Genomic DNA, 213,008 nt, shown 5'->3' with positions numbered 1-213,008 from the left:
TTTGTGTACATAATATTATTTCCCTTGATCCTATTTTGTCTGCTCAGTACTCTCCAGGGTTCTAGTCAAGATTCTCCTCTCTCCTTATTTTATAATCCTCTTTGTAAAAAAAAAATTTTATTGTAGTATAGTTGATTTATTCTTGTGTTAGTTTCAAGTGTACAGCAAATTGTATAATCCTCTTCTTATACAATCTCACATATGGCCATGGTCTGTATGCCAGTGACCCCTAAAACTCCACCACCAGGCTCCAAACTCTTTCCTACATTCTTGACATTTCATTTCCATCCACTTCCTGGATATAACATCCAGGTATTTCAAGTACCAGATGACCCAAATAAATGTGTTACATTTCCACACAGGCACACTCTTTCTACTCCTGAATAATCTGTGTCTCTTTAATGGCATTACCATCCATCCGCGTCTTCAAGAATACCCATTATGTTCTTTCAGACTCCTCCTCCCTACCACCACATTAGATTTGTCATCAATTCCAGTTTATTCTTACTCCAAAATATCTCAGGGTATAAAGTCGGCTAAGAGTCGGGATAAAATAAAAGTCAGTGAGCATTTGCAGTAGTGGTGGAAAAGGAAAAGGAGGGGACAGATTAGACACAATTCTCTTCCTATCCCACCATCACCCCCTTGATTAAAATTCAAGTATGTCTCCATATTTCTTACTGGATAATATTCAAAACTGCTAACAAGGCATGATGATATCCAATTCTTTTCCTAAATGCCCTACATTTTTTCCCCTGTTGAATGACCTTTTATCCATGAGTATATCTTTCACTTCCATACTGCTGTGCCTTTATTCATTCCATTTTCTTCTCCTGCAATGTCTTTCTCTTTTATTTTCTTCTGGAAACTCCTTCATGTCTCCACCAATTCTTTCCCTGGAGCCTCCTGTGACAGCCCACAGTACCATTCCCTCCTCTGTGCTTCCAGGACTTTTGTATGTCTCCTGTGGCCCCTTCTTCACTAGACAAAGCTTACTTCCCCATATGTCTGTCTGCAAGTTTTGACCTCTTCAAGGATGGAGACTGTTAGACACTTAGCACATATTCACCCAGAAAACAGACACTGAAATGATAAGTAAGTGAATGATTTCTTTAAAGAATATTCACATTAGGTAACTGTAGGGGAAGTTAATTGATTCTTCAAATTCTTTTTATATCAATAATGGCCAAACCAAATTTTCTCATGTTTAGTCACAGTTACCTATTTTTCCTACTTCTTGTAGCATAACCTGAGTATAGCATTTGGTGTTCCCTTAGTCACATAGATCATAACAAATGGTAAAGGCTCAATAAAGAAAACTTCACTGGGAATCTGGTTGTTGTCATAAGGGGGACTACATGCTCCTATTCAGTGCAGGCTATTAGCTCTGTAATGCTAACAGTGTAAAAGCATTTGCTCGTTCAGTCAACACATGTTTACTGAAAACCTGAAACAGCTACAATATGCACAATATAAATTAAAGAAGGATGATTTATCTTGTAAAAGATTATTCCTAGTTTTTAGTCATTAAGTTCTATACAGGGAGCAATCTTCTATTGCTAACACAGTAACTGAATGAGTAAAGAGCAAGACTTCATAGTTACTGTCTCCTGGAGCACTTTACAGGACTCTGTGGGCAATTCTCTTCTCCTTTGGTCTTTTGAAGATCCTCTCTGTGAATCCAGTCATTTAAATCCAACTCTATAACACTCCTGGGAAGGGAGGGCAAATAGGAGAGAAATGCCCTTCAAACAGAAGCTCACACACTCTGGAGATACCTGAGAAAGAAAAGAAAGGAGATAAATGCCTACTTCTCTGCTCTACCTAAGCCCATTTAAAGGAAATGGGAAGAGAGCATCATTATTACTTGACATTCTACAAGGATGAATCGTTTCCCACTTTCCTTTGTAAATGTGATGGAAGCAGCAAGGGGCTGATTGTGATGAGAAAGATGGATGGTCAACAACCCAGAGGATTTCAGTTCCAGAATCTCAGCAAGCCCAGGCCCAGCTTGCTGTGACCTTAGGCAAGTCAATTCTCTTCTCTAGGATCTGAAGGTTCTCACAGTCTCTTTGCATAATGACGCAATGCATATGGTGTCCCAGAAAACACATCCTTACTCTTGTGAATTCCATTTGCCAGCTAATTCCAAGAAAGATTAGCAGGTGTACCATGAAACATCAGGGGACAATTTCTACACTGATGCAAAGAAGTGGTAGTTTAAAGAGGCCATTTCATTTGTAGACAAAGAGAAGATAAAAGCTTTTTACTCAAAAGTACTGTTACTAACTGTTGTTCTTTAGATAAAGGATTTGCTGTGTCACCAGGCACAATGGGCAATTTCTTTGGATGCAAACTAGGATTTTTAAATGTACAAATTTTATAATATATGTAAATTTAAAGCACTTCTAAGCAACTATCGTATAAATGATTTTTGAGTGTAAGGTATAGATAGGGCCATACTATTTAAGTGCTTGATTTAGTTAAGCTAGAAAGTAAACATAGAAAGATTAAATGAGCTTCACAGTGAACAACAGTTTACAAATCTTATTTCAGAAATTCATATGCAAAATCTAATATCTTATAACTTGTATATTTTTTCCACAGTAATATGTTTGCATTTCTCTCTCTTTCCATATTATTGAGCACTTACTATGTTCAGGTCCGGTGTTAAGTACTTTACGTGCATTGTGCATTATCTCCTTTAATTATAACATAAACCAATTGAGTAGGTACAATTTTTGTGAAAACACTTTGTAGATGAGAAAAGTGATGATACAAAAGATGAAGTCCCTTGTTATAAATACTCGTGAAGGTACTGGAATCCACAACTATTTCCCTCCAAGTGCCATGTTCTTAACGTTGTATTGACCCTGCCCTTCATGGACCTGAAAGCCCTTGTGTGATATCCAGGGAGCCAAATCAACTACAGCCTTCTCATCTCACGTTGGAGGATATCTTCAAGCTAGCTCTGTGAACAATAAACAATTGGCTGTGAAAAAAGGAAAGTGAGCCAAATGTGTTGGGGACAATATAGTCATAAAAAATGTAGAGGGGAATGAGGCCAACAACTGTTAAAAAATCAACTGATCACACTGCTTTCTACATCAGCACAGCTGGAGTCCCTGCTGAGGTAGAAGTCAACTCAGTTCTTAAATGTGAATTCGGTCGAATTCTGAAGGAGCCTTCAGTAGTGATTTGAGGCATAGTTATTACACAATGTCACCAATTACAATTGTTTTCACACTGCTATCCTGTACTTTTTCCACAATCCTTACCAATTTTCAGAGGCCAGGGTTGGAGTAAGCAGATGTCCCACCAGATGCATTTCAATTTCACTTGCAGAGTAACAGCTAACTGTTTCTTATCTGGGAAAGTTCTTCTAGACTATAAAAGCACAGAAAGGGTATATATAATTTGTTCTCAGGTTCCTTAACTTCTTTAGGATGCAGCGATGTAGCAGAGTTCTCCAAAGGAGAAACAGCCATGGTTGAATATGGGAATAAGTCACTGCAGAACAAGCCCAGACATTTGATTTTAAAAAGCCCATAATACCTTTAGTTGTTTTGCTGGACATCGTGCAGATATTTTGGAAGAGTACGCTTCACTTTGCCAGGTTGAAAATGCTCAGTGGCATAATTTGTGATCTGGAACTTGCTGAGATGCATGTTAGAGCTGAGATGAATTGGCAGAGAGAAGATACTGGCAACACTTTTAGATGCAATTCCTAGAAACTAAAGAGCTATGTGACCAGTATACAGAATGACTTTAGATCATAGTGTTTTAGTACCAGACTGAGTCATTTAGCATCAACTCCCTCAATTTATCAGTGAAGAAACTAAGGCTCAAAGAAGTGACTTGCCTGAAGTCAAATGAGTGTCAGGATCAGAATGGAATCTAAATTTTCAGATTCAAAGCCAGGTACTATATTGAGCTTCTTGTCTCATGCTGTCTCATATTAATCTACCTCTGTCTCACAAATTTAATGCAATTATTCAGCTTATAAATAGTGTTCTGTTTTCATAGCCAGGATATAAACCATGTGGATGAAAACCCATTCATTAATGGTGCCAATTCAATTATATCAATTATGTTTAAACATGTGGTAGAGTCCACTCTGACTACCCTGTGAATACTAGTCTCAGAAGGAACAATTTTGTGTGGCCATTCTGAAAACGGAGTTTCATGCATAAATTTGTGTGTTCAGTTTATCAAATAACTAACAAGATGAGAGGGATTTTGCAACATCACGTGAAAATCAAATTCTGAATAATTTTTTAAAAAGGACATTAAAACAATTCAAAATGTGTTTTCCTGGTAGGCAAGGATTGGTAGATTTGGCATTGGTAATATCTGTTTAGAGATTTTTAAGTGTATCAGGGAAAGCAAATCAATGAAAATTAAGTGATCTATAAATAACACTTAACTGTCATTAATTGAAACAGTTGATATAAAACCAACCTATTTAGGAAAGGGTGATTTTTTTTGTTTGTTTCTCTTATGAATTTCATTATATATTTTCAGAAGAATACTTTTTAAACTTTGAGCTCCCATGAATAATTTAGTCATTTTAATATGAAGTGTGATCATAAAATTAAGGAAATGCATATAGAACAGTTGAATTACACAAGGAATGCAAGTTGATATTATGAAGCTGTGGACCTTATTGATTTAAATAGTTTCTGGGTTTTTTTTGTATTGTTGTTGCAAGATTATTTTGTATTATGTTAGGCTATAATTGTGTTATTCATAGGAATGAATTGTATAATCATAGTGCAGTGATGACATTCAGGTAACCATGACTACTACTATTGTTCCATCAATTTTTGCTTTATGCAGCAGTGAATATTTTTAGTTGTTCTATTATTTGCTCTTGTAAAATTTGGAACCTAAATTATAAGTCACTTCTATTTTTTAAAAATCTTGCATAATTTTATATAGTGTTTCCTCCTTTTAGATACTTAGGTATGGAATACCAAAAAGGAAGCTTGGGCAAGAGTCTTCTAATTTAAACAATAAATGTCTGTCAGGGAGGCCACTGTCTTCCTCATTTCCCAGGGTATAATATTTACATTTCTTAAAATTTCTTTCTAGCCTTTCTCTTGCTATAATCATTAGTTTCCTGCTATTCTTTATTATGAGAGTTCTAAAAACCTTCCCTTACAGCCCATTCACAAACACCAGGCCTTCACCACTCATACCTGGGTTTTGAAATACCCTTCTGACTGGGCTTCACACCATTCTCAACATTATTTGTGACTTCATGTCTTCCCACTAACCCCTTCTGCCTGATTGCATTCCTCCTGATTCCATTCCAAAGCAGCATCTTTTCTATTACAAAAAGTTTTCCAAAACTGGGCATTTCTCCTAACGTCAGAGATTGTGGAGCTTGATGTGAATATAAAATGAATTATTCTTTAAGTAGGGAGCATTATTGGTTTTATGGGGTCTCCCACTGGCTGGGTACAAAGCTCTGAGTGGCAGGGTACTTGGAGGCTTTGTAGTGTACATCACAGATTTTTTTGTTGTCTTTCTTTTGATAGTTATGAATTTGTTGTAAGCAAAATTACAAGGTCAAGGGTGATCATACAGTTGAAATACTTCTGAGTGTGTAGACTGAAGTGCAAATAAACTATTGCTGTTAATTTAGATGAGCCAATTTATTTTTCTCAGTTAACAACAAAATACTCAAGAAGATAAATAAAACCCTTTATTAGTGAGATTTTCTACTGAGGAAAACTTAGTTATTGCAGATGTAAAATACTCTATGCCTGATATGAAAACTCCTCATAAATTCTAGAGCCACTAGTGCAATCTGAAAGCAGTGTTATCATCAAAGGAATAGAGTCCAATAATCAAAAGTTATATCAAATAGTTCAAAGTCTTGCAGGTCTTAAAAAGTATGAAGTGTTTCAAAACATAACACTAATAAAATTCTCCTTTTTCCCCACAATCTCTTCCGTTGCAGACCTGCAACACTCCTCAGAAACCCACCCCTCCAACCAGCTTTGAGTCTTATTTTTTTTTCGTTTTCTGCCCCAGATTTTTTAATATGTAAATACACCTGACAGTTCTCCACAAGGCAGAATTCTTCTTCTTTAATTTAGGGAACAAAGAGAAAACTGGACTAGATATTCTCTTTGGCAGGATGAAGGCAGACAATTCTGAGCAATTTCGAGTTGATTGTTTTCAGTCACGAAAGTAAATGTTTTTGTAACTAGATTTTTGAAAGACAATTTTATAAGAACATATACATGATGGTATAGTGGAACAGACTGTGCTGGAATTTGGCAACAAATCCTTTGGATTTCAAGGGGGTTCAAGGCAAGAGAACTTAGTGCTACATAAAATAATGATTTTTTTTTTATCACTACACAGTCTTTTCCTCATCTCCCAGATTACAACCCAGAGAGGTTTCGTTGTTGTTTTTTTTCTTTTTTCCTTTATTCATCATTAGACCAATATTTCTTCTCTGCTTAATTCCCTGTATCTGAGATGCCTTTTCTCATGGATAGGAGTCTCATACAATTCATTCTTAAGACACTTTATATTTTATCTGGTCACACATATAAACGTATCCAGCAGAATGTACAAAAATTTTATATAAATCAAGTTTGAAACCTATTCATTTTGGTCATTGTGAAGGACCAATATTTTGCTTATCTGATTTTCACTCTTATATGGAATAATACTTGGGAAAATACAACAAAACTTTATTAAAATAATTAGTAATTCTTTTATTTATAATAATAATATAACAAAAATTACATGTGGTTGGGTGCCATGGCCATATCAAAATTTTCTGTTACATTCAATGTCTGTACTTATCTCACGTAAGATAAGAGATAAGAGGGAACAAAAAGTTCTAAAAACACTTCTCTGACCCGCAAGCTCCACAAGGGGGCGCCTTTGTCAGGAGGGGCTTCTCAGCTTTTTGACTCACCTGAGCTCCTCTGTAAATGTAGATCTTCGGACTTTTTTTTTTTTTTTTTGATTGACCACATATATTATTTCTTATGCACTAACAGTGTCACCACAGGCTATTAAACACTTTTTTGCAACTGATAGAATGTGCCCTTCTTAATAACCGGGGCAGCCCTCCCCAGGGCCGGTGGCTTGGCCGGCAGCGTAAGCAGGTGTCTACCTCCACTGCCTTCTGGCTGAGGGCCTCTGTGCCAAACGCGATTTTCACCATTAGATGCAACAGCTCTCATCTGGTTGCTCCTTTTGATTTCATTCCAAGTCCCTTTAATTCCTTCTCAGTCTTCGCAAAAGGGAGCGGGGAGCTTGGCAGTCTTCCGAGGATGAAGTGGCTCATAGTGGATGGAGCATGATTTTTTTAAAGTAGGATTTTATACCAGATCTGGAAGAGGCATCCCATAATCTACTATCTATGCTAAGTGAGCCTCCATCTCTTAATTACACTTCACAAAATGTAAAAGGCATTTTACAAAATATCTCTTGCTGTTAACCTAATTTATGTTTATATTTAGTCAAGTTCACAAGATTGGGGTGGGTATTGGGTTAGGTTTACCAGGTTCAGGAAATTCTTAAGAGGAAGTCAGTCTTTGAATGTGTTATATAAAGCTATCCATGATACAATTTAAAAAATATATGTATGTATATATATATGTTTTTTTTAAATAAAAATATTGTAATACTTTTAAAAATTTCAGGGACATATGAATATTTAAAAGCTTTAAAATATTTAGAAAGAGCAGTTGTATAGAAGCAAATAAATTAAAAAGAGACTCAGATATTACGACCTGCTAAAAAGAGAAATTTAAAGAATGTAGGCAGTCAGGGATGTTGAAATAAGTTTGCTAATACATGTAAAACTAGTTAATTACCTGCAGAGCAATAAAATGTCATGTTTTCTAGAGAAGGGAAATCAATTGTATCTTAAATGAAATTCATTTGCATTACTATCGACAGTAATCTTTGCGTGACAATCAGTTCCATACAGATTAACTTCAACTTCTACTAGTCTAGTTAATAGAAAATTAATTAAATGTACCTATCCCTATTGAATAAGAATTTCTCATTAGTTTCCCATCTCTCCTGCTCTCCACATTCTCACCTGTACCACATGACCTTACCCTCTACTTAAGAAGAAATATTGAGACCACCTGGCATACTTTCCCTCCTGTATTTCTACCTCCTACTTACAACGGGCCTCACAGAATTCCACTCAGCCTAAGAGGAAAAGTTTGTCTCCCTGTTTCAAGGAAATCCTTCTACTCTTTTCATTTCCATCTCTTTGAGTCTATCCCAGGTTTAGCCTCTCATTTATAAGTATTTTCAACTTTCCTCTTCCAATGACTCTTTCCTTTTTACCTATGTTGAGGTTTCTCTCACATTACACATTTTTACCGAGCTCAGCTACCTTTCTTACTGTGAAGACTTTCATATCCCTGAAGAACTCCTGGTGATGAGTCCCCATCATCTCTGCTTCCACAAGGTAATCGTTTATTTCATTATTAAACTTTGGGAGTTTGCGGTTCGCCTTTGCTTGCCATGTTACCAAAAAATCCTTTCTCAAACCTTATCTTCTAGTGTTGGCATTCTTTCACAATCCTGTAGTATCGGCATCTTGATTTTCAGCTTTCTTTCTTACACCTGCGATTCATCATTCTCCTGAACCTCTGCCTTTTCCTTGCCACTCTCTTTGCCTGGCTATTACAGCATTTATTGTAGACTCTACCCTTGATTCTTGATCCCTCTCTAAACATGAGCCACACTCGTAATTTCATTGTTTTAACTCTTGAGCCAAAAATATAACTCCAGGTTGAATCTCTCAAATTCCAGTCACATAATTCCAATTGCTTACAAAAGATAAATATTTCTCATGAAAGCTTAATATATCTGAAACTGAAAACACTTTCTCTCTTCACAAATGGAGTTCCTTTTGGACTAAACTAGTTTCAAAGAGTATTAACACATTTTTCCAAATCTCATGGGAAGACTTTCATTTAATTCCGTATACACAATGTTACTGAATCTTATCAGTGTTCTTGAATGTTATTTCCCAAATTTGTCCTCAGCTTCAAATCCATCACCAAATCCTTATATTAGTATTATATTTATTGTTTTTGTGTATACACTTATTTTACTTCCCTACTAGATTATAAGCCACCTAAACAAAAGGATTGTATCTCTTTTTCTTGAACAGGTCAAGTAATTAATTAATAATTTAAAATATTAATACATTGCATAACTTTATAATTTGCAAAACACATTATTTATTTTCTAATGTACTCTAATGGCTGAAGCTCAGAGAGGTCAAGGGGTATTGCTCAAAGTTTCAAAGCCTGTAAGACAGAGAACAGGAAATTGTGTTGCTGAATTTGCATTCAGTGCTTCTTCATAACAATATTCATCAACTCCTTAGTCATCTAGAATGACATAACTTAGAAAAAAATTAAACCCATATTTAACTGTTAATCTAAAGCTGTCGTTACTAATTCTTTCTTAGTGTAGAAATTCTCTCTTTCTCTTTTTCTCTCAGCATTTAGGTATCATGAGAATTCCTGGGGTGGCACGGAGGGTTCTTGGAGTAGAAAAAGATTTGGAAAATTGAGAAGCTTCTCTACTAAATGGGCAACATTTGCTTACTGAAAATAGTCTCCACAGAAGCATTTAATAGGATCTTTTCACTCCACTCTGGAAAAGCAAAGTTTCGTGAAGTGTTATTTGCTTCGTTTTCCCACCCAGAACAGTGATATCCTTGCTGTAAAGAATTATTTTTACATCTTATAAAACTCTCTCATTTAAGGGCTGCAATTCTCATCCACCATTAGGGAACTAAAGTTATTGTGCGTTTCAAACGAGAGTCTACAGCTGTTGAAAGGTCATGTAAAATTTACAGCTTTTTAAATCCCACTTTGGAACATGTTTCTTCTATAAAATTTTAGATTTTGATTGCTAAGCTTCTTCACAGGATAAGTCCAGGATGTTCTGTTGTACGGAGATAATTTATTATTGGGCAAAAGGTTTTGATAGAGCAAAAATGTAGTTACCTCAGTATTGTGTCCTGATAGTAATAAGATTTTATCAGAGAAAGGTGATTTTAAATTAGTCATGCTCCTGAGAGCAATTAAGAGAGAAGAAACAGGTGGGAATTAGAAAGCTCGTACTCACTATTAAAAAAGCTCTAGCTGGTGAATTGTTTACTTAAAAATGAAGCATTGAATCTACCAACATGATCTCTCATTTTCTCATGATGGTGGACAGCTGTCATCTGTGCCCTGCGAGGGCTGTATTTATGTGGAACATACCTTCCTTTCTGCACTTAAATCTGAGAGTCTTAATTGTCAGGCTGTATCTTAGGTTTTTGTTGTTGTTTTGTTTTTAATTTATTTTTTCTTAAAATTCCAAGTTTTTGATGAAACTCTAATTTAAATATCTTTGCTTGTCTGTGCTGTCAGTGATTACTGAAGGGCCTATAGGCACGTGGGACAGTGTTTTCTATAACTTCCTAAAGGGAAGATTTCTTGATCAGGAGTGCCTCCTTTGGAAAGAAGCTTGAGGGTTGCTTCCCTAATTCTTAGATAAGGGCACGATATCACAGAAATACTCAACTATTCTTAACATCCACTTTTTGCTCATCAGTGAAAGAGAACATGGGATACCACATGTGAGTAAAGCAAGGCAAAATTAAATAGAAGAAAACAGAGGCTAGATGGAGAAAGAAACTAGAAGGGGAATCTAGTGTTTTAAATAAAAATAACCCACTTTCATCCACATTAATCCATGAAACAGATCTCACATACTCTAAGAAAAAAATTGAACTGGATGGATAAATAAACATAGCAAAAGAACTGACTTCCACAAATTTTTGTCATCAAGGCCAATGAGAGAAGTTAGCCATATCCACACATCAGACTTCCAAATCCGTAAATATCAAATGTCTATCACAAAAAGAATCATACAAGAATTTGATAAGAACATTTGCTCCTTCATTTACTGGTGTTCCTTTGCCAGTTCTACCACTTTCTTTAATAGTTGAATAGGTGGGTGGTAGCTACCTTAGGTGTTTTTTTAAATGCAATTTCCAACAGTGAACAGCATAGTATGAACTTCCCCTGTGATTCTGTCTTTCTCACTAGTGAACTTGATTGGCTCAGTTTGTTCAAACACCCAACTGAGGAAACTAAAGCCCTGTGTTCATAAGTCCCTAGTGGGAAAATGTGTTGGGATGATAGACATCTTTCCTCACTGAACGTAGTGGTCAGTATGTCTTGACACAAACAGATTATCATTCCTCTGCTTCAAGGAAAATACCTCAAGAATTCTGCTTTGTTGATGATGCAGAAATGAAATAAGATCATACATGAAGTTCAGTTAAACTAATACTTAAGAAGGTGATATTGATTAATTGATTTACAATGATTAATTGATATACATTGATTAATTCATCTCTACTAACCATTTCAAGGGACTTGGACATTTCACCAAATTGAGTAATTTCCCATTTGGCATGCAGTTTTGTGCAAGTCTCAATGTCTTCTCAAAGTAGTAGGTAAAGAAAAATCCGTTTGTTCACACCAACAGCATTCAAGATTAACATAGATTTGCATGAAAATGCCTGGAAAATCAGTCCATGGAGAAGTAGCGTCCTGTACAGTGCTTTTTCATTAATTCTCTTGTCTGACCATTCTTGACTCCCACTTTAGCTGCTCCTTCCTTTTAGGCCTCAGCTCATGTACCTAGAATTTTCTTGACTATAGCACAGCATCACTCTTGCCTCATTGTTCATCTCACTTTTTCCCATGGAATAGGAAGTTCTAAATGGAGAATGAAGTATAATGAAACTAAGCTGATGCAGGATTCTTAACTTTGCCAAATTGTAGGCAAGACTCTGACAAGTGGAAGGTGTCTGGGGCTGCACTTTGACCCTCACTATATGTCTTCTTTCACCCCATGACATGTCTTTAGATGCTTCATATTTTACATTAAAATAAGGAAGACTTCTTTGCCAAGCAGGTGTGATTTTGCAGAGTTCTTGAGTCTAATAATATCCCATTGAGTAGATGAGATGTAACTTAGCCCTCATGAAACTAGACTCTGAATAACCATTCATTTGTAGTTGAGAGAAAGCAGGCATAATTTCTTCTTCTGATAGAGCCTATCCCATACTTTCCTATGCAATATTAGACAGTCGTTTATTTTGGGTGACAATATGTAGGGTGGGGAGGTATATTTCATTGCTTAACTCTTGCTCATTGATTATTATGGCATCTTAGCCTCTCCCTCCTGAATAAACAATTTAGCCCACTAACTTATGGTTACCCTTCCTTTTACATATCGTAACACCTGCAGATGATAATATTTGTTTTACACATTGGGGTAAAAATGTGACTGTCCCTAGGGCTCTGTCCACTCCAAAGTCTGGACAATCACTACCTTCACACATGCTTAGCTGTTCGTTTATAACCAGTGGCATAGTTATTAGGTGGTTCTGTAACTATCTCTGTTCTGGGACTTGCTGAGAAAGCTATTACTTTCTTTATAAACAGTTTCCAGGATCCTCTCAGAGAAGGGTCTCACTCTTTTTTCTGATGAGTAACTAGGACAGTGTTCATTCCTTTGGGTGGTCCTGATTAGTATCACTTCCTGTGTGCCTGCATGATCTACACAGCCATCAGCCCTCATTCTTCCAGTCAGATATCCTGGTATTAAAGATTCTCGCATGTTAATACTAATGGAGAATCATCCTGGGGCTAGTCTTCTGCCTCAATTATAATTACCTCAGAATAGAAGAAATAAAACAAATGAAAAACAAACAAACAAAATACCCAAACAGCAGGTAGAATAGGAAAAGGCTCACCCCATTCTGCAACTCTTCTTCTTTTCCTTTTAAACCCAATCTTCCTATCAAGTTCATAGCAGGAGTTCAGAGATAGTTTTGAGGTTGTAAGAGCACGTGTAAGGAGCACAGTACAGTCTCTTTGACAGTAGTATAGAGGATGACAACATAGCTGGAATTGGGTAAACTACACAACATTTATTCCCAGAAACCTTGACTTGTGCTGCCTCAAGTTTCTCCCCAGTTTGTTTCAAAATACATGCAATGTTGGTACCTTCCCAAGTCGGTTGTTGCATAGCCTTTTATGCATTCCAGCTCTTATCAACCCTGGGCTCAGAGACAGACATACTGAGTTATACCTGAAGTTGTTACTATTTCCTGCAATGTAAATAAAAAACAATCACAAAGAAATGTCTGAGAGAACTGGGATTTCCTTGAAAGCACTAATAACCAGAAGCATTGCCTTAGCCAGGATTTGAAAAAAAAACTACATTTGCTTTAGCTTGAATCTCAAAATATCCACTAATCGCAGGTTTCTTTGGCCTCTGCATTGCAGGATCCATTTACAGTTGTCTTTCTTTTTTTTCTTGTCTGCTTACGTTCTTTTTATGAATGTATGTATGTATGTATGGCTGTGTTGGGTCTTCGTTTCGTGCGAGGCCTTTCTCTAGTTGCGGCAAGCGGGGGCCACTCTTCATCGCGGTGCGCGGGCCTCTCACTATCGCGGCCTCTCTTGTTGCGGAGCACAGGCTCCAGATGCCCAGGCTCAGTAGTTGTGGCTCACGGGCCCAGTTGCTCCGCGGCATGTGGGATCTTCCCAGACCAGGGCTCGAACCCGTGTCCCCTGCACTGGCAGGTGGATTCTTAACCACTGCGCCACCAGGGAAGCCCTACAGTTGTCTTTCAAAGGAACCCCTAAAGGCTTGATGGCAGGAGAAGTTAGGATATAATCTGAGCTTTGGGGTTTTTTCTTGGGAAAAAATTTTTTTTTCTCTCAGGTCTTTGCACCATGCCCAGGAATGGCTATCCAGCACCAAAATGCATTGGTGGTTAATGCTAACAGGCCTTAAGGTATATACCTGTATTAACCCTACCAATTAAGAAGGATATCTTAACAGAAACATATGGTGCCCATTTCAGGCCTGTAGGGAATGGGAAGGGATGAAATCTTTCAAGTAGCTGGTTATGCCTGTTCCTATAGGGATAGTCACACAACCCACTATAATGATATATGATTTGCCCACTTTTACTACTTCTCAAGTCTTCTTTACTTTCCTTCTCAGTGCTTACTATACAATTTAAAGTAGTGATCTAACGATTAGCCTTAAACATTTTCTTGATTTTCAAGTACTCATAAACTGAGTTTGAACTAATAGAACTCAGAGATGTTTTAAACCTGCAGAGTCAACTCAGTCATGGCAATAGAGATAGACTTTTTGCTTTTAAATGAAATTTAAGTGGGTGGATGTTGTGCTTGGTGAGTGATATAGGTCTTGTTATTTGTAATTAGTTAAAATCTAAATATAAAATTAATCGTTACAGTTTCAGTCCTTGGCTTGTCATTTGTCATGAAACCAACGGGCTACAAAGTAATTCAGGCAACCTCTCTACTAATTAAAGTATGTACTAAAAGTGCATGTGATATTATTTGCATATTCAAGATGCCATGTCTGGAGACCATTCCAGAATTAAATATAATTTTATTTAATGCATTATATAGAATATCAACCTGCTTTGAGATTATTCACATGTTTAATAAGACAAATTGTACTCTTTCTTGGGGCAGTTTCAAACTACTGCTATAAGGTGGGAATCATATTCATTGCTCTGTTTCCTCATAGTTTGTTAAAATGAAATTTCCTTATTTTTTACCTTTCAAAAGCAATTATACATATATACATATACATATATATGTACCACATTTTCTTTACCCATTCATTTGTTGATGGACATATAGGTCGTTTCCATATCTTGGCTATTGTGAATAATGCTGCAATGAACGTGGGTGTGCAGCTGTCTCTTTAAGGTCCTGATTTCAACTCTTTTTGGATATATATCTAGAAGTGGGATTACTTGATCATATGGTAGTTCTATTTTTAATTTTTTGAGGATCCTTCACACTGTTTTCCATAGAGGCTGCACCATTTAGTAATCCCACCAACGGTGCATGAAAGTTCCAGTCTCTCCATATCCTGGCTGACACTTGTTATTTTCTGGGTTTTTTGCTTTTGAATAATGGCCATCCTAACGTATAAAATGATGTCTCATTGTGGTTTTGATTTGCATTTCCCAGATGATTAGTGATGTTGAGCATCTTTTCATGTACCTGTTGTTCATTTGTATATCTTCTGAGTCCTTCTTCCATTTATAAATCAGGTTATTTGTTTGTTTATTGTTTTGCTATTGAGCTGTAGGAGTTCCTTGATATTGATACATGGTTTACAAATATTCCTCCCATTCTTTAGTTTGCCTTTTCACTCTGTTGATTGAGCTTTTTGGTTTGATGTATTCCCACTTGTCTAATTTTGCTTTTGTAGATTGTGCTTTTGGTGTTATATCCAAGAAATCGTTGCCAAGCCCAATGTTACAAAAATTTTCACATATATTTTCTTCTAGGAGTTTTATAATTCCAGGTCTTACATTTAAATCTTTAGTACACTTTGAGTTTATTTTTGTGCATAGTTTAAGATAAGGGTCAGTTTCATTCTTTTGCCTGTGGGTGTCTAGTTTTCCCAACCCTACTTCTTGAAGAAACTGCCCTTTCCCCATTGTGTACTCTTGGTACCCTTCTGTTCCATTCATCTATATGTCTGGTTTTATGCCAATACTGTACTATTTTAATTACTATAACTTTGTAATATCTTTCAAAATCAGGGAGCATGATGCCTCCAGCTTTGTTCTTCCTTCTTTAAGGTTGCTTTGGCTATTCAGGGTCTTTTGTGGTTCCATATGACTTTTACAATTGTTTTTTCTATTTTTGTAAAAATGCCATTGGTCTTTTTATAAGGATTGCACTGAGCCTGTAGATCACTTCCGGTAGTGTAGTCATCTTAACAATATTAAGTATTCCAATCCGTGAACATGAAATGTCTTCCCATTTGTTTGTGACTTCTCTAATTTCTTTCATCAATAATTTGTAATTTTCACCTCCTTGATTAAGTTTATTCCTAAGTATTTTAATATTTTAAATGGGTTTGTGTTCTTAATTTCCTTTTCAGGTAGTTCATCATTAGTATATAGAAATGCAACTGATTTTTGTATGTTAATTTTATATCTTGCAACTTTACTATATTCATGTATTCTAATAGTTGTGTGTGTGTGTGTGTGTGTGTGTGTGTGTAGTCTGTAGGGTTTTCCACCTCTAAGATCATGTCATCTGAAATATCAATATTTGAAGTATCAATAAGGAAGAAAGAGTTCACAAGTGAAATAAAGAAAAGATGACTAGAAAGGCAGGAAGAAAATAATGATAAATTAAGAGAATTCATGGGATACAAAGTTTCAAAGAGTGGATAGATCAAATAACATAAAGTGTTGACTGAGAAGTGTCCACTGGTTTGTGTAAAAAGCAAATTGCTGTTGGCTTATATGTTAGTGATAGATATTAACATGTTTAAATGCCAGAGGAAAGGGGCCAGAAAGAGAAATATTTGAAGATACAGAGAATAGAAAGAAGAATCTTTAGAGCTAGCTCTCCGAGGATATTGGATGGGATAACATTCTGCACAAAGGTGGATGGATTGACCTTAACATAGGAGAGGGATTTCTTCTGTTGCAATAAAGTAAAATATAAGCAAAAATGTAGTTAGGGTTGTAAGTTTAGAGCCTATAAATGAAAAAAGGAACCAACCTTAGATTTCTCAGTACTTCTTCCTGCCTTGCAGCAGGCTAAGTAAAATTTTGTAATTTTGACTTTCAGTCGCTAAAACTACAAATTCATTTATGAGGGTACAGTAGCCAAAGTAAGGAGTATTAAGCCTATTGCTCTCTTTTTTCCATTTCTTTTTTTCTTTTTGGTTAGATATAGGAAGAGAGGACCTCTTCTAGATGATTCTGCATTGGTGTGTGTAAAACTTAAATGCAGAAACAGAGACTGTTGTGGAAGAAGCTGTTCTTAGAACATGTCACTTTTTTGCATGGCAAAATCATTTCCCTAGGGATTGGTTTATGGCAGATGCAAATGTTAATCTCATCTCTGAGAGAGTCAGATGACTCTCTAGCCTAATGGCCCTACCTGTCTCACTTGACACCCTCAGTGTTCTGCTTCTTGTTATAGGAAAGATTCAGCAGTTAGTCAGCTCCTTATTTGGCCTGTCTGAAAATATGGAAGGCTTATCAGACTGGTCAGTTGGTTAATCCTTAGAGTTTTTACCTCTGGAATTTGTTTATTCTTATTTGTCTAACAGAGATCTTTCTTTACATATTTACTGAACTCATGATTCCTAGGCTCATCGTGTTTATCCAGCGTGGGACCTTTGGCATATTTAGTTTAACACATGATTATATAATGGTTTGTTATGTGCTACTTTAAAAAATACCAATATATAACATAAATCACACAGAGGGGGTGAGTATTTTCTTTTTTTTTTTTTTTTATATTAATAGCTACTCTATTTATTTATTTATTAATTTTAGCTGTGTTGGGTCTTCGTTTCGTGCGAGGGCTTTCTCTAGCTGCGGCAAGCGGGGGCCACTCTTCATCGCGGTGCGCGGGCCTCTCACTAACACGGCCCCTCCCATTGCGGAGCACAGGCTCCAGACGCGCAGGCTCAGTAGTTGTGGCTCACGGGCCCAGTTGCTCCGCGGCATGTGGGATCTTCCCAGACCAGGGCTCGAACCCGTGTCCCCTGCATTAGCAGGCAGATTCTCAACCACTGCGCCACCAGGGAAGCCCGAGTATTTTCTACAGTAATCTTAACCCAAACATTTTCAGGAATTTGAGGTGATTACAAACAGTAACTTGATTAACTCTCATGAAATAGAAAGCAGAGCCATGTACTAGGAGTGAGCAGGAAGTAGGGTATTTGTTGGTTTCAGTATGATGGGAAAGCATGAAATGACATTGGAGAGAACACTCTAGCAAGAAAAATAGGATTGCTGGAAAACTTCAGAAGCCATTTGAGGTTGGAAACCATGGAGATATAGTGACCTGATTGACTGCATGCAGTTGTCAAATGTGCAGTGTTGTTGGTGCATTTATGGTGCTATCTCTGTGGCTTTGAATGCCCTTGCTACTATTGATTTATTAAGAGAAACCTGATCCTTTAAGAATCAACTCATATGCTTCATTCTCTGTGAGGCCTTTCCTAATTTTCAAGCAAGAAATGCCACACAATAAGCATTTCATAAATCTTTGTTAGAAAGATTAAAATTATGCTTCCTTTGTGCTTACTCTTCTATGGTGATTTTCTTAAGTTCTTTGTGCTTCAGTTTCTCTACCCGTCAAACATGGATAATAACAATGCCTATTTCTTAGGGCTGTTTTCTGGGTTAAATGAGTTCACACATATGAAGAACCTGAAGCAGTGCCTGGCACAGTTTAACTGCTCAATTGAAATTACTCATATATATTACTATTTATCAATGCTATTGTTATTAGTATACTTAATTGTATTTCCATCATTTATGTACATGAATTGATCTTATATTGGACTGTATATCACCCATCAAAGTTGTCTTTATGTTTTCAAGAGCTAAGTATGGACTTAACAAGTGTAACAGCTCTATGTCAAGTGCTTGTTGAACAAATGAATGACAGTGGATGAGATAATAAATACATTTTTTGGAAAAGCTGATATTAACAGAGGAAGGATATCCTGAGATGAAATATGCAGTACAAGGAAAGAAATATACAGGCTTTGGAATCATACTGAGTTTCTAGCTGGCTGATCTTGAGCAGGTTGCTGAATTTCCCTGAGCTTCCAGTTGTTCATTTGCAAATGAATATAATGGTACTCAACTTGTGGAGTTGTGGTGATGATTATACATACTTTCACTAAAGACGTAAATGTTTGGTTATTACTCTTATCACTACCACAGGTTTCATCACTGAGGTCACTGTTTTCATCCTCATGTCCCTTTTAACTTTCAATTGTTAGACTTAAAATATTATGACAAAACACCTAAGTAATAGTAATTTTTCAACTTCCTAAAATGTAACTTTCATTTTCATTAGCTTCTCCAACCAGTAACATAAATATCTTGAGTGGTGAAAGTTGGAGTGATGGGTGCTGCCTAAAAATTTCAGGTGGTATGACGTTAGTAATATTCTGATGTTTGCCTAAATAACAGGAGCAACAATTCTGTACAAAAAGACAAGGCTCAATTTTGACACAAAATCTGATATACGAAGAGACTTATTTTGGGAACAAAACAACTAAAAACACCAGGGTTGTGCTTAAGTTACCAGCTGCAGGCATTAGTCATGACTGAGTTACAAAAGAGTTAATTAAGTTCTTTGGATGAAGGAGGTGCAGGAGGAAGTCAAACACAGTTTTCTGATGAGATGAGTCACTGTGATCATATCAGGAAATAGCACAGGGGTTGAAAAAAGCTCTGACTCCTAGTTGGATGCTATATTGCAAGATCAGCCTCTCTAAAAAGCCACAGACCAATAGGAAGCTCAGAGAAAAATAGTTTAGTACTGTGTAAAACCTCATTAATACATAAGCAGTTTGAATTTTCCGATTACATTTTTAAATTGTATTTTCAAGGGCCAGAGGAAAGTGAACCAGTTCTTAGATTCTTAACATTGGTGGAAGTGAGTGAGGGTTGGGTATCGGGAGTCGTGTTCCCCATCTTGAATCAAGGTGTTAGAGAGTATATTTATTTATTAATTAACATGTATGTCTGTTTATGACAAAACAAGCTTAAAAATAAGTAAAACCATTAATACTTCTTTCAGCCTCATGGTTTACTACCTTGTTCTTATTTTTCTCCTTCTCCCTCACTCACTGGTCTTATGTTCTATGATTCTAACCTTAAATATCCACCCCTTTTGGTCCAGCTTCATTTCTCAATTAAATTTTTTAAAAAGTGGTTTCCATTTCCCTGTGTTTGTCCTGAATTATTTTCCACAATATATGAAAAATATCATTCTCAAACCCAAATCAGTCACATCACTTCTATTCAGTTTCTCCCCTGGGTTCCCACATTCACTTAACATTAATGGCCTTAATAAGGAGATGTAACCTTGACCGCCACTACAGTCTTACTGACTTGTGGTTTCTTCCTCTGACATTATGCTTCATTTACTGTTGTCGCTGTTTAATGTATGTACCTTTTGTATATATTCTTGCTGATGTTCCTTTGTATATACTGTGAGCGTTTCCTGGAATGTCCTTCCTTTGGCCTTTATCACTTGTCAAATGCTGGTTCTTCCTTCAAAACCCTGCTGAATTATTTCTTCCACTGTTAAACTCTCCCTGACTGTGTCTCACATAGGCTGGGATACTCACTCTTGCCCCTGTGCCACCATGCACAAAGTTCTCCTATGGTTGTTTCACTGTCTCTTCCCATCATAGGTTTATATATCTACCTTCACCACTGGACACTGACTACTTAAGAGCACAGCACATTCAAATTCTTCTCTTTAATTTTTAAAAGGCTTGACACAAGGTAGAAGATAAACAAAATTTTGTTGAACTTAATTCACAAATTATATAATCTAGATAATGAAAAACTTCATCAACAACATAGTATAAATGGGAGCATAAACAGTGCATCCAATTTTGCCCTGGAGTCCTAATGTTTTCACAGCTTTCGTGAAGGGACAGTATCCTTCGAAGATATTAGTAGCATTGTTTTTTAAACTGGAAGAAAGTCAAGGAGAGGTAGGAGATAAATGCAGTAATCCTGCATACTGATATGCTGATACTCTTAATGGAACTGAAGTCTAACAAGGAAGGGAATAAAAAAGAAAGTCATTTTAGGACAAGGCAGTTGAAACACCTACTGAATGCTGGCAGAAGACCTCAGACTTCCCAAAAGATGCCTGAGGGTGACCAACATGCAGAGGTGGGGCCAAAACCAAAGCTGAACCACAGGAGCTGTGCAAACAAAGAAGAGAAAGGGAAATCTCTCTCAGCAGCCTCAGGAGCAGAGGATTAAATCCCCAAAATCAACTAGATGTACCCTGCGTCTGAGGAATACCTGAATAGACAACGAATCATCCCAAAATAGAGGCAGTGGAATTTGGGAGCAACTGTAGACTTGGGGTTTGCTGTCTCAGACTGATTTGTTTCTGATTTTTATGTTTATCTTAGTATAGTTTATAGCACTTGTTATCATTCGGGGATTTGATTATTGGTTTGGTTGCTCTCTTATTATTTTTATTTTTATTTTCATCATTTTTTAAAATTTTATTTTAATAATTTTTTAAATTTTTTAAAATTTATTTATTTTTTTTAATTTTTCCTTCTTTTTTTCTCCCCTTTCTTCTCAGCCATGTGGCTGACAGAATCCTAGTGCTCTGGCCTGGTGTCAGGCCTGAGCCTCTGAGGTGGGAGAGCCAAGTTCAGGACATGGGACCTCCAGAGACCTCCCAGCCCCATGTAATATCAATCAGTGAAAACTCTCCCAGAGATCTGTATCTCAACACTAAGACCCAGCTCCACCCAATGCCCAGCAAGCTCCAGTGCTGGACACCCTATGCCAAACAACTAGCAAGACAGGAACACATCCCACCCATTAGCAGAGAAGCAGCCTAAAATCATACTAAGTTCACAGACACCCCAAAACACACCACCAGATGCAGTCCTGCCAACCAGAAAGACAAGATGCATGCCTACCCACCAGAACAGAGGCACCAGTGCCCTCCACTGGGAAGCCTACACAAGCCACTGACCTGACCTTACCACTGGGGGCAGACACCAAAAAAAGGGAACTATGAACCTGCAGCCTGTGAAAAGGAGACCCCCAAAACAGTAAGTTAAACAAAATGAGAAGACAGAGAAATATGCAGCAGATGAAGGAGCAAGGCAAAAAGCCACCAAACCAAACAAATGAAGAGGAAATGGGCAGTCTACCTGAAAAAGAATTCAGAGTAATTATAGTAAAGCTGATCCAAAATCTTGAAAATAGAATGAAGAAAATACAAGAAAAGATTAACAAGGACCTAGAAGAACTAAAGAGCAAACAAACAAAGATGAGCAACACAATAAATGAAATTAAAAATTATCTAGAAGGCATCAATACCAGAAAAACTGAGGCAGAAGAACAGATAAGTGAGCTGGAAGATAAAATAGTGGAAATAACTACCACAGAGCAGAATAAAGAAAAAAGAATGAAAGGAATTGAGAACAGTCTCAGAGACCTCTAGGACAACATTAAATGCAACAACATTCGAATTATAGGGGCCCAAGAAGAAGAAGAGAAAAAGAAAGGGACTGAGAAAATACTGGAAGAGATTTTAGATGAAAACTTCCCTAACATGGGAAAGGAAATAGTACAACATATTAAAATATGTTGTAATAAATAAATTTTGAAGTATAATCTCTTCCTACATATTCAGATTTATGGTATTATTTGGCATTGAATAGCAGCTAAATAAGTTCAAAATCATTTTATGTCTAATCCACTCAGAAAATATCTATGGAGTACTGCATGTATTAGTTCTTGTGGAGGTTGGAGATAATAGATTAATAAAATGCAGTCTCTGCCCTATAATCAAATAGAAAAGGTTTTAAGAAAACTATTGTTAATTATATCAAATCACATCCACTAAGCCCAATGTAGTATGCTTGAATATGATTTTTCCTCTCTGTTCAATATAATTTATTATAAAAATGAAATTTAAATGTTCCTGCATAATTTATGCATTATTTGCTGTTCTCATTCTATAAGAAATTCTGAGCTGATAGTTTATCACTCTCTAACTTTTCTATTGAGGAAATGGTAGAGACTGAATTTCTACAGTTGTACATTGTGCATTCACATATCACCATAAACAGTTACATTTGGAGATGAGATTTTATGTGCATAAACATTTTGGACAAATACAATGGTGAAAGCAGTATTTCAAAAGACAGGATTTTTTTAAAATGCTTTAAACCAGATATCACTTTTTTGTTACACAGTCTATTTGGAAAAGACCCACCTGCTCAAAAAGAAAGAGCAAACATGATTACTCTTGTAATTATTCAGAGGGGATGCTATGTGAGCAGGAATATCACAGGCAATTCAATAAAAAAAAACAAGTCTTGGTGGTTTCTATCACTAGCAATGAATAGGGTTTAATTTCATTTCATTATAGTTCAAAAGCCTCCCGAGGGTGTAATTCTGACTTCTTGCCATGGGAGCCAGTTGTGTTATTAGAATAACAAGATGGTGTGCTTTTTTTTTTTTTTTATAAATTTATTTATTTTATTTATTTATTTTTGGCTGTGTTGGGTCTTCGTTGCCGCGCGGGCTTTCTCTAGCTGCGGCAAGTGGGGGCCACTCCTCATTGCGGTGCGTGGGCTTCTCATTGCGGTGGCCTCTCCCGCTGCGGAGCACCGGCTCCAGGAACGTGGGCTTCAGTAGTTGTGGCACGTGGGCTCAGCAGTTGTGCCACACGGGCTTAGTTGCTCCGTGGCATGTGGGATCTTCCCAGACCAGGGCTCGAACCCATGTTCCCTGCATTGGAGGCGGATTCTTAACCACTGCACCACCAGGGAAGCCCGATGGTGTGCTTTTTAATCACCTACGTTGGCTTTTTATTTTGAAGATAGTGGAGCATTTGTGTGCGTATGTTTCACACTTGATGGAAGAGATGAGTTGAGTGAGACATAAATGTTTAGAATTAAAGCCTGGGAGCAAAGTATGCGTTCTGGGCAAAGCTCTAAGTGACAAGCTTTTTTTAATTTTTTATTTATTTATTTATTTATTTATGGTTGTGTTGGGTCTTCGTTTCTGTGCGAGGGCTTTCTCTAGTTGTGGCAAGCGGGGGCCACTCTTCATCGCGGTGCGCGGGCCTCTCACTATCGCGGCCTCTCCTGTTGCGGAGCACAGGCTCCAGATGCGCAGGCTCAGTAGTTGTGGCTCACGGGCCTAGTTGCTCCGTAGCATGTGGGATCTTCCCAGACCAGGGCTCGAACCCGTGTCCCCCGCATCAGCAGGCAGACTCTCAACCACTGCGCCACCAGGGAAGCCCAAAGTGGCAGGCTTTTGATGAATGTTTCTTATCCTCAGGCAATTTCTTGATCAATTAACAATAAATTAGGCTTCCAGACATTACTTAGCTGGCATGGTCCTATTTCAAAAATGTAATGAACAAAAGAAAAGGTTTAGCAGATGCTAAAATCTATGAAGACACTGATTCAAGCATAATGGACACATTCAACTGTGGTATTTGTGTTAGTACATTGGACCTACAACATATGGGAAAAACAACACACTGGGAAATTTGCAGTCATTCAAATATATATGATTTACTTGTTATTTATGGTTTGCAACTCTTTTCCTCTCTACATTTGTTTGATGTGGATTATAAAAGTAAACACAGGATTCTAGTTAAAAGGAACAGAACAAAACACAGTATGAGGCACCTACAATGCTCACAGCAGTTAAGCACTCAGTGTTAACTCTGAATTTCCTGGAAACCAAAGCAGAAAGTGACCTATATTGGGATATATAGTTCTTAGATTTCCTGGGTTGATATTTTGACTCATCCACTTAATAGCTATAAGTAAACTATTTACTTTCTCTCTCCGTCTCTAATCCTCAAGTATAAGAGGGGATAATAATAGTACCTACATCATGGGGCTTTTGTGAGAATTGCAGCTATTGTTACATGTCAGACACTTAAAAGAGTGCTGTGTACATACCAAATGCTCAGTATAGTTCAATAAATATTAGCAATGAATATTAATAGTGTTAGTATTATCTGATAAATGAGAGGATGTTCATTTATATAGGGAGTTTCTTCCTCCTTTTCCCTCCCCCAATAATTACATTCAAAAAAGCACACAGGGCCAGGATAAACTAAGAGGAAATTGGTTAATATAATACACTCCTTATTTAAGTGTGACATTCAAAAAGACACATGAATATATTCTACAAAAGTACATTTCTTTTATCAACTCTCCCCAGAAACCGAGACTTTAACATTAATGCATAATGCAGAAAAAGCTTTGTTATGGCAAAGTGCCGAAACAGTATGGTGTGGACACCTGATTTCCTGGTAATCTACTACAGGAGTAAAGCTTTGAGAACTTGGGGTGCTGAACACATGATGCCGCCCCTTCCAATCACTACGAGTCTGAAGTAGCCTATGCTTGGCTGGAGTCACTTCCAAGCTGAATTCTGTTAAGTGAAGAGGCACTATTCTGTCTAATGACTAATGTGAGGTCTACATGCTTAAGTTATCAGACATTGAAGAGCCAGACTTGGCATGCTGCTGTGAAGATGTGGAAACCAAAATTGTTTTCTTGCTACAAGGTTTATCTACTTTCTCACATCAGTGAGTCTTTGGAATGCCTGTAGGTATAACTGATATTTTCCTGCAAAATGAGCTTTAAATCTCTTTAATTACTTGCCACATTACATGGATGAGAAAATTTTAACCTAAAGAAAATTTAAGGACAGATGTTATCAATAAATCACCCTAACCCCCTCCCAAAAACAGAAAAAAAGAAATTTGCATGAGTCCTATGAACAAAGTCCATATTACAGTAGAACTATTTTCAAATTGGCCTGCCAGAATGAATTGGCTCTTAAAAACACCAGGAGGAAGTCAAACTGACCAGTTAAGATTACTAGTACAGGCCACCTAAAAGGTTGAGAAAGTTCTCTGAATAGTATAATTTTAGTGTTGACATTGTTCTGTGATGCCAGATTGTTGATTTGAGTTGTATTTTACCGCATATAATAAATGCCATCATACTAGAAAAAGCTGTTGATTGTGTGCTGTTTTTGGTAACTGAACTGAATCAATTTAACACATGTATCAAAATATAAATTTAGGGGCTTCCCTGGTGGCGCAGTGGTTGAGAATCTGCCTGCCAATGCAGGGGACATGGGTTCGAGCCCTGGTCTGGGAAGATCCCACATGCCGCGGAGCAACTGGGCCCGTGAGCCACGACTACTGAGCCTGCGTGTCTGGAGCCTGTGCTCCGCAACAAGAGAGGCCGCGATAGTGAGAGGCCTGCGCACTGCGATGAAGAGTGGCCCCCGCTTGCCGCAACTAGAGAAAACCCTTGCACAGAAACGAAGACCCAACACAGAAATGAAAATCCAACACAGCCAAAAATAATTAATTAATTAATTAATTTAAAATATATATATATAAATTTAAATATAAATTTAACGTTAAATTTAAATATAAATTTAACGTTAAATTTAAATTTAAATTTAACGTTAAATTTATATTTAAATTTAAAGTTATGGTGTGTGCATCTCGAACATAGAAGTGATATTAAGTTTTAAAGTTAAGATTCAGAGTTATTTTTTAAGTTAACTATTCCTGCCAGTGGAGTCAAAGCATGATAAAAGATCAAAGAAGGCTGAGAAATGAGTTACACTTTTTCTAGTTCAGCTCAACTATAGACAGTAGCAAGTACTGGTAAAGAACACACATTCTGGCTATGGATTCAGAGAAGGAGTTGGACTTTAGTCTCAGTTTTAATATTTGCTTGCCATGTACTTGCTGTATATAGAAATGAGAATATTTCTGAAAGTTCTGCTTGAAGGTCTTTAACTTTGGAAGATGAAAAAAGCCTGTTTGAGGAGTTTCATGAGGATTTTTCTAGAGAGTATTGTTAAAGTTGTCTCACTTTGGGTAAGATGTAGGACATGCCTACTTGGTATTGATTGAGATAGTGAGAATGATTTGCCTTAAAATGTTTACAAAATGAGATTTTTCACTACTGACACTGAGCCATATTAAAGGATTTGGATTCCCAATGATTTCTAAACTTTGTTTTCTTATATAATTAGGTTACAATCTCTCTAAGTCTTAGGGAAAAAAGTTCCAATGTGAAATGAGCTCTAATTTCAGCTATAATAATTGACACCAGTGTAGAGCTGGTCCCACTCAGAAGGATAGGATAGAAATGTGTTCTACTTATCAAGTACTCCATCCCCTCTAAGATAATCAAGGGAATCACTGATGACATTGAAATCTAGAGGAGTTTGTGAATGAGTTTTATCCTCTTCTGCTTCTTAGGCAAAATTAGCTCAAAACACTTTTTTTTTTCATAGACCAGAATATATGATATTTGTATTGTGGAGATATGAGGTGGAAGCAGATTTTTGAAATCTGGATGAGAGGTAACAAAATACTGTATATAATATGTACACAATACAATTTTAATTAGCAATTCAATCTTTGCTAATAAAATATGAGAGTATATTCATTTCTGTGCTTCATTACATAAAATATGCCTGTTTTACTGACTTCTTGCGCAGGAATTGTATGTGTAAAACTAATATGAAAATCAAGGATAGCTGTGAAGTAAATCAAAGTCAAAATGCTGAAAGAAGAAACTTGAGATGCTCCTTTAAAAAACATAAAATGATTTCTAAATCAACTCATGGTTGTCTGACATTCCTCCTGATTAATGCCAGGGTGCTCTGAGGCATGCTAATAGGATAAACAAGGAAACATTTAATTTCTTGACATAAAATGAGGGTCATTTTAAAGATATGCATGCCCCACGGTACTTCCCTGGTGGTTCAGTGGTTAAGACTTCACCTTCCAATGCAGGCAGTGCCAATTTGATCCCTGGTCGGGGAGCTAAGATCCCACATGCCTTGCAGCCAAAAAACCAAAACTTAACAACAGAAGCAGTATTGTAACCAATTCAATAAAGACTTTAAAAATGGTCCACATCAAAAAACTCTTTAAAAAATAAAAAATAAAGATATGCATGCCCCAGACTTATCTTTTAATTACAAATATTTGCAGCCTAAGGCAGAAATTGCTTCCATGTGAATATTATAGAGTTAAACACAATAGTGTTAATATCATTTTACATCATCAACCTTCATTGTTTCAAATATGGCAAAATAAAACTAACTCCTACTTTTAATTGCAAACATCTAAATGAAATGTTGAATTAAATGAAATATTTTCTGAATGGGTTATAGCATACATTTAGTTATGGAAGTGCCTGAAACGATGTCATTGAGAAACATAATATAGTATCAGCCATAAAATGTCATGGTTGATGAGAAACTCACTGAAAGCCATTCAAAGGGTTTCTCTGTTAACTTTTGCAAATGCAGGCTTTGAATCTATAATTCTTTATGGGAAAACATTTTAACAAATGTACTGTGGTTTACATTTAAAAGCACTATTTTGTTTATAGTTAAAAGCAATTATGATTCACTCTGCTGATCTAGCTAAGGGCAAGGTGCTCACAGAACACAAAAACTACAGCATTCAAGAACAGTAAGGATTGTTGTTTAAATTCAGAGCATCAGACACCCTCCCAAAGGGGTCAGCAATATCCTTGTAATAAGACCAGCTTCACTGAATACATATTAAGGGATATTAGGAGCTAAAATAAGTTAATAGAAAAGGAAACATGAAAAGATGGTGGTAGAACTGCCTGTTGCCTGTATCTACCAGTGTATTCCCAGATGCCCTCAGACTTAGGAAAAACTCATGACCTCATCCTCTCCCCACTCCTTGGCAGGTTATTTCTTCTTTTCCTTATGCTTTTTTAGTTGGTGGTGTCATCTTGTATCCAATTGTTCAGTTAGAAACCTCAGAGTCATCCTGAAGTCCTTTCTCTTCTAGCTTCTCCCATATCCACACAAATCCAGATCTTAAATTTCTCTTTTTATTTATTGTCATAATCTCTTCTCTTGTGGTTTTCTTGCCTCCATCTCTGTGACTCTCTTCAGTCCATCCTCCACTCTGTGGCCAGAGAGAACTTTAGAACCGCAGCCTCAGATATGTGTCCTTGAACATTTGACTGTTTTCCCCTTTCACAGAATTAAGTCCAAGTTTTCTAGCATGGTGCTTAAGGGTCTTGAAAAGCATTCTCTATGTTCTAGCCCTGTTTCCTGTCTCATTCAGCCCTTTCTGACCTTCTTGTTATATTTCAGTTACTTGTTGCTTTTCTTGCTTCCAGATCTTGGGTTACTCCTGAATACCTCCCTCTTTTGCTGTGTGGTAATACATCCGCTATTTAAATTACTTCAAATTATACTTCTTATCTATAGCTCTTTAAAAAACTCACTTGATCTCTTCCTTGTGTATTTTGTGACTCCCTTTTCACAAGAGTTTTGTACTAATTGCCCCTCTGTATTATGACATTGATTTGCCTTTCTGACTCTCCTGTACTCAAAAAAAGTATCTTATTCAACTTTGTATTTCATAGACTAACTTAGATTTTGCCCTGTTTATTACTTATTTATTGATTGAGAAACTAACTGACAATTAGAAGGCCTAGCCTGTAATTCTGACTTTATGCTAATTTACTACCAGGATCTTAACAGGGCACTAAATTTTGCTAAGTATCTGTGGAATGAATGGTGGGACAAGACAAGTGGTTCTCAAACTTTACTAGTTCTTTAATACATTGTAAAACCAGTGCACATAGAGAACAGAACCTGTATTGTGTTGGCTCACATTGCGGGAAGTGGCAAACAATTTTTCTGCAAAGTTTACATGTCTAATTGTTTTTTGTTACACTTTATTTTATTTTTTATTTTTTTTCAAGATTTAAAAAATATATATATATTTAACATCTTTATTGGAATATAATTGCTTTACAATGGTGTGTTAGTTTCTGCTTTATAACAAAGTGAATCAGCTATGTGTATACATATATCCCATATCTCCTCCCTCTTGCGTCTCCCTCCCACCCTCCCTATCCCACCCCTCTAGGTGGGCACAAAGCACGGAGCTGATCTCCCTGTGCTATGCGGCTGCTTCCTACTAGCTATCTATTTTACGTTTGGTAGTGTATATATGTCACCGCCACTCTCTCACTTTGTCCCAGCTTACCCTTCCCCCTCCCCGTGTTCTCAAGTCCATTCTCTACCTTTGCGTCTTTATTCCTGTCCTGCCCCTAGCTTCTTCAGAACCTTTTTTTTTTTAGATTTCATATATATGTGTTGGCATATGGTAGTTGTTTTTCTCTTTCTGAATTACTTCACTCTGTATGACAGACTCTCCCATTTCATTGCAAGGGACTGAGCATGATTAAGATCAAGTCTGACTGGGATGCCAACATAGAGCCCACAGCTAACATCATAGTAAATGGTGAAAGTAGAGCGACAGGGTTCTGATGGGCTGAATAAAGGCTTCTCTCCTATGATTGTTTGAAAAAATGTCTAGATAGGTGGATAGTTTGGTTAGTAGCTAGTTCAATGAATCCCCCTAAAGCATTCAGGCTTGTTAGAATCATAAAGTTTTTGCTGTTGCAAATGATCTGGAAGGTATGTTTCCGATCTTGGAAATTTCAGTTTCGATTTTCTATTTTGACCAATTTTGAAAAAAGAAACTGGGAAGTTTGAGTTAGTTTGAGCTACTTGCTGTTTTACAGCCTCCAGAGAGAGTGATTCTAATGCAAATATATCCACAAGATAGAATATAATTCAATAGATCACTGATCTAGTATGGTTATTATAGCCAGCTGAAATTTATTTCTTACAACCATTATTCCTCCTCATTTGCTTTAATAGCGTCATATATTTGGACATAGTCATATATTCTTGAGACTATACCCTGAATAACTTAATGAACTTACATTTTTTCATATGCCTGAAGTTATCTGTTTTCTGACTATTCCTTAGGGCAGGTAATTTTTAAAGATGGTTGAACTTATCCTTTATTTCTGAGTTTAAAATTACGTTAAATTCCTGTGGTTAACTTCAAGTTTTGGATTGTACCTCACATTACTCTCCTCACTTCTTTGTGCAGACAAGCATCAGCAGACACAGATAATTCCTTAACACCAGTACCATCATTGCTGTAGGATTTCATGTCTTGGAGTTTATGGTGTATTGGAAGTGATGTTGACTATTGGGAGATTTAGACGATCAAATACCATTAAACAAAGGCAAATCTCAGAAATGCAGAAAACAAGAGTTCTCTTATTTAAAAAATATGGAAAATATAGTGTAGACTATCAAAATAGACAGACCTGAATTCAGATCCTGGCAGTGATATATTTACTGGTTGTGTGATTTTAAATGTTAGTTAATTTCTCCAAACTCAGATTTCCTCCACTTACTCATAGGGAAAAATAACAGTTTTCTGGCATTTTTACCAAAAATATTAGAGATAATGTATATTAAAAGATCAAGAATAGTGATTGGCACTTTTTACATATTACTATGATAAGTATTTTAATAAGTGATAATACATTGCAATTAAAAATAAGTCCTTAATTCAATTGTGTTAAGAAGGTAACTTAATTAGAATATAAGCCTGCTACTAGATTGAAAGATGGTCTTGAAATAAGAGAAGAAATTTTGTAATGCAAAGGTGATAGAGATAGAAAATTCTGTTTTTCTTACAAAAGTTTCCTTTGCTTAACTGGTTATAGTACCTGTCTCACCATTCCCTAAGTACTGCTCTTAATTGTTTCCTTTCTTTGGATTAGTTAATGGTTTTGCTTGACCTCTTCTTGTAGATTTTATGAGATAAATCAAAGCCAAGTTCAAGGTAGAATAAGGATTGCTTTTAGGTAAAGCAAAGTAGGATCTTAAATATGGAATCTGTATGACAAATTGTCTTGCCCTTGGCTTCAGTTTCAGGGTTATGCTTTTGTATAAAACACTTGCTGACAAAGTAAAAACATATTTTTAGTTTCTCAGTAAATAGCAAACATATTTGTAGTCACATTTCCCAAGTGCTTTCTCTTTGGATTGTGAAAACTAGCTATTGCCATCATTATTATATCATTAATAATCATGTCTTGTGAGCATTTAATAATTATCTGTGTTCTGGGACTCCTTGAGGTACCATATATACAATAAGAATGGGAAATCACCTTGGTTAGTACAGGGTCATTGAGCAGGCTATGTGGGAGATGATAGGAAGAATCACATTTTCTCACCAAGCCAAATGCTCCACCAGATGGAGGCTGCCATTTGCTTCTTATCAGCATGATCATCTCTGTTGGACAGTTGGGATGACCTTATAGTACACTTGGATGATGTGTTGGAGCTGGCTTGTATTGGTTTGCAAGAGCTGACTATTAAAATTTTAGGAAATTTGCCACCTGGTTTTAAAATATTTGGTAGCTTGAATTTGGCCATAGTGTAAGTATTTATACCACATACATTGAAAAATGCTTCTGCCCTTCTATCCCTCAAAGATCTTATTGTTCAACATTCATTAGCATATCTGGTTCATTTCCACAGCTTCAGCACTCAGTCAAAGTGAATGTCACATAACCATAAATTTAAGCACTATGAGGTGGAGATGCAGATATCAAGAATTGATTGAGAAAATCTGACTTCTGTTTAATTTAGCTATTACCAAAAGCAACAGGATCCTGATGGATATATTTATTCTTTATTATCAAGTTTCAAGTGAAAAAGTTTTTAAAATATATGACAGAATCTATACTGCTCTGGATATAACTCCTTTGAGCAGTTGAAAATTTCCCTCTAAATCCAGAAATAAATATATGGAGAAATAAATATCATTTTCCATTAATGAACAGGGTACCACAACTTGGTTGTTCTAGGTTCAAAGTGCTGATGCTTTCAATTTAAATGCATATTTTAGAACATAGATTAAAATTTTAGAACATTTTTAGAACATTTTTAATGGAGATGACAAAAAAAGGATTATTACCAAGTGACTTACATATGGCATTTTTTCCATCAGTGCAGCATCATGAACTTTCTGTAAGACTTCCTTTCCAGTCCCAGGTGAAATGGGATTATAGTTTATTGCCACAGAATCAGAATCTTAAAATAAATCAATATTCAAGTGGTCTACAATAATTGCTCCTGTAAAACAAAGTCACACCATTTTCAATCTATAATATAATTTAAATGGAAAATTGGCAAAATTCCAATGCTTGCTCTATGGTTATGGTTTTACAACTCATTCCTTATAAGTGCATGAGCCTTGGAGTCATGTCCTGGATGATCAGAGAGTCACTTTATTAATTCATGTGTCCATCAGGACTCACTTATGGTACTCTTTTCTTCTCAGAGACCGTTTAAAGTTTAATAGAGAATACAACACTGATGTTTTAAAGGTACATTAAATATCTTATTAAAAGACCTTTCAATAAAATATCTAGGAAATTTTCTTCCTTTTTCAAAACAGGGTTCATTATTCATTTAACAAAACTTGCTTTTTAAACAGTAGAGAAAAAGTTAATCACTACAGTTCCTCTTAATTCTTACCTTCCTGTGCTAACAATTTTTGACAATGTGTATGTCATTTCACATCATTCTCAAAATATATACAAATACATACACAAATTCATATATTCATTATTATTTTGTTTGAGATTTTATTAAGATGAAAGAACAGCATAAACTTTGTCCTCCAACTTTAGATTTTTAGTTAAAAGTATATTATACGTATCACTTTTGGTCAATAGGTACAGATTATACTCACTCTTTTTACTAGCTACATAATGTTCCTTGACATAGATATGTCAGTTTTTTCAACCATTCACCTACTCACAGACCTGTGTGTGCATGGGTGTGTGTGCTTTTACTGCAGTAAAAAAAAAATCTCAGGAGAGTTATTGCTATCTGAATTTTAATTTTAATAGATATTGCCAGGTTTCTCTTCAATTATATTGTTTAGTTAAAGTCAACTGGGCTTAAAATCATTCATTTCTTCCATAGCATTAAAACATTTTAAACATTATCAAAATTTCTGTTGATACAAATCAACAGAATACAAATTTAGATATAAATATAAGAGCTTCATAATATATTATTTTACAAAATTGAATAGAATCTGTTTCTTGTGGGAGAATTTTGTAAAAGACATTTTGGTTGCGACTTCTATAATACTAGCTGTCAGAAGGATATTCTGTCAAATGAATGAATAAGTGACATTACTTTAGTCAAAACCATGCCCTTATTGCATTTACCTTCTCATTGTCTTTATAGCAGAAAGTCATAAATTCTATCGTACAGACACCTGGAATCTTGTTGCTGAACTCAGCCATGTTTCTTGTCACTTTTCCTTTACCTCAGGTGCTCTCATTTCTGTGTTAACTCCAGCATCTAGAAAACTATATATATATATTGCAACTTAAGCTGAATAGTAAAGTTGATTTGGGTGAATTCTCTCTTCAGCTAATTTTGAACATCTACTGAAGTAATATTAAGAATAATATTAATATTAAAAGTAAAGTAATTTGTATTTGAACTTTCCAATGGGATAAAAGAAGAGTATGGTATATATGTTATTATTTTTGACAGAGGCTTACACCTTGATTTTTTTGGTTTTTTGTTTTTTGCTATAGTCATTGTTTTTTCAGTTCTAACAATCATTGTAATTTCCTTCTTCCCTTCCTCACATTGTTTTCTTCTCTCTCTCGCTCTCTCTCTTTTTCTTTCTGTCTTTTGTGGAATAAAACAGATTGGATGTCTCTTATTGATTCTGAAAAAAATCCCAAGACCTGTAAAGGGACCCTCTTGTATTGACAGTAATAAATGAGAGTAATACGAGAATTGAAGGTAGAAACTGAAGTTCTAGCATAATGCTGATTACTGGTCTTCTCTTGATAACACTGTTATAGACGGGAGAACATAGGGAATAGGTTCTATGTTGAAGTGTTATTGCCACTTACTGTCCAATTTCAGCACTCACATGTGACTTTAATCTCTTCTTACCCTGTACAGTTACATTTTCACAATTGTAGCCATGCTGCTACTTAATATATAGTGTTTATCCTTAAAACTCTTCTTTTTTTGTATATAACAGTGTGTATATGTTAATCCCAATATCCCAAGTTATCCCTCCCCCTTCTTGCCCCCTGATAACCATAAGTTTGTTTTCTACATCTGTAACTCTATTTCTGTTTTGTAGATAAGTTCATTTGTACCCCCCATTTTTTAGATTCCACATATAAGCAATATCATTCGATATTTGTCCTTCTCTGTCTAACTTAGTTCACTCAGTATGACATATATACACTACTATATATAAAATAGATAACTAATAAGGACCTACTGAATAGCACAGGGAACTCTACTCAATACTCTGTGATGGCCTATATGGGAAAAGAATCTAAAAAGGGGTGGATATATGTATAGGTATAACTGAATCACTTTGCTGTACACCTGAAACTAACACAACATTGTAAATCAACTCTACTCCAATAAAAATTAAAAACAACAACAACAACAAAACTCTTCTTTACCCACCAAGTTTCATGCAGAGTTCAGAACCCTATCTCTGTCTCCTAGAGTATGTGACTTACCTGGCAGGCAGAGGCTTTCATTGGAGTAAGTGTCCTTATTAGCCTGGTCCTCTTCCTCAGTGTCCTTCTTCCTGGCATTCACGCTGTCTTTCAGAAAACTAATTCCTACCTTGTGTATGTTCACTATGTAGTAATAAAACCATGCAGACCGTCAGGGGTGGAAAAACATCGCACACCAATACAGTGCCTAGCACATAGTACAAGTTTGATAAATATTTGATGAATTGGTTGTGAATATATGAATCACAGCAGAATAGATTTTCTTCTAAAGACTAGTTTTTTGGAGAAATTCCTGAAGCATACCACCGATTAGGAAAGGGTTGTGGCATAGAAATGAAGGAAACCAAGAAATGAGAACCAAGAAGGGACAACCAGGCACTGAGTAAATCTGTTTTCATTTTTGTTATTTCTCAGCTGACACAGGGCACTAGGGATGTCTGTCTATTTTATGTCTCCATCTTCCAATAGACAAATGCCCTGCCTATTTTAAGAGACACGTCTGAATCGTTCATTTATTCATTCATTCATTTTTACAGTGTGGAATGAGGAGGCATCAGATATTTTCTGGGAGGCTGATCTCTGCTTCTGTCTGATCCTAGACCCTCCCTACTGGCATCTGTCTTTTTCCTCTCCCTACCTTTTATCTTTTCTTTCTTCCTTGTCTCCCTCCTTCCTTCAACAAGTGTTTATTGAATGTCTACCATGCTTTAGGCTCTGTTCATGGCAATGAGATAGATCCATAAACACAATGGGCAAGACTCTTGTTACTGTGCAGCCTTACATTTTACAGCTGGGAGACAAATAATGAAAACAAATTCTTAAATGCAAAATTTTAAGATCATTATTGTTGCTATAAAAATTAGTGTGATGAGTTATAGAACAACGGGGATATTGTTGAGTATTGTTAGATTGGGTGGCCATGGAAGACCTACCTGAGAAGGTGTATTCTGGGACAGAGCTTGAACAAGAGAGAAGGGCCATTTTTGTGAAGATCTGGGACAGAGGGAGGAACACATTCTGAGGAAGGACTGAGCTGGTAGAGGATGTCCTTGTGGATGGAACATGGGGAGTAAAGGACAGATGGTGGAAGATGAGATCTTGGAGGCCACTGTAAGTTCAAGGGAAGGCAAATGGATTGTTATAAGTAGGAAAATGCTAAGATCTCATTTGCAGTTGGCTGCTGTGTTGAGAAAGCATTGTTGCAGAGCAGCTGGGAGATAATTTGGGGCGGGGGGAGGATAAATGAATGAGCATCATACTTAGGCTGATCAGGTCCACCTCTAAGATTTGTGGTCCTCGGGCAAGAGGGCAAATCAAATGGAGGATCCTGGCTGAACAACCTCCTTCCCCTCCTGTTGGGACCCTCTTTCCCTCTGTGCATAGCCTCACACATACAAGTGAATACTCCAGCCACTTGGGCAGGAAATTCCATGTCCCCTTGTATTTGGAAATAGATATAGAAATGGGATTGTGGAGTGTTGAGAGGTATGAATGCTTGGCCCCAATGATTCCTTGCCCTGCAGGGAAGGGTGAAGCTGGAGGTGGGCAAGAGTGGGCCTAGTAAAGCTGGGAGCCCAGGGACAGGCACCCTGGTTGCTTGGCTATAAGGGAAGTGCTGATGCCAACTTAAATAAGGAGAGAAGTAGAGATGCCATGCATGATTGGAAGTTAAGTCACAAGAGTGGTCAAGGGGGGTGTTGAGGAAAATAGACAGCATGTGTCTTCTTTGTTGCAGGGAAAGTAGGCGTAAGGTCAGGGAAGACTACTATGATAAAAACTAGTAGTCCAAAAAAAAAAAAAAAAAAAAAAAAAAAAAACTAGTAGCCCACTAATATGACAAAGAAAACCCCTCCCACTTGCAAACCCATGTGTCTTTTGTGTGGAACATCTTTGTGGTCATAACACTCAAATAGACAGGACTGAACCAATGCAGGAAAACATAACACCATTCAAATTTTAGAGAAGCAATCAATGAAATACTTTTCTTTAAATGGGATGAGATGGAAGGTTAATTATCTGTCAAAATGAGTTTGGATCTGACCAGATAGGCCTAATTTCCTGAAGCCAGCTACACCTCTAAGCAGAGGGCAAGAGGGGGAAGATTCAAGAGAAAGGGAAACCCAGAAGCAGGTTGTACAGTCCTAGCCAATGACAGGGGTTCAGAGTGAGGACCACAGCTCCTTCAAGGACAGCAGAAACAAGACAGAACCCTCTTCATTTAATTTTTTTAAATGGTTAATTAATAAAAAATATTTACTTCTGGGCACGGAGAAGTGTAAATAGAATTACGCCTGCCTTCATGAATGTCGAGGTATTGAGGGCATTGAGACAGGTGTGGGGAATGGAGAGAGATGGGCCTGGTCAGAGCAGGGAGAAGTCAGATGATAAACGGCCACTGAGAGAAGCAGTGGGAGTGCGTCTGTGCAGTGGACTTGGGATGGGGTCAAGTGGGGATTTTTTGTTTCAAATGAATGAAAGAAATACTGATTCTGTAGTTTGATCCTGTGCTATTAAATTATCAGTCTAAAGCTTCTTGATTCCCTCCCCAGATTGAGGAGTTTAGTGCCTGATCTGAGAGGAAACGCTACTTGGATGATTAGGCTAAGGCATCCTCACGTCCAACATAAAGAAATGCAGGGGTGGGTAGTAAAGTACATCATTACAAAACCTAATGTCGATGATGACCTAACCTAAGTGTGGAATTGAAGGGGGAAACTGAGGCCTTTATCAGTACTCTGTCCCAGGAAAGGAGAGAAGTGTTGCAGAGTTTCTGGAGGGAGGTCAATTTTCAGGCTTAATAACATCAAAACAACATTAATGTAGCATCCCGTATCACTGAATTGATTACGTTTTTCAGGATGCTTACTTGCCCTTATAACTGGTAGTAAGGTGGTTTCCTTATATGTATTAGAAAAGCAACCTTTATATTAAAGATCTGCAAACAAAATGTGTTGAAATATGGGGACATTTTGAAACTGCTTAGGTATGGTAGAGGTTAATGATTTCAGTTATATCTTAATAATTACTGTCACTGTGTTTTTTACCCTTATAGCCTTTTAATTGTTTAAAAATTATAAACCAGAAAATTTAACACAAGCTTGAGAAAGATCCTTTACGGTATAACATAATTTTATATTTGATATTATCACTATAAAATGATTCACCAAAAAAGTATCTTAACGGACTTTACTTTCCTCACTTCTGATTAGTATTTTTACTACAATATACTGTGCACTCTGTAGCATGCTACAACATTCCTGCTAAACAAACATTATGCTTTTATTTAAAGCAAGCATTTTAAAGTTTTACCTTTTACCAGGCTTACCATGAGGTTGCAAAATGAGGAACAGGGAGGTCTGACAAGATCAAAGGACAAAGGAAGGTTGTACTATACCGGGAGATGTCAAATGTATCCCTCAAAACTCTCACAGAGAATGGTTGTTTTCAGGCCAAGTAATCCTCTTTTGGCCAAATTCATTTGCCTCATTCAAATATGTTGAGACTACTCATGAACCTCCGTGTGTGTGTGTGTGTGTGTGTGTGTGTTAGTATCGGGGGAAAGAATACATCAGAGAGTGTGAATTTCATCTATGTTCAAAGATTTAACTGCCACCTGTGTATTTGATAATTCTGAAATGTACATATCCAAAACTGTTCATCCTCTCTCCAGAGACCCACACTTATTTCTGAGAGGCAGTGCTATATTGTGAATGATGCAGGGACTTTATCATTTTTTTTATTAAGACGAGAAATGAAGGAAAATAGAAATGAGTGGGGAGAGACTAAGATGTATTATATGTAGACTTTGTGCCAGGGTCTGTGTTTGGCTCCATCTCAAATTCTTCTTGCCCTGTTGTAACAAATGGTACAACACCCATCACAAACAAGCCCTGCCAGTTTGCAATTGTGTTAACCTTTTGGATGAAGGAACTCATCTCCTCTTTCCAGTATTGCCCAAGTAGCCATTTTTTTCACACAGCGGACAGAATAGTCTTCCTTAAAAGAAATCTGAATATAACACCTCCTACACAAAAAAGTTCAATAATCTCCAAAAGTCCTTGATAAAATGTAAGCTTTGGAACAAGATGGCTTTAGTCAAGCCTTGTACCAGCTGTGCGAGCACGTAAGTTACTTACCTCTTTGCGATTTAGTTCCTTCTCATTAGGTTGCCTAATGATTGGAAGGGTTAATATATATGAAATGCTGAGAATAGTGCCACATAAATGATTATATTTATCATTAATATCATTTCTTCTGCCTCTTGTACATCTCTCTGGGGATGTCTCCCAAACACCTAAGCTCAGTATGCATCATTATCTCTCTCCCCTCCGCTCAATCCCCTCCTCCTGTCTTATAACAAATGTTGGCTATTACCCAAGTCAGGAACCTTGGTTTTCTCCAGTCATCCATCTCATCTAGTTAGTTCCACAATCCAGTAGTTATGCCTCCTATACTTATCAAAAATGCCATCCTCTTCATCCCAGCTGCCAATGCCTGGCTGGACTTACACCATGTCCAGGTTGGACCCCCATAATAACCTCCTGATGAACTCTGCTTCCAACCTGAGGGCCCTTCGAGTCCATCCTTAACACTGTTGCCAGAGGGATCTTTCTGAAATACTGATCAGAAAACACAGTCCTATCAATCACTTGCTTGGCAATCCTTCCATAGGTCTTTATTCTTCATAGAAGAGCATCTGAACTTCTTGACAAGAAGTGCTCGGCACTCATGGTTACTTTCCCAGCAGCCTCTTGCCTTTTGGCCCCCACCTCCTGCTGGACCCTGTCATCTCCCCATTTTTATCCCTCCCAAACACTTGCTTTAAGCAATATTGAAATGTATACTCATATTATTAAATATACTGTTAGATCAGGCTTCTATGCCTTTGTCTGTGTTGACCCCCTGCCTGAATGTACTTTCTAGGTACTCCCTCACCCACCTATTTCCTATTTATCCCTCAGACAGTTAAAGGGGAACCTTATTTGTGAAGGATTCCTTGTTTCAACCCACCTTGCACCCCCCAAAAGTTAGTCGTTCCTCTCTGTGCTTCAATCAGAGAGGAATAATCAGTCCCTCAAATCTGGCATTTGTCATATTATCTTAGGACTTCTTGTTTATGTGTTGATTTTTGTCTTAACATGACAATAAACTCCTTGAGGGCAAGGTTATACCTTATGATTTTTGTTTCCTGGTACCTAGAGTAGAGCCCAGAACACATTAGACATTCAAATAATATCTGTTGAATTAGTGAATAAAATAGTCTAAGTCAGAGAAAATGATAAGATAATTACGATGGTGGAAAAATATTTTCACCTATTATTTCCCATAGAGTGGACATAATCAAACCAACTCTTAATTTCATAGATTAACTAAGGTGAGTAGAATTAATAATAATTCAAATATATATGTATACTTTATATATATTCAAAATTTTATGGTCTTTTTCTACTTTCTGATATTCTAAGGGTTCACTTACGAAACAGTACATTTACATCATCTGAAGAAGCTTGTTATATTAGAAGTTAAGAATGGACTAATGATAGACTTGTTTTGAATCTTTACTTTGCTCTTACTAGTTATTTGATCTTAGGTTATATACTTTAACTTCCTCAGATACATTCTCACATTTAATATAATAATAAAACTTTATTTCACATGGTTTTTGTGAGAAAATAATCCAGTTACAGTATTTGGTACAGTGTTGGACATTCAAGTAAGTGCTTTGTAACTACTAGCAATGAATATTATTTAACCACAGCGGTCATGCTCCTCCCCACTGGAAAGAAGTGCTAGTCAAACTAAGCAACTTTCTCCACTCTTTACCATCATAAGAGGGGTTAAATTTGGGACATCTGGGGGACCTTCTCTGTATCAGATGCTGTGCTAGACTCTGAGAGTATAAAGCTATGTAAGACTGAATCCTCAATCCAGGATCTCATCGTCTGTGTGTCATCCTCTTCAAAATGTTCATCCTGGAATGTGGGATGAAAGCAAAAGAAGAGTAGAGACCTATCTTAAATGTAAATTGAACTGGAATGTCAGCAGAAGAAATGATCAGTCAACACGTACCTGTTAGGTTTCATGCCATGTGGGACTCACAGGAGGAAGTTTAACACTATTCAGATAATTATTATGGAGGAAGATTGGTAGTGAATAAGGTGGGCAATCAGGGAAGTATATGCAGACTACCCTATACACCCTGATTTATAGAAAGTGAAAAGAATGGAGAATAGCTTCATGTGGAGAAAGAAGAGGACCGTGAAAAAGTTTAAAATACTGCCCTTGCTTTCAAATGATTTAACTAAAGTTGTTTGCATCTGTGGAGGAAGAGCTTAATATTTCACTCAATCATCCATTTCTTTGTTTATTCACTAACTGTGTTCTAAATATCAAGGCATATAGAAGACAGTGAATCGCAATTTGTTGGATAAATGCGTGAGTAGCTAGGCACTGTTCTTGGTGCTGATTATAGCTAATCAATAAAAAAATCTCTGCCCTCAGCAAGATTCTGTTTTAGGACTACTAACATTGTGTATTACTCTTAATAAACTGTCCGCTAATGTTTATTGGACAGTTGAGTGTTGGTGGTTTATCAGCGATACAGTTTATGTCCTTCGGGAAGCAGACTCTGAGAGAGAGTTTAGTGTTCAGGATGTTTATTAGGGAAGGAGGTGAAACAGGATTTGGAAGGAGGAGAGGTACAGCTGCACTGCAGGCCTGAACAACAGCCATTGCTGACCCCACAGGGAGCTCTGGACCTTAAATGACCACTCAGAGTTGTCCAGAGTTAGGTCCAAATGGCTGCACCTCAGCAAGTCACCAGATATTGCCTGCTCCAGAAGAGCTTGACTTTGGGTGAGGCAGTTCTCTACTTTGGAAACAATCCTTGAAGGGCTGACAGCTGACTCTTCACCAACAACACTCCCTGCATCGGGGGCAACAAGTCCTTCCTTGAAGGGGAAGTAGCCCAGTCCAACTCTATGTCTACCATGATTGGTTAGGGAGCTTTCAGTTGTAATAACTTGAAAACAATCAAACTGGCTTAAATAATATTGGCTCACCTAACTGAACACTTAAGAGCTGGGTAAACTGTAAATGTGGCTTGGATTAGAGCTCACATCTAGCTGTTTGTTTATTATTTGTTTAGAGAAGTCTCTTCATAAAACTATGGAACAAAAGTCCTGAACTTTGCTCGATTATAAGGAACAGTGGGGTTCCTTTCTGGTGGGGTACACTGTAGGTTGTTTGGCAGTCAGCCCGTCCTCTAGCCTCTAGGTGCCTATAGCAAACTAGAGATGTCCTTGTGATTAATTCTAATCCTCATTACATGTTGGTGGTAAATATTATTAGTCTCAGTTGAAGGTGGTTCTGCTGAGGCTCAGGGTAGTTAAGCAGACACACTGTAAGTGGCGGAAGCAGATTTGGACTCTCTGGTTTACTCCCAAGATATTGCTCTCTTCTCTAAACCACACTCATTTCTCCTAAGAGTCATCCAAAATGGCAAGAATTGAGGTGGGCACGGGCTTCTATGATGGCCTCCATAACAGAGTTAAGTAGACGGCCAGCAGGGCAACTGCTTGGGAAGTCAGACCACAAAAGCCACTAAAATATAACTGGAAACATAATGAGTTTGGGGAAAGAAATCACCATCATTTCTCCCAGGGAAATGTATTTGGTTAAAAGAAATACTTCAGTGAGCCACCTGACAAGGGGAAGAATCCTCTGAGGGGAACTTGCTGGAGCAGCTGCCTTCTAAGGCATGCCAGTAAATTAACTGCAGAGCATGTGTTTAGAGGAATGAGGCAGGCACACTGAATTAGAACTAAATTGTTCAGAGTAGTATTGCCCCTGGCTGCCTTTCTTCTCAGCCTTAAAGCCAGCCTGCTGGGACCAGCACTGAGTTTTGTTCTTATATCTATACCAAACAAAATGTATTGCTTGAAGGGGCACCATGTTACTAGCTGGCACAGGGCACTTCTCCACCGTGACTATCTCCCAGGGCTTAGGGCTTCTTCATGGAAGCATCTACTTTTTTTTTTTTTTTTTTTTTTTTGGTGTATGGGTGCTGCAATGAAGCTTATGCTTCAGAACCCCTCACCAGCCTGGGCTTCCTTTAAAGCCCTGGAAGGGACCCAGCAAGGCATACACATGTGTATTAGTTTCTTATTGCTGCTATAACAAATGACCGTATAATGGGTTAGAACACACATTTATTCTCTTACAATTCTAGAGGTCAGAAGTCTAAAACCAAAGGGTTGGCAGAGCTGTGTTCCTTCTAGAGGCTTCTTGGTTGGAAATCTGTTTCTTTGCTTTTTCTAACTTCTGGAGGCTGCCTTTGTTCCTTGGTTCTTGGCCCCTTCCTCTCATCGTTCTAATCTTCAGCTTTCATCCTTATGTTGCATTCTGTTTTTCTGATTTTCTGCCTCCCTTTTATGAGAACACTTAGGACTCATTGTGCCCACTTCCTGATAATCCAAGATAATCTCCCCATCTCAAAATGCTTAATTGAATCACATAGGCAAAGTCTCCTTTTCCATAAAGTTGGATTTGCACAGGCCTGGGGATTAGGCTATAGCCATGCTGGGCAGCTGTTATTCAGCTTACCACAATATGATCATATGTTTGTACGCAGTTTGTACAAGTAATATATTTCATGCACTATCAGTTAAGATGGCCATCTCTTTTAACTTCTTTTAATTCAAGTCTGGTAGTGTTGGAGTACTTGCCAGCATTTGGGGTTCTAATGGGAATTTGGGTTGAGAATACACTTAGTTTGGCTTCAATAGGATGTCTTTATAAGGTGTAGCTGGCTGTCAGGTGTGGGAGTGGCTTCCAGGAGTCCTACTGCCTGTTGTGCCAACTCACTAAACATTGTGCCTTGAAGGTTCTGTGCCAAAGGTCCTATTGCAATACGAATACATCCTAGAGTACCCCAGCCTCTGGGTATATAGGTAGTGAGGGAGAATAGAGCTCAAAATACATGGAGCCTGGAGCCAGTCTGTGGAAAAGGATTGCAACCATCAAACGTGTTACAATTATAAGTGAAGAACTGGTTTTTCATCTGACATCTGGTCAAAATTATTATTAATAAAAAACAAGTTTCAGTCAACTGTGCTGCAGAACAGACTGTATTTTTTAATTCTCTTTATAGAAAATGGTACTACCAAATTTTCATTAAATGGAGAGACAATCAAGTAGTAAAATGTTAAAAATTTTAGAGAAAAAAGTATTTTAAAGCTGTGCCAGAGAGTTCACGATAAAAATATTAGACCATTTTTCTGGGTTATGTGATCTTGTGATATTTGTCAGATGTTAAAAATTTATTTCTTGTGAGTCATTTATCAACCTAAATACTTATTTTGATACCAAAATATCCATATACACTCCAAATTGTGTAAGCTTCAGGCCCCACAGAATCAGAATCTGTCACTGATAGTGCTTGTATCAGTCATGGTTTAATCAGAAAAGCAGATTATCTATCTATCTATCTATCTATCTATCTATCTATCTATCTATCTATCTATCTATTTTCCATCTATCTACCTGTCTACCTACTTACCCACATACCTATCTATAGGAAGATGTGTAGTACAAGAAACTAGTTTATGTGATTATGTGTGAGGGCTGGTTAAGCAAGTCCGAAATCTATAGGTCAGGTAGTGAGAAAGGGAAAAATCTAGGGAAGGGGCAGCAACTGTAGTCTAAACTGCTGTTAGGGGTCTCTTTCACCAGGAAGAGTTTAGTTCCTTTTAAGGGCTCACCTGGTTAGGTCAGGCCCATCCAAGATAATCTCTTCTCTTTACAATCAGCTACTCAGGGCTTTAATTGTACATTTGACCCTTGAACAACATGGTTTGAAGTGTGTGGGTCCACTTACACGTGGATTTTTTTTCACTATGTACTATAGTACTACACAATCCACCGTTGGCTGAATCCATGGATTTGAAACTGTGACTATGGAGGAACCATGGATACTGAGGGCCTATTACAAGTTATGCATGGATTTTCAACTTTGTGGAGGGTCGGTGCCCCTAACACCTGCGTTGTTCAAGGGTCAACTGTATTTGCAGAAATCCCTTCACAGCAGCACTGAGATTAGTGTTTGTTTGAATAACTGGGAAAAGGTGTGTGTCTGGTACAAAATGACTGCTACCCTCCCCTCCTTTCCCATAGCTAAGTCTAGTCAAGTTGACACATCAAAACTCCATGACAACACTCTTAGTGTTATTGGGTAAAATAACAGTGAGCATTGGAAGACTGTCATCCTCTTAAAATTCTCTTAGTGCCTTATTAGCTTCACATGTATTCCAGGCAGTAAATTCTTAGGAATTGAAGCAGGTTAATATCAGTAACTAACCATAGGCGCTCTGAAGTCACATGATCTAGGTTTAAGTGCAGTCTTCATTATATTCCATCTGTGTGACTTTAAGTAACTTACTGAACCATGATAACTTCTTAGAGAGCTAATGTTTACAAATTTAAAAAGCTTTAATGAGATAATACATGCAAAATGCTGAACACAGTGAGGATAACACAGTACTTAAAATATTGGTAATTAAGAGCATTTTAAATATCCCTTCTTTTCTACCATATAACATACTTAATTATTTTATTTACACCTTTTCATTTAATCTTTGTAATTATTGTTGGAAAGTTATAAAGACAGGGTTGGGTGATTGGGAAAATACTGTGAGCTCTGTCTTTTTAGAGTTGTGTCAACATGCCCTATTTTGTGACTTTTTATATATTACATAAGTATGACATTTAGAATGGTATTGTATATATTACCTCAGCCTGATACTATTTTTATTATATTCTACCTAATTAAGTACCCTGTTGTGTTATATGAATATTTTACGAAGTTGAAACAATGTTCCTAAAACCCAAGTGTTTGCCTGCGGTCATTACCAATTTATAAATAACTTCTATTCACTGATCTCTCTCCATGGGGAGTGAATGTGATCAGAAGTGTGAGTACATTACTAAAAAGAAACACTTGATTAAAAATAAAGTTATCCTTACATTTTTCTAAATGCCGTCTTATGCCAGGTTTAGTTGCCCTGAATTGGGAATAGAGGGCAAAGTATTAGAAAGAGAAGTAAAGCTACAGACTAGATATGTTATAGTCATAGAGTATAAGAGGTCTATCTGGGATCTTTTAAAATTTGTGATTTGCCATTTAAAAATCTGCATTGTGACTGAGAAGCTCACCATTAACCTCTATGTGAACAGACTAATTCCAAAGTCATCCAAGAATGTGTAATTGAGAAAAGAGCCAATATTGTGCCCAACTAGTCTAGAGAATTTTCCACTGTGAAGAACAAGACACTTAGAGACACTTAGAAGACTGCAGACAGTTGTGGAAGCTGAGCTGAGTTTGTGCCCAGGAGAAAAGGCCTCTGAAATAACTAACTAAAGTCCAGTGCTCAAGGCTGGTAACGGGGATTCACTGAGCGTGACTTCTGATTGGACAACAGAGAGGATGGGCAGGCACTTTCCTACATCAACAAAACCAGCAGAGACTTACCAATAACCAGTAGGCAGAGGACAAGAGAGGGAGAATTTCCAGGGTTGGCCTGTTTATTTACCATGTGGCTGCATTTATGAAAGAAGGAAACATATATGTGCAAGGCCTGTTTGCCATAATGACCTTGGGCAAGGTAGCAAGAGAAATTCTTTAAACCTCTTTATCCAGAATGATTCAGTTAAATAGCGTTGAAGGGGTACAAAAGGCTTGAAGGGCAAGGCCTTCCCCCCAGGAGGACTCGTGTCATTAGAGTCTAAATGTCTCCGATGAGACTATGTATATGAAATTAAAAGTCCACGCCATTACAGAAGTTTATTACAAGCTCATTAAGGATAAGTAGGATATTTTTTAAAGTTAAGAATGTTTGTATAGAGTGATTTCATGGGATGAAGGGGTCAGGGGACTCAGACAAAGGCATGATTATCCAAGAAATATATAAATGAAACTGTGGTATCAGAAAGGAGTACTTCCCATAGAACATTACTCACAGCAATAATCAGTAAATGGCCAATTCAGGCACTAGCTTGTAGCCTGTTCTTCTGTCTCATTAGAGCACAATTTTCTTATTCTCAAATTCAGGTCCATTTTGCTATATTTCCAATTTAAAATGTATGACAGGACCACATTTTAACAACGGAAATATGCTTCTCTGTGAGTATAAATATTTGCAAGTATTTCTTTAAATAAAAATTTTCAAGTATGCAGAAGAGCTTTGTGTGTATGTACACACACACACACAACACACACACATAAACATTTACCTTCCAAGAACATCCTTCTGAGAAATGCTTCTTTCTCCCTCCCTAATCATGAAGTCCTTCTTGTTATTCATGTAATTTTCTTACAAACTCTATTTGCTCTCTAATTTGTCAGAGTTGGGACTTGTCCCAACCTGGGTCTAGCAAACACCAATATGCCCTGGTGGCAGGTGATTAGAATGGGGAAGAGAGGTTGACCTAAGCTAGGCATGTCAGAGACCTTTCTCCAGAGTTTCAAACTTGGAAAGAGAAGGGTTAAGTTTTAGCTCCTCTGCAGGTGGAAATATGAGGCTTTATTTAGAGGAGTGCTTTCCATGACCCAGCGCTTAAAATGATTTAGTCTGAAATAGGAAGAAATAAGGTCACTCAGCAAAGGAGAGAAACCTGCATAAATGTTAGAAGGATAACACTCTTGTTTTCCATGTTCTTGAGTCCAGTTTTCTCTGAGGCCCTAGTAACATTTCCTTTCCACAGTTAGAATGACTTGGGCAGGCCCCTCTGGAAACTTTAGGAGTCCAAGCTTGTAGAAAGTCCTTCTTTTCCTTTTTTAGTTCCTACTGCCCAGCAGATTGTATAACTACACAACCAATGCTTTTCAATAAAAGACTGAGCACTAGACTATACTTGAAATATTCTTTCAACAATTCTTAAACATGTGGGTATCTGATAGAGTACGAACTTCCTTTAATTCACCCAAACTGACCTTCTCTTCGAAACTATTACCTGAAATCTGGGGCACTGCAGAAGAGGGGGCTAAATCATCTACTCTCCCTTCAGGTATCTGGGTAAGTGACTTAATATATCAGTGTGAATAAAAACTCTACACAAACTGAATAAGGAACTCCCAATAAAGATGAATTCAGTAGAGTGGCATGAGGATATATAAATATAATCAGAAAGGCAACACAGAATAACCTATTGTTTAAGAAGAACTCTAAGGATTCTTTTTGTTATATTTTTTCTTGTTTCAACTATATTCAGAAAATGAAAATACACAAAGAGGGAATAAGGCTCTTGCTTGGGAATCACAGGTGTGAGCTTTTTAATTTTTACCTTCTCCTACTATATATCATAAAGAGGAAACTCGAGCCTCAGAAATGCACTTGGGTAATAAACCATTAGATTTTTGAAATGCATTCAGGTCAGGGTATTCTAAGAGCTTGTTCAAGAAATTAGGAAGCAGTTAAAAGTCTTCAATCAAAGATTATGGAGAACCAAAGTCTGAAATGATGACCCATTATAAAAAATTGATAAAATAATAAATTCCAGAAACTTTTATAATAATTTCTGTCAAAACATGTTAAGTGAATTTTTAAAAGATTAGTTGTTATTGACTAAAATAAGATAGTGGCCACTGGAAAAGAGCAAGAAAACAAGTAACCCAGGGACACTTTTGATTCAGTCCCTTATAGCTTTGTAGAAATTATGTATATACTTTGCAAAATAGCCCTTTGTAAGTACAGCTTGGAAAGTATTTAGCTTGTACCTTGAGGAGGTATGAACTCATAAGATGAGGCATTCCCTACGTAGGGGAAGGGCGTTCAAATGTGCTGAGTGAACAAAACGATGCCCACTAAAATAGATTTTTAGTAGAAAAAACAATTCTTCTATTGCTATTCTACTTAAAGTTTTTATTATAAAAGGCTACTTATTTTTACTAAATGGGTTTTCTGAGTATACTGACACATGATGTGATCATTCCCTTAATTTTGATAGATTTCCTACATCAGACCATTCTTGCATTTCTGCATTTGAAATGCTGCTAGATTCTTAATGTTTTCTGGAAGTTTTTCTATATTCATAAATGAAATTCGTCTATTTTGTTTTTACCCCATCTTCTTCAGTTTTGCTGTATTGGTTTTGTTGGATTCATGATAAAATTTGGTATTTAAATAATATCAGAATGACTTCTTTTTTAGAAGTTACATAAAAGTCAGCTGTAAAATAACTGTTGCCTGTAGATCTTTAAATACTTTTAATCTATCGACTATGTTTAACAACTGGTCCCTGAATTATTATTATAAAATTATCCTTTGCTTCTAAATTTTAACTTTGTTGTCAGAGTTTCACATAATATTCAAGATGGTGCAAATCTTAAATTCCCTCTGTCAGGTTACGGAGATTGATTCTGAGATGATCACATAATCCCAGTCAGGAACTTAGCATCTGCCCAGGTCTTTTGCTGCTATTAATAGGATTATTCACCTGTGGTGCCAGGGGACACCACAAGGAAAATATCAGTCTGTAGGAAACAACACAACACAACACAAAACAAAACACCAGGGAAAGTAAAGATGAGAAACAGACACAGGTAGAGTACTGATGATATTATTTAAGTATCTGGATACAGCCATGTCTGAAACAAAAACTATCTCCTAGAGTGTTCATTTATGTGAGCCAATAAATTCCAATTATGTTATGCCAGTTAGAGTTGGGTATCTTGTATAGTCAAAAGAGTTTGATTAAAATAATCTGTACTCCCTTTTCAGGAGAAAAAAAAAATACAGACATACATATTCAGGTAAAGGAAAAAATCAGTTATAAAGAACCTCCTTATACACATAAGAAGAACATTGGTGAGCAGTGCAACTACTTATGTACAAATAATTTTTGATAATATGGTTGTGATATTTAATGTAATTGTTACTGAAAGATTCTTAGAAGAAATTTTTGTATAAAATGAAATGTAGTAGCTAAGCAGCGTGATGTGAATGAGAATCTTTAAAAATGCTAGAGGCTTAAGCATGATTGCAAACTGACAGGAAGGATAGAATTGTGAGTGGGTGAATGTATGAGAAGGAGAGGTGATGCTAGGATGTTTTTCTGAGAACAGGAGGGGTTGGGAATGTCCACTAAAAAATATACACAACCTAAAAGTTGAGAGTTATGTTTTATTCCGTGGGAATTTTTAGGACTTCAAGCCCATGAGGTAGCCTCTCAAGTGACCCTGAGAGAACTGCTCCGAGGAGGTGAGGGAGGACCCAATATATACAGGAGTTTTGCAACAAAGGGCAGTAGTAGGAACAAAAGATTACCATTAATTAAAGAGAACTAGAAGTCTCAAGTTAAGGAATTGAGTGCTTTTCTCTGTATGGGAACATGCTAGAGTCTGGGCTCACTGAAATCATTCCTTTGATATGCACCTCAGCTATCGGGGCCAGCATCCTGTGTTTTCAAATCCTGAGTTTCCACAGGGTTTTCACATCCTGCGTTTCCTCAGGGCTCAGCTTCAGGAGTGGCTGCAGTCTGATGGCTGCTAGATGGCAGGTATTCTTTTCCTTCCTGAGTTTCCCCAGGGCTCACCAGCTTACCGTTGGCTGTGGCTGCAGTCGCTGATGACTGTGACATCCTTTGTTTACTGATATGGCAGGCAATATTCCATTTATCAGGAATTAAAGCACTGCTGGAAGAATGAGGTGAAGGCAATGGGAAGAAGAGCCTAGGGGTGGCCCACAAGGGGCCGTGTGGAGTGTATTAGGTCAGTGAGAATGGTCCTGTCTAATGACTTCAATTTCCTACAGAATATTAGGTGAGATAATCTAGCGTCAGAGGATATGTGCGTGTGGGGACTGTAGTTAGGAGGACAGTGAGGATATTTGATATTAGTGACAGTGAAGAGCTATCTACACAGTGTAGAATGCTCCTTTGATGTTTCTTTCTCTGTAAATTCAGACTCAGTAATCAGCTCTGTTGTGTCACTTTCTTCAAAAGGCTTGGCTGCTCCAGGGAAGTTACAGGGAAGCAGTTTCATGGGATCCTTAAGAGCCGCATAAGAGTTTAGATGGGGAGGGAGGATGGGAGTAAAGGCGGAGAGGTAGGAAGTTGTAGAATTTTGGCAGGAAGGTTATTGATCGAAATAATGGACCACAGAATCGTAGTAAATCAGTGAAGAAAGAAGTTTGACCATGTTTTTTCAGTTTTATTGATGTATAATTGACAAATAAAATTGGAATATGTTTAAAGTATACAGTGTGTGATTTGATACACATATACACAGTTAAAGGATACCCAAATCGAATTAACACAGCCATCACCTACATATTTACCTTTTAAAAATTGTGAATGCTTAAGATCTTAGCAAATTTCAATGATGCAGTACAGTACTGTCAAACTATAGTCACCACATTATACATTAAATCCTCAGAATTTATTCGTCTTATAACTGAAAGTTTGTACTCTTTATCCAACCTCTCATCATTTCTCCTACCCCCAAGCCATTCTACCCTCTGTTTCTATGAGTTTGATTTTCTTTTCTTTTTTGTGGGGGGGGGGGGGAGGAGGGGTGGTTTCCACATATAAGTAATGCCAAGCAGTATTTGTCTTTCTCTCTCTGGCTTATTTCCTTTAGCATAATGCTCTCCAGTTTCATTCATGCTATAACAAAGGACAGGATTTCCTTCTTTTTTAAGGCGGAATAATATTATTCCGCCTTAAAAAAGAAGGTATATATATGCCACATTTTCTTGATCAATTTATCTGTCAATGGAAACTTAGGTTGTTATTATGAATATGATGAATAATGCTGCAATGAACATGGGAGTACTGTTATCTCTTTGAGATAATGATTTCATTTCCTTTGGATATGTACCCAGAAATTGGTTTTCTAAATCGTGACAGTTCTATCTTTAACTTCTTGAAGAACCTCCATACTGCTTTCCATAATGGCTGTATCAGATTACTTTCCTACCAGCTCTGTACAAGGAAGCGTTCTCTCCTCCACACCCTTGCCAGCACTTGTGATCAGTGCCTCTTTTGATAATAGCCATCCCAACAGGTGCAAAGTGATATCTCACTGTGGTTTTGATTTGCAGTTCCTGACAATTTTTAAAGTAGAAGTTCCTAACTTCTATAACGTATAAAATTGCTTACAAAAGTTACGCATTTAAAAATTAGAACTGTTTTAACTGGATGTTGCTTTGAGGGAGATGATTTAATGAAATGGATTATTCTTCACTAAGATTTTGAAATAACAGAAAGAAAGAGGAAAAGAGAAAACCTCATCGCCCTTGGTGCTATAGCAGTTTATGTTCTGCTCAAGTTAAAAAAATAACTTTTTAAAAGTCATGAATTTGAAAATATGATTGTGTGGTATTTTAAAATGTCTTATTTTTTCTTTTATGAAAAATATTATATTAGATTCCCCAAGGTTCTCCCTTTCTTAAGCTAATCAAGGGGATTCAATGGAAATTAGGTGAATTAACAATGAAAGATATTTAACTATATCAGTATAAATAAAAGCACCTAGAGTGTTCTCCAACTTAAATATATTTCCAGAAAGGCCATCAGGGAAACTTTAATATATGACATGTGGTTGAACTATTGTTCTCACGTTTACTATTAATTGCACCATCTATTAGAACCACTTTCATATTAAAATAGTTTCTGTAATAAATAAACAAGGCTAATAAGAGCTATATTCAGAAAGCATTACTCTTTAATAGATGCTTTCTATGGCTGTTGAGAGTAAAGAGGACATGATTTTATTAGTTAACATTAAATGTTTACAAACCTACTAATGGGAGAATGAGTTAGACTGTCTCAAGTGTCTAAATTGTTTCCCATTAGTAAGGTGGGTTGTACCATGAAGACAAACTAATTTTTCAGACTTCCACAGTATCTCAAAGTATATTATTGCTTCAATGACTTGAGCACTGAGGGGAATAAAGTGTAATCAGTACATTCTGTGCTAGGAAAATAAATACCTCCCTTTAACATAACATGAACTCACTGGAAGTACTCAATTAAGAATTTTAGAAATGGTTGGTCTCTCTTCTAAAGTGTTATATCCTCTAAAGACCAGTATGCAACAGTGTTTGGCATTAATAGATTGTTGAGAAAATAGAATCTATTAATTCCAAAGACTGTTGCTTACCGGTCTTTAGAGGATATAACACGTTAGAAGCAAGACCAACCATTTCTAAAATTCTTAATGGTAAGAAAACATACAACACATTTTCTAGCTAAAATAGCTAGAAAATGTGTTGTATGTTTTCTTACCATTCTCTACCAATACACAAGAGTTCATGACATTTTATTCCCATCAATGAGGGATATTTACTATGACAGGAAAGCCTGCCATAGGAAGGGTTTTTTTTCTCCTACAATATTATCTAAATATTTTCTACTTTGGTGAATGAGATAAGGTGTTAAGGCAATATAAAACAAAAGAATTTCAATTTGTCTAAAGCTGTGTTTTAAGAGTTTGTTATCTGTCTTAGATATTTACTTTCTACCTAAAACTTTTTCAGTTGTTTCCAAAAGTGTTTCCAGTTTTACCTGCTCCTCTATAAGGGGGTAAAATGAAAACTGAAGAAGAAATTAAGGAGTCTGAGAAATAGAATTTTTACATTTTTTCTTAACTTCCTTTTCTTACCATCATTACTCTTTTGAAAAAATATTTTACGTTTTCAAAAATTTCCATTGGGTTTAAACCATGATATTATAAGATAAAACGAGGCCAACTTTATTCATTCAGGAGATAGAAGGAGATGGAGTATGGGACTCACTGTTTATTATGACAATTCTGAAGTAGCAGGTGTGGCTCTTGTTCTTTGCCTCCATTTTATTTTTTTTAAATTTTAATTTCTTTTTAATCATAACTCTTTCAGCTTTGAAAGGCTCAAAATGGAACTGCCACTTCTCATGTTCAATTGTAGCAAATCTCGTTTAATTTTCCAAAATATACATACCCATTTAACAAAGAACACATTTCTGTAAAGGCCGAGCGATACAGAGATTCCATTTTTGAATGGCAGATAAGGGTATAGAAGTGCAGTCCTGGCAGTGGTTCTTGAATATAGATATTAGATGTTCTAACTGGAGCTGGAAAATTAAATGTTACTTGGTCATTTCTCCGCCCAGAGTCAGGTTCTAGGGTACATGTTTTATATCTGGGCATTCTCTTTACGGTTCTATGTTTAGAAGGTAGGAAATGCAGCTTAAGAAAGTTAGGTAGGTGTCACAGATTAGTAAGTAAAACATCATGAAATAAGAAAAAGACCAAATTTGATGACAGGGTCCTTTACTCTTAGCCATATGACCTTCAATTAATTATTCAACTTCTGGGAGCATCACTTATTTAGTCAACAAATACTGATTAAGCACTGTCCCTCTTCCAAACACTCTTGGCGGTATTGCAGATACTGCAGTGAATAAAGTTGTCCTTATGAAACTTACATTCTAGTTGGAGCAGACAGGCAACTCCAAAAGATGAGAAAGTAAAATGTATAGAATTTAGATATTAAGTGGAAGTGGAAAAAAGGCACACATAGAATGGGGACAAGACCTGATATAGGAGGACTGATGTTTTAGATAATGTGGCCCAGAGAATGCGCCTCTCATAAGTGACTTCTGAATGAACTAACTATGCAGACATCTAGTGGAAAAGCTTTCCAAAAAGAGGAAATACTTTGTTAACAGCTTTGAGATGGGATTCATCCTGACATGTTCAAGGAGCAGCAAGAGGCCAGTGTGGCTGGTATATTGTGAACAAGTTTGGTAGTAGTAGGAGATGAGAAGATGAAAACAGAGTTACTTAGGAGCTAGATTATGGAGCACTGTACGGGTCGTGGGAAACCAGTGAAGACTTTCAACATAGGCGTGACATGGTTTGACTTATGATTTTTACAGAATCACTCTGGCTGCTGGGTTGAGAAATAGACTGAAGATAGGCAAGTCCAGACACAGGGAAGGCAATTAGGAGATATTGCAATAATTGAGGAGAAATATGGTGGCTTGGATCAGCGTGGTGATAGTGGCAGTGGCAAGAAGCAGTCAAATTCTAGATATATTTTGAAGATATTTCAATCAAATCCTATTGAAATTAATTAAATTTGCAGAAAGACTTATTGTGCATGTGAGAGAATGAGAAGACTCTTGCAGTTTCAGTCTATTCACCTGAAAAAAATGAGCATAATTTTTGCTCTTTTGCTTGTGGGATTGCTGTGAAATACATGTTGTAAGAATTAAATAAATGACAGTTATTGTTATTTGGTGCATTTGCACTAACTAAAATCAGAGTTTTCCAAAGACTGAATGTGCAGGATTACATCATTTTCAGGAGGTAAAACTTCCTTTCTGAATATAGGAAACTCTATAGTAAGCTCTTTATGTCCAAAGAACATTTCTTTCATTTGCATTTGTTAGGATTTTGATTAATAAGGATACTGATCTATAACGATCCAAGCAACTCTTCATAGTTCATCGATGGCAGCCATGTCATCTGGCCTCAGTCCAGTTGGTTGTGTGTCCTGAGGAAGATTCCCTTTTGATGAGTGGACCAATTCAGTTCTTCTTCAGCTTGCTCAATCTAGAAATCCCCAGGAATGTGAGAGGCGATCTATTATAAAGAGAGGTCTTCCTATAAATTTTAAGTACATTTTGTAGCAAGTCTAAAACATGATATTATGTTTTTTTATTTTTATTTTTGTTTTTTGTAATAAAGAATCCCCACATACACACCTTAAACTTATTGGGGAAAAATAACTAGATCTTTACTACATATTCAAATCCATCTACAGTTAGAAATCTATCAAAAATTAATGAACTGATGATTTTCTTTACACTGAAATGTGAAAAGCGTGATGTTTCCTGAGTGTTTTGGTTTGATACATACAATTTGATGAGGGGCTCTACAAATGCTATAACAAAGCTAGACTTTCGGAGACGGGACAGTTAGCCAAGGGATGTTGGAGCAACAGAGATGAGCTGGCTTTTGCTATTGTGTACCTAATAGAGCTCAGGTTGCTCTTCATGTTTGGAGAAAAACAAAAAACAGCCTTCATCAGGGACCAGAAATTTGAAACTTAGTGTCAGGAAAAGAAAAAAATAAATAGACAAAATTGAAGGTAGGATTGAATCAGATTAGCAACTAGCCAGGGAAGGAACTGAGCGGGATCACCTGTTCTTCAGAAACACCTTCCTAACCTTTCCAACTTGATATACTTCCTTCTATTGGATGTTCTCATAACTTGTTGAATGCTTCCTTATGAGTCATAAATTTACATGTCTTTAGTTATTGGATCAATACTGCTCACTTCCAATCCACTGTAAGCTTATAAATTCCTCCAGGGCTGGTTTTGTTCACCACTATGAACATGATGCATAAGCTCAGCCTATGGTAAATAAATGAACACAATCAGTTGTTAAAGGGCATAAGGGAGAAATGAAGGAAAATAGGTCATCAGAGGATCAAGATTTTAGCAAATTAATTTTAAATTACATGAAGACCATTCTGAGGTATAGCTGCAGATTTACATGATCTCTAAAATGAACATCTTTGGAAAATGGATTTTTCTTATATCCCTTCACTATTTAAAAAATCTGTGTTCATTCTTCTCACTTTCCTGTCTCTACTGAGCAAGTTTTTCATCTTGCTGTATTTTAGTCTTATGGATTATTCTGTCACTGACCTATTAAAAGCAAATCACTCTATATTCTATTTTCTATACTTTAGTTTTTTCTTTGAAACATCCCTTATATCTGAAACAACTTATTCCTTTCTTCAAATCTAAAAAGCCCTCTTCTCTTCTTTCAAACTCCATGAATTTAACAAAATGATTTCTAAGCTTCAGGAAGCTCTAACATTATCCAATTCTAAGAATTATTTCTTGGTGGAATACCAAGTGGAACCTTTCAATCTTTCTGCTTGTACGTTTTGGGACATATATTGTATCAGTTGTTCAAGATCTATATGGCACTTATCTCTCCATGAGCAATCAGAATACCCCAAATACACGCGAAGGGACATTGGTAAATAGCCCCTGCAGATTATTTGTAAATGTCAATAATAAGATTGAGCTGGTGAAATAGAATAAGTACAAAGAGACAACTTATGAGCCATCCTAAATTATTTTAAGACTTGAATATAAGTGTATGTTCAAATGCAAAACAGATCATTTAAATAATCAAAAATAAGATCCAGAGTGTCTCTCTGTTTTATCCACATATGTGTCCCAGTTAGGCTTTCTTGAACTCAGAATTGTATATTGGGAAAAATGGGTCTTAAGCATTCCTTACCATTTCTTTTTCTCATAAGTGCCTACTATCCTAATATTCTCATTATATTTTTCCATTCAAATCCAAAATTCAAAACAAAATAAAATACTTTAAATCTTTTTCACATGAAGGAGTAGAAGACTATATTATACAGTTTGTTGTATGACCCACATGAAGTAAAAAAAAAAAAAAAAGCAAAAATAATTCTCTCTTTGAGTGAAAGGCCATTGATAATCAAGTTGAAGATAGGGTTTGGAGTAGGAGTGGGCTTGAGGTTTGTAGATCTGAAATTGTACCCTTACTTTCCTTCTAACTAAGCTAACCTGTAGGGCTAATCTAAGTAGTTAAAAATAAAATAAAATCACCAACTCATATGAACCGCTTATTTGGAAAAACGTGATGCCCAGGGATCTCACAGTTTTCAATGAAAAATATTCATGGTGATCTATATAAGTGCAAAAATCTTCTGGAGTGTAAAGGAAATTAACTCTCTGAAGATAATTTCAGTTCTTCAACTAAATTAGCAGCAGTTGACAATTCCCTAGATATTCAATTTTTAGGTAACCACGTTTATTGGCACTTTGATGATTGATATCTACTATTAACATAAAAAGTGTTTTAATAACAGCCTGTGTTTTCTTTGATGCTCTTTTGTTCAATGCTCTTTGGAGTTAAGAGTTTTCAAAGGGATCTTATTTTTGTAAACTCTTGACATAAAGATCCTCTTTATAAAGAAAGAGAATTTTAAACAGAAAATTTTTTAGTGTACCATATAATTTGAAATTCTGCTAATTGGCCTAGCAAGGGTAAATATACTACATTTATCGTGAGTAAATATAGTATGGAGCATATTTCACACACACACACACACACACACAAAGTTTAATATTACAAAGTTTTCCTGAGTGAATATGTGTAATTATTTTGACTTTCTGAAATATTGTGAATGCTGTAAGAAACAGTAGGTGTTTATAATCTAATTTGTTAGTAATTTCAGTTCATTGACTGAATCCTTTCCAAATGAACTCTCCTAGTTCTGAATTCCTAATCATCTGGGGGCAAACCAGGGTTATAAAAAAAAATAAAAGACCAAGCCAAGAAGGAATGACACTGTTTGTTATTGTAAACTTCAGATACTCTTATTTTCCACTTCTTCCCAAATTGGTTATTATAATACATATTCAGAAACCCATGTATTTGAGGATGTGTGTCTAACTTTATATGGTTAAATAAGACTTGCTCACACATTCCAAGCTTAGAAAAACCCATATACTTTGAAAAGAATTGCAACCAGTATAAATACTAAGCTTCCTCTAACTTAATATAAGTATAGGAATAAAAACAACACATATTGAGACATTTTACCTTTGAAGATATTTTTGTTTCCAGAAATTAAAAGCTGTAACCTATGGGTCACGTTCATACCTGGAGAGAAACTTACTTCTCCTGTTTGTCTTTGTATTGAACCCCAGAGGATGGGAAGATGTGGCTAAATATCTCCAAAGGTACTTCAGATGTGGGTAGGGCCCATGTGATCATGCCTGAGGCCCAGTGTCAGTACAGGACCATGATTTCAGCCATGTTGTTGTATCTTCAGTGGTTTTTATAAAGCCTCGTGAGAACAGTTGGGGAAATGAAAGAAGCTGGGCACAGAAGAGACAGGACAAAGATAACTAAACAGCCTGTAGGCCAGCTGGTCTTGGGGAGTGGTCCAGGTGTTCAAGTCACTGGTCAAAATGGCACATGAAGAAACTGGTTCTACAGGTAGAGCCCAGAAGATGGAGAAACTCAACTGTCACAATCCCATAAGTTAAAAGAGGAACATTATTCCAGGAGATATTCACAGCCCGTGAGTACCTATTGCCAGTCTCAGAGAGTGGTAGTGGGTGGGTAGAAGAGGGTTGGGGAGTGGGAGACAGAATGATAGCACCCTAGCAAGCTGATTGGATTTCAAGAGAAGGCTCAAATCTCAGGAAGATCCACTATTGTCAAATTGAAACACTGAAAAAGAGGTTGGAGGATACAGAATAAACTGTGCTGTGCTGTTAGCAGAAGTCTGTAGATCACAGATCTTCATCTCTGGCACAGTCGATACCAGGCTATGCCCGCCCTACTTGGCAGTGGCTGCTAATAATATTTCCCACCATGGCAAGGGCTTAGCATTGCTATGCATGAGAAGTCAATCTCAATGACACCAGAAATAGGCTTATTCACATCAGTATTGGGGCTCTAACCATTTAGTTTAGTACTGCTGGAACTCACATAGATTTTTGTTAACAAAAAGGTCAAGTAAGTGGAACGCATTACTGAGACTGATTTTAGAATGTCTCCATAAATGCCTTGAAATGTTTAGATAATAGCAAGTAGTTTTATTTAACAAAATAGTTTCCCTAAATTATTCTCTAAAATAACTACTAATTATTTATTATCTGATTTCCTTTTTACATATTTTTCTGTTTCAAATCAGATTTTTAGAACTTATGCAATAAAATATTTTTTACTAATGTTTTCTCATAAATAAAATTATCATGGTGAAAACTGGAGTATGGTAATTTCTGTAAATAATCATTTAGACTACCATTTTATTGTAATAAAAAGATGAACATGGGCTTTGAAAAACATGCACTGTAGCTTTTTTCATTTCAAGGGGATGAATTGATTCTGTATACAATGTCATTTTCCTGGAACTCTCCTTAGGTTAATGTTCCCAAATCAAGTAACCCTGTTCAGCGTTCATCCTGTAAGTTTAGAATATGCTTGTTCATATCAAAGCTGTCTTCAAAAATCAATGCTACCTTTGTTGGTGAGCATTTATAAATTGAGATGTTTTCTCTGTTTGAGAAGTTCTACCTTCTTCCCTTTCTTCTCTACATTTTAAGGTTTACAATAGTTTGCCAGAGGAAATGATTGAATCTTTAGTTTTTATATAATACCAAATAGGGAATCATCTATTGTTTTTCTTGGATACCTATAGTTTCTGAAGAGTTTTGAGCAGGAACTTTTATTTCCCCACCTAAGGAGAGCTTTTCTAGTTGAGAAACATGCTTGGAGTTGATGACTCGAAGTGTAATTATTTTCTGGCTTTTAGTTGCTTCCCAAATCTGCTATGTTCATTCTGCAAGAGTGAGTGTTAACCCATTGAAGCATAGTTAATTGTGGGCTTGTAGATCCAACGATGTTTGGATGTTTCACTTGGAAGCATGAACACTCTGTGTACCACTCAAATGACCGCATTCTGTTTGCCTTACAAGTGTCTCTGTGACACTTTGTAGGATCTTTTGTCTCTGTGCAAAGGAGGCACACAGCTGTTAATTGACAAGGTAAGTAATCTTCTGATTACAGTAGTTAAAAGCTGTTCTCTAATGAATTTTACTTGTCACTTTTAATTCTTTTTAATCTTTGTCTGCATTTCATTAGGATGGCTTTATCATTCAGATTGCTCTCCTGTTGGTTATTTTGATAGATTTAATGGTTTATCTTCAAACTGTGGCAATCCCTTAAAAATATGATAGAGTGATATTTAGATTCTTCAGGGGCTTTTTACACTTGATTGCTTTTCCAACCCATTTTTCCTCTCTTACACTTTACATTTTTGCAAATCAAGTATTTTGCATTTTCTACATGCCCTGAGCAAGCTTCTGCTTTAATCTTTCATGACTTAATCTACTGACTAAATATGAGATAGTTGGTGAGGCAGCGAGGAAAGACTATTATTTCCTGTTCTGCTTGCCTGCTGTGATTTGATTTTTTTTTTTTTTTTAATTGACAAGCAATAGGCTTTCACTGTGCAGTTTCCTAAGGATGATTCAGGTACTGACAAAAATATTTGTAAGCCTTTTTAGGGTCTAGTGATAGCACGAAAGTGAATTTGTAAGAATGGTTTATTATGCATTTCATGATGCAAAAATGTAACATTCAGCCATTATTTATTCTATAAGAGAGCAATTTTAGATCTTGCATATGATCTCCTGTATATGAAAATGACAATTCACATACAAATATGTATCTTGAGATCATATCTCATTTCTCTATAGCTAATGCATTTACCGAATAGCTCTTTTATAAGGTATACTCTAATTAGTAAATTATGCCAACCTAGGTGTTTGGTTGGTGGGAACAATTAATTGATGTAAGAGCAATATGGAAGATAAGAAAATACAAAAAATTTGGTAGTAGATAGAGATAAGATACTTAATAAATTGGGATAATATTTTTTACTTAATAAAATTGGGATAATACTTAATAAATTGGGATAATATTTTTTACTTAATAAAATTGGGATAATACTTAATAAATTGGGATAATATTTTTTACTTAATAAAATTGGGATAATACTTAATAAATTGGGATAATATTGTCCTTAGTTGCAAGTACAATTGAATCATTTAATAATCCTACCTGGCAAAGGTTATATGATGTCAAACCATGCAGCAGATGGTAGAATTACAGGATGAAACATTTCATGGGTCCTTTTTCGAAGTTTGCTAAAGTGAGATCTAGTACATGGCTTTTATTACAAGTTAATTCTGCCTGGAAGCTTGTATATAAGTATTTTGTCAATTTAATTATAATGGAAATCTGTCTTTGTATAAAATGGAATCCATGCCAAATTATTCTTTTTAGTGTTCAGAGCATAGATCCTCAAAATGAAAGGAAGCACTATTTTCAAAAAACTCAGTGTATGTATTGATTTTTAGAATGCACCAGTGAAGTGGCAAGACAAAATTGACGCATGCTCAGAGGTTTAAATGGATTTCATTTTTTGGTAATGTAACCAAGAGTTTTAAAGCATAAGTATGAAAATGGATAAGACAAACAGTGATCATTTTCAATTTTTGATTTTCCCTTATTTAAAATGCAGTTGTGCCTAAATGATATTCATCTCAATTATTGTATGTCTGCTGATTATAAAAAAGGGTTCACATTTTAAGTAGTAAATGTGACTATTAAGTTTGAAAATCCTAGAAGTCATCTCAAATCCTTTAAGTGACTGGGTAGAGAAGAAACAAACAAAGATCAACATTAATTAAAAAAACAAAACCCACAGCATCAATGTAAAATGAATAAATATTAAAATTAGTTGAATGTACAAGCACAGTTGCTCACTTAAATAGTTGTAATATCTACTTAAATATTTTTTATTCACATATTTCAACGCAAATCATATATTTGACTCGATCTCTTAGTGTCTGCTGATCTTTAAATGTTAAAATATACTTCACTAAAAATTTTTAACTTGTGGAACCCATTGGCATGGAACCCAAGTGTTCCATTTATGTTTGTCTTCTGTGTAACACAGACAACTGTGTGATTGATTCTGTTTTTCATTTTTTTCCTTTTCCCAAATCTTTTATTGTTTTCTTCTTACTACCTACTACAAGAAATATATATTGTATGCTGGGTAGAGTCCTCTCTTCTTGGCCAGACCCAAAGTTAAAGAGATTGTAGAGGAGATGGCCATGTTCAATTAGAAAATCTTTCACAATGAAGATCTCTCGACAAACATATGGCTGTGATTCATATAGCACTTATATTGTGCCAGGCACTTTTCTAAGTGTTTTTATATATTAACTTATTTAATTCCCAGCACGATTCTTCAAGATAGGCATGTTTGATATTATAGACAAGAGAATAAGTTTTCCCTGGGATCACACAGTTTCTAAGAAGTAGAGCCAACATTCCAACTCAGTCAGGTTAACTTGAGAATTTGCATTCCTATCAGTGTTCTGGGGCTTATGTGTTTTACGGTTTGGTAATTGTTAATGTTAAAGCATGAGAAATAAGGTCAAACAGACAGGGGAAAAGATCTGAAAACTAGATCAATCAGATAGATACTGAAAGGAAATGACAAGTAAAAAAATCCCTATCCATGAAAATCTGAAAAAAGTGGCAATAGGAGACAGTAATGGATCTTGAACCATTAAAAAGTCTAGAATATATGATAGTCCCTTAAAGTCCATTACAAGCTATTGCTTACCTATGACATGTTCTTGTTGGCTTTTAAAAATGATTTGTAGTTGATTCTCAAATAGAGTAAAGAGATGTATTGTGAGTTAGACCCATAGGTAAAGGCCCCAGGTAACGTGGACTGGATTCAGTTGATACTTCACCCTAGGTCCTTACACTTGCCTTGCTTTCTGGCCAGAATGGCCGTGGTAATACTTGCACCACTCCTGCATCCTGGAGACAGGTTAGCTGCTGCCTCTGATGTTGCTTTTGTTGTTTGGAAGCAAAACAATACAGTGGCCCATGCCGCCAATTTCTGGGCTTCCTTGTTGCCTTGGACCAGCTCCACCCCACCTGAACAAACTGGGAGTTAGCACCTTGTGGAGGCGAACTTGAATAGTGGAAGATCGGAGCTAGCAGCTATTTTTCTCTCTTCTTCCCCTAGCTAGATTTTTCAAAGGCACAGTAGCTCCATAATGCTTCTCTGAAGATGTCTGGTGAGACTGAGCCATCAGCCTCTTCCAGAGCTGTGGTCAGCTCAGCCATGCTCTTCTTCTTCGTACTCACCATCCCTCCTCCTCTGCCTCACTCTGCTTTATTCTTACTCCTCCTTCCCTGTGCTCCTGGATAAAGTGTTGTCACATAAGCTTTTGCCTCATATTCTCTTTTCTCTTTTCTCTAACCCTAACCCTAAAGAACACTAAAGCATAGCGTAATAACTCAATGCACTCTGATTCCTATGAAGATTGCATGTAGTGGCCTTCAAGAATTGTCCTTAACTGATGTTTATTGATGTTTTATATAGTAAACTGTATTTCTCAGCTCAGTGCTAATCCTTGAGCAAGGAATTCTACAATGTTGAAATTACTATCCTCTTGATGTAACAAGACATAATGTTTTATTGTGTTGTATTAGTTGCCTGAAAATATGCTGTGCTTAGATACAGATCACTGTGTCTTGGGAAACATTTTCACATTTCTCTGGATAGGTATCTATAGAATCACACACCTAAGTATGTAGTGTTTTTATTTGTATTCTGCTATGACAGCAAATAATGTCTCGAAAATTTCCTAATAGCTCCCTTTGTAAAGTAAAAGTGAGCGGTGCTTTAAATCAAATATTTTTATTTTAAAACGCTTCATAAGAGGTAGGGAAAACTCTTCTTATTTATTGTACCTACACACACACACACACACACTCACACACACACACACACACACACTCACCCAAGCACACTTGCCTATCACAAAGGCAGAAACACCTTCAAACAAAACATCTAAATATGTTGGAATATAAATATTCAAACATAATTAAAATGAAATTCATTTCATTCTCAGGTCACTGTAATTTTAATTTGATACTATGTACTTGCAAATGTGCAGGTGGCAAGTGCATATTCAAAATGCAGATGTATTTTCTGCTAACTTTACTTTCTAGAGACATTTCATGTACTGGTTCTTATGGAAAACTATACTAAATAATCCTCAGCTAGACAGTATTTACCTAGAATGGATTCTAGGCTGAGCTATCTGAAATATATGAGGGAGAACCTTCCAGAGATCTGTATATTTGGATTATTTAGAAAAAAAATTGCAGGGCCTGAGTTCTTTCTCAGATTTTAAAAGTAGTTGTTAAATTTAGAGAAAGTAAAACAAATATATCTGGTCATTACAACTGTGAAACACAAAAAGAAATTAAACACAAAGCATATTCTGAGATTTAAATATCTAGTGGGCAATTGGGCTTTCTCATCTTATTATCATTAATTAGTAATGGATGAGTGACTACATTCATGCCTCATATACTAAACTTTTCTCATCAAAATCTCAGTATTTAAGTAGGAAGAGAATAAAAGTCCACATGAACAGAATTTCTGTCTGTTTTGTTCATTGCTGTAGCTCTAGCTCATAGAAGGCTTCCTGGCATATAGTAGGTGCTCAATAAATATTTGTGGCCTGAATAAATATGAAAATAAAACAATGTTAGAAAAAATATAAGAAGAGATGAAAAGTGTCAAGGAGAATGGTAGGTACTCAGGATGTGTTTTCAGGATGTGTTTTCAGGATGTGATTACTTTGTTTCTCTTTATCTCCTAAATGAATAGTACGAATGTTTAGCACATAGGAAAGCAGCGTTATCAAAAAAAAGTTGATAAGGTAAATTTAAACCAAATCATTGTGTACAGGTATAGTTTTAGTTTCTTGACTACTTCTGGATAATCGGTTGACTCATGATGAGTATTAGACTGTAAAGGTGGGAAAAATAGAACATTCAGCATTACTGTCTACTTTATCAAGAAAACCTATCTGGTAATTTGGGTACTTTGGGCTGCCCAGTTCCCCATAATATAAAGACCCTCCATAATATAGCCCCCTATAATATGAAGGCTTTTCCATACCCCATTTACCATTCAAAAAATTCAAAAATACTACTTTGATCTTTAAGAGTTTTGTGATTTATTTTGGTAGACTGAATACAAACACATGCATACACGTATAAACACACACACACAAATGCACACTTCTATACACAGAATATAAAGGCACCAAAAACATTTAAAAAGCAATTAATAAGCACAGGTTGATACACACTAAGTCAAATGCAAAAATGCTGAGGGATCACATATGTCATTTAAAATAAAGGGCAGCAAGTAACGCATTTTGAGGAAAGTTTGGACATGCATTGAGCAGAAAAGAGCAGATTTTACTTATTTGTCTAATTTTCACTATCCCCTTCATTTTACCTTCTTATGAATTCTACTTCAGTTTTATTAAAAAATTTAATTATAGTTTTATAATTAGATTATATAAAAGATTGGCTTTAACAATTTGGAGCAAGGCTAAAATTTCATGGGTTTAGGGATGCCAATCACGTTAGGTAATGCCAGTTAGGGAAAAAAATAGCAGTTAGTCTTTCAAATTAGCTAACTTAGATGTAAATTAGATGTAAATCACACATCATTTTAAAGAGTGACAAACAATTTTCTTTCAAACACGGTAAGACCTAGCTAAAACAGTAACAGAAATAACTGGGTAGTAACAGGTGTCACATTTACTGCAAGGCAAATGGTTTATTCTTTTACAACACTCTTCCACCAGATTTGCCTCAGTTTTTGGGGGGTGAGTATTCTCACAGCTTTGAGTGAATATGTCTAACTAAAAAGAGAGCACAGATAAGTCGCCTCAGTCAAACTAAAAGTATGTACAAAAAAAAAAAGAAGAAGAAGAAAACATGGTACAATCTTGGTAATAATCAAAAGAGAATAAATAAGCATTTGATTCCTGGGAATTTTGAATATATTTCGCCAAGAGCAATAATACATAGCAGTAATGGGCTGGCTTTTGTCTTGACTTCCCATGTGTCCCATTCTCCTTTTCATTGAAACAATCTACCAGGATTCTGTGCCTTCCTGTGGCACACTGCACAGGGTTTCCCACCTAAGGTTTTAGTAAATGAGTGAAACTGTGAGTTCCAGGCATTTTTTTCTTTCCTTTTCCTCATCAACATGTGCCTGTTCAGAGTCTTATGCTCTACTTGCTTGGGTGGGCAGTCTCTACTTAGAGTATGTGGAATTCTTAGGGACAGAGAAAATTTCTATTCTCCCTATTTGTTCGCGTGTATATGGACTTACAATATTTATTTTATACTTTGGGTTATATTCCTATATTTACTTTACTTATTTTTTTGCTCAAGTTGTTCAGCTTTGGCCATTGGGAGCTCTTTCAGTTGGCTTTTTGGCCTCTTTACATAGTTCCATCACTGTCACTATTTTTATTATTTTTTAGAACTTCCTTACTTGCTTGCACCTTAAGATGTATCAGCTCATCTTGCATGTTTCCAAGGATTCCTGGTCCCTTTTATTGGAGAATGATATTGGAAACCAAGATATGAGTGTTAGGTATACTCACTGCTACTGATGTGTCATTGCTTCTAGGCCCTTTTGGCTGAAACAGCAAGGGAATTATATGTGTATACTAACCCATGCATACCCATAGATCTATAAGTCTTTCTATATGTAACTATAGGTATCAATATTAGACTGAAAAAGGGTTCATTCTGTTCTCTCCAACTTTAAGCGATTAGCACATGGATTTTTCTAGCCTTCTCCTTTCACTTGTCTGTGATCTCCCACTCCGACTGTGAGAAAACTAACTCACTAAGTTCATTTACTGAACTTTCCACTTCTAGTATACATGAAAAGTGGTTTCAGAAGTGTTATCTGTACCTCTGTAGGGAATAAATTCTTCAACTAGAGTACAGTGCTATGTACAGTTCCTTTTGCCTTTAGTCTTGAGGACTCCTCTCATTTCCAAAGTTAGTTAGGCCAGCACACTTTCTCCCTACTCTTTAAGTGAGATCGTTTCATAATTTGTAAAATAGTGAGATTCTTTTGTCACATTCTGCATTCCATTCTAGGACCCCTACAGAATTGTTGCGACTGCCCTAAAAATTCCCTGTGTATAGTCACATTGCCCTGTTTTTAAGGCTCTCTTAGGGACTGGTATTTGTTGATTTGACTCTATCATTGGTCAAGTACATGTTCTTTCTTGGGAGATAGAGAATTTAACCTGTACACTTGTATGCATAGGCGTAGCATGTGTCTGAAGGTGCCACCCAGTTGTTTTGGTCTCCTGGTGAGGTTGCTCACCAGTGGGCATAGAAAGAGCCACACTGTCCAAGGTTGGTCTTTTAGTAGTTCAGGTATTGAAATACCTTTTATCTCAGGACCTGGGCTCTCAACCAAAATGACCTCATTTGTCTGGAACTGAGTTAACTCTTTGAAAAACCACTCAAATTTTTGAGAGTCAGTTCCTTTCATTATTGGTTGGCAGCTAAGTCCAGTTCACAGGGCTTAGAAGCCCACCAGGGTAAGAGACTTACTCTTTACTCATTGATTCCATAAATATACTGGTATATTTTGGTCAGGGACATTACAAGCACTCTGTGGTACTGTCAAGCATTTGGAAAAGCAGAAAAAGGAAAAAGAAAACAAGGCTAATATTTATTGACAGCTATTGAAATGCAGGTATCATTCTAGGGCCTTTAGATCACATACATAAAAGTTCTGAAAATCTCAACTAACAAAGATTTTACTCTGTTAAATCAACATCATGATGCCTATACAAATTGTCAGTTCCCATATGCCCTTCTTTTCTTCCAAAGCAAGACTGTGACTTCCACTGTTTTCAGATGTTTATTTTACCTCTTTTCAAAAATGTATATGGTAACGTTGGCAAAATGGCCGAATCAATGTTCCTCACAAGCGTTCCCCTTCAACAACAATAATCTGGCATCCATCACAGTGCCTTTGTGGGAGCTTTGGGTTGCAGGTAGGAGACTGTGAAACCATAATGCAGTTCCAGATCAAAGAGTACCATTTTGAGAAGTCAGGCTCTACCTAGGCTCACGCACCAACCATAATGGATACAGAAATAGAAACAGTTTGGCACTCTTGAGAATTCAGCTAAAGCTCCATCTGGCTTTGGATCTGTCAGCAGCATCATAAGCCAAGGAACCCAGGAGCACTACATAGGTAATAGACATACAGACCTCGGTCCAGCTGTGCACGCTGAAGTTGCCTGTGAGCCCCTGAAGATGAGCCTGACAAGCTTGGTCTGAATGTAGATTCTTAAAAGGCCCTGTAACTGAGCTCTAGCTAATCCCAGCCATAGTCTGCAGAGCCCTGTTGGCACACGGACCCAGTAGGAGACACTCCTGTCTGCACTCCTGAAGATGCTGAAAGGGCCCTGTACGTAGAAGCAGCTTCCTTATAGCCATAGTCTGCCAGTCGGCCAACAGTCCTGAGGGTCCAGGGGCCCACAGGAGATACTACCATGTACACCCCCCAGAGATGGTGAAAGGGCACTATATTTGGCTCCAAACTCTCTCAGCCACTGCCCTGGGCCAGTCCTGCCCACCCAGGGACCCATCCAGTGACCAGGCAGCAGCCTTCTCACGGACCTAGCAGGAGCCACCTCTGCACATCTGGTAATAGGCCCTCTGTCTGAGGCTCCAACAGTGGACCTTGATGTCGATACTTGTACCAGTGCCATCCTACCCACTGAATACAACACTGGAGGCAGTCCCATCTACCCAGGAAGCCAACAGTATCAATGCCCACCTGAGCCCCTGGTAACAAGCCCTCCAGGTGCAGACTCCACTGCCCAAGGACCCTTATAACCAGCTGCAACCCAGGAAGACTGTGATTCCCTGCAAACCTTTGTACACTGTTGGTGGGAATATATTGACAAATTGGTGCAGTCACTATGGAGAACAGTATGGAGGCTCCTTAAAAATATTAAAAATAGAGCTACAATATGATCCAGCTATCTCACTTCTGGGTATGCATCCAAAGGAAATTAAATCACTATCTTGAAGAGATAGTTGTACTGCCATGTTCATTGCAACATTATTTATAATAGCCAAGACATGGAAATAACGAAAGTGTCCATCAACAGATGAATGGATAAAGAAAATGTGGTATAAACATATGTGTGTGTGTATATATATATATACATACAAGTATATACATATATATAGAGAGAGAGAAAGAGAGAGACAGACATAAGCACAATGGACTGTTATTCAACTATAAAAAAGGAAGGAAATCCTGTCATTTGCAACAACACGGATGGACCTTGAGGACATTGTGATAAGTGAAATAAGTTAGAGAAAGGCAAACAATGTATGATCTCACTTATATGTAGAATCCAAAAAAATCCAAACTCACAGAAACGGAGAGTAGAAGAATGGTGGCTGCCAGGGGCTGGAGGGTGGGGAAAACGGGGAGATATTTTTCAAAGGGTACAAACTTCCAGATGAATAAGATGGGTAAGTTCTGGTGACCTAATACTCAGCATGGTGACAATAGTTACCAATATTCTATTACATGCTTGAAAGTTGCTAAGAGAATAGATCTTTCATGTTCTCACCACACACTCATAAAAAATGCAATTATGTGAAGTGATGGATGTGTTAACTAATTTTATATAGTAACCAGTTCACAATGTATATGTGAATAAAATCATGTTGTACACCTTCAACTTATACAACATTTTGTGTCAATTATATCTCAATAAAGCTGGGGAAAAAACCCAAATATATGTCTGACCTCATTTAAAATGTTGTACTTCAATATCTTGTAATAACCTATAATGGAAAAGAATCTGAAGAAGTATATATATATATATAAACTGAATCACTTTACTGTACACTTTAACACAACATTGTAAATTAACTATTTCAGTAAAAAAAAAAATATGTCATAGCAGTACCTCTTTCCAATTGCCTCTTTCAAGTTTCCTAAATGATAAGGTCCACACTTCTCATCCTTTCTAAGCATTGCAGGGTTTTCGTTTCCCTATGTTAGTGTCCCAAGAGACCACCTCCACCTCAGTTCTGCTGTTCATAAAATAATTCTTGGAGGATAATGTGGATATATTTTTAAAACAAGCAAAAAACCTGGAATTTTGATGCATTTGTACCTGAAGTGCCGTCCTTTTCAGACTCTGACTATGGGCACTTTCCTCCATTCCTACAATGTAGTTCTTATTAATAGCAAAACCTTGTTTATACATTTTGAGTCTGTCTCTTTTTTCTAAAACATAAATGTTGATTGCACTTTTTTATCAATTTCAGTATGAGCTGAAGTCGTTATTTTGCTTATATAAGAATTGATGATGTTAATATTCACATAAAAAAGTCAGTGCACATGACAATAGACCTAAAAAGATAGTTTGCCTTGTAGTCTCAGGATATGATTCAATTTAATCTGATTGAGAAGCTTTAAAGGGGAGCACAGCAAATATTATTTGTTTCAAAGTTAAGTCTGTAGAAATATCTATCATAGACTGTATTTTTTTCATAAATATAAAAGCTAAAAAGTAAGTATTCCAAAAAAATTAAACATGAAAATTATTATAATATGCTATTGTCACAATACAGTATGTTCTATTACACATAATTGTACAAGAGACAATTGTGCCAAAATGAGAGCATGTGAGTCTTGGCATATCTGAGTCTTGCCTGATGTTAGACCATTGATTACACAGACACGCACAAGTATGAAATAAAACAAAGATCAGTGTAAATCATCATTCTTCCTAATCAGTGATAAATTTACAAAATTTAAGTATATGCTATGGGAAAGCAAGAAAACTGTTACAGGATTTGTACAAAAGTGAATTATCAGGTAACTACAAAAGTTAGCAAATGAGATTTCCAACATGTTAAAATTTGATACACAAGACATTTACATTTGTTTCAAGTTTTTAAACTCTTTAAAAATATATACAAAAGTATTTTTGGTTAAACTTCTGCAGCTCTCCTAGAACTTCCTGTAGGACTCATTAAAAATTCATCCACACAGAACCGAGTTTGAAAAGTCAATATTCCCACAAATAAGAAATGTATTAATTTCTGGTGATATAGGCAAGGATGAGACAAGTTTGATAGGCAGAAAGGAACCATGGAAGTGACAGTTGTCCAAAGATTGAAGGGGCACTTGGTGGGAGAATTGATCCTGAGGCAGGTGTTGACCAATAGTTCTTCTCAAATGCTCCTTTTTTTTGGCCTTGCCTAGAGCCTTCTTTGGTTATCTTTTGTGGTCCTTTTTGACCCAAGGTGACCTATGCACTGTAGTATGAGAAGTCATATGTTTGCTGTTATTACTACCCAAATTGTTGCTTGGGTGGGTGTTTTTTTTTTCCAGTTCCTGATTTTAAGATAATCTAGTTTGAAAGATAAGTAAGGAATTTCAGAAAGATGTCTTAATTTTTTTCTGTATCCTTTAAAAATGAGATGATCTGTTCCATTTATATTTTTGAATGCAGGTTTCCTATTGCACTCCTCTTCAAAGTAATTTTTATTATATGTGTACTTTTTCTAAGTTGATTAATTAGTTAATTTTAATCTAGATGGCTGACAAACACATCCTTTATATAGGGCACCACATCTGTGTAAAAGGAAATCAAGTTGAAATTATGCCATAAAACTGGGTATTTTAGTCAGCTCTGGACCTTCGCAGCAGACACTGTTCTCAGATCCTCAGATCGTCCTCACAGTGCAATGTTGAATTATTCCCACCTTACGTTTCATCCCTAACATTGTTGATCTTTAATCTTTGCTTATCATGAAAGTCATTCTGGTTGCAAAGACCACCTTTCTCAAAGCCTCACAGATTGCTTCAGGCTAAATCCTGTATTCAGGTTCATGCTGAGTCCCCAGCCAAAATAAATGAGAAACGTGCAACTGCATTTCCGGATAGACCTTTTCTTCCCTCGCCTCCTTCAGTCCTCCTCACTTGCCTTTTAAGCACTTAGAGGGCTGTTGTGACTGCTTCAGATCAAAGCACACACTCTGTTTGGGTGACTTTCTTGCTGGCTCATTTCACTTGAAGGCTGAATTTTCTTGTACTTGGGCCGCAGATCAATTTTAGCAGCGTGGATGCTTGTAATATACATAAATGACTTGGATGGAGGCAATGAAACAAAATTTCTGAGTCTGCCAATGAAGCTAGAATTGGAACCAGAGAAAATAATGAAGCGCAATGAAACCTGCTTCAAGGAGAAGAGGGTTTGAGTAGGAGTGCCAACAGGCACCCAATCAACTTAAATGAAGACAAATATTAAATAATTTACGAGCAAAGAACCAAGCTGGAGACTATCTGTTAATTAGACTAATGAATCAGCCGTCCAATCAGTATATGGTTTGAAAGTTATTATAGAAAATCACAAAAGCTTTCAACTCAAATAAAACCTAACAAGAAATTAATAGAAACACAATAATGGTTTATATTTTGAAAGTGATAGGATGCCTATGATAACAGTGAAAAAATCACAGTACAGAACCTTGATTATATCACTGTAGAAATATTCTCATTTACTTAAATTCGTAAAGGACTTTATTGAGTTGGAAGTCCCACGAAGATGCAAACTCTGATTTATTTTATGACGAAGCTTCTTGTAGGAAATTTTGTTTTACTACAAATGCACTGCCCCCTTTTTGTATAAACTGTTTATAAAACATTCCAGTAAAATTATCTACTTGGATAAGATTGTGCCTACTTCATTATATCATGGAGCTGCCATATACTTAGCATTTTAAAAACACATTCAGAAGGTCTATAATAATGTAATAATTTAATGTTGATAGTGTTCTAGCTTGGGCACTGACCCAAACACTTTACATTTTACATATATTATCAAGTTTAATCCTTTACAAAAATCCTTTAAGGTAGGAACATGGAATAATTTATATTTCAATTTTAAAGCCAGGGTTGGGGGCAGAGGGAGCTGAGAAGTTAAAAAACTTGTTTGAGGTCATGCACAGTAAGAAAGGGAGCCTAGGTTCAAGCCCTGGTTTGCCTTCAGAATCCATGTTCTTAATGACCGTGTTATCCTCACAAATTCCGTGCCAAGCAAAAAGCTTGTAGCACCTTTTACTAATGAAGAAGCTGAGGTACAATGTAGTTAAATAACGTCATAATGTTACATAGCTATTAAATGGCTTCACATTCAAATTTCCAATTGTCTTAACTTTGAACTGCATTCTCTTCCTATATGACATATGCTTCCTACTCTCCCAAAATTCTTACCTTTCCACCTTTGGGTACAAAATGGGATAAAGGAGAAAAACCCATGACTCTAGACTGTAAACTGCCAGGATGAATCACTTCAATAAATAATTGTTTACTTGCTCAGAGACCTGTCCAAAGTCCACTGAACTTTGTATTTTTACGCCTGGTCATAATGAGCATTGATAAATCAATCCCTCTGAAAGTTTTAATCATAAATAGCTTAATCAACTTTTCCTTATAGTAAAACCTGAATGTAGCTGAGACACTCTCTTAAGTGAGATGCCTTGATTCTATCCACGCATTAAGGAATATGTGAGGAAATATAGTGGCTGAGATAGTTATTAATAAACACCTTGTGTTTTATCAAATTTTTTTCTAAACTGAGTACTTTGTTCAGAAAGATACTAAGAACAAAGCAATAGACTGTGGCTAGATACTGTGATGAGAACTTCATATTGGAAATCCTTGAGAACGCCCCCAGAAGGTGAGATCATAGAGCTAAGACCTGTGAAGTGCCTGCTCTTCTGCTGTATCATAGCTTGACATCCTTTCTTTGAAATGATGATCTAAAGATTGCTCTGCAAAAAAATGGTAAAAGAGAGAAGAGAATGCAAAGCAACATATTTTCCCCAAAATGCTAAATTACATGGCAAACATGTCTTATATGTGTGGAGGCATGTTTTGAAATCTACCTGCTCACTGGGAAGCAGCAGCCGCTAGGAAATAGACCGAGTCATAGTGGCTGGGAAAAGGTACAGTTCAGTGAAAGGAAAATAGTATTCAGATATGACAAACAAGAGGAGCTGGAGGTTTAGGCAGACAATGAGCATCATGGGTATCAAGCCATTATAATGGAAGTGCTGTGGTTGGGTTGGTGGATGGACGTGGTGATCACGGGTTCAGGCCTGAATCATGTCCATGATTTTCTCGTTGAGAGATCTCTGCATGGGGAAAAAGCTCAGTAGCGTTTGTACTGGGATTTTGAAGTAAGACATCATCTCACCTAGGGGAACTGCCAAGAATAAGGCAGACCTCTAGTTTTAGAAGTGTTAGACAAGTTATAAAGACAAGGGTCAGACTCAGAGATGCAAAGCAGAAGCAGCTTGGGTACAGTAACTGGGTGGCAGGATATCTGAACTGAACTCACTGCAGATCCCCGGACAGTTGCACAAAAGCATCTTTTTTTTCTTTTATCTGGAAGAGGCTTTAACCTTTGAGTGTTGGGTCATATAGCTCATTGGAAAGAAGAGGTAAATTTTGAAACCTGGAATCCAGGTGGAGGCTAAAAATATGCATTTAAATCACCTCAGATTAATTAAACCAGTGTTTTAAGCACATGTATTTTACCAACACGTTTTCCCTCAGGAAAATGACAACAAGAAACCATATTATCAAGGTGGTTTCAAGGTTATATACCGTACATATGGTTTATCTATATCAGGTGTATATTGATATTAGATACATATTTTACCTCTGTTTCATGAGAAACTTTCAGGTGTGATTCATATCAAACTACTGCCAGAAAGAAATTAACACATTCTTTCTATTTTAATCATTTTTCTTGAAACCAGAATTCATTAATGGAACACAAAAAGCAATACAATTTCAGAATGAAATCCTTTAATGTGGCAGTTTTTAGTGCACACAAACTGATTCGAAAGCGTCTCATTTTCTCACAGTCACTACAACAAAACTCAATAATCTGTATTCATTGTATATAACAGCTCCGCCAGCAGGCAAGCTTAGCTTTGAGCTATTTGCATGGTGTGCAGATCGCTAATTTGGCAAGGTTGGCATTCAAACAGGTCAGAAGTGAATATTTTGCATTATTAATCAGATATATTTCATTTATGGCAATATTGCTATACTTCTAAAACTCTCTTCACAATACTCTCCATTCGATAAACTTAGTATTGTTTTAAAGGTGAACATAAATAGCTACCCTCCCTTTAAAAATATAAAATTAGATCTATTTACAATAGTCAAGTATCTTAATTATTTTTCACGTTACAGATTATAAAGCAGTTTAACTCATAAAAGGAGTAAAAAGTCCATTACTTCTAGCAAGATGGGCTGGAAGGTGGGAAGACCAGGTAGAAGGTTACTGTAGCAATACTGGCATGAGGTTTAAAAAAAAGGCTGAACTGAGATGTGGTAGGAAAAATCTGTGAGTGAAAAGGTAATTCAGTGCTATGTTTTATAAGATGAAAACAGGACCGATTGAATATAGAGGAAGGACTAGAGTAGGAGGAAGAAAAGATGGGTCAGGTTTCCAAGCAGGAAGCAGGTGATATGGTTGAATATACTGGGGACACCATGAGTTTGATTTTGGAGATGATAACTTTGGTTTGGAGCTGAAGGGATTTGATGACTGTGACTCCTACTGGAAATGTTCAACAGGAGTTGTAAATATAGTTCTGGAACTCAGATAAAAGAACATATACGGAGATGGAGCTATAGTTGTTAAAGACAGAGTTATTAAAAGAAAAGGAAAAGGAAGAAAATGGGTGAGCTTTTCAAGAATGCAGTCCAAATGGAAATTAGCCTACTAGTTTTAAATATTAGTTAATAAGTAAACCACTTTTATTTATAATTAATGTCATAAGTTTATACATTTCACTAGTGTAGTAATTTTTAATTCTTTTGATATGGAGATTCACTTTTTAACATCATGCATGATGAGGGTTATTCTCTTAATGTGTGTTGACTTGAGAATGTACTGATCAACTATAAATTCAGTGATTCTTATACAAGAAAATTTATATTAATCACTGCCACTAAATACATTTGGAATATTTTGCATATTATGAGGTATCTATGATGGAGTAGTATGTGAAGTACAAGTTAATGAGCTTTTTCCAGACTTCCTGTTTCAGCCACTGACACTCTTGTTAGCAGTTCTGTGAAAGGAATCCTAGTGCCTTAGACATATCCATAGCTGAGAACGAAGTTTTACATGTTTAAGATTCTAAGTTTTAAAGGCAGGAGTTATAAATTGATTAAGGGATGCATGTGAATAGATAAACCCAGAATTTTTTTTGCTGTCAGACAAGATATTTGACCCTGTCGGCTGGAGAGAATTGGGGGATGGGGATGGATAATTTGGGGGAAGAAGAAAGATTCGGTGGGGTCATGCACTCTGTTCCCTCCCCCCACGAATCTGGGTGGTTGGATTCAGATTCCTTGGAAGTGTGAGAGCATGGCAGAGTTGTGTCCTACATCTCAGACTTGATCTACACAGAAGGGACAAGTGGAGAGGGCCAGTGACAACTTACAAAAGCTCTCAACAATTACTAAGCGGCACGGAGGTAGTCTGTAAATTTCCTGTGGGTTCTGTGTAGGGTGGCAAATTGAGATGACAGCAAGAATGGGTGCTCCCCAGGAAGTCTCCTGATTTGGGTGAAGAGCTAAGCATCACAAAGTTGTGGTGTGGGTCACATGTCTGGGGCTAGAGAAGGAAATATCTCAGTCTCCTAGGACTGTCACAGCCAGGAAGTCAAAGAGTCATCAGAGGGGAGAAAAGGCAATCATGAAACATCTGAACAATATAAATAATTAATAATAGAATATAATTTTGCTATACGAAAAAGAGGAAGTATAGGCATAAACAACTTGAGATGAAAAGAGCTTAACTATTTCCTCTCTTTCACATATTAGTGGGCATTAGTTATGATATAATGAAATTAATTAGTTGTTTTATTTTCTTCTCTTGCCAGCTACAGAGAGCTGGGTTGGGGGCCTCAGGCAACAAGTGCATTGAGAGAAAAGCATAGACTTGAATCCTGATCCTTCCAGGGTTTCTCAGTTAGGGAGAGGAGGAATAAAACCTGTCATGGTGTCAATGGTTTCTAAAGAAAGATGAGGCATGAAGTAAGAGAAAGATGGCAGGCCATCTCCACACACAATAAGGAAGTAAAACATTTCAAGAAAGAAGTACCAAATACTTTTTTTTATTATAGAATAGTTTCCAGACCTTGGCTCAAAACGACATCACTTTTAAAAACTTTTCCCTATTCTAGAATGATTCACTCTCTTGAAGTAATCTTACAGGTCATCTCTGGAAGGATGATCATACTTATTTGGAAATGCAGGAACAATGCAGCAGAAAGGTCACAGAAGTTGAATGAGGATGATTCTATTAGATGTGGCAAGATCTAAGACAATAGTGACCTTTTAGGGAACCATTTCTGTAGAAGGGCAGGCAGAAGACAAATTGTGAGGGGTTAAGTAAGAAGTGCATGAGGGAGGAAAGAAAGAAAGAAATGGCTGAAAGTCAAGATATGTGCCCATAATAAAGTGGTTGGTAAACAGGCAACTGTTAGAAAGAATAACTTATGTAAAATGTAGGCTACAACGGAAGACTCCAATGGAGAGATATTGCTTGAAAATCCTGGAGGGAGAGAAGAGAGAGAAGAAAAATAGCTCATGATTTGCTGTTACATTTAAACCGTAGACCTATTTAATATATAAATGCTTTCCTGCAGAGTTGTGTCATTAGCGTAGGAGAAAAATTGTCCAACTAATAGTTATCATCGATTCATAAGCATGAAGTAAATCATGTTGGGGTATAATTAGTAAGAGAGCATCAATAAAGGAAAAAAATATTTTTAATCACAATAGACCTAGAATAAATCATGCATTAGGTATAATAACTGAGAGAATACTTGGATCATTGCAAATAATTTGACATCATTCTATTTAGTTTACCTACCTGTTTTAAATGAAAACATGAGGCTCGTGATGTATTTTATTGTCTATTTGTTATACCAGCACACTGAAGTGAGAATAAGATTACTGTGAAATAGTAAAGAATCGCCTGTACTCCTAAAGAGTTGTGAGAATAGCCAAAATATCCTAACTTAACATTAAATTTTCTAACATTAGAAATCAGAAAAAGAGCACAGACATGAGAAGACAAGTTAATGTTTCAGAAAAATAAGTTGGTGGTTGGGGTGCTAAGTATGGGTGATAGTTGAGTCAGGGGTGCCCCAAGCAAATAAAGTAGCACAACAAAAATGTCATACAGTTTAGTACATTCACAAAATTGTTATTAGTTCACTATTGCCAGATGATGAAAGATAATATGGGTTAAATAGCCAGTGGGGAGGACCTAAATGATTTGAAAGAGTGAGGTACCATAATACATTTTTCATTGTAGAAACAAATATATTGGAAGCAGTGTGGAGGATCGATTTGAGTTGAATGAACTAAAGGCAAGTTAACTAGATAGAGGGCTATGACAGCAAGATAGGTGAGCTATAAAGTGGGTCTGGATGAAGAGAATGCCAGCATGGATGGAATTCAAGTAACAGATTTGAGTGACAGCTCAGTGCTCTTCTTTCTAATTGATAGACTTGAGGCTTTAGAGTAGTTTTAGGTTTGCAGAAAAATTGAGCAGAAAGTACTGAGACTTCCATATACTTGCTCCACTGACACCCCAGTTTCCCCAATGATATACATCTTGTATTAGTGTGGTATATTTGTTACCATTAGTGAATAATGCACTGATGCATTATTATTAACTAGAGTCCATAGTATACATTAAGGTCCACTCTTTGTGTTGTACAGTTTTATAGGATGTGAATCAACAGGAATGCACAATATCATGTCCACCATTACACTATGATAACAGAATAGTTTCTCTGCCTTAAATATACCCCGTGTTTACATATTCATCCCCTACCTCACTAAATACAAGGAAACCACTGATCTTTTTATTGTGTCTATAGTTTTACCTTTTGTCATATAGTTTGAATCATACAGTATGTAATCTTTTTAGACTGCCTTCTTTAACTTAGCAATATGCTTTTTTTTTTCTAACATCTTTACTGGAGTATAATTGCTTTACAATGGTGTGTTAGTTTCTGCTTTATAACAAAGTGAATCAGATATACATATACATATATCCGATATCTCCTCCCTCTTGGGTCTCCATCCCAACTTCCCTATCTCACCCTTCTAGGTGGTCACAAAGCACAGAGCTGATCTCCCTGTGCTATGCGGCTGCTTCCCACAAGCTATCTATTTTTACATTTGGTAGTGTATATATGTCCATGCCAATCTCTCACTTCATTCCAGCTTACCCTTCCCAATCCCCTTGTCCTCAAGTCCATTCTCTACATCTGTGTCTTTATTCCTGTCTTGCCCCTAGGTTCTTCAGAACCTTTTTTTTTTTAGATTCCATATATACGTGTTACCATACGGTATTTGTTTTTCTCTTTCTGACTTACTTCACTCTGCGTGACAGACTCTAGGTCCTCCACCTCATTACAAATAACTCAATTTCGTTTCTTTTTACAGCTGAGTAATATTCCATTGTATATATGTGCCACATCTTCTTTATCCATTCATTTGTTGATGGACACTTAGGTTGCTTCCATGTCCTGGCTGTTGTAAATAGAGCTGAATGAACATTGTGGTACATGATTCCTTTTGAATTATGGCTTTCTCAGGGTATATGCCCAGTAGTGGGATTGCTGGGTCCTATGGTAGTTCTATTTTTAGTTTTTTAAGGAACCTCCATACTGTTGTCCATAGTGGCTGTATCAATTTACATTCCCACCAACAGTGCAAGAGGTTTCCCTTTTCTCCACACCCTCTCCAGCATTTATTGTTTGTAGATTTTTTGACTGATGGCCATTCTGACTGGTGTGAGGGGATACCTCATTGTAGTTTTGATTTGCATTTCCCTAATGATTAATAATGTTGAGCATCCTTTCATGTGTTTGTTAGAAATCTGTATATCTTTTTGGAGAAATGTCTATTTAGATCTTCTGCCCATTTTTGGATTAGGTTGTTTGTTTTCTTGATATTGAGCTGCATGAGCTGCTTGTATATTTTGGAGATTAATCCTTTGTCCATTGATTCGTTTGCAAATATTTTCTCCCATTCTGAGGGTTGTCTTTTCATCTTGTTTATGGTTTCCTTTGCTGTGCAAAAGCTTTGAAGTTTCATTAGGTCCCATTTGTTTATTTTTGTTTTTATTTCCCTTTCTCTAGGAGGTGGATATTGCGTGATTTATGTCATAAATCACAAAAGGATATTGCTGTGATTTATGTCATAGAGTGTTCTGCCTATGTTTTCCTCTAAGAGTTTTAGAGTGTCTGGCCTTACATTTAGGTCTTTAATCCATTTTGAGTTTGTTTTTGTGTATGGTGTTAGGGAGTGTTCTAATTTCATTCTTTTACAAGTAGCTGTCCAGTTTTCCCAGCACCACTTATTGAAGAGGCTGACTTTGCTCCATTGTACATTCTTTCCTCCTTTGTCAAAGATAAGGTGACCGTATGTGTGTGAGTTTATCTCTGGGCTTTCTATCCTGTTCCATTGATCTATATTTCCAGTTTTGTACCATTACCATAGTGTCTTGATTACTGTAACTTTGTAGTATAGTCTGAAATCTGGGAGCCTGATTCCCCCAGCTCTGTTTTTCTTTCTCAAGATTGCTTTGGCTATTCGGAGTCTTTTGTGTTTCCATACAAATTGTGAAATTTTTTATTTTAGTTCTGTGAAAGATGCCATTGGCAGTTTGATAGGGATTGCATTGAACTGTTGATTGCTGTGGGCAGTATAGTCATTTTCACAATGTTGATTCTTCCAATCCAGGAACATGGTATATCTCTCCATCTGTTTGTATCGCCTTTAATTTCTTTCATCAGTGTCTTATAGATTTCTGCATGCAGGTCTTTTGTCTCCTTAGGTAGGTTTATTCCTAGGTATTTTATTCTTTTTGCTGCAATGGTAAATGGGAGTGTTTCCTTAATTTCTCTTTCAGATTTTTGATCGTTAGTGTATAGGAATGCAAGAGGTTTCTGTGCATTAATTTTGTATCCTGCTACTTTACCAAATCCATTGATTAGCTCTAGTAGTTTTTGGGTAGCATCCTTAGGAATCTCTATGTATAGTAAGTATCATGTCATCTGCAAACAGTGACAGTTTTACTCCCTCTTTTCCTATTTGGATTCTTTTTATTTCTTTTTCTTCTTTGATTGCTGTAGCTAAAACTTCCAAAACTATGTTGAATAATAGTGGTGAGAGTGGACCTTGTCTTGCTCCTGATCTTAGAGGAAATGGTTTCAGTTTTTCACCATTGAGATGATGTTGGCTGTGGGTTTGTCATATATGGCCTTTATTATGTTGAGGTAAGTTCACTCTATGCCTACTTTCTGGACGGTTTTTATCACAACTGGGTGTTGAATTTTGTCAGCAGCTTTTTCTGCATCTATTGAGATGATCATATGTTTTTTCTCCTTCAGTTTGTTAATATGGTGTATCACATTGATTGATTTGCATATATTGAAGAATCCTTGCATTCCTGGGATGAACCCCACGTGATCATGGTGTATGATCCTTTTAATGTGCCGTTGGATTCTGTTTGCTAGTATTTTGTTGAGGATTTCTGCATCTATGTTCATCAGTGATATTGGCCTGGAGTTTTCTTTCTTTGTGATATCTTTGTCTGGTTTTGGCATCAGGGTGATGGTGGCTTCATAGAATGAGTTTGGGAGTGTTCCTCCCTCTGCTATATTTTGGAAGATTTTGAGAAGGATATGTGTTAGCTCTTCTCTAAAAGTTTGATAGAATTCACCTATAAAGCCATCTGGTCCTGGGCTTTTGTTTGTTGGAAGATTTTAAATCACAGTCTCAATTTCAGTGCTTGTGATTGGTCTGTTTATATTTCCTATTTCTTCCTGGTTCAGTCTCAAAAGGTTGTACTTTTCTAAGAATTTGTCCATTTCTTCCAGGTTGTCCATTTTATTGGCAAATAGTTGCTTGTAGTAATCTCTCATGATCCTTTGTATTTCTGCAGTGTCAGTTGTTACTTCTCCTTTTTCATTTCTAATTCTATTGATGGGAGTGTTCTCTCTTTTTTTCTTGATGAGTCTGGCTAAAGGTTTATCAATTTTGTTTATCTTCTCAAAGAACCAGCTTATGGTTTCATTGATCTTTGCTCTTGTTTCCTTCATTTCTTTTTCATTTATTTCTGATCTGATCTGATCTTTATGATTTCTTTCCTTCTGCTAGCTTTGGAGGGGGGGGGGGTTGTTCTTCTTTCTCTATTTGCTTTAGGTGCAAAGTTAGGTTGTTTATTTGAGATGTTTCTTGAGGTAGCATTATATTGCTATAAACTTCCCTCTTAGCACTGCTTTTGCTGCATCCCATAGGTTTTGGGTCCTCATGTTTTCATTGTCATTTGTTTCTAGGTATTTTTGGATTTCCTCTTTGATTTCTTCCGTGATCTCTTGGTTATTTAGTAGTGTATTGTTTAGCCTCCATGTGTTTGTATATTTTACAGATTTTTTTCCCTGTAATTGATATCTAGTCTCATAGCATTGTGGCCGGAAAAGATACTTGATACAATTTCAGTTTTCTCAAATTTAACAAGGCTTGATATGTGACCCAAGATATGACCTATCCTGGAGAATGTTCCATGAGCACTTGAGAAGAAAGTGTATTCTGTTGTTTTTGGATGGAATGTCCTATAAATATCAGTTAAGTCCATTTTGTTCAATGTATCATTTAAAGCTTGTGTTTCCTTATTTATTTTCATTTTGGATGATCTGTCCATTGGTGAAAGTGGGGTGTTAAAGTCCCTTACTATGATTGTTTTACTGTCGATTTCCCCTTTTATGACTGTTAGCATTTGCCTTATATATTGAGGTGCTCCTATGTTGGGTGCATAAATATTTATAATTGTTATATCTTCTTCTTGGATTGATCCCTTGATCATTATGTAGTGTCCTTCTTTGTCTCTTGTAATAGTCTTTCTTTTAAAGTCTATTTCGTCTGATATGAGAATTGCTACTCCAGCTTTTCGTGATTTCCCTTTGAATGGAATAACTTTTTCCATCCCCTCACTTTCAGTCTGTATGTGTCCCTAGGTCTGAAGTGGGTGTTTTGTAGACAGCATAAATACGGTTCTTGTTTTTGTTTTTGTATCCATTAAGCCAGTCTACATCTTGGTTGGAGAGCAGTATGCTTTGAAGTTTTCTCCATGTCTTTCTGTGGCTTGATAGCTCATTTTTTAAAGTTGTGGAATACTCTTCTATTGTATGAATGTACCAGTTTTTTATCTATTCACTTACTGAAAGACAGTTTGGTTCCTTCCAAATTTTGGCAATTATGGATAAAGCTCCTATAAACATGAATGTGCAGATTTTTCTGTGGACATAAGTTTTTAACTCATTTTGATAAATATCAAGAAGTGTGATTGGTGGATCATTTAGTAAGAGTATGCTTAACTTGCAAGAAACTAACAACTGTCTTCTGAAGTGGCTGTACCATTTTTCATTCACGTCAGCAATAAACGAGAGTTCCTGTTGTTCCATAAACTTGACAGCATTTGGTGTGTTAGTGTTTGGTTAGTGTTTCGGATTCCAGCCTTTCTAATAGATATGTAGAGGTGTCTCATTGTTGTTTAAATTTGCAATTCCCTAAAGACATATGACGTTGAGCATCTCTTCATATGCTTACTTGCCATCTATATATCTTTTTTCTTTAACATTTTTACTGGAGTATAATTGCTTACAGTGGTGTGCTAGTTTCTGCTTTATAACAAAGTGAATCACCTTTACATATACATATATCCCCATATCCCCTCCCTCCTGCATCTCCCTCCCACCCTCCCTATCCCACCCCTCTAGGAGGTCACAAAGCACAGAGCTGATCTCCCTGTGCTCTGCGGCTGCTTCCCACTAGCTATCTGTTTTATATTTGGTAGTGTACATATGTCCATGCCACTCTCTCACTTCGTCCCAGCTTACCCTTCCACCTCCCGGTGTCCTCAAGTTCATTCTCTACGTCTGCGTCTTTATTCCTGTCCTGCCCCTAGATTCTTCAGAGTCTTTTTTTTTTTTAATTCTATATATATGTGTTAGCATACGGTATTTATTTTTCTCTTTCTTACTTACTTCACTCTGTATGACAGGCTCTAGGTCCATCCACCTCACTACAAATAACTCAATTTCGTTCCTTTTTATGGTTGAGTAATATTCCATTGTATATATGTGCCACATCTTCTTTATCCATTCATTTGTTGATGGACACTTAGGTGGCTTTCATGTCCTGGCTATTGTAAATAGTGCTGCAGTGAACATTGTGGTACATGTCTCTTTTTGAATTACGGTTTTCTCAGGGTATATGCCCAGTAGTGGGATTGCTGGGTCATATGGTAGTTCTATTTTTAGTTTTTTAAGAAACCTTCATAATGTTCTCCATGGTGGCTGTATCAATTTACATTCCCACCAACAGTGCAAGAGGGTTCCCTTTTCTCCACATCCTCTCCATGCTACCAGAAAACTACTAGAGCTAATCAATGAATTTGGTAAAGTAGCAGGATACAATATTAATGCACAGAAATCTCTTGCCTTCCTATACACTAATGACAAAAAATCTGAAAGAGAAATTAAGGAAACACTCCCATTTACCATTGCAACCAAAAGAATAAAACACCTAGGAATAAACCTACATATGGAGACAAAAGTCCTGTATGCAGAAAACTATAAGACACTGATGAAAGAAATTAAAGACAATACAAACAGATGGAGAGATATACCATGTTCTTGGATTGGAAAAATCAACATTGTAGAAATGACTATACTACCCAAAGCAATCTACAGATTCAATGCAATCCCTAGCAAACTGCTACTGGCATTTTTCACAGAAAAAGAACAACAAATTTCACAATTTGTATGGAAACACAACAGACCCCGAATAACCAAATCAATCTTGAGAAAGAAAAACAGGGCTGGAGGAATCAGGCTCCCTGACTTCAGACTATACTACAAAGCTACAGTAATCAAGACACTATGGTACTTTCAGAAAACCAGAAATATAGATCAATGGAACAGGATAGAAAGCCCAGGGATAAACCCACGCACATATGGTCAACCTTATCTTTGATAAAGGAGGCAAGAATATACAATGGAGAAATGACAGCCTCTTCAATAAGTGGTGCTGGGTAAACTGGACAGCTGCATGTAAAAGAATGAAATTAAAACACTCCCTAACAACGTACACAAAAATAAACTCAAAATGGATTAAAGACCTAAATGTAAGGCCAGACGCTCTAAAGCTCTTAGAGGAAAACATAGACAGAACACTCTATGGCATAAATCACAGCAATATCCTTTTTGACCCACCTCCTAGAGAAAGGGAAATAAAAACAAAAATAAACAAATGGGACCTAATGAAACTTAAAAGCTTTTGCACAGCAAAGGAAACCATAAACAAAGCAAAAAGACAACACTCAGAATGGGAGAAAATATTTGCAAATGAAGGAAGAGACAAAGGATTAATCTCCAAAATATACAAGCAGCTCATGCAGCTCAATATCAAAACAACAAACAGCCCAATCCAAAAATGGCCAGAAGACCTAAATAGACATTTCTCCAAAGAAGATATACAAATTGCTAACAAACACATTAAAGGATGCTGAACATAACTAGTCATTAGAGAAATGCAGATGAAAACCACAATGAAGTATCCCCTCACACCAGTCAGAATGGCAGTCATCAAAAAAGCTGCAAATGATGAATGCTGGAGAGGATATTAAGAACAGGGAATCCTCTTGCACTGTTGGTGGGAATGTAAATTGATACAGCCACTATGGACAACAGTATGGAGTTTCCTTATAGTAATAGAACTACCATAGGACCCAGCAATCCCACCACTGGGCACATACCCTGAGAAAACCATAATTCAGAAAGAGTCATGTACCACAATGTTCATTGCAGCGCTATTTACAATAGCCAGGACATGGAAGCAACCAAAGTGTCCATCAACAAATGAATGGATAAAGAAGATGTGGCACATATATACAATGGAATATTACTCAGCCATAAAAATAAGCGAAATTGAGTTATTTGTAGTGAGGTGGATGGACCTAGGGTCTGTCGTACAGAGTGAAGCAAGAAAGAGTAAAACCAATACTGTCTGCTAACACATATATGGATTCTGAAAAAAAAAAAAAAAGGTTCTGAAAAACGTAGGGGCAGGGCAGGAATAAAGACACAGACATAGAGAATGGACTTGAGGGCACGGAGAGGGGGAAGGGTAGTCTAGGAAAAAGTGAGAGAGTGGCATGGACATATATACACTACCAAATATGAAATAGAAAGCTAGTGGGAAGCAGCCGCATAGCACAGGGAGATCAGCTAGGTGCTTTGTGACCACCTAGAGGGGTGGGATAGGGTGGGAAGGAGACGCAAGAGAGAGGGGATATGAGGATATATGTATACTTAAAGCTGACTCACTTTGTTATACAGCAGAAACTAACACACCATTGTAAAACAATTATACTCCAGTAAAGATGTTAAAAAAAGAAATTATGCATATTTAAATAATGATAAAGTTCTAAGAAAATTTCATTGTGGCCTTAAATGAGAAGTAAAAATTCTTCACAGGGTATTACCTATTGTGAACATGTCTAATTTCTTAAGAGAAGATCAGGCTTTTGGCTAATTACAGTTATCATTATTAGTGAATATTAATTCGTCAGTTATTTAAAAGTCAATGAAAGGGAGTTTTTTTAAAGACTGAGGACAGAAAGAGTAGACCATGTCTCCTGAATAAGGTATTTGTATTGTCTGTGGTTCTATATGTATACGATTTATGACAGGCATGGTTATTAAAAACCTTATGTTACTATCTTAATTAAAAGACCTGGAAAACACAAGGTAGCTTCGTTATTACTGTGTAATCTGCATCTCCTGCTCCATATGAAAAGTTCTCAAAAGAGTGAGTCTCCATTTCCATATTTGGCCCTTAAATCCCCAAATGGGGTATTTTGAGTCTTCATAATCTATGATTAAAATAAAATTACCAACAACTGTGTCTTGTATAACTTTGAAGAAAAATGAAATAAATTATACCTAAAATTTATTTTAAGGGTTCAAATATTAAACTTCAGTTCTAGAGATATAAGGCCTTCTCACCAGTTATGCTGGTAAATAGTGCAGAGACTTCATTTTCCTAAAAGTTAGTGACATACTCCTAGGCTTCATTTTTAATTGATTTACCAGCATAGTTCCTTATATCTCCTTCTTCCAACAACAAAATTTGGAGGTAATAATTGGAAAAAAAATTTTTTTTCCAAGAGTAGACTCTTAAGTAAAATGGATTCCATTAGAGCACTGTGGTAGACTGAGTAATGGTCCCCGCAATACTGGATCCTGATACCTGGAACCTGTAAATGTTACCATATATGGCCAAGACTTTTCAGATATGATTAACTTAAGAATATTGAGATGGAGATATTATGCTTGATTACTATGGTGGGCCCTAAATGCAATCACATGTATTTTTATAAGAGGGAGGCAGAAGGAGATTGGACTACACAGAGAGGAGAAGGAGATGTGAAGATGTAGCTCTGAGAGAGTTAAAGATGCTGGCCTTGAAGACTGGAGTAATGTGCCATAAACCAAGTAATTCTGTTAGTCATCAGAAAGTGGAAGAGCCAAGGGGTAGATTCTCCCCTAGAACCTCCGGAGGGAGTGTGCCCCAGTTGACAACCTGATTTTGGCCGAGTGATACTGATTTCAGACTTCTAGCTTCCCAAAGTATGACAGAATAAGTTTCTGTTGTTTTAAGCCAACAAGCTTGTAGTTATATGTTACAGCAACCATAGAAATCAAATCAGGCACCATGCATTACCTATAGATAATAATATTTTATGACAACAGTTTGGTTATGTTAGGCCAATATGATTCTCATATGTTTCTTTCAGATTGAATATTACCCAGATAATGGAATTTTCCAAACATCCTTTTAAAAAAAAAACAAAAAACTACATTCTTTGTTGTTATGGCTTATTCACTGCAATTGATTAACTCCCTGGTTACAATTTAAAATAATTAATATTGTACTTTGTGAAGACTTTCTCCAATCATGAATCAAAAGAGCCATTACCCAGTTTGATACCCAGGTGGATAAGTTCAAGTAATTTGCTCAATGAGGTGAAGTCTGAAAAGTTTCAAATAGTGATGCTTATCAGCCATAGTGTTGATGCTGTCTTGACTGAATTGTAGGTATATTAAACTTAGGGTATTTTTGGCGGTGAGAAAATTTCTTATTCAAATTCCCATATTCATAAACTATGTGACTGTTGAAAAACAAGCTTTAAAAGCTTGTAATCATGATGCTTTCTTTTAGAGTTTGCACATAAATATAAAATCATACTTTGAAGTTTTAAAAATATTCCAGTAAAGTTTTTAGAGCTTGAGTTTTGTGACATTTTCTCAAAGTTGTTCATGAATACTTTTTCTTCATTTCAACTACCTTTAAAAAAAGATGGAAAATGTACCATTTGTCAGCAGACGTTTGATTGTGTTGTGGGCTTGATGTACAATAGGAAAAATTCTTTTGTGCCCAGAAGACGGTTTCTGCATTTGAGAAAAGAAAATTGCAGTCAAGGAGCAACCAAGCTCAACCTAGACCAGAAAGAAAATGGATACACCTCCTTTCACATGCGGAATGAAAAAAAATTGTTTTGCAGATTGACACACATATTTGCGTGCTACCACATGCTGTGCTCTTAATCTTACAATTATTTTATGAAATATTTATTTTTACTCCCATTTTACAGCTAAAATAGCTAAGGCTCAGAGCAATTAAACATCTTCCCTTTGGAGTACTGAGTCAGGCCTGGGAGCCAGGTCCAACTGGCTCTTCCGTATCTCCATTCAGCATTACCTTAATAATAGAGTCATTTAATTAATTATTATAATAATCCCATAGTTCCTAGACCATTTAACTTTATTTGTATATAGGAAATGGAATCTTGACTGCACATTTTGTAAACTCCATCTTCTCTCAGAAATTACAGAAAAAATGTCATTCAGCAAATAATGAAATGGGGCTTAGTTTGATTAAATAAAAACAAAATATTACCTCTTGCGTTTTACAGTGCAGTGTAATGAGTTTTTCAGAAGAAAGCGGGTGGGGGGGGTCAGTTATAACGTAAAGTGCCCCTGGATCTCATACTTTTAATGTCATGAAATTAAGTTCCATCCCAAAGTTCACTGACTAGTTATCACTTTTGGATTATTTCAGTTGTTAACTAAAAGGTAAGCAGACCCAAACTTGGTTTGGCAGGAAGTTATAGAACTCTAAGTCCTCATTAAAAATTGCAGAATTTGTCCTTATCATACTTCTGTCCGACATCCCCATTCATCACTCCAGAGTTCCCTGCAGGAAGGGCTGTATAGAGATTAGATGAGGTCAGTGATGATGATGATGATGATGGCAGATGTGACATGAAAGAAAGTTCAACCGTGGAGAATTCTGTGATCCATTCCCAGTTATGTCCATGTCAACGTTAGATTTTTTTCAATATATACACCCTTTTTAAATTTTATAAGCCAATTTCATCCATTAATGCATCATCTTTAGACTCAGTTCAATGAAAGAGTAAAGGAGTATGACATCTGAGTACTTACTATGTTCCAGGCACTAGACTGAACCCTTGGCATACACGACCTCACATGACCACAATGGTCCTTATTATCACTAACAGTGATTTCCCACCCCTGGCTGTATGTCAGCATTATCTAGAGACATTGAAAATTATTGATGCCTGGCCTAGACACCATTCCAGAAAAATCAGAATCTTTCAAAAGGTCTGAGACAAGTTGGGTTTTTTTTCCCCTAAGTCTCCCATGTGAATTAAAATATGAAACCTGGGTTATGGAAGGATCATCAACTTCAAGGTAAAAATATTATTCCATCTTACCTCTATTTGGTCAGTTTATAAATTTCAGGAGGTCTTTCTTCATTAGACAACCTTTCTGGCAAAAAATACCTCTATAAAGTATGAGGTATTAAAGTATTAATTCAGTTTGCTTTCCCTCATTCTTCCTCATAATCAAAATAAATCAACAATCATAAAATAGCTTACCCAAAGGACTCTCACCTCTGACTGATACACTTTATCTTCTTTGTACTCAACTTACTCTTTCATTCTATAAGTCAAAAACATGTATCTGGTCTGGGGAATTCCAGTGAAGAGAATTAGAAATTAGAATAGGGAACATGAAACATAGCACCTGGCTGTGCCCAGTTACTTCAGTATAGCAAGCTAATTACTCAGGCAGGACCAGCCTTACTTGATAATCCTAACATGGGAAACTACTAAGGCATAAAAATCAATTAAAATTACATAATTTTTAAAAATATGAGTTTTTATTGATTTTCCCTCTACATTTTTTTTGTTTACCCAACACATTCGATATCTCCAGCAAAGTTTATTTCCAAGTGGGTTGGCTTCCTTTGACCTGTCTAGCATCTTTTTTCATCTCATGGGCTGAAAAAGAGATGGAACAAGGTATAGAGTTACTAGTAAAATTCAACTAATGGCCCTCATGAGGCACAGAAGAGTTATCACAAACAGAAAATTCTTTCTTAAAATAATACTATTTCAGGTGCAGCTTTTTTTGATCCTTTTAAAAACAGAATAAAAAAAAAAAAAAACCCACCACTCTTCTCCAAGTTAAAAAAAACCCAGAAAACAAACCCCGAAACTACTGTTAATCATCAACACCTAAAGTTTAATGACTTGGATTTTAATTTAGGTGTTTTTTATTTGTTAATTTGTTTGTTTGTTTTTACTTCCATTTTGTTGATGTGGCAGAAGACACCATTTTTTGTCAACTCTTCAAATATTTTGCAAGGGAAAACAATAATAATAGTAGTAATTATTATTATTTAAAAGTAGGCTTCTCAATAGAGGAAGATGTTTGACTATGTTAATGACTACCATGTTGAGTGAGGTACTTTGGGAAACTGCATTGCTTTTGACAATAAAAGTAGAGCTATCATTGATGTGGCATGTACAGTCCAAGACATTCTGCCTATATTATCTGACTTAGTCATCACAAAGTATTCTTTTATTTCCTCATCTTGTAAGGGTAGCAGCTGAGAACCAGGCAGATTAATGAACTTGCCTAAGAGGTGGCAGAACCAAGATGTGAATCCACAGCTCTTGTTGCATCTCATACCAGCAAGCCCTCTACTCCTCAAGACTTTGTGGCACATCAGTAGAGAGCTAACTGCTCTGTGGTTAGAGCAACGACTTGCCATTTGGCTGAAAAGTCTTGAAAGCCTCTTGGTTTCCTCTAGGGGTTGGGTTGATGTCTAAGACACATATGAATTCCACCTATCATTTTACCTGGGAACACATATTCTATGAAATCTCTATGTGAATTGTTAAGATGTCTTCAATACGGTGGTGTACCTAGCATACTTGACAGCTCATTTTTAACATTTTCCTCTCTAGTACAGAAGTATTTTTAGTAATAATCATGGAATGAAATAAATGATGAAAATGACCAGAAAAGTAATGCAGTTAAAGTGTTTATTGAAATTTTACATAAACATACTTAATTCAGGAAAACAAATAAATGTTATACTACAAAAAAGTAATATGTAATACTTCTAAATTACATAAATTTATTTTTTAAAAACACAAAATATCTACATATTGGTCTATCATAATAATGGATAATAACATTACAAGTTCTGTTTCTAGTCTTCTGTCAATTTCTAAATTTTTAATACAGAGACTAAGAGTTATACAGAAGGATAGATAAAGTAAGTCAACTTCTCTTTCTCCATTTTTATAATCATTATGTTATTAATGTTATGAATGGAGATCTAGGTAGTGCCACAGAGACATGAACTGCACAGGAACAAACTTTAATGATTCCAATCTGCTTTGAACTTATTCTCAGAACGAATTGTGTGTAACTGGGTCTATGTATGTAGGAGGGCAACTGTATAACTAAAAAGTATCTGAAATAACACCCACGTACAATATAGTGTTTATTAAAAAATAGGTAACCAAATGTGCTAATTAAAAATGTATATATCTATACATGCATATGTATAAATTAATTTATTATATATTAAACTGTATAAAACTAATATATATTAAATATTTATATAATTAGGCCAGTAACCACAGTAGTTCTTTAGAACTGTGCTGTCCAATATGGTAACCACTGGCTCCTGTGGCTACTTAACATTAAATTTAAATTTATTAAAATTAAAGAAACTAAGATTTCAGTTTCTCAGTCACATTAGCCACATTTCATATACTGAATAGCCACAGGTGGCTGTGACTACAGTAAGGGACAGCATAACATTTTATTGAGTAGCATTGATTTGAATCTTAGATCAGTCAAGACTTTTATTGATGAAAACTACTTTATTACTAACATTGTTTATAATTGCCAGTGCAAGAGAATGATAAAAAGCAGACTGACTTTTAGTAGGTGTTGTTATTATATAAAAATTCTCTAAAGACAATGCACTCCTCATTGCCTTTTCTGGGGGCCTCATTACCACTGTTCTGTGGATCCTTGAATGCTTCTATGTCTCTCCCCTAAACTCTCACAGATATGCAGTGGGAAGTAAATTCTCCTCATCCCCTTATCAAGCTTTATGCAGGGCATGATTCGTGTGGTTTGGATGCCAAGTTACCCACCCCCTCAGGGAACACACACCATCAACCATTCTCCATCTTTACTTATTGGCAATTCATCCTTACTCTAAGCAAGCATGTCTCACCCTTATAAAAATTCACATTCTTGTACCTTGATTTTGTCTTGTATCTCTAGACATCTTTGAACAATTACCTTTCTTTTCACATTCTGATTTCCTCAAATAGTATTCCATGGTTCTGTCTTCCATTCATTCTTTGTTCCGTTGTACTCTATATTCCACAAAACCTTTTCTGGTCATAGCCACCCCGAGGTCTATAGGAACTCAACCCTGGCCCACTTCTGTGCTCCTACAGCATCTACGCATACTGTTTTCATACTACTTTTTACAGTGTACTTGACAGGGGAATTTTCTCGTCTCTTATGCTTGAGAAAATATGAACTCCTCGAAGATATCAGAAATGTCTTATTCAATTCTGAGTCGCCAGGACTCAGTTCAGTGCTCCTTTGTAGGGCTCACTAAGTAAACATTTGCGGAAGAAAGGAAGGAAAGGAAGAAGGAAAGAAGGGAGGGAGTTTTACTGTTATTTTGAACAACTTAATTGTGAGTTAGGGGTAGGGGCTAGAGGACCAGCAATTAAAATGAAGTGCATGCATGTCAGCTACATGGTCAAGACTATAGAGCACTTAAGATGATGTATTAATATGGCAAAGAAATTATTTTGCATGTATCAAGATTCTCCCTAATGTTCAAATTATTACAGGTGTATTGATGATCTATTATAAATCAGTATTCTGAAACTCTTCATGGCTCTATTCAATTCAGTGTAAAACATATAATAAAGGGCTTGCTTTGTGTTGAGCACTCTGCTAGATAATGAGGATACTAAGATGACAAAGATATTTTATCTGCCCTTAAGAGGTAAATTTATTTGTTAGGAACAAGACACAAAATATTAAAGATAATTGTGATGACAGTGATAGATAATGTTCATGTAGCACTCACCATTCTTCAGCATGAAGGGCTTCTCATGTATTTCCTAACAGCTTATGAGGTCGGTAGTAACATTATTGCCATTTTACATATGAGGAAACTGAGACAAAGAGAGGATGAGTAAATTGCCAAAGGTCACAGAGAGAGTAATTGGCGGAGTTGAGATTCTATCTAGGTATAGTGTGACAATTTTGGATATTTTTAAGGCTTTGTAAGACTCCCCAGGGCATAATTACCTATGACCTTCACTTTAACCCAAAAGATGTGATGTGGTAAGAGAGAAAACACACAATCATTGGGGGTCTAAGACACAACTAAGTGCAGACTCCCCTCAGGTCCTTATTCACACCAGATGGGCTTTGCCCCCCCCCCCCCACCACATTGTACCACCAAGAGTTTAGCAATAAAACTCTCTTGGCTTTGGGAGAGCTTCAGGTAGAAGTTGCTGGCAGGGTATGTTATGCCCTTGTAGTCACTAGTCAAGCCTGGCTGTCTAACAGGTTATGAGCCATGAAAAGCATCAGTAAACAAATGATTCTGAAGGTAGATGGGGGAGCTCTGGACTTAAACAGCACATCATAAACCCCACTGTTCTTATCTTGAAAGAGTCAAAGCCAGGTGTCCTGGCATCCTGAGGAATAAAATACACTTCCCCAGTCTAGATGTAAATTAACCCTGTCCTACACAGGAGGGCTAGACATGGTAATGGGGAGGCAAGGGAGAAAGCTGGGGAGAGAAAAGTTGAAGGGAAGCATACAGATGATCCATGGGTTAAAGCACAGAGCTTTCTAATAATAGGAGTGAAGGATGTTTGCCCAGTGCTCTGCCCGGGCCACGGAGAGACTTGAATGTCAATAACAAAATAACATCAGCTGACACGAAGTACTTACTGTAATTGTGTGAAACGCTTCATATATACAAACTTTAACCACATAATAACCCTGTGAAATGATAGTGATCGCTCATTTCCAGATAAGAAGGCTGAAGCTTAGCGAGAATAAGCAACTTGTCAAAGTTTAGTTGAAGAGAAAATATGTTAAAGCTCTGTCAGCCCGTTGCAAAAGTCAATGATTATACTTTTACAATGTGGTCTGTAGGTGAAGGCCAATAGAGATTTGTGGTTCATTCAGGACCAAATGCACAAAAGGATCGCGTTGGTAAATCCAATGTACAGTTTTCTGGTCCTTGCTAACTTCAAGGTCCTTGAAGAAAGTGTTAGGAGCAGTCTCATCCCAGAAATATTTACTCTCTTTCAAGCATCCTCTTCTGGTCCACATTTGGAGGACATTCTAGGGTCAGCTGGGTAGGGTTATGTTCTTTATTGTTCCCAAGACCAAGGCTTGGTCTGCTGATTGACCGTCACTCTTCTCAAGAGAAAAACTCTAGAGACATTGTTTCCTAGTTCTTTCCAACTGTACTTAATTTTGGTGTGTCAATATGGCAGATGTCAGGGAAACTTCTTGGCTTTCTTCTTAATCTCTTAAGCTTAAGTGGGTGTCTAACAGCAGCCCTGATTCTGGTGACGAGCTGGCTGTCACATCTGTAAGTAGCACCAAGGAGAAGAGCTAAATAGATTTTTAGAACTTAATGGTATACTAGTAAAATTATTGTAGACAGAAGTAGTCCATTTCTGAAGTGGTCTTATGAATATGTATTATATTAGATATTGATATGAAAATATATGCATGATATATTTATACAAGCTAATTAATCACATATATATTATATATTTGATTCATGGGTGAATATATGTGTATAATATGTGTGATTAATTAGTTTGTCAGAAATATAAATTTTCAAAATAAGTTATGCTTGTACTGACTTCTAAACTTCCTGCTTTTATTCTTCTTCTTAATTCTTTAGTTCAAAGTAACTAATTTCTACCAAGGTAAATCTCTACTTTTTTCATATCAATTTAAAAATCCTAATACTCTTAGTAACCAATATAGGTTACTGTCAAACCTTCACAAGTATTCAATTAAGGAGAAAGGAAATATGGGTATGGATTTTAACATAAATTTTTTTTAATCAAAAAAATAAAATTTAAAAGTTGAGCATACTATTTTTAAATGCTTAAAGACTGAAATTTTATTATTTCCAGTGTAATGGATGTACCTCTTTCTCCTTCAGTGCATGCCTCTAGGTCTTGACATTTTGTTACAGAACAGGGTGAGTAAATCATAACCATCAGTAGTTTGTGTATGTGTCCTTTGCTCTCAGGTGCCTGCAACTGCTAATTTTAGAGCACTATGTTAAAACTCCAATAATCTAAAATAATTTAAAATGAGTATCACATATGTTTATGATAGACCAAAATGTATCTTATACCAGATATTTTTCATCAATCATTTCAAGAGTGGTTTGAGCTTCTGGGCAAAAAATTGACTCAAGTAACATATTGATATTCTGGTTCCATGACTTGTTAGTAGGTATTATTTAAGAAAATGGATTTTAGGGGAGGGAACTGAAAAATTCTGGGCAATCCATATTACATAAAGTTTTTTTTTTTATATTAGTCTGTAGTATACTGATTTTCCTTACAAGTGTCTAAAAGGTTAGTGCCATATACTGGATTTTCCAAAAATTTTCACCTCCAAATCGTTTTTAAAGAGGAGCTTCTTGATGATTCCATGGTCATGGAATGCCCTTTGGGAAATACTGGATTAGAAAGTCTTAAGCCTTCTGGGAAATGGAGCTAAAGCCAGTCTTGAATTAACACCAATCTGTAGTCTGAACACAAAGTAATCCACACAGATTGCTGAGTTTGTTTTATTCATGATGCCTACTTATCTTACAAATACCAAGTTTTAGAATTTATTCATGTCAAAAAATCAGAATACAAGTTAGGAGAGTATCATTAGTTATGAAAAAACTAAGTATCAGAATTTTATATCGTATTGTTGTAATTTAAAGATTCTTTCCTTCTGCTTCTTGCAAATTTTAAAATTAGGTTTGGTTTTCTTTTGGTGACCCTATGGTTTCTGAAATACACAAAAGACCCAAGTGTTCATATTCTTCTACAGATTCAGGGATCAGGGATTCTTTACTTATCAAGATCCTTTGAGAGTAAGATATTCTGTTCCTTCTGTAAATTTTACATGATGTGGTCCCACATGAAGACCTGTAGGCTGTTAAAGCACCATTAGTATACTGAGATAGTAACATGATAAATAAATCTTACACAAATAGTTTTACCTTTTGGAATGCAGATTTCTCCTAGGAAAATGATACCTAAGCTACCTACTTCACAGGGTTGTCAGAAAATAATTATGAAAATAATATACTGTATGTGAAATTCTTTTGTAAATTGCAAAGCAGTCTACAAAAGACAAGGAAATTCGATAATGATAATGATCATGATTCCTAACTGTACCTGATGGTTTCTGGAAGATAGAACAGCTCATAAGTTAACCAAAGCAAAATATTCTCTGGCTCAAATACAAATTTGTCAAGGCAAATGTTTACTTCAAAACATAATTCATTTTAGAAAAACACTAGAAAAGTAAATATTGATACTGATTTTCAGGAGTTTTCAAAAAATTCAGAAATCAGCTCTTCAAGAAACTATGAAAGTAAAAATAATTGAGTGGTAATTTTTTTGTTTTGCAGTGGTTTGTTTTTGACTATTTTTCTTCTTACAACATTAGAAGAACACACATACAAAAATAGGGGTTTTTTTGTTTGTTTTTTAAAGTTACTGTGCTGTTCAAGGTAGAGTTATTTTAAGTGCAAATCTCTGAGGCAGTGAAGAAAATATACTGAAAGTGCCTCAATGAACAGAATGTTTTCTTCTTGGGAAAGTTGTACACTTATTTTAAAACTACAAGTCAGAATGTGTCTTTGCTCTCAATTTTGATTTTTATATAACTCCCAGATGTTTCTACAGCAGCTGGATCTCTATGGATATAGTTAAGGGAAGGAAATGTAAACCCAGCTAACATGTAGTCCTTTTTGGTCCCATAGGAAGGCCATACTGTTACATTACTGAATAATATATGTTTAGGTTAACCCAAGTCACATATAAATCTGTTTTAAATATAATTAATACATTTTTTAATTTTAAAAGGGAAAGATGTAATTGTACTTTCTGATGAAACATACAAGCAATAACAAAGCGAAAGGCAAAGAAAAATCATCTAAAATCCATTTCTTTTGAAATTTATTTTATTTATTTTTTTATACAGCAGGTTCTTATTAGTTATCTATTTTATACATATTAGTGTGTATATGTCAATCCCAATCTCCCAATTCATTACACCACACCCTCCCCGCCACTTTCCCCCCTTGGCGTCCATACGTTTGTTTTCTACATCTGTGTCTCAATTTCTGCCCTGCACACCGGTTCATCTGTACCATTTTCCCAGGTTCCACATATATGCATTAATATATGATACTTGTTTTTCTCTTTCTGACTTACTTCACTCTGTATGACAATCTCTAGATCCATCCACGTCTCAACAAATGACCCAATGTCGTTCCTTTTTATGGCTGAGTCATATTCCATTGTATATATGTACCACATCTTCTTTATCCATTCATCTGTCGATGGGTATTTAGTTTGTTTACATGACCCGGCTATTGTAAATAGTGCTGCAATGAACATTGGGGTGCATGTGTCTTTTTGAATTATGGTTTTCTCAGGGTATATGCCCAGTAGTGGGATTGCTGGGTCATATGGTAATTCTATTTTTAGTTTTTTAAGGAACCTCCATACTGTCCTCCATAGTGGCTGTATCAATTTACACTCCCACCAACAGTGAAAGAGGGTTCCCTTTTCTCCACACCCTCTCCAGCATTTGTTGTTTGTAGATTTTCTGATGATGCCCATTCTAAACAGTGTGAGGTGATACCTCATTGTAGTTTTGATTTGCATTTCTCTAATAATTAGTGATGTTGAGCAGCTTTTCATGTGCTTCTTGGCCATCTGTATGTCTTCTTTGGAGAAATGTCTATTTAAGTCTTCTGCCCATTTTTGGATTGGGTTGTTTGTCTTTTTAATATTTAACTGCATGAGCTGTTTATATATTTTGGAGATTAATGCTTTGTCCGGTGATTCGTTTGCAAATATTTTCTCCCATTCTGAGGGTTGTCTTTTCGTCTTGTTTGTAGTTTTCTTTGCTTTGCAAAAGCTTTTAAGTTTCATTAGGTCCCTTTTTTTTTTTTTTTTTTTTTTTTCTGTTACTCTAGGAGGTAGATCAAAAAACATCTTGCTGTGATTTATGTCAAAGAGTGTTCTTCCTAAGTTTTCCTCTAAGAGTTTTGTACTGTCCAGGCTTACATTTAAGCCTCTAATCCATTTTGAGTTTATTTTTGTGTATGGTGTTAGGGAGTGTCCTAATTTCATTCTTTTACATGTAGCTGTCCAGTTTTCCCAGCACCACTTATTGAAGAGGCTGTCTTCTCCATTGTATGTCCTTGCCTCCTTTGTCAGAGATTAGTTCACCATAGGTGCATGGGTTTATCTCTGGGCTTTCTATCCTGTTCCATTGATCTATATTTCTGGTTTTGTGCCAGTACCATATTATCTTGATTACTGTAGCTTTGTGGTATAGTCTGATGTCAGGGAGTCTGATTCCTCCCCCTCCGTTTTCTTCCCTCAAGACTGCTTTGGCTATTCGGGATCTTTTGTGTTGCCATATAAATGTTAAGATTTTTTGTTCTAGTTCTGTAAAAAATGCCAATGGTAATTTGATAGGGATTGCATTGAATCTGTAGATTGCTTTTGGTATTATAGTCATTTTCACAATATTGATTCTTCCAATCCAAGAGCATGGTATACCTCTCCACCTGTTTGTATTGTCTTTAATTTCTTTCCTCAGTGACTTATAGTTTTCTGCATACAGGTCTTTTGTCTCCCTAGGTAGATTTATTCCTAGGTATTTTATTCTTTTGGTTGCAATGGTAAACGGGAGTGTTTCCTTAATTTCTCATTCAGAGTTTTCGTCATTAGTGTATAGGAATGCAAGAGATTTCTGTGCACTAATTTTGTATCCTGTAACTTTACCAAATTCATTGATTAGCTCTAGTAGTTTCCTGGTGGCATCTTTAGGATGCTCTCTGTATAGTATCATGTCATCTGCAAACAGTGACAGTTTTACTTCTTCTTTTCCAATTTGTATTCCTTTTATTTCTTTTTCTTCTCTGATTGCCGTGGCTAGGACTTCCAAAACTATGTTGAATAATAGTGGTGAGAGTGGACATCCTTGTCTTGCTCCTGATCTTAGAGGAAATGCTTTCAGTTTTTCACCATTGAGAATGATGTTTGCTGTGGGTTTGTCATATATGGCCTTTATTATGTTGAGGTAGGTTCCCTCTATGCCCACTTTCTGGAGAGTTTTTATCATAAATGGGTGTTGAATTTTCTCAAAAGCTTCCTCTGCCTTTATTGAAATGATCATATGGTTTTCATTCTTCAATTTGTTAATATGGTGTATCACATTGATTGACTTGCATATATTGAAGAATCCTTGCATCCCTGGGATAAATCCCACTTGATCATGGTGTATGATCCTTTTAATGTGTTGTTGGATTCTGTTTGCTAGTATTTTGTTGAGGATTTTTGCATCTATATTCATCAGTGATATTGGTCTGTAATTGTTTTTTTTTTTTTTTTTTTGTAGTATCTTTGTCTGCTTTTGGTATCAGGGTGATGGGGGCCTCATGGAGTGAGTTTGGGAGTGTTCCTTCTTCTGCAATTTTTTGGAAGAGTTTGAGAAGGATAGGTGTTAGCTCTTCTCTAAATGTTTGATAGAATTCACCTGTGAAGCCATCTGGTCCTGGACTTCTGTTTGTTGGAAGATTTTAATCACAGTTTCAATTTCATTACTTGTGATTGGTCTGTTCATATTTTCTATTTCTTCCTAGTTCAGTCTTGGAAGGTTATACCTTTCTATGAATTTGTCCATTTCTTCCAGGTTGCCCATTTTATTGGCATAGAGTTGTGTGTAGTAGTCTCAGAAGCTTTGTTTTTCTGCAGTGTCTGTTGTAACTTCTGCTTTTTCATTTCTAATTTTATTGATTTGAGTCCTCTCCCTCTTTTTCTTGATGAGTCTGGCTAATGGTTTATCAATTTTGTTTATCTTCTCAAAGAACCAGCTTTTAGTTTTATTGATCTTTGCTATTGTTTTCTTTGTTTCTATTTCATTTATTTCTGCTCTGATCCTTATGATTTCTTTCCTTCTGCTAACTTTGGGTTTTGTTTGTTCTTCTTTCTCTAGTTCCTTTAGGTGTAAGGTTAGATTGTTTATCTGAGATTTTTCTTGTTTCTTGAGGTAGGCTAGTATTGCTATAAACTTCGCTCTTAGAACTGCTTTTGCTGCATGCCATAGGTTTTGGATCGTCATGTTTTCATTGTCATTTGTCTCTAGGTATTTTTTGATTTCCTCTTTGATTTCTTCAGTGATCTCTTGGTTATTTAGTAACGTTTTGTTTAGCCTCCATGTGTTTGTGTTTTTTATGCTTTTATCCCTGTAATTCATTTCTAATCTCATAGCGTTGTGGTCAGAAAAGATGCTTGATATGATTTCAGTTTTCTTAAATTTACTGAAGCTTGATTTATGACTCAAGATGTGATCTGTCCTGGGGAATGTTCCGTGAGCACTTGAGAAGAATGTGTAATCTGCTGTTTTTGGATGGAATGTCCTATAAATATCAATTAAATCTATCTGGTCTGTTGTGCTATATAAAGCTTGTGTTTCCTTATTAATTTTCTGTTTGGATGATCTGTCCATTGCTGTAAGTGAGGGTTCAAAGTCCCCCACTATTACTGTGGTACTGTCAATTTCCTCTTTTAGAGCTGTTAGCAGTTGCCTTATGTATTGAGGTGCTCCTATGTTGGGTGCATATATATTTATAATTGTTATATCTTCTTATTGGATTCATCCCTTGATCATTATGTAGTGTCCTTCTTTGTCTCTTGTAAAGTTCTTTATTTTAAAGTCTATTTTATCTGATATGAGTATTGCTACTCCAGCTTTCTTTTGATTTCCTTTTGCATGGAATATCTTTTTCCATCCCCTCACTTTCAATCTGTATGTGTCCCTAGTTCTGAAGTGGGTCACTTTTAGACTGCATAAATATGGGTCTTGTTTTTGTATCCATTCAGCGAGGCTGAGTCTTTTGGTTGGAGCATTTAATCTATTCACGTTTAAGGTAATTATCGATATGCATGTTCCTATTACCATATTCTTAATTGTTTTGGGTTTGGTTTTGTAGGTCCTTTTCTTCTCTTGTGTTTCCCACTTAGAGAAGTTCCTTTAGCATTTGTTGCAGAGCTGGTTTGGTGGTGCTGAATTCTCTTAGCTTTTGCTTGTCTGTAAAGCTTTTGATTTCTCCATCAAATCTCAATGAGATCCTTGCTGGGTAGAGTAATCTTGGTTGTAGGTTCTTCCCTTTCATCACTTTAAATATGTCATGCCACTCCCTTCTGGCTTGTAGAATTTCTGCTGAGATATCAGCTGTTAACCTTATGGGAGTCCCCTTGAATGTTATTTGTCTTTTTTTTCTTCCTGCTTTCAATAATTTTTCTTTGTCTTTAATTTTTGCCAATTTGATTAGTATGTGTCTCAGCGCATTTCTCCTTGGGTTTATCCTGTATGGGTCTCTCTGCGCTTCCTGGACTTGGGTGGCTATTTCCTTTCCCATGTTAGGGAAATTTTCGACTATAATCTCTTCAAATATTTTCTCTGGTCCTTTCTCTCTCTCTGATCCTTCTGGGACTCCTATAACGCGAATATTGTTGCGTTTAATGTTGTCCCAGTGGTCTCCTAGGCTGTCTTCATTTGTTTTCATTCTCTTTTCTTTATTCTGTTCCGCAGCAGTGAATTCCACCATTTTGTCTTCCAGGTCACTTATCAGCTCTTCTGCCTCAGTTATTCTGGTATTGAATCCTTCTAGTGTAGTTTTCATTTCAGTTATTGTATTGTTCATCTCTGTTTGTTTGTTCTTTAATTCTTCTAGGTCTTTGTTAATCATTTCTTGCATCTTCTCGATCTTTGCCTCCATTCTTTTTCCGAGGTCCTGGATCATCTTCACTATCATTATTCTGAATTCTTTTCCTGGAAGGTTGCCTATCTACACTTCATTTAGTTGTTTTTCTGTGTTTTTTCTTGTTCCTTCATCTGGTACATAGCCCTCTGCCTTTTCATCTTGTGTATCTTTCTCTGATTGTGGTTTTTGTTCCACAGATGAGGCTTAGATGAGGCTATCTAAGAGGCTTGTGCAAGTTTCTTGATGGGAGGAACTGGTGGTGGGTAGAGCTGGCTGTCGCTCTGGTGGGCAGAGCTCAGTAAAACTTTAATCTGCTTGTCTGCTGATGGGTGGGGCTGGGTTCCCTCCCTGTTGGTTGTTTGTCCTGAGGCGACCCAATACTTGCGCCTACTGGGGCTCTTTGATGGGCCTAATGACAGACTCTGGGACGGCTCACACCAAGGAGTACTTCCCAGAACTAATGCTGCCATTGTCCTTGTCCTCACGGTGAGCTACACAGCAACCCCCTGCCTCTGCAGGAGACCCCCCAACACCAGCAGGTAGGTCTGGTTCAGTCTCCTATGGGGTCACTGCTCCTTCCCCTGGGTCCTGATGTGCACACTACTTTGTGTGGGCTCTCGAAAAGTGGAATCTCTGTTTCCCCCAGTCCTGTCGAAGTCCTGCAATCAAATCCTGCTAGCCTTCAAAGTCTGATTCTCTGGGAATTCCTCCTCCCATTGCCAGACCCCCAGGTTGGGAAGCCTGATGTGGGGCTCAGAACCTTCACTCCAGTGAGTGGACTTCTGTGGTATAAGTGTTCTCCGGTTTGTGAGTCACCCACCCAGCAGTTATGGGATTTGATTTTATTGTGATTGCACCCCTCCTACCATCTCACTGTAGCTTCTCCTTTGTCTTTGGATGTGGGGTATCTTTTTTTGTGAATTCCAGTGTCTTCCTGTTGATGATTGTTCAGCAGTTAATTGTGATTGTGGTGCTCTTGCAAGAGGGAATACAAATCCATTTTTATTTTATCTAAAAATATTTGTAATTACCACTTTGATCTAAATCCCTGAGGATTTTTTTCTACCATGTGTGAACAGACTTTCTTTAGAAAAATGGGATCATGCTGTGTATAAACTTTTATAATTTTTTGGCACTTAAATATTTTTGTGGACATAATAATTACACATCATAGTATTTAGTACTTTCATAGTATTCCATTGTAATGTATATTATAATTTTTAACCAATTTCAATTATTGGGCGTTTAAGTTGTTGAATTTTTTTCCTAGTATAAAATCTACTATGATAAACATTTTTAAACTAATGTGTTTGCACGTGAGACGATTAGTTCTTAAGGTTCAAGCCTTAGATGTGTAATTGTTAAGCTTAGTCAAAATTTAGCTCTCCTAACATTTTATATTGAATACATATTGCTAGATCACCTTTAGAAAAATGTAACAATTTTCTCTTCAACTAAAGTATATGAAAATACCCTTTTTCCCATCTTATGATGATGAAAGTGTTAACAAACATGTTTTTTCCTTACCCAATCTGATGGATTAAAAGTGATGTCACATTATTTCAGTCTGCATTTATGTTATTAATAATGAGGTCAGACGTTTTTCCATATGTATATTGGTCATTCCTTTTCTCTTGTGTGGAATTTGCTAATTTCTCTTTCTCCCTTTTACATATAATTTGCTCATATTTTCTTAATTAATATTAACACTTTGTTTTAAAGATACTTTCTCATTTATCTGTATTTTTCTATTTTGTAAATAACTAACTATCTTTGCATTTGATGCATCATTACAAAGTAAATACCTATTTTTTTCTAATTTATTTTATTGAAATATAGTTGATTTACAATGTTGTGTTAATTTCTACTGTACAGAAAAGTGATTCAGTTATACATATATATACATTCTTTTTCATATTCTTTTCCATTATGGTTTATCACAGGATATTGAATATAGTTTCCCGTGCTATACAGTAGGACCTTGTTGTTTATCCATTCTGTATATAATAGTTTGCATCTGCTAATCCAAACTCCCTAATCCATCCCTCCCCCACCCCCCACCCTTTTGGCAACCACAAGTTTGTTCTGTATGTCTGTGAGTCTGTTTTGTAGATTGGTTTATTTGTGTCATATTTTAGATTCCACATATAAGTGATATCGTATGGTATTTGTCTTTCTCTTTCTGACTTCACTTAGTATGATAACCTCTCTACGTCCATCCATGTTGTTGAAAACAGCATTATTTCATTCTTTTTTATGGCTGAGTAGTATTCCATTGTATATATGTACCACAACTTCTTTATCCATTCATCTGTCAGGGGACACTTAGGTTGTATCCATGTCTTGGCTATTGTAAATACCTATTTTACTCTGAAAATAACAGGGGAGCCTATGGGAGTGGGATCTGGGCCTTCCAAAGAGAAACTGACCCACTGAAATGAGATCTTCATAACTGTGCCTTATCTGTGGCTCTTAAGTGGTTGGTCTCAGATGAGTTCAGTCATGCCCATACTTGGCTGAGGGTTTCTTCATGTGGTCTGAGCCCTCCTTGAAGTAGAGTTCATTGTGATGCTTGCTCCACAGCCGATTCTTGGTCCCTCTGCTATCCTGTTATTTCCAGGGCAGCCTAGAAACCTGCATTTAGTCACTAGGTGTTTCTTATAGATGGTCAATTTTGAGACCCCTGATTTTATTAATACTTGACTATTAATCCCTGTATATATTCAAGACATCAATATCAAAAAAAGACTATTTGAAAGATACTTTTTACCTTTCATGCCCCCTTTTCTATACTTGAAACATTATAGAACAAAAAGTCCTCTTACATATTCAATACTTTACGAAGCTCAAGTAAGTCAGTAAGTGATATCATTTTGTTAGATGAGAACTACATAGCATCTTATTTCCTTTGGTCACTCTGGCTTCCATTAAGTCCAAAGTTAAAATTAATGCTCAATTTTAGGAAATTACATTCATTTACATTTCTGATATAATTTTCTATCTTAATCAGTTACATGACATTATAGCATTTAACCCTATCTTAATTTTGTTATTGTATTTCTATCATTTATTATAAACTACCACAAATCATTTGGGGAACAGGAAGGAAAAATAATAAACGTGTATATCCAAGTAAGCTAATGTAACAGAATATTAGAATGGGATCTTCTCTTCCTAGCTGGACTTGAGGCCTCCAAGGCTGAGAATAATATAGTAGGTGGCAGATTATTATGTAAATAATAACTACAAATTTTGAGTCCTTATTACATTCAAGGAACTGTACTAAGGCCTTTATGTTTATTGATCCTCCATATTATCTGTTGAGGTAAAATGCTAGTACCTATTGATATCTCCCTTCACAGATTAGGATATCAGGCAAGGGGAGTTTAAGTAACTTCATCAAAGTTATTTAGCATATTGGTGGCAGAGGCAGGGTTTGAACCCAGGTCACCTGGCTTCAGAACATGTGCTCTTAACTACCAAACCATACTAGCTACCTTATATCCTGAGAGATAATGAAATCAGTCCTAGTGTCATTAGCCCACCAAGAAAATATATGTATTTGGGAAGGTACAAAATTTCACAAGACTAACAATGAGGATTTATTTGGAGAAAAATCATTATTCCCTTCAGCACCTCATGGAAAAATTGTTTATTCTTCCCTCTCCCCTCCCTTAAACAAGAAAGAGTTTTCACGGGAACCTCTTGAGACCTTAATATTACAGAGATGAGTGTTTGATTCTCACCAAGTAAAGTTGAGAAACAAAAGACCAGCTAGAATGGTTTGCCTAGCCACAGAGTAAAGAGAGAGGAGTTGCACCTCAAAGGAAAAGTAGATGAGAGGGCCTTTATCCTGGGGGCAACATGAGGAACTCATGTTGGGAAGATGTAGGTGGCCCATCTGCCATTCTGAAGGAACATGTCCCAGGAGGTTGACCAAAACAGAAGTGACCCAGGAGAGTAGCAGGCTGCCCAGGTGGAACAAAGCAGCTTTCTGGGGAAGGCATTGACCACATCAAGGAAATTGCAGATGATGACCTACAGGAAGTATCTCTGAGAAAACCACAAATACACCCAAGAAGGAAACAGAGACATGAGGTATATGCCATAGAGAAAGCTCCAATGCAACTTACAACTGTACCAGCCATTTAAGGCTTTGCTCGTTTTTGTGAATCTTCTCTCTTCCCTGGTTCTGACCTTGAGGGTCAAAAATAGCATCAGAAGGAAAGAAGGAGGTGAAATAAATAACAGAGAAGAAGCGTCCCCAACTACAGGTTTACCAGACCGGGATGGGCCCAAGCTAGAAAGAGGGAAAAACATAACTTTAAAGAGTATATTGAATATTTTTAATAACAAAGAACTGGATTCCTTCTTTTTTAAACTCAAAAACAAAAGGGCTATTTATTTATTTCCACTGAGTGACAGGAAAAACCAAGAAGCATGAGGTGATTTTCATCCCAGCATGGAGATCTTCACCTACAGAGCAGGTAGAACAGGACAAGGAGGGAACAGGTCCCTTTCTGCATTCCCCTGACCTAGTTCAACACCTATAGCAAAGTAGTGACATTAATTTGTCACAGTTAAAATGTATATATCTTCTGAAGACCCTTTAAAAACATGACATTAAAAATTGAAATTCTAATGATGTCACTGGGAGAGATGGCCACCTATTTCACTAATCCACAGAGTAGGCTTAAAAGTCCTCCAAAATATCTAAGATAAAATTAGATAATGCCTATGAAAACTGTGCAACCCACTGCTTGGCACAGAGTAGCATTCATAAACTTTTGTCTTTTCCCTGAGGAAATAGGGTATTTTCTTACTAAAGAAACAAAAATGAGAGAAGTTACATCAAGTTACCTGTATTTTAGGAGCTGAGGGACTGAGTTTTATGAAATCCTTTCATGAACCCAAGTGTAAAACTCAGATATAGCCTATAGTTTTGAAGAACTGTTCCATCAATTACTTTTATCCTGACTCATTTCTATTTTCTATATAGAAGCATGGGACCACATCTCATCAGTTTCTCCTTTGGATTGTGATAATCCTGATATCGAAGCCAGAAGTGGTATGGCTTTGGATTCATGTCTGCCCCTTCTTACAAAGGTTAAAGACAAGTTCACATATCTTCGAAGAGCTTTGATTGCAGGGAACATAGAACTGAAATTGACTTTACATAGCACTTTTTATAGAGAATTAGATTAAAAAAAAAAAGCCTAATATCTAAGTCTGCTTTGTTCTAATTTAAAAGATAATCAAAATGTCTTCCCTGTAGGAGGTCTCTCAGTAAACAGGGATTTATATTTAGCAGAATTTATTTGAAAAACAGAGAGGCTGCCAAAATGATCCAAACATTAAATTATTTCACTTTTAGAGGGCAGATATTAGTGAGAAGTAATAAAATATTTCCAGCCTGCATAAGTAGCTCATCATCACTACTGAGAACTAGACAAGATGAAAAGACCGATTATGCCTAACATGGACAAATGTTGATTAAAGGGTAGACCGCATAACTGCCGAGCCATGTCCGAAGGCTGTAATCACAGACGAGGTAGGGAAAAAGTGCTCAAAACAACAGCAAAAGCTGCAAGGAGGAGTCATCTGATGAAGGGAGAAAGATGGGAAATTTTAAAGGAAAATGTCAGAGGAAATTGCTTGGTAAGAGCTCTACTCATGCATGACTCTTAAGGAAATTGTCTTCTTAGGAAATTGTAAGTTCCCAAAATGTCTTAAATTAAAACAATGGACATAACTAAGCATTCTATAGATCAAGTTTAGTATTATCAGACTGTAGAGAAATTGTTTCCACATGTCATAGTTCCTCATTCTTCTGAGGAAGACTCAGGATCTGCCTGATCTTGGGCTAATAAAGGGGTTCCAGAGAGACACTTGCTTTCCATTCGAGTCTGGTAACACAAAGGTTTAAGCTAAGATCCCATCAAAACCTAATTGGGTAATTTTGTATGTGAATAATTACACACAATTTCAAATGAGATAGCATATATAAGATGCATAGTACAGCACTATACAGACAAGGTGGTATTATGCATAAGATATGTATTGAGTACTTATTAAAATGAACTCAATGCTGTGCTCTGAATGGAAAGGATAAAGAAGTCCTAGTTTTCAAGGTACCAGGAGGCTATTAGGGAGAAAAGACATGCATGAGAAAATTTTTAAAAACAGTATGATGCAATGTGTAATTAAGTACTATATTATAGAACACAGGATGATGAGAGTTCAGAAAAAAATAAATGTAATGAGACTGGAAGGATCTTCTGGAAAAGGAAGAACTTAAAGTGGGGCTTGGACAATGTATAAGATATGGAAACTCAGAGGTTGAAAGGGAGGATATTTCATGAAAGAGAAATAGCAGCCCAAATATTCAAGGGAGAGAGAGGCAAGGAGATTGGACTAGGGAACCAGTGTAGCATCGTAACTAGGAACGCAGGCTCTGGAGCCAGATTTATCTGGATTTGAGTCCCAGCAGGTGTAATCTTAGGCATTATGTGATCATTCTGTGCCATACTTCCCTTGTCAGTAAAATAGCACATCCATTTTAAGGGAATATTTTGAGCATTAATGGGTTCATATACATAAAGCACTTATACTAGGACCCAGTACCAAGAAAAAATTCAACAAATGTTAGTTATTATTACTATTATTATTGTTGTTGGGCACTATTAGAAGATGTGATTTTCATGGCTAGAATGAAACCAAATTATGTAACAACAGCAACTACCCCTTATAACAGTCAGTGATGGACCCTGTGCTCGACACTTTGCCTGCTTTTTCTCTTGTCTTCCCAGCAACCACCCCCTGGAGAGGGAAATATCATTTCACTCACTTTGCAGATGAAGGAGCTGAGACTAAGAGAAGCAATTTTCTCAAGAATTCTATAGCTGGTAAAGAACAGTCAAAAGTTTGAAGTCAGGTCTTTTGGACTTCACCCCAGTGTTTTAAACTGCAGTGTTACCTTGCTTTAACTTAAGCCTTAGGGGGTCCTGAGACTTCGGCAGGGGTCAGACACAAGTGCACAAGATGAGTTCAGAGTAAAAGAGGTGAGATTCAGGAACACCAGCCAAGTAGATGTTGGTGGCAGTGGCAGTACTCTAGGTAAGGTGAGGTGAAAAAACGAAGATGGCGGCACTGAGCCTGAGAAGGCAGAACCAGGGTACTAGATTCCTTCAGCAGAAAAGAAATGGGTAAGATGTTATTCTGGGCCCTGACCGTAAGAGATAGTGACTCTTGGTTATGGAGTCCAAAGGACTAGGAGAATGGTGGCTTCTGAAGGGCTGACATGGAGAGAGGTGCGACTCCTTTCACATAAGCCCAGAGCTAAGGGAGCCTGTCATTCATCTCCTTATTTTTTATGATGCTAGCTGGGCCGGTCTTTCATTGCCTTCATGAGATTGGGAATTAGCTTTCCTGTTAGCCTGCATTGCAGTTCACTTGCCCCTTGGGGGCTCTTGCTGACATTCTCTGAGCTGCTTGCTGTACAAAAGTCACTTAAGGAAGGACAAAGTAGTTCTGGAAGACAATTGTTGCTCCTAATGCAGTTGAGAGTTGTCTGTTTTGTAGCCTCAGACACTTTACGAGCAAGAAGTAGAAACAGACATCAGGGCTAATGCACTTCAGGAATATAAAAGGTTTCTACAAAGAAAATGCTGCTAACAGTAAATGGTTTATATAAAACAAAGATAAATCATAATGGAGTGGTAATATGAGTTTCGATTGTACCTCTCCTCGGGGAACTTCAAGTGCTCAAAAGACACTATCTCATTACTATCTTGAGTACCTCTCAGAAATATGTAAAAAGCATCATTTTCTCCAATTTTTGTATAAGGACCTAAGTCACAGGGAATTTAAGTGACTTGTTAGTGCATAGAAGTGGATTATTTATTTTCATGAAAAGGATTGTTTCAGTGAACTGGCTGATTGTCTCATGAAATTAGTCACTCAATTTAAGGGAAAAAACAACAACAACCGGAGTTCCCCATTAGAAACAAATAAGCCGGGGCTTCCCTGGTGGCACAGTGGTTGAGAATCTGCCTGCCAATACAGGGGACACGGGTTGAGCCCTGGTCCGGGAAGATCCCACATGCCGCGGAGCAACTAAGCCCGTGCGCCACAACTACTGAGCCTGCGCTCTAGAGCCTGCGAGCCACAACTACTGAAGTCTGCGCACCTAGAGCCCATGCTCCACAACGAGAAACCCCCATGATGAGAAGCCCACGCACCACAATGAAGAGTAACCCCCTCTCGCCATAACTAGAGAAAGCCTGCGCACAGCAACAAAGACCGAATGCAGCCAAAAATAAAAATAAATAATTTTTTAAAAAAAACAAATAGCCAAAAAAATACCTCTTAACCTATTTCAATACATATTTTGGCAACACTTTGTAGACTTGTTTGAACTTAATAAATAAAACTAGGTACAGGGGCTTCCCTGGTGGCGCAGTGGTTGAGAATCTGCCTGCCAATTCAGGGGACACGGGTTCGAGCCCTGGTCTGGGAAGATCCCACATGCCGTGGAGCAACTGGGCCCGTGAGCCACAATTACTGAGCCTGCGCGTCTGGAGCCTGTGCCCCGCAACAAGAGAGGCCGCGATAGTGAGAGGCCCGCGCACCGCGATGAAGAGTGGCCCCCGCTCGCCGCAACTAGAGAAAGCCCTCGCACAGAAACGAAGACCCAACACAGCCAAAAATAAACAAACAAACAAATAAATAAATAAACCCAAAGTTTAAAAAAAAAAAAAAAAAAACTAGGTACAGAGTATATTCTACTGACTTTGCCCATTAGAGTAACTCATCACATCATTATTTGAAAGTTACTGGTGAGGAAGATGAAATTTTTCAGAAAAAAGGTAGGAAACCTGAAGCTTCTGGGCAAATGCGTGGCATAGCAGGAATGGAGCTGCCCTTTTCTGGTCTCCACTGTCTCAATTAGGCCAAGTCTACTATTAACATCCTCACCAGAGCGTGATCTCTGCACCCAGAAATGACAGTAAAGAATGATACATCGCTTTCTTAGGGTTTCTAAGGAAATTGCAGTGACGTCCATTAACTCACTTAGGCGTGCTGCTCGCTGGAGCACCTACCACTCACTGCCCAGCCAGAGAGTGCCATGCTGCTTATCTGCACACCGTTCCCACAACCGTCCCCATTGCCCCCGGCCCGCCTCAGGTGTATAGATTCAGGAATCCCTCAAGTCAGAGCATAGTTCTGGAAGATTCTAATGCTTGTCATCTTTGGTGATCTTTATGGGCAAGTTGTATGTAGAGAAATTTAGCTTATTATGTTTGATCTTTCTTCCTAGAGATAATATCCCATATTTCCATTGCTGTTAATTGTATCTATTGCTAAACATCCTATTCTCCCATTAACCCACTTTCAAAGGGAAACTTTTTTAACTACTGAGTATAGCCTTCTTTATGGATGCAGATCTCTAACCAGTAATTACAATTTTTTACTTTTAAATAGTTTTATTACCTTGACCATATATATGGTCATACATATATATATATATATATATATGTTTCAGTGGTGGAGAAGGGATACTTGGATAGTAAACCCTACAATGATGATCTGTTAAATCATTCTACATGAACCCTTATTCTCAGTTACAAAGTGATTAGAAAACACTAATTGTATTTGGTAATTATAAAGTTGATGAGGACTGAATTTAAATATTCATCACAATTCTTTTTCATGCCTGACCTCCAATAGAAATCTACGAATGTTAATCCCCAAGGTACTTTTTCTGATTTGGAAAACCTGAGAAAGTTGGACATTCTTTGGTGCATATTTATGTGAGGTGTGGAGCCATATACAAACCAAGAAAGTAGCTTAAGTATTCACTCTCCTTGGATATTTCCATAAAGGTGTCTTTTCTCTAAGTGAGCACCCGATGGGTCTGTTCCTTCTTTACTCGTCCTCAGCATCTCTTGACGGTCATATTTTCTTCTGTCTGTATCAGAGTTTAATTTGATTAACCACATTTTGACTTTGAAAACTTATGACTGAATAACATTTGCTTTATCTCATGTAGCTATTTCACATCAGGACTCATATCATGAAAGTCTTCATTGGTTGTAAATTTCTTTAACTGTACAAGCCATTAGCTATGTTGCTATTCTTATATCTTTCTTGTATTTTCTATAAAACACATACCCCATTTGAGGCACGGAGATGGTATTCAGGTGAAGGCTTTTTCTTAGCTCATTGTCATCTTATCCTACTATCAGACTTGATTTTAATATATTTTCATCATGAAAAGAGATATAACATATCTCATCTACTTTTGACATCTTTCCACATATTCTTGTCTGACAGGAAACATGAATGTGCCTCTCACCAACTTAGATGTGTTAACCCCAAGAGAGAAGACAAGATTACTGATCTATATGTTCTAAAACATGTTTGAACCTGTTGTAAATTAACAGAATGCAAAGCTCTCATTTGGGTTAATATTCTTTATTGATAGATTATATCACAGTAAAGAGAAAACTGAGAAATCTCAACTGCATTTTTGTATTGGAATTATTTTTTAACTTTGAAAAACAGTTCAAAATTTATGACCTTGGCACTTACTTGTGGCATGCTGATGTCATGTCCTGAAATGATAACACCATAACCAGCAGATTTTATGTAGAGCACTAGAATTCATGAGATGATTTTTTTAATATAACCACAAGGATTCTAAATGCTCTTCATTTTTTCAATTGAAGAGGAAACAAGCCCAGACATTTCGACGTTTCCTTTAGATAAAGGTTCTTTGCCCTTTTTGTATTTTGTGTGGCCTGATTAATATTTTGTTAAAAAGAATACTTACCACATTTATTTCATCAGGTAGGAATATTATTTGTACTATTTTTTACTGTGGTAAAATGCACACAAAATAATATTTACCTTTTTAATACTTTTAAATATTTTGTATAGTTTTTAATCACTCTGTGCCCATATTATACATTTGTAACCTATTCTTTTTTTACTTTATTGTGATCACAACATGAGATCTAGCCTCTTAACAATTTTTAAGTGTACAATACAGTGTTGTTGATTATAGGCACAATGGTTATACAGCAGATCTCTAGAATTTACTCATCTTGCATAACTGAAATTTTATGCCCAGTGATTAGTAACTCCCCATTTCCACCTTCCCTTAGCCTCTTGAAATCACCATTTTACTCTGATTCTATGAATTTGACTATTTTAGATACCCCATATAAGGGGAATCATACCTTTAAATAAAAGTATTTTCCTTTCTGCAACTGGCTTATTTCACTTAGCATAATGTCCTTAAGGTTCATTCATGTTGTTGCATGTTGCAGAAGTCCCTTCTTTTTTAAGACTTAATAGTATTTACAACTGTATGTACATACCATATTTTCTTTATCCATTTATCTGTTGATGGGTATTTAAATTGTTTCTACATCTTGGCTATTATGAATAATGCTGTAATGAACATGGCAATGCTAATATCTCTTTAACATCCTGATTTCAATTCTTTTGGATAAGTACCCAGAAGTAGGATTGCTGGATCATATAATAATTCTACTTTTAATATTTTGAGGAACTTTCATGCTGTTTTTCAGAGTGAATGCACATTTTGCATTCCCACCAACATTGTTCAAGGGTTCCAATTTCTGCACATCCTCACCAGCACTAGCTGTCTTTTGTTTTTTTGATAATTGCATTTAAACATTTTTAAGTGTACAATTCAGTGGCATTAAGTTCGTTCACATTGTTGTACAATCATTACTGTTCATTTCCAAAACTTTATCGTCATCATCCCAAACTGAAATGCTATACCCATAAATAATAAGTTCTCATCCCCCAATGCCAGCTTCTGGTAACCACTATTCTATTTTATGCCTCTATCAATTTGACTATGCTAGATACCTCATTTCAGTGAAATCATACGGTATTTGTCATTTTGTATCTGACTTCTTTCACTTGGCACGTTTTCAAGGGTCATCCGTGTTGTAGCATGTATCAGAATTTCATTCCTTTTTAATGCTGAATAATATTAATTGTATGTACATACCAAATTTTGTTTATCCATTCATCCATCAGTAGACATTTGGGTTGTTTCCACCTTTTGGACTGTTGTGAATAATGCTGTTATGAACATGGTTATGCAAGCATCTGTTCAAGTCCCAGCTTTTAAAACCATCATATTTTGATTTAAAGAATGGTTTATACCTTATAAAACAATTGTAATCCTAAACAAAATCATAAAAGATGATCATTTTAATATATTAATTGATTCATTCCACAAACATATACTTATTTACCACTGTGGGCCAGACCCTGTTCTCCATGTTAGTGAGCAGAGGTGATGAATACAACGTGCTTCCTTACCTAGGTTGCTTGGAGACATTTCTTACAATTGATTCTGGATTAGTGCACTAATCCAGAGGATAAATCCTCTTTTTTTATTCATTTTTTAGTTCTGTAAAGCTTAGGTTAGGGAATTAAAAGAAATAAAATAAAATCTGTTCCTTAACCTTTAAATTTAAAGTCACAAGAATTAGACATATTTTCCATTTACTTCCTGAATTCTGTGCTGCATTAGCCACTCTCAAAAAGTTTCTGACATGATACCAAAATGAACTGGGATTGTCAGCATGCTCTGAATCAGTCTCCAAATAAAGAGGTCATTGAGCTTCCAAATGATGTTTAAACTCATTATCCTCCAACAGGGAAACATTAAACTATCATCCCCTAGAAACGTTATTACCATGGAACATCTGTAAACATCAGTATGTGGTCAAAGATATTGATGGGATCCACTTTTTTGTAAATTTAAACATACTCAAAAGATGACGAAAAAAAATCAATGAACATTTTTCAGTAATGAGTCAGAAAAAATGACCTTATAGCTTTAGCCCATTTTGTTGGATGCAATAATGTACTTATAAAACTACAGAATTACTTATAAACATATTAGGATGTTACATTAATCTAAATGTGGGGATAATGAACATGACAATAGAAACTGCCAATCAAGAATTTCTAAGAGTGCTTGTATTGAAATTATGAGCCATCTAAATGGTATTAAATTTAAAATCCAACAATGGGTGTAATTGACAATCTGGAGGTAGTTTTCCCATAGATGTCCTTTAGATGTTAGCATCTAATGCCTGAAGATGTTATTTATTTTTCTTCCTAATGTCTTCCATATAAATAGACAATTCTCCAAATGTTACACCTTGAAATATTTCAGAAATAATACCTGCACATTTTTGAAACTAAGGAAATCAGAATAGTCAAGGTAAATATAATTGGGCAGACATGTATTCTGTGGCTCAGATGAACCAGGATAAAATGAACTCTGTGTAAATTAAAAGTGTTAAAGATAAATCATATAATTAAAGTGTTTATACATGAACATGTGAAGTATTAAAAAACTACATGACTACAATATGGGTCTGCAAGCAGTCATAAGCAAAATTTATCATGTTACAGGGATGCCATGTGTATGCTTCCAACATCTGACCAATCATCATCTGAATCTCTAACCCAGATATTGGAGAGCAAAGACCAGGTTCATTGGTTCCATTATCAATTAAAGAATGATAATGATTCCATTTCTCATCTTGCACCTGTTTATTTTCCTATTAGCAAGTACTAGCAGATGATATAAAAAGTGATCTAATATTAATGGGGAAAATGTCAAAATCATTGTCATGTTGAATTAAATAGCCTTATTTTTTTAGTTCTTGAATACAGTAACTAACAATTATTACATGATTTGCATACATATAGCGTGAGGAAACGTAGTGCAGAAAGGAGGTGCTCAGGAGTCTGGCTGATGTGGATTCATATTCCAGTTCTGCTACCTTTGATGCCTGTAATCTTGGACAAATCACTTAACCTCTGTCAATTTTCATTTTCCAAGCTGCACAAGTAGGATAGACTATCTATATCAGAAGGTTGTTATAAAAGGTTAATTAAGCTACTTCTTGCGAAATATTTAGCAGGGCACCTCACACATAGTACTTTTCCAACATTTGTTAGCTATTTTATGGATTGATTATAATTCAATTATATTAGTTGCTAGTAAAATATTCCCAGTGCGTATAGTATAAGTAAGAACAGTATGGTTTCCAGATACTTCTAGCATACAGCAAATAAGAGTATATGAGCAAGAAAGAGAAGAGAAATAGGTAAGATGCTCATTTTCCTGTAAAATTCAATATCTTATTTGTATTTTACTTTTAACTCTGTCTACTATGAACAAAAGAAAAATGTGGGTTATATTACCGAAGCAATTCCAAAATAATGTTATCTATTTTAAAATATTACTATCAGTATCCTGCTGTGTAAAATAAAAACTAATTTGGAAATTAAATCAATATTTTCTCTAAAGAAATCAGAAGAACCTGATTCACACACACCACCACCCCCACTTGAAATGCAGGCACTTAAGAGGCTTGTGAATAGAAGTTTTAATAATCACATACCACAGGCCATCTTGTCAGATAGACAATACCTAGAAGAATCTGATAAATTATGTGGTATTGATTGCATCTGTTGAATAGTCCCTTATGTGAACTCAAGTTTTTTTCTATTCTCTGATGAATACTTTTTTTAATTTCAATTTCACTCCCTTTCTCTCTGTTGCTGCCTTAAAAAAAGGAACAAGCTAGCCATAAACAATCAAGTTGATGGATGCCTATGAGAATTATGTTACTCTTTCTGAGTCACTCCCAGGGCTTCTTTGGAAACTCTCTGAGTTTCTGCCCTGGAGACTTAGGCTGATTTTCTGCTTCTGACTCCTCATCCTGTAACTTTATAGAAGAAGGCATTAGAATGTTACCACTGAGCTGAAATTGAAGCCAGAGCCACTGACCCTACTGTACGAACCTTTCATTTTGTTCCCTAGGATGGGTCATTTCTTACTTGTCCATTGTAAAATTTCAGTGTCTACTCACTGAATTCCCATTCAGTATTTTAAATCAATTTCCCAAGGGCTTCCTAGGAAAACAAGCCCAAAAGAACAGAATTTGAGCTGCCAGTCACGAACTTACCTGTCTTATCTTTGCAAGTGGGATCCATTCTAAATAAAGCTATAAAAGCTTGGTCAAGAATTTGAATTTAAAAAAATATGTAGAGTCACAAAGTTGTCATTCCATTCAAAGTAATTATAGTTACCCTATGTTAGCTAGTATTGGTAATAAATTAACAATGGAATTATTATTTTGCTTCTTCATAAATAATTAATATGTAGTGAGTGAATATACAAAGGCAGTAATTTATGCCTTCTCAGCTATTGTAAAAATGGTAAGGCACTTTTGAAATCTTAATGTCAAAATAGTCATTATCTAAAACCTGAGATAAGAGTTTTATCACTTAACTTGTAGTGAGAAAAATCCTCAATTCTATTTTCATTGTAAGTGCTTAATCTCAGAGATTCCATCCTTCCAAAAATTCATGCAGTCCTGGCACAAGGAAGCAAATAGTAGACCCCTTCTTGAAACACAAGCTGGCAGGAGCAAAGGGGCTTATATAGGCATCTTCAACATTATATGAACTGATGTTCATCTGGAAAATACCACTTCAAAACATCCATTGCTGACAGCTGGTATCTTTTTGGACTAGATTTGACTCCATTCTTAATGGTCCATATCTGTCATAATGGTTATTAAATATTTTGAATACTGTAGGTTGCTGTGCCACTGGAAAACCTGATTCTATGATTATGTGGTAGGGCCCAGGAAGCTACAAATGTATAAGAAAATGCATTCTCATTGAGGTGATCTAGGGAACACACTTAGAGAAACATCTTGTCTTGTTAAGAGAAGCGTGGCTAGGAATCTGTTGGCCTGATCTCCAGTCCCACTTTTTGTACTAGTTAAATCTCTGCTCTTAGCTAGGTCACTTAACTGTCTCTGCATCTCAGTTTACCTGGAAAGTGTGAGTTTTAAGAGGGTTTAAAAGACGTAAGAGCTATAGAGGTCAGCTGGGACCGAGCTGTGTCCGGAGGCTTCATCACTCCCCTGAGAAGCCTCCAAAATCTGAGCTCAGATCAGGAAGGACTGGGTTGGCATTGACTGGCCTGAGTCGGTGCCTCAGTTCTCCTTTGGGTCTAGTTTTGCAATTGTTGGCCGAAATCCCAACTAAAATTCTAAATTAGAAAGTATGAAGATTTAAAGCCCAGAACATTCAAAATACCACGCACATACTTCTTATCCTTTGGGGCTGCATGGAGTAAATTAAGAATTCACTTCCATTTCCCCAAATATCAGCATCTACTCCCATCATCAAGATGACAATCCCAGATATTTTGCGAGTTGGAGTTTTCCCATATATTTTTAAGTGAGATAAGGGAGATGATTGATCTTTCATAGCAAGGAGTCAACTAATATGCTTTCAAACTACAGCACATTTTTCTTTAAACTACCAATTTGGTTTTCAACTTGTCCTTACTTTAGGGAGATATTTTAGGAACTCATAGATCTTATTAAGAAAACATTTGTCTAAAGTTCAGCAATTTCTTCAGCTTCAATATACTTCCTTTTCTTCTGCTAAATTCAAATAAAATAAAACATTTTTAGGTAAAAATTTTGTATGATCCTATTTTTCAGTCCATTGAACATTCTGGACACATGCAGAAAGAGGTGTCCAAAATAATGGTCTTACATTTTAAAATGATCACTATTTCTCAGTTTTAGTTCATTTAAAATTTTATTCTCTCAGTCTTTTCTGTTGCTAAAGTTTTTCATACACATGCCTTAATCTTGTAAGAAAAAAAAAGCTGTATTCTTTATAGAAAATACAAGATATAGTTACTTATTTTCTTGCTGTTAATATCGACTAAACTTAACTCACCTCGATATTTTCTTGTTCCAAAATGTAGTCTAAATTACTATTGCTGCTGATTGACATCTTTGTGTATATCCTGAGCTTATGCCAGCTAATGTTCAAATGACAAGCACCCGTAGGGTGTGAAGCCTGGAGTGTGTTCCAGATCATTGGCCATTTGTTCTGATTGGCCTTTCCCATGTCCCTTAGTCCTTAAGCATTTTGGATATCATCCATGGGTGTATGCATAGGTATTAGCAACAAAAACTAAAATGTCATATCTTTTTTTAAATGAAGATTAGAAACTATTTTAATATTATTAGATATCCATCATTTTACTCTGTTGTTATGAGTCTGGCTTTATATCTCTATCTATCTATCTATCTATCTATCTCACATATAAGTGAGATCACACAATATTTGTCTTTCTGTATCTGGCCTATTTCACTTAGTATAATGTCCTTTAGGTTTAATGGTGGTTACCAGAGGCTGGGGTATGGAGGAAAACGGGAGAGGAAGGATGGAAGGAAGGAAGGAAGGAAGGGAGGAAGGGAGGAAGGGAGGGGGAGGGAGGGAGGGAGGGAAGGAAGAGGGAAAGAAAGAAAGAGGGAAAGAGGGAGGGAGGGAGAGAGGAAAGGAAGGAAGAAAGAGAAAGGAGGGAGGGGGCAAGGAGGGAGGAAGGAAGAATGAAAGAAAGAAAGAAAAGAAACAAAGAAAGAAAAGAGAAGAAGGAGGGAGAGAAAGAGAGCAAAAGAGAAAAAGAAAAGGAAGGGAGGGAGGAAGGAAGGAAAAGAGATAAAGAGAGAAAGAGGAAGGAAAGAAGGGAGGGAGGAAGGAAGGAAAAGAGATAAAGAGAGAAAGAGGAAGGAAAGAAGGGAGGGAGGAAGGAAGGAAAAGAGGTAAAGAGAGAAAGAGGAAGGAAAGAAGGGAGGGAGGAAGGAAGGAAAAGAGGTAAAGAGAGAAAGAGGAAGGAAAGAAGGGAGGGAGGAAGGAAGGAAAAGAGGTAAAGAGAGAAAGAGGAAGGAAAGAAGGGAGGGAGGAAGGAAGGAAAAGAGGTAAAGAGAGAAAGAGGAAGGAAAGAAGGGAGGGAGGAAGGAAGGAAAAGAGGTAAAGAGAGAAAGAGGAAGGAAAGAAGGGAGGGAGGAAGGAAGGAAAAGAGGTAAAGAGAGAAAAAGGAAGGAAAGAAGGGAGGGAGGAAGGAAGGAAAAGAGGTAAAGAGAGAAAGAGGAAGGAAAGAAGGGAGGGAGGAAGGAAGGAAAAGAGGTAAAGAGAGAAAAAGGAAGGAAAGAAGGGAGGGAGGAAGGAAAAATGAATAGTGCTTGCCAGGGGCTGGGAGAGGAGTGTCACGGGGATTATTATTTAGTGGATACGGAGTCTTAGCTTTGCAAGATGAAAGAGTTCCAGAGATGGTTGGTTGTGAGGGTTGAACAAAAATATGAATGTATTTAATACCACTGAACCGTACACTTAAAAATGATTGATAGCAAGTTTTATGTATATTTTACCACAATTAAAAAAAAAGGCATGATGGCAAAACATTTATTAGAAGCTAAGACTAAAAAGCATACTATTTTGTAAATACCTTATGTTCTTTACACAAGCATGAAAATTGCATGTGCTCTATAAGTTCATGTATCATATGGTTGTTTGAAACTTTGGGAGGACTCCAATCAGATGATGGGACAACAGCCTGAGTAGAATGAGGGATGGAGGAGAAGTGAGGAAAGCACAGAGAGGACAGGAGACTGAACTTCCAGGAGCTTTTAAACCAACAGGGGTCCCACAAAGGAAAGAGGGCAGAGTTGTTCAGCTTCTGGTTTGACGTCTCTAAATGGCTGCTCCGTGGTGCTTCACACTGGATGAATCTGACACATCCATGTGATCATCCAGCCTGAAAGACAAGAGTCAGCCCAGATTCCTCCCTTTGCCAAAGGCCCCGTGTTGCTGTCTTCGCTGAATAGCTCACCATCTCTCCCTCGGATAATTGCAAAAGGCTCCTCCTACCTGGCCTCCCATTCTCTGATCTGCCTTCCCATCTGCTGTCAGCAAGTCTTCTAAAATGCACACCTGATTGTTTTGTCCTCTGCCGCTGCTCTTCTCCATTTTCTATGAAATCACTCTGTGTCGTGGCATGGGGACCCTTCATCACCTGGCTTTTTTTGCTCTCGCCAGCCTTCCCCTCCCTGTGCTCCCTCCACCTTGCAGTCCTGCCATTAGTACTCCAGCCACCCTGAACGCCTTGCACTTTTCTAAACATAACAGTCTCTCTTGCGTCGTTATGTCATTTCTCATTCTGTGATCTTTGCCTAGAATGCCTTCTTTGATTATGAACACTTGCTTTCTTTTTCTTTTTTTTCCCCCAACATTTTCTATAAACATTGTCCTTTCTGAGAAGTTTCCTGACCTCCTCTTTCACTGGGGGAATTTATTTCCCTGGCATGTGTTCCCTTGTGTGCTTTAATGTTACTTCCTTTATAGCGTTTACATTGGTATCACACCTGTTTTTTCATTTGTCTCATCCTCTCTCCTAGATTATATCCCCTTCCAGATAGGAATCATGTTTTCAGTTTTGTAAATTCTTATTTGCCTGTATATTAGAGATACTTAATATAAAATTTACAATGAGTGAATACAAGTGAAAAATGGCATTTCTTTGAAAAGATGTGGTATGGTATCGACAGGAGAACCAGGCTTTGAAGTCTTGGCAGGCATTTTCTGATGGTTTGAACTTGTCATATTACAATCCTCTCTGATAATCCATTTCACGGCTATACAATGGAAGTAATAACACACACTTCTGAACATGGCTGTGAGAGTAAAATGAGATAAGGTACCTGAAAATGCCAGCAATGCATAGTAGGTATTCAAAAAAGTATTGACACTTTTTCTTTATCTCTGTGTCTTGGTAGAAGCTTGCCTCCTCTGGAGAGAGTTTTATTATTATTATTATTAATTTATGTAATTAAATGGTTGCTTTTGTACCACTTCCCTTAGACAGACAATGTTAAAATAGATTTCCTTTTGAAATTATCTCTAAGTTTGGAAAAAAATGAGAGTTGTAAGTATATATCAGTATACATCAAGACTGAAGTTCTACACCTGTTGAGGACAAAATGGCTCAAGGGATTGTGCCTTACTTTTCTTCTCCAAAGAGGACAATTACCGGGCTTTTCATTGCTGCAGTGAGAGTGATTCAGAACCTGATAACCAGGGAGAGAGGAGGAAGGAGGAAAAGCCAGTGGTGGGATGTACCCTTCTTCCTTTTCCCTTTTTCTCTCACACATGAGCCTAATCAGACTCATGTCCTTGAGACCAGCACAGAGGTAGAAGGAGAGGCGTAACAAAACCGATGCGGGACAGGCCCTCTGCTAGGGTTGCTGTTTATATTTAAGCCAAGGACACACACACACAAAAGATAGGACTTGCTGATAACCAGGGCCTGGGGTAGCTCCTTACATATATGGGATACAATTAGGTTGGACATAGTTAAATGCAAGATTTCTCTTATTCTTTCGAATCATTTTAAACCCAAATAGTGTTATCTGAAATACAAATTAATTAACACATCCTATGTAATAAAAAGGAAATGTCAAGATCTCCTAAGCTAATTAGTGATTCATCTTTCTCAACTATCACTTATCCACCCCAATTAGCGAGAAAGCTTTTGATTGTTGTAGCTGTCATTTTCTCTTTTCATAAGCTGTAAAACATGTACTCAAAAGCTTCTTTGATGAACATATTGTCACCTGCTAAAATGTAATGGGACATGAGTTTTTTTCAACAAAATGATAAAGAATAAAAGTCTTTGATAATAGTATTCTTTGATGTTATAAAAGTTATCAGACTTCCAATCTGGTGCCTGCAATTTTGAAGAGGATCAATTAATCACAGTGGAGTAATTATCTTTGGCAGTCATCTTTCTCTGAGTCATGAAAAGCCAGTCTGAAGGGGAATGTTATTATAGAGTTAAGGGGAATGGAATATTCATGGTGTTTGGTGAACAAAGAGTTCCAAGTACAAAAAGCTGTATTTAAAAGACAGTGTGTAGTGAAATAAGCACAGGCCCATAATCATGTAATGACCTCCAGAGCTTAATCCTGTGTCTACTGAATTGACATTGACCCTTCATCATGAACAGGGGACTGGTGTTGCACAGTAGATTGTGTGCAGATGAACATCAAGATTTCCTAGATATAACCATATTGGGCTTCACTCAACTCCCCAGGTGTGACTCACTTTAAAAATAAACTCAAAATAAACTCATATAAATAGTTGGAGGGCACATCAGGCCAAATGTTTCTCTAGTGCCTGGTTCAAACATTTTTCATCTTCTCTTTTGTTTCTGCTCACTTATATAGAGAAGGTAAAAGACAGGTCAGGTGAGAACTTGACTCTGAGCCAGGAAAGCAGGTGTAATTTGAAAAATTACTTTCAAAAAAGGCTGAGAATAGATAATTGAGGCTAAAGTAGAAAATATACTGTAAAGTTGATACTGTCAATTAGATGAACTTGCCAAATATACTTAGCTTAATGACTAACAGCATAAAATGCAATTGATGGAAATTAATAGCCTATTCTTTCAATATTTTGGAATATATGTATTAATTTCTGAAAACATCATAGGGATGTTCTTCTTATGACAACAGGCCTAATTTAACCCTAACCCCAGCTTGGGGCTTAACAAAGGAATATATCTCAACAGACTCACAGGATGAATATACTTTGAATTATTTTCTTTGCTCTAGCGTCGAACTCTTTTATGAGATCCAGACTCTGGTCCAGACAGCTGCTAAATGATCCAGAGTTGTTCAATTCAAAAATGTTTGTCACCGGATTTCTTATCTCCCTAAAGCAGAGGTCCCCAACCCCCAGGCCGCAGGCTGGTACCGTCCTTGGCCTTTTAGAAACCGGGCCGCACAGCAGGAGGTGAGCCGCGGGCGAGTGAGCGGATTTGCTGCTCTCCATCGCTCCCCATCGCTCCCCATTGCTCGCATGACAGCCTGAACCACTCCCCCTCCAGCCCCCGTCCGTGGAAAAATTGTCTGCCGCGAAACCGTTCCCTGGTGCCCAAAAGGTTGGGGACCACTGCTCTAAAGTAAATCATCATATAGTATTTTGTTTAAATTAAAGGTGCTGCCCTCCATAAAATCTCCTCAGCTCAAAATCGCATAGTCACCTTTATCTCCTGAATCCCCTCTTTAATCCTCCATTCTCATCCAGTTGCCAAGTTCTGTCAGCTTCATCTCTGAAACACCTCTCGGATCCTTTTCTCGTTTCTATGCTCAGGAATCAGATCCTGCTCTCATCTTTTCTAACATTGATAATTACTGTGACCTTCTAACTGATGTCTTGGTCCTATTCTCACCCACTCTAATTCTGCTTCTAACTGCTGCCAAAATAATCGTACAGAATATAAATCTTCTCCCCTTGCTTAAAATGCCTACTTATTTTTCAATGAATTACAGTTTATATTTATTGAAGCGTATGTTATCTTCTAACATGACCCCAAACTGTTTTCCTAAGTTCCTCTCCTACACTTCCTTCTTCCCTTCTCCAATCCACCTTTTCATCCTCCATGTGTTTGAAAAAGATTTTCCTCTACTAAAAGTTCACGTTCACAACCTTACATATGTCTTTCTCCACCTGGCAAATGAATAGTCATTCTTCAGGACTCTGTTCAAATGTCCCTCTTCTGTGACAAATTTTCCTAAAACCCCAAGAAAGATCAACCACTTCCTGCTATGAACTTCATCAGTACTTTTAGAAAATACTTATCTATCATGTAATACATAGCTTGTTCCTAAACTTGCTGATTGCCGGGATCACTTGAGTAACTTTTAAACAGAAGAACTACACATTCCAGGACTCTTCCATTCATTTCTGAGTTATTTCTGGGGATGGAGTCCCAGAAGCTTCCAGTACTTGAATGCAATGGATTTGCTTAGGCATCTCTTTATTCCCAACCTCAAGGGTGTTGCCTTGTACGCGAAAGGACATTAGTGAGTGTTGGCCAAAGAAAAGGTGAACTCCATTAGTCAGTCAGTCCTCCAGTCACATCTACAAGTTCACTCTGCCCTCATCTTCAACCTTAATCTGGAGATAGCTTGGGCTAGTACCTACTGAAGCCCAGAGTGGATGAGCAACTGGAAATCCCATGGGCCACAGAACTTTGTAGTGTCAAAGAGCTCATTACAGAGTGAATTGAACAAGGGCTTTGGAGATGGATAGAGCCTGGATTTACCGTTTTCTAGTTCTGTGATCTTGGACATGTTGCCCAATTAATCTGAACGCCAGTTTTTTCACATGTAAAATTGTTATAAGATTACATTGCTATAGAGAGTTGGGAGAATTAAAGGAGTTGGTGAAGTAAAGCATAGAACAGAATAGGCGTATGTTAAATGGTGGCTCCTATTATTACAAACCTTTAATGATCTTCACTAACTTCATAAGTCAATACCTGATATTTCATAAATGAGTACTTTCTTCCAATACTTAACTCTGAAATCTTTAACTATGAGCATAGAATTATGCTCACTGACTTGAAATAAAGTACTCACATAGCTTCTGCTCAGTAATCCTTTAACAGGAAAATATTCAAGGTAAAGTAAAAACTCTCCTTCCATGGTTTAAAATCCTGCATCAGTTAGGGAAAGTTTAAGAATGAGAATCCACTTAAAGAATTTAAATTATTTGGAAAGTTCGTCAGACAGCCATCCTTTCTACAGGGTCATGGGAACACTTTAGGAGCACTCAAAGCAAAGTAAAGTCCAAATCAAGCTAATATCTGGTATAAAGATAGCTACCTAGCTGAGTGATGACGTAAGAGCATTTGTGTGGCCAAATGATGCTGTGACATTCATATCTACTCATCATTTTCTCTTCATCTTGATACCTTTAAATGATGGTAATTCCAGGGCAGACACTATCCTTTAGAATATCCCATTCTTCAACATATTTCTGAAAGAGTTCTTAATTGATCATTGATAGTGAATTATTTTGGTTTAATTTGGCTTGGACAATCTAAAATTTTGGCAACTGCACTTTGGGACAGCATTTCCTGTGTTATCTTGGTTTACACTTTGTATGTGTGCATGTGTGCAATAAATCAGGCTCAATAGTGTCTCTCCTGTCACATTCCATCATGTCACACTAATAAAATTTGACATGCTCTGGGATGTGGTGATAAATAACCGTATGTGGTGACAACTTGGAGAATGCTTAAAAATTATGCTCTGCAGTGGTTTCAGAACCTTACGTGTACTTCCAGGTTGTTGAAGTAACCCTAACAAGATAAAATTCTCCAGCCATGAAAAGATCAATTTAGGACTTTAGTACAAAAATCACCGAGAGAAATTCACATTAAGCGTATCAATAACCATTAAATAATACAGGGTGATAAAATGGAGCATACCTAATATTGCAAAAAAGACATACTGTATTTTATATGAATGAGGATACCAGAGCTATAAGGCACTGATCAGAAAAAATAAAGACATTTATCGTAGATTAAAGTAACTTAATCTGTATGTTTTTTTCTTTTGGTTGGCTTTTGGATGAGTCTGTCTCTTGAAATAGTCATTATTTATATACTGTGGAACTACCTTCTGAACTGAATGCCCTGTCCATGCTAAGCACTTTATAGCACCTAGTTTTGCTGCCATCCTGTATCGTTATTCCCATCTGCTAGTTGAAGAAACTGAGGCTGAGACAGTGGAATTAATGGGTCCAAAAGTCACACAGCTAGTAAGTAGTGGAGAGAAGATTAGAATCTGAATATTTTGTGCTCTTTGCAAACACTGAAATTTCCTGGTTCTGCTACTCACTTGTCCCCATTAGACCAAGCTGAACATCCTGCCGGGACACCATATCCTTGTGGCACTCAAATCCTTTTTCCTGGAGAGCTTTCCTCATGGCTAGGATTCCATTCACCAGGAGGGAAGGGCTGGTGACTTCTGCCTGAGAGCTGAGGACTGACTCTCACAGCTGTGCGGAGAGACCTTTGTCACCTGGGAAAGCATACTGTGCAACTCTGCTCTGATTAGCAGCACAGCATGACTTCTGAAACCAAGCAATTTCTAAAACCCAACAGGATTCATCTAGAGAAAGCCCTGTCAACACTCTTCTTGAATCTACACATACTAAATTTGGTGCTAAGCTTTGAAACTGAAGCCCACAGAACATTCCCTAGGTGGAATGAACTCAACATGCTACAATTTTATATTAAAAACAATTCTCCTGTTGGAATAAACTGATGTTCATGAAAAAATGGCTAAGGCAATATAGAGTATTCATGATTTTATTAGTATTTAACTTGAAGGTGGTAAAAGTGGAATTAAAATGATTAAAGAAACAAAAGTTTTATTGCTTTCATTTAGAAGTTGTTTTCTTTTTTTCTGAACAGGAAATTTTTAATAAAGAATTTCTTGCCTTTGTACGGAGAGTTGGCAAAATGTCCCCAAATTTGGGTAAAAGTGAATGAACATCATTAATTCCAGTTTGAACAGATATTAAATTATGAAAGCATTCACTCATACTTTCTGACCTAGGAAATATATTATCATAGTGATTTATAAATGGTTAATTTCTATACCAATACAGGATAGTGAATTTTATCCCACATTTATTACATGTAACATGATTTCTCATAAGTAACATGTTGATAATGGCTTACATAGAGAGTGACTGGACAATGTGATGGTTAAGAAGAACTTATTTAGGATTCAACATATGATGTATTATTTTGACATTCTAATAATATCAATTATTCTGGAATCAGCTTAATGTCTGTACTTTAGTCTGTAGCATGTGGACAACATCACTACTAGGGGAAAAGAGAAAAGTTTTATTGAATGTGCATATAACTTGCTACAACTGATCACTATTTTGAAAAAGAAATATAGATATGTGTCTTCCTAGCCCTCTTCCTTCTCCTTTTACTTTTTTTCAAAGATTCAATTCCCCAGTTAGTTCTGAAGCTTTATTAGAAATTCATCTTATGACCGTATGCAGGACTTTAAAGTTGGGATTGGAAGTGACTATACCATCTAACCCTGTTGTTTTTCAAATGCATTTTAGCTATAGGACCTAAATCAAACTCCTAAGTAGCTTTTGAGCCAAAAATAGAATCTAGGAAAATACAGTGCAGTTGTTGATTCAATGCAGGGTAATGTAGATATCAAATAAATTTTCCCTCCAGTTTAGAAAAAAAAATGCTCCTTAATTCATTTCATTTACAAACACCTTTTATTTTTTCCAATAGTGAAACCACAGTTGCCAACAGAGGCCGCCAGCAGCCTTAAAAACTTTCACACTTGTAGCCAAAGATAGGAGCTCAGTATTCCTTAACTTAAAAGCTTTGTTTAGTGTATGTCACTTTTTAAATTGAGAAACTCTTCTTTTTCTTTTCCCTTTTTTCCTTTTTTTTGGGGGGAGGGGCGGGAAGTGGGGCCTTAATGTATCAATTTGTTGTCTCTGTGACAGAGAAAATGTTAAAAAATCAGCCAATGCAATGACGGTATACACTTTTGCGAAAGATGGGAAAAGTGAGTTAACTCTAATGCTCCCATGTCATTTAGTGTTATTCTTCTTTCCTTTGCTCATTTGTCTTATTTCCATCACTCCTGGGTTATCAGTAGAAAATCTAGCCAACAAAAGGCAGTTATAACTGAAAATGTTATCTAGATATAAGAATAAAGATATCTTTATGAATCATTTATGAATTTTCAATGTATTATCTAGAGTTTGAGTAGACAGTAGAGCAGTGGCTTGAATCCATAACTTCTTTTTTTTTTTTTAACATCTTTATTGGAGTATAATTGCTTTACAATGGTGTGTTAGTTTCTGTTTTATAACAAAGTGAATCAGCTATACATATACATATGTTCCCATGTCTCTTCCCTCTTGCATCTCCCTCCCTCCCACCCTCCCTATCCCACCCCTCTAGGTGGTCACAAAGCACTGAGCTGATCTCCCTGTGCTATGCAGTTGCTTCCCACTAGCTAACTATTTTACATTTGGTAGTGTATATACGTCCATGCCACTCTCTCACTTTGTCACAGCTTACCCTTCCCCCTCCCCATATCCTCAAGTCCATTCTCTAGTAGGTCTGTGTCTTTATTCCCGTCTTACCCCTAGGTTCTTCATGACCTTCTTTTTCCCTTAGATTCCATATATATGTGTTAGCAGACGGTATTTGTTTTTCTCTTTCTGACTTACTTCACTCTGTATGACAGACTCTAGGTCCATCCACCTCACTACAAATAACTCAATTTCATTTCTTTTTATGGCTGAGTAATATTCCATTGTATATATGTGCCACATCTTCTTTATCCATTCATCCGATGATGGACATTTAGGTTGCTATCCATAACTTCTTCATAAATCTTTTCCACATAGAGCTTCAAGTGAAAAAAAAAAACAGAGATTATCCTAAATGCAGACATTGTCTTTTTAATCAGTTAGGACTATTTTCTTCTTTCATTTTTCCTTTATTCTTTCATTGTCCTTTTCTTCCTTCTTCTCTTCTTCTCTGCTTTCCTTCCTTCTTTTCTCCCTTCCTTCTTTTCTCTATTCTTTCCTTCCATCCCTCTTTCCTTCCTTCATTCCTTCCGCATAGATATCTTAGCAAATATTACCTGATATTTTCACACAAGGGAATGACCATTTTGCATTTTCTTAGTTTGAAAGGATTTTTTTTAGCAGCTAAACCAGTATCTGTCAAACAGTGCTTCCTGAAGCATCCTTTAAGAGCAAAAAAATATATATCACTCAACATTAACAACATTGCATCATACATTTGAAAGTTGCTGAGAGAGTAAATCTTGAAAGTCCTCACCATAAGAAAAAAGAATTTGTAACTGTATGAGGTGATGGATATTAACCAAACTTATTGTAATCATTTCACTTTACATGCATATAGCAAATCATTATGTAGTACACCTAAAATGAATACAATGTTGTATGTCAATTTTATCAAATAAGCCTGAAAAGAATAAATAAAATGTGCCACCCAGAATACTCATTTTGTAATCAAATGAGTTTTTATAATATTGCATTGTCTACTATAAAACAATCTAGAAGAGTCTTATTGCATATAAAGGGTCCTGAGAATAACTGCAAAAATATCTTTCTCTCACCCATTAACATCATGTGGCACTGTTTTCCCAGGCACAGCAATTTAAGAAACACTGAACTGAGCCAATTATAGTTGTATGTCACCATTCATGTGATCTCACAAGTGTCCCATTTCTTTACATTTCTGAGGAAAGTATCACGGGGAATTGGGTAAAATTATGAGTCAATTAATTTTGTGAAGTAAGCAGAATGCTTAACAACCTTGGTTCTGTTGCCATAGACTGAGGGAAGCTCCCAGGGAGACTTCAGGAACTTACATGATTCTCTTGGTGTTGTGTGTGGCAAAAGGGCACAGCATAGTTTTTGTTCTTGATGTTGACATTCCCAGTAACTCTCTCCATCATGCCTTGAAACAATATTGAAAAAAATGGTCTCTTTATGTGTTTATTTCAATTCCAGACTTATCTTTATCTTTACTATTTTGATGATGAACTTTCTAACATTTATAACAGGCTTCTCTATTTTCTTAAAGACTATAATAATATAATTTTGATGGTTTAGATGCATGGCAAACCCTCTTTTACTGTACTGAACATTAATACTAAGGTCTATAACCTGTAGGTATTAAGGACCATTTGTTTCTATGCTAAATAATGAGAATAATAATTTAATAGTGACAATTTACCAAGTGTTTTCTATGTGACTGGCTGTGTACCACATATTTCACTTGGTATGCCATTTAATGCTCACAGTAACTATATATGTCATTATTTCTACCTTATTTTTAAATATGAGTAAACTGTATTTCATTAAGATCAAATATACCCAGTATTACACAGCTAATGGGTAGAATAGTCGGGATTCAAACCCAGATCTACCAGATTCAAAGCTTGTGTTCTAAACTGATTATTCTGCCTCATACTCCAACTAGAAATCTACAAAAGGAATTAGTTTGGTTGTTTATAGTATTTTCTGCCTTTCCTCCAGTGTGGAAATGTATGTATAACTGAGGCACTCCGTCCACCACTAAGCTATCTCTAAATTTTAGGTATTCTGCTAGTGAGACATGGACTCTACAGATAGTGAAGTGTCTGGGGTCTCTACAAGGTATGGAGGATACACAGAGTAATTACAGAAGGTGAGAAACACAAGAGAATTAGATTGAATTGATGAGGATAATGATAAAATTTTATTTCACAAAAACATAAAAAATGGCAAAGTAAAATGAGGGAAATAAAAGAAATGAGAAAGCTTGGAGGGGTGGGGACACATTTGTCCAATGATAGAGTTTTTAATAATTTTTTTGGAAGTCACAGACCTCTCTGACCTAGCTCAGAAGTAATCCAAGACAGGAGTTTTATCATGGAACTTGCAGGAAGATTTTGTGTACAGATTTCTTAAAGAAAACAAAGAAAAGGTAGTCTAACAAGAACTGAATAAAGGCACCAAAAAGCAACATCTGGAATCACCTGTAGAGACATGTTTAAATGCCTGTTTTATGGGTTAGCCTATATCCAGCTGAAATTAATACAAAGACTGCAAGTGTAATTAATTTTTTTCTATTTACAGTCTGTAAAGAAAATTTGCACTCCAAACAGCAGATTCTGTTTAGAGAGAGTGGTTGTGAAGTACTGTGCCAGGCTTAGATTCTAGAAACTCAGACTTTAAAAAATACATAAATTTGACTCACCTTCTCTGAGGAACTATGAAGTTAAACAACCCAAGTATACAATAATGTTGTTAGATGATTTTAGAGGAGAAATAAGAGAGTTCCTAAATAGAATCATTGCAAGTCAGTGTGGACCTACTGCATAGCATATCATGTGTTTGTTATCAGAATGTGTTTTAGGTAGTTTTATAAAACATTTTAATTTATGCCTTGAAAATTACATTGTGTTTGTTTATAAAATAACTTTTATATTGCTAGACACTCTTTTGGGCATAGAAATGATTTCAGAATGCCATCATAGTTTGCATAATTCTTAAAAAAGAGTTTCTGGACTGGCATTCTGGCCTCCCGTCCCTACACATGCAATGCTTGCAGGTTATACTGCTTAGTAGGCCATGATTTTCTTGAATATTCATTTTTGTACATCAGGATTCCAACATGAAATGAATTTCCATGCATCAGAAAAGCATGGGACTTAATCACCAAGCTGGATTTTAAACAAAGCAACTCATTCTTGACAAAGGAAGTTAGAACATATGCAGAGTATACTTGCTTCTACAGTGCTTTTAAAAGATTATGAACAGTTGGGATAAGAGTTGCCAAAATTAAAGAATGACTTTTATGAGGAGAATAAAAGAAAAGTCCTGCTATAAAAATGCTTTAGAGTTCATTGAACTCTGCATATTCCAGCTCAGGTAGAACTGCAAATTATGACATTCATTATGAAACTAGGCTTGAATCTCTACCAGAAAAATGAGAAGCCCAAGTGATGACCATTAAATTATACAACTTGTCATAAACTCTCTTATTATTCTATTATTCTACGTAGCCTCATCTTTTATTACATCTTAAATACAAACTAAAGAAACCACCAAAAAAGACCTTTTCTAGCAAGAACAGTAAAGTAAAATAGTCATTAAAGCACAGATACAAAGATTTAATAATAACATACAGTATATATTCAAACAAAATCAGTACATTATGCTTAACTTTGAGTACCAATAATCTATATTTAAACATGATGTTCAATAAAATGATTAGGGAAATTAATCATCTTATTAACAGAGACAGCCTTATCCACCGAGAAAATAACTATCCCATTACTTTCTCTCAAGGTGGGCATTTTTTCTTTTATTTCTCCCTCTTGTAGTTTTCATTGTATTTATATACTGATTATCATATGCTTTTTTCAGTGAAGTAAATCCTGTTAAGAAAACACAAACCAATGGCATGAAAATAAGTATTTATTCACAGACCTTCTGAAGCTAAATGAAATCCCTATATGGTCATTTTTAGATATGTGGGCAAACTGTTCCACTACATTTTTTTAACACATCTCAAGAGCTAAGTTGAGGGAGAGAAAAAAGTTAATAAAAGGTTGAGCTCTAGTTGTGCTAATACTTCTTAATTTTTTTAATGCATTTAAAAGGGAATTTGATATTCTTTCCTTTGTGCCTCTTAAGTTCTAATAGGCAGTTGAAGCCTTCTTAGCTAATGCTATTGGGACTTGTGGTTGGTGATTGGTTAATAAAAACTGATCCATCAAAGGCAGAGATTATGAGACATAATACATACAGAGTTTACAAATTTTAATTTAGAATATTTCTTTTTTTTAACATCTTTATTGGAGTATAATTGCTTTACAATGGTGTGTTAGTTTCTGCTTTATAACAAAGTGAATCAACTATACATATACATATACCCCCATATCTCCTCCCTCTTGCGTCTCCCTCCCACCCTCCCTATCCCACCCCTCTAGGTGGTCCCAAAGCACCGAGCTGATCTCCTTGTGCTATGCAGCTGCTTCCCACTAGCTATCTATTTTACATTTGGTAGTGTGTATATGTCCATGCCACTCTCTCACTTCGTACCAGCCTACCCTTCTTTTTGTAGTAGAGCTAAATACTTTCCTCTGAGCATGAAACTGCTTATTGGAGTGGAGTTGCATTTTGTCTCTTTTATATAAAACATATTCTAATTCATCATTCACAATTTATTTGCTTTTTTCAAAGTAGAATGAGAACTTAATTGATAATTGTGAAACAATATGAATGCCAGATCTTTCTAGACTGTGCTCTTTCTCTCCATATTTTAATGTCATTTTTCTCACATGTAATTCAGTAACATCAATTCTTGAGTCTTTCCAAAGCATTGAACCTGTTTTTCATAGAAATGCTCTTTCATTTCAAACATTTATTTTATCAGTATATAAAATATTCAATTAAAAATAAAATTATAGTTACAAAAATAAGTGACATGAATAGGTTGGGGAAGAAATAGGAATAATTTATGAAAGCATACAGCTTGGGTGTTGGGAAGTCAAGTGCTCAAATTCTGAAGCATGGTATATAGGACAAGCCTTCACCGAATCCTAGGATTCAGACAGTGTAGTTTAGAAAGGACAAGAAGTTACTGGTAAGCCTTCAAGTCAGTTCTTTAGAGATCAGTTCAGAGTGCTTTTACTGAAAAATTTCAAAGGCCTCTGGATAAAATGAGAAACCAACTTTCAGTGCACCTCAAATCTACTTCAACTTTCTGTTTGTACGCTTAGAACTCAGAACAGATCTAGGAAATAATTATTTGGAAGGCATTGTAGCTACTGACTTTAAAATGAAGTCACTAAACATTTTATTTTTTTGCGAAGTTTTGTGTGAAAACACATATTGAGTTGAATTAGGTACGACCAGAATTATCAAATTTTACTCTTTATATCAAAATGGGGGAAAATAAATATTTTATCTTTTCATACTGTCGTAATACCTCAAGTTTGCTGTCATGACCCAGAATGATTTGCCTAATAAATGAATGTGTTCATCATTTTTTTTTAATTTAGTAATGGACATACAGATTCAGAGACTATAGCTACACCAATGTCTTTGCCCTTGTTCTTTACCGTAGTGAAATTAGAGATGACTTCACCTCTAGACCTCCCTAAGCATGGGTTGATCGTTTTTATTAAGCCTACGAATTGAGAAGGAATGGAAGTTTATTTCTTCCAGTTTATACCTGGGTGAGCTAGGAATGGAGAGGTTGGGGCACCGGAGGAAGGAAGTGCTGAACTACGTGCCTCCTTTAGTAAAAGGACACTTGAGTCCCCTATAGAATCTAACTTTGTAATTCAAGGTTGTGGGCTTGTAAAGGAAAAATCACAGGAGCCACATTCTATTGTTTAAAGCAAAGCAAAATGCTCTTCTCTACCTTTCTTACTTTTCCCCCTGCAGGTACCACCTCCAGGGTGGTACTGGAGGCATTCAGCCAGCTGGGCTTTCCTGAGTCGGCTCTGTCTGTCTTTACATCTCTGTACATGTGTTTCCTCTGCCTCAGAAACCCTTCCCTCATCAAGAGTCAAGCAATTATTAACTCATCTTTCAACAGTCAGTCCAAAGGCCAGAGCCTCTAGGGTAACTCTTTTGATTTACTCCTTTGGCATGATCATATCCTGGGCCTATTTAAGAGTAACACTATAGGACAAAATAAACCAGGAAATATGTTTATGTGAATGATCAGTAAGGTTAGTCTGATCTAGCCTGAATGAAACTCTGGGTTTTGGTCATTTGAAACATGTGCTTATGCTGTTCATTTCTACTTAAATAAACAGTAAAAATAACAATAATGATTGATTATTTGCAGTTTAAAGAGTATAAATACTCTTAGGGTATTTAAATTCATCATCTTATACTGATCCTTTCAGAACTGGACTTGTGTAATTGACCTACAGTATAGGATGGCTGTCAAAAGGCTTCATGGTCTCGTCAAATCCTGCACTGGAGGGGCACGTTGAGATCTTGGTCCCATATTTTATTTTATTCTATTTTATTGAAGTATAGTTGATTTACAATGTTGTGTTAGTTTCAGGTGTACAGCACAGTGATTCATATATATATATATTTATATATATATATACATCCTTTTTGTCTTCAGTTAAGCAAAGAATCTGAAAAAGGATGTATATATATATATATATTTATATATATATATACATCCTTTTTCAGATTCTTTTCCCTTACAGGTTATTACAAAATATTAAATATAGTTCCTTGTTCTATACAGTAGGTTCTTGTTGGTTATCTATTTTATATACAGTAGTGTGTGTATGTTAATCCCAACCTCCTAATTTATCCCTCCCCCCACTCTTGCCCCTTTGGTAACCATAAGTTTGTTTTCTATGTCTGTGGTCCTATTTCTGTTTTGTAAATAGGTTCATTTGTATCTTTTTTTTTTTTTTTTTTTAGATTCCACATATAAGTGATATCATATGGTATTTGTCATTCTCTTTCTGACTTACTTCACTTAGTATGATAATCTCTAGGTCCATCCATGTTGCTGCAAGTGGCATTATTTCATTCTTTTTTGTGGCTGAATAAGATTCCATTGTATATATGTACCACATCTTCTTTATCCCTTCATCTGTTGATGGACATTTAGGTTGCTTCCATGTCTTGCCTATTGTAAATAGTGCTGCAGTCACAAGACCCATATTTTAAATAAAGCTAGTCAAATAAAAGGAAGCATGGTAGATTAAGGACTGGTAACCAAGACACTCATAGAACAAATGAAGAGACAGAGGAAGCTAGAATATCCAAATGAGGATTTAGAAGATGCATTTGATTTGGAAAATATAAGTTTTTGATGACCTTTGAGAGAATAGTTTCAGCAGGAGATGGAGGAGAGCACAAGTTTGCATTAAGAGTAAATGGGTAGTAAGGAAGTGATAGCAGTTAGTACAGTCTGACTTTCAAAATGTTTAGCTAGATATCGCAGTCAAAGTCTTCAGTTAAGCAAAAAATCATGTCTAGGGTGCTTGTGACTATGGCAGTCAACTATCTATAAATAGAAGGTCACCTGGCAACAAGGGTTGATTTTATTCCCAACAATGTATTTTTTTTTTTGCCTTGTCAGCTGTTTTACTGACTGTAGAGTCACTTTTTTTCCCACCTAAATAGAATAAACTTAAGATATCCTACCAGGTATGTTTTATAGCAATGTAACAAATTGAATGTGCTTAATTTACATTTGTAGAACTTGGTATTTGAAATATAGGTGTTTATAAATAACCAGAATTTATTCTGGTTAGGCACAACTCAGAGAATTGTACCTCACTCATAACTTAAAATTTAAAGCAGGCTTATTCTCCTCTGCCACTCCACTCCATTTTGAAGTAATAAAACATGATCTTAGCTTCAGAATTGGCCTTTGAATGGAATAAAAGTTCCAACAAATATTTTGATGTGTATATTTCATCCTCATCTGTACTCAAAATGAATGAACTTTGAAAAGCAGAGCTAATTCTGTCACAGTATTTGGTGAAAATGCTTAAAACACAAGGGAAAGAGTGATTCTAGTGGTGCCATAGAGACCCAGGGGTTCTAGAAATAATTCAAGGCACTGATTGCAATTTGAAGTTGCTGCATGAGCCCTCCTGGGGCATCAGTTAATCCCTTGAACTCTTCCTGATCTACATTATTTAACAAGGGACCTAAAATTAATGGTATTACTTCTTTGACTCAATAAGTTAATGCCTGACTGTGTGAAACATGTGTCTGGCTCTCTCTGTAAATTGTGATGCAAAGTTATAGAATTTTACATTATATCCCACCCTCAACCAATCAACAGTAATCTCCTCTTTTCCCTGTATTTTTGAATTATTATAGCGGTAACTGTATTTTCCATGTTTACACAAATTTTAACATTTGAGTAATTTGACGCAAAGTATTATAGACTACTGAATATCATGTAAGTATGCAAATGTTTACATTAAATCTGTATATAAAATATTTAGCAAAGCTGAACATTTGTGTATGCTATGACCCAGCAATTTCACTTCAGAAGATACGTTAAAATATTTATAACAGTTCTGTTCAATATAATCCCAAACTGAAATCCACTCAAATTGAGAATGGAATGGATAAATTAATGATAATATATTCCTATAATGGGATACCACATAGCAATGAAAATGAACAAGATATCATTACACGTAATTATATAAATTGATCTGATAACTACAATTTTGAGTAAAAGAAGGAAGACACAAAAGCACATATGTTGATGCGTCTAATTATCTATCTATCTATCTATCTACCTACCTACCTTTCTGTTATGAACTGAACGTTTATGTTCCCCCAAATTCATATCTTAAGATCTTAATCCCCAATGTGATGTTATTTGGAGGTGGGGCCTGTGGGAGTTACTTAGGTCTAGAAGGTGCAGCCCTCGTGAATGGGATTAGTCCCCTATGAAAGGGACCTCAGGGAGCTCCCTTGCTCGTCTTCCCATGTTAAGACAAAACAAGAACTGTTCACAGAACTGTTATAAATAACACATCTTCTGAAGTGGAATTACCTTTTATGAACCAAGAAGTGGGCTCTCACCAGACGCTGAGTCTGCTGATTCCTTGATACTGGACTCCCTACCCTTCAGCACTGCAAGAAATTAATGTTGTTTAAGCCACCCAGTTTATGGTATTTTTGTTATAACATTCCAAATGGACTAAGACATGATGTATCACAGGCAACACTGGACTGTACTAGAGCTAAAAGTCAGGATAATGAATATCTCTGGGGAGTTTGCTGTGAGAGGGTTGATGATATTATGCAGCACTGATGGTTTTCTGTTTCTTGATCTGGGCGCTGGCTAAAAGGATGTGTTTACTCTATAAAAACTCATTGAGCTTATGATTTGTTCCCTTACTGTATGTAGGTTATGTTTTAACAAAAGTTGGACTTTAAAAAACATACTTGCTAAGAGAAACTTCCTAAGATGCCTGTTATGTGCCAGTTTATTCTCTATTAGCAAACAAATCAATAGAATGCAATCTTAATATTTCAGCCTGTGAGCTTTCTGAATTCAGAATTAATTGCAATGGAAACTGCAACAAATTAACTTGAGCAGATGACATTTAATTCAAATAAGATCAAATAGGAAATTGCCCTTTCTCAAAGATACTATTAGAGTGGTGTGCTACCTAATTAAAAATACTAAATCACTTGCTTTTTCTCATTCTATTTTTAAGAAGCATGGTATGGTAGGTAGCATTCATGAATCAAAAATTTAAATAACATGAGAAAAGACACCTAGAGGTACCATTAAAACACATTCTCCAAAGTCAGACAAAGCTAATTTGAGCTTAACCTTATCAGCAATCCAAATTCAGCAAATACAGCATACTGTGATGTTCATGAGAACTACATGTAGCAGTAGAAGACTTTAGATTTCAAAATATGGTAAGAGAGGAGAGGACAAGTATAGTTGTAGCTACTGCCCATAATAAGCATGTACTAGGTAAAAACCCAGGGAATAATTTCTTCTTATTGTTGAACAACACTCCTGGGGAAATATGCTTTAAAATTGGTTATCAGAAACACAATTTTGAAGTGACATAAAAGAGGGAATATTAAATTTAGTTTTTCTTGATTACTTAGTAAAAGACAAGCTTACCCCTCCCTCCAGAAAACTAAGGAAGACAGGGTAACTGCTTCTCTGCCTCTGTTTCCATAATGGTGGGCACTAGAGAAAATATGCAATGATTATGGAAAGTTATTGCTTAGTGGAAATTATCAGAATTGAACTGAATACTATTATCACTGATCTGTATTCTCTGATTTGATCTAGCAATTATCAGATTCTGCTCATGATTGTATTTTGGCTACAACTAGAGTTTCTCTGTCCACATGTGAGGGGAAGACATTTCCATTTATTTGTTCAAAAACATATACTTCGAATGTCTATTTTATACCAGGAAATGTGTTAAAAATATGGAAATACGTGCGTGATCTGTGTTTTCAAGAAACAGACACTAAAGACAAGGTATATAGGAAGGAAGAAATTGATACAGGGCATATAAAAAGAATAGAGGGCAATGGGAGCTCATGGCAAAAGATTTCCTTTGACCAGCGTGACAAAGAAGACTTCATGGCATAGACAGAGTAAATGAGTTGAGTTGGCTGAAGTATAAACGTGAGGAGGCAAGAGAATGACATTCCAGGGAGAAGAGTTAGAGCAAAGGAACAGAGGAGGAAAAATAATGGACACAGATAATAATAGTGAATCATTTACTGTGATGAGAACATAAGATATGATAGGAAACCATGAGAAGACTGAAAAGTGTACTGGAACCAGATCACAGAGGAATTAAGCACTGGCATTTTGTTCATTAGGCAAGTAACCCAAAGGACATTATTTATTGGGCAGCTGTATGTAAGATGTATTACTGCATACAAAGAACCCCTGAAAACCCCGAAGGAATATTGTAACTTGGTCTGCTCATCTATACAGGAGAAAAGTCAGGGTAAAGGCTGGCAGAAAAAAAAAATCTACAAGACTCATCTGCTTTTAAAAAATATTTCTTTTTTTTCTTTAAGGAAGGAATGATGTAGCAAGCTTTCCTCATGCTAAATATATATTTTGTTTGTTCCTTTATCTCCAAATCCTGCATTCCTAAGTAACTTTGCAAGCTCAGGTAGAGCAAATCTCAGATGTGAATAGAAAATGGAATGCTTTTAATTTTTAAATAATGCCTTCCTTATTGGAAAAATGGCTGTGACAAGATTAACCAGAATCATAGCACCCATTTTAGGGAGAAAAATAAGAAGTCATTGACAGTCATTTTACTTATACAGCCATCTGCACATTCATATCTAAATCCTTCTGGCATTTAAATATGCAGCTTCCAAATTCAGGATCTTGTTGAGAGGCCTGAGTTATTCAGAAGCCAGCAGGAATGACAGGCACCAACAAATCTTTTTGTGGGCCCTTCATTCTAATCTTTTATACTGTTAGCCTTTTTATGAGCTGCTGTCACTGTGGAATCAAGCAAATTCCAGTAAATAAACACACAGTTTCTTGGCTCTCCATCATGCAAAGGCTGGTCTGGTCAAAGATGAGATGTATGGAAGGGGGTTCAGAATAAGATCAGAATAGAATGATGGAATCATTGAGTCTGTGAGGTGAAAGGCCCTTAGAGATGGCCTAGCTGAGCATTACATTGTGCAGAGATACTGTAGAGAACTCTGGACAAGCCCTAGGGTTGCAGGGAGTCCAACCTACATACACAGACACATGAGCACACAGACACACACACGTGCACACACACTTCAATCAAAGCAGCACCCCTTTGGTCTGCTTTAAATATAGTACTGAATTTTCCTCTGATAAATAACAGTAGAAACTGCATGCCTAGTAGAGCAGCTTATGGAATCCCAGTTTATGGATTCATTTCATGGATGCTATAACAGTTTAGAAAAGGATAAATGACCTGTCTTTTTCCTCTTCTTCCCCTAGCCTTCTCTTAGAGATGAATGGTTAATAATATAATATAGTCTTTATAAGGTATTTAACATAGGGTATGTTAACTTTAAATGCCATTTCTTTCTCCTGTTAAATTCCTTTTGAGTTCTGTGTTCATGATATTGTATTTCATGATTTCAATATTTATAAATAATGCTTCTTTGGTGCTTTTTTTTCTGGTATTTAAAGAACACTCCTAACTTTCTTCCTTGCTACAGACACAGATTTCATCACCGAGATCTATAGTTTCTATGAGTTTGTGTTATCGTACTTTAACATAAGCTACTCTCCCCACCTATTACCATGTTTAGAGGCTAAGACCCAAGTTGTTCTAGAGTTTCTAGAGAACCATATTTGAGACAACCCACAACTTATGTATTAACCTAGATGCCTATTTGATATCAATATTATAATTAACGTATTTTCCAAACCTAAAATTGGTTGTCCTAGGGACAACCAAACAGGATATATTTTTTTAATTAATTAATTAATTAATTTATTTATTTATTTATTTATTTATTTATTTATTTATTTATTTATTTATTTTTGGCTGTGTTGGGTCTTCGTTTCTGTGCGAGGGCTTTCTCTAGTTGCGGCGAGTGGAGGCCGCTCTTCATCGCGGTGCGCGGGCCTCTCACTGTCGCGGCCTCTCTTGTTGCGGAGCACAGGCTCCAGACGCGCAGGCTCAGTAGTTGTGGCTCACGGGCCCAGTTGCCCCGCGGCATGTGGGATCTTCCCAGACCAGGGCTCGAACCCGTGTCCCCTGCACTGGCAGGCAGATTCTCGACCAGTGCGCCACCGGGGAAGCCCCCCAAACAAGATATTTGACATTAGGGCTCTACCAGAAAATCCGGGAACATTTTTGAGTTTTGATTTTGATTAGAGTTAGTGCCTTAAAAGCCTTACTGCATTAAAAAATATGGAAGGCATGAGAAATGATTCTATCACTGCGTTACAATTTATTGTGCCTCCACACAAATTGATATATTAAACTGACTATTTGAACCTGTACGTGTACAATGAAAAGTTAGCCATTAAAAAGAAACCATGAAAATTTAACAATCAATAAAAACATGCATATGTTGACAATGTGAATAGTGATAAAATAATTTTATAAATAAAAAATGTAAAACACCCCTTGCACATATATAAGGAAGGTGAAAGTATTTATAAAACAAATTACCACTGCCACAAATGGGGATATCTTAAAAATATTATTATACACAGTATAATGCTAATTCCTGTTTTAGAAAATTTGATGAACTTTTAAAAAGTTTACTTTGTGCCACCTAAAGTTAGTCTTTGAGTGAATAAGAAGATACCACACTATAAATAACAACATTTTTATTCTTATATAGAAAAAGTCTTTGCTTGTCTGATATAGTAATATTTATCTGATATTATTTTATAAGAACTACCCCCAAAATTAGGGGCAAAAAAAGTGAAAACTGAAAGAAAGCGATTCCTGTCATGTAGCCAAATGCATAAAACCAAACATTTAAATATAAATACTTTCAGAGTTCATTTTCCCCTGTATTTGTATTTAAAGGTTACATTCCCCACCCCAACTCTTCATTTGTGCAGAGAAAGGCAAAGTACTTTGTCCATATCTGAGGGACAGTTCCTGGTATGCCTTATGCCAACCATCTGATTTTGAAATAAGTAATCCCCCCCCATAGTAATCTTTTCTTGATTAAAAATGACGTTTATAAAAAGGAAACAATATATTTGTTCACCTACAGGAACCATGAGTGATATGGCTTAGTAGTTGTGTTGCATTTATAAATACATCTTTTGGCAACTGAGAAAATCACTTTTATTCTGCTCACTTAGAAAATGATAAGAGCCCTTCGCAGTATAATCTCCAAGGAAACAATCATTCTGAGGACCTCGATAGACAAGACTCTGCCTTTCTAATCTAAATCCTTCTGTCAAGATCTGATAGATTCTTTCAACCATGATGACTGTCTTAGAATGTAATTCCAAAGGTACTCTCAGAATTTTGTTTGCAAAAACACAAATATCAGAGTCCTTTGATTTTTTTGGAGATTGGCTTCATCCTTAGCTCTGCACTTGGAATGTTGCCTTGTGGGGCTCCATATTCGAAATGCAATGGCATATTTCCTCTAATCACTGCATTCACCACCATCAGCAGAGAATTAACCTTGGCTCTTAGTGGTTGGGATTGATCCTCTCAATTTTCAATGTTTTTCTTTTGTTTTCTGACATAGAAACTCATTTAACCGAAAGAGAATATTTTCTACCTTCCAAATTTCAATCCGTCATATCTTTCTTGTTAGTGAACTGCAAATATGACAGTTCAGCAGTAAAAACATTACATTAATTTCTTTGAGTCATTTATCTTGGCTGAGTAGAAACTAAGGGAGCACCAAACAAACAAACTGAAAACAAATAAAAACAAAGTAAAAAACAGGCTAAATAAGTGGGTGTCACACATCTAGATGGTAATTGTATAATCAGATGTCTTTTGTTTTTTAAAAAATTATTTTAAATTGGAGCATAGTTGATTAACAATGTTGTGTTAGTTTCAGGTGTACAGCAAAGTGATTCAGTATACATATACATGTATCTATTGTTTTTCAAATTCTTTTCTCATTTAGGTTATTATAGAATATTGAGCAGAGGTCCCTGTGCTATGCAGTAGGTCCCTGTTGGTTATCTATTGATATTTTAAATATAGTAGTGTGTACATGTCAATCCCAAACTCCCAATCTATCCCTCCCCCTCACCATCCTTCCCCCCTTGTAACCATAAGTTCATTCTCTAAGTCTATGAGTGTCTTTCTGTTTTGTAAATAAGTTCATTTGTATCATTTTTTTCATTCAGCATATATGCAATATCATGTATTTGTCTTTCTCGGTCTGACTTACTTCACTTAGTATGATAATCTCCAGGTCCATCCACGTTGCTGCAAATGGCAATATTTCATTCTTTTTGATGGCTGAGTAATATTCCATTGTATATGTGTACCACATCTTCTTTATCTAGTCATCTGTTGATGGACATTTAGGTTGCTTTCATGTCTTGGCTATTGTAAACAGCACTGCAGTGAACATTGCAGCGCATGTATCCTTTCAAACCATGTTTTTCTCCAGATATATGCCCAGTAGTGGGATTGCTGGGTCATATGGTAGTTCTATTTTTAGTTTTTTAAGGAACCTCCATACTATTCTCCATAGTGACTGTACCAATGTACATTCCCACCAACAGTGTAGGAGGGTTCCCTTTTCTCTGCACCCTCTCTGGCATTTATTGTTTATAGATTTTTTGATGATGGCCCTTCTGACTGGTGTGAGGTGATATCTCATTGTAGTTTTGATTTGTATTTCTCTAGTAATTAGTGATGTTGAGCATCTTTTCATGTGCCTCTTGGCCATCTGTATATCTTCTTTGGAGAAATATCTATTTAGGTCTTCTGCCCATTTTTTGACCAGATTGTTTGTTTTTTTGATAATTGAGCCACATGATCTGTTTGTAAATTTTGGAGACTAATCCCTTGTCAGTCACATTGTTTGTAAATATTTTCTTTCATTCTGTGAGTTGTCTTTTCGTTTTGTGTATGGTTTCCTTTGCTGTGCAAAAGTTTTTGAATTTAGTTAGGTCCCATTTGTTTATTTTTGTTTTTATTTCCATTACTTTTTCATTTTGGCACAAATAAGTTGAGTCAAGATATTTGGAAGATTTTGATATGCTATTAAATCCTAGGAATGTGTGACAGGTGACATTTAGTATAATGTCTTCTTGTGCCCTGGGCTGTGTCTACAGTGGAAAGAGGTTGGAGAAGCAAGTGAGTATCCATCCGTTCTAGATGAGTGAATCCCTGTGGAAACCAGGGAGCCTGAAAAATTCAGCTTCCTCTCCCCAAAACTCTTTCCTCACTTTCACATTTTATCGTCAGAAAGATTCTATTAACCAACTCTTTTTCTCCTGAAAGAAACACATCGGTATTTAAGAAAACTGTCCCCAAAAGACAAAAATTAATGGCATAGTCTTAGAGTTCAAAAGATACTTGTCAATTAACCAAACCCCTATTTTAGAGATAGGAAAACTAGAGATAAGAAACTAGAGATAAGAAGTCACACATATCAAGCTGGTTGTAAAGCTAGGTATAAACTTACCTAGTTTCCCTGTCTCCTACCTCAAAAGAAGAGTCACACACCATTTATTGCATTTTCTTCGTAAGAATGACTTTTTTAAATTATATGTCCAATTTAGGTAAGATAAATATTTGCTGACACAGAAGTTTTAAAAAATCAACCTAAATTGAACCAAGTTTTCAAGAATAACATAAATTTAAAAATACATAAAATGTGTAAAGTGTTCCTTTTAAATACCAAATTATCATATGTATTTCACAAAAGTATTTTAATATAAATATGTATCAATGTTTTAATTTTCAATATTTATTATGAACCTACAAAATATTCAAGTGAGCAGTTAATTTCAATATATAATTCATTGTTGATTAGCCATCATGTGCAACAACCACTGTCAAGTAGCCATAAGGTACAAAAAAATATCTTTTATGGCACAAAATTGTCACCTAAATGCTGTTAATGCCTCATAAACACGGATAGAGTGCAAAGAAGAGTCCACCAAATTATTGAATTTGCTTTCAACTCAATGCTGAATAACTTAGCAGCTGTTACGATTATGCCTACAGAGTATGAATTAACTATCTCATCAACTGAACCACTTGTTATCACTTCAGTAATGTTTTAACCTCTTTATAATGAATCATGAAATCTATGTTAAAAAAATATTTGAATGACATTCAATTGTATTCTCATCCTGCACTCAAGCATTCTCTATCACCTTCATAAGACAAAGGTAAAATATACCACCAGGCTAAACAGAATACATGAAAAAAGAGAAAAATACTTGCCTGAGGATATTATGTAGGGAGCAGAATAAAAAAGCTGTAGCCAAGTGGTAGGGGAAAATTCTGAACTGGATTTTTTAGAAGTGCATCTACCAAGCGTTATTTTTCATATAAGTTGTACCTCACTCATGGAAAGGTAAATGTGTGAATGAAACTTTATCAGGCAACAAAATGATTCTTGACATTTATGCAAAATTGTGAAAATAGCTTACATTTTTAGGATGAGATAAAGAAATAGCTATATACTGAAAAAAAAAATATTGATGTTGCTCAGTTTGGGATAGTATCTGCTGGGATCTTTTCTGAACAGTGGGAGAATAAAGAATTCTTATTAGGAGTATGGAAAATAAATTAGAAGGACTAATCATTAATATTTTCACATTGTACATATTTAAAGGGTACAGTTTAAAGAGTTATGACATACGTATATGCCCATGAACTCATCACTACAATCAAGATAGTTTCAAACATATGTCACCACCAAACGTTTCCTAGTGCCCCTTTATAGTTCCTTCCTTCTCCCCCTCCACCTGTCCCCCAGTTCCGAGTACCACTGGAAAGAAACCAAGTGCCTATTAACAGGGGGATGGATAAATAGTTGTGATATATCCATACCATAGAATGCCATCCTACAATTAAAATGAACAAGTAATATACACAACATGGATTAAACTCAAAATAATTATGCTGAGTGAAAAATCAGACAAAAAAGAATACATTTTTATAAAATCTTAAGAAATACAAACCCACTGGATTCTATATTCTATAACCAAAAAATAAAACATTAATATTTAATTAGTTTTTTTTGGTAAGGTGTATATGTTATTTAATTAAGAATTCAGTTTCACGTGCTTCAGTTCCTAGGGCCCAAACAAAACAGTACAAAACAAAAAGTCCTCAGTGCCTGACTGTAGCAAGTTCAAGAATTCCTTTAGAGCTAATACAGGTTTCCACAAAAGTCTGAAAGAAAGAGAGTAAAAAGCAGATGCAAAATATGTAAAAGTTTTAGTCACAAAACCAGCTCTCCATTTGTTGGTGGCTTCATTTTGCAAATTTGTCTTCTACCAAAGAACGTATCTGCATAATAGCTCTTCCATTTTTTTCCCTTTTCCTTCCATTGGCTGATTACAATCATATTTTATATGTATTATAAGTTTTCACATCTTATCTCCATTTTGTAACTTCTGAATTAATACAAAAAGGGGAGAAATGTTTTTGAAAGTTTACTTATGAGGAAACAGGAACCTTAGCTATTAATTTAATATCTTTGTCACTTGGTTACTCATTGGAATTCATATTTAGCTCATAAGAACCACTTAGGGTCTTGATTTTTTCCCTTATTATAATAGATGGTTTATGCATAGGTTGGTGCAGTTTAATTTAGTTAAATGGAGACACCAGAAAGTGGAAATTTTTCTGCATTTTTAGTTTTGAATATTGAAGAAACTTGATCTCATTTTTATCTGAATAAATTATTCTTCAATCAGTTAGCAAATTGAATGCTTAGATGTTACTAAATATCTTTTAAAGTAATGACATATTATTGGTTTATTTTGACATACAGATCTGGTCATTAAAGATTGATGAATAGAACACTGACCTTAGGTTATCCAAGTTTTCATGAAAATATTAACTAAATGGACAACAAAAGAAGAACTGACAAACATCAGCAGATAATTAAAACTTTACAAACTTATGTTTGATTATAATACTAGCTTGATCAACTCATGAGTTGATTTAAGGCACATAGGTTAAATGGGAATATTTTTTGGAAATGCTACCACACAAACACATATACACACATAAGTCATTTTTAAAGCTTTTACTTGCTAAACAGACAAAATAATTGGTGTGGGTCTTGACAGCCTTTTTAGTTAAAGCCCATAAAATTTATCCTTGCCATTTCGTTATTAATAATAAAATGCCTAATGTTTAAATCACCTTCCAAATTTGTGGTCACACTGAGTGAGTGCCTATTTCTGTACAATAATAGTAGCATTTGTAAGAATATACTTTTTTCTTCTTTTAGTGAAAACATTATAGAACCAATTAGATCATAATGCAGTTAGTGAAAGACACTAAGTTGGCAAATGTTTTATACTAAATAAAAACTAAACCTTGAGACCTTGATATTATTTGTCATGTTACCTAAGGAATATTGTCACATAAATGTAATGAAAATTAATACACATCCTTGCAGAAAGAGTGTATATTTATTGTTAATCTCCAATGTAGATTCCTGTATGTTATACATTAATAAACTTTCAAATCATGATTTTTGTATAGGGTAGTAAAAATATAACAGAAAATATCCAAAGCTTTTTTTTTTTTTTTAAATAACAAAAAACATCCTTAAAAAAATTAGTCTCTCTGTACTCCTGCCAAAGGCAGAAATCCAAAAGATACAGTAGCAAAAGGCCAGGTCAGGAAGTCAGCTCAGCTCACCATCTATAGTAGAAAGCAGAGCCTGTTTACAGAAAGAAAAATGTATGTTTAATGCAAAGAGCATTATTTCTAACAAGTAACTTATCCAGAATACGGCACCGTGGGGGCGTTTAGAAATAAAAGAGTCAGCAATAACGGGCACTCGTGTCCTCACAGGGGCATGATTAAGGGTCTGGCTGAGGTTTCCGCTTGTTTTTGCATTGGATTTTTTTCCCCTTTAGTTTGCAACACAAAGACAGGTCCCATAGAAAGAAGAACTTGTCATCCACAGAGTACATCACTCAGTCGGGTACAGATAACTAAATCTCTCCCCTGTGGGAAGAAATGCTTTTTATTGGACTTTGTGGGCCCATTCTCTGTACATTGTTGGATGTCAGTTACGGGAAGCTCGGCTCCCCTTCCCTAGTGGAGCCAGAATCTTTCGGTGCAGTCCTCAGGGACCACCCCCGCCCCCATCAAGTCTCCATTCCCAGCCCAGACACTTCTGCTCTCAACCAGCCAGATATCTGTCTTCAGTTGTCACTGTGTATCGCATTCAAATCTAATGCCGTGTTTTTCTATTTGCTGTTAAACTCTGTAAAAACAAAATGAAACAAAACAAAACCTAGAAAATGTAAACAAGTAGCAATATTAGGCTGGTACTGTGCCAAGTATTTCATTTGAGTTGTTTCCATGATCAGTACCACGGTCCTATGAGTTAAGTTACTGTTACCACGGGCTCCTGTTTTGGGATGAAGACACAGATAAAGATGGAATTGCTGGGTCCTCCCGCCCCCCCGTCATGAGGAACAGACCTTTGATTTAAACTCAGTCTGTCTGATCCAGAACTACACTCCTAACCACAAGGACATATCGCCTCGTCTATTTTTAATAACTAATTTCAAAACTTAGAACTTCCTAGATACCCTTCCTCCTGGCATATTTCCACTTTGGCCACTACTTCAGCATTTTAATTAAGACTATAGTTTTTTATCTATAGCTTTTGATGATAGGTAGGTAGGTAGGTAGGTAGGTAGATAGATAATGTGACTGCTGAGTGGTACCTGGAATGGTATTAGGTGCCTTTTATGTTTGAACTTGTTTAATCATTATAATCATCATGTGAAGGTGATATTACTATCCATGTTTTACAGAATTTAAGTGATGAATTGAAGGCCATGGAGTTTGCAAGCAGTTGAGCTAGGATTCATACTCTTACCTTGATCTCTGTTCCTCCCTAGATGGACATCCAAAGTGCAGCTATTGTGGTATTTGGGCACACAGTAAACCAAGAGGGATACTCCTTTGTGAGTGTTTGCTGCTACTCTTAGGGAGTGCCTAATGGTATTTATTTACAAGTTTAAGGACATTGTCATTTCTTATCAATGAAGGTTCTCTTTTCTTTTTATACTATAATGACTTTTTTTTTTTCCTGCTTGTCCCTGCTATCATTGCAGCTAGTACACAATAGAGATTTGCTGACAAATTCATCCATTAGTGAGAACACAGATTCCAGCCCAGAGTTGTAACAGAATATTCATACAGACAGCAGCCAGTCAAGATGGCATAATTGATGGAGGCAAAAAATTCTATAGGAGTTAATTTTTAAAATCACTTAATTGTGCTTTGGTGATCAAAGTGAACTCAGACTTTGTGTAAAGACTCTGAAACAAGAAGCAGTGAGTCCAAGAGAGATGTCCTGGGAAAATAATCACAAGAAGGACACTAAGGAACAACATGGGCAGAACCATAATTCTTATGTTAGTTACTGGTCAGAAATAACACCAGCTGTAATAGAAGAGGAGACAGGGAATAGGATTCCATCCTCTCTAAAGTCTGTATGGCTTTTTGTTTATCAGTACATAGAGTGAAATCTGTATTATTCTCATTACAAAATGTAGGTTGAGTCATTCTCAGAAATACTTTATGCCACCTTCTTAAACTCCAGAATTAAAGACTCATCAAGTGACATTCTTTTTTTTTATATGTAAGAGTCAAATACAAGACCATTAACTTAAGCTCTTTATAAAATTCCATCTTAATACGTTTATTCTTCTTAGGTATGTAGGCACATTACAAAGCAACATGGTTATTTCCCTTCTCTGAATACATATAGCACTTTAAATCCCCACCATATGACTGTATATTCCTTTCTGTTTTCACTTGCAATTTGTGAATTAATTCTGTCCCTTCAGGTGGTCTGAGAGTCTCTTGAAGACAGGAATTATGTGCTATTATTATCTTGCACAGTAGAATAACACAGTAACTAATCCAAACCTTTATAATACAGCCAAATCCCCACCATACATTAAATTCCTTCAAGGGCAGCATAGAAATTTTAAAAAAATCATTTTAGGTATGAATTCTTTTATCTTCTGCTTTTTCTTCTCTTTCATCTAAGATATCCCTCCAGTATCAGAAAAGAAGATAGCTTCCTCCTTTCTAAAGCCAGTTTTAGCACTAGCTCAGCTCAGTGCTCAATCCACTGTAACTATAACTAACCATCTATGGACTAGACTAGCAAAGCTCTTAATATATTTTTTTAAAGTTTAGGAGAATAAAAGGAAGAGGAAGTCCTCTACTGAGAGTGATTCTGTCTCCTTCTGTAGGAGATGGTTTAAAATGGAAAATTTTCTATTTCTGGCATTCCAAGAGTCAGAACATACTTTCTAAATATGATGTTAAATAGATTTTGACTGTGTTGTTTAAGAAAAGAAAGAGAATATCTGTATACCTATATCAGCTTAAAGACTGCAGATACTCATTTATCCATTTCGAGTTTCAGAGATGCAAAATTTGGTCGTTTACCTCAATCTCCTCTTCCAAGTAAGGAAATAGGCATCGTAGAATTTGTGGCCCTGCTATTGTTCTCCAAGGTTGGGGTCAAGGACTTGAATTAGCCCAGATCTGCTACTTATCATTCTGCATCAAGCTGGGCAAACCAAAGAACATCTGGATTAAATTTCTTTAACTAGAAAAGATTTTCTAAAGTCCCTTCCATGCCTGTATGACAATTCTGCCTTTTTTATTCCACTTATTTTACAGTGGACCCACAACTTCTCTTCTATTGTAGCTGGCTCTCTTTCCAGACTAGCTCTATGCACGGTACACACACACACACACACACACACACAATCACACACAGTAGATTGCGGCACGCTATATGGCTTATTGAGTGGGTGCTGGTGTTAATAATAAGTATGGATCCTCCAACTGTTCAAGCAGCTGTGAAAATCTGTTTCAACTCTTCACCACAGTCTGGCTGGGCTGTACTATCAGTTCTGCCTTTATGACACATACTAACTTTTGCCCCAGTTTCCAGCTCATCGGCCTTTCTGACTTCAATTGACAATTGTTTTTATTTTCAATAAAGCAAGAGTGTATCCATAAAACTGGTATACACCCTTTCTTTTTGAGGATTTTTGAAGTCAGTGACCCAAGTTTTACAAACGTTCTATGAGAATAATCATTAATAGGTAAAGTATGTGACAAATATTTCTTCCAAAATATATGACAACAGAGCCAAGTTTTGTACATCATTTCATGATCTTGAAAGTAGTGTAATGTAGTTTATAGCATTTCCTTTAGCCCATGTGAATGCCTTCCTCTCAAAGAAAACTAGCATTTTAATAGATTTCCTTTACTTTGACACAATTTCCCAGCTTGAAGTTAATATTTCAAGATTTGAGACACAGAGCTTCTGTATAGCATACTTCTTTCACAATTGCTAGTTTTCTCTAAGTTTGAAAGTAAATTACCTATTAGAATTTCAATAGATAGAAGCCCGGAGCAGCCAGTTTGAAATAATGAAGTGCCTTTGTGAGCACAGTCACTTTTTAAACATCTCTGGTTATAGAACAAGTAAACCAAATGTAGCAGACTTTTTAATCAAACAAGATAGCAAATGTTCAGAAAACACAGAAAGAATGTCCTTGGAGTTTTGGCATTTACCTGGTTTGTGTGTCCTTTTTTAAAAGCAAAAACTTTGGCTTTATACTATTTTAACACATCATTTTAGGAGTTTCCAGGCCTGTTTTAGCACATGTAGAACAGAAACACAGCTTTTTAGAATTGTACAGATGAATTCCAGAGCAACCTGAGAAGGGCTTAGAACAGGAAGTGACTTGACAATCACCTGAATCTTTTTGAAGGGAACCTATTTGCCATTAATTCCCATGCAAAAGTGAAGCAGCGTCTAGGTCAGCATCTCTTAATGACAATTTCTCCCCTAGATAGCTGTTACAGATGTTGAATTTTTAAAACATGGTTTGTAATTGAGCAGGTGTCACTAGCAACTTTCCAGAAAACTTAGTTACCTGACATTTTTCATTGATTTCTCCTATATTAGAAAATGAAATGTCAGACACTATTAATTGCATTTTTAAAATAAGTAGTTACAGCAGGAGTAATGGGTAAATGAAAGTACTTCCTGTCTAATGCACAATAGATGTATTCATTTAAATGTATTCAACTTAGATCAATGCAATATGTCTATATTCATTACAGTTATACATGTCTGTGGGCTGAATTGATGGAGTGGTAATTACTACCTTTATAAATGGGACACTATTGTCAGTCTGGGGGAAGAAAACTCATTTTCTTATCATATTTTACACACCCACACAATAGACACATTCTAAAATCTTTGTTTCAAATATAGAAATTTTACCCATGAATTTCCAGTGGATCTAATGATTATAAATATGGTCTGTCAGTAGTCCTGCTTTTCACAAGAGGTGCTGAGGGTTGCTCTCTCTCATGGAAAATGACAGAGCGGAACTGGGGATCTCAAGATCTCTCCATACAAAGGAGCCCTCCTTGTCATCTGGCCCCACCCCTGGAGCTCAGCCATGTACATTACGTAACATGGATTCGATTATTTTTACATCATGCATTGTTTTTCTTTGAGTTCAATGAAGGTAGGACTATCAAAATGTGATTTCGTTGTACACTTTTATTTTCTAAATACTAGACTATTTTTTAAGAGCCTTTTTAGGTTCATAGCAATATAGATCAGGAAATACAGAGAGTTCCTGTATACTCTCCCCTAATTTTATATACAGTTTCCCTTATTATTAACATTTTATATTAGTGTGGTGGGTGAGTGTGTTACAATTGATGAACTGATACTGATGTGTTATTATTAGCTGAAGTCTATATTCCACATTAGGGTTCACTCTTTGAAGTGTACAGGTATATGGGTTTTAACATCACCATACTCATTTCAGGTTTTCCAGTTCTCTCCCCTTTAGCACAATAACTAAACAGGAAAAAGGTCAGAAAGAAATTAAATGTATTCATTCCTTCACTCACTACATTTATTCATTCATGAATTCATTAATGGACGTTTGTTGGGCATGAAGTCTAGGCCAAGGACTGCTATTTAATGGATTCGACCTTGTCCTTGACCCTGGGTAAATTTACATATATTTTCATGTACTCTCTTTTTCTCTCCCAGCCAAAAATATTGCCTGTTTTTACTGGTGAGGGCTGGGATGTTCTCTGTAAGAGACTGGTAGTCCTTGCATCTTGATGGACTCATACTACACGGTGTCCAGTAAATCTCATTGGTTTACATGTATTTTACTGTTTCATTGGTTGTTAAAAATACTCTGAAGGGGCTTCCCTGGTGGCGCAGTGGTTGAGAATCTGCCTGCTAGTGCAGGGGACACGGGTTCGAGCCCTGGTCTGGGAAGATCCCACATGCCGCGGAGCAACTAGGCCCGTGAGCCACAATTACTGAGCCTGCGCGTCTGGAGCCTGTGCTCCGCAACAAGAGAGGCCACGATAGTGAGAGGCCCGCGCACCGCGATGAAGAGTGGCCCCCGCTCGCCGCAACTAGAGAAAGCCCTCGCACAGAAACGAAGACCCAACACAGCCAAAAAAAAAACAAAAAAAAAACAAAAAATACTCTGAAAACCAATCCATAACCTTTATGAACTTGTGCAATGCAGCATCTGTATCCCATCGGTAAGCAATATGGAAATTATATGTGCACCTTTTTTCCTTTATGGCAGACATGCATAGTTAGGTAATAAAGCAATAGCTACTGTTATGATTATTTTAGGGTACACCTGGGACTGCATTATATACTTATGTGTTTTTCTGGTAGAGGAACTGTATATTAATTTATGCTGAGGAAGATGAAGTTGGTGGTGTAGAATACTGATGAACAATGGGTCTAACAGATATGCATGTGTTTTTCAAAAATAACCTCTGTTCAAATGCAGCCAATTAGGAATCTTCTCCAAAATAAGCAGTTATACAAGCAAACTTTAAATATTTAATTGTTGCTTCATGAACAGAAATGCAATCATCACTCTGGCATCTTGCCAGTAAGTCAGAAATGCATCATTCTTTCCAAATTAGAAACGATGCTGAGATATTCCCAAAACATGCCACCCAGTGATAAGTTCACATATTTAATGTGGTTGTATTCATCTTCTCATCTGGGCAGCTTGAATGAATTACTAATAAGAGGGGAAAAGCTCTTTTTCAAATCCAGGAAGTGGCTGACATTATACTTACCTGGGCATTGCTGGAAAGGTCTAACTTTGGTTGTGTCCAGTTCAAGTCTGGGAAACCAACACTTGATTCTCAACAAATCGTAAGGAGAACTATTGATTATGGTAAGACAGGAGGAGCACTGGAAACATACTCATCTGTTTATTCTGACGTTATTTCAACAGTTTAATTCCCCATGATATAACTTAACATTGCCACAGTAAGCCAAGCTATCTATTACGTAGTGGGAAAAGCATTCTCTGGTTTTTATTCATTAATTTAACTTATTAAATTTAAACTTACTGAGTTTCTTCTAAATAACAAGTAACATGCTAGATGCTATAGAATGCAAAGACCATATAAAAGAAGCCCGTCACATCTTTAGGGAAATCAATATTAGTAATATTAATGTTAATTAAGGACATCCAGTGCTCTCTTGACTGTGTGTGGGATTTCTAAACAGTCCAAAAGTTAAAAACAAATTGTGAGATAAAAACATCTGAAAATCCTATTTATGGAAACCAAATTTGATTTTACTCCCAGAGATTGTACTTTCATATGAGATGGTGGGTTGAAGAGGATAAGGATTCCTATCACTTGCTCAAATTTTCATCAGAAAATGAAAGTTGCTTTATAGACTCATAGGAGAATGGTATTATTTTTTTTAAAAATTTTAGCATCACATGGATACACCTATACCCATACATATAACACAAAGACACATACACACAAAATATCCAAACATCAAGTACCTACTTTTAGCATACACTGTACTAAGTGCTTCCATGAAACTGATCTCATTTTATACTCACAACAGTCCTTCAAGCTACTCACTAGTCCCTTTAATTTATCCTGAGAAAACTGAAAATTTAAAGTTTAAACTGCTGTAAGAAAGAGGCTGAGATTCAAATTAGTCAGTCTTCAAACACTATTTTTTTTCCCTAGCACAAAAGTAAAATAAATACATGAAGAAACCCATCTAAATCAAGTTTCCCATTACCCAATCTATTACAGAGATGCAAGGGGACAATGGGCACCAAAAGAGATTTTTTGAATCAGCGACAGCCACTTGATCAAAGGGGGAGGAGAATTCACTATCTTTGAAACAGGATTTTATCTGGGGCCAGTGTAACAGAACAGGTTAGAGAATATTAGAATTCTTAAAGCAATCTCTTACACATAACAGTGAAAGGTCAAATGTGAACTTTCATGCAAAGAATATGAATTCAGTTCTCAAAGCTCCGAGCTGGTATTGCCATCAAGGAGATACGAAGAACAGCAATTGATTTCTTCTCTTCCTTTTCAATAATCAAGGCACATATTCACAACCAGCGAACAGGACTACCACCCTGTATTTTCCTAGTGCCCATCTCTCAGCTTCAAGAGCTTTATAGATTTTTAAAATTATAATTAGTCCTCTTACTCTCTCTGGGAGCTAGGGGCTCTGTATCATTCCAAATCTACCAAAATAGTTAGCAGAGACAGCTTAGAATTATGCGGCATCTGGATAAAGGCTAATTAGGGCAGCCATGAGCATGGTGATTAATAGCTCTGAAGACAGGCAGATCTGAGTCTGAATCCGGTCTCTGCTCTTCAGCATTGAGTGAGTTTCTAGATGTGTTTGTGCCTTGTCTTCCATGTCTTTATATAGGATAATAAGAGATGATACTTCGTAAAGTCGTTGTGAAGATTGAGTTAACAAACGTGAAGTGCTTGGCAGATTTCTATTTTACAAAGAGAGAGCAATGGATTTTAGTGTGTAAGCATCATTACAATAATAAAAATAATTTGGTAGCAAACATACATATTTCTAACTAAACACATTACTCTAGTCAGAATACTTGCCATTTTACAAACACACTTGTTATATGCATGAATGTAAAAGTATGAAAAAGTATATTTTCTCTCTTTGTACCCAAAATATTAATTATGAAAAGTAATTAATTACTATGGAATTCTTACTGAACTGCAACATAATTGCCCACTGGCAATGCCTAATGTTTTAAAAATGACTTATTAAGATAACTGTCATATTCAATTTATAATTCATTTTCAACATTTAATGGATCACTGAGAATGCTTAACAAGAAGTTTTCTTTTATTTCATAAATGTTATTTTTTCTATTAAATAAGCTTCCAAAGTCTCCTCTTCTAGGCAAACTGTGAGAAGGGAAATTTGTATAACTAGCAAATCAATGATACAGCTATACATCAAATGTTATATGTCTGATGTATTATTATGAATTTTATTCACTTTTAATTTTAAAAATTTACTGATACTGAGAATAGGTGGTTATTTACTCCTTTCATGTTTACTCCATATCTCAATATATTTAAAGACTGTAATTATTTCAGAGAGTAAATCTCACCTTGATTTGCCTTCAAAGCTATTTGACCAGTAAAAGTATCTTGTCATTAAACAAAAAGGCAAGAAATGCTGAGAACTTTCAGTGTATCTAATGCTACGTGTGAAAAAGAGAGAGAGAAAAAAAATCTGACTTTTTCTTCAAATTATTCTTAACTAGTATGAACTAGGTAAATTCTATAACAACTTATGATTATCACTGTATTGCAATTTATAGTGTTTACCTGTTCATATGTAATTATTCCATGCTAGACTGTAAAACTCTGAGGTAGAGACCTAGTAAGAAACTGATGATTACAAGTCGCTTAACAAGAGGTTCTTGACTGTTTAAGTGCTTGATAATAGGGCGATGAATGTGTAGTTAAATGAATGGATGAATGATTGAGTGGATGGGGCAGCGTGATACAATGGAAGTGCGCCCCTGCTTTACTGTTAGCTGATTTTATTCTAATCACGAAATTGCTAAACATCAGTTGCCTCTTCTGCTAAATGGTAGGATTAGATAGACTACATGATACCTCCCCTACTAGTCTGAGACCTTACCCTCCAGCCTTCTGGCACATAGATATGGACCAACTCATCTCCATCTCCATAGGTAGTCCACTTTGACACTTCCAAGCAGGTCTACCTTATGCTGAGTAATACCATGGACCACTAAGTTATAGTTCTTTTACTAAAAGTCAGCTCCAGCTCTAATCTCAGTTTTCAAGTTTTGCCAAAAATTCTTAAGGATTTTGTTTTTTTTCTTTTCCTCTATGATTCCTCTATCCCTACCCAACTCTTGGCTTGTAGTCTCCTCTGCCTGATATTTCTACTCTCAGGCCTCAGTTTCCCCATTTCTATTCCCTAGTCACTGCTGTTGGGTTTATGCTTTTACTTCTGGCTTTGAGGGACACACTGGATTGTGAAATCTGAATGTTTTGCTCATGGCATTTATATCCCACAGGTGGGATATATTCCTCTCTTAATAAGGGGCCTAGGATATGCTGTGGGAATATCATTAGTCCCTTGTAGGGAAGAGAAACGGGTATATCAGCACCACTTCCCGGCAAGAAAAATGAAGCAAGAAACAGGGCACGTAATTTAGTCTGATGGTTTTGTAAAATGTAAACACTTGTAGGAGATGGTATATGACTAAAATGTTGGTAGAACTCTCATAACATTTTTCATTGAGAGTCATATATTATAATATCATAATTAAAGGGTGTTTTAGAAATAAAAAATGTTTAGATATAGATGCCAAGAGTAAGTGGAAAAGCTCTACTCCTGGCCATTGAGCTATTGTCACAAAATCCTCTCCAAAATCTGGAATAATAAGAATACACATTTTTAACTACAGATTCACCCTGAATTCTCAGTCGCCACCCCTACTCCACTCCCAGTTAACATAGCTGAGGCAGAGTTGCTCAATATCCAAGGCACATGGCCAGTTTTCTGAGGCTGTTGTTCCTGGCTCATCATAAAGTAAGAAGAACTATGGGTAAACCAAAGTAGTCCCTGTTCCAATCCAATCCCTGCAATTATACTGAGAAAGGGCATAACAAGTTTCTAGTGAGAAAGACCGGGTGAAAAATAATGGTTTCCCCTGATTCTAAGTGTAGTGCATCAAAAGATATGCTCTACCTCAATGCTATACTGCTCCCTCAATTATCAAGTGACTATATTATCTCCATTCTTTGGGTAACTGGGTTTTTGTCTTGAAATCGGTATCCACATTCTCATTACTGGATAAATCCTGTCAAGTAGCTTTTATTTGCCTCATTAGCCTAGAATGTAACCACATTTCTACGTCAACTCTCTTAGATAGGCAATCCAGACATTTTGTCTAGTTTGATCTTTGTTAATGTTACTCATGTCCTTCCTGCTTCTTGCCATGTGTTTTAGACACTTATATTTGGGCTTGAATCATTATGTTCCATGTCTGAATTAATTGCCCCATCACTTCTCCCAACCCTGTAGAATCTGCCTAAATTCCCTGTGTTTGCTTTCTTGTCTGGGTAGTGATATCCCTATGATTTAGGTTTATGGCCTAAGTTCTTTGTATAGAAGGTTAGTCATTTTGGAGAAACAAAGCTGAAATCCATTCTTTATTTTGTTCACCCATTCTTTATGCATATTTATTTGGTATCCTCTACGTGCCAGTCATTCTTTTATTTAGGCCTTGGGATAATAGAGAAGAACTTGCAGAATGGTAGGAGGCATGAATATGTAAGCCAGCATTATCTATTAATTTATGTAATGCATATTAAATAAGCACCTATTCTGGGCTAGACAATACGTTTGGCACCGTGGACACAAAAATGAATAAAACAGTTCCTGCCTTCAAAAGATTTATAGGAGCCACAGACATGAAAACAAATCTTTTAATATCATGTGGCATGTCTGCTAATAGAATTAAAGAGGGTAACATGGGAGCATGGATTGATATAAATGCCACTGATGAGGTAGGAAGGAGCTTGTATGGTATATTAAGGGGATTGGCCTTAAAGGGAGATGGTAAAGCACAGCTGTTTACTAACAAAGGAGGTAGGCATTGGTTATTTGAATTCAAATCCTTTCTGCACTTGCTAACTCAGTGACCACAAGTGTGTGATCTCTCCGAGTGCTGGTTGATGCATCTGTAAAATGTAGATTAAAATAGAATTTATTTTTATAGGGCTGTTGTGAGGAACAAATGAGATAATTCACATACTTAACCTAATACCTGGCACATTGTTTATGCTCAATAAGCATTTGTCACTATTATTCTATAGGCAATGAGAGAATTCAGGAGAATTTTAAGCAGGAGGGTGATATGGCCAAAATTCTGTTTGAGATAGAGCATAGTCAAAACTGTAAGTGTAATCATTTTGAAAACTGTGCAGTACACTCATTGGCAATGTCTAGCAGGAGCTGATGCTTGTGGGAGAAGCTTAGGCTGGAGTTAGACATTATGGATACATAAGGCTCTAACTATAGTATGAATGGGGTCACCCAGGGAGAATGTGTAGAGTGGATAATTCAGTTGGCCGCAGATGGAATTGTGTGGAATACAAAAAATGTAAGGGGTAATATCAAAGAAAGAAATGTCTATGAAAAAGACAAAGTAGGAATGATCATAGATGTGTTTAGTAATAAGCAACATAATGGAGGCTTTCTCCTCCTTGAAATATCATGGAAAATGATTCCCAGAGGGGGCAAAGAGCTGGGTATTGGGAAAGGAGTAGAAGCTCACCAATTTAACAAGGTGGGAAAGGCACTGTGTGAAGAGAGAATAGTAAGTCCCAACACATGATCTCAGGGAGACTAAACATGAGCAGTAGGTGAACAATATAAAACAATGCAATCAGTGCCCCAGTAAAATATTGTAGTGGAGAGGTCTTACAGTGTTTCAGATAGGTCACTGGATAGGCAGAGGAAATGGGGGTGAGTATTCCAGTTAGATGAGTCAGCAGAACCACACCTGGAAATGGGTGGCAAGAAGAAGATTGAGTAATGACCATACTGCAGCTGAGGGCTCCTTTAGGATAAGTCATTATGTGTTTATTGATAACTTAGGGATAAGGCTAAGCTGAAAGTTGCTTCCACAGTGCCAAGAATTTCAGAAATGTAATGTGACTAACCATATCCTTTTAGTCCCAGTAAAATTAAATACCAACTTGATTAATATGAGATCTGATTATGCTATTAGAGAGAAATGTAACCAACATTTTTGCCTTTTTTTTTAAAGGATTTTCCAGAAAAGGAGAAGTCCACAGCAAAGGCCCTGGAAGATGTAAAGGCAAACTTTTACTGTGAATTATGTGACAAGCAGTACCACAAACACCAGGAGTTTGACAATCATATTAATTCTTATGATCATGCTCATAAGCAGGTAGGTCAAAGTGGGAAATAGCCTTCATATTCCTGGATTTATACCTTCAGAACACAACATATGCAACTGGCCTTATTTATCCTTGTCTAAGATGCTGAGGTAAAACCATTTTATACCTTTTTTTTCTTGAAGGTTGTGTTTTCTGTTTAAATATTGGGTGAAATACTTTTTCCTAGAAGGAATGTAAAACTGTAGGTTAACTTACAGATGATCCAAGAGTAGATTGGCATTTATTTTACAGTTATATATGTGGGGAAACCAGGACCCATTAAAAATAGTGCCAGATTCAAAGCCACCTAGCTACTTAGTGGCAGAACTAGAACACTGGACCAGTACTAGGACAGAATCTATCAAAGAGTTCTTTCAAGAGTTCCAAGGTATAGGGAATACTAAGTCTTTGGGGAAAAAATTCTCAATATAAGGTTATATTTTCCCAAGAATACCCTCTTAGGAGGGTCAAAGTGATTACTTAATAAATAAACCATTGCAAACAAAGAAAATCTTGACAAAGGCAAAGTTGAGGGGTAATGGCAGGTATAAACACTTCACATTTCATTTTCTTTTTCTACACATGGAGGCTAAGATTCTCTATTTCTATCTGTCTGTGAAAGAGGCGGTTATTATTCTCATCCGTTAAATTTTATCCTTGCTGCATGAGGTATGAGAATACTAGCCCTTTAGGAATTAGGAGTGTTAAATACCACTAAGAAAGAAATTCCACATGGCCAGAGGATTATTGCTAAGAGCTGAGAAGGTGCACACTCCTAATATCTTTGACTATATGGGTAAGTCTTGTATATTCTAGACCTAGAATGTTTATTCAGAGTGAACAGCAATAAAGGTTTTGACTAACATCACTAATATTTATTGAGCACATATAAAATATATGGCTTTGGGAGATGCAAGACACAATTTCTAACTTTAAAGATACAGCATGCATATATAATTGACTGGATGTCTCTGACAAGAGCAAGAACAATGGGATACATTGTTTAGGACTATGATTCCCAAATCTTAGTGTGCATAATCATCACTTTGGAACCTGTTAATAATGCAGATTTCCAGATTCTCCTTTAGATATTCTAATTCAGTAGTTCTAAGATGGAGCACAGGAGCTTGTATTTTGAAAGGACACAAAACAGAATTTTTCAATCATACATAAAAATGAACTATGTGGCTACTATCCAGCTCCAACAGCAATCAGTCTTGTTTCATTTATAGCACCACCACTCACTTCCCCACCCCTGCCACCACCGTGCATTATTTTGAGGCAAATTCCAAACATTGTATCATTTCATCTGAAAGTATTTCAGGATGAATAATGATGCTTAAACAACCTAGCCATCATCGTATCTAAAAATTAACGGTATCTTGGTATCAGTGGGTGGTCTTGTTTTCTCATTTGTCTAATAAATGATTTATAAATTTGGGTTTGTTGAAATCAGGATCCAAACCTATCACACTTTTGGTTGACACATCTTTAAGTTTCTTTTAATATATATTTAAACTATGGGTTTTTCACTCCCTCTTTAAATTTTACTCCTTGCAATTTATTTGTTGAAAAACTGTATTGTTTCACAAATTTGAGATTTTGCTGAATACAACCCAGTGTTGTCTTTGCACGTTTTCTCTGTCTTCTGTATTTCCTTTAAACTTGTTGTTACAGATAAAATCTGGTCAAATGCAGGTTAACATTTTTTTCTTGGTAAAAATATATTAGAGGATGTGTTGTGTCTTTCCATAAGGAGGTGTATGATGTCTAGTTTTCTTTCTTTTTATGACTTGAAGTTTGATCAGTGGGTTCAGATACTATTGCCTTGATCCATCCATCATTAAGTACCTCACCAACCTTTTTCCAGTAATAGTTCTTGTATCCATAGATGATCATTTGCTTAAACCTATTACTTCATTTGGAGCTGTAAAATGATGATTCTAATTCTATCATCCTTTTGTCATTTATTAGATAGAATATGTCTATAAAGGCAAACTTCCCAAAAGTATCACCTAACCTGAATTTTATGTAGGAGTGCTTCAGGCTGCATATTAAGAAAAAAGTCACTCTGGAGATTTAGAGAAATAAATGACCACGGAATGTCTCAGGGGATAGTGACATTTGACCTGTGCTTTAAGTGTACATGTGTAAATGTTGAAAAAGAGGCTCAAGATGGGGTGGAATTCTTGAAAGTGGAAACACAAGGAACTAAGGTGAGGAAATGGAGGGGTATGAGGCCTCTTTTGAAAACAGTAGGAAGTATTGGACTACCAGAGGGTGAATTCTCCACACTAGATCTGCATTCTACAGCCTGCCTTTCACTCTGCAATTCTGCCTCATCAATTTCCCTTTTTATCACTTTCCTCAATCTTATTTCCGTTGGCTTTCCAACATGTTGATAAAACTACCTTTCCTCAATCCTTATATTCCATCTATTTGCCCATTTCTGTCTTTCTTTAGGCTTACTAGCATTCTAAGATTCCTAGGCACACTCCTTGTTCAAACAGTGATTGAGTTTCCACTATGTGCTACTGTGCTGGCTGTTGAAAGTGGACAAATTTAATCCCTAATTTCAGGGAGCCTATAATCTGACTGGGGAACCTGTAATCTACCTAATCAATCTTTAAAATACATGATTTAAATATTGTAGAATTTGTATATCTAGGATACTAAGAGAACATATAAAAATTATTTAAGAATGAAAAGATGACAAGTGACCTAGAAGTCCTAAAGAATGAATTATAAGTTAGCCATGTTAACCAACCAAGAATGGAAAGTCCTTTATGGTAGAAAACCTATATCAAGGCATGGGAACCTGTATCAAGCATAACCCAGAGAAGCTGCAAAAGATTCACTGTGATCACTAAAGTCACCATCAGTCTCTTGGAGAGCTCTTTAAAAATCTTTGAAACTGTCCCTCATTCCTTCCATTCTTCTCTTGCAATAGACCTTGTTCTCATTCTTCCTTTTGCATTCTCTTTTCACCATTCATGTTTAATCTCACTCCTGATTTTTTGCTAGGACCTTCTAACTGGACTCCCTGCCTCAGTATTTTCCCTTCTCCACACCAAGCTATCCATTTTCAGCCAGATTGATCCTCCCAAACTACCATACTTATTCTGTCACTCCCCTCCTTGGAAAGTGTCAGTGGCTGCTGGCTGACTTTTTAAAAAGTCTGAATTACTTAGTCTGTCATTCAAAATGTCCACAGTTTGGCTCTGGCATCCATTTCCAGATTTATCTCCTGCAACCCCAGAATTTCCTTATACTTTCTTAAAAGATTCATTATGCTTTCCCACCTGCTCTTATTGGCTCATAATCTTCCCTCCGTCTGGGATGCCTGGGGGCTGTATTTCAACATATACTTCAGTAGATTTAATACATAGACTGACAACTTATATCCAGATATAAAAAAAGCTGAGATCTCATGCTAAGCTGAGTAACAGCATTTTCCAAATTCCTTTTGATCAACACATTCATATTGTACAGAATTTTGTACATGCTGCCCACTTTGGGAAACACTGGAATAATTAAATTTGCCATAGACCTCATAAAACTGCTTTCTTAGATAAATGTTGAAATACTTCCATCTAAAGATTTATTTTGGCCCAAAATATTTTGAAAATTACCTGAATTCTAAATGAAGCTGAGTTTACAATTTGCCTTTTAAATGAAACTGAATTTTATGTACAAGAAATAGGAAATATGCACTAAAGTAAAATATGCAAAATCTTTTTTTTTTTTTTCAAAATCCCAAAGCTAAATATGTCTATTTGGTTCTTGCTTCAGTAAGGGCTCTTCTTGACTGTGATGCTGATTATAATGATGGTAGTGGGGATTTGGATGAGAGTATTTTCTGGCCTAAGTAATATGAACAGTTGCCTTAATTTTATTTTCCATGTGGATTCAGAGTAAATATCTGGCCTCTTGTGCTGAACTTCCAACAATATGGTCTTTTGGTACACTTAGAAGTGAATCCAAATTCACATGGAATTAATTCTATTACTCATTAATAGAATAGTTTAGAGCTAGAAACAGGGTAATCTGAATTACCTCTCTACCTCCTTCTCTCACTTATAATTACTCAGGATCCTTCATTTTAATAAGTGATTTCTAAAGCTTTTGTGTTACCTTGTATCTAAATTGCAGTCCTATGTGTTTATTTTATTGCAAAGCTTATATTATTTACAGATTTATTGTAATTCTAGAGAAGTAAGCTAATATATAACTTTAAAGAATAAAGTAAAATAATCTGGGGTTCATAGCTTTAAACTAATTCCATTGGACATTTAATAATGTTTTCTATAATTTAATAAAAAGTGAGATATGTTTCTTGTAGAAAAAGTTTATCAGTAACAAAGCTGATTTTTTTCTATTTCTTCAACAAGGAAAAATTGAATTTCCAGTTTTGACAGCCACATTCTATACCTAACTCATGTTTTTAGAAATAACTTGATTGTTTTAGCTATTGCCTTGAACTTTTTAAAATTCTGTGTAAATGTTGAGCATTATTACTAGAGCAATTTGAACGTGAATACAAATTACAATCTCTGGGATTAAGAGAGTATTGTAACTATTAATATAGCTAACATGTCAGTAACAATTCATTCCTTCTGAGACTACCAAGTCATAATCCCTTTCTCGGGACTGTTAGCTGCTAATGCATAATACTGAAACAAATAATACACATTCTCACAAGCAGCACAAGTCTCTCCTGCCCCAGAGACATACTGGCTCATCTCAGCTTAGAAAAAACAAATGAACCGGATCCCCATACAATTAACCCATAAAAATACCTTCCATAATAAACAACAAATCCACTTTCAGATCCTCCACATGTGACACTTAATCCTCCTAATCTTCGTTTGCCTCACAATAGGATTTATTTTCACTCAGGAGGAGCTGTTCACTTCTCAAGCCTGGATTTGAACTCCAACTGAGTCATTCTTAAAATGTTGTTTTGGATTCTCCCCATCTCTACCTGCTCAAGATAGAATAAACAAAACAGAATTATCTTTTGTCATCTTGACTCCAAAGGGAAAAGATTCCCAAAGCTGATAAATGAATTTAATCCAATTTTCCTTGCTTTGTTCCTACAATTTGATTTATATTTTATCCAAATACTGCCCAATGATACATTTCAGCCTAGTATATTTAAGCTACTAGTCATCTTAATGTGGCAACAGGATTTTAAAATATAGTTAATTTGTAGGGTTGGCAAGATTGAAGAAGAAATATAGACTAGAGTGTCTAGAATGAACACTCTGAGAACCATAAATGTTGGTAAAATAGAATAATACTTATTTCCTGCTGTATTTTGTATTCTATAAACCCAGGTTTCTGGTAGATTTTATATTTCTATATCTGCGCCACCACCCTCCCCCAAGAATTACCCAGCAGTAATTGGAAACTATTAGCAAAGAAGTACAAAAGAACCAAAACTGATCTTAGCTTCTGAATCATAATTCACCTCTTTTAAAATACTGCTTTCACCCTGGCTAAGAGACCTTTTGATCTCAAGGTGAACTCCCAGATGAAAAATAAATTAAAAATCTATGTTCTTGTTCTTGCTGTCTTTCAGATGTGCTAAGTGATTTCCTGCCTTCGTGTGTTTGCCATATCTCTTTCTTCCAGAGCTGTTTTTTCAGATGACTTTCAACTTTCTGATTCCTCTCTTCATTTGTGTCTTAGCTCAATGTCATCTCTTCTGTAGGATCTTTCCTTTGCATTCTAACTCAAGTTAGAATGTTGCCACTTCTCCAAATAATACCCTATTGGCACTGTCAATGGTGGTTGGAGTCAACCTACACTGGCTCTCCAGAGCCAACTGTTTAATATTCAAGAAATTTGTGAGCTGGTTCTTAAACCACTGGTGCATTGAAATCAGCCATGGTGGGAGATCCACAAACACTACAAATAGGGCTTTATATGTTTCATTTGATTTTTCCATAGAGTTGATATACCAGCACACCATTGTTTAATACTCAGTAAAAAAAAAAAAAAAAAAGTTATTTACTTTTTGAAATTTTTGCCCCTTCCCCCCTTCCCTGCCATTAACTCCACAAAGAGAAGAGCAGGGCATTGTTGGCCCTATTGGCCATGTATCCCTGTATTTCTAGAACTTAGAGCAGTGTCTAGTACATAGTAATGACTCAATAAATATTTTTTAAATGAATGAGTAGCTGAATAAGTGAGTTTCTAGAACTGACCCTGATACTCTGTCTTTTGTCAATATATTCTACCATCATTGACTAATCACTTCTTTTTTCCTCTAGTTTTATTGAGATATGATTGACATATATCACCATGTAGGTTTCAGGTTACAGCATGATTTTTTTAATTTACCATTTTAATCGTTTAAAAATGTACAATTCAGTGATTTTTGGCATATTCCGTTTATTTACATATATCATGAAGTGATAACTATGGTAGGTGTTGAGTTATTTGTTTTTGTACTGAGTCGTATGAGTTCTTTATATATTTTGGATATTAACCCCTTATCAGATATATAACTTGATAATATTTTTCCCCTTTCATAGGTTACCTTTTTACTTTGTTGCTGGTTGGGATTACTACTTGGGCACTGTAGGTATGAACTCAGTCTGCCAAGATCCAAGTGTCATTAAGACCCCTCACCCCAATTCTTTGTCCCAGTGGATGAGCCCTGAAGATTCACTTGCAATCTGGGGCAAGATCAGAGTAGGGGCTCCCACAAAGTGACCCACAATGCTGGGGGTAGGGATTGGTTGTCCCCCCCCCTGGGTTTTCTTTGCTCATTGGAGAAACTGGAGGCTGAAGGGAGACCTCTCCATGTGGTGCTGCACTGGCCTGGGGGAGGGACAATGCAATCAATGTGTAACTGCTTCTCTCACCTTCTAATTTAGTGTCTTGGACTCTGTGGTGCAAGGGGTGCTTTAGCCTCGCCCCTGTGTTGTAGGATTTTCTCAGTGATGTCTTATTCTTGAATAGTTATTAGTTGTTCTTCTCCTGAGAGGGAACAAAGTCAGCAATCACCTATGTCACCATCTTGGTGATGTCACTCTCTAATCACTTCTTAGGTAGTTAGAGTGAATACTATAATGAGCAAAATTAGCTCTCTAATCCCAAGTTCTTTATAATTATTGAGCAAAGGTTGTCATGAAAACACACTTTTATAATTTAAGAAAATACTTGAGCCCATATTAACGTTGAAGTAGTGTTCCACTTGAAGAATTTTAGACTTTACTCTATGGGAAATTGCTAGTCTTCATGGGCTTTTAAGCAAGCAAATGATATTATCAGATTTGTGACTTAGAAGAAAAAACCTAGAAGCAGTTTAAGGGTTGGAACACAAGGAAGAGAGCTTGGCTCTGACATCAGATGGGAGCCTAAGAGCCCAAGAGATATGACTGAAATATTTACAGCAGTGACAAGGAGAGGAAAGGAGAGGGGTACATTCAGAAGACTGTCAATGGCTTACAACATATGAACACATGGTCTACCTCACTTGCAATCATATAAATACAAACTTGGAGAGTTCTTCAAAGAAAAGGTGTCAAATATGAAAAAAGAATACTCCCCAGTGTTGACAAGATGTGAGATAATAGATATGGTTAAACATTGCTTGTGGGGATATAAATTGTCTCAATTTTTTGATGTTCAGCTTTGGATTACTTATCAAAGACTTAAAATGTGAATTTTTCCTATAAACAATTCCATCTGGCATGCATTCTAGAAAAATAATCACATTAATTCCAAAGATTTATACATGAAGATATTTAAAATAGAAAAATACCAGAAGCAATCTAAACATACAATGAAAATAAAGTGGCTAAATTATGATGCACATAAACTGAAATACTGTGTAAAAGTTAAATTACATTTTGGATCTATATTTTATACAAAATTAATTCTTAAAAGGAATGCTTAGATACTTGTTTATATTAAAAATTAAGGAATATATAAGTATGGAACATTAAGTAATAGTATTTAATTACAATTTGGTCCATATCTTTTTAGATAAGTTTCTAAATACTTATTATCAAGTCATAAACTCTTGTATAAAACATAAACATAAAATGTGATTATATTATACACATTATTCTGCCTTCATATGTTTTCACTTATATCTTGTCAATCCATAGGGATTTGTATTTTATTGTGTTGTTAAGTCAATGATCAGAATTTATGTCACTGTGACTTGTAGATTTTTTTTTATGTGACCCTCATAAGGTACTGTGATTACTTTATAATTATATTTTCTTTCTTGTATACCTATTTTTTCCTGGAGTTAGAAACTGCCTTATTTTTATATTTGCTCAATTTTTTAAAACCACTGCCTATTTCTAATTCATCTCTGAACTATTTACCATACATAAGAAAAAAGTCTGATTACGAAACATCAGATAAATGAAATAATAGATCAGTCCATGTCCAGCCCCTCCCTCTTCTAGTGAATTCCTCGGTCTTTCTGCTCCATTGTTACCCTGTTGCCTTCCAGACCTGCTGCACAGCTGTTCTTTTGGGGCTTCTCTTTATCATCATCCTATGAATGCTTTTCTTTCTCTCTTAGATTGTAGTCCTTGTTTCCTTGATCTCATGATTTCCTATATCTTATTTTATTCCTCCTTTTGGTGGAACCTATTCTCCAAAAGCTTCCTAAGGAAGAATACACACAAGGTAAAATTTGGGGGCCCTTGTCTGTCAGTAAATATAAATGTGTTTATTCTATGCTCACATTTTATTTATTTTTCAACTGGATTTTAGCCTTTAGTGTTGCTGTTGAAAAGTAACACTTTATGTCATTTTGGTTCTTAATCCTTCTTTTCAGAAAATTTAGACTTTCCTCTTCATCATTTCATTTTATAACAAACATTTCCTTAGTGCCTGCTATGTACCAGACACTATTCCAAATACTGGGACTACTTTTAGAAACTAACCAATCATATCCATCCTCTGGAGCTATCATGGTAAGTGTGGGAAAACAGAAAATGAAGATATAAAATACATAGGACATTGGATGGTTCTACCTGCTATGGAGGAAAATAAAAGAGTACAGTGTATAGGGAGTGCTATGGGGCAAATAGAATTTTAATTAAGGGTTTCAGTGAAAACCTTAATGAAAAGACAGAAATAAACAAAAACCTAAAAGATATAAGGGAACAATCAATGATAGCCATCTATCTGAGGGAGAGTATTCCAGGAAGAGGGAATGCCCAATGCAAAGTTTGGGAGATAAGGCGATGCACAGTGCTCCAAAGACTCCTAATAGGTTAACATCCTACACTGATTTGCTTTGAGGTGAGTTGCTTTTCAGTTACTGTGCAGGGAACCCCATGGGGTAGTTCAATTTGGAAAGTCAGATCATTTGTTTTGGGAGGTTTTTAAAAATCATTTATTGGATAATTTCCTCCTCTACTCTTTCTTCTCTTTCAAAGTCCTTTTATTTGGATATTAGAATTCCAACATGCATCTTCCAAATCTTACTATTTTCTGTATATTAGTCTTTATGTCAACATAAAGATTTTCCCAGTTTTATCTTCCAATTTTTCTACTGAACATTTGTTTACATTGTATGAGTGTGTATGTGTGTGGGGAGAGAAAAAGAGAAAGACAGAGAAGAGAGCAAGAGAACGAGCAAGGGCACATTTGGTTTTACCTATGGTTTACATGCTAGAGGCCTTCCTCAAATATCATGTAGTACTTGGCTGTTTATCTGACATTCTTGTTTATAACTGAGGGAACAAAAATTTGACTGGAAGGTTTGTATGTGTGGGTTGAGTTTGGCAGGTGTGATAGGGCAGTAATTCATTTTTTTCATTGGGTGACCTCCAAGTGTCAACATCTGTAGATTTTTGAAAGACATAAACAGAAAGAAAACTTGGAGCCTCACCAGTATGAAATTTCCATTTAACGTCCTCATTTTAAATGGTCTTATAGCTTAGGCCTAAGATGAATCAGATGTTCCTAAGACTAGATCCTATGCTGGTTCACTTTCTCTAGAGAGCAAGCCTCCATCTTCTGCCAGAATAGGCTAGGGATCTGATGGCTCATTTGTTCCTTTGTATACTTAAGCCAATTCTCCTATTTCTAGTCCCAGGCTCTACTTTTCCAGTTCTACTTCTGTAGCAGGGGTTTGCTGGATTAATATCAGCTTATCCTCACCTCAGCAGTCTGGTCTGCCTTGTCTGTTTTGGTGCATATCTTCCTTCCCCTCTCTCCTTCCTCCCTCTTTCCTTCCCTCCTTCCCTCCTTCCCTCCTTCCTTCCTTCCTTCCTTCTTTCCTTCCTTCCTTCCTTCCTTCTTTCCTTCCTTTCTCTCTTTCTTTCTTTCCCTGTACCCCACTACCTCCTTTATTTCTTAGTAAAATAGGACCAATGCTACCTTCCTCAGAGAGGTGTTGTGACAATTAATTTTAAAAATGCATGAAACCCCTAACCAAGTGCCTAGCATAAGTACTCAACAGAGGTGATGGAGGCATATTTTATAAGGTATGCTTTCCAAGGGAAGCTAGAGGGCCATTTCTTAAGAATATTGTGTGAGGAATTCTTTCATCAAATGGGAGACTAAACTGAAAGACCTCTAGTGTATCTTTTACCTCTGAAATTATGATTGTATAAATTTGTAGTTAAATACAGCTTTCTCTCATTTAATTTAATCTTAAGCCTGGACTAGACAGTGAGAAAAAAAATAATTTGCTACTGCTATTAGGTCCCTGGAGCCATGACATCTAGCTGGCCTTTTATTTCCTGAACATAGTTTAGCAACTTCACTTTGATGCACGTCAGATCTCAGACAGCATGAAAAACTATACAGAAGAGTCTTGGTTCTGTACCATGTATTTGCTTTTTGTGCTGGCAGATCTATAGGTTTCCTTTTCCTATCCTATTTTTTAGTTTTTTCAATTTATATTATAGGGTCTTGACACAATATTTCAGCATATTATGACAGTTCCATACCGAATTAATTTTGCATGAAATTAATTCTGCAATATTTAGTGATAGCATCTATTATCCCATTGTTCAAGATTTACAAATGACAATATTATTCTCTTTACCTATTAGGTATTATTATCTATTGAGTATCTAGTACTAGATGAGCTCCTCCATATAACAATATAAATTAACCGTTGGTAATTTAAGTAATAAAACAATACCCAGTATAATAAAATAGCCAAAATATTCCAGAGCTGTAGGTCAGACCTGCGCTCACTGCCCACACATGCTAATGATAAGACCAGAGGGTAGAAAGGGAAGCAATATTTTACATGTGTATCAGTTTTAATTCATTGTTCCTCTTCTATAGTTATGTAATTCTGCCAATCATGTATGGCATTCATTCAGTAATTCACTCTTTCACGCATTTGTTCAAACATCATTTGTGCTAGAACTGTGTATTCTGTAAATATAAAAATAAATAAGCACTTCCAGTTTCTGGCCCATCATATATGGAACTTGGAACTTGTCACTCCCATCCACATAACCAGAAAAAAACTGAACAACCTGAAAAGCAGCAACTTTTCTTTGATCCAGCGGAGAAGTAAGGTTACAGGGAAGATTGCTCCCCTCAAAACTGGAGAGACAGACAGGTGGATACAGGAATCACAACTTACTGAAGTGTAGGAATTCTGAAGGAATCAGTTCCATTTACCCAGTAAAGCATGTCTGGTTTTCAAGAAAATAATTGCAAGACATACTAAAAGACAAAGAATACAGTTTCACGAAAAAGATCAAGAATCAGCATGATACTCAAACATGGCAAAGTTGTTGGAGTTATCAGACTGGGAATTTAAAACAACTATGATTACTTTGCTAATGATTCTAATAGAAAAAGTGGATAACATACAAAGATAGGTGGGTAATGAAAGCAGAGATACGGAAACTTGAATAAGAAATCAAAGGAAATGTTAGAAATTTAAGCACTGTAGCAGAAATGAAGAATGTCTTTGAGGGGTTCATCAATAGATTAGATATAGCTAAGGAAATAATCAGTGATCTTGAAAAAAACAATGTTAATAGAAACTCCCAAAACTGAAAGGAAAAGACAAAAATGAGAAGGAGAGAACAGAATATCCAAGAATCATGGGAAAATTACAAAAGGCATAATTGTAGGAGAAGAAAGGAAAAAAAACCCAGGATATTTGAAGTAATCATGAGGAGACTTTTCCAAAATTAATTATACAAAATAAACTAAAGATCCAGGTAGCTCAGAAACACCAATCAGATGCTCAAAGACAAAATACAAACATACATACACACACACACACACACACACACACACACACACACACCCCTAGGTATATCATATTCAAACTGCAGAAAATCAGGAACAAAGAGAGAACCTTGAAAGAAGCCAGGGGAAGTGGGAAACACCTTAGATAAAGCAGAGCAAGGATAAGAATTAGACTGGACTTCTCCTTAGAAACCATACAAGCAAGAAGAATAGAGTGAAAGATTGCAGTGTTGAAAGAAAAAATTACCAATTTAGAATCCTGTGTTCAGTAAAATTGTCCTTCAAAAGTTGTAGCTAAATAAACACTCTCTCAGATGATCAAAATTGTGGGATTTGTTGCCAGTAGGCCTACCTTAAAAGAAGTGGTAAAATAAATGATTCAGAAAGAAGGAAAATATATATGTCAGAATCTCCATCTATATAACGAAAGGAAGAGCATTAGAGAAGAAATAATGAGGGTAAAATAAATCTTATATTTTCTTATCCTTAAATGATCTAACAAAAACCAATTTATTCAAAATAATAACAGTATCAATAATGTATTCAATAATTATAGCTTATGGATAAGAGCCATGAATAACAGCAATATTATAAGTGACAGGAGGGAGGAATTGGAAATACTGTATTATAAGATAATTGCACTACCCAGGAAGTAGCTAGAGTGCTATTTGAAAGACTTGGATTAGTTGTAAGTGATTTTAACAAACTCAAGGGAAACTGCTAAAAGAAGTTAAAAAGTATAACTGATATGCTAAGAAAGGAGAAAAAAATAGAATCATATAAAAAGCCTAACTAAAACTAGAGAAGGCAGAAAAAGAGTGAAAGACAAAAAAAAAATAAAAAGAACAAGAGCGGAGACGTTCAAGGTGGTGGAGGAGTAAGACGTGGAGATCACTTTCCTCCCCACAAATACATCAAAAATACATCTACATGTGGAACAACTCTTACAGAACACCTACTGAACACTGGCGGAAGACCTCAGACTTCCCAAAAAGCAAGAAAATCTCCATGTACCTGGGTAGGGCAAAAGAAAAAAGAAAAAACAGAGACTAAAGAATAGAGATGGGACCCATACCTCTGGGAGGGAGCTGTGAAGGAAGAAAAGTTTCCACACACTAGGGAGCCCCTTCACTGGTGGGGACTGGGGATGGGCAGGGGGGAGGCCTTGGAGCCATGAAGGAGAGCGCAGCAACAGGGGTGCAGAGGGCAAAGCACAGAGATTCCCACACAAAGGATCGGTGCCGACCAGCGCTCACCAGCCTGAGAGGCTTGTCTGCTCACCCGCCCCTGGGTGGGTGGGGGCTGGGAGCTGAGGCTCGGACATCGGAGGTCACACCCCAGGGAGAGGACTGGGGTTGGCTGCATGAACACAGCCTGAAGGGGCTAGTGCACCACAGCTAGACGGGACGGAGTCTGGGAAAAAGTCTGGGCCTGCCAGAGAGGCAAGAGACCTTTGTTTTGAGGTGTGCGAGGCGGGGGGATTCCTTCCCTGTGTGCCCACAGAAGGCAGAGCACCGCCTAAGCGAGCTCTAGAGATGGGTGCGAGACACAGCTATCAGCTCAGGCCCCAGAGACAGGCATGAACTGCTAACGCTGCCACAGCCACCAAGAGTCCTGTGTGCAAGCTCAGGTCACTGTCAACATCCCTCGAGGAGCCAGTGCAGCACGCCACTGCCAGAGTCCCGAGATCCAGGGACAACTTCCCGGGAGAACAAACGATGCCTCTCAGGCTGTTGCAACATCACACCAGCCTCTGCTGCCTCTGGCTCACACCACATTCCAATTATGACTACCATACACCTACCTACCCCCAGCCTGAATGAGCAAGAGAGCCCTAGTCAGCTGCTGCTTTAACCCCCTCCTGTCTGGGTGGGGAACAGACTCCTGAGGGCAGCCTACAAGCAGAGGTGGGGCCAAAACCAAAGGTGAACACCAGGAGCTGTGCAAACAAAGAAGAGAAAGGGAAATTTCTCCATGCAGTCTAAGGAGCACCAGATTAAATCCCCACAATTAACTTGATAAACCCTGGATCTGAAGAATACCTCAGTAGACAATGAATGTTCCCAAAATTGAGGCGGTGGACTTTGGGAGCAACTGTAGACTTCAGGTTTGCTTTCTGCATCTAATTTGTTTCTGGTTTTATGTTTATCTTAATATAGTGTTTAGTGCTTATTATCATTGCTGGATTTCTTTATTGGTTTGGTTGCTCTCTTCCTTTTTTTCATATATATATATATATATATATATATATATATATATATATTTCCTTTTTCTCTTTTTGTGAGTGTGTATGTGTATGCTTCTTTGTGTGATTTTGTCTGTATAGGTTTGCTTTTACCATTTGTCCTAGGGTTCTGTCCATTTTATGTGTTTTTGTTCTTTTGTTTTGTTTTGTTTTCTCTGTTCCTTTTCTTCTGAGCTGTTTAGCTGGCAGGGTCTTGGTGCTCTGGCTGGGTATTGGGCCTGAGCCTCCAAGGTGGGAGGGCCTAGTCCAGGATATTGGACCACTAGAGACCTCCCAGCCCCACATAATATCAATCACTGAGAGCTCTCCCAGAGATCTTCGTCTCAACACTAAGACCCAGCTCCACCCAACGGCCAGCAAGCTCCAGGGCTGGGCGCCCCATGCCAAACAACTACCAAGACAGGAACACAACCCCACCCATTAGCCGTGAGGCTACCTAAAGTCATACAAAGTTCACAGACACTCTGAAACACACCACTCGTTACAGCCTTGCCCACCAAAGGACAAGATACAGCCCACCCAGCAGAACACAGGCACAAGTTCCCTCCACCAGGAAGCCTACACAAGCCACTGAACCAGCCTCACCCACTGGGGCAGACACCAAAAATAAAGGAAATTACGACCCTGCAGCCTGCAAAAAGGAAATCCCAAACACAGTAAGTTAAACAAAATGAGAATACAGAGAAATATGCAGTAGATGAAGGATCAAGGTAAAAACCCACCAGACCAAACAAATGAAGAGGAAACAGGGAGTCTACCTGAAAAAGAAATCAGAGTGATGGTAGTAAAGATGATCCAAAATCTCGGAAAAAGAATAGAGAAAATACAAGAAACATTTAACAAGGATCTAGCAAACAAACGATGATGAACAACACAATAAATGAAATTAAAAATACTCTAGAAGGCATCAATAGCAAAATAACTGAGGCAGAAGAATGGATAAGTGATCTGGAAAATAAAATAGTGGAAATAACTGCCACAGAGCAGAACAAAGAAAAAAGAATGAAAAGAATTGAGGACAGTCTCAGAGACCTCTGGGACAAAATTAAATGCACCAACGTTTGAACTATAGGGGTCCCAGAAGAAGAGAAAAACAAAGGGTCTGAGAAAATATTTGAAGAGATTATAATTGAAAACTTCCCTAATATGGGAAAGGAAATAGTCAGTCAAGTCCAGGAAGCACAGAGAGTCCCATACAGGATAAATCCAAGTAGAAACACACCAAGACACATATTAATCAAACTATCAAAAATTAAATACAAAGAAAAAATATTAAAAGCAGCAAGGGAAAAGAAAAATAAATGTACAAGGGACTCCCCATAATGTTAACAGCTGGTCTTTCAGCAGAAATTCTGAAAGAGAGAAGGGAGTGGCATGACATATTTAAAGTGATGAAAGGGAAAAATCTACAACCAAGATTACTCTACTCAACAAGGGTCTCATTCAGATTCGATGGAGAAATTAAAATCTTCACAGAGAAGCAAAAGCTAAGTTTTTTGCTTAGCTTTACAACAAATGCTAAAGGAACTTCTCTACACAGAAAACACAAGAGAAGGAAAAGACCTACAATAACAAACCCAAAACAACTAAGAAAATGGTAATAGGAACATACATACTGATAATTACCTTAAATGTAAATGGATTAAATGCTCCCACCAAAAGACACAGACTGGCTGAATGGATACAACAACAAGACCCATATATATGCTGTGTACAAGAGACCCACTTCATACCTGGGGATACATATAGACTGAAAGTGAGGGGATGGAAAAAGATATTCCATGCAAATGGAAATCAACAGAAAGCTGGAGTAGCAATACTCATATCAGACAAAATAGACTTTAAAATAAAGACTATTACAAGGGACAAAGAAGAACACTACATAATGATCAAGGGATCAATCCAAGAAGAAGATATAGCAATTGTAAATATATATGCACCCAACATAGGAGCACCTCAATACATAAGGCAAACGCTAACAGCCATAAAAGGGGAAATCAACAGTAACACAATAATAGTAGGAGACTGTAACCCCACTTTCACCAATGGACAGATCATCCAAAATGAAAACAAATGAGGAAACTAAGCTATAAATGACACATTATACCAGATAGATTTAATTGATATTTATAGGACATTCCATCCAAAAAAAACAGAATACACTTTCTTCTCAAGTGCTCATGGAACATTTTCCAGGATGGATCATATCTTGTGTCACAAATCAAGCCTTGGTAAATTTAAGAAAATTGAAATCCTATCAAGCATCTTTTCCGATCACAATGCTGAGACGAAATATCAATTATGGGGAAAAAAGTGTAAAAAGTACAAACACATGGAGGCTAAACAATATGCTACTAAATACCCAAGAGATCACTGAAGAAATCAAAGAGGAAATCCAAAAATACCTAGAAACAAATGACAATGAAAACATGACGACCCAAAATCTTTGGGATGCAACAAAAGCAGTTCTAAGAGGGAAGTTTATACAATACAATCATAGCTCAAGAAACAAGAAACATCTCAAATAAATTAACCATACACCTAAAGAAATTAGAGAAAAAAGAAGAAAAAAACCCCAAAGTTAGCAGAAGGAAGGAAATCATAAAGATCAGATCAGAAATAGATGAAAAACAAATGAAGGAAACAATAGCAAAGATCAATAAAACTAAAAGCTGGTTCTTTGAAAAGATAAACAAAATTGAAAAACCATTAGCCAGATTCATCAAGAAAAAAAAAAAGAAGACTCAAATCAACAGAATTAGAAACGAAAAAGCAGAGGTAACAACTGACACTGCAGAAATACAAAGTATCATGAGAGATTACTGCAATCAACTATATGCTAATAAAATAGGCAACCTGGAAGAAATGGACAAATTCTTAGAAAAGTACAGTCTTCGAAGACTTAACCAGGAAGAAATAGAAAATATCAACAGACAAATCACAAGCAATGAAATTGAAACCATCATTAAAAATCTTCCAGCAAACTAAAGCCCAGGACCAGATGCCTTCACAGGTGAATTCTATCAAACATTTAGAGAAGAGCTAACACCTATCCTTCTCAAACTCTTCCAAAATATAACAGAGGGAGGAACACTCCCAAACTCTTTCTACGAGGCCACCATCACCCTGATACCAAAAACAGTCAAAGATGTCACAAAAAAAAAGAAAACTACAGGCCAATATCACTGATAAACATAGATGCAAAAATCCTCAACCAAATATGAGCAAACAGAATCCAACAGCACTTTAAAAGGATCATACACCATGATCAAGTGGGGTTTATCCCAGGAATACAATGATTCTTCAATATATGCAAATCAATCAATGTGATACACAATATTTACAAACTGAAGGAGAAAAACCATATGATCATCTCAGTAGATGCAGAAAAACTTTTGACAAAATTCAACACCCATTTATGGTAAAAACCCTCCAGAAAGTTGACATAGAGGGAACCTACCTCAACATAATAAAGGACTTATATGACAAACCCACAGCCAACATTGTCCTCAATGGTGAAACACTGAAACCATTTCCACTAATATCAGGAACAAGACAAGGTTGCCTACTCTCACCACTATTATTCAACATAGTTTTACAAGTTTTAGCCACAGCAGTCAGAGAAGAAAAAGAAATAAAAGGAATACAAATCGGAAAAGAAAAAGTAAAGCTGTCACTGTTTGCAGATGACATGATAGTATACATAGAGAATCCTAAAGATGCTACCAGAAAACTACTAGAGCTAATCAATGAATTTGTTAAAGTAGCAGGATACAAAATTAATGCACAGAAATCTCTTGCATTCCTATACACTAATGATGAAAAATCTGAAAGAGAAGTTAAGGAAACACTCCCATTTACCACTGCAACAAAAAGAATAAAATACCTAGGAATAAACCTACCTAGGGAGACAAAAGACCTGTATGGAGAAAACTATAAGACACTGGTGAAAGTAATTAAAGATGATACAAACAGATGGAGAGATATACCATGTTCTTGGATTGGAAGAATCAACATTGTGAAAATGACTATAGTACCCAAAGCAATCTACAGATTCAATGCAATCTCTGTCAAACTACCAATGGAATTGTTCACAGAACTAAAACAAAAAATTTCACAATTTGTATGGAAACACAAAAGACCCCGAAGGGCCAAAGCAATTTTGAGAAAGCAAAACAGAACTGGAGGAATCAGGCTCCCTGACTTCAGACTATACTATAAAGCTTCAGTAATCAAGACAGTATGGTACTGGCACAAAAACAGAAATATAGATCAAGGAACAGGATAGAAAGCCCAGAGATAAACCACACACATATGGTCACCTTATCTTTGATAAAGGAGGCAAGAATATACAATGGAGAAAAGACAGCCTCTTCAATAAGTGGTGCTGGGAAAACTGGACAGCTGCATGTAAAAGAATGAAATTAAAACACTCCCTAACAACATACACAAAAATAAACTCAAAATGGATTAAAGACCTAAATGTAAGGCCAGACACTCTAAAACTCTTAGAGGAAAACATAGGCAGAACACTCTATGACATAAATCACAGCAAGATCCTTTTGACCCACCTCCTAGAGAAAGGGAAATAAAAACAAAAATAAACAAATGGGACCTAATGAAACTTAAAAGCTTTTGCACAGCAAAGGAAACCATAAACAAGACGAAAAGACAACCCTCAGAATGGGAGAAAATATTTGCAAACGAAGGAAGAGACAAAGGATTAATCTCCAAAATATACAAGCAGCTCAGTATCAAAAAAACAAACAACGGAATCCAAAAGTGGGTGGAAGACCTATATGGACATTTCTCCAAAGAAGATATACAGATTGCCAGCAAACACATGAAAGGGTGCTCAACATCACTAATCGTTAGAGAAATGCAGATCAAAACTACAATGAGGTATCATCTCACACTGGTCAGAATGGCCATCATCAAAAAATCTACAAACAATAAATGCTGGAGAAGGTGTGGAGAAAAGGGAACCCTGTTGCACTGTTGATGGGAATGTAAATTGTTACAGCCACTATGGAGAAAAGTAGGGAGGTTCCTTAAAAAACTAAAAATAGAACTACCATATGACCCAGCAATCCCACTACTCAGCATATACCCTGAGAAAACCATAATTCAAAAAGTGACATGTACCACAATGTTCATTGCAGCACTATTTACAATAGGCAGGACATTGAAACAACCTAAGTGTCCATTGACAGATGAATGGATAAAGAAGATGTGACACATATATACAATGGAATATCACTCAGCCATAAAGAAAAATGAAATTGAGTTATTTGTAGTGAAGTGGATGGACCTAGAGTCTGTCATACAGTGTGAAGTAAGTCGGAAAGAGAAAAACAAATACCGTATGCTCACACATATATATGGAATCTAAAGAAAAGAAAAATGTTCTGATGAACCTAGGGGCAGGACAGGGATAAAGACACAGAGGTAGAGCATGGACTTGAGGACACAGGGAGGGGGAAGGGTAAGCTGGGATGAAATGAAAGAGTAGCATTGACATATGTACACTACCAAATGTATAACAGATAGCTAGTGAGAAGCAGCTGCATAGCCGAGAGAGATCAGCTCAGTACTTTGTGACCACCTAGAGGGGTGGGATAGGGAGCGTGGGAGTGAAGCACAAGAGGAAGGGGATATGGGGATATATGTATACATATAGTTGATTCACTTTGTTATACAGCAGAAACTAACACAAAATTGTAAAGCAATTATACTTAAAGATGTTAAGAAAAAAAACAAGAGCAGTGAATAGAAAAGACTCACAAGTATGGTAGATATTAATCCAACTATATCGATAATCACTTTAAATGTTAATGTTCTGAATTCATCAATTAAAAGACAGAGACTGTCAGAGTTCATTAAGTAAAAGAGAGAGAGGCCCAAATATATTTTGTTTGGAAGAAACCCACTTTAAATATAAAGACACTTTAAAGTAAAGTGATGGAGAAATAGATGCCATGCTAACACTAATCAAAAGAAAGCTGGAGTAACTATATTAATTTTAGACAAAGCTGCCAGTGAATCTAGGAAAATTATCAGGGATAAAGACAGGCATTACATAATGATAAAGAGATCAAAGCACCAAGGGACATAACAAAACTTCATGTGTATGTGCCTAACAACAGAGCATCAAAATATGTGAGACAAAATCTGATAGAACTTCAAGGAGAAATAGATAACCCACTATTATACTTGGAGATACTAACACTTCTCTATCAGTAATTGATATATTGAACAGGAAGAAAATCAGTAAGAACGTGGTTGAACTTAATACTGTCAGGTTCAACTGCCGTCTATAGAATACTTCATCAAACAGTATCAGAATACATACTCTTTTCAAGCTCACATGGAATATTCACCAAGATAGACCATATTCTAGTCATAAAACACAACTTCACAAACTATAAAAAAATAGAAATCACCCGAAATATGCTCTCAGATCAAAATGAAATTAAACTAGAAATCAATAATGGGAAGATACTGGAACCCCCACCCCAAATAATTGGAGATTAAACAAGATATTTCTAAATAGTATGAATCAAAGGAGAAAGTCTCAAAGAAAAAATTTAAAATATTTGACCTAACTTAAAATAAAATATGATTTATCAAAATTTGTGGGCTGCAACCAAAACAGATCTTAGAAAAAAATTAAAGCATTGAATGTTATATTAGAAGAAAGATCTAAAACCAATAATGTAAGCTTCCACCTTAGAAAACTACAGAAAAAAGAGCGAAGTAAATCCAAAGTAAACAAAAGAAAATACATTTAAAACTTAGAGCAGAAACCAATGAAATTAAATACAGGAAAGCGATAAAGTCAATAAAACCTAATTCTGGTTCTTGAAAAGATCAATAAAATTGATATAACTCTAACCAAGCTAACTTAAAGAAAGAGAGAGAAGACACAAATTACTAATATTAAAAATGAAAGAAGAGCCATCTCTACTGATCTCATGGACATTAAAAGGATAATAAAGGAATATTATGAACAACCATATGCCTACAAATTTGATAACCTTTTTTTTTCTAAAAGATTTTTCACCAAGCCTGAATCTTTAGAGCAACTGTAGCAATGGCTTTCATAAAGGTAATTCTATGGGAGAACCAAAGAAATTATGCCAGGGTATAAATATATGTGGTTTTATGCATTACTTAGAAAGTAATTCTGGGCAGAACAATCAGTGCATAGTGAAGTCTTCTTTTGTTAAACATAAATTTGAGGTGTTCTTTGTAAGTATGAATATAGTCATTTCATTTACAGTTTAAGACATACCCCTGTGTTTGGTCCTGTGAAAGAAACAAAATTAAGTTCATCTCAGTGTGGAGATGGGCTTCTGTTTAAGGAGTAGTTTGGAGGAACACTGAAAAACACAGCCAAGATTTTTCTTAACAAGTAGTTTTATATCTAACTATTCCAGTGCAGAGAGTAAAGTCCTCAATATTTTTTAAGGGAGTTTAACTCAATTTTAGACAGAAAACTGTTAGAAATGAGGTCTGATCTGTTTGTAAAAAGTGAACTATATCTTCAGCTTAGCCATAAAGTCATTTCAGTCAATAACCATTAAAATTTTTAGCTCAATAATACAACTCTCTGACTTATACCCCAAGAAGAACTGTAAAACACATACCTAGCTAATATAATGAGCTTGTTCTCAAAGTAGAATTATTAAATACAAGCCAATTAATGGTTGAAGTATGTAAACTTACATTTATTCCTTTTGTTTGGAATTATTATTCTGTGCTAGATTTTTCCCCTTTTCTTTCTTTTTTTTTTTTTTTGTGGTAAAATCCCTTTTGTTTTGTAATAATCAGCCCAGTGGGAAGAAGTGTATTGAATTGACTATGAGTAAAAGAAATCTTGTAATCAGACTAGGTTCTAACCCTAGATCTAAAAATCTACTCAACCTCTTTAAGCAGTAAGTGATACCTACTTCATAGGATTTCCAAAAAATTAAATATCATAATAAAATTGTTCAATGCAGGGTTTGATCCAAATAAATACTACTTCTATAATAAAGCTTTTTAAAAAAATCTATGTATAATAGAATCTTAATCTTGTTCTTTTCTATTGAGAGTGTCAGTTTTCTAGCTCATCAAATACCATCAAACGACAAACCTAAAAATTAAAAAGATAATCAAAATTTTCTTTACTCTACTGGAAATTGCTATCCGATAAGTCCAAAATAAATCAAAGAATCTGAATTTTGAAGTATAAAAATCTTATTAGCATTAGCAGACAGTAGTGTATTGAGCATTCATTTCTTATACTGCAGCCAGATCTTCTTCATAGAGTCAAAAGCTAAAGGGAAATAAACAAAATGAGATTTTTCCACAAAATAATGGTGGAAAATTATGGGCTAGATCTATAAGAAAGTCTGAATGATCTTCAGACTTTATGGAAGTCCATATGTTCAATGCATCATTAAAGAAACTGAATTACATTTGAGATTCAATTTTGAATATGCTAATGTGCATAAAATTTGAACAGTGTAAAAGCTGCCCTTTACAAAAAAATTCTGGATCCAGACATATAACTGAAAAAAATAACTTAATTGGCCATAATACTAACAGTCATGGTCACCTATTCTTCAGAACAGTTTTTTTGTTTGTTTGTTTGTTTTTAATGATTATGGATAACAAAGATATTTTTCTTACACAGGAAAAACCTGATGACCATCTTAATTTGGGCCAACATAATTATTTTGAAGAATTAAACAACTGGCAAAACTGAAATAAAATGGTTTTCTTTTTTTAAATTTTTTTTCTGAAGTTATTACAAAATATTGGCTTTATTAGCTATATATAATATTGGCTATATAAAATGGTTTTCTTAACACTTTCCACAATGTATACTCAGAACAAATGTTTAGTAATAGGTCCTAAATTAATATTTATTAAAAAATAAAAAAATTTAAATATTTTGAATCAAAACTACCCTTTAAAACCACTTTCATTCTGAATAGTTAATTGGGAACCACATATGTATTTTTAAAGCTGAGTCCCAAGTTTGTGTAGCTTCTTAAATACAAATCTAATTATCAAATTACACTTCCTTTCCTTTCTTACTTTGGTTCCTGGACTTCCTTCCAGCTATTAGCTGAAGCCAGAGCTGAAGTCCCATTGAGAATTTTGTGCATTGCTAGAAATCCTATGATTCACTCAGTGGGCAGTTCTGAATTGTTTTTTGTTTTTTTTTTTTTAATATCTTTATTGGAGTATAATTGCTTTACAATGGTGTGTTAGTTTCTGCTGTATAACAAAGTGAATCAGCTATACATATACATATCTCCCCATATCCCCTCCCTCTTGCGTCTCCCTCCCACCCTCCCTATCCCACCCCTCTAGGTGGTCACAAAGCACCGAGCTGATCTCCCTGTGCTATGCGGCTGCTTCCTACTATCTATTTTACATTTGGTAGTGTATATATGTCAATGCTACTCTTTCACTTTGTCCCAACTTACCCTTCCCCTTCCCTGTGTTCTCAAGTCCATTCTCTACGTCTGCGTCTTTATTCCTGTCCTGCCCCTAGGTTCATCACAACCATTTTTAAAAAATTTTTTTTAGATTCCATATATATTTGTTAGCATACGGTATTAGTGAAGTAAGTCAGAAAGAGAAATTCTGAAGTATTTTTAGAAGGAATATGTCTATAACTCACCACATGATTATGTGAGCTTTGCCTGGGATTGTTTATACAAAGCCCATGGTGGGGTGAAAGGCCTTTCCCCTCTCTTCTTTTTTCTATAAAAAGTGTGTTTTGTGCCACTGGCATTGTCTTATGGTTACTTTTTTTTAAGTGAAAAATCAGTATATAGTTGGCCATGTATCTCATGTCTCCCTAAATAACTTCTGCTATTTATAACTTAGCAATGAATTTTCCCCTCACTGACCTCTTGTTTGATTTATAATTGTCATAGCTCTTATATTTTCTGCTTGTACCCTTATTTCATATCTGGTACATCTCAACTGCTTTTATTTTTTTTTCTTTATCTTAGATTTTTTTTTCTACTTTCATATTCATCTTCTTCAACTCTCTACTCCAAGTTTTATTACTAAAACATAGTCTCAAACCTTGGGGGGCAGAGCATAATTTCTTACTCAGCACTTAAATTTTTCCTATTAAACAGTAATCTATTATTGCTTTATCCACTGGTTATTAAGAAGATAAGCCTTCAGTATTTCAAAATGTGCTTGGTATATTGTTTTAAATACATGATAGACTCATTTCAGCCCATTCATAGTTGTGCTTTAGTCTTTATTTAGATTTTAATTACAATTCCAAACTGTACAGTATCTGTAGCAGATACCCGCAGTGCCCCATCCTTACCATTCAGAACTTCCACTGTTCCCTGGATTTATCTCAGCTGTCAGTACCTACACCGCTATGCCTGAATTGTTTGTTTTTGTTTCTCTACCTGAAACCACAGAAGCCCACTCTTATGTATAAAGGAGGCTGTACTAACACCGCCCCATCCGCAGGAATCCCAAACAAATGACTCTACTGACTATAAATATCCCGGTCCCTTTCTCCGTAGACAGGAGTATTCCCAGGCATGGGTTTCATCTCTTTCCCCATACAGATATCCCCCGCTTTTTGAAAATTTGCATTACATCACTTGGCTTTTCGGAAACACTTACATTAGTACCTGTTTTCTGCTAACTGAAAGAAATCCAAGGAGGATGTTCGCTTTTACAAAAAAAAGCGAAAAGGGAAAATAGTGTTCAGCGTTGTTTGTTTTGCTGTGAGTCCTTGTAGAGTCAGTGCACAGCCCGAGCAGCAGAGCGGTGCCACCAACCTCCTTCCCTGGGAACTACTCTCGGCATCACAGCGTCAAGCCTGCGCAGCTTTGGACTGTGTCTGTGACCATCTGTGCTTTATCTCCGTGTTTTGCATCCATTAGCAAGATTGTCCTAAGGTAACGCTTTACACCATTTCAGCTTACGAAAGTTTTCACAGGAACATTCTACTTTCAGATAACAGGGGAAACATGTACTTTCCCTGAGATGAAGCCTCAGTTGCTCACTTGATAAATAGTTAAATAGTATACCTTTTACTGGCCTTCTTCCCTACTTTCTACCACCACCCCTACTCCCTGCCAGTTTTTCCTTGCCCTCCTAAATACACTTCTTGCCCTCCAATCCTTGTCTCAGCATCTGCTTCAGCATTATTCTTGCAGTTACAATTCCCTCATCTATAAAGGAGTAAGGACACCTTAATTTTGGGAGAATTAATGTACAGATCCTAACTCATAGTACATGCTCTAATATCATTGTATCTAGTTAAAATAAGTATTATCTTTTGCAGCTGAGTACTCTCTCCAAGATATAATTTTGTTTCTTCTGTATCTCAGTAGGATGAGTTATTTCACACTGGGTGGAGAGGGCCATCCCAGTGGTCACCAACGTGACAAAATTCAAGGGTTGCCTATGAGGAGTTCACACATTTCTCTGGCATTGATATGGGTGATTCCATCAGCAGTCATACATTTCCATGCGGTGAGAATAATATTTTTCTTGCAGTCCTGTTTGAATCACTGCAAACACTAAAGAGAAAGGTAAAGTTCAATGAAAGGCTATGGAAGAGCCTATCTTTTAATTTTTCCTTTTCTCCCCCGTAGAAGAACAATCTACTGTAATCTTTTACACTTTCCACCAACTTCTCTTCACCAGACTATTTACTACTCACCTTGTAAAACTCAATTTATACGTCTTCTACAAAGCTTGTCCTGCTCCTTCAAAGCTTTTGGGTTACCTTTTTTGTAACCTGCCCTAGCTCCCAGTATTTATTCCTATCAGAGCATATGATCTACTGAACTATTAACTCCCTGTTTATCCCATTAGCAAGATCCTAAATCAGTTGGACTGGATTATTTATTATTGCAACTCCAACACCTAGAACAGTATTTAGCATATACAGACACTAAACTGTTAGATAATAAATTACACTTATCAATAGTGTTGGAAATAAATGTTCTTGCAAGATATTGATGTGGTTTTAATGAAATCTATACAGTTATGGAATATTTGCTATTGCACTGCCTCAAATGAGCACAGTTGATTGCTGGCCTTCTCATTTATCATCCCTACTTTTATGATAATATGCAATTAACCATATTCCTTCGTTTCCAATTTGTGACCAACATTAAACTTGCTGGTGGTTAATCTCTGAATACTTTTGACTCTAGATACAAAGAAGGCATTAAGTCATCTCTTGCAGCATAAAAAAAGTAAAAACAACTTAAAGTAATACAGTGTTTGAATTTTATTTAATGTCTGCTTAAGTGAAAGCAGGGAAAACTAGATGTCAAAATGCATACTGTTTCCAAAGCATGTGGAACAGAAAAATAACATTTAATTATTTCATTTTTTATGTTTATAATAATCTATCACTTAATTTTTTATGTATTGATCTTCTAAATGTTGGGACATAGAGTTTATTAGTTTGATAAAGGGTTAAATAATGTGCTTTACTTACTTATTAAATAACTATGTATTACAGCAATGCTGCGGGAGAAAAACTTAAATTATCAAATGCCACTGAGCACAGGCCGGTGATTGCTTTTGCCTTAAGGCAACAAATTCCAGTTTTAAATGTCAGCTTACACAATTTGTTTTTAATTTTAAATATATGCATTTGTGAAGACAGCTGAGCTGTATTAAGAAATGCTGCACCTGCCACATTGGGAACATTTTATTTTATGGCGAAGAAAGCAAATAAGTCAGCAAATTTAATATTTGGAAATAGTATGTTTGAAATAATTTTATTTTAATCATTACTATCTAAAAAGTATCTAGCAAACAGAACAGTGATCCCTTTACATTTAATGGCTAGGTAAGCTATTTGTTATTAAATGTTGGCTACAGAGGAATTACATTTGCCACATTTTAAAGTGAACGCTAATCAACATGGAAATGAGCAATTTAACCCTCTTTACATTAGAAAAAACCCTTGGGACAGTTATTTCATTGTTGTTATTGATGGTCAAATCATTTAAGATGATTCTTTACAGAAGCACATTGCTTTTGTATTTAGAACAGAATGAATGACATTCCTGACTGGCAGAGAATATTTTATTATTTTGTTTGTGTACTGATGTTTTAATTCTTCCAGAAGAGTTGAAACAAAAACATCCAGGTGGAAACTGTGAATGTGTTAGGTGGGGTGATACAAGAGGAAGGGCTGTCGCAATAATGTTCTGCATCATATAGTGAACTACTTAAGATTTGAGTAAAGTCAGGTAACAGAGTTACCTAAAGCACTGAGATTTTTGCCCAAAAGCTTTTCTATCCCAGACCCCAAAAGCAGGGCTACCCTGCTCCTTACTGCTCCTTAGCTCTTTGGGTTCTTGCAGCTATATCTCTTGCTGACAAAGTCTCTTCAGATTCTGATGTTGGCCAGCATCAGATTTTTAGGACTGAGAAGAGCAAGAAAATCTGACAAGTCCATGAGGTCTGCCTTGTCCATCTGTCTCCCAGGTCTTGATCTCTACTTATGTGTGGGTTCAAGAACGCCAGCCTGCTCATTTACTAAATATTTCTTTCAACGCATACTTATTATGCACTTATAGTATGGCAGTGACTTTTGGTCCACCCAGTAAGTCCCAGTGAGAAAAGCTAACTCCAACTGATAACTGAAGGAAACTTACATTCTGAGCAATCACAGTACCTTGAGACCAGAAGGTTCTTCCCTGAATACCGAGTAAAGCAGAAGATGGCTGTAACTCATTAAGGTAAATGGTGGAGCATGGAGGAGGGTGTATGAATAGGGAGTGGTAGTTGGTAAACTCTAACCAAGTCATAACTCTCACCCTAAGATAATTCCAAAGATCTAAGTGCTAATCAGGTGCCTATGAGCCATTCCAAGTGGGTCTGCTAAACTAGTGCTTAGTTAGGGAGATCCAGATCTCAGGAGAGCACTTCCATGTGTAGTTGTGCTGGTCATGCATCACCGACCAAAAGGCAACCATCTGCAGTTCACTGTCTTTGTGGACATACTCCTATAGAATGAGGTCAGATTCCTGGAAGTCACCAGCTTATAACTATGATTTAAGCCAAAAGACTGGATAAGATCACTTGGAAGATACTGTTGAGTCAAAAGAAGACCTAGGACCCAGCCTTGAGGAACTCCAACATTTTAAGTTTAGGTAAAGCAGGAGAGGTCAGCAGTAACCTTTATATGGAGTGACCAGAGTGGATGAAGGAATCCAGCAGTGTGTTAAAGCGGAGAGTTATTCCATGCAAAGGGAAAGGTCAGCAGTGCTAACTACTGAAGAGAGGGAGAGTTGGGATTCAAACCCACTTCTGTCCACCCAAAGCTCTACATGTTCTTGAGAAAAACCACACTATCCCTCACTAAATGCATATTTAAAAATCCAGTATCTTTGAATCTGGCACTCAGGGATGTCATATATGGTTGGCTAATATTTTTAAGCTTTCTAGGCAGTCTCTGATTACAATGGTATTAAATTAGAAATCAATTATGTTTCAAATAGAAAACTTCACATATTTGGAAATTTTAAAAATTACATCTAAATTTTTGTGAAACCAAGGAAACATCAAATTAATAAATAAAATATTTATTTATAATTGAATAAATATAAAGTAAATGCATTTCCAAACTTCCAGCATGTACTAAGGTAATACTTAAAGGAAAATTTTAGTTTAAGATCTTAATTTAGAGCAGAAATAAGGCTAAAAGATAATAAGCTAGATATCTAACTTAAGAAATTGAATTTTTAAAAAAGAGGATAATTTAAAGAAAGGAAAAACTAGGAAATATAAAAAGTAAAAATTAATAAAAAGTTCATTAGAGAAGATCAACAGAGCCCAAAGAGGGTTATTTGAATAAACAAATAAAATATATAACTCCCTGGATGATTAATAAAAAAAGGCACCCAAAACACACTAATTTGAAAGGCAAAATAGTTATGTCTAGAGATGCTATTGGTATTACATAGCTAATAAAAGAATATTATGAAAACTCTATACATGTAAAACTTAGATACAACGAATAAATTCTTATAAGAATTCAACTCATCCAAACTGATTCCAGAAGAAATAGTAAATCTGAATGGTTTTATCACCATCAAAAAAAATCCAAAAAACACTTTCTTTTTAATCTTCTCGTTGTAGTAATACCAGGTCCACGTAGTTTCAAAGGCAAGTTTTTTTATTTAGATAATTTCAATTTACACCAGTACTTCCAGACCATATGAAAAAAAGAAAGACTGACAGCAAAAACAAAAGAGTATAAAAAATTAAAGGGGAAATTACAGGCCAAAATTATTCATGAGCAGAAATGCTAAATACATCATTTGCATCTAAATCCATTTATGAAATAAAAACATATAATCTAAGCTGGATTTTTCCCAAGAATGCAAAGTCCCTTTTTTACTAGAAAAAGAATCAATGTAATTCACCTCTTTATTCCTACAGTAGATGTAGGGGGAAATTTTAACATTCAATATCATGTCAGGTTAAAAATTCTTAGGAAACTAAAAATAGAAGGGAACTTCCTTAGAATGGTAAATGATTCTTACTAAAATATAATAGATAATATATAACATCATGTTAATGGTATATGTTGAAAGCTCTCAGTTAAAATTAAGAATAAGGAAAAAGTAAATTGTTCCTGATATCACAATTTCTATTTAATATTGCATTGATCCAAGCTAATGCAGTGAGATAAGACAAAATATAAAGATAAATTAGAAAGGAAGAAACAATGCTGTCATTTTATCTAGATAACATAATTGAACACACTGATTAATAGAATTAATAAAATAGTCTTGTTGTTGGATAGATATCAGTATTCAAAAAGAAACTACATGTTATACAACAGTAAAAATCATTTGGAGAATGAAATTGTGTTAAAAGATAGTAATTGCAATAACATCAAAAATATAAAATACCTAATAATTAAACTAACAAAAAATGAGCAAGCTCTTTGGGAAGAAAAATACATATGATTTTACTGAAGGATATTAAAAAACACCTAAATAAAAGGAAAGAAACAACATGATCTTAGATATAAAATTTCAGTATTTTATATGTGCCAATACTCTGTTAACTTATGATACCCTTTCTCAAAACAATGACAAAAACAACTCCACAGTGTTTTCTGTGGAATGTGGTGAAGTGATTCTATATAAAAGAGTGAAAGACCAAAACCAGCCAGCGAACCATTAAAGAAGAAAAATAAGGTGAGGGAATTTCCTTTTAAGCATCCAGTTTTATTAAAAACTACAGTGATTAAGACAGAATGATGCTGATGAAGAGATAGGCAAGTAAACAAATGGAATAAAATAACAAGTCCAGAAACCATCTCATTCATGAATGCAAATTTTGTTTATAGCAGAGTGGGCATTGAAAATCAGTGCAAAAAGGAGAGCCTATTAAATAAATATTGGGAAACTTGGTCATCTATTTGAATAATAAAATGAAATTAGATTTCTATACACATAAATATTAGATGGATTAAAGATTGACATGCATAACTATAGGAAAATATTTTATAATTGTGATGGAGGGAATTTTTAAATCAAATTATAAAAAGTACATAGCCTAAAGGAAGAAATTGATAATTTTAACAGTATAAGACAATTTAAAACAAATTAAAGACACTTTACAGATAAGCAAAATGCAAGTAGTAATCTAAAAGATATTTCTGGTATTTACAACTGGCAGAAAACTGTTTTTTTTTTTTAATATAGTACTTTTGTATTTTTTGTTGTTTTGTTTTTGTTTTTTTGTTTAACCTCTTTATTGTAGTATAATTGCTTTACAATGGTGTGTTAGTTTCTGCTTTATAACAAAGTGAATCAGCTATACATATACATATATCCCCATATCTCCTCCCTCTTGCATCTCCTTCCTCCCCTCCCTACCCCACCCCTCTAGGTGGTCACAAAGCACCCAGCTGATCTCCCTGTGCTATGTGGCTGTTTCCCACTAAAATTAATATTCAGGATACAAACAGTAAGAACAGGTGGTTCATGGAAAATGGGTGAAAAACATGAATAGGCATCGTGCAAAAGAGGAAATATAAATTTTCCATAAACTTATTTTTAAAATGCCTAAACTTTAATAGTAGTCAGGGAACTTGACATTAAAACCACACCCAATTCCCAAATATAGCCACCAGATTGCAAAAATTAATAATTTGTTCAATATTAATGTCGGGATGAGTATAAACGATAAAAACAACTTTGGTGATTTTAACTAAAAATAATTTAGCATGAGTGTGCTTTGTGACCAAGCAAATCTATTCCCATACATATAGACTAGAGTAACGCTTTCACGTTGACTTCAAGGGATATCTATAAGGGTAAATTCTTAACAAAATTGTTTGTAATGGCAAGAAATTGGAAACAACCCAAATAAGCTATCAAAAATGGCTGGCAAAAAGTACTGAGGAGGAGTTATACAGTGAAATGCTATAAAGTGTGGAAAATAAACATTCTATCACTAGTATATCCAGATGGATGACCCTCAAATGCATAATATTGACCAAACAAAGCCAACTCGTAGGAGAAGGCATACAGTGTAACTCCATTCACATAAATCTGCCAACCATATGAAGCAATAAAATATTGTCTAGTCTTACATGCCTTGGTGGTAAAATTATAATGAAAGTTAAGTGAATGATTCACCATCTTGATGAGAGTAGTTACCTCTAGGGGGGTTAGGGGAGCAGTTTTGCTACAACAGATGCCTTTATAGTGCTGACAGCTGATGATACTGTCTTAAATCTGGTAGTGATTACATAGGTGTTTTTAAAATTATTATTCTCTAAACTGCATATGTTTAATTTTAGTTTACTTTTAATTTATGATAGATATCAGAATTATTATTTTTTAATATAGCATATGCTTATGGAATGTAAAATGCCATCGTGGGCCAGGTGATTGAGTTAGACAAGTTGCTGCTTTTCCTAGTGTGTTAGTACTCTATAAAATGGCTCATTAAAGAACAAATTTTTGGACGTTTTCTTCTCATCAACTGTGCTGAGTTTAATTAAAAACGCACATAATAACCTGAGCTAAGAGACTGGATTCTCTCCTGTAGCAGAAGAAATTTCCCTCCATTACACAGTGACATTAAATACTGAAATTAATTCCTAAAGGAAATTATCAAATATCCTTCTATGAATCCTTTTAAAATTTGCTTTGAAATCAGCATATTATATACTTAAAGTTCTGCATGGTTGGTGGTAAATAAAATGCTATATTTCACAGTGTAGCGGGAAGAATACTAAAAGAGGAATCACAATTTCAGTTCATGTTGGTTTTGTCTCTTATAAACCTAATCTCTGAATCCTAATTTCATCATGCAATGTCCATAACTTGTGTTGTATAAACAGTTACATGAAATTAAGCTAACAGTAGTGCCCTTTGCATATGAAGGAGGTCACTACTCTTTGGCTTTAATCACTGTTTCAATGAAAAGCTCTACCTGTCTTTCAGGTACATTATATAGACTTCGATATCTCATAGTCACCCCATCCAAATTTGCCAACCTTGAATGATACCTCATGAAAATACATCTTTATTCCTCTTAGTTGCTCAGGATCCTGCTCTCCTGAGCTAATGAGTAATGAACATTTAACCATGTCAGAGAAGCTACGAGTAATAATGTCAGGGTATGATTATTAATTTTGGCTGCATAGTTGCATTTTAACAAAATAATTTAGGAAAAATCAGAGAGGCTGAATAAATAGGCAAGGCAACACGCTTGTAATTGGAGAATGAAATACAGGTGGAGATGATAAGAAAATTTATAGATATACTTATAATGAGGTATAGTATCCCGTAGCTTAGTCATTTGGATCTTCTTTCCATCCGAGTCACTCTCTCTGGGTCAGTTATAATGCTTGTATTTATGTTTTCATGTTGATTATCTAGAAGTATTTTTGGAAAATACAACTCTAGGATTTAAGGATCTTTCCCTAATTAATCTGAATTTGAAAGAAGAAAGAAGTTTTAGTACATCTTTTAAAGGAATGAAAACACCTTATGAATTACAGAAACACACATTCTTCCATTGTCAACTTTGTTGATTATCCAGGACTCTACAAAAGAAAATAAAATGAGTAGAGATGGGGCATTTGTCATTTTGGTTTCTTTTATATTTTTAATCATTTTTGCTCTCAGAGAAGTTCTGGTCTTTCTTCAGTTATGGGAGTTTCTCTACTATGATTTATTTAATTATGCCTCCTGTCCAAGCTTATTATTTTCATGCTCTGGCAGTTTAGCATAATGATTAAGAACTGCTGTGGGTATGATATCCTCCTCTATCTCTCTGTTAATATATATTAAGCGTACATTTTTAAAACTCTATTTGGATTGCTATTGACTCTTTGGACACGTACATTTTCCATTGATTAGATTTTCCGTCTCTCTTTCAGGGTTGTTTAATATTTGTGGCTTATTTGTGCACTTATCTCTGTAGCCGAGGTGCCCTATATGACTGTCTCCTCTTTTTTTGTTCAGAGAGATGTACACGAGCTGATTTGTGGCTGTTCTCTTTTTTAGTGACTGTGAGAGCGGCATCCCTTGACAGGTGGTCTTCTGAGACTGGGTGCTCACAAACAAGTGCTGTTATTAGCCATTTGGGATTCATTTGTGCCTCCCTTTTTCTAAACTGCTTCACTTACCATTTCTACCTGGAGAACGTCCCTTCCTTGTTGCCAAGGGTGACCTAGCTGACTGCTCCAGTGATACCATAATTAATAACTCTGTTTGTTCCTTCCCAGGCCCGTCCTCTTCATGGGCTCCACACCCTCCCGGTATAGACTATCATGATGTTGCTTCTATATTTACCACTGTGGTTTGCCCTGTGGCTCTTTTTCTTTTTGCTTTCTATTTCTCAGGGATTCTCTAGAGTCTCTGGTTTATGTAGAATGACTCCTTTTTTTTTGAGTGGGGTTATGTATTTCTTTATTTTTGTGTAAGACAAAATCATGTCATGTCCTCCCATATCCTACCTTTGTATCTGATTTAAGCAATTATCTTATTCTGGTGTATGAGATGTTAAAATTGGATCTAGAATGATAACTCATTTTTATCTCAAGCGCTATGTCCTATTGATTTGTAGGGGCTGCCTAAAGTGAGGGTTGAGAAGGATAGTGAGGTCACCTCCAGACTCAGAAGAAAGACTGCTACAATTGATGACAGATAGACAAAACGGCAAGGCCGGGGGACACTAGCAGCATCTGACCCTGAACTTATTTTCCAGGATCATAGATTATAAAAGTCACAGGACAAGTGTATATTTGTGATTTGTGATAAATTATTACAGCAAATAAATGGATGAGTCCAAAAAGGATGTGTTAGGCAGTGGGAACAAAACCAGCAAGAACTCGAGGGGGAAAAGGAAACACTAAAGAGAAGCTCGAAACTTAATTTGTGTAGAGCCGAAGCTCCCGTATGAATGTAGGTGATGGGAGAAAGTTAGGTTGAGCCCTAACTGATTAAGGCCATCCATGCCAAGTTAAAGATTTGGTATTTAAAATAATATGAAAAGATAGAATCCTGTCCTTTCTTGTATTGCTGGAATTTATTGTTTTATTCTATTTGAGCTTATTTTTAAATTCCTTTATAGGGTAATTTGAAAGAATAAAATGATACAGTGACGATAATAATTATTCTAAGATAATAGAAACATTTTGTGAAAATTCAGGTTATTTTTCCACTTTAATTAAGAAATAGGAGTAACAGGAGTAAGGCATCTTCTGTCTGCAGTGTCACCCACCATCTGTTTGTTCCTTGATCCCTGGCAATAGTTCCAGGCAAAGATGAAAACCAGCCCTGGGGTGGATGCAGTCACACTAATTTGCACTAGGGCCTCAGAGTAAGTTCTCATATTGCAGTCCTTTTAGGGTGAGACCTCTGGTCACTTCACTTTACGACAGACATCTCAGCTAATGGAAGAAGTGATAGTTTTACAGATTCTCTACAGCCATGAGCGCAAGTAATTGATGCAAGTATTCTACTATTGTCTGCATTTAGATTTTTTTTTTCCTCCCACTATTTGTCAGAGGATTTGAGGTTTACAAATAGATTCTTGAAGATGTCATTCAGGGCTTTCACTGACCTCTGAAACGGCCATTTGTATTCCTCTTCTGAGCCACTTGTCTATTTGTCTTTTACAAGCCACCAGAATAGCTGCCCTAACACCCCTGCTGTTGCTATTTCTGATATTACCAGTCTTGCACCAAGGTTGAGTTATTTTTACTCTTTTTCCATCTTCAGCTAGGAAAAAAAGAACTGTTCTTCATGATAAAGGTCATATTTACATTTCAGAATTTTGAGTGACTGCTCTGCCAGATGTTAATGCATATTATAAATAATATGGACTCCCAAATTTCTGAGTAGCATTGATTATAAATAAATATACCTCAGTAAGAACTATAAGAGGGCTACACATCAATGATCCTATCCAGTTACAAAAATGTAGATTTAACCTAGAACATACTTTTCTCTGACATACAATTCTACATATGCAATCAAAATGACAAGTACAATCCAAATAATTCCACAGTTCTTCTTGCATGAATCACCTTCCTACAGATGTTATCCTAACATTGATCTCTCTTTTAACTTCAAAAAGAACTAACTTTTCAGTCTGAAGAATCAGACTTTGTACTTCATTTGCCACTTTAGCCACACATTCTTTCTCGTTATGTTTCCTTATTTAATTCTAAAATTATTGCTGTTATGATAAGTAGAGTATATTATAAAAAATAATTTTTATAATATATATTATATTATATTATAAAAAATATTATAAAAAATATTTAGTTCTCCTTTTCAGGAAATAAAAAAAGGTGGAAAATGGCTCCATAAACTTAGTAATACGATTGCAGATTGTGTGTGTGTGTGTGTGTGTGTGTGTGTGTGTGTGTGTGTGTGTGTTTGGGGGATGTAGACAATGCAGAAAATTTTACTGAAGTTGCATGTACTGAGTTGTATCAGTATCTTGTAGATCAGTTGGAATAGATATATGCTACTAAATTGGGCAAATTGCCTATTTGAAAGGGAGTTTTCTCATAATTGAGAAGTTGATTGCTTGGAGTGATTTGGCCAACTGGTTATTTTATCATTCTTCAGATCTTGATTTAAACCCTATTTTATATCCTTGCATTACCTCCCTTGATTTTGTTGATATAGATACTTTGTTTCCTCTTATTGTTCCCTCTAGACTATGGAATGCCCCTACTTCTTTTCAAAGATATACTTCCCATTCTGGTGATTGGATCCCCCTCCTCCTCCTCTATGAACTTACTCCATCCATTGTGATTTTTCTGTTTTGTGTATTTTACCTTCTTTATAGTAGCTATTTGACATTAGCCTATACTGTCAGGATTCTGGTGGTTGCAAATGACAGATCAAACTAGTGTAATTATCTATGGAAATTTATTGGTTTACAAACTTGAGAAGCCAAAGAAAGACCTAGTCTTACACATGACTGCATCCAGGGACTCAAGTGATAATATCTTTCTTCCATCTCCTCACTCTACTTCTCTCTGTGTTTTCGTTAAACTTGCTTCCACCAAATATGGTCTAGTTTCACATGGGTCCCTGCTATAGACATAGACACTTTATTTCTCCAAGCTAGTACCTTCAGAAAAAGAGAGGACTTCTAGTTGTCCAACGTACTCTAGGTTAGAACTACTGCTAGAATCAAACAGAATGGATAGTCGGGAAAGAGTTCTTTTCTAACAGAAGAGTTTTTCTTATTGGAAGAAGGGAGGAAGAAATATACAAGCAACAGAAGTCCTCTAAATATGTTTGTTTCTCAACCCTCCTCTATGACTCCGCATTTAATTATTCCTTTATTTGCAGACAACTCTCTCTTTCTCTCACCATATAAATGCTGCCTACATTTCACATTACTCTTGCTACTCATCTTGCTGAGATGGACCCTTGGACACAAAAGTCTACTGAAAGTTTTCCTCCTATCTTTATTAAAGACATCATCCTTCCTAAAATTACTGACTGCTTTTCTTTTTTCATAGTACTTGATCACATCAACTTTGGCATTGTTCAAGACTGCTTCTTAACCAATATAATACATCTCTATCCTGCATAATATTCTAACTTGCACCTCCTTTTGAATTTATTTCTTTTCCTCCTATCTATTCATTAAATAAATCTTCCCCAGGGTGCTCTTATTTTATTCCAACATGCAATCTCCTTTCATGTTTGATTTACTTGTTTGTAGCTTCGATTATCCCTAAATGACAATAAGCACAAATTCATTATCTTTTGCCCAGAACATTATCCTGAAGTACAAGCCAGTCTTTCCACTGCCTATCAATAGGTACAAGCAAAAAACACAATCTATAAATAAATCAGACTTTCTGTAATCACCCCAAATCTTTCCCTTTTCTTCTGTTTCTATATGATCGAATGACTTACCAAATTCTCAATTAAAGCATCTATGAAGATGAGTTAATATTGGCTTCTCTCTTTTTCATCTGCACATGCAAAATGTCAGCAAATCTCATCTGGAGTCTATTTCCTACTTTCCAGTGAAACAGTCTTATCAACAAAACTTCCTTAAACTGTTTTGATAGCTTCCTATTGTGTCAATAGTCTCCAGTCTTCCCCCATTCTAGGCAGCAAGCATAATGCTACCTGATTTATTTTCCTACCAGATAAGTCTGTCTTGTAGGAAACTGAAGATTGTTAAAAACTTTCAATGTGTCTCTTGCTTATAGGGTAAGGTTCAAACTCCTTAACACCAAAATTTTCAATTATTGTCCTTCCTCATTACAGCCCTACAACTGCCCATTCCATATTTCAGCCACCTTAAAATATTTGCCATTTTTCCCACATGTCGTGCTTCTTAACACCTCCATCTCTTTGCTCATTCTGTTCCTTCTGCCAGGAAACCCTTCCCCACTGAACTCATACTCATAGGACCAGAAAGTGCTTGGCACATAGTAGATGCTCAAAAATTATGCATTGAATGTATGAATAAATGAATTAGATAGTACTTAATTTATCTTCATTTTCATATTTTCTAAGTTGGGATAAAAATTTATGCCATGAGTACCTCACAGGCAAAATGAAGAAGGTTTTTTTTTAAATCGATTAAAATTTATTAATTAAAATGCATGTTTTAATCATGTGGTGATGTGATACCTAATGTGGTAAACCTGTTCCTTAAACACAAATAACACAGGAGCCAAAAAAACCAGTATACACATCTATGCTTTAATTATTGGAGAGATGTTCTTAATAATTCTAAATAAAGGTAGTTGAAGTTAAAGACAAGGTTCAAAATACGACATGCCTTCTCAGAGTATGATTTTTTTACTACATTCCACAAAATGACTATTGAGGTTTTGTTACCAAACTCAGGTTCAGCCGCTCACTGCTCAGAAGCCAATAATCAAGAGGTAAGTGTCAACAGAAAGGAAAGATGCTTTAATCAGAAAAATCAGCAATCTGAGGGGAAGGTAGACTCACGTCCCAAGGAGACCAACTCCAAAGATTCTGCTCAGCCATGACAGTTTTTAAAGGAGAAAAAGGGGGATGAATCTCAGTGAATCACTGAGGCAGAGGTTGGATTCTGCATCATTCTCCGTTGCATGAAGACTGCTTGACTCTCTCTTCAGATGTTATATTGCCCTCGTGATCTGCCTGCAGGATTGCTAAGGGGGCTGTGGGGCAGAGAGCTAGTCATTCTTTTTTTTTTTTTTTTTTAAATGATTTTTTTTTTTTTTTTTTTTTTATAGCTACTTTATTTATTTATTTATTTTATTTTTGGCTGTGCTGGGTCCCCGGTCCGTGCGAGGGCCCTCCCCAGCTGCGGCAAGCGGGGACCACCGTTCATCGTGGTGTGGGGACCGCTCTTCATCGCGGTGCGCGGGCCCCCCACCACCGCGGCCCCCCCCGCCACGGGGCACAGGCTCCAGATGCACACGCCCAGCAGCCGTGGCCCACGGGCCCAGCCGCTCCACGGCACGCAGGATCCCCCCAGACCAGGGCCCGAACCCGCGCCCCCCGCACCGGCAGGCAGACCCCCAACCACTGCGCCACCAGGGAAGCCTGAGCTAGTCATTCTTTAACTACTTCATTCTTTTAATCTAGGAAAAGAATCAATAAGTTAGGCAAGGCATGGTGTGCATCCAGGAGAGCAAAAGTCAGGAGTCAGCTTAAATCGCCTAGTGGTCTCATTCCTATAATTAGGTCTTTCAAGGTTAGAGGGGAACAGAAATGGGCAAACAGGAAAGGGGCAAAAGAGCTGCTTTCGTTTTGTGACTATCCCTTTATTTTCCTGTCACTTCTTAAAATGATCATTTGAACTTTATTTGTAGCACAGCAACTCTCTGAGAGTTGTAGAAGAAAAATATATATTCTTCTCTCTTTTTCTCTCTTAGATTTATAGGTAAAATATTTTTTGATTTTTTAAGAAACAGTATACACACCACCCACCATCAGAAAATCAAACAAGCATTTAATTAACTCTCTCAGAACATTGGAAAGGCCAACTCCAGTTCTGTTTATCTACTCCTCAGCTTTTGAAAAACATTGCATTTATACTGCCTTCATGTTTTCTGGTAGCGTTTGTGAAGCAGAGAAAAACAAATACTATTAAATTGATTTTCAAATGCTTGTGTAGCTTCAGGTTTAAAAAATAAAACAGTTCTCTTTTGATTCTAGAAAATGTTTTAACTGATTAAAAGACTATTTCTCAATTTTTATAACAAACCTAAGCACTGTGTCCCTATAAGTAGTTTTGAGGATATTTTACTAAAATCAGAGTTTAAAAGAAAAAGTCAGCTTCAAACAACAGACTAAAGCAGTAACCTCATGCTACTCACTACAGAGGCAACTTTAGACAATAGGGCCGTCAAAATGGAAACCATGCCAAGTCTAATGAAAGGAAGGCACTAAATTTCTTTTCACTCTTTCAAAGAATACTTTCATCAGGATTTCAAAAGATCTCCTGGGTTACAGATAAAAGGCAAGTGCAAGTGGTTAGGTGGGGTTATTGGTTAAATGTTTCATTTTATTACAATTAATTTCCAACTTAAAATTATTTAAAGTGTTCAGGTTCTAACTCAATATTAGAAATTCATCCACTTTTAGCCGGTTTATAAATATTTACCACCAGAAGCTCTCAAACAATTTGCTCAGTTTGGTATTTTTCATTTGCAAGGTATAATGTGATTAGGAAATTGACAACTGAAAAAGATAAATGGAATTTAATCTATTATTTCTGGAATATTTTTCATATTCATGAAGCTTCCCTTGTAAATCTCACCTTGATACCAAACACATATTATAGGCTCAAGTACTTAATGTTTTATTGACATGCAGATACATGGTGGGTGTTTTGGGTGGTAGATTTAAATTTTCCCCAGAACTCCCATTTAATTCTCATTTCTTAGGTCATGAGAATTTCCAACAAGTAAAACATTGAAGAAGAAACAAAACAAAATATGGACATCTTTCTGAAGAATGATAAAAATAACAACATATTTGGGGCAGTTATCTTCTGTATCAATAAGATTACAAGTTAATTTCAATAAAAGATCTTCCCTTTTTTCTCAAGTCAGTCACTGCATTCTGCACCTAATAGTCCAAATAGGGGTCTTCCAAATCTGCATCTTGGTTATAAAGAGCAGTCGTACTAAAAGTCCAGTCTTTATGTAACCACCCACTCTGATAGATGGCTATTTCACATCCTCTTCTCTGCACTAAAATCTCCAACAGTACCTCTCCAATCACTATTCTTAGCTTATAACATCTTTCCTTTTTAAGTGAGAAAATAGGCAAACTTAGAAGAGAAATTTCCCAAACTCCCAGCCACATAACCCACTGCCTGCTTCTGTGATCATTTCTTCTGCCTTTCCTCCAGTTATGAAAAGTCTGTACATCCATTCAAAGCCTTCTATCAACTCCTCTATTTGTGTTTATTTCCTTCTCAACTACTTATTCAAGTTTTCCTTCCAGGACACTACTCTACCTGGCTTCTCCTTCACTCTCACTGACCACTCTTTTTCAGTCTGACTTGTGTATTTCTTCTTATCTCCCAGCTTCTAAATGTTGGAATATCATGGGGCTCAAGCCATGGACTCCTCTCTCTTCCACCTTTATGTAGTCCCTTGGTGATTTCTTCTGGTCTCATTGAGATGGAGAATAGAAAACTTCAGAATTTACAGCTCTAGAATGAACCTCTCTCCTGATTCCAGATTTTTATGTGGATTAATCGACTAACATCAGCTTTTGGATTTCTAATAGACATCTCAAAATTCAAATGTCCTTAAAAGAGACAAGAAAAATTATTCTTGATCCTTCTCCTCAAAAACCCACTTTTCCTCAAGGCTTTCCCTTCTCAGAAAGTGGAAAGTCCAGCCTTTCAGTTTCTCAAGCCAAAAACATTGACTTCTCTTTTCCTCTCTTACTGCATATAAAATCAGGAAAACATGCTGTCGCTATAAAAATGTAGCAACTACTTACCACCTTCTTGGCTATTACCCTGGCTTTGTCTGAATAACTGTAATAGCCTTTCAACTAGTTCACCTGCTTCTGCTCTTGCCCATTCCTCACTTAGTCTACTCTCAAAAGAATAATCAAATCATTCTTATCATTGGACCAAAACCCTCCATCTCTTTTGCACCTCTCTCAAAGTAGAAGCCAAAGATGACAAAGATTCACCCCCTTGTACCCCTTTCTTCTAATTCATTGCTCTCGAAGCACTAGCTACTCTGTCCTCGGTGCTCTGGCACTTGTAGTTTTCTCTGCCTGGAATGTTCTTTCCCCAGTATCTACACAGCTAATTCCCTGATTTATTTCAGATCTTCGATCCAATTCCATTTATCTCAATAGGGCCTTTTCTGACTGTCTATTAAATTTGCAACCTATCCCTTTGTTATTTCACATCTCTCATTTCCTGCTTTGTTATTTTTTACAATTTTCATCATCTCTTATGCTATATATACATTTTTATGAATTTATTTTTTGTCTTCCTCCTACAAGAAAGTAACTGCCATGAGGACAAAGATTATTCTTTGTTCCTGTTGCTAATGTTTCCCCAGCATCTAGAAAGTTTACCTGTACCTATTAGACATTCTAAAAGTGACCTGTTGGCTTTGGGTAAATTACCCAGTGTGTAGTTACATAGGTAACCTGTCTACATAAAATACTTTTTGGATATATGCATATCTAGTATGTATCAGTTGAGTGTTATATTTGTATAGAATGCAAATTCCCAAAAGCTGTATTGTGTTTTTATGGGGGAGACTTACTAAAACATAAACAATTTTAAATTTACCAAAAATGTGCTTTTTTGAGAGTACAATAGAATTGAAAATTCTGAGATAAAGATATATTTAAAAAGCTATTTTATGCATGTTTTAAGAGGGAAATTTTAAATACATTGTGACAATCAAAATAAAATCATAAAAATTTAACCCAGGACTTATAGTAAAGTTTGAGGCTCTTTGAAAAGACATTTGACTATAATCAGAATACCTCTATAACTGGATATTTGACCATATTTAGATTAATTTTGAAATTTGCTAGTATTAAAATATTTGGAGAACTTATCATTTTAAAACTTTACTGTGTAAGATGGCAGTGTAGGAAGATGCCAAGTTAGCATCTCCCCACATCTAGGGCACCTGCCAGCTGCTGGTGGGGGATCCTGACATCCAAGGAGACGGGAGGAACCCCCAAGTGAACCGGTAGGATGTAGGGGGACTGAAGGGAGAGAAGAAGTGGAGGCCAGACAGGATGCATGCCCCTGAGGCTGGGGAGATTAGGACAGGCAGGCAGGAGGGACCCTCCGGGAAGAGTGAGAGAGAAGTCCAGGGTGATTGCCCCACCTACTCGAGCCTGGGGACCCTGCGGAGCTCCCAGGCTGGTTCCCTGCCATCCAAGGCCCCCTCCTCCCCCAGGAAGCCTGCTGGGCTCCCAGGTGACATCCCCCACCCTCTGAGACCAGGGGTGGGGAGCACACCTGGGTCCCATCTGTTCCTTGAACTTAAGCCACACCCCTGCAGCCCCCAGGGCTTTACCAGCCCTGTGGGTCCTCAGCATAAGCCCTGCCCACCACCCAAACCCCTCCCTGGCTTAGGCCCCGCCCTCCACAGCCAACGCCTTCCCCCCCTTTTTTTTCTTTTCCCTCCTCCTCTTTTTTACTATTGTGGTACTGATGTACATCCCAGTTGTTGATTCATCTATATTTTTATTTTTATATTCTTTCTAACATATCTGTTAGTTTCCTAGTTTAATTTTATTTACTTTGTTATTGTTCTCTCTTTTTTTTTTTTTTTTTGCCACCCCACGTGGCTTGTGGGATCTTGATTCATGAACTGGGGGTAGGGCTGAAGCTCCTGTAGTGGGAGCTCCAATTCTGAACCACTGGACTAACAGAGAACCTCAGATACCAGGGAATATTCATCAGAGTGAGGTCTCACAGAGGTCCTCATCTCAGCACCAAGACCCAGCTCTACCCAACAGCCTACAAACTCCAGTGTTGGAAGCCTCAGGCCAAACAACCAGTAAGACAGGGACACAAGTCCACTCATAAAAAAAAAAAGAGAGACAGCAAAAAAATATGTCACAGATGAAAAAGCAAGGTAAAAACCTACAAGGCCAAATAAATGAAGAGGAAATAGGCAATCTACCTGAAAAAGAATTCAGAGTAATGATAGTAAAGATGATCCAGAATCTCAGAAATAGAATGGAAACATGGATAGAGAAAATACAAGAAATGTTTAACAAAGATCTAGAAGAACTAAAGAACAAACAAACAGAGATGAACAACACAATAACTGAAATGAAAAATACACCAGAAGGAATCAATAACAGAATAACTGAAGCAGAAGAATGAATAAGTGAGCTGGAAGACAAAATGGTGGAAATAACTGCTGAGGAGCAGAATAAAGAAAAAAAGAATGAAAAGAATTGAAGACAATATCAGAGACCTCTGGGACAATAATAAACACACCAATATTCGAATTATAGGGGTCCCAGAAGAAGAAGAGAAAAAGAAAGAGACTGAGAAAATATTTGAAGCGATTATAGTCAAAAACTTCCATAACATGGGAAAGGAAATAGTCACCCAAGTCCAGGAAGCACAGAGAGTCCCATACAGGATAAACCCTAGGAAAAACACACCAAGATACATATTAATCAAACTAACAAAAATTAAATTCAAAGAAAAAAATATTAAAAGCAGCAAGGGAAAAACAAAAAATAGCATACAAAGGAATCTCCATAAGGTTATGAGCTGATTTTTCACCAGAAACTCTGCAGGCCAGAAGGGAGTGGCACGATATGCTTAAAGTGATGAAAGAGAAAAGCCTACAGCCAAGATTACTGTACCCAGCAAGGATCTCATTCAGATTTGATGGAGAATTCAAAAGCTTTTTGGATAAGCAACAGCTAAGAGAACTCAGCACCACCAAACCAGCTTTACAACAAATGCTAAAGAAACTTCTCTAAGCGGGAAACACAAGAGAAGAAAAAGACCCACAAAAACAAACCCAAAACAATTAACAAAATGGTAATAGGAACATACATATCGATAATAACCTTGTATGAAAATGGATTAATGCCCCAACCAAAAGACACAGACTGGCTGAATGGATACAAAAACAAGACCTATATATATGCTGTCTACAGGAGACCCACTTCACACCGAGGGACACATACAGACTGAAAGTGAGGGGATGGAAAAAGATATTCCATGCAAATGGGAATCAGAAGAAAGCTGGAGTAGCAATACTCATATCAGATAAAATAAACATTAAAATAAAGACTGTTACAGGATATAAGGAGGGACACTACATATTGGTCAAAGGATCAATCCAAGAAGAAGATATAACAATTATAATGTTTATGCACCCAACATAGGAGCACTTCAGTACATAAGGCAAATGCTAACAACCATGAAAGGAGAAATCGACAGTAACACAATAATGGTAGGGGACTTTAACACCCCACTTACACCAATAGACAGATCATCCAAAATGAAAATAAATAAGGAAACACAAGCTTTAAATGACACAATAGACCAGATAGATTTAATTGTTACTTATAGAACATTCCACCCAGCAGTGGCAGAATATACTTTCTTCTCAAGTGCACACAGAACATTCTCCAGGATAGATTACATCTTGAGTCACAAATCAAACCTTGGAAAATTTAAGAAAATTGAAATCGTTTCAGGCATCTTTTCTGACCACAACGCTATGAGACTGGAAATCAATTACAGGAAAAAAACTGTAAAAAACACAAACATATGGAGGCTAAATAGTACGCTACAAAATAACCTAGAGATCACTGAAGAAATCAAAGACGAAATAAAAAAAATACCTAGAAACAAATGAAAATGAAAACACAATGACCCAAAGCCTATGGGACGCAGCAAAAGCAGTTCTAAGAGGGAAGTTTATAGCAATTCAATCTCACCTCAATAAACAAGAAAAATCTCAAACAAACAATCTAACCCTACACTTAATACAACTAGAGAAAGAAGAACAAAGAAAACCCGAAGTCAGTAGAAGGAAAGAAATCAAAAAGATCAGAGCAGAAATAAATGAAATAGAAATGAAGAAAACAATAGCAAAGATCAATAAAAGTAAAAGCTGGTTCTTTGAGATGATAAACAAAATTGATAGACCATTAGCCAGACTCATCAAGAAAAAATAGGGGGAGGACACAAATCAATATAATTATAAATGAAAAAAGGGGAAATCACAACTGACACTGCAGAAATACAAAGGATTATAAGAGACTACTACAAAAAACTATATGCCAGTAAAATGGACAACCATGTAGAAATGGACAAATTCTTGGAAAGGTACAGTTTTCCAAGACTGAACCAATAAGAATTAGAAAATATAAACAGACCTATCACAAGTAATGAAATTGAAACAAAAATTAAAAATCTTCCAACAAACAGAGCTCCAGGACCAGATGGCTTCATAGGTGAATTCTATCAACATTTAGAGAAGAGCTAACACCCATCCTTCTCAAACTCTTCCAAAAAACTGCAGAGGGAGAAACACTCCCAAACTCATTCTACGAAGCCACCGTCACCCAAAAACCAAAACCCGAAAAAGATATCACAAAAAAAGAAAATTATAGGCCAATATCACTGATGAACATGGATGCAAAAATCCTGAACCAAATACTGGCAGAGTCCAACAGCACATTAAAAGGATCATACGCCATGATCAAGTGGCATTTACCCCAGGGATGCAAGGATTCTTCAATATACGCAAATCAATCAATGTGATACACCATATTAACAAATTAAGGAATAAAAACCATATGATCATCTCAATAGACGCAGAAAAAGCTTTTGACAAAATTCAACACCCATTTATGATAAAAACTCTCCAGAAAATGGGCATAAAGGGAACCTACCTAAACATAATAAAGCCCATATATGACAAACCCACAGCAAGCATCATACTCAAGGGTGAAAAACTGAAACATTTCCACTAACATCAGGAACAAGACAAGGATGTCCACTTTCGCCACTCTTATTCAACATAGTTTTGGAAGTTCTAGCCACGGCAATCAGGGAAGAAAAAGAAATAAAAGGAATACAAACTGGAAAAGAAGAAGTAAAACTGTCACTGTTTGCAGATGACATGATACTATACATAAAAAATCCTAAAGATGCCACCAAAAAACTACTAGAACTAATCAATGAATTTGGTAAGGTTAGAAGATACAAAATTAATGCACAGAAATCTCTGGCATTCCTATACACCAACAACGAAAAATCAGAAAGAGAAATTAACACTCCCATTTACGATTGCAACAAAAAGAATAAAATACCTAGGAATAAACCTGCCTAAGGAGGCGAAAGACTTGTTCTCAGAAAATTATAAAACACTGATGAAAGAAATCAAAGATGACATAAACAGATGGAGAAATATACCATGTTCTTGGATTGGAAGAATCAATATTGTGAAAATGACTATACTACCCAAAGCATTCTACAGATTCAGTGCAATCCCTATTGAACTACCAATGGCATTCTTCACAGAATTAGAACAAAAAATATTACAATTTGTATGGAAACACAAAAGACCCCGAATAGCCAAAGCAATCTTGAGAAAGAAAAACGGAGTTGGAGGGATCAGGCTCCCTGACTTCAAACTATACCACAAAGCTACACTAATCAAGACAGTATGGTACTGGCACAAAAACAGAAATATAGATCAATGGAACAGGATAGAATGCCCAGAGATAAACCCATACACATATGGGCACCTAATTTATGACAAAGGAAGCAAGAGCATACAATGGAGAAAAGACAGCCTGGGAAAACTGGACAGCTTCATGTAAAAGAATGAAATTAGAACACTTCCTAACACCATACACAAAAACTCCAAATGGATTAAAGACTTAAGTGTAAGGCCAGACACTATAAAACTCTTAGAGGAAAACATGGGAAAAACACTCTTTGACATAAACCACAACAAGATTTTTTGACCCACCTCCTAGAGTAATGGAAATAAAAATAAACAAATAGGACTTAATTAAACTTAAAAGATTTTGCAGAGCAAAGGAAACCTTAAACAAGACAAAAAGACAACCCTCAGAATGGGAGAAAATATTTGCAAATGAAATAACAAAGGATTAATCTCCAAAATATAAAAACAGCTCATGGGACTCAATATCAAAAAGAAAAACAATCCAGTTAAGAAATGGACATTCCACCAAGGAAGACATACTGATGGCCAAGAGGCACATGAAAAGATGCTCAACATCACTAATTATTAGAGAAATGTAGATGAAAGCCAGAATGAGGTATCACCTCATGCCGGTTAGCATCGCCATTATAAAAAAAGTCTAGAAACAATAAATGCTGGAAAGGGTGTGGTGAAAAGGGAACTCTCCTGCACTGTTGGTGGGAATGTAAATTGATACAACCAGTATGAAAAACAATATGGAGCTTCCTTAAAAAACGAAAAATAGAACTACCATATGACCCAGCAATCCCACTACTGGGCATATACACTGAGAAAACCATAATTCAAAAAGAGACATGTACCACAATGTTCATTGCAGCACTATTTACAATAGCCAGGATATGGAAACAACCTAAATGTCCATCGACAGATGAATGGATAAAGAAGATGTGGTGCATATATACAGTGGAATATTACTCAGCCATGAAAAGAAACGAAATTGAGTTATTTGTAGTGAGGTGGATGGACCTAGAGTCTGTCATACAGAGTGAAGTAAGTCAGAAAGAGAAAAACAAATACCATATGCTAACATATATATATGGAATCTAAGAAAAAATGGTACTGATGTACCTAGTTGCAGGGCAGGAATAAAGATGTAGACATAGAGAATGGAGATGAGGACATGGGGTGGGAGGGGTAAGCTGGAGCAAAGTGAAAGTAGCATCAACATATATACACTACTGAATGTCAAATAGATAGCTAGTGGGAAGCAGCAGCATAGCACAGGGAGATCAACTGGGTGCTCTGTGATGACCTAGAGGGGTGGCATAGGGAGGGTGCTAGGGAGGCTTAAGAGGGAGGGGATATGGGGACATATGTACGCATATGGCTGATTGACCTTGTTGTACAACAGAAGCTAACACAGTATTGTGAAGCAACTATACTCCAATAAAGATATATTAAAAAATAATAATAAGCTGTTAAAAACAACTCTATGGAAAAATATTGTATGGTGTACTGTTTGCAAATTGTTTAAAAAAATCAAGGAAATTTGCTGTAAAAATTTCAATTCTTTCCATAGTTCATATATAATCTCTATTTTTTCGATTCGTAAACTAATTTTAAAAATAAACTGCTGATTTTCTTTAAAAAAACTTTATTGTGTTTTTGTACTTAATATGAATCTAGGGGTGTTGCAATACCCCTCAGAGTCTTTTTATCACATCAATCTGTTTAACAATGTAGATAACATTGTCTAAATCATAGAAGTGGTGTTTATAAGTTGCTTTTTCCCTTTTCCTGAAAATTATTATGTCCGTGTTTTAGTGTATATGTTTTTATTTTGGAGTTGTTTATACATCCAAAATTTGCTTGCATAGGCAATAGAAATGTACACTCAAATAACTGAATATAATTGTGGTTGGTTTTCAAATTTAATTGACTTTTTCAGTTTAGAACGTGTGTGTGTGTGTGTGTGTGTGTGTGTGTGTGTTATTATTCATATCTGATGCTAAGATCCACCAACAAAAACATATAAAAGAATTTTTTCAAGATGCTTACATTTTAATATCTGTGATATAATAGCTAATCTTTGTTTAATCATTAGTGTCTTGTAGTAAACTTCAAAAATATCGTGACCATCTGCACCTTTCACTTCATGATTGATGTTGAGAATTTAGTAGCATAATTATGTCCTGTGGACCTACTCGTATATCCTGGTGCTCATGGATTTGTATTGTAGAACACTTTTCTTTAAGGGATACTTCCTTAAGGTCTGCATACCATTATGATAGCTATAAATGATAGTTTGGCATGGTATTGAATTTATTATCTAACTTGGTCTGCAAACATTAGTAATCTTTTATTTAGCTCCCAGGGGATGAAGAGAGAAACAGCTCTACATTAATTATTTTGTGTGGGAGTCTTACCAACTTCTGCTGAACTGGATTTTCACCAGTATTCTCTCAAATGCTATGGTAACATTTTAAATGTCCATAACTAATGCTAAATTACAGTGGATCATCTAAGGAAATATATATATCTTACATTAACATGGATGTATTTCAACCAGGATAATTTGTGATAATTCATAATACTAGTTTTTTTTCAAGTTAACACCAGTAAAGGGCACAAGATAATAAAAACAACTAAAATTTCTGGTCCAGATGACATGACAAGCCTAGGTTATGACACAGCTGTCTGCTTCAAACACGTGGCAGAGCCAAGTACAATATGAACATAGACAGCAACAACAAATGATAGAGCTGGGTTCCAAATGAAGTAAATATCTCAATAGATTACAAATAGATCAGAAACACAAAGCATGACAAAGTCCTGGTAGATTCTGAATCCAAAAGCAAGAAAAAATATTCCCACAATTGCAAAGTAAAGAGCAATAAACATAATGCACTAAGACAGAGTCTAAAACTCTGCTGGAAATATGGCCTTGAGTTAGGCTTCCCCACACTGGAAAGAAAGGAGACACAACATATAACTTCAACAGTGACAAACCACCAACTGTGGCTACTGCTTTTAACAAGTTGCCAGCCAGGGAGGGTACCAACCTTATGACTAGGAACTGTGCACGTGCCTGTGATACTGGAA

General features: G+C 36.2%; 1 long non-coding RNA gene across 1 annotated transcript; it reads right to left on the bottom strand.

Moving 5' to 3' along the window:
- Positions 1–23,140: 23,140 nt before the first annotated feature.
- LOC309631843 lies at positions 23,141–210,646 on the bottom strand. Its single transcript, XR_014246604.1, has 2 exons — positions 201,662–210,646; positions 23,141–23,320 (listed from the first exon to the last, which is right to left on the bottom strand). It is a non-coding gene; the product is annotated as an uncharacterized lncRNA (long non-coding RNA).
- Between the last annotated feature and the right edge of the window lie 2,362 nt (positions 210,647–213,008).

This window comes from Balaenoptera borealis, assembly GCF_965194805.1.
Source record: "Balaenoptera borealis genome assembly, chromosome: 7".
NCBI lineage: Eukaryota > Metazoa > Chordata > Mammalia > Artiodactyla > Balaenopteridae > Balaenoptera > Balaenoptera borealis.
Note: the sequence above shows the minus strand (reverse complement) of the source record. Positions and strands in the feature narration are given on the sequence as shown.